Source organism: Oryx dammah, unplaced genomic scaffold (genome assembly GCF_014754425.2).
Source record: "Oryx dammah isolate SB20612 unplaced genomic scaffold, SCBI_Odam_1.1 HiC_scaffold_2, whole genome shotgun sequence".
NCBI lineage: Eukaryota > Metazoa > Chordata > Mammalia > Artiodactyla > Bovidae > Oryx > Oryx dammah.
The window spans coordinates 73,737,957-74,012,783 of record NW_024070186.1 but is presented as its reverse complement, the minus strand read 5'-3'; the positions used below and the strand labels follow the sequence as shown (position 1 = coordinate 74,012,783).

At 49.9% G+C, this 274,827-nt stretch overlaps 15 protein-coding genes, 2 long non-coding RNA genes and 2 other non-coding genes across 43 annotated transcripts; 5 read left to right on the top strand and 14 right to left on the bottom strand.

The window, feature by feature from the left end:
- Positions 1-34,265: 34,265 nt before the first annotated feature.
- On the bottom strand, positions 34,266-34,396 carry LOC120859879. The gene has a single exon (XR_005720176.1). It is a non-coding gene; the product is annotated as a small nucleolar RNA SNORA31 (small nucleolar RNA).
- A 28,602-nt stretch (positions 34,397-62,998) lies between these two features.
- On the bottom strand, positions 62,999-72,705 carry CHRD (chordin). Of its 2 annotated transcripts, none has more exons than XM_040252315.1 (23): positions 72,521-72,705; positions 72,211-72,314; positions 71,593-71,722; positions 71,341-71,469; positions 71,149-71,248; positions 70,939-71,026; positions 70,441-70,582; positions 70,185-70,325; positions 70,020-70,102; positions 69,796-69,943; positions 69,532-69,638; positions 69,276-69,395; positions 68,486-68,642; positions 67,933-68,153; positions 67,397-67,510; positions 66,810-67,082; positions 66,641-66,734; positions 66,463-66,519; positions 66,086-66,189; positions 64,638-64,740; positions 64,067-64,221; positions 63,800-63,902; positions 62,999-63,463 (listed from the first exon to the last, which is right to left on the bottom strand). In XM_040252315.1, the coding sequence occupies exons 1-23, from the start codon at positions 72,666-72,668 to the stop codon at positions 63,408-63,410; spliced, it is 2,877 nt and encodes a 958-aa protein (XP_040108249.1). In that variant the 5' UTR covers positions 72,669-72,705; the 3' UTR covers positions 62,999-63,407. The 2 variants fall into 2 exon arrangements, with proteins under 2 accessions (XP_040108249.1, XP_040108256.1); XM_040252322.1 differs by having other exon boundaries at positions 62,999-63,460; positions 72,521-72,703.
- A 1,953-nt stretch (positions 72,706-74,658) lies between these two features.
- Positions 74,659-81,150, top strand: THPO (thrombopoietin). 2 transcript variants are annotated; one of them, XM_040252290.1, is made up of 6 exons: positions 74,659-74,931; positions 76,243-76,420; positions 76,652-76,779; positions 77,069-77,155; positions 79,901-80,068; positions 80,297-81,150. In XM_040252290.1, exons 2-6 carry the CDS (start codon positions 76,408-76,410, stop codon positions 80,948-80,950), a joined length of 1,050 nt encoding a protein of 349 aa, XP_040108224.1. In that variant the 5' UTR covers positions 74,659-74,931; positions 76,243-76,407; the 3' UTR covers positions 80,951-81,150. The 2 variants fall into 2 exon arrangements, with proteins under 2 accessions (XP_040108224.1, XP_040108215.1); XM_040252281.1 differs by having other exon boundaries at positions 80,285-81,150.
- Positions 81,151-84,640: 3,490 nt separating this feature from the next.
- On the bottom strand, positions 84,641-89,843 carry POLR2H (RNA polymerase II, I and III subunit H). Its single transcript, XM_040252303.1, has 5 exons — positions 87,756-89,843; positions 86,762-86,845; positions 86,588-86,681; positions 85,960-86,043; positions 84,641-85,006 (listed from the first exon to the last, which is right to left on the bottom strand). Exons 1-5 carry the CDS (start codon positions 87,826-87,828, stop codon positions 84,889-84,891), a joined length of 453 nt encoding a protein of 150 aa, XP_040108237.1. The 5' UTR covers positions 87,829-89,843; the 3' UTR covers positions 84,641-84,888.
- A 43-nt stretch (positions 89,844-89,886) lies between these two features.
- CLCN2 (chloride voltage-gated channel 2) lies at positions 89,887-103,778 on the top strand. Of its 4 annotated transcripts, XM_040252223.1 has the most exons (24): positions 89,887-89,985; positions 92,228-92,384; positions 92,534-92,665; positions 93,009-93,137; positions 93,229-93,362; positions 93,469-93,546; positions 93,637-93,715; positions 93,813-93,938; positions 94,040-94,124; positions 94,213-94,314; positions 95,106-95,190; positions 95,331-95,486; positions 95,873-95,942; positions 96,168-96,278; positions 96,509-96,722; positions 97,035-97,168; positions 97,410-97,582; positions 97,712-97,826; positions 98,002-98,075; positions 98,296-98,355; positions 98,501-98,539; positions 98,712-98,816; positions 102,959-103,045; positions 103,181-103,778. In XM_040252223.1, exons 1-24 carry the CDS (start codon positions 89,902-89,904, stop codon positions 103,373-103,375), a joined length of 2,724 nt encoding a protein of 907 aa, XP_040108157.1. In that variant the 5' UTR covers positions 89,887-89,901; the 3' UTR covers positions 103,376-103,778. The 4 variants fall into 4 exon arrangements, 3 of the variants coding, with proteins under 3 accessions (XP_040108157.1, XP_040108165.1, XP_040108158.1); XR_005723186.1 differs by lacking the exons at positions 102,959-103,045; positions 103,181-103,778 and having other exon boundaries at positions 97,959-98,075; positions 98,712-98,765; XM_040252231.1 differs by lacking the exons at positions 98,501-98,539; positions 98,712-98,816; positions 102,959-103,045; positions 103,181-103,778 and having other exon boundaries at positions 97,959-98,075; positions 98,296-98,413.
- FAM131A (family with sequence similarity 131 member A) lies at positions 103,699-112,550 on the bottom strand. Of its 4 annotated transcripts, XM_040252260.1 has the most exons (7): positions 112,318-112,550; positions 111,052-111,112; positions 109,919-110,061; positions 107,631-107,724; positions 107,227-107,409; positions 106,930-107,046; positions 103,699-105,427 (listed from the first exon to the last, which is right to left on the bottom strand). In XM_040252260.1, exons 4-7 carry the CDS (start codon positions 107,698-107,700, stop codon positions 104,952-104,954), a joined length of 846 nt encoding a protein of 281 aa, XP_040108194.1. In that variant the 5' UTR covers positions 107,701-107,724; positions 109,919-110,061; positions 111,052-111,112; positions 112,318-112,550; the 3' UTR covers positions 103,699-104,951. The 4 variants fall into 4 exon arrangements, with proteins under 4 accessions (XP_040108194.1, XP_040108184.1, XP_040108204.1 ...); XM_040252250.1 differs by lacking the exon at positions 111,052-111,112 and having other exon boundaries at positions 112,318-112,486; XM_040252270.1 differs by lacking the exon at positions 112,318-112,550 and having other exon boundaries at positions 111,052-112,150.
- Positions 112,551-113,121: 571 nt separating this feature from the next.
- On the bottom strand, positions 113,122-132,099 carry EIF4G1 (eukaryotic translation initiation factor 4 gamma 1). Of its 7 annotated transcripts, none has more exons than XM_040252178.1 (34): positions 131,909-132,099; positions 131,032-131,088; positions 130,717-130,810; positions 130,338-130,424; positions 129,814-129,834; positions 129,061-129,237; positions 128,733-128,832; positions 127,550-127,662; positions 126,659-126,751; positions 126,395-126,461; positions 125,301-126,122; positions 124,961-125,049; positions 124,683-124,869; positions 124,458-124,591; positions 124,178-124,336; positions 123,844-124,032; positions 123,458-123,655; positions 123,088-123,234; positions 122,643-122,879; positions 122,347-122,451; positions 122,070-122,229; positions 121,766-121,866; positions 121,081-121,183; positions 120,793-120,895; positions 120,336-120,568; positions 120,078-120,196; positions 119,776-119,948; positions 119,011-119,136; positions 118,775-118,856; positions 117,199-117,297; positions 116,958-117,092; positions 116,747-116,828; positions 116,491-116,631; positions 113,122-113,754 (listed from the first exon to the last, which is right to left on the bottom strand). In XM_040252178.1, the coding sequence occupies exons 3-34, from the start codon at positions 130,774-130,776 to the stop codon at positions 113,570-113,572; spliced, it is 4,827 nt and encodes a 1,608-aa protein (XP_040108112.1). In that variant the 5' UTR covers positions 130,777-130,810; positions 131,032-131,088; positions 131,909-132,099; the 3' UTR covers positions 113,122-113,569. The 7 variants fall into 7 exon arrangements, with proteins under 7 accessions (XP_040108112.1, XP_040108120.1, XP_040108128.1 ...); XM_040252186.1 differs by having other exon boundaries at positions 123,844-124,029; XM_040252194.1 differs by lacking the exon at positions 129,814-129,834.
- On the bottom strand, positions 113,875-116,484 carry LOC120872073. The gene is made up of 2 exons (XR_005723154.1): positions 114,044-116,484; positions 113,875-114,013 (listed from the first exon to the last, which is right to left on the bottom strand). It is a non-coding gene; the product is annotated as an uncharacterized LOC120872073 (long non-coding RNA).
- Positions 121,946-122,021, bottom strand: LOC120859998. The gene has a single exon (XR_005720215.1). It is a non-coding gene; the product is annotated as a small nucleolar RNA SNORD66 (small nucleolar RNA).
- Positions 132,100-138,516: 6,417 nt separating the features above from the next.
- Positions 138,517-147,229, bottom strand: PSMD2 (proteasome 26S subunit ubiquitin receptor, non-ATPase 2). Its single transcript, XM_040252167.1, has 21 exons — positions 147,038-147,229; positions 146,485-146,541; positions 145,969-146,133; positions 145,078-145,199; positions 144,688-144,912; positions 143,994-144,152; positions 143,704-143,848; positions 143,465-143,525; positions 143,077-143,223; positions 142,813-142,919; positions 142,488-142,615; positions 142,189-142,276; positions 141,271-141,433; positions 141,048-141,149; positions 140,738-140,883; positions 140,417-140,500; positions 140,057-140,225; positions 139,873-139,967; positions 139,533-139,659; positions 138,986-139,104; positions 138,517-138,838 (listed from the first exon to the last, which is right to left on the bottom strand). The coding sequence occupies exons 1-21, from the start codon at positions 147,170-147,172 to the stop codon at positions 138,656-138,658; spliced, it is 2,727 nt and encodes a 908-aa protein (XP_040108101.1). The 5' UTR covers positions 147,173-147,229; the 3' UTR covers positions 138,517-138,655.
- Positions 147,230-147,317: 88 nt separating this feature from the next.
- On the top strand, positions 147,318-147,900 carry LOC120872014. The gene is made up of 2 exons (XR_005723149.1): positions 147,318-147,488; positions 147,646-147,900. It is a non-coding gene; the product is annotated as an uncharacterized LOC120872014 (long non-coding RNA).
- A 5,668-nt stretch (positions 147,901-153,568) lies between these two features.
- On the bottom strand, positions 153,569-184,976 carry LOC120871984 (endothelin-converting enzyme 2). Of its 6 annotated transcripts, XM_040252140.1 has the most exons (20): positions 184,750-184,976; positions 179,716-179,999; positions 166,697-166,783; positions 166,210-166,345; positions 165,784-165,999; positions 165,209-165,333; positions 164,947-165,093; positions 164,732-164,797; positions 160,641-160,829; positions 159,804-159,946; positions 159,405-159,519; positions 158,283-158,393; positions 157,060-157,158; positions 156,881-156,958; positions 156,280-156,383; positions 155,992-156,102; positions 155,799-155,866; positions 155,401-155,591; positions 155,212-155,307; positions 153,569-154,544 (listed from the first exon to the last, which is right to left on the bottom strand). In XM_040252140.1, the coding sequence occupies exons 1-20, from the start codon at positions 184,943-184,945 to the stop codon at positions 154,368-154,370; spliced, it is 2,739 nt and encodes a 912-aa protein (XP_040108074.1). In that variant the 5' UTR covers positions 184,946-184,976; the 3' UTR covers positions 153,569-154,367. The 6 variants fall into 6 exon arrangements, with proteins under 6 accessions (XP_040108074.1, XP_040108029.1, XP_040108056.1 ...); XM_040252095.1 differs by lacking the exons at positions 179,716-179,999; positions 184,750-184,976 and adding an exon at positions 167,037-167,143; XM_040252122.1 differs by lacking the exons at positions 155,401-155,591; positions 179,716-179,999; positions 184,750-184,976 and adding an exon at positions 167,037-167,143.
- On the top strand, positions 175,949-178,138 carry CAMK2N2 (calcium/calmodulin dependent protein kinase II inhibitor 2). The gene is made up of 3 exons (XM_040252149.1): positions 175,949-176,221; positions 177,114-177,187; positions 177,420-178,138. The coding sequence occupies exons 1-2, from the start codon at positions 176,053-176,055 to the stop codon at positions 177,182-177,184; spliced, it is 240 nt and encodes a 79-aa protein (XP_040108083.1). The 5' UTR covers positions 175,949-176,052; the 3' UTR covers positions 177,185-177,187; positions 177,420-178,138.
- A 900-nt stretch (positions 184,977-185,876) lies between the features above and the next one.
- On the top strand, positions 185,877-191,326 carry ALG3 (ALG3 alpha-1,3- mannosyltransferase). Its single transcript, XM_040252081.1, has 9 exons — positions 185,877-186,095; positions 188,002-188,101; positions 188,195-188,342; positions 188,452-188,612; positions 189,084-189,204; positions 189,758-189,963; positions 190,105-190,181; positions 190,763-190,907; positions 191,053-191,326. The coding sequence occupies exons 1-9, from the start codon at positions 185,900-185,902 to the stop codon at positions 191,213-191,215; spliced, it is 1,317 nt and encodes a 438-aa protein (XP_040108015.1). The 5' UTR covers positions 185,877-185,899; the 3' UTR covers positions 191,216-191,326.
- A 41-nt stretch (positions 191,327-191,367) lies between these two features.
- On the bottom strand, positions 191,368-203,862 carry VWA5B2 (von Willebrand factor A domain containing 5B2). Of its 2 annotated transcripts, XM_040252070.1 has the most exons (20): positions 203,189-203,862; positions 202,810-202,954; positions 202,554-202,724; positions 200,421-200,640; positions 200,083-200,240; positions 199,425-199,556; positions 199,070-199,194; positions 198,529-198,684; positions 197,792-197,902; positions 197,269-197,477; positions 197,071-197,182; positions 196,437-196,622; positions 195,410-195,581; positions 195,012-195,325; positions 194,346-194,541; positions 193,890-194,243; positions 192,793-192,930; positions 192,614-192,697; positions 192,296-192,516; positions 191,368-192,209 (listed from the first exon to the last, which is right to left on the bottom strand). In XM_040252070.1, exons 2-20 carry the CDS (start codon positions 202,946-202,948, stop codon positions 191,661-191,663), a joined length of 3,747 nt encoding a protein of 1,248 aa, XP_040108004.1. In that variant the 5' UTR covers positions 202,949-202,954; positions 203,189-203,862; the 3' UTR covers positions 191,368-191,660. The 2 variants fall into 2 exon arrangements, with proteins under 2 accessions (XP_040108004.1, XP_040107996.1); XM_040252062.1 differs by lacking the exons at positions 202,554-202,724; positions 202,810-202,954; positions 203,189-203,862 and having other exon boundaries at positions 193,890-194,541; positions 200,364-200,510.
- A 15,849-nt stretch (positions 203,863-219,711) lies between these two features.
- ABCF3 (ATP binding cassette subfamily F member 3) lies at positions 219,712-228,386 on the bottom strand. Its single transcript, XM_040252005.1, has 21 exons — positions 228,227-228,386; positions 227,845-227,992; positions 227,626-227,705; positions 227,098-227,144; positions 226,834-226,931; positions 226,614-226,736; positions 226,168-226,434; positions 225,767-225,847; positions 225,619-225,678; positions 225,465-225,521; positions 225,330-225,352; positions 225,164-225,219; positions 224,850-225,050; positions 224,674-224,750; positions 222,611-222,655; positions 222,397-222,529; positions 221,891-221,979; positions 221,697-221,788; positions 221,389-221,521; positions 221,166-221,253; positions 219,712-221,076 (listed from the first exon to the last, which is right to left on the bottom strand). Exons 1-21 carry the CDS (start codon positions 228,297-228,299, stop codon positions 220,918-220,920), a joined length of 2,130 nt encoding a protein of 709 aa, XP_040107939.1. The 5' UTR covers positions 228,300-228,386; the 3' UTR covers positions 219,712-220,917.
- Positions 228,387-230,342: 1,956 nt separating this feature from the next.
- AP2M1 (adaptor related protein complex 2 subunit mu 1) lies at positions 230,343-239,393 on the bottom strand. 4 transcript variants are annotated; one of them, XM_040252019.1, is made up of 13 exons: positions 239,228-239,352; positions 237,134-237,250; positions 235,964-235,969; positions 235,069-235,334; positions 234,269-234,351; positions 233,850-233,855; positions 233,523-233,658; positions 233,291-233,432; positions 232,665-232,784; positions 232,425-232,560; positions 232,224-232,321; positions 231,608-231,719; positions 230,343-230,952 (listed from the first exon to the last, which is right to left on the bottom strand). In XM_040252019.1, the coding sequence occupies exons 2-13, from the start codon at positions 237,205-237,207 to the stop codon at positions 230,818-230,820; spliced, it is 1,314 nt and encodes a 437-aa protein (XP_040107953.1). In that variant the 5' UTR covers positions 237,208-237,250; positions 239,228-239,352; the 3' UTR covers positions 230,343-230,817. The 4 variants fall into 4 exon arrangements, with proteins under 4 accessions (XP_040107953.1, XP_040107963.1, XP_040107973.1 ...); XM_040252029.1 differs by lacking the exon at positions 235,964-235,969 and having other exon boundaries at positions 239,228-239,393; XM_040252039.1 differs by lacking the exon at positions 233,850-233,855.
- A 2,772-nt stretch (positions 239,394-242,165) lies between these two features.
- On the bottom strand, positions 242,166-256,942 carry DVL3 (dishevelled segment polarity protein 3). Of its 2 annotated transcripts, XM_040251980.1 has the most exons (16): positions 256,587-256,912; positions 251,159-251,228; positions 250,539-250,660; positions 250,311-250,420; positions 249,994-250,129; positions 249,724-249,817; positions 249,439-249,508; positions 248,689-248,828; positions 248,446-248,522; positions 248,270-248,337; positions 247,966-248,115; positions 247,238-247,369; positions 246,885-247,052; positions 244,071-244,286; positions 243,573-243,983; positions 242,166-242,727 (listed from the first exon to the last, which is right to left on the bottom strand). In XM_040251980.1, the coding sequence occupies exons 1-16, from the start codon at positions 256,745-256,747 to the stop codon at positions 242,696-242,698; spliced, it is 2,157 nt and encodes a 718-aa protein (XP_040107914.1). In that variant the 5' UTR covers positions 256,748-256,912; the 3' UTR covers positions 242,166-242,695. The 2 variants fall into 2 exon arrangements, with proteins under 2 accessions (XP_040107914.1, XP_040107925.1); XM_040251991.1 differs by lacking the exon at positions 242,166-242,727 and having other exon boundaries at positions 243,428-243,983; positions 256,587-256,942.
- A 4,851-nt stretch (positions 256,943-261,793) lies between these two features.
- EIF2B5 (eukaryotic translation initiation factor 2B subunit epsilon) lies at positions 261,794-271,852 on the bottom strand. The gene is made up of 16 exons (XM_040251967.1): positions 271,576-271,852; positions 270,012-270,136; positions 268,963-269,148; positions 268,695-268,872; positions 268,527-268,607; positions 268,171-268,248; positions 267,322-267,634; positions 266,263-266,408; positions 265,901-266,042; positions 265,677-265,778; positions 265,247-265,354; positions 265,020-265,110; positions 264,598-264,721; positions 263,798-263,923; positions 263,272-263,382; positions 261,794-263,105 (listed from the first exon to the last, which is right to left on the bottom strand). Exons 1-16 carry the CDS (start codon positions 271,789-271,791, stop codon positions 263,046-263,048), a joined length of 2,187 nt encoding a protein of 728 aa, XP_040107901.1. The 5' UTR covers positions 271,792-271,852; the 3' UTR covers positions 261,794-263,045.
- Between the last annotated feature and the right edge of the window lie 2,975 nt (positions 271,853-274,827).

The following is a 274,827-nucleotide window of genomic DNA, read 5'->3' as shown; positions in this document are numbered from 1 at the left end:
GTTGGAATCAAGATTGCTGGGAGAAATATCAACAACCTTAGATATGCAGATGACACCACCCTAATGGCAGAAGGTGAAGAGGAACTTGATGAATATCTTAAAAAACATCTTGATGAAGGTGAAAGAGGAGAGTGAAAAAGCTGGCAAAAACTAAGATCATGGCATCCGGTCCCATCACTTCATGGCAAATTGAATGGGAAAAATTGGACACTGTGACAGACTTTCTTGAGCTCCGAAATCACTCTGGACTGTGACTGCAGCCATGAAATTAAAAGACGCTTGCTCCTTGGAAGAAAAGCTATGACAAACTTAGACCGTGTATTAGATAGCAGAGACATCACTTTGCCAACAAAGGTCCATATAGTCAAAGCTATGGCTTTTCCAGTAGTTATGTATGGATGTGAGAGTTGGATCATAAAGAAAGCTGAGTACTGAAGAATCGATGCTTTCTAGTTGTGGTGCTGGAGAAGACGTCAAGATTAAACCAGTCAATCTTAAAGGAAATCAACCCTGAATATTCATTGGAAGGACTGATGCTGAAGCTGAAGCTCCAATACTTTGGCCACCTGATGCAAAGAGCCGACTCATTGGACAAGACCCTGATGCTGGGAAAGATTGAAGGCAAAAGGAGAAGTGGGTGACAGAGGATGAGATGGTTAAATAGCATCATTGACTTAACGGACACGAGTTTGAGCTATCTCTAGGAGATAGTGTAGGACAGAGGAGCCTTAGCAGTCCAGGGTGGATCACAAAGAGTCGGATGTGACTTAGCGACTGAACAACAACAAAACAAGCATGAATTGAATTTTCTATTTTTCTGATTCAAACTTTTAGCTAAGTTTTTACTTATCGAATTTTGTAGAGGATCAGAGTCTCCTGAGGAAAGAAAAGATTGCTCCTTCATACCCTGCAGGGAGAATCCCCAAGTCCCCTCCATCTGCTGTACCCCCTCCCCGTGTGAGTTGTTCCTTGAAACAGGAGGCCACAGGATGCCGACAAGGCCTCCTCAGCAGAACTGGGCCTGATGATGACAGCGGGAGCGACGCAGGGACTCTAGGTGCCCGGGAAGGGAGACAGAGAGGATGAGGCTCCTCACACAGTTCCCAGAGGAGCATCTCCCCCTAGTGGCCACAAGTGGGAGCTGCTGAGCTCTCAGCCGAGGAAATGCCAACGGGAAAGTGTAAGGCTTTCCACATACACACTCCACCCCACCCCACGCCCACGCTGAAGACACTGGACCCCCTTTCCAGAGTCTGGCCTGCGGAACAAGCCACCTGGAGTCTGGGTTTATACAACCTGGGTCCAAGATGAAACTTACAGGGGTACTAGACTTTCCTTTGGAGAAGGCAATGGCACCTCACTCCAGTACTCTTGCCTGGAGAATCCCAGGGACAGAGGAGCTTAGCGGGCTGCCATCTATGGGGTCACACAGAGTTGGACACGACTGAAGCGACTTAGCAGCAGCAGCAGACTTTCCTTGGCTGTACCAGAGACCTCTGCCCAGGCCTGCTCTGTGAAAGCAGCTTCCAAACGAGCCCTTCTGGGGCCTTGATGAAATGAAGTAAAGTGAAAGTGAAAGTCGCTCAGTCATGTCAGACCCTTTGTGACCCCATGGACTATATAGTCCATGGAATTCTCCAGGCCAGAATACTGGAGTGGGTAGCCTTTCCCTTCTCCAGGGGATCTTCCCAACTCAGAGATCAAACCCAAGTCTCCCACATTGCAGGCGGATTCTTTACCAACTGAGCTATCAGGGGCCTTGATAATGAAGCTTATCTACAGCACCCTTCCTTTGCACAAATTCCTTCTAAGGCCAGGGGAGTGCCCTTAGCAAGATGTTCACATGGACACGTTTATGCAAAATCTGCAAGAGTAAGATTTTGGGGGGTATTATTTTTCCAAAAGGAGGGTCTCACGAACTTCTTTAGCTTTGTATGCTAAGTCGCTTCAGTTGTGTCCGACTCTTTGTGACCCCATGGACTGTAGCCCACCAGGCTCCTCTGTCCATGGAATTCTCCAGGCAAGAATACTGGAGTGGGTTGCCATTCGCTTCTCCAGGGGAACTTCCTGACCCAAGGATCAAATCTGCGTCTCTTATGACTTCCGCATTAGCAGGGTTCTTTACCACTAGCGCCACCTGGGAATCCCTTTTAAGCTTTCAGTCCAGTTCAGTCGCTCAGTCGTGTCCAACTCTTTGCGACCCCATGAATTGTAGCACGCCAGGCCTCGCTGTCCATCACCAACTCCCGGAGTTCACTCAGACTCATGTCCATCGAGTCAGTAATGCCATCCAGCCATCTCATCCTCTGTTGTCCCCTTCTCCTCCTGTCCCCAGTCCCTCCCAGCATCAGAGTCTTTTCCAATGAGTCAGCTCTTCGAATGAGGTGGCCAAAGTACTGGAGTTTCAGCTTTAGCATCATTCCTTCCAAAGAACACCCAGGACTGATCTCCTTCAGAATGGACTGGTTGGATCTCCTTGCAGTCCAAGGGACTCTCAAGAGTCTTCTCCAACACCACAGTTCAAAAGCATCAATTCTTCGGCGCTCAGCCTTCTTCACAGTCCAACTCTCACATCCATACATAACCACTGGAAAAACCATAGCCTTGACTAGATGGACCTTTGTTGGCAAAGTAATGTCCCTGCTTTTGAATATGCTAAAAGTTGGTCATAACTTTTCTTCCAAGGAGTAAGCGTCTTTTAATTTCATGGCTGCAATCACCATCTGCAGTGATTTTGGAGCCCCCCAAAATAAAGTCTGACACTGTTTCCACTGTTTCCCCATCTATTTCCCATGAAGTGATGGATGAGGCTGAGAGGATGACCAGATGCCATGGTCTTCGTTTTCTGAATGTTGAGCTTTAAGCCAACTTTTTCACTCTCCTCCTTCACTTTCATCAAGAGGCTTTTTGGTTCCTCTTCACTTTCTGCCTTAAGGGTGGTGTCGTCTGCATATCTGAGGTTATTGATATTTCTCCCAGCAATCTTGAATCCAGCTTGTGCTTCTTCCAGCCCAATGTTTCTCATGATGTACTCTGCATGGAAGTTAAATAAGCACACAAACTCTATACATATCTGACTCTGACTGTCACATAGTGGCCACTTGTTGTAGAGCTCTCTGAACAGTTCTTTAACTCAAATATGCAGTCCCCAACCCCACTCCAGGCCCTGGAGGCCACAAAGGACTTTGGGAGGGCAGTCTGTGCAGGGGTCAAGAACATGGGTTTGGAAGTCAGGCAGATGTAGTCACGCGTCCCTCCTTCTTCATCTGAAAGACCGGGATAATACTCTTTGGGCTGCTGTGAGTATTCTCTTTGGGCTGCTGTGAGTATAGAATGCACAGAAATACTTCTGTCTGATGCCTGGTCAGTAGGAAGTGCTCTAGGAACAGTGGTTATGGGAAGGTCCATAAGTAGACATCTACTCTGGGAATGAATATATGTACATCTCTAACTTCTTCTCAACGGTAGAAAATCCACCTGCCAATGCAAGAGATGTGGATTCGATCCCTGGGTCAGGAAGATCCCCTGGAGGAGGAAATGACAACTCACTTCAATATTCTTGTCTGGGAAATCCCATGGACAGAGGAACCTGGCCAAGCTACAGTCCAAAGGATTTCGAAGAGTCAAACACGACTGAGCGACTAAGCACACAACTTCAATTCAACTCTCTATAAGAAATTAGACCAAATAAAATTGTCAGTATTTCACTATTTTTTGATCTATAAAAATGGCAGTTTCACATGATTCCCCCCAATAGAACATATGATGACAATAATTACATAGGGTGACTGGAGTATAGGTAACTGGTAGAGACCCCAGTACCTCTCATGGTGTATCGTGCTTTGCCTGGAGAGGCTGAGGGGGGCAATTGGATTCCTATCTCTCTGCTCCTTTGGGGAGTCCTGCTCTGTAACCATAAAGGCCTCTGATAGAAAATAAATAAGTCATGGGAATGCAATGTACAGCATGGTGACTTTAGTTAATAATACTGTTTTGTATATTTGGAAGTTGCTAAGAGTAGATTTTCAGAGTTCTCATCACAAGAAAACTCTGTGTGGTGACAAATATTAAGGCACTGTGATCATATTGCAATATGTATAGAATTGAATCATTATGTTGTGCACCTGAAGCTAATATAACTTTACATGTCAATTATACCTCAATTAAAGGTATTTAGAAAGTTCATCAGCCAGACCACAGAGGATCCGTCTGCCTCCAGCACTCAGTCCCTCTGTGGCACCAGCTACGCTCTGGATCGCAGCTCTTATTTGGAAGGCGCTGCAGCTCTCCTGGCCTCTTCCTGTCCCAGCCTTTGGCACCTAACCCAGAATCTCTCTTTTCTTGCCCGGCCCTCAGGGAAATAGGGCCCAGATGGAGTCCACACTGCAGAGGGACTGAGGGACCTGGTGGCCACCCTCCTCCAGCCTCATGCTGTCCCTGAGGGTCATAATCTCAGGAAGGTACCCTCGAGCTGCTTATTTAACTCTTTGCACCCCAAGTGGTTTACCCAGGCCATACTCTCTGAGAACACATGCAGAATCCCAGTGCCCCTGGCACAGTCACAAAGCACAGTACTGACAGCCATGCTGGGCGCTCAGAGGGCCAGTGGGTCAGACCACAATCACAGGTGCCCTCGAAGAGCAGAGCGGAGGATGCCACACAGACTGTGCCAGTGGCGTTCTCTGAGAAGCAGAGGCTGACTGAGCTGAGAGGCAGAAAATCCGCTGGTAAGTAACGCCAGGAAAGAAAGGGGAGGCAAATGGACTGGGGATGGACCACTGTCACGACGCAGACACGTCCATTTCTGCCAGCCCCATGGGAGCTCTGGAAGAGAGATGTCCAGGGTTTCCTGTTCAGAGTCCCTTGAGCAGTAACAGCCAGGCCCTGTCTTGCTCACACTGGCTAGGCTCAGCTCAAAAATGGAAACTGACCTTGATCGTGGACCCAGATGTTGAGGCTGTCATCTCATCTCAGATCTCAAAGTTTCTCAAAGGAGAAGCAGGGAGTGCAGCTCTGTGTCTTGTTCAGTGCGGGCCTTGTGCTACATGGACCCGCTTTTCCACACACAGGGGGCCAGACTCCGGGGGCCTGTCTTCTTTTCTGAAAACCTACAAGAGGGAAGTTAAGGGGATGAAATAGAGACCCCATTCATTCTATCTGGTCTTGGGGCCACAGCTGGGACCCATCGCTTCCCTCCTTTACCCTTCATTCTAAATTCCCCTTGCCCTCAGCTACCATCTGCATGGTCTCGGTGGTGTGGTCTCATGCCTGTGGTCTGACCCAAGGCCTGGTTCTTGAGTCTGAGCCCATGGAAACAAAGAAGACGCATATCCAGACCCTCCTTCAAGAAAAGACGTTCTGGGACTCCCCTGACGGTCCAGTGGTTAAGACTGTGCTGCCACTGCAGGGGGCGAGAGTTCCATCCCTGGTCTGGGAACTAAGATCCCACATGCCAAACAAATGACGTGGGCAAAAAAAAAAAAAAAGATGTGCTGACCAACCTCGAGGGGTGTGGCTGCTGACTGCTTCCAGCTGTTCATTTCACTGGGGTGGGCCCTAGCCCATAACTGAGCAAGATGGCGGCACAGGGCCTAGCTTTGTACCAGTCTTTGCTCTGGAACTGCCCCACTGGGTGGCAGTTTATCACATTTGCCTTTCCATCTGATGGCTGCCCCTGCTCAGTCCTGCCATCCCCTTTTCTTTCACACTCGTTGCCCTCCAGTGAAATCTCTGCCCCAACTCTGCATGCCTAACTCTCCACAACTGGTTCTGGAAAGTCCAACCTGCAGCACTTGGTAACAGCAGTGGTCCAGGGAGGCATCCACCATGGGACAGGTGCCAAGCAAACAAAGTGACACGGGCAGCCTTTATCAGTGGCCACCCCACTGTCACCATGATGGACGAGAGCCAAGTAACTGATGGCAGAGAAAGAGGCTACTCAAGGCCCCAACGGCATGTACTCACTCTTACCAAAGGCAGTCTAGCTGCTGCGGCCTCTGAATGTCCAATCTGCCAGCAACAGAGACCAGTGCTCAGGGTGGTGTTATTTCTTAAGGAGACCAACCAGTCACATGGTAGCAAGTTGATTGCACTAGGTCCCTTCTATCCTCAAAGTCAACAGTTTGACTCACAGAGATAGATAACTCGCATAGGTTTGTAGGTTTGCCTTTCGGGCCCATAAACCATGAAATACAGCACTAGTAGTTATAGAATGCCTGATTCACAGATGAGGAATCCTGTACAACATGTATCTTTTCTAAGACTGTACTGAGGATTTTTTAAATTTATTATTTATTTTTGGCTCACTGGGTATTTGTTGCTGTGCACAGGCTTTCCTTGGTTGCAGCAAGTGGGTAGCTTCTCCTGTGGCGCACAGGCTCTAGGCTCATGGATGGGCTCAGTAGCTGTGGCGTACAGGTTTAGTTGCTCCATGGCACATGGAATCTTCCTGGACCAGGGATAGAACCCGTGTTCCTTGCACTGGCAGGCAGATTCTTAACCACTAGACCACCAGGGAAGCCTCAAGGACTTGTTTTAACTGAGTATGGTGAGACCTGCAGATATGAAAATGAGTGTCATGAAGGAAGAAATTTATACTCACAGATTTCAAGAAGGACCAGTGTTGGTCAGGAGGCAGAAGAGGGGCAGAGCATGACTTGAGCCTTTTGGGAGTTCTTGTGAGAAGGAATGGGCAAGGCAGGGTAGATATTCTGAGTAAGTTCAGGGTTGGATAGTTTGAATGGTTTCCTTGGGCTCTGGGGTATAGAGGTGGATGCTAGTTAATGGTAGGTACCTGGCCATATGTGGTTTAGAACAGGGTATGTGAAAGTTTGATAAAGGAGAAAGTTGGGAATGTGGCCTCTGGACTGACTGGTTTTCACATCAAAGGTGCACTTGCAGGGAAGTTGTTTGCTATCTCTAGGAATTAGCGAGCTCTGGGGGGACAGTCTCTCCAACATCAAGGCCCCAATGGCCAGGGGATCAAGAGTACGTGAAACACGGATTTCCCTGGAAGTCCAGTGGTTAGGACTCTGCGCTTACACTGCAAGGGGCACAGGTTCTATCCCTGGTCAGGGAACGAATCCTGCAAGCCATGCGGGATAGCCAGAGTACAGGAAATATGAAAATGCAGACCATGTGACATCTAACCAGGGAATTCCTTTGCAGCAAAGGAAACAAAGCATGATCCCAAGAGTCGCCGGCCCCATTACCTGCCACATCACTCGGAGGCAGAAATTCAGGGATTGGGTACTTTCCAGCGTGTCTACGCAGAGTCCCCATCCCACGTGTCAGGGTCCCACAGATCTGCCTTGGATGAGTATTCAGCCATCTTTGGAGCCATATTATGTTACTCAGCCACTCTATTAAATCCTGACTTTCATCTCCAGCTCTTCTTTCTTCATCAACTGTGTAAGATGAAAAATTCTTTGTAAATTGCCAAAGAAACCCTTAGGCTCTCACACTTATTTTCAGTTGCTTGTTCATTGCCCTCAGCTTTTCATGATGTGCCTGTAGGTTATCAACCCGACTATTCATTCCCATTTATCCATATGTGTGTGTACACACATGTGTGTACAATTACACAGACATGTTTTTCTTTCAAATGCCTCTGCCTACCTTTTTAATGCCTAATCATCACACAGGCTAATTTGTTATTCTCTACCTACACATTCTCCCAAGTCACCACCAGCGAAATATTTAGTGATGGGACCAACAACCTGTGCTGGATGCTGTCCATACTCCACCTACCACATGGGATGTTGGCCTCTCTGCCAGCCGGGTGATGGAGTGATAATTTCTCAGACTCCATTTTACTGACTAATTTCTCCAACCACTCCTAAAAACAGATGCTAATATGGAATAAGGAGTCTAAAAGTTTCACGGGTGAGTAGCACTTGTGAAAAGAAAAGGCAGATGCTGGAGTGGGCAGGGAGAATTCTCCAGCTATGACTCAGGCCTGCTGGGGTCTCTGCCTACACACGTTGCTCATCATCCATTAGAGGATCTGGTGCTAGGGAAGTGGCTGGGCTCTTATGACACCACCTAATTGGGCAGCTGGCTGGAGGTAACCCTGAAAGGATACACTGTCAGCAGGAACACTGAGGCTGACCCTGAAGGAGACTATAACTGAAGCTGTCAGCTCACCAAAGCTGGGCAGCTGGGCAGCAAGTCCTTTCTGGAAGGGGTATCTGAGAGCAGCAGCTCCAGATTGCGGCAGAGATGATACAACACACGGAGAACTGGTTTCGTGTGAGTCTGGGCAGAGTACAGTCAAAACACAGAGTCACTTCCCTGGTTAATCAAGTGGTGTTGGGTAGAAGATTACCAAGAAGATAAAGTAGGAGGGGATTTTGCAGACAGAGAGAACCAACTGGTCAAAGACCAAGGCAATGAAAAGCATGGGAATGTTCTAGAAAAATACAGAGAACTCAGAGGAGCTGAAGCATAATGTTGGTAGGCGGGGGGATACAGGCATGAGTGACAGAAGGGGGTAGACCACACAGGATCTTGTTTGCCCGGCCATGTAACTCCAGCCTGCAACCAACACAAGGCACTTGAAGAATGTTCATTAGGGAAATGGCACCGTCAGCTATGAATACTAGCAGACCCTCTCTAGCAGCTATATAGAAAAGAGAAACCAGGAGGTGGAGAGGCCAGTGAGGGTCAGGAGGATGCTTTCATGGGCCAGCAGAGAGCTGAGATGGGGTGGTCAGAGGAAAAGGAAAGTCTGCCTCTGCTGGAGGAAGAACTGGCTGGACGTGGTAAGGGACTGGTTGTGGGGTGGAGGAAGGGAGAGCCTGGGACAATGGCCTGGTTTCTGGCTTGGGCATCCAGTTGATTGTTCAGAATTCAGTTCAGTTGCTCAGTTGTGTCCAACTCTTCATGACCCCAGGCCCTGCAGCAAGCCAGACTTCCCTGTCTATCACCACCTCCCAGAGCTTGCTCAAACTCATGTCCATCGAGTCAGTGATGCCATCCAATCATCTCATCCTCTGTCTTCCCCTTCTCCTCCCACCTTCAATCTTTCCCAGCATCCGAGTCTTTTCCAGTGAGTTAGTGATTCCCATCAGTTGGCCAAAGTTTTGGAGCTTCAGCTTCAGCATCAGTCCTTCCAATTAATATTCAGGACTAATTTCCTTTAGGATTAACTGGTTTGATCTCCTTGCAGTCAAAGGGACTCGCAAAAGTCTTCTCCAACACCACAGTTCAAAAGCAGTAATTCTTTGGCCCTCAGCTTTCTTTATGGTCCAACTCTCACATCCATACATGACTACTGGAAAAACATAGCTTTGACTAGATGGACCTTTGTTGACAAAGTATGTCTCTGCTTTTTAATACACCATCTAGGTTGGTCATAGCTTTACTTCCAAGGAGCAAGCGTCTTTTAATTTCATGGCTGCAGTCACCATCTGCAGTGATTTTGGAGCCCAAGAAAATAATGTCTCTCACTGTTTCCACTGTTTCCCCATCTATTTCCCATGAAGTGATGGGAACGGATGCCACGATCTCAGTCTTCTGAATGTTGAGTTTTAAGCCAGCTTTTTCACTCACCTCTTTCACTTTCATCAAGAGGTTCTTTAGTTCCTCTTTGCTTTCTGCCTGAGGGTAGTGTCATCTGCATATCTGAGGTTATTGATATATATCCCAGCAGTCTAGATTCCAGCTTGTGCTTCTTCCAGCCCAGCATTTCACATGATGCACTCTGCAGTTGGTTGTTCACCTACTCCCAAAAGAGACCAGTCCATGTACTCTCTCCTTCTGCCCTAGTCTTCTCTTCCCCTTGACCCGTGGTCTCTTCTCCCCACCCCATGTTCCTCATACCACTGGACATTGCTTATCCTCCTGTCTACCTGAGGCATATGAACAGCAGACAGTTCAGGAATAGATCCCAGAAGAGGCTGCCAGGCATTTCCCATGGACAGCTCACTTGATACAGCCCCTGCCCAGGTCATCTCTCAGCCCCAAGCTCTGGGGCTCTTGGTCTGATAGAAATGGGTGGTCCAATAATTAAGTCCCCCACTCCTACCCAGACCTGCCTCTTCTCCCCTTCTGCCTCACCCCCATCCCCCTGCTTCAGTCCCTGAGTCTAGAGTTTCCCCTTGTAATCTCTTACCACAAGGCCCTCCACTTCCAATGCCTAAACCTTCATGACCAGATTCAACTGCCACCTCCTCCCCGATTCCCCCACGTGGAAGTCTATCTGCCCCTGTCTCTGCTGGCCTTGGTGTTGTCCTCTCCACTCCATTTAAAACCTCCATTGTGAGATTTTAAACTCTTCTATGTATCCTTTGCTACATGTCAAGAACCCAAAGACAATGCTGCTCCAGGCAGGGCCCTGCGCAGAGTAGGGGTAAGTGGTTTGTTCAGAGAAGGAGGAAGAAGGCAGAGCCAAGACCTGGCCCTGGCCTCTCAGGGCAGGAGGAACCGAGTGTCAGTGGCTCCATCACCGCCACTGTGTCTTGTCAGGCCTGCAGCTGCAGCATCAAGACTCAGAAACAGCACCAGTACAGGGGTGCAGCAGAAAGCAACATCCAGAACTTGAGTCACAGCCCTTCCCTTATAGCCATGGAAAGACCTAGGAAAGGGCAGGACATAGGGGTTCAGGTGAGGGTGGGGAACTTGGCCATCAATGGTGGTGAACCTGGGTTTGTATTCACTGGCTGGTGAAACCCAGGGCATCCCAGTTGACGTAGTAATACATGATAATAAGTGCCATCTATTGTACTGCCAAGGTGCCAAGTACTTCACATGCCTTCTTCTAACAGTGGGATGCAAGCTCTGGGCTGAGGAAGGGAGCAGATTCCTGTCTGTTGTAACGGTACCACCCTGTTCTGGAACCTGGCCATCAGGGAGGAGCCCGGCCAGCGCTCAGTTACTTGAAGATGACTTGGGCCCACATGGGGCCTGTGCCCTCCCCCTGTGTGGGCAACAGAGGTGGGTCCACAGGGCCTCTTCTGAGAGTCAAGAGGTGGGGAGAGTCACTCACAAGCCCTGGCCCTCCAGCAGCCTGCTGGCCGAGGCGTGGGCACTCTCTTGGGTCACCTGACTCTGGCCCTGCTCATCTATTCCACTGGGCTCTGCTGTGCAGTGATAGTGTCCCGGGCCCTCTCACGGGGGCAGAAGCTCCTCTTCCTCCCACTTCCCCCAAAGGACAAGCAAGGCCAGAGGTGCGGCAACGAGTGCATGCAGAGGCAGTGGTGAAGATGGGAGCCGGCATGATACTGATCTTGGGAGAGTTCTTCTTCCCACCTGGAACCAACCATTTTCTCCCAATAGACTGGGAGGACCGTCGGAGGCCTTTCCAGCATCACAATGCGTGGCAGCATGCCACCATCATTGCGTTCTTCCAGTTCAGTGCCCTGGTGGATCTCACGAGCCAGGCATGGCTGGCGCAGCAGAGCATGAAGCTGGAGTGGGCGGCCACAGCCTTGGCCCTTGTGATAGTGCTGGAAATGGTGGCCCTCATCGAGCACAGGAATGCCCTGGAGTTCCAAGTGCATACCATGCTGATGCTGCCTGCCTTCCTGCTGGCCCTGGTGCTCACCATCAAGGTTTGGGCCCCTGACCAGCCCCCATTCTGGGTGCTCAAGGCTCGGCTGATGCTCGTGTCTGGCTCCTGGCTGCTAGTGGAGACCCTGATGCTGCATGCCGCACTCTCCTTGCAGCCCTGGCAGGCAGACAGCCCTGTGGACCTCGCCTTTGTCACCAACTTCTTCTGCTGGCTCCTGGGCTCGGGGGTTGTCATGCTGGCCACTGTCTATGGCCTCTGCAGCCTCTGGCACCATTTCTGCTCCTCCTGGGAAAGGGCCCCAGGTGCTGAGTACCAGCCGTGCCCCCTAGGCAAGGACAGTGCGGAGCTTGAGCAGTTCAGAGCAGAGGCCATGCTGCAGGATGAAGTCATCTAATCAAGACTGTCCTTCTGTCCCCAGCTGTGCTTTGCCTTGTCCCTATAAAGCCGTGTAAGGGTGAGTGACACTGCAAGGTCTTGGGATCCACACTGTATCTTCCTATCTCAGAAGCCATGTTCCTTGTCCCCAAATAAACCTGCCAGCTTCTGGGATGGCTTTTTAATGCCGTCAGTCTATCAGCCTCTCTGTCTAGCCTACTGTGTGAGTATGGTTTCCAGGCCTCTCTGTGGGGACTCCAGGACTTCTTCTCTAGTTGCTTCTAGAATCAGGAGGGGTACGGGATTGGAAGGTGGAGATGAACGTGAATTGAATGGCTAACCCAGTCTTCCCAGCCCCATTACATCACTGATATCTGATAGGAAAGTCTCCCTTTCATACTGTTCTTCTTAAAAAGTAGATTGTCTTTCCTTGACTTTTCTCAAAATTTGGGATACAGCTACTTTTTGATGGTAATAATAAACTCAAAACTCAAGAAGATAAACCTCTCAAGAGTGGAGAACAAAGGAGGCAACAGAATAAACATGGTGGTCTTAAAACTAGCAGCAGGTTCATGAGTATATCAATAGGTAAATAAAGGGAAAGACCAATCATGGATCAACATGAGAGTTTGTCGTGATCCAAGGTCATAATTAATCCATTGAAGATCCATTTAAAGCTGTGGATAGAAGTAGGCATGAAGTTGTCTCTTGGGTGGGAAATGCTGTGTGCATTTGTGCCTGAGGCTGGAGAGTTGAATGTGAGAGAGAGAGATGGTAATAGTGGCTCTCCTCCACATTTGTATATTGTGAGGATTTCAGATGCCTTCATTCTTCTGTTCTTTTTGTTTTTGTGTTCTATGTTAATTATAGGAGGCTGGAGAACTTGTTTAAAAACAAAAGTGACTCTATTCCCTTCTGCTCTGAGGGAAAAGGGGGCAGGGCTGGCGTAACTGGCAGCAGATTCTGGAGAGGAGAAGGGGGACCCAGGCACTTAGTGGCGGCTGAGCCTGGGGAGGGAGGGATCTGTGAGGAGTTCCAGCTACTGGGATTTTTTTTTTATGATGGTTGTTTATACTGGATGGTTTTTCCATCAGTAAGGCAGCTAAAGAAATGTGAAAGATGATGGGAACACAGAGGGAGAGGTAGGTTACCGAGATTTTGCAGTTCTTAAAACTGATAGTGGGCAGGGATATCTAATAACTAATGCTAAAACCGTTTGTCCTGTGATGTAAAAAATCCAGCCTTTTCAGAATTAATGGCAGAAGTTGTTAAAAATCTAGATTTATCTTCTTCAACAGATGTTAGCCAAAGAGGGATCAAAGCTGTGATTGTACAGCAATTTTTGAGGTGAATTATGAATAAAAATATTTTTAATCTACCCTTTTCAATAAAGTCAGCTTCTCAAATAAATGTTCTGGGGACTCCCCTGGTGGTCCAGTGGTTAAGACTCCACGTTCCTAATGCAGGGGACCTGGATTTGATTCCTGCTCAAGGAACTAGATCCCACTTGCTGTAACTAAAAGATCCACACGCCGCAAAGAAGACTGAAGATCCTGCATGCTGCAAATAAGACCTGGTGCAGCCAAATAAATAAATATATATCAAATAAAGGTATTGTGTAATTGATTCTAGGGGAAAACAAAGTCAAGGGACATATCTGAGTTGGTGGGATGCAAACGATCTCAGTGGTACCAAAGATGCACAGAGGGACTCAGAGCTAAAGGGAACCTCAGAGTGTTAGCACCCTAGAGTCCACAGGAATTTTCAGAGCCTGGGACTTCTCTCAAAATGAGGAGAGGAGGTGCAAATAAACCAGGATGTCAACTGACACATTATGTAGATGAAATGAAATACAGCTCAAGCAAGCTCTATAGAAATAAGTATCCCTTAGCCCAACTAGGAGTCCACTGCTTCTACTGGAATGAACCTCCTTGCATGGGTTGTATAAACACAACATTTGGAAGGCTGGAGAGACAGAGAGAAAGGAGAACATGTCCATCATAGAAAGGCATGCAAAAAGGATTGCAGAAAGGATTGTAAATTGAAATCCCGCTAGTGAGAATGCTGCAATTCCATGATGGATTGTGTGGTCAGAAATGCTGTCATCAGAGGCTGGAAATCTTCAAAGAGCATAGAGCGGTTTTCCAAGAGGGCAGGCAAGTTGAGCTGTGGTTTGAGGTTATCACTGAACATCATCTAAAGAAGCCGTGTTCTTGAGAATTCCCTGGCTATCCAGTGGTTAGGACTCAGCACTTTCACTGCTGTGGGCCCAAGTTCGATCCCTGGTTGGGGAACTAAGATCCCACAATCAGCACAGTGCAGCCAAAAAAAAAAAAAACACCAGAAGAAATCGTGTCCCTAAGCATAGAAAACAGGCTATGGGAACTGCATGGCAAATAATTAAGTTAGAGGAAGAAGGGCAGCAAGGGAAGGAACAGGGAACAGGAAGAGCCTGGCAGACCCATCCTGGAGGACAGGCCTCAGATGCCTGAGGATAAAAGATGCCTCATTCCTCCCCAGAAGCTTCAACAGCTGGAACCAGACCAGCCCCCGCTTATCTTCCCAGGGAAGCAGGGACCCCCCGAGGAGAGAGCAGGCATCTAATTCTGGAGATCTAATTCAGGTGGACTAGATCAAATTTCAAGAGCCCTGTTGGCAAACATGTCTCTACACCTTCTAACCAAAGATCCAAGGGTGAGCAGACGAGGAAAGATACACGGAGCACAGGCTTCCAGCTAGCCTCCTGCAGAGCAAATTCTCACAGTTGGCCCTGTGTACCTTTGGGGGCCCTGCCGACAATGAGCAGCTTTCTCTACACATCTGTGCTCTCACCCAGCTCAGCAGGAGTCCGGCCAGGCAGACATATGACTCACACCCACAGATTTCTCAAGTGTTTTTGAGACTTAAAAGAATGCCAGCTTCCTTATAAAAGGAGCTTACTCTCAGATATCATAATTGAGATGTCACTCCATTGTGCTATTTCCATGGAGGAAAAAATAATATTGATTCATTTTTTTCTGCTCATAAGTAATAAAAGTTCATTGGAAAACAGCTGGAATCTCAGAAATTTATGAAGAAGAAAATGAAAATTGCTCACTAGGCTGACCATTCATTCAGTCAACAAACTGGGCTCGGGTCTGCTTTGGGCAGCAGAGACGAACAGAACTGATAGAGTGCTTGCTCTTGTGTTGTTTCCATGCTAGTAAGGAAAGCAGAAAAGAGGCAATTCAACAAGCATAAAATACATCAGGTCATAATAAATAGTATGAAGAATAAACAGGGCAAGGAGAGCAGGGAGACTGGGGGTGGGCGTAGTATGAACTTCATATTTAGAGAATCAGATGACATTCTACCCAGAAAGAAGCAAAGAGAATGTTGAGAGTGTTTTCCTTCCAATCTTTTAAATATATGTTAACATTCTTATTATTGGTTGCAAGTTTTCAGATAAACATTTTTAAATCATTTTTTTTCCTTAAAAAAGTAATATTTGTTCATTTTAGAAAATCTAGAGCATATGGAAAAGTAGAGACAAGACAAATCTCCCACAATCATACACCCAGAATCATCTTTCTGTGTCACATTTCTCTCCTCTGTGTCAATTGTCAACCCACATAGTATTCACACTAGGGAATCCTGCTTTTGAGAAAGTACCAGAGGCTACCATTTCCCCTTTTGCAGGAAAAGGCCTTCAGAAAAACCTGGGTGCCGCCCTGTCTGGATGACCCTGGACTCTCCAGTCAACATGTTACTACTGAGAGAGTTGGACCCAAGTAATATGTCCTAAATGCCCAGGGTCAAGTCTCAGAGAGATGGGCCACCTTGTGTCAGACTCAAAGGGAGCTGAGGTGCAGTATTTGTGTCAAAGGTAGAGGCGTGAAAGAGGCTAAAACCGCAGAGGGATCAGGCAGGAGCTAGAGAGAAGCAGCAACAGTCTGTGCCCAGAACCAGAGCTGCAAGGCCCTCCACTCCAGAGGCTGGGCAGCCCAGGCTCCTCTTTAAAGCTCCTACAAAAGAGATGCCATTGTCTTAGCAAGCCCCAAAGATTCTGACCCCCCTCTAAAGAAGAAAGGTGGATGTTATCAGCTGCTGTGTTTCCCTCCCTCTCCAGCAGTGTCTCCACCCTGACCACATCCCTCTGGGTTTGGGCTTTTTCCTTCTTGCGTCTTTTTCTCAGGGGAACATCATTCTGAACCTATGACCCTTCACACTCACCCCCAAACCCTACCCAATCAGGTCATTAGAAGGTTTTATAAGCAATGATGCTCTTCAAAAATCTTCGAGCATGACCACTGAACCCTGGGAAGGGTTTGGTTATCTGTGATGGGTAGAAGTGGCTGATCAAAGGTGCTGGGACCTTCTCAGGATCTGTGCTCATGTTCTGCCTATTTCACTACAGTCCAGTACTTCGAGCAGTCTTTGCTCATTCTCCTATAAAGTCTTGCTACTTTCTAACTGCGTGTCAGTATGAAAATTACTTGCTCTTTCTGAGACCCAGTTTCTTGGGACTGGTAGGAATTGGTCCTGCTGCTGCTGCTGCTAAGTCGCTTCAGTCGTGTCCGATCTGTGCGACCCCATAGACGGCAGCCCACCAGGCTCCCCCGTCCCTGGGACTCTCCAGGCAAGAAGTCCTAGCATCCCCCAATTTCACAGTTGCCTAAGGTCAGAGCCCAGAGTCATCAGCACAGAGCTTGGGAGCCCCAAAGAGGCAACAGGGAACCTCAAAGAGGGGAATCCCACTTGGTGGAGAAGAGGCTGGGTACAGGCTAGTTCCATGTGGAAGGTGTTACAGAAACTGGGCCTTGGAGTCCCTCTGGCATAGTTTTTAACAGCATGAAATTAAATCTTGGCTCTGCCACTTATTGTGATTATCAACAACCTAACCACTTCTTGGCTTCAATTTCTTCATCTTACAACTTCAGTAACGATGCCTGTCTCATAGGTTTGTTGTGAGTATTTATAGGTTAAAGACAGAGAGGTCAGCATCCTATCTGGACTCAAGGTGAGGGCTCAAAAGTGATTCTAATTATGTTTATATTATGAGCCATGATTAATATTTACCGGGTGAAGACAGGTGAGCAGTGAGGGCGCGTCAGGCAGAAAGAACACCATTAGCGAAGGCTTGACCAGACAAGGTGTGTTAGAGACAGAAGACCCGTCTGTGGGGCTGGAAAATGCCCACAGACTGTGGCTGCTGGGATCTTGGGCCCTGGGAGTAGGATGGAGGATGAGACTCCAGCGCCCTCCCAGACTCCTCTCCCCAGCTCACGTTTCCAACCCCCATCACCTGACCAGGAATTCTGTACAGAAATGCCAGCCACACCCTTGCCCCTTACCACCCTTCACCTTCTAGAGTGGGAACCATCTCTCTAGCTCCCCCTGCTAACAGAGCCTATTCCCTCAGCACCAGCTGTCTGGCCAGCCCAAGTCTCCTAAACGGTCCTCCTGCACCCACCACAGTGTTCCCTTCAGAATACACCCACACAGGTCCCAGAGCCAGCTCCAGGGAATGTAGGAGTGGTCACCCTACAACCTCCACCTGCCCGCTGCCCCTCCACTGAGTGCGGGTACAAAGCCCTTCACAGGCCACCTTTCCCTCCATGTCATCCCCTCCTTCTCCAGAGTCTAGACAACGAAACCACCTGCCTTTACCAAACACACCACCAACGTCTTTCCGGGTCGTCGCATGTGCTGGTCCCCCTGTCCAGGATGCCCTCCCCAATTCCCCTGAAAACATTCTTTTTGGATCATCTGTATCCAGTACACTCTCCCTCCTTAGGTGCTGTGTGGCTCTGGAACAAGTCTCGATGCTGGAACTATTGCACCATGTGCTCAAGGAGACCCCAGCGCCCCACTGCCAGGCCGAAAGCTATCAGCTCATTTTTACACTTGTCAACACCCGACACAGTGCCCAGCTCTTCTCAGAGGCTCCACCGAAAAGTGTGGAGTGATTGAGAGTGGAAAAAAAGGGTCAGAGCATGGAAAGAGGGTTGGGGGGAAACACCAAAGATTTGGAGGCCAAAAAAATGGCATCCTGTGATGTTTTAGGGAGGTGATCATGGGCACGGAGAGAGCAGACTGGCTGTGTCCAGAATGCTGGGACTTTCTCCACCTCCGGAGAGCAGCAGGAAGAGGAGAGCTGTGCACACCCACTAAGAAAGCCGGTGGCTGTGAGGAGAGAGGAGCGTAGACCCTCCACCTCCCCTTTAGCAACTCCTATATTAGAGCGCTCACTCCTGTGCTGCAAAGAAGCAGTTTATTGAGGCAAAAGCAGAGGACACATTCAGAGAAGGGTGCTGGCATCCTTGAGAATGAGGGGCACACCCCAGGGATTTTTGCTCCTCATTTTATCTTACTTTAAGCCCTTTAAATAGGTGGGGGTCTTTTTTATTAGGGGTGGAATATTCATCGAGGAGAGGGTTGAGTTGTGGCCTGGGTTGCACCAGGTTGCAACCCAGCTTGCAACCAGGTCAGCTTCCAGTCCCATGCATCTGTCTCCTGAAGCCACTGGACATGCGCTTTAAGTACTGTTTTCTCTTAAATTTGCCCTCACTAGTTGAGCGCGGCATGTGGAAGGTCACACAGGGTCATCAGCTACCTATGCATTTTTATCACCCATGCTCCGTGGTGGCTCAGATGGTAAAGAATCTGCCTGTGATACCAGAAACCTGGGTTCAATGCCTGGGTCTGGAAGATCCCCTGGAGAAGGAAATGGCTACCCACTCCAGTATTCTTGCCTGGAGAATTGCATGGACAGAGGAGCCTGGCGGGCTACAGCCATGGGGTCACAAAGAATCAGACACGACTGAACGACGAATATTTTCACTTCCATGTTTTCATGGTCAGCATCTCTTGCTCAAATGCTAAAAAGTTTCTGTTTTAGATGCCATCCCTCCATGCACCATGGCTCCATTGAGTGCAAAAGCAGGAGGTGGCTTTGCCTTCTGCCCAATGCCTGTACATGAGGAGGCTCTCCTTGGACCCAGCCCCTGTCTTTCCCACCTCACGATGAAAGTGTCAGGGCTCAACTAATCAGAGTCCATCCACAGCATTAACCTACATCATACTTCCTCTCTGGTGCCAAGCAACTTGCAGATATTTACCCCACTGATTTGGCCCTTTGCCAAAAATCCAAATTCTTTGCTGCTCTAGGCAGTTATGGATCTGAGAGCCGGGGTGGCTTTCCCGGTGTCAGAGTAAACAGAGAGGAGACTTTTCTGAGGAGCATGGCCATGAGCTCTTTCAAGGGCAGAAGCTGTGACTGCACCTTTTATTATTTTCCCCAGTGTAAAAAATATGACACCTAATGGTATATGTCTTGCATCAATGACATGAAAAAACGTCATGAAATGGAAATGAAAAATGGAAAAGAATTCATGAAAAGAAAGTTAAGAAGGCTTCTTAACAAAGATGGATTTATAGTGGGGAATTAGAAGTGTTTCTAAAATACCTCTTGCTGTATATATTATAAACAGAAACAATAACCAAAGCTGTTAATTCTATCTGCTTCCTATACCAAGGAAAAATTCCTTACATGTGGGTGTCAGGAAGCCTCAAAAAAATGGAGGGGATTTAGCCAGGGTCTCCCAGAACCCCATCCTGGCTGGCGTTTTGCCTTCGAGGCCCCCTCCACTTCTACACCGAGGTCATAGCGAGACACTGCCTGCCTCAGCTTTCTTCTCATCACCCGGCCCTTAACTCTTCACTGTTTGGCTTTGAACCCAGCCCTCAGGTGAGGCAACTCCCAAGGGCTCCCGGCAACCTCAGTGCTGCCCTCTCGGCCTTTTCTAGAGTCTCTGTGTGCGCCCTTCCTCTCTCTCTCGCTCACCGCAAGTCTCCCGTTGCTTCTCCCACCACTCCTGCCCACTGGTTCCTCATTTTATCCTAACCTCTTAAGCACGAGTAATTTCCTAAATTCCATCCTTGGTTTGCTTTTCTTCTCTCCGTGCACAGGCTCTCTCTGAGTTTTTTTGACCCTTCCGTGCTTCAAGTTTTATTTTATTCAAATGACTTCCAAATCTACGTGGCTAGCCCTAAGCTCTTTCTCCAAGCTTGAGATTCACAGATGGTAGCCTATAAATAAGAAAGATCACTAACAAATGAAAAAAACAATTTTTTTTAAAATCTGCAACTCAAAATTATGAAGGGGTCCCTTGATGGATTAGAAACCATAAAGAACTTCTAAAGATGAAATGCTGGTGAAACACTGATGGGTATTGGGTTGAAGAAACACAATAACACAATCAGCACCAGGCCCAGAGGAAGAAGTGCCTGGGAGCTGGAGGGGACCAAGGCAACCCAGAGAACCACCAAGGGGAGCAGTGTTTGGTCTCCAAAAACCAACTCCTGCCCACACTCACTCAGACACCAGCCAGTCAGAAGCGACCGGGACATCTCCCTCCCGGCAACACAGTGGTTGTGGGCTGGAGTCAGAGAGGTAAGGCAGGGTGCGGTACACACCAGAAACTGGAGCATCCATGCCACAAGACCAGCCACAGCCTCCCCCCTGTTCCCACCTGCCTGCCCTCTCCTTCCCCACTCACCCTCATCCCGCTGTTTTCCTGAGCAAGTAGCAGAAGCAGATACTAGAGAGCACCACTCAGCTCCAGTGACGAGCACAGTCAACAGTCAGCACAGTCTCGCACAAGGCTAACACCGTGAAAAAGTTGAGCAGACAACAAAAAGGAGCAGTCAGAAGCAAAGTTTATTCTCAGCAAGACCCAAACATAATCCAAATGCTCAGACCAGTAAGTGAGGGTCTGGCATGCAAGAAATAAGAAGCAGCCTGTGCCGAAAAAGAACCAATGAGAACGCTTGAAAATAAAAAATACCATAAAGGAAATTAAAAAATTAAGCTGATGAGCTGATAACAAAGTAATGACAGTTTGTAAGAATTACTGAGCTGGAAAATTGAGCTGAGGGATTCTTCTGAAATGCAGCACAAGAAAAGGAAAATATGAATTAATTTAAGAGATGTGGAAAATAAAGTCTAAAGTTCCAATCTCCTTCTAACAGGTGTTCCAGAAAAATAAAAATAGAATAGAGAGGGAATTTTTAAAGAAATGTTAAAATTAAAAATTAAAATAGAAAATAATGTAATGTGTTCCCCCTGCTGCTGCTAAGTCGCTTTAGTCGTGTCCGACCCGGTACGACCCCATAGATGGCAGACCACCAGGCTCCCCCGTCCCTGGGATTCTCCAGGCAAGAACACTGGAGTGGGTTGCCATTTCCTTCTCCAGTGTTCCCCCTAATCAGTACTAATAATTTACAATGTTTTACTGGATGTGCTTCAAGTAATATTTTTAGAGAAATAAAACTACAGATAAAACTGATGTTTCTTCTGAGGCAATACCACTATAATGAATTTATGGATCTTTCCAAGTCCATTTTATATATACACACACACACACATATATATATATGGGGAAGCCCATTTGTTATATAATACACATGTGTACTGTGCAATAAATGGGCTTCCCCAGTGGCTCAGCGGTAAAGAATCTGCCTACAAGCAGGAGATGCGGGTTCGATCCCTGGTTCAGGAAGATCCCCTGGAGTAGAAAATGACAACCCATTCCAATATTCTTGCCTGGGAAACGCCATGGACAGAGGAGCCTGGCGGGCTACAGTCCATGGGGTCACAAAGAGTCAAACACGACTTAGCAACTAAACAATTGAACAAATACAGTGCTGTTGGCATGTAGCTTTAAAGTTTACTTAAGTAATAATATTCTGCACATATGTTGTTATAACTTGGGGTTTTCTCGTAAGAGTGTAAGTTCTAGCTTTCTCCGCATTTACGGAGAGTAAACCAGTTAATTTCTCTGGACTGCTATAGAATGTCTCATAGTATTACTGACTATACCACATTTTTATATAGTACTCTATCTATAGATGGATTTATGCTATAGTTCAAATTTTTTTTACCATCATGAACAATGAAACAATATAAAAATATGTGCTTTAGGCAATTGGGTGAAGCTTTTCCAAGTATATATCTAAAAGTAGAGTTGCAGAGTGATAGAATATCCACATTTCCAATTTTACTATATTCTGGAAAACTGCTTTTCAATTTATACTCCAACAAGTAGTATATGGCTGTCCCCACTTTTCCTCAACTTCACCAAGACTTAATATTTTCATACTTTTTAATTTTGCCAGACTGATGGATAACAGATTATACTTCATTATAATTTTTATTTGTATGACCTCGATTTCTAGTCAGTTTGACCACCCTTTCATAGTCTACTGGCCATTTGAGATTCCTTTCCTGTGAATTGTCTCTTTGCCATTTTAAAAATTGATATATAATTCACATATAACATTATATTCATTTCAGGTGTATAGCATAATGATTCAATATATTGCAAAATGATCACCACAAAAAGTCTAGTTAATATTCATCCACACACATTAACTATATAATTTTTCTTTTGTTGGGTATTTTTAAGATCTACTATCTTAGCAACTTTGAAATATACAATACAATATAATTAAGTATGGTCACCAGCTATACATTATATCCCCAGAAATTATTTATCTAATGACTGGAAGTTTATACTTTTGACCCCTTCCACCCATTTCACTCAGCCCCTCCACCTTCTGAATCCTTTTTTCAGTTGTATTTATAGTATTTTATCATATAAATGTTTTAAATTTTTACATAGACAAATTTATCCCCTGGTAGGGGATATCTCTTTTTAAAGAATGAGTGTTTCTTTTTTTATAGTTCCAAAACTAAAAGGGTTTTTAAGGCAGTATTTTATTTTATTTTTCTGTTTTATTTTATATTGGAGTATAGCTGATTAACAATGTTATGATAGTTTCAGGTGGACAGCAAAGGGGCTCAGCCATACATACACATGTATCCATTCTCTCCCAAACTCCCCTCGAATCCAGGCTGCCACATAATATTAAACAGAAGGACCTACAGTAGGACCTTGTTGGTTACCGATTTTAAATATACATGAACACATCGATCCCAAATTCCGTAATTGTCTCTTTACCCCATTCTTCCCCGCTGGCAACCATAAGTTAATTCTCTAAGTCTGTAAGTCTGCTTCTATGTCATAAATAAGTTCATTTGTATCACTTATTTTCAGATTTTGTACATAAGGGATGTCATATGATCTTTTTCCTTCTCGGTCTGACTTACTTCAATGAGTATTTCTTGAACCTAAAAAATTTGAGTCCTCAGAATTGAGAGAATATTGAGTGTCAAGCAGAGTGAATATAATAAATGCCCATCTAGACCCAAAGTCGGAGAATGCAATGGCACCCCACTCCAGCACTCTTGCCTGGAAAATCCCATGGGCAGAGGAGCCTGGTAGGCTGCAGTCCATGGGGTCGCTAAGAGTCGGACACGACTGAGCAACTTCACTTTCACTTTTCACTTTCATGCATTGGAGAAGGAAATGGCAACCCACTCCAGTGTTCTTGCCTGGAGAATCCCAGGGATCGGGGAGCCTGGTGAGCTGCCGTCTATGGGGTCGCACAGAGTCGGACCCGACTGAAGTGACTTAACAGCAGCAGCAGACCCAAAGTAGTGAAACTTCAGACATTTGTGGTGGGGAAGAATTGTTCCTTGTGCAAGTGTTTGCAATGGAACCAGAAGAGAGAGGGGGAGCTGTCTGCGTCCTGGGAGAAACAAGCACAGAGCTGAGGTCTCGTGCATTCTCTGGCCTCAGGCTGTCCTGTGTAGCCACTTCACAAATCCGCAGTGCCTCGGGACATTCCTGCAAACAGAATTCTGGAGACTCATTAGGGAGCATGGATGGAAGGATTTTGTTGTTACTGTTATTTTGGTTTTTTAACACAATAACTAACAATTTAGAGTTCACAAAGCATTGTTTACACATTAGGCTAAACCATCTTAAATTGCCATTTCTGAGAGTGAAAAGACCATTGCATACTGGCAGTTTCCTAGAATTCAACCTCATACATGATTTCATTTCATAGTCTTAACTCTGTGAGATTTGCTCTGTTATTATCAACTTTTTTTTTTTTTTTTTAAACAGAGGAGCAACCAGTGGGGCAGGAAGCTTAAGACCACAGACGGGGGCTTTAAGACAGCTAAATGGTGAGGAGGGGGCAGTCTGCCTGGCTCCATCTCCCTGCCTGATTTGGGTAGTGCTTCCTCCATCTGAGACGGGAAACACACTGCATGATCCCCTCTCCCTGCAGGAAGATCGTGACTGTCATAGAACTCATCTGTCTTCTAGGGAGATTAGGCTCAAGATAATCAGGGGCAAAATAAAAATGGGCTGTTGCCCATAAACCTTGGCCTTGGCATTCAGACAGACAACATGCTTCAAGTATAACATATGAGCTGGAGGAACATGTGTCAGAGCAAGTGCAGACTGTATATCAGAGATGATCAGGTGGGTAAGGAAGAAAGAATGATTGCTGTATGTGTTGCAGCTGCTAAATGCTCTGTTCAGAACCCTAAGCAACCGTATGCTGTTTCCCTGCATCTACAGTATTCCAGGAGAAAGCTTCCAGGCCTGGATGACATCCTTAGCAGGCCCGAGATTTTCTGCTCATTTTTAGAATAGGGTCTGCAATCTCTTGGGGTTGCAAACACAGTCTGGATTCAGTACTTGGAATGCAAATACAGGCTTTCATCAAAACTCAGGACTTCTTTTTACCTTAAATCCTCTCTCTTCCCCCGGCCTGGCCTGCCTAGCTGGACCCCGCAGTGGGGACCGGGGAGAGAACTTGGCTTCTGCTATGGTTTTCCACTGGGTCTCCCCAGCCAGTTGCCATGGCTACAACTCTGCTACTCCACGGGAGCAGGCGGTGAAGGGGCAGCAACAGCTGGCAGTTGACTTCAATCTTCCTTGCCAGGCAGATGTTGAATTCTGCCTCTTTCTCATGGAGTGCTTTAATACCCTCTCCACAGGCTTCCCTCCCACTCAGCCCCTTTCTTCCCAAGTTCTCCCTAACCTGTGGTTGTATCTCAAGTCCAATCTCATTTCAGCTGGTCATCTGGGGGTTCCTCAGCACTAACCCTTGGCTAGAGGGGTCCCTCCACACAGGACCCAAGACACAGAGCCCTCATAGGCTCTCTGCTGTGAGGTCCACATCTGACCAGCAGAAACTCCCATGCTTCTTGTATCCCAAAAAACTCTGGGAGAGGGAGGTGGTCCCAAGGATGATGGCAGCCACCCAACAAGAGCAGCTAGTGAGCCCTTCTCTGACCTTCCAGACTCCCTAAGTGCGTAAGGGCCAGGCCCCCAGGTCCCAGATCCAGGGTTCATATGTTAAGCATTTGGAGTAGCCCTCTCCACCCCCAGACACTCACCCTCACTAGGTCTGAGGTGAGGGAGCAGGCACTCACCCCAGCCCCAAGACAGGACTCACAGCACAGATTTCTTCAAAGAAATCCTCCTCACAATATCCTTCTGCCTCCTCTATTTCTACTTTTTCAGAGTCTCAAAGGGGGCAAGGGGTTTCAAAAGTCTTGGAACAGATGTTGGCATTTCCTTAGAAAATCTCCAGAAGGTGACTTGGCATCGCACTTTGGATTTTCACATCCATAATCCATGTTAATGCCTGGTGGAAAATCTAGTTTTAAGGTCCTGTTACATTTATATGCATTGACTCTTTTTACATTCATAGGAACAGATAACATTTTTTTCATTTTTAAGGATGAGGAAAACTCATCTCTGAGGACTTGTTCCCAAGCTCACAGAAGCATGGAGGAAAGAGGCCCAAATGGACTGAGGAAACACTGAGGCAAAGCCATGGCAGGGATCCCAGCACAGAGGTGAGGCCAAGGTCACCCAACCAGTCAGTGATGGAGCTGGCATTCCAACCATGTCTGTCTAGGGTTGCCTGGGAGGGGTGCGCTCACTGGCCACAGAAAGAAGCTGAAGGCCCAGAGGGAAGTGCCTCCTTCATTTGGGACCCAGGACCCAGGTCACCACAAGAGGCTCTGGGCTACTACAGGGCTGATGTAGGTCAGCTCCTGTGACTCGGTCCAGCCTATACCCTCACAAGACACAGTGGGACCTAGTTTCAGAGAGAGGGATGGGAGGACTTGGGTTGTGCAAAGGACAGATTATTCTACTGATCTGCCAACAACCCCATCTCAATGTGACTTTCAACTCAGAGGAGGGTGCCAAGAAGCCTGACTCACCTAGTCCAACATCCAATCCAAACACTGTGAGGAAAGGGCTCAGCTCAGCCAAGACTATAACTGCAGGAGGACGGGGAATCTGTGCTGGGATCCCAGCCATGTCTTTGCCTCAGTATTTCCTCGATGTATTTGGGCCTTCTTTTCTCCATGACTTCCGTGAGCTTGGGAACAAGGCATGCTGGGACTTCAGCAGGTGATCCACAGCCACCGCAGGAAGGTGCTGAGAGGTGAGAGAGGGAGGAACTGACTTACCTGGTCCTTAGAGGAGGGCAAGCATATGGCACTGGCCAGACAGCAAGAGGGGCTTAGTTTTGTCGCTGATGAGGTCCAGTCCGGTGGACAGTTTCAACACAGTAGTTATTAAGCCATGTTCCAGGTGGGATGGGAGGTGGGAAGGAGGTACAGGAGGGAAGATATATATATATATATATATAATTATGACTGGGGGGCTCCCCAGGTGGCGCTAGTGGTAAAGAATCTGCCTGCCAATGCAGGAGACTCAAGAGACTTGAGTTTGATCCCTGCATTAGGAAGATCCCCTGGAATAGGAAATGACAACCCACTCTAGTAGTCTTGCCTGGAAAATTCCATGGACAGAGGAACCTGTCGGGCTACAGTCCATTGGGCTGCAGACACAACTGAGTGACTGAACACATTACACACAGTTATGACTAATTCGAGTTGCTGAACGGCAGAAACCAACACAATAAAGCAATTATCCTCTAATTTAAAAAAAATAAGCCATGTTCTATTCACAGTGCAGTGACCACTGAACATCATAGCATAGAATGCTTAATTATATGAAGAGATATTTATAATATTGTTTAATAAAAACTATGTGGAAAGAATCTGCCTGCAATGCAGGAGACCTGGGTTCAATCCCTAGGTCAGGAGGATCCCCTGGAGAAGGGAAGGGCAGCCCACTCCAGTATTCTTGCCTGAGAAATCCCACAGCAGAGGAGCCTAGCAGGCTACAGTCCATGGGGTTGCAAAGAGCCAGACACGACTAGTGACTTCTTTCACTTTTTCATGTGAAATAGAATTCTGTATTTATAAAAGCAGTGCTGTTGCTTGAACAAGTTTTCCTAGAGGACAAGCCTAAAAGGTGCTGTCTGAATTCTTGGCTCCACTGATCACTGTGGGTCCTGAGATAACACTTCTTCAAATAAATTCCTTATCTACCCTTAGGTTGCAGCCAAAGTCTTGGGATCAGTACAGGACCCAGTCCCTTCCACTGCCTATGGCCAGAGCCACCCTCCTGCGTCTCTCCCACAGCCCCCTCAAGTGTCTGCTTGCCGATCTTCTACACCTTCTGTCAACCAAGGGAGCTGTCATACCGCCATGTCACTTCCCCAGAAAACTGGGCCACTCACTGGGAACCCATCTGTTGAAGGAACCCTTCAGTGATTCCAGGAAGCTTCACCCAATCCTACCCCCAATTTCTGATGGGGGCTGCATCCCTGAGGCCAGAATGTATTTTTGGCACTTTCTCAATGAAGAACACACACATACACCCCCACATTTAATCTAGGACAATCTCCCTTGCAACAAAAACACAAACACACATATAAATGTTGTTTTGTTCTCATATGTAATTGGTTCATCAGTTCAGTTCAGTTTCTCAGTCGTGTCCGACTCTTCACGACCTCATGAAGTGCAGCACCCCAGGCCTCCCTGTCCATCACCAGCTCCCGGAGTTCACTCAAACTCATGTCCATCGAGTCGGTGATGCCATCCAGCCATCTCATCCTCTCTTGTCCCCTTCTCCTCCTGCCCCCAATCCCTCCCAGCATCAGAGTCTTTTCCAATAAGTCAACTCTTCGCATGAGGTGGCCAAAGTACTGGAGTTTTAGCTTTAGCATCATTCCTTCCAAAGAACACCCAGGATTGATCTCCTTCAGAATGGACTGGTTGGATCTCCTTGCAGTCCAAGGGACTCTCAAGAGTCTTCTCCAACACCACAGTTCAAAAGCATCAATTCTTCCGTGCTGAGCTTTCTTCACAGTCCAACTCTCACATCCATACATGACCACTGGAAAAACCATAGCCTTGACTAGACGGACCTTTGTTGGCAAAGTAATAATAAGTATACTTTCTGCCTCTAGGATTGAGCTAAATTCATATGTAGGTCTGAAACACTTCTCCAAGAACAGTCTGTTGGAGAGGCAACTCCACTGCCCCACTACAAAGGTGATCTTTCAATATGTTGTGCAAGACAGTCTGGCTTCTCCAGGTCACAGCGCCTCAAACCTCTGTGTGCCAGAAGAGGGTCTTTGCAGGGTTTGCACAACTACAGACCTGTAGGGAAATCACTCAGGACAAGGGGGCGCTATCTCCTGACACCGAGAACTGTTCTGCTTGTAGCTCCAAAATTGCAAGGTGTAGATTCTATTGGATTTGTTTGTTCTTATTCTTTCAACCAGAACAAAGGACTGACTTCTCATGTTATGTATTTATACCTGTATATGTTTGCTGAGCAGAGAAAGCAACGGCACCTCACTCCAGTACTCTTGCCTGGAAAATCCCATGGACAGAGGAGCCTGGTAGGCTGCAATTCATGGGGTCGCTAAGGGTCGGACATGACTGAGCGACTTCACTTTCACTTTTCACTTTCATGCATTGGAGGAGGAAATGGCAACCCACTCCAGTGTTCTTGCCTGGAGAATCCCAGGGACAGAGGAGCCTGGTGGGCTACATTCTATGGGGTTGCACAGAGTCAGACACAACTGACTTAGCAGCAGCATGTATGCTGAGAGAAAACTCTGGAAGGAAACACAAGATGTAAAAAGTGATTATGGCAAAGGCTTAGAATTATTCTTATTTTCTTTTATTGTTACCTGTGTTTTCCACAATAAATATTCCTTCTCTATTTGCCATAGAAGCCAAAGCCATTGTCTTGAGCTGCCTCAAAGTCCTGTTGTCTTCTCTCCACCCCTTCCTTATTTCTGTACCCACCTCTGTGTCCACATTCATCCTTCCCTCCAAAACTAGAGACCAAGGTAGACTTTCTTTCTGTGTCCTGACTGCCTCTGACTGTCTTCTTACTATGCCTAATATGTAAAACTGATCTATTAACACATTATAGAGGTGTTGTCAAGAATCATACTCCTGATAAATAAAAAGAGCTCTCGAAAGTCCCTTGGACTGCAAGGAGATCCAACCAGTCCATTCTAAAGGAGATCAGTCCTGGGTGTTCATTGGAAGGACTGATGCTAAAGCTGAAACTCCAGTACTTTGGCCACCTCATGCAGAGTTGACTTATTGGAAAAGACTCTGATGCTGGGAGGGATTGGGGACAGGAGGAGAAGGGGACGACAGAGGATGAGATGGCATCACCGACTCGATGGACATGAGTTTGCGTGAACTCCGGGAGCTGGTGATGGACAGGGAGGCCTGGAGTGCTGCAATTCATGGGGTTGCAAAGAGTCGGACACGACTAAGCGACTCAACTGAACTGAACTGAACTGAACTGAACTGGTGGTCCAGGGGTTAAGAATTCATCTGTCAATGCAGGGAACTCAGATTTAATGCTTAGTCTGGGAGGATCCCACATGCTGAGGAGCAGTTAAGCCTGTGTGCCACAGCTACTGAGCCCACATGCCCTAGAGCTGGTGCTCCACAATGATAAGCCACCACAATGAGAAGCCCACACGACACAACTAGAGAATAGCCCCCACTGACCACAACTAGAGAAAAAGCCCATGCAGCAACAAAGACCCAGTGCAGCCAACAGATTAAATAAGTAGGTATGAGCCCAGTAAATGATAATGATGATCACTGTTTGGGCTCAGTACCTCAGTTTACCTCATCTGTAAAAGGGGGTAGAGTACTGACCTCATAGGTTTGTTGTAAGGATTAAAAGAGTTAAGTAGTTGTTAAGCACTTAGAAGAGCACTTGTACATAGTAAGGGCTCTATTAGTGTGTGTGCTAGTAAGAGTGTTACTGGTGCTGATTAGCATTGTGAATATTACTGCATTCCTCCATTTCTGCCAAAACCTTGACTCATTAGTTATCTCTCCCTGTCTCCCATATTTTAAGCCTCTCTCAGTCTTCAAATTTCCTCCCTTGCTTTCTTCAGAGTCAGCTATGTCCCACCCCCTAAATTCACACCCCAATATTACTGACCTATCTGTGTCTGTCCTTCAAGTCCAGGAATCTGAAAAAAGCAGGTTTGGAGATTCACTCTTCCACGTGTGCTCATATGCAGCTCCCCATTGCCCATGACACAACACAGTCTTCTTCCTCCTCACCTCTCCAAAGAGACTCCTTCAGCGAAAACCGTAAATAGCCTTCCTCTGCCAAACTCAAAGGACACTATTCAGTTTTTATCTTTCTGGACCTTTCTTCCTTATCTGATCTCACCAAAAGGGACTCTTTCCTGAAACTTTATCTTGCTGCCCCTGTTTGCCTCCTCCTCTGGACTCGGCCCCCTTGCTGGGTTCTTTCTCTGTCCTCCTCCCTTAAACACTGATATTCCCCAGGGCCTGTCTATAGCCACCCACCTCCCTGGGAAAGCTCATCACAGACTCAATACTCATATCCTTCTCCTCAAACAACCAAGTCTACACTCCTAGCTCTGGCATTTCCCCTGAGCTCTAGACCACATGTCCTAGTACACACTGGATACTCACACCTGGCGGGCTCCCATCACTGTCTGAAATTAAACTCAGTGGCTCAATGGTAAAGAATCCACCTGCCAATGCAGGGGACATGGTTCAATCCCTGGTCTGGGAAGATCCCACATGGCAAGGAGCAACTAAGCCCATGAGCCGCAACTACTGGGCATGTGCTCAAGAGCCCAGGCGCCACGGTGACTGGAGCCTTTGCACCCTTGAGCCCGCACTCCACAACAAGAGAAACCACCACAATGAGAAGCCCACACACCACAACTCAGGAGTAGCCCCTGCTCATCACGATCAGAGAAAGCCCGCTCAGCAACGAAGATTCAGCACAGCCAAAAACAAATAGATAAATAAATAAACAATAAGTAAATAATTTCTGAAAGAACATAAAACATTAAAAAAATTAAACTCATCGGCTTCTTCGACCTACATGCCCTTCAGGGCTCTTACCTAAAGAGATAAAATGTCAGGTGGCAACTCCACCATTACCATCACCCAGTGAGAGGCTCAGCAAACCTCCTAGGCTTCTCCCTCTAATCACACCTCCACCAGCACAGTTCATCTCTCTAGCTTTGCTCAAGCCTATCTACATCTCTCCACAGTCCCTGTCAGAGGCAGACACTGAAAGCCTGTCTCAGTCTCTCCTTCCTCCTCCTAATCTTGCTCCTTTCACATTTCCCTTTTTCCACTTAATCAGCCAGTCAGTCAGTCAGTCAACCAACAAGGATGGGTTGAACACTCTGCCAAACTCTAGGAGTGTGGCAAGCAAAAAGACCATGCCCCTGAGGGAGCTCAGGATTTACTGGGAGAGTTCAGTTCAGAGTTCAGTTCAGTCACTCAGTCGTGTCCGACTCTTGGCGACCCCATGAATCACAGCACGCCAGGCCTCCCTGTCCATCACCAACTCCCAGAGTTCACTCAGATTCATGTCCACCGAATCAGTGATCCCATCCAGCCATCTCATCCTCTGTCGTCCCCTTCTCCTTCTGCCCCCAATCCCTCCCAGCATCAAAGTCTTTTCCAATGAGTCAACCCTTCTCATGAGGTGGCCAAAGTACTGGAGTTTCAGCTTTAGCATCATTCCTTCCAAAGAAATCCCAGGACTGATCTCCTTCAGAATGGACTGGTTGGATCTCCTTGCAGTCCAAGGGACTCTCAAGAGTCTTCTCCAACACCACAGTTCAAAAGCATCAGTTCTTTGGCTCTCAGCCTTCTTCACAGTCCAACTCTCACATCCATATATGACTACTGGAAAAACCATAGCCTTGATTATACGGACCTTAGTCGGCAAAGTAATGTCTCTGCTTTTGAATATGTTATCTAGGTTGGTCATAACTTTCCTTCCAAGGAGTAAGCGTCTTTTAATTTCATGGCTGCAGTCACCATCTGCAGTGATTTTGGAGCCCAAAAAAATAAAGTCTGACACTGCTTCCACTGTTTCCCCATCTATTTCCCATGAAGTGATGGGACCCAGATGCCATGATCTTCGTTTTCTGAATGTTGAACTTTAAGCCAACTTTTTCACTCTCCACTTTCAATTTCATCAAGAGGCTTTTTAGTTCCTCTTCACTTTCTGCCATAAGGGTGGTGTCATCTGCATATCTGAGGTTATTGATATTTCTCCCAGCAATCTTGATTCCAGCTTGTGTTCTTACTGGGAGAGGCCACCATCAACTCCAGTGTCATGACATATGGACACACAGGGATCTCAGGAGTCCTGTCTGAACTAACAGTTATGTAGATCTGGGTTATGATGATTTTGACTACAACATTTCAAAAAAACAAGCAAAGATGCTCACTACCTTACATCTAAATACCCAACACCCTGCTCTGGGGATTCTGGTATTTATCTTTCCCTGGTGTGTTTACACTGTATCCTACATACATATATATATGTAACTATATATAATATTCATGTTTCCAAATTTCATGCAAAATGTATCACACTCTACATATCATTTCACAAAGTGATTTTTTTCTCAACATTATGCTTTTGAGATTTATCCATATTTATATATGCACATTTTCACTGCTTTGTAGTATTCTATTTATTTATTCATTCTCTTATTGGTGGATATGTAGATGATTTCCAGTTTTTCCCTATTATAAGCAATGTTATGTTGGACTCTTTTTTTTATGATTGTCACAGGACTTTACTCATGTTTAATCTTCTGGTAGCAGGACGGCTTTCAAGTGGAATCTGATGACGTGTACCATTTCCTAGTGCTCGTGAGAGGATTTCTCCAGAAGTCAATTTCAGGGTTAAAGGACATGCACATCTGAGGTTTAGCAGACCTTGCCAGATTGCTCTTCAGTGATTGTACCAATTTATTTTCCCACCAGCTACCTATGAAAGTTTCTGCTTATCTACTCTACATCCTTATAAATACTTGGTAGTAGCCCTTTTTAATTACTTCACCAATATGGATATGAAATGGTATCTTCATATAGTCTAAAATTTTTTCCTTGATTATTAAAGTAGTTGCTCTTTCAGATTTCTTTTTCTTAATCACCCTTTCATGTTTTTCTATTGTATTATTTATCTCTTTCCTATTTCACTTGTAGAATTTTTTTACAAATTGTAGATATTAATCTTTTGTCAGTTCTCTAAGTAGCAAATACCTTCCCCTAGTCTGAGTTTCATCTTCAAGTTGCTTGAAGATGTCTTTTTTGAACAGAAGCTGTTCATTTAAAACAAGTAAGATGTCATTCATTCCTTCTATGATCTATTTTTGTGTTCTGTTTAAGAAATCATTACTTGCCCAAAAGTCTTCTCTCTATATTTATTCTAAAAGCTTTAAAGATTAGCTTTTTAGTTCTTTATTTTGGAGTATGGAACTAGCAGCCTAATTTGATATTCTTCCATGTGGATAACCAATTTTTCAAGCATCATTTATTTTTAAAAGTAATTTGTTTCCCTTACTGATTTGAAATATCAGCTGTTGTGTATCTTTTCCATATGTGCGTGGGTCTCTTCCTGGGCTCTCTGTTCTGTATCACTACCCTACTCTCTAATTACTATTCCTTTACAACGCCACTAAGCCTTCTTATCTTGTAGGTTAAGTCTTCCTTCCATCCTACCTCCTTGTGTTCTTTTCCAAAATTATCTAGCTCTTGCTCTTCTCTATGAGTTTTTAAATCATTTTGTCAAACTCCATCAAAAAAACTTCATTGGAATTTTCATTGAAGTTTAATTAAATTTATAGATTATTTGGGAGAAATTGGCATGAACATTGAGTCTTCTGATCCATGAACATATGTCTCTTCATTCATTTTCAAATCTTTTTTTGTATTCTTCCCACAATGTTTTGTCATCTTCTCCATAAAATTTTTCTTATCTTCTGTTAGATTAATCACTGGGCACTCCACACTTTATCTTGCCATTATGAATGAGATCTTTATTTTTCCTATTACATTTCCTAACTGGTCATGATTGATGAGTAGAAAGACTAGTAATTTTTTCAGTGTTGACCTTGTGTCCTGAAATATAGCTGAATTGAATTAAATACTTTAATAGTTTATCTGTAGATTCTTTTTTGTTTTTGTTTGGTTTGTTTGTTTTTTAATAAATCAGGCTTTCACTGTTCACAAGGTTATTTGGGAGTTGCAAATTTTTTTCCCTGTATTCCCCCATTCAATCTGGGCTGCCACAATCAGACAGACTGAAGACACAAGGACACGTTTTTCTTGCATCTGTAGTGGAAACCTTAGCAGACAGTAAGAGCTCCAGACTTGTCAGATAGATGCATTTTATGTATAAAATCTTTTGAATACCTATATAGGCAAATCTGCCAGAAGAACACCTGCATTTCTTCCTTTCCAGTTCTCAAACCCTTTATTTCCCCTGGTGCTCTTGCATTGGCAAGGTTTTCCAGTGGGGAAAATAAGTCATGATAGCAGGCATCCTTGTCTTACTCCTAAGTTTAAAAGAAATGCTGCTGAAATTGGGCTATGTATGCTTGCTGTGGATTATTGATGGGTAACCTTCGTCGTGTTCAAAAAGTTTCCTTCTAACCCCTAATTGGTAAGGTTTATCATGAATGAATTTAAAATTTCATCAAATGTTTCCTCTGAATCTGTTAAATGAATATACATTTTCTCCTTTGATCTTTTGATATGGTGAATCATATTTATAAATTTTTCTAAGCTAAGCATTCTTGCACTCTGGGGCAAACTCTAATTATATACCACTTATTTCATTTTGTTAGTATTTTTGTTTATAACTTTTGCATCTAGAAGCTCAAGTGTGTGTATCAGTCCTCTACTGCAATAATAACAATTGTCCTAAATTTATTGATTAAAACAATAGGACTTGCCTGTGGCTCCGTGGTAAAGAATTCACCTGCCAATGCAAGAGACATGGATTTGATGCCTGATCCGGGAAGATTCCACATGCCGTGGAACAAATAAGTCTGTGTGCCACAGCTATTGAGCCTGTGCTCTAGAGCCTGGGAACTGCAACTCCTGAGCCCACGTGCTGCACATACTGAAGCCCGCACCCTAGAGCTTGTGCTCTGCAACAAGAGAAGCCACCCCAATGAGAAGCCCTTGTACCACAACTAGAGAGTAGCCCCCACTCTCCACTAACTAGAGAAAAGCCACATAGCAACAAAGACCCAGCAGAGCCAAAAATAAACATGTAAATAAAAACAGCAATAAGCATCTGTTCTGTCTTAGATTCTGTGGGTCAGGAATATGTGAGAAATGTAGCTGGGTGGTTTTGTCTTAGGGTCTCATAGAACAGCCATCCAAAGGCTTAACTATGACTGGAGGAAACACATCTAAGGTGACGCACTCATGACTGGCAAACTAGTGCTCCCTATTGGCAGAAGGCTCAGTTCCTCATCACATGGCTCTCTCTGCAGGGATGCTTGAGTGTGTTTATGACATGGCAACTGGCTTCCTCTAGAGCGAGCTGTCCGTAGGATAAGGCAGAGAAGCTCTAATGGCTTTTATGGATTAGCCTCCACAGACGTATGCTGGTACTTCTGCAGCACTCTAGTGAACACACAGACAAGCCACAGTTCACTGTGGGGGTCTACATAAGGATGTGACTATCAGGAGATGTGGATCACTCGGGGCCATCTTAGAGGATGGCTACCAGTGAGATTGGTTTATAATTTTCTTTTCTTGAGCCAATGTTGTTTGGTTTGTATCACAGCCTCAAAAATTAACTTACCTGGTTCAGTTCTATGAAGTAGTTCTTTGAAGGTTCAATAAAACCTTCCTGCTAAAACTCATGTATTTTGAAGAGAGAGATGTTTGATTCATTGTACAATTATTAATGGCTAATCAAAAATTTCTATATATTCTTGGGTCATCTGATTATCATATTTTTAGAAAAATATCTATTTTCTCCGTTTTTAATTTCACTGACTAGAAATTGCTCTATCATTCTCTTACTATATTGTTTTAAATTTCTACTTCACTTCTAGTTATGTCTATTTTTTGTTTCTAATATTGCTTATTCATGATTTTTTTTTTTTTCTTAATGAATCTTGCTGAGAGTTTGTGTGTTGTGAACTTCCCTGGTGGTCCAGTGGTTAAGAATCCACTTACCAATGCAGGAGACACAGGTTCAAACCCTGACCTGGACTCCACATGCCTTCAGGCAACTAAGCCCGTGTGCCACAACTACTGGAGGCCATGAGCTGCAGCTAATGAAGTCTGAGTACCCTTGAGCCTGCGTTCCAGGAAAGATACCACCTCAATGAGAAGGCCACACACCACAACTAGAGAATAGCCACCGCTTGCCACAACTAGATAAAGCCCACGCACAATAACAAAGAATCAGCACAACTGTAAATAAATAAATAATTTTTTAAAATAAAAAAATAAAAGCTTGCGTATTGTGTTTTTTTCACTAAACTGCTTTTCTATTTTGTTTCTTTGTGTCCTACTTTGCTAACCTCACTATTTTTACTAATCTCCTCCCCTACTTACTTTATATGCAGAGTACATCATGCAAAATGCCAGGCTGGATGAATCACAAGCTGTAGTCAAGATTGTTGGGAGAAATATCAACAACCTCAGATATGTAGATGATACCACCCTAATGGCTGAAAGCAAAGAGGCGCTAAATAACATCTAAATGAAGGTGAAAGAGCAGAATGAAAAAGCTGGCTTAAAATTCAACATTCAAAAAACTAAGATCATGACATCTAGTCCCATGACAAACAGAAGGGGAAAAAGTGGAAGCAGTGACAGATTTTCTTTTCTTGGGCTCCAAAATCACTGCAAGTGGTGAGTGCAGCCATGAAATTAAAAGACACTTGCTCCTTGGAAGAAAAGCTATGACAAACCTAGACAGTACATTAAAAAGCAGAGACCTCACTTTGCCAGCTTCCCTTGTGGCTCAGCTGGTAAAGAATCCACCCGCAATATGGGAGACCTGGGTTCAATCCCTGGGTTGGGAAGATCCTCTGGAGAAGGGAAAGGCTACCCATTCCAGTATTCTGGCCTGGAGAATAGAGTCCATGGGGTTGCAAACAGCTGGACATGACTGAGTGACTTTCACTTTCACTTTGCCATCAAAGGTCTGTATAGCCAAAGCTATGGTTTTTCCAGTAGTCATGGACAGATGTGAGAAGTGGACCATAAAGAAGGCTGAGTGTCAAAGAATTGATGCTTTTGAACCATGGTGCTGGAGAAGACTCTTGAGAGTCCCTTGGACAGCAAGGAGATGAAAACAGTCAATCCTAAAGGAAATCAACCCTGAATATTCATTGGAAGGACTGATGTTGAAACTGAAGCTCCAACAATTTTGGATACCTGATGCAAAGAGTTTACTTATTGGAAAAGACCCTGATGCTGGGAAAGATTGAAGGCAAAAGGAGAAGGGAGTGGGCAGAGGATGAGATGGTTAGATAGCATACTGACACAATGGACATGAATTTGAGCAAACTCTGGGAGATAGCGAAGGACAGGGAAGGCTGGCGAAGTGCAGTGCATGGCATCACAAAGAGCCAGACACAACTTAGCAACTGAACAGTAACAACAACACTTTACTTGGGTTTGCTCTGTTATGCTTTTTCTAGCTCTTTGTATTGATTGTTTAATTAATTTTAATCCTGTCTTGTTTGTAATAAGTGCCCGAAAAATCAGATTTGTTTTGGCTTCATCCTACAAGTTGTGATATATGGTATTTTTGTTATCATTCCATTCTAAATAGTTGGTAATTTCCACTGTGATATCTTTTGTAACTTCTTTATTTAGGAGTGACTCCTTACAGTTCTAAACATGTGGAAGATTTAATGTGATTTTTATTGTTAATTTTCAATTTATGTGTTTTATGGTCAGAGAATACAATTTGCATGGTGTTGACTGACATCCTTTTTCATCTAATATGCAATTAATATTTCATAACTGTTCCATGTGTTTACATTCTTTTGTTCATTCTAAGTCTCAGAAATCCTTTTGTGAACCCATGAGAAAATGGTCAGCTAGATAATCCAACAGTGAAATCTACCTTGGACAAACTCCAATGATGTACACAGAGCTGACAGACTGCTTTATATATTTTATCCTAAATAACAAGCAAACATCATCAATCATTTGAATTTCTTGTGTGGAGAAGCAAAAATAAACAAGTAAATAAGAAGAAATTCTTAGGAAATAAAGACAATTTGAGAACAGGAAAAAAATTGCTTTAAAAATCTGTAATTAGTATCCTCAGAGAGACAAGTAGAAATATGTGAATAATAAAAATATGAGTAGAGAAATGGAATTTTAGAATAAGGTTTAGAAATAAAACCAAGGAATCTGAACGTGAGAGAGATTAAATATAGCAGAGAAAAATAAGACCTTTAAGTGATCAACCCAGAAAGACCAACATTCAAATAATATAAAAATCTACAAGGAGAAAACGGAGAGAGAAAAGTATCAAAAAATAATTTAAGAAGGACTTCTAATAAAGGACATGAGTTTCCTAGAGTAAGAGAATCTCCACATTCTCAGGACAATAATTTTAAAAAGATCCCACCAAAACATATAATCATTAAATATCAGAACAATAATGATAAAAGAGGCTAAGATTTTTCCAGGAGAAGAAAGAACACTTATATAGGATCTGGAATCAAAATATCAATGAACTTCTGAAGAGTAACACTGGAAGCTAAAATACAAGAGCGTAGTGTCTTCAAATTCTCAGGGAAAATTATTTCTCACTCAGAATTACATGTATAGCCTAACTATCATTCAAATGTGATGGTAGAATATACATTTTCAAGAGTGAAAATGCTAAAAAAAAAAATTGAGCCTTACACACCCTTGCATAAGAAGCTGCAGGAGAATATACTCCATCAAAATGAAGGAATAAATCAAGAAAGAGGAAGATATAAGACACAGGCTATAGGCAAAGGGAATCCCCAGGGTGAGAGAGAAAGAATGTCCCAGGAAGACAGCTGGACAGCAGGCCAGGGTGCAGCCACCCTGTTCAGAAAGAGGGCCACTAAGGGTTCTAGGAGGCGATGTCCCTAAGAAAAATATGAAATTAACAGATTACCTAACACATTCAGACATATTGAGAATGAGTCACTCCTAGGAATGGAAATCTAATCAAACAAAAAAAGATAGACCATTTTTATCACCAGAGAAAACAGAAAGTGATAGAAGAAAGGAAATGTAGTCATCTCACAATTCAAAGTTTGCTGTGAATAGTACTGATGTGGTAATACTAATATTAGCATTGAATAACTAGAAAATATGATATAATTACTTTGAAAGGGAAGTGCTGGAGAATTTGGGAAGGAGAAAAATAGCATCATCTTCCAAAACAGGAAATCAATATATAACACTTAATGAAAAATAAGGCATGTAAAAATATGGAGGCAAATAACAAGAACATACTAGCTAAAGGGAGTTGAAAGTGTTTGCCTTTAGTGGATGGGAACTGGGATGGAGTAAGAGGGAACAAGGGGCTGCAAATTTTCATTTAAATTATATAGGTGTACCTTGGAGATAGTGCAGGTTTGGTTCCAGACTACCTCAGGAATACAAATATTGCAATAAAGCAAGTCACATGAATTTCTGGTTTCCTAGTACGTATAAAAGTTATGCTTACACTATACTGTAGTCTATTAAGTATGCGATAGCACTATATACAAAAAATAATGTATCCATAATTTAAAATATTTGATCACAAAAAATATTATCGTCTGAAACTTTAAGGAGTTATAATTTTTTGCAATAGTAACATCAAAGATCACAGATCACCACGGCAGATATCTTAATAATGAAAAAAGCTTAAAATATTGCTAAAATTACCAAAATGTGACAGAAAGACACAAAATGAGCAAATGCTGCTGGGAAAATGGCACTGATAGACTTTCCAATGCAGGATTGCCACAAGCCTTTGATTTATAAAAAACAACAGTAACAAAAAACATAGTATCCATGAAAAACAATAAAGCAAAATACAATAAAAAGAGGTACACCTGTATTAATTATCTATTGTATAACAAATCACCCAAAACTAATCAATTTAAAATAACAATAAATGTTTGTTACTTCATTTTGTATCCATGAGTCAGAAATTCAGGAGTTTAGCTAGGTGGAGATGAGAGAATCTCTCACGAGATCATAGTCAAGAGCCCAGCCAGGGCCATAATCATCCGAAAGCTTGACTAAGACTGAAGGTCCCCTTTCCAAAGTGATCCACTGGCATACCTGGCAATCAGTGCTGATCATTAGCACAAAGCCTCAGTTCCTTGCCACACAAAACTTTCCTTGGGTCCACTTGAGTGTCTTCACCACATGGCAGTCTCCTTCCCCAAGAAGGAAGCATAGAGGAAACCGGTGGAAGCTGGAGTGTCTTTCATCATGTAACCTCAGATGTCATACACCACTGTCTTCTGCAACATCCTATCGGTTGCACAAGTCAGCTCTACTCAGTGTAGGGGTACAACACAAGGGTATGACTGAAAGGCAAGGATCATTGGGGACCATCTTTAGAACCTTTGAGAATTAAGCGACTAAAAAATATGCATATGTGTACTTTAACAAAAATAAGAATTTTTAAATTTTGTTCATAGTCAATGCTCATTTAGATTTATCAACATATCTTTATCACTTTCTGTGGTTAACATTATTCCTTGTACCCTTCCGTTTCTTTCTGGGTTCATCTTTTCTTCTCAAAGTACATCCGATAATAATTCTTTCAATGAGAGTATGTATGGAAATGCCTCTTTTTCTTTTCATTTTAACTGCAAGTTAACTTGATATAAAAGTCCAGCTGGACTTTGAAGCTTCTACTCCACCATCGCTCGTCTTGGCTTTTGCTGAGGTCAGAAGTTCCTTTGTAAATACTCTCTTTTTGGGTCTACTATAAGGTCTTTTTCTCTTTGCATCTGATCGTCTGCAATTTCTCCCCAAATATTCTCTGCTAGTACTCCCTCATTTATTACTTCACTGTGGCTCCATTCACTTTTTTCTTCCAAAACTCTTATTGGACATACATTGTCCTTCATACAATCTATCCTTCATATCTCATAACTGCTCTCACATTTTAAAATCTTTGTCACCATGTACTATATTAGTGCTAATTCCTATGTCTTCTAATTCACTAATTCTCTCTTTGTATCTAGTCTACATTTATTCTGTCTATTACATTTTTTAATGATCAAAGTTTTTGTTTCCAAGAGCTCTAATTAATTCTTTTTGTATCTCCTTGTTCTCATTTCATTTCTATCTGCCTCTAATCATTTCTTATTAATGTTAAACTTTAATTTGCCTCTTTAGGCATTCAAAACACTATTTTTAATTCTTTACAAGATTTTCACAAAATTAAATTAATCTGGAATAAATTCAAATTCCAAATATTGATTCTGTGACTGTTTTTCTTACCGTTAAGTATATTTCTTGTATTTTGATTTGAATCTCAGTGAGTTGGGGAATTTTTAAAATTTTGTTTTAATATCTATTTTTCACTTTGTCTCTGTCCTGAGTTGGGACCCCCAGACCCAGTTGAAAACCAGGTTCTAGAATAGCACTTTAGGGCTCCCACTCTGCTGTGGTATGAGGATATCACAGACCCAGGCATGTAGCCAGAGGGTGGCTTGGCTCAGCTCCTAGTCAAGAGTCTGTCTTCATCTTTCCACATTTTAAGCCCCAGGCTGTACATGGACAATTGGCTTTATTTTTTTCCTTGCCTCTTTTCACAAGCAGAGGGAGCTTCACCCCACCCCTGGCTTCAAGGAGCCTGGCTGTTGTCCCCTGTCCTACACAGAGCTTGTAACCAGGAGCTAAGCCTCTGGCAGCTACTGCTGCTTTTAGACCCCGAGGCCACCAGGCCCTCAGCTCTACTCATCACATTACATTTCTGGTACACAAAGATATCTATCTTGGTTTAGGGCCCAACTATGTCCTTTTGTTTATCATTTTCTCTATTTTATTTATTATTTCTCTGTATTTGGAACAGAGGGCGTAGGCCACAGCATGAACTCACTATGCCATCTCAGCTAGAAGTTGGGAACAGAATCATGTGGTTGCCATACCTATAGAGAAGACCCGTGTTTCCTTTTATTAAATGTGAAAGGGGATCATTTTCTTAAAATTCAGCAGGCTTTTATACATGGGTTTTTAGGAATACTGTGAGCTGTTCTTTGAAAGGGGAGGCCACAGGGTGCAGAAAAGGCCTTCAGTTCAGTTCAGTTCAGTTCAGTTCAGTCGCTCAGTCGTGTCCGACTCTTTGCAACGCCATGAATCACAGCACGCCAGGCCTCCCTGTCCATCACCAACTCCCAGAGTTCACTCAGACTCACGTCCATCGAGTCCGTGATGCCATCCAGCCATCTCATCCTCGGTCGTCCCCTTCTCCTCCTGCTCCCAATCCCTCCCAGCATCAAAGTCTTTTCCAATGAGTCAACTCTTCACATGAGGTGGCCAAAGTACTGGAGTTTCAGCTTTAGCATCATTCCTTCCAAAGAAATAGCAGGGCTGATCTCCTTCAGAATGGACTGGTTGGATCTCCTTGCAGTCCAAGGGACTCTCAAGAGTCTTCTCCAGCACCACAGTTCAAAAGCATCAATTCTTCGGCGCTCAGCTTTTTTCACAGTCCAACTCTCACATCCATACATGACCACAGGAAAAACCATAGCCTTGACTAGACGGACCTTAGTCAGCAAAGTAATGTCTCTGCTTTTGAATATGCTATCTAGGTTGGTCATAACTTTTCTTCCAAGGAGTAAGCATCTTTTAATTTCATGGCTGCAGTCACCATCTGCAGTGATTTTGGAGCCCCCCAAAATAAAGTCTGACACTGTTTCCACTGTTTCTCCATCTATTTCCCATGGAGTGATGGGACCAGATGCCATGATCTTCGTTTTCTGAATGTTGAGCTTTAAGCCGACTTTTTCACCCTCCTCTTTTACTTTCATCAAGAGGCTTTTTAGTTCCTCTTCACCCAATCCTCTCTCAGAATGGAACAAGGCCTGTGCGTAACAGCAGGGAGGGACCCTGGGACCCTAGTGGCCCCAAGAGGAAGCTGCAGCACCCACAGACAAAGAAATGCCCACCAGAGTTAAGGTTTTGTCGCAAAGAGTCGGACACAACTGAGCGACTTACACTTTCACTTTCACGCACATCCAATCCTGGCTGACCTAGGGCCTGTGCAGATGGCATGGGCAGCCTGAAGGTCTCACCAGGCCTCAGGATGGAGTCCTCTCTGCTGTCTCTTCTGCTTTGCCAGACCTAGTCCACCTTACCTGTACTAGTTCTGTGAAGGCAGCTACTTCCTGCCTGGCACTTCTGAGCATCAGAACCCTGATTCTAGGGACTTCTTGGTCCAGACAGCTATTTGAACGGGTTCCTTAATTCAAATGTCCAGAGGGCCCACACCTTCATTGAGACCACACAAAGGACTGTGGGAAGACAGTCTATGCAGGCGTCCAGAACATGGGTTTGGAGATTAGACAGACATGAGTCTGAATCCCACCTCTGTCACTCACTAGTTGTGTGTCACTGGGTAGGTTACTAAACCTCTGTGCCACTGCTTCTTCATCTATAAATAATGGTAAGACTTTCTTACTTTAATGAATTGCTATGAGAATAGATCCTTTACCACTAGTCCCACCTTATTCAAAACTGGGAAAGGAGTACGAGAAGGCTGAACATTGTCACCCTGCTTATTTAACTTATATGCAGAGTACATCATGTGAAATGCCAAGCTGGGTGAATTATAGGCTGGAATCAAGGTGGGTGGGAGAAATATCAACAACCTCAGATATGTGGGTGATACCACTCTAAAGACAGAAAGTGAAGGGAAACTAAAAAGCCTCTTGATGAGGGTAAAAGACAGTGGAAAAAAGCTTAAAACTCAACATTCAAAAAATGAAGATCATGGCATCTAGTCCCATCACTTCATGGCAAATAGATGGGTAAAAAGTGGAAACAATGACAGATTTTCTTTTCTTGGGCTCCCAAATCACTGCAGACAGTGATTGCAGCCATAAAATTAAAAGACACTTGCTCCTTGGAAGAAAACCTATGACAAACCCAGGCAATGTACTAAAAAGCAGAGACATCACTTTGCCAACAAAGGTCCATATAGTCAAAGTATGGATGTGAGAGCTGGACCAAAAAGAAGGCTGAAGCCAAAGAACTGATGCTTTCAAACTGTGGTGCTGGAGAAAGCTTTTGAAAGTCCCTTGAACTTGAAGGAGATCAAACCAGTCAATCCTAAAGGAAATCAACCCTGAATATTCATTGGAAGGACTGATGCTGAAGCTGAAGTTCCAATATTTTGGCCACTTGAAGCGAAGAGCCAGCTCCTTAGAAAAGACTCTGATGCTGGGAAAGATGGAAGGCAAAAGGAGAAAGGGGCAGCAGAGGATGAAATAGATACTATCACCGGCTTGATGGACATGAGTTTGAGCAAACTCCAGGAGAGTGAAGGACAGGAAAGCCTGGAGTACTGTAGTCCATGGTGTCTCAGAGTCAGACATGACTTAGAAACTGAACAAAAACAACAACAAATTAGAATAGAACCAGATAATCAGATAACTCCACCTCCTGTGTACATGATCCCTGTTTTAGACATGCCTGGAGAATCCCAGGGACAGGGGAGCCTGGTGGGCTGCCGTCTATGGGATCGCACAGAGTCGAACACGACTGAAACGACTTAGCAGCAGCAGCAGGCTCTTATAGCCCCTTCCTATCCTGTTCCTGGGACCTATAGCCTTCAGTCAGCCTCTTCTGGGTCTTGGGTAGCCAAGATGGGAGGATTTTTTTGAGGAAGAACCAAACCCAGATGGAGTTATAGCAGAGGCCCCACAGGAGGGCCAAAGTCCTCCCGTCTAAAGCTGTTCTTGAGAATCACAAATTCACAAACACACCCTCCAGCTGCTGGTGCCCCGGTGGCTCCTATTTAACTATTTCCCATCCAGTGGCCTGCAGACTATACTCTCAGAACACACACTGCCAGAGTGTGCAACTCACGCCTTCAATTCAAGTGCAGTCAACCTGGGCTTTCAGCTGGTCAGTCAGTGACTTATGAGGCACCTGCCCTGTGCTTGCACTGAGGTCCTAAGGGAAAGTCAACCCCTGCCCTCAAGGAGTTCACAGCAAGGTGGGAAGCCTGAGTGCAGACCCTCCTGGCTGGACTCAGATGACTGCTGTAAGGAGAGGTGCAGTGTACAGGAGAGGCTCAGATCAGGGCCAGCCTAGGACCACCAGGTACACTTTCCAGAAGAGAGGTTCCTTGAATGTGGAGTAAGAATGTGCCAAGGACAAACCTCATCCATTTGTTCAACAAATTTTTTTTCACCGTCTGCTACCCTCTCCTCCACCATCTCCTGTGTGCTGGGGATTCCATGATGCTAAAGAGAACAGCAATTGCCGCCGTCCAGGTCTTGGCCCAGCATTCACAGCTGGACTCTGGCACTCTCCTGCAGAATATAAACAATTCCACAGAACATCAACTTCAGACAAGGCCACTCTGTGACCAAGACGGATCTAGATAGAAACAAGCCACAACCCTGGAAGGCCTTTCTGATGCCCGCCCCCACCCAGTACTGAGACCTGGCAGCTCCCCATGGTGTGTGTTCTCCTCTACTGCAATGAGCAATAACCCTAACTGACTCCACTGCAGCTGGGTTCTTGGTGGTCTTTGGGTGGAGGGTGTTACAATGATGACCAAGAGGTAGGATTTTAGTGGAGACAATGAAATGAGGGGAAAGGCACATGGAGACATGGGGGAAGAACAGTCCAGGCAGATAAATAGCCAGTGCCAAGGCTCTGAGGTGAGATGACAAGAGTGTTAGAAAGCAACAAGTAGGCCAACCTAGCAGGAATAGAAAAATATCAGAGTAGGTATTCCAGACACAGGAGAAAAGACTGAACAAAACCTCATGTAAAATAAAGTAGAACCTGATGAACTAACCTATTTGCAGGGCAGGAATAGAGATGTAAAGGACAGACTCAAAGACACAGCAAGGAAGGAGAGGGTAGGACAAATTGAGAGAGTAAGATTGACAAAAATACACCAGCATGTGTGAAATAGCTGGGGGGAAGATACTGCATAGCATAGGGAACTCAGCTCAGTGCTCTGTGATGACCTAGAGGTGAGGGTGGGTGGAGCGAGGCTCAAGAGGGAGGGGATTTATGTATACATATAGCTGATTAATGTTGTACAGCAGAAACCAATATTGTAAGGCAATTATACTCTACTTTTTAAAAATAATAACTAAGTAATGAAAAAGAAAGTAGGCCCTTGCCTTGCAAGCATGGGTAGTTCTATGTGGTTGAATAAGGAAATCAATGTGTCTTTGTTAGGCTGCACTGCCTGGCCTATGAGCTCTGTGCTTACCCAGTTTCAAGACCAAAGAAAGAGCCTGGAGTCAGAGACAGAAACATCAGTGGTCTAGTGGATGGGGAGGTAAAAGTTACCAGTTATGGGGAAACTGATCATCAGGTTGACCCATCAGTTACCAGGGAAACCAGGAGAAGGGCTCACCTCTCACCACTCCTTTGATAAGCTGGTGGAGATGTTTTGATCATTCACTGGGGCAGAGGCAAGTATGCAAGATGCTCTGTGGTGTGAGTAGGGTGTTGGTGAAGCAGGCGCTGATAGAGCAGAGGTATACAGAGAGCAAGAGAACAGCCGTCTTGGTTGGCCTGATCATGCAGCCTTGTTTTGAGGAAAAGGGAGGAGAGTCTTTATTGCCTTTTTAAAGAGATGTTTAGCAAAGTCACCATGGGGTACTATACTCTGTTGAAGCCACATTTATGATGGTATTTTTCTTTGATACGGTAATAGGTAAATAAATTGATACTGTCTTTGAGCAACAGCTTCCAAAGGGAGACTGCCATCTTTCAGATGATCCCGCCAACTCACCTGTGGAGTTATAACTCTCAATACCTCTAGGGGAAAGTCTGGCCCTTTGGTGTAGTTCTAATAGGATAAGGTAGGCTCAGCATTTGTGTGGTCTGATGTGATTTAAGAGTGAGGTGGATTGAACAAATTTTATCACCAGCTGCAATTTATGCCCTGGAAAGAATACAAAAAAAAGAGTTTGCCTTCTCATTGCTGGCAACATAAACCGGAAATTCCCCACACCAACTCAGGGCTGCAGGCTGCAGGTGTGAACACACACACACACACACCACACTCTACCATCACTGACCCCCAAGCCCAGTCAGCTCAGGACTCAGTACCACTCAGCAATTAAAGCTTCCCCAAGAAAAAGTTATGCAAGTAACTGCCAAGTACTGTTTTAGCATTGGCATTGAACAGAGAACCAGAAGTGAACTTTTAACTCTTTCTTTCTCTATGTATCCTAAAATGTCTGTTTCATTAAAATTAAGAGAATCAAGTACAGTCTGGTCCATGAAAGGAGTACACCCTGACTTGGGGCAGAGCCTTAAAAACACCATGTACTCAATTTCTATTTCTTACCCTGCTGCCAATCAGGAGCCATGGAAGTGTTTTTGAACAGAAGGGAGATATCATCACATTTAGATGTTAGACGAATCACTCTGGTAGGTTAATGGCAGTGGAGTGGGCCCACGCATTCATCTCCACTGCTTTCTGAAATTCTTTTTTTTTTTTTATGTTTTTAATATTAAAACCCATAAGGAAAGAGAGAACAGGAGACATGTCAAAAGCAACATTTTGGAAGCTGGAAAGCAGTTAGACAAATGGTAACCAATGAAGCAGAACCAAGCAAGTTCAGGCCTGAGCTGTGGGGCAGTAAAGAAAAACTCCTTTTTATACCCCAGAGCTGCCCAATGGCTCACAAATCAGGGGCACCAGGCCCCTGTGAAAGTGGAGAGAGGGGAAGAAAGCCGGTGAATGTGGAGTCAAGAACAGGAGAACTGAAGATCGCTTCCTGCCCCACCCATCTCCTGCTTCCCCTTATTCCAACAGACACTGGAGGCATTTTTATCTGAAAGGGTAAAATTGACTGTCCCTGGACTGGCATGCCAGCAGAGTGAGGGCAGGGCCCCACACTGAGAATGAGGTCAAATGCAGGGTTACACACTGAATACTGAGCCATAATCCATCCACAGCCTCCTCTATCTGCTCCCCCAAAACCAGCAGCAAGGGCTCTCACCCCCAGCCATGACACTGGAAGGGCCACCCAAAGGAGTCCAAGCAGCCCAAGAAGAAAACTCCAAAGATCCTGAGAGCCACAGTCGCTGTGAAGCAGCTCCGCCCCGCCAAGCCCATCCTGCCACACAGCTTGCAGCAAACCGGCCGGACCCAGTGACCCCATGGAGGGTGAGAGAGGGAGGCATTCAGAGGAGGCCTGGCTTCTGTTCACCTGGTCCCAAAACAGACAGACCCATGTGCTTTCTGTTAGGAACTTCCTCCTCCTGGCCTGGGACCTTTTCCTCCCCTGCTCCAGGTCTCTTATGCCATCAGCACACATCTCTTGTCTCCTGGGTCCACCAGTGCAGAGGGCCAGGCAGGCTCTCAGGTCTAGGATGCAGGCCTTGGTCCCGAGGAGGGGAGTGACCATTTCCTTAAGACCAGGATGGATGGTGCTGTCCAAAGGGGTGAGGGGTTGGGGCCTGAAATCTCTCAAGCGCTGCCCACGGCAGGGTCTCCCCTCAGGAATGCAGACCTCGGGCAAATATTTTTGGTGGAGCCCCATCAACATCAACCATTCGATCTGATAATGTACTGCCAAAATTCATGGGCCCACAAGAGCCACACCGATGGATTGAAGAGAAACTTCAGTATTTCTTTATCGTCCAGTCAGAGCACTGGAGACTCTGTAATAGACAGGAAGCATCTCTTCATACCGTTTATGGCCAATGTTGTCACTCTTAGCTAACTTCATAAATCTCACAGGGAGGAAAGGGTAGCAAGGCTACCGTTTACTCAGTGCTGTGGCTCTTCAGAACTTGTTTATACTGAAACAATGGAGACTGCCCTGCCTCTCTGGTTCTCTAATATCATTTATTTAATGTTAGCTCCATCACTGCATCATCTGCAGTGCGGCCCTGCGTACTGGCTTCCGGTGACTCTCTCAAAGCTTGTAAGGTGCTTCCTTGATAATGATCACAAATGCAAGTCTTACTCAAAGTATTGGGGAGGAGGCAGGAAAGCAATTATTTATTTTTCTATTATGTTAAATTTGCCACTGGGGACTTTACAGTGCGAACATGGAACAGCACATCTTCCAACCATGACCCCTCTAGAACGCTTTAGGCCATAATCGTGCTATTTTACGAATGTGACCTCTTTCCCTGTTGGCCACAGCCCTGCCTTCCACACTCCATGGAAGGAAAGGTGAGGATGCCCACAGCCAGAGCAAAAGGAACAGTCTCGTTCATGTCCCCCATCACCTCACGGCAAGTGTGGACCCCCAGGGGAAAGGTCCCTTATGGCTAAGCAGAGAATGCCCCACAGGTGTGTAGAGGCCCCCATCAAGGTGGGGAGGGGGCACAGGGAGTACTCACTGCCACCCCCACCCGTCTCAGGCCCTGTGGTCCCAGGGAAGCCCGTGGTTAGAGCCCCTCCAGGCCAGAGCCACACCGTGGACACACACAGGCAGGCTCCAGGGCTGGCAGCAGCCCAGAGCCTTGAGTTTGTCCTGAGTCCCGGGTGACTCAAACTCATGTGATCCCACACAAACATACAGTGCCGGCCAGCAGGAGCAATCCACTCACAGGCAGCCCTCCGGGAAGTGGGGTCCCAGCACAAGCCCCAGGGTGACACCATTGGTAGGAGTTCCAGAACTCCTCAGGGTATCTGGTTCACCTGATACCCAGGAAGGAGAGTCAGCGGAGGGGAGGGCCAGGGCCCGGGGCCCGCGTGGGTCCTGGGACTGGCTGCGGGCTCTGCCAGGAGGGTAGCGCGGCTCTCAGTCATCCAAGTGGGACTTGGAAAATTTTGAGGAACCGGCTTCTAAAGTCCATAACCCTCACAGGACCCGTTTAGGCTCTGGGCACCCGGCCCAGCCCATCCCAGACATCCAAGTGGGTTTTCCGAATACTCCTAGGCAGGCAGTCGAAAGCACTGAGACCTCTGAGCCCTGCCTGGGGCAGAGTCCTGCTTGCCCACATCTAAGGACTATAGTGGCCCAGGGACACAGTTTACCTTCGAGCCATCCTCTCAACCCTGAACTGTGGGGCCCTTGGCTGTTCAGTACAGATATGTATGATATCCAAGACCTTCTCCAGGCTCTGTCCAACCTCATCCCCCCACACCTCATAGTCCTTCTCCCGTTTCGCTGAACCCACACTCTCACCTTGAAATCCCCCACCCTAGGACCTGGGGTCTTCCCTCCTAGGGCATCGTGTACATCTTAGGGATCCTCCACAGCCGGGCTCAAATACCACCTCCTCTGTGAGGTCCGCTCCATCACCCCAGCTGGGAGCGTGTCTGTCGCCAGGCCTCTGCTGGACTCAGGCATCGTTCCCATCACCCCCGGCTCAGTGTCACTGGAGTTCATGCACGTCAGGTCTCCACACCAGACAGTGACCTGGAGGGCAAGGTCTCCACCGGGCAGGGCGTTGATTAATTAGAGCAGAGGATGGGGAGGAGGAGCCAGGAAGGAAACACGAGGGTCCAGAGGAGGAGACAGATGGGAGGAGCCCACAGTAAAGGCAGTCCTTGCATTTGCAGAGCAACAGAAACCAAGTTCTCAGTAGCGCCAGTACCACTGCTGCCCACAAAAGAATGCATCATCTCACAAGCATACTTTGGCCCCTAGGAAATGCCTCAGGGTGCCTGCCTGGCTCACAAAGTTTCTCTCTGTATGGGAATTCCTCTGCCTACCTACCTACCCACACCCCCACACAGGTGGGACCCAGGCAGCCACTGTTCTCCTGTGTGACTCCATTCTCTGGCCAAATTCCCTCTCCAGGGATGTGGGGCTCGATCACAGCCAAGGAATCTCTGAGCACAGCTGAGACTGAGGATCTATAATCCAAACCCCCAGCCCCAACAGTACAGACCACTTTGTACTTGGAAAGGCAGCAAAGACCAGTGTCCAAACTGCAGCGGGTGAGCCACGATCAGAGATATTTGGTCAGTCTCATTCAGAAACTAGTGACAGAATCCTAGATCAAAGCAGCTTGAGCAAAGAGGGACGGCTCTGATCAGCAGCTGCCAAATGCAAGAGTGCTGCGTCCGTGTGACAGAGTTTTGTCCTTCTCTGCACTTCTTGACTCATCTCAGATCTACTTCTTTCCCATCCTAGGTATAGAGGACTTTAGAAATGCTGGGAAAGAAATGAACACAACATTAAAAATCAGCTATACTTCATTAAAAAAAATATTTTTTTTAATGCCAGGGAAATAAGAATTCCTCCCCTCATATTCACAGCTCTGCCCACAGAAGACTAACTGATCTTGAACCACACATCAGCCCTGAGGGAAGAGGTAGCCAGCGAAGGTGACGGACGCTCTCCCCTGAACACCTGCAGGCACCAGGGGTGAGGGCTGGGGAGGAGGCCCCCAGAGCAAGTATGGTGAGCCATCCAGAAGTCCACTGATCACAGAGCTGTTCAGAGCAGAGAGCAGTGCCCAGCTCCAGCCTCTAAAGGCCATGCACCTCCAAACACATTTCTCCCTTTTTGGTTAGTCTTACTGAGGATGATTTCTGTTACATGTGACCAGAAAAGCAAGACAACCCCAATCATGTGTATCCATAAGCACAAGAAAAAGTCTCGATGGTTGTACCAAAAAATAGTAGGTATTTCTCAGTATTGAGGTGACAGGTTATTTTAGTTTTGCTTTTTTATATGCTTTAAAAAATTTTCCCCACATTATATTAATTTTACTTTTACTATATAAGTACTAAATACCTGATGTAGCAGAAATTGTAAAAAAAAAAAAAAAGTGTTTTTCAGTAAGAATCTTGACACTCAGGGATTATTGTTATTGACCTTAGACACACACACACATATTTTGGCCTGTGGAGTTGAATGACACCACCCTGCAGGTACCCTTATGCCACTGAAGCTGTCACAAAACATTTGGAGATATTAAAGTAGTGTTCTATACCCATGGAAAATAACTTGAATTCTAACCACGTTTGAGGTTCACACAGGTACAGACAGAGGTAATACCAGTTGGGTGGTCGGTGAGAAGGTCCAAAGGAGACTCATAACCCGAGTGGCACCTGAAACCCAGAAAACTAATCACCCTGAAAGAGGAAGTGGGCCAGACTCAACACCACCGTGTGAGGGTCAGAGACAGTAGCGAGATCAAGATGCCTGAGAGGCAGCTCCGGAATACCCCAAAATCACCTCCTCCTAGAATGAAAAGATCTGAGGTTAAAGGGGCGGGAGAGGGGACACATTCCAGGGATGCTGTGAAGGAGTGCTGCAGCTGCTGACCTTTACGTCCTAACCCCACTCCTTTCCTACGACATGTAGCTCTAAGAAGTCTAGTCCTAATAAACCAGATGCCTGGCTGTTTCCTTCTCAGAGTATTTTTTATTTATTTTTAATTGGAGGGTAAAGCTTTAAAATATTGTGCTGGTCTCTGCCATACAACATGAATCAGTCATAAGTATACACATGTCCCCTCCCTCTTGCACCTCTCTCCCGTCTCTGCTCCATCCCGCCCATCTAGGTTGTCACAGAGGACCAGGGGAGATCCCTGTGTTATGTGGAACTTCCCACTAGTTATCTGTTCTACCTGAGTGCTCAGTCGCCCAGTGGTGTCCAACTCTATGCAACCCCGTGGACTGTAACCCACCAGGCTCCTTTGTACATGAGATTCACCAGTCAAAAATACTGGAGTGGGTTGCCATTTCCTCTTCCAGGGGATCTTCCCAACCCAGGGATCAAACCCAGGTCTCCTGCATTGGAAGTGCAGGTTCTCTACCACTAGCCCACTCCAGTACTCTTGCCTGGAGAATTCCATGGGCAGAGGAGACATAGGGTCACAAAGAGTTGGACTCGACTGAAGCGACTTGGCACATGGCACACATATTTCACTTATGGTAAAGTATATGTTTCAGTGCTACTCTCTCAAATCATCCCACCCTCTCCTTCCCCTGTGTGTCCAAAAATCATGTCTGCATCTCTATTGCTGCCCGGCAAATTGGTTCATCAGTACCATTTTTCTAGATTCCATATATACCCTTAAAGATGCACTATTTGTCAGAGTATATTTATATTGAAGAAATAGAATCTGTGCCTCCTGATATGATCAAATGGGAAATACAAAGCACCTCTATGAAATGTTCCTGTGGAAAATGAACCAGAATCTAATCAAGACTCTATATTTAACTTTCAGTTTACAGGAAATACAGGGATGGAGGAGCAAAATAACAGCACTGCAAGGACAGAATACATAAATCTAAAATGTGAATCATTCTCTAAAGACAAGAAATCCAGTTGCTCCAACAACAACAACAAAATGTCATGAAATAGAAAAGGGGAGGGACTATAACAGAAAGAGAGGATTTGAGAAGCAAAATGAGAACAAAGAGGTACTTAAAGTGGCGTTCCAAAGTTAAACATTAGAATCATCATATAACCACCAAATCTGGCAATTCCATTTCTAGATAAATGCCCAAAGAACTGAAAGCAGGAACTCAGCCAGATACCTGTACATCAATGTTGATAGCAGCACAATCCACAATAGCCAAGAAGCAGAAACAACCCAAATACCCATCATCAAGTAAATGAATAAACAAAATGTCGACTATAACAATGCATACAATGGAATATTAACCTTAAAAAGGAGTGAAATTCTGATTCATGCTGCTACATGGATGAACCTTGAAAACATTATGCTAAGTGAAATAAGACTGACACGGGGGCAAATACTGTATGATTCCATTTCTATAATGTACCTAGAATAGACATTAATAGAGACAAAAAGCAAAATAAAGGTTACCAGGGGCTGGGGGGTGGGGGGGGCGGCGGTGGTCAGGAGTTTCTGTGGCATGGGTGCAGAGTTTCTGTTTGGGATCATGAAAAAGTTCTGTGATGATGGTTGCACTATGCATGTCCTTAATGCCCTTGAATTGTATACCTAAAAATGGTTAAAATGGCAAAATTTGTGTTATATGTGCATGCGTGCTAAGTTGCTTCAGTCACGTCCAGCTCTTTGAGACCCTATGGACTGTAGCCTCCCAGGCTTCTCTGGGACTTCCCAGGCAAGAATACTGGGGTGGGTGGCCATCTCCTTCTCCAGGGCATCTTCCCCATCTAGGGATGATGCTGCGTCTCCTGCACTGGCAGGTAGATTCTTTACCACTAGCGCCACCTGGGAGGTCCATGTTATATACATTCTACCACAAAAACAGAATTCTATCTTTATTCCTATCTTGAAAAATATTAAAGGAAACCCATAAACACAGCCCACAGCAACGTGTTAGAACCTCTTCACTCTGGTGCCCACTTCCTTCTCACCCCACATACAGGAGGGAACGTCGTTCAGCCGTTTCCGACTCTTTGCGACCCCAGGCTCCTCTGTCCATGGGATTTTCCAGGCAATAGTACTGGAGTGGATTGCCATTTCCTTCTCCAGTGGGTCTTCCCCACCCAGGGATCGAACCCGGGTCTCCCGCATTGTAGACAGACGCTTTACCGTCTGAGCCACACCCCACATACACTTCTGTACAGTCCTCTACACTCACCTTTACCCCTGCCCCGACTCTCTTACCACTTGATTAGGTAGATGGGCTTAGCCTCACTCCCACCAAGAAAGAATGCTTCCTCGGGGCTGGGAAAGAAAAGGGAGGATGAGGTTGGCTGTGAAGGACTCTGACAGTGGAAGGGCTGTGGTCATGCCCACAGTCGTCATTTTCATCCAGTCACACAGTGGAGCTGTGAGTGTTCAGTTTCCTCTATCAGAACATAACCTCATCCTTTCATAGGCATGCCTAGCATTTTCCACCCCCTTAATGACTCTCACACCCATCAGATCCAATTACAGCGAAGTCATTGAGTGCCAGCTCTGTGCCAAGCACCTTACAGACCTTCTCTATAGTCCTTTCAACAGTCATGCAGCTAACCATTATTTCACCATTTTGCAGGAAACTTAGGCTCATATATGTCAAGTGACTTGCCCAGGATCACATCATCAAAAAGCATCAGGCCTTGGTTTCACAGCATGACACTAAGCTGCTGTTAGTTCAATGCAGCTATACTGTGAAGTTTCCCAAAGCAAGTTGGTGATGCGGGTCAAGCGACCAGAAGGGTTACTAGCAAAGCAGGCTGTTCTGGCTCCCCAGGTCCCTCCTACCGCACCCCCAGCCCCCCCTCTCAACTGCCTCTCTTTTCCTCACAAAATGTCACCTACTAAGCCCAAATCCGCTCAGCTGAGTCTTCTTGGCAACCAAAATGAATGCAAACGTTGCAGACTATTAAGGTGACCACAGTTATGCAGGGAGAACTCAGTCCAGCTTCGGGGCGCCTTTGACTGACCCCGGGGAGCGGCCCCGCCCCGCCCGCCAGTGGCGCGTCCCTGCCTCCCTCTCACTCCCCTTTCCAGCGCCCTCACGGCTCCTGCTGTCCTCGACTGTGCTCCACTGTAGGCGTCCAGATGCATTCCTTCCTCATCCGAGACGCCAAGTACCTGCCCGGCCCGTTTTCTAGCTAAAGCCAGACCAGAGGACCGACTTTACCCCAAGGAGAAAGCATTCAGATGAAAATCTTCGGGATTTTCATCTGGTCCCTCGGCCTCAGTCTCTGGCTGTACCCAGATATGGCAAAAACAGGCGCTCTCTCTCTTCAAGCTCGCGACCATCCATGGCAAAAGCTCAGGAGATGTGTGACAATGGGGCCAAGTAAAGAAAAATGGGATATAATACAGTAAACACAGGGTAAACTCAACAAAACCCACAGAAGGAAGCAAATACTTCAAAAAACTTTGTTTTCTCTGCAAAGAATTTATCCTGGGTTTTTTCTCTAACCAAATTTTCTACTTCAAGCAAATATTATTTTTGTAATAAAAAAAAAAGATCATTCACTAGAAATACCATCTGAAGTGTTCAAGGAAATCATGGTCTATTCATGTGCAGAAAAAAAAATTAAGGGAAAAAATCAAAGGAAAATGAGGATTTTTTCTGAGTTGACATTTTTATTTTATTAAGTAATTAACACTTTATACTGTCCTGTTTGCCAAAATAGAACGTTACATTTTGAAGAATGTAGACTCACTCTTGAAGAACCATTGCATCTATGATCAGGCAAAAATAAAAGCCTACTTCTTTCTGTTCCTGTCAGGAAGTCCTCTCATTCCTCTCTGTCTGAAAGAGAGGAGGGAGAACTTAAAAGCTATTTCTGAAGGTCTTCCCAGGTGCCATTTTAAGTGGTACCTCCGTTGGAACCTATGAGAAAAAGTTCCTTCATAATGACATCAATCTTGCTTAAAAAAAAAAAAAAGAAAGAAAGAAAACCCTAAAACTTATGAAAAACACAGTTGATGTGAATCATATGTCTGAGTGGCCAAGTTCCCACTAAGCTGGGAGAACACACAGATGTGCAGGACAGAATTCCTCTCCACACAGCGACTATTCCTCCCCAGAGCTATTGAAGGTAAATAGCCCAGCCCTTGTCAACGTCTCTGCCTGCAGGCTGGGCTGCAAAAATCCCTATTTCCTTACCTCCTCCCTTTCAGTCTACCTTTTTTCTAACTTTTTCCTTGTCAAAAAGTAACAGGATATGACACTAACCATTTACTTGTTGACTGGTTGTCCTACTTTAGCAGGTGACCTAATATCTTAACCAGTCATTTGCATTTTAAAACTCCCATCTTCCAGTTGTGGAAGGGAAAACATCTGCTAAAGGAATTTCAGGCATCAGCCAGCAGGTGCAGTTCTGTTTGTCTTGGGGGAGGGGGTGAGCCCTGGAAGTAAATGGGATTTAGACCTCCTGGGACCTAGTGGGGTGGTCAGAAGGAGAGGTGCCAGGCCTCCCCACCAACCACCCCCCTCAAAAGACACGCTTCCCACTCCTCTGGAAGACAAGCTGAAGCTGGTCTGATTCCAGCCGCTTGGGAAGAATGAGGCATCTTTGGTCCTCCAGGCTCTGGAACCCACCCTTCCAGGATGAGTCAACCAGGTACTACCCCCACCATCTTCCCTCTGCTCCCCTTCCTTCTCTTCAACTCCTTTCCTCAGAGTTCTCTTGCATTGTGCTTCTTTAGGTGGCATTCAGTGAGATTTCAAACTACAGCCTTCCTTGGCTGCCAACCTGAAAACTTCTTCGTTTCATGTGGCATTTTGGCCTCTAATGTTTCCAACCACAAAGTATATACTTAAACTGCAACCTCTTCCTTGGTAGAGATTTTGCCGTAAGGTTCCTTCCCTGTTGTGAGTAGCACTTCTTTCCTTCTTCATTTTCCAGACTCAGAAATGCCTGGATGGGTTGTATCTTGTAAGCAAACCTTACAGGCAGAACTGACACAGTAAGGCATATGACCTAATTGTACTGGGTAATAGATATTTCTTTAACTCTTTCTCTAGTCATCCTTCATCTTTATGTAGTATATAATTCAACTGTTAGAAGAAGAGATTTCATACAATTCAATCAAGACCTCATCCTCTGTTCTTATGGAGATCCACTTCTCTCCCTAATATACCAAGGGGCTCTTTTTCTCAGAATCTGCTCTCTTGAGTTTACTTATCTACTGACGTATTGATTTCACATGTATCTCAGATTATGGCAAGTCTTTTTCCTTCTGTCCTGATACGGAACTTAAGCCCACTCACATTTTTTTTAATCATTATCTATGGTTCATTCTCACCCCTCCTTCAAGTCTTTATTCAAATGTCTCCTCACCAGAGCATTCTGTGGTCGTCCTCATTAAAACTACACTCAGATCCTCCTCCCCAAGAACCCCTAGGTCCCTGTTCCTGCTCTATTTTCTCCATAGCCCCATCTTTTTCTGGCACACTATATACTCATTGTGTGTGTTGTCTGTCCTCCTCCACTAGATTATAAACTCTACACAGGCAGGACTTTCAGTCAGTTTAATTCACTGCTGAGTCCCTATAACCAAGAACAGTGTCCGGCACCGAAAAAAATGCTCAGTAAATATTACTTGAGTGAATAAACTTAGAGTGGCATGGCACATTAGCTGAAAACGTGGAATGATTGCTACTCACCCTGTGTTTCTGGGCCCACAACATCACGTCACCAGGAGCCTGTCAGCAATGCAAACTCTCAGGCCGACCCTAGACCTTCTGAATCAGAGGCTGCAGTTAAACAAGTTTCCCAGATAAGACATATGCAGATCAAAGTTTGAAAAGCACTGATCTATATAGCCATGCAAATGAGTTAAACTTGGACAATCCTGTGATTAAAAGATTTTCTTATATGTGAGAAATAGGTAATAGGGGGTCTCTGGAGAGGAGACTTGGTTGGCCAAGGAGATAGAGAAGGAAGAAAGAAACTATTCCCTAGGAATTATCTTGTGTCTTTTGAATGCAATTAATAGCTATCCCTGGTGGCTCAGAAGGTAAAAAATCTGCCTGCAATGCAGGAGACTGGGGTTTGATCCCTGGGTTGGAAAGATCCTCTGGAGAAGGGAATGCCTACCCATTCCAGTATTCTAGCCTGGAGAATTTCATGGACCGAGGAGCCTGGTGGGCTTCAGTCCATGGGGTCACAAAGAGTCGGACGCAACTGAATGACTCACACTTTCACTTTCACTGCTAGTGATAAAATTGATTACTTGTGAGATAAATAGTATATAGTAAAAGGTCTTCTGCTGTGTCTCCATGGAATGCTTCTCTGGCCTTCTTCCTCTGTAGCCTCTTGTCTTGCTTTTATCTGCTACCCCAACTCTCCCTGCTAACCAGTATAAAGAATATGACTCCGCTGCTACCCACTTAGAAGGCAGAAAGGACTACAGAAGGTTTGAGTTTTAAAAAACAAGTTCAGGACTTCCCTAGTATAGTGGTACAGTGGATAAGAATCCGCCTGCCAATGTAGGGGACACGGGTTTGCTCCCTGGTCTGGGAAGATTCTACATGCCACAGAGTAACTAAGCCCATGAGCTTCAACGACTGAAGCCTGCACGCTCTGGGGCCCATGAGCCACAACTGCTGAGCCCGAGTGCTGCAACTACTGAAGCTCACTGGTCTACAGCCTGTGCTCCGCAACAAGAGAGGCCACCACAATGAGAAGCCCACACACCACAACTGGAGAGTAGCCCTGGCTCTTCGCAACTAGAGAAAGCCCGATTGCAGCAACAAAGACCCGCTCAGCCAAAACTAAAATGAAATAAATAAGTCATTACAAAATAAAGAAAGAACACGTTCATTGGCTTTGTTTTTTAGATTCCTGAAAGGGAGAATGAGACAGAAATAAAGGAAACTGAAAACTTCACATTGTAACAAACATGAGTATAAATAACAGATGCAGTCTGGATACTCCACTCTCTCACAGACCACACTTCAGAAGTGTGTGTGTGTGTGTGTGTGTGTGTGTGTGTGCAATACACAAACGGCAATGCTCCCAAAAATCACCTTAAGAAGACACAAGCTTGCCTCTGCTTTCCTCTCGTCTTCCCTCATCTCCCTTCAGAGTGGGGGCTGGTCAGGACCCCAACACTCCATGTTAAGCACCACGGCCACGAGGAAGAGTGCCAGCAACAACAGGCAGGTCCATGAAGCCCACCAGCTCCGTGGCAGAGCTGTCGCCCCAGTACCCAGTTGGCAGCCTCACTGCCCACTGTGTGGAGAAGAACTCAGTGGGATCCTTGTCACAACTCTCCTCCCACTGGCCCCTGCTACCTCCACTTGTCTGCACTCCTGTCCCCCTGCATAAATGGAGGATAATGGAGAGTAAGGAGTCTCTGTCCCCACAGTAGGATCGGGGGCTCAACTAGGCACGACAGACTCCAGAAGATGAGGGAAAAGTCCTGGCCTCTCACAAGGAGGCTGCGTCTCAGCCCAGGATCCAGCCCAGTCAAGGCAGGTGGGCAAGAAGAGAGGTGAGGGACTCCTCCCAGGGGCAGCTGGGGTACTGGAGACAGCTCCACCAGCCATCTGCTGCCCCCAGAGGATGAGACAGCTCAAGGCCTGCCCAACACCCATCAGCTGAGGAGCTGGAACCCCACTTGTGGGCTCCAGTCATGCCCTGGAAATCAAATCACTGAATGTCAACTCACCAAGTGCCCTGACTTGGAGAGGATTTTTTCACCATTTTTTCAAAATGTCTGGGATTTTGCCTCCTCTGTCACTTTAAATGCAGAGGATCAGATTTCCCTGAAATGCAGTCTCCTGCCTTGCTTATTTGTGCAGATTTATATGTGCTCCAGCCTCTGAGCTGATCATACAAATACCCTCAGCTGGGTCAAGGAAAGCATTTCAGCCACTCCACAAGTAGGAACAAAGGTACTACAGGGCCAGGACCCCAAGTGGGGCTCTGGCCAGGCAAACAGAAACCTAGAAAAATACTCAATGATTTCTTAATAGTGGTTATCTAGGGGTTGGAATTCTTTCTAACAGGTGAATTTTTCTTTCTTTCTCATACATTTGTATATTACCACATTCACAGTGATTTACGATGATGAGCAGAAATCACTCTGGCAGCTCCCTTTGTTCTTGAGATCATATAGCAAAGCCAAACAATGTTATAAGGGGCAGCTCCATTCTCAGGGCACCATAATCATTTCAGGATCCCTATGAGTTGTTCCCCTTTTGTCCTCTACAACAATATATCTCCAGTATTCCAGACTGTGCTCTGTGTTTTTTTTCCTTCGCTCATCCTGTTTGACTTCCTAAAATCTGGTGAGCTAAAATGTGCCCACTCCAGCACACTCTCTCCTTATCCCAATTGTGTCACTTTATGAAGCCACTTTTGTTGGGTCAGAAGTGTCACACTTTATTTTTCTAGTTCCCATTATTTCATAAAAGACTAAGGGTGAAATGCAATGAAATAATCCAGAAACTTTTTTGAAAGCAACGAACTCTTGTTTAGAATGCAGGCTATCCTACACATTGAGCAGCTGATATGCATTAGAGTGGTGGAACCCAGACTCCATACTCCCAGGAAGTGCCTGGGCTGCCTCTCCGGCCCTCACTTCTCCCCCGTCCTGAGGAGGCACCCTCTGTAGTCTGTGGTCATACATTATTCAAATACCTGCACAGACATTCAGTTCAGTCACTCAGTTGTGTCTAACGCTTTGTGACCCCATGAACTGCAGCACGCCAGGCCTCCCTGTCCATCACCAACTCCCGGAGTTTACTCAAACCCATGTCCATTGAGTCGGTGATGCCATCCAGCCATCTCATCCTCTGTCATCCCCTTCTCCTCTCCCCTTCAATCGTTCCCAACATCAGGGTCAAACATCTCACATCAGGTGGCCAAAGTATTAGAGCTTCTGCTTCAGCATCAGTCCTTCCAATGAATATTCAGGACTAATTTCCTTTAGGATGGACTGGTTGGATCTCCTTGCTGTCCAAGAGACTCTAAAGAGTCTTCTCCAACACCGCAGTTCAAAAGCATCAATTCTTTGGCACTCAGCTTTCTTTATAGTCCAACTCTCACATCCACATATGACTACTGGAAAAACCAGAGCCTTGACTAGATGGACCTTTGTTGGCAAAGTAATGTCTCTGCTTTTTAATACACTGTCTAGATTGGTCATAGCCTTTCTTCCAAGGAGCAAGTGTCTTTTAATTTCATGGCTTTAGTCACCATCTGCAGTGATTTTGAAGCCCAAAAGGATAGTCTCTTACTGTTTCCATTGTTTCCCCATCTATTTGCCATGAAGTGATGGGATCAGATGCCATGATTTTAGTTTTCTGAATGTTGAGTTTTAAGCCAACTTTTTCACTGTCCTCTCTCACTTTCATCAACAGGCTCTTTAGTTCTTTGGTTTTTGCCATAAGGGTCGTATCATCTGTATATCTGAGAATATTGATGTTTCTCCCAGCAATCTTGATTCCAGCTTGTGCTTCATCCAGCCCGGTGTTTCTCATGATGTACTCTGTGTATAAGTTAAATAAGCAGGGTGACAATATACAGCCTTGATGTACTTCTTTTCTGATTTGGAACCAGTCTGTTGTTCCATGTCCGGTTCTAACTGTTGCTTCTTGACCTGCACACAGATGTCTCAGGAGGCTGGCCAGGGGGTCTGGTGTTCCATCTCTCTCAGAATTTCCCACAAACATTGACTTGGCCCAAAGCGCACTGTTGGCTGCCAGCAGTGCCATCAAGTGATGGCTCTGAGTGGCTCTCCTTCCTCTGACAGATCCAAAATCTGATGTGGTATAAGATAGCCCAGGGGAGTCCCTAGAGAATGCAGAAAGGTGATTCTCAAAGAGGAGGATTGTATGTGAAAGAGGTTTCTCTTCAAAATCCAGGTGTATCAGAACCACCCCAGTTTCTCCTCTGGTTAGGGTCCCTGTGTATTACCTTCTGTCTTTTTCTGCTGGAGAAGCTCAGAGGCTCAGACAAACTTGCTGCAAAGTAGAAGACCTGACTGACCCCAGGGTAACAAATCAAACTGTAAATCCTGCCAGCACCTATTTTGAGACACTATGCGTGCATGCATGCTAAGTTGCTTCAGTCGTATCCGACTCTTTGTGAACCCAGGGACTGTAGCTGCCAGACTCCTCTGTCCATGGGATGCTCCAGGCAAAATACTGGAGTGGGTTGCCATGTCCTCCTCCAGGGCTGAGACACTAAACTACTTGCAAAAATGCTGGCCTGGGCAGGTCAGCGGAAACTAGTGTCCAAACACCGCTCCCAGTGGCCTGATTCTTGAAGCTCTATTCCATCTCAAAGACAACCTAGGCCCCTCTGCAGGATCTAATCCTACACCAGCTGTTGTGTCATCTTGCCCCCTTCCCTGGGTCTTTTCCTGCTCCCCAAAGGTAGAGCGAAGCCCGTGGAGCCAGTGCCCCTCTCTCTCCCTACCGCCCCTCAGACCCTTCTCCACTGGGGCCCACTTAGGCCCCTGGTCACAAAGAAACAACCATTAGCTCAAAGACTGGAAAAAAAAGTTTTAATAAATACAAAAATCTCCAATAATGACTCTGCTCAGCTCAGGGGCAGCAGGAGTGAAGTGTGGAGGGGGCGGGGACCCTTGGTGCTGAGTGAGGATAAATTAAAAATCCCAACAAGCCAGTGACAGTATGTACAGAAGGAAAGGGGTTGGGCTTCCAAGGCAGGAGCCGGAGGGTGACAAGGCCAGAGTTGGAACAGACATGGCCCTGGCTGCCCCTCCCCCGTGTGCAGTTGTGGTTCCCAGAGGTAGTGGGGGAGGGGGAAGAGGCAGAAGAGAGGAGCCAAAGGCACTGGGTTTCCCGCAGGAGAACGCGAGGTCCTCGGTGCCCCTCCTTCCCTCGGCCCAGGCCCCATCCTCTTGGTCATACGGCCTTCTGGCTGCTCCCTAGGAGCCTTCATCTTCTTTCCCAAGCTCTGGGACTGTCCTGGTCTCTGGGGCTGCTGGGAGACAGGAGGGAGTGAAGTTTGGAAGAGGAACAAGGGGGTGGGGGGACACAGAGGACCCAGTGGAGCTTCCCTGTTCTGATCTCAGAAAGGTCAGAATTCTTGAAGCAAGTCAGCACATACCAGCTGTGTGACTTTAGCCTAGTTGCCTGATCCCTTTGAGGGTCAGCAAGTTCCTTGGTGAAGAAAAGGCAATGGAGACCAAGCCTACAAGGTTGCTGTGGGAGGGGACAGGACCACACTTGTGCAGCAGAGGGCACTGCGCCGGCACGTGGCCGGTGCTCCCTCCCCTCCCCAGGCGTCCTGGAGCTGCCGCCTCGGACCCGCACTTACGCCGCCGCCGGGGTGTGCAGTGGGAGCAGCAGCGGCTCTCCTTCCCTGGGCCGCAGGACAGTGGTGGTGAACAGTCATCCCGCTCACAGTGGGGCACCCCTGCCTGGTGCAGGACAGACCAGATCCTGAGGGTCCCCAGAGGTGCTGGGGCACAGTGACCTTCAGCCTCCTAGGGGAAGCCCGCCCCCCAGGAGCCTGCCCTCCCTGGGAAGTTCCGCTCCCCCAGGCGAGGTCCCCAACACCTACCTCACACAAGCCCCCACTCACCCCACATCTGCAGGTAATACAGCTCATCTCCCCAAAGGGGGGCACTGAAGGGTGCCAGCTCTGGCTCTCTGGGAACCACTGCCCTGCAAAACGGCAGCCTCGGGGCCCATCAGCCTGCATGGGGTCCCCCAGTTGGGGGTGGGCCCCTGACCCCACTGTTGGCAGGGAGAGGAGGGAAGGAGAAATAGACCAATAGATGTGAGCTCTGTGAGGGCCATCCAGGCCATATTTGTCACCTAGCAGTTTCTGGCTCTTAGTAGGTAATAACTTTGTATGGATGGATGGGTGGATGGGGGGGGGGGTGCGTGCAGGGGGGGGGGGGTGGATGGGTGGGTAGGACAGGAACTGGATCCCGTCACAGCCCACTAACACATGCTCATTCTTTTGCTGCATGTAGACCCCTAACTTCAGGCTAGGCAGAGAACAGTGCTGGGTAAATGCTGAATTAGCTAAGACTTCCCTTCCCTCCACCTTCAAAAGGCATCCTCTCGCCACACATCCGCCCCAGCCAGGACAAGGCATGAAGAGCCTCATCTGTCCCTAGAGGCCCCGGTGCCCCTGTCCCCCTTACCTGGACACTGCTTGCAGCAGTCAGTGGGGTTGGCACGGACGGGCTGGGCACAGGCCAGCCGGGGACACTGCACCTTCTCACAGTGCACCTCCCCGGTGCCCCCCTGCAGGGATCCATGGAGTGAAGGATGTCAGGAGGAAGGCAGAACACGCAAGCCTTCTGCCTCCTCCTTTTCCTTTCGCATACCTCAGATGCATGACCTTTTTCACTCAGAGGTCTTGTAGTGAAAGTCGCTCGGTCGTGTCCAACTCTTTGTGACCCCATGGACTATACAGTCTATGAAATTCTCCTGACCAGAATACTGGAGTGGGTAGCCTTTCCCTTCTCCAGAGGATCTTCCCAACCCAGGGACTGAACCCAGGTCTCCCTCATTGTAGGTAGATTCTTTACGAGCTGAGCCACAAGGGAGGCCCAGGAATACTGGAGTGGGTAGCCTGTCCCTTCTCCAGGGAATTTTCCCAACCCAGGAATCGAACCAGTGTCTCCTGCACTGCAGGCAGATTCTTTACCAGCTGAGCTACCAGGGAAGCCCAGAGGGCTTGGACTGCAGTTTTACATGCATGCCAATTCGCTTCAGTCATGTCTGACTCTTTGCAACCCTATGGACTGTAGCCCTCCAGGTTCCTCTGTCCATGGGATTTTCCGGGCAAGAATACTGAAATAGGTTGCCATTTCCTGCTCCAAGGGATCTTCCCCACCCAGAGATCAAATCTGCATCTCTTGCATCTCCTGCACTGGCAGGCGGGTTCTTTACTACTAGTGCCATCTGGGAAGCCTGGGGCTTTATATACCTGAACTCAAATCTTCATTGTAGCCCTGCAAGGTAGGTGCTACCATCTCTGCTTCTGGACGAGCAAAGTGAGACTCAGGGACATACAGAAAGTGCCCAGGGTTACATGGAGCTAGTCAGCTGGGAGAGCCAGAATTCACCCAAATCAGCTCTTGCCCTTTTCCTACAGGAAGCCAATTCTCAAAGCCCAGGGACTGAGAGTTCCCTGTGGCCTGGTGGTTAGGATTCGACATTTTCCTGCCATGGGTCCACGTTCCGTCTGGGCTCCTGCAAGTCACATGGTGTGTGTGCTGTCTATGCTTAGTTGCTCAGTTGTGTCCAACTCTTTGCGACCCCATGGACTGTAGCCTGCCAGGATCCTCTGTCCATGGGATTTTCCAGGAAAGAGTACTGGAGTGGGCGGGCTACCATTCCCTCCTCCAGGGGATCTCCCTGACCCAGGGATCAAACTCAGATCTCCTGCATTGCAGGCAGATTCTTTACCATCTGAGCCACCAGGGAAGCCCAAGTCCCATGGTGTGGCCACCCCCTGAAAAGATCGTGCAAAGGACTTCTATTATTTTGACCACCAAGACTGGGCTTTCCTCTCCCAGAAGCCCCCTCTCCCACTCTGAAGATCTTAGGGGTTCCAGCATCAGAGAAAGCTGGGCTGCCATACCTTGCAAGTGCAGACAGCACACTTAATTAAGCCAAATGGGGGCACGACAGGGTGCCACCGGGTGCCTGCTGCCCGCCAGCTCCGGTCACCGTCAAAATAGCAGCCTGGTGGGAGAGAGTGCCCAGCGCCGTTGGTGCTGAGTTCATTACCTAGGCCCACAACCCAGGCTTGAGCTTCAGGCCAACCCCACAGTGGTCTAACCCCAGGGCCCACTTGTGGGCCAAGGACTCTAATGAAGCCTCTCAGGTGTCAGTTGTAACCTGTGCCCCTCAACCACCTCCATCCCAGTAAATACACTCCCCTCCCACTCCCCCCGCAATCCTACCCAGCAGCTCCGCTTGACTCCCCACCCCTGCATTCACACACTTCCAGCTCACCCTCGCCAGGGTCCCTGTTCCTTGGCAGCCCCGGGAGATCTTTGACATCTTGTTTCTCTGTGGATCCAAAGAAATAATGAAGACAGAGGATGGCCCCCTCCTTGCTTCCCTCCCCAGAGGCCTCACCGCCCCCCATGGTGGACCCTCCATGACCCCTCCACTCCTGCAGGGCACTCACCTGGGCACACAGGGCAGCACTGGTCCGGCGCCTGCACCGGGCTTGGACAGCTGGGCGGCGGGCATACCACGGGGTCACAAATCACCGTGCGTCTCTGCAGGGAGAGATTGAGGGTTGGTTCCAGGGCTCCAGAACCCAGGCCCCAGTGCGCCCTTCCGGGGTCTCCTACCTGGCAGGTGCAGAGTGAGCAGAGCGGGTCATAGTTAGGAGCCCAGCGAGCCCCGTGGGGGCGCTGCTGCCCCTCGAAGAAGCAGGTGTTGGGGTCTCGGAGCCGACCGGGGCCACCTGGTCTGGCTGGCGCTGGGGTGTCTGGGCCCGGCACAGCGGGCAGTGGGGCCACCATGGCCGCCACCGCCTCCAGAGCCCCAGGCACCTGCACTTCTTTGTCCCCTGCTGCCGCCAGCCGCAGGCCGCCCACCTCGCATTGGTTGGCAATGTGCACCTGAGAGGAGAGGCAGGGTGAGGCAGCACCCAGGCTCCCTCTTGCATCTCCACCAGTGGAAGCCAAGACACCCAGAGCACTCACTGTGCCCCAGAAGGGTGCTCTTAGCCACAGCACTCATCCCAGCCACCAAGGACAGGTGGTCAGCTTCTCGCCTCATTAAGTACCTAGTCTGGCTTCATCCTCTCAGCGAGCTAGGGAGTGTGTGCAATTCTACAGCCCCCAGGGTTCGGAGAGGGCAAGTGGCTAACAAAGAGCACCACAGTGCTCACCCAAATCTGACCCATCCCAACCGGCCCGCACTGCCTCCCTACCTGCCCTCGCAGCTCCCCTTGGGGGCTCCCCTTGGTGGTGATCAGCAGGGAGGCAGAGCCCTGAGCCAGGTGCCGCAGCAGCTCGGGCTCCAGGTCCTTCACGACACCCTGGGCCTGGCAGCAGACAGAAGAGGGGACAGAACAAGGCACTCTCGGACTAAGCCTGCCATTCCCAGTTTCTCAGGTAAGGAAACTGAGACCCAGGGAAGTTAAGTAAGGTCTCCAGAGAAGCAAGCCCAACAGCAATGGTGCAGAGCTCAGAAGCCCCAGGTCTACAGCAACCCAGCCTGTGTCAGGGGCTTGGTCCATCCCATCCACCCCTTGGAGGTCCAGGACATTACATACTACCCACAAGATCCCAGCACAGTAGGACGCAGGTGGATAAAAGGATACTAAAAGGCTGAACCAGATTCGTACCCAGGTCTGTCTGACTCCTGAGGCTTGCCTGCTCTCTGTTTCCCCTGCCCAGGCCCACAGAGCCTTTCATGCTAAAAAACAGCTATTTTCCAAATTGCCTCCTACCAACACCTCCTCACCTCCGGGCCGTAGAATCCCTTCAGCAGCCGCCGGGGCCCCGGCATTCCAGGAGGCCCGAGGAGGTGGGCAGTGATGGTGCCCTGCTCTGAGCCACCAAGCCCTGCCAGCAGCACTTCATAGTGCAGGTGACAGTGGGTGTCCAGGGAGAGCCAGGCGTGCCCTGCTGCCTGGCTCTGCACCGGGGGCAACACCAGGGCTCCTGCCAGGGGCACAGGCAGTGCTGGATCCAGACAGAGGAGAGATGACTGATGAGAAGATGGCTGAGAGCAGCGACTTAACCCTAGCATTTCCCATCTCCCTCGGCACAGACTCCACAAACCAGCAGGCACTGTCCACAGGCCCAGGGCTGGGGAAGCAGGAAGGGAGAGGCCTGCACTGTGGCGAGAGGGACCATCTCCCGGCAGGGCCACCCTGAACATCCTCACCTTCTCCAGATGCCAACTGGAGCTCAGGTGCAGAGAAGAAGTGCCAGGCTCTGGCCCTCTGGCACCATCCCTCACATGCTTGAATTAGAGGACACCAAAGGTGGGGGCAGACCCCTGGAGCACTCACTGTCATGGCGGGCGCTGTGCCCACTGTAGGGCAGGGCGGCCACGTGGCCCCGCAGCTCTCCATCTGGGAAGTCCTTGGTGCCCACGTTCAGGAACAGCTCATTCTGCAGCAGCATATGAGCCCCCCGGGCACCCAGCCCAGGGCAGATACCCACGGCCTGAGGGGGCAGGGAAGAGTGAGCCCTAACTGCAGCCTGCCAGGCCCCGGATGAACCCTCCTCAGCTTTCACACAAGCCCGAGATTCTGAACCCTTTCCATGCTGCTGTGCATCCTTACTAAACCCATACACACTGCCATGCACCAGTAACACTGGCTAAGAAGCGGCAGGCCCAGGTTCAAGTCCCTTCTCTGCTACTTCCTACCTATGCAACCCATCTTGAGGAATTATTTAAGCTCTCTGATCCTTCTCTTCATCACCTGTTAGATGAGTAATGTGAGGGCCAAAAACAATGTAAGCAAGGCAACTAGTGCAGTTTGTGGCATCTAGAAAGGATCAATAATAAATGGCAGTCATTGCTATTATGTTTATTATTATATGATCTGCTGCACTGGCCTCCCTATGTAACTCCTTCCACTGGATACAAGCTTCCTGAAGACAGGGGCCACATCTGATTTTCTTTGTACTGCAGTCCTTAGCCCAAGGCTCACTAAAAAATGAGTCCAGTGAATCAATGCATCAGTGAGAGAGACTGCAAGTGAGTGAATAATGCCAAACATCCCTGCTCATCCAACAGGCTTCCCATGGCCCCCCCAACACTGTCAACTCTGCTGGTCTCCCTGAAGTACTCACCCTGTGTCCTCCTGGCTGGAGTCCAGCCATGTGGCAGAGGACAGTGTGCTGGTTCCTCCGCTGAGGCTTGGTCTCCAGCGTCATGGCCACCACCTCACTGCCTGTACCTACCACCTGTACCTGGAGGGCAGGAGTGGGGATGGCAAAAGAGAGTAGCAGAGAAGGGCTGGGCCCTAAACCTTTGTAGTCTAAAGCCCCGCCCTGCCCTGGGCCTTCTCACCTCCTGCACCGCCCCTGCCCCACCCCTGACTCTTACTTGGTAGATCAGGGAGCCGTTTCCTAGCAGTGTAAGGCTGGCTGAGCCCGCTGCACCCGTCTGAACTGGGATCAGGGCATCCGCCCCGCAAAGGACACTTTGCAGGACTGCAAAGGGGAGGGACAGGTGGACGCAGGCTTGCCCCACAGCCATTCACACCCCAGCCCCCAGGATCCCTCCTGTACCCACCCTGGCCCCTCCTCTGGCACTTTGCTGTGCCTTTCACTGTGTGTGCCCGGGGTGCCCGGCTTCACCCTGCCTCACCATCGCAGCTCTGCCTGGCCGCGATGTGTCCACTGATGCGCAGCCCTGGCCCACTTGCCCTCTCCAGGGCCATCTGCAGCTCCCCCAGCACCAGCCAGTCCATCTCCTGGGCTGTCAGATTGGGCAGCACTTCAGCAAAGCCCGGTTCCTGGGGGCAGAGGAGGGTGCGGTGGGCACAGCAAGAGGCTAGAGCAAGCGGCAGTTAGAGCCACACCCTCACTCACCTGGGCTGAGGCATTGGCTTGGAGCTCTCTCAGTAGCTTCCCCTGGTGTAGAATCCGGAGCCGCAGGGGAACCTGGGCTGGTCCTGCAATAGCCACACACATGGAACCTCTGAAAGATGGGTGCTCTCCCTACCCTCTTCACGTGTCTGCCCCCATCCCGCTTACCCCCACTCCTGGACTCCAGGAGCCCACGGAAGAGCAGCAGAAAGTGCAAGGAGTCCTCTGTGTCACTGAGAGTGAGTAGGGCGATGCCCCCTATGCCTGGCTGTGGGGGGCCTTCCAAGGTCAGGATGGCACTGAAGGTCTCTGGGGAAAAAAGGACCATGAGAGCCCATCAGAAAGTGCCCCCCTCAGCCCACTCCATTTCTGGGGGCCAAGAAGACTCTGAACTTCATGTCCAGGAGCGGTTGGCTCCCCTCACCTGCAGCCAGGGCCCGGTGCCGAATGAGAGGTCCCCAGACCTCCCCTGAAGGGTGAGTGGATGTCACAAGTGCCACATACAGCTGTTCTGCCCTAAGGAGTCGCAGGGACAACCGAGGCACTGCCCGCCACACCCCGCAGACCTGGAGCAGAGAGACAAGAAGGCCCTCTCAGTATACAGGACATGCCTGCTGAGAGGCCCATGTCTGGTGAGAAAGGAATACGGGAAGCTGCCCCCAGGTTCTCCTAGGACGTGTAAGAAAGGGCCCTGGAACCAGATGCCAGGGTTCAAATCCCAGATCCTCCACTAACTAGCTGTATGACCTTGAACAAACACATTCTGCTACTGAGCCTCAGTTCCCTCATCTGTAAAATGGGCATCATAATGTCAGTGCCTCTCTCCCACTGGGCTGTTGTGAGGACCCAAGGAGGCAATGTAGAGCATGCTCTCAGCATAGTGCCCAGATGGGATAAGTACTCATAAATGGCATCATCTCACCAGGCCATCTTGGGTGGGGGCTGCAGGGTGTTCAAACAGGATGCTGCCAGTGGAGTCAGAGAAGCGGATTCGGGTAGGGCGGTCCAGCCTGGTAATGAGCATCCCTTGAGCACCGGCTCTGAGCCTGGGCCAGAAGCGCTGCTCCAGCCTCTCCAAATTCTCCCTCCCTGGCCCCCGGCTGACCCCTCCTCCCTCCTTCCTCTTTCTCACCGCCGGTAGGAGATGGAGAACCGCAGACTGGAGCGCTGCAGCGACACTCGAGCCCGCGCCACCGCTTGCGACCTTGGCCCTGTCAGCAGCGCCACGAAGTCTGCGAGGGGAGGAAGATGTCCCTAGTTCCGTCACCCGCTGCTGCGGCCCGGCGCCTGTCACAACCCCAGTTCCTACCCGGCCCCTGCCTACCCGTGTGGCCGTCTCCACGCCCCCGATCCTCAGCTCCTGGCTCCCCACGGTCGCTGTAGCTTCGGTGCTCTGGGTCGCGTGGATACTCGAAGGCCAGGCCCGTCGGCTGCTTTTCCGGACTGCTGTGCTCTGCACCGGGGGTGGGGGACACGGGTTTCAGGTGGCCAAGGAGAGGGCCAGTTGACCGTTCCATTCCGCCCAGCCACGCATCTCGGCCCTGCCGCCCTCCCCTCTCCGCGGAGCCGGCCTTACCCTGGGGGCAAGTCTGGCAGCAGTGTCCAGGCAGCTGGCGCGGCTGCCCACAGGCCAGGGTTGGGCACTCGGGCTTGATGTTCTTGCAGCTGACCCTGCCTGCGCCCCTTGCGCGGCGACCCCACTGAGGCTGCTCACAGAGAAGATGGAAAACCGAGTGAGGGCGAGACATCAATTGTTGAGAATCAAAGCAAGCCGGGAAGGCATCGGACAAGGGCAAGGTCGGCCCACGCAGTCAAGAGTGCTTTGCTACCTACAAGCTGCGTGACTCTAGACAAGTTACTTAACCTCTCTGGGCTGTGCGGTCCCTATCTGAAAAACGGGAGCAATGATACTCTCTGTCTAACGTGGTTGTACTAGGAGTTAAGTGAGAGATGAAATGGAGTTGGCTAAGAGCCTGACACATAGTGGACGATCAATAATAGGCAACACCTGAGACTTGAAGGGGGTGCTTCCTCTCCTCTATCCGCCCTCGTGCCTCCTCCGCCAAAAAAATTATCGCACATATCTGCAGACTGGCTTCTTTCTCTTCAGCAGCTCCGGGTCCATCCGACGTCCCAAGACCTCAGCGCTCCCCGACCCACAGGGCCCCCGGCCACAGCCATTGGGTCCACTCACCGCCTCGCAGGCGCACAGCACGCAGCGCATCACCCCGAAGGGCTCTCCCAGGTCCGGGTGCCACGTCTCGTCCAAGGCATAGACCTTCCCGCCGAAGGAGCAGCCTGCGGGGACGGGCTTGGCTGGCGGCCGCTGTCCCGCTCCTGCCGTGTGCCCGCCCCGGGCGCTGCGGGCCGGGCCCCGGGTCCCTGGGCACCCCTCCGGGCCGCCCGCCGCGCCGAGCCACCTGCGCCCTGCGCCCCCTCCGGGCGGGCGCAGACTGCCCCGAGCCGGACTCCCAGCCCGCGCCTCCCCCGGGGCGCCCACCTACCTGCTGCTCCCCGAATGGGCAGCGGCTCCTTCTCGGGCCGGATAGGCAGCGCGGGGTGCTCGGGGCCGGCGCCGCGGGCCGGCCGGGAGCCGAGCAGCAGCAGCCCGAGGAGCAGCAGCGGGGCCGGCGGGGCCGGGAGGCTCGGCATGACGCGAACGGGACAGCTGGGGAGGCGGGAGGGAGGAGGGAGCAGCAGAGGGAGGAGGGAGACGCGAGGAGGGCCGGGCCGGGGGCGGTGCGGCGGGAGGGGGCCGGGGCCAGGGCCCGAGCGGTGCGGCGAGGGGCTCGTCGGGCGGCCGCGGAGTCGGCGCCGGGCCGGGCGGGGCGGGAGGAGCGGCCGGGAGGAGCGCGGGCGGGCGGGCGCTGACCCGGGCCGTACGCGGCTCTAGTGCCCCAGGCGCCGGCTCTGGCCCGTTTTATGCCCCGCGCCCGGCGCCCCGGCCGGGGGCCTCCTCCTCAGCAAACGGGGCGGCGGCGGCGGCTCGGCGAGGGGCCGGGCTGAGCCCGGGGGGTCCGGCCCAGCAGCAGCGGCCCGGATCGCGAGTGGGGGAGGGGAGGGAGGGGCTGGAACCGGGCAGGGGAGGAGGGAGGGGCTGTAGGGGAAGGGGGAGCGGAGGGGATGGGGGGAGGGGAGGGACCAGGGGGCGCAAAGCGGGGAGGAGAGGCGGATCTGGAGCCCCCCCACCACCCACCCGCTGCCGGCGTCCACGGGGCAACTGGACCAGGAGGTGCGTGTCCGGCCCGGGACAGGAGCCCCAGGCCACGGAAGGGCAGAGACGGCCTGAGGCCTGGGCCGGCCACTGCGCTCGGACTGAGTTCCTGCCGGAAGGATGAAGAATTGTCTTTAAGGATGACAACGGCCAGGACGGGCCCATCAACTCATCTTCGCCTGTCTCTGGGCCCACAGCACCACTCAAACCCCACACCACTCTCATTGCCCAGCCTGTGTCCCTACATCCCCTCTGAGATCTCTCCTCTTTCCTCTGTCCCTGGGATAGGAACTTAGCCAGAAACAGACGGTATCCCCTTTCTGTCTGCTGACAGCGTTTCTCTCCCTACTATTACCTGTGCTCAGGCCCATCCAACCATCCTCCTCCCCGGGCTGACACACTTCCCCACCCTCTTCCTTCACCTGGGGGACCCTCTGTCTCTCCACCCTACCCACAACCTCTTTTGTCTTACTTTCCCCGTCATGACAGCCTCCCTGCCACCTCCCACCCCCACATTCCCACCATCCTCCCAACCATCCCAGCACCCTCCTTCTTAATCTTGGGAGGCATCTGGTCTGGCTGAACTGGAGAATTCCGGGATCTAGGCCATACTCCTTAGCAGAGAGCCCCATCCTTGGGAGGAGGAGCAGGAGAGAGCCTGAGGATGAAGTGGGGGGGTGGGGGAGGAGGTGGGAATAAGGTCAGGCCTGGAGGCCCCCGAGGACAGACTGTGGGGAGAGTGGGACTGAGGAGAAAGCAGAGGAACTAGAGCCAAGGCCAGTGGAAGAGGGGGGCCAGCAGGAGGTATTTGCGGGGGAGGTTCAGCAGCTGTCTTTCCTAAGACAGGGACACATGGGCCTGGTTATTCCTCTTGTCACATGTGGAGTGGTAGGAGATGGGAGAGGGAGAAAGACAGGGCAGGCAAAGAGGGCCCTGGCACAGAGATAAGTGGGCTTAGCCGTCAGAGCCAAGGGGCCCCAACAGAGGGCCACCTGAACCTGGCTTAATCCAGCACACGCACCCCCTCACCTTGAAGTCCTCTCAAACTGTCCAGACTGCTTCCTGGAAACACTGACCCCTGACAGGGTCTTCTCTAATACAGGCAGTACCCACATTCCCACTGGCGAAGGAGGAACAAGACATGACCCCCAGGGTGTTATTGGTGACGAAAGCGGGAAAGCAAGAGCCTTAACAGATTTTAGCAGCAGGTGTGTTGTCCAGGGGAAAGAAATTTGGACAGCCAGAGACCGAGAGACCCACCAGTCTAAAACCAGACCTCTGTACCTCTTCCTGAGGGGTGAAAATGTCCTGCCAGATTCCTCCTAGGAAAAAAACTGTTTCCCTCCCGTCTTCTCCCCCAGCCGGCTCCCAGATTTCCCAGCTCCTAGGAAGACACAGATCCCCCTATTCAAATCCTCCGTGTGGTATGTGTGAGTGGGAAAGCTGGGCTCCGTTAGTGAACCATGGTCCAGGCAGGGGCTCCAAGTCCTACGCAGGTGGGAGGAGAAAGCGTCACTTCCGGGGGCCATTGCTTGTGTCTAGTGGCTCCCTGCTCTCTGATTGGGCAGAATTGGCCTGGGCAGGCGTGTGACCCCAGTGCCCCAGAGAGGCAGTGCCCCAACAACCACCTGTCTTCCTACCCATCTGCTCCCCAGAGTGCTGCCTGCTCTGGACCTGAGTCCTGGAGCCCTTCTCTACCCGGTGAGTGGCAAGCCAGGTTTGGAATTAAGTGAGGGTAGGAAGGACAGGAAAGAGGAATTGGGCTCTCTGCTGGGGGAGGGGTAGGCAAACTGGAACCTACAGGCACTGACCTTTGTCGAGAAGAGTGTGGCCTTCCCAGAATGGGAGGAGCAGGACAGAGCAGGGGTAGGGGGTGGGGTGCTGGGTTCTGAGGGACTGATAACAGACTTAGTGGAATACAGCAGCACAGTCCTGGCTGGCCCTCAAGAAAGGGGACATGAGCCCAGGAAGAAAACAACAAAGAAAGTGCTTTTCAGACTTAGGAAACATGGCACCTAGATGGACACAGCCTCAACCCCCATTCATACCCAGTCATTCCTAATGAGCTTAAGAGGTTCTGAATCCTGGGGCTGGGGAAGCTGGGCCAGGCAAGCCAGGGCACAAGGAGAGGGTAATGGGAGGAGGGCTCATGAATGTTGACAGACCTACAGGAAATCCCAATATTGAATCAGGTGCAGGCCTCTTTGCACAACTTGTGAAAGAAGAAGGAAGCCATGTGGGGGGTCCTGCAAAGGAACCGGAAGGGGTCTGCAGAGGGGGCAGGGAGGAAGGTGAGGGCTATGAGACCGATATGGTGGGTGTCTAAGGTGAGGTAAGCCCTGTAAGGCAGGCATCAGCTCACACAGCAGGTGCTCATTCCTGGGCAACTTGCTTCAGGAAGGAAGTTCCAGAACTGTTAGCCCATCTCTTCTCCTTGAATAACCAAAGAAAAACCCCTAGAGGCTTTATGTGTTGGATAGAAAAAGAATGAGAGATTAATTTCTCCCACGTCATCTTCTCAATCTTTTAATCACTGACTTTTAGTAGTTCGGTTTTATTTTGGTCCAATTCCCCTCCTCAACCCCACTCCCCAAGCTACCCCTGAGCATATTGTACATGTTTGCTAGCTCCTGGTCCTGGCCCTATAGCCATTTCCAATCTTTTCTCCAGGCTTGAGCCCCAGTGCATCCATTCTCTATCCCCATTCTAGGTTTTCTCCAACCAAACAGGCAGGGTTGCTCAGATTTTGAGCCAGTTAGATGTGTGTGTAATATTCTGTCCTGCTGCTCTTGGCGGGGGGCTGGGGCACTGGAGCCACCTCAGAGGTACTGAGGAACTCTGACGAAGAGGAGACACCATCGGGTACAATCACAGGATGACTGGAGCCATCGGGGCTTTAGCAGTTCTAGGATGGTCAGCATCTCACACCCTCCCAACGTCTGTTCCCCCAGCCAGGCAGAGTTTCTTTTCCTTGAAACTCCATTAATTGTTCATCATTCCTGTCACTTGCAGGATAGGTTCTAAATCCTCCTCCTCCTTGGCCCACCTGTGCCCCACCTGTGCCCCGCCCCACTCTGCCCAGAAGTGCAAGAGCCCAAGCCGCCTCCATGGCCCCAGGACGGATTCAGGGGAGAGGCCCCATTCAGGGAGCCACTCCAAGCAGACAGCCTGGCCAGAATGGAGCTGACTGGTAAGAAAACCCTTGGGAGAACTAGGGCCAAATCAGAACCTGGTAGAGGGAAAAGAGAAAGGAAATGTGCTGTGGTGGCGGGATGTGGGGGAGGCGGCCTCAGAATAAGGCCTCTGAGCAGCAGATTCCCTGGATTTCAGGTCTGGGTCCTAAATAGGAATTTCTGGACCGCCAAACGACAATGATTTCTTCCTTATCCACCCCTTTCAACTTCACCTCTCCTCATCTAAGAATTGCTCCTCGTGGTCATCCTTCTCCTAACTGCAAGAATAACTCTGTCCAGCCCGGCTCCTCCTGCCTGTGACCCCCGACTCCTAAATAAACTGCTTCGTGACTCCCATGTCCTTCACAGCAGACTGGTGAGAATCCCCAAGCACTCTCCCTTCTGCCCACTTAACTGGAGATATACCCTCACTCCCACCACTCCCTCTCACTACCGAATCCAATCACTACCCTTCCAATATTGTCTTAGTAAGACCATCACCACCACCCCCTGATCCGATTACTACCCCTTTACAAAGATTATGGTTTATAATCAAATGCTCTCTTAAAAGCTCCGGTCTGGTTGTATTACGCATGGAAGCCTATCCTGGTAATTGGGCCATCATAACGTGCCCTCTCCACCACCCCACCAATCTTTTTCAACAGAGCCAGTGTCCAGACATTAACCCTTTGTCCACACCTGTCCTTCTGCCTGCTGTGGACTTCAGCTTGGGAGAATGGAAAACCCAGACGGTAAGAAAGCCATCCTTTTCCTTGTTTTCCCTAATCCTGTTTTCATCTGTTTCCTACTGATTCCCATGGATTTTTCAAATTTTCTGAGCTCTCTTTTAAAAAGAGCTCCACTTCAACTTGGCCACCCTAATCCAATATACATTCTACTATGGGGATTATCTTCTGGACAAGATGATGGCTTGTGGCCCAGTATGTTATATAGAGTCAAGGCTGACCATGAAAAGCTGGATAGAGGTCTCTCGTGGCCATGCCTTTGACCTATTTCCATTCAATCTTTCTTTTTTTAAGGCAAGAAACAGTAGTCGATTTATTTTGTAGCATACTATTAGCCTCCTTGACCTTTAAATTCAGATTTTTCCCTTTTTTCAGCTTTATTGAGATATCATGGGCATATAACATTATGTAAGTTTAAGGCAGTATACAACGTGTTGATATAATATACATATATTATGAAATGATTAGCTAGTACCTGCATCACATCCTGTAACTAATATTTCTTATTTATTTATTATTTTGGCTGCACTGCGTCATCTTTGCTGCATGGGTTTTCTCTAGTTACAGAGAGCAGGGGCTGCTCTCTAGTTGCAGCACACAGACTTCTCATTGTGGTGGCTTCTCTTGTTGTGGAGCACGGGCTCTAGGGCATGCAGGCCTAGGTAGCTGCAGCTCGAGGGCTCTAGAGCAGGAGCTCAGTAGTCGTGGCTCATGGGCTTTGTTGCCCCACAGCATGTAGGATCTGCCTGGACCAGGGATCAAACCCATGTCCCCTGCATTGGCAGGTGGATTCTTAACCACTGGACTACTGGGGAAGCCCTAATATTTCTTTTTTGTGGTGAGAACATTTAAAATCTACTCTTTTAGCACATTTCATGGAGAAGGAAACAGCAACCCCCTCCAGTATTCTTGCCTAGAGACTCCTGTGGACAGAGGAGCCTGGTGGGCTGCTGTCCATAGGGTCAGACAGAGTCAGACACGACTGAAGCAACTTAGCATGCATGCATGCATTGGAGAAGGAAATGGCAACCCCCTCCAGTATTCTTGCCTGGAGAATCCCAGGGACAGAAGAGCCTGGTGGGCTGCCATCTATGGGGTCACACAGAGTCGGACATGACTGAAGCGACTTAGCAGCAGCAGCAGCACATTTCAAGTGTACATAATTCAGTATTATGAACTGTAATTATTGTATATTAGACCCCCAGAACTTATTCATCTTAATCTGTTCAACCTTAAGTTGGTGTGAAGAAGCAAGACGGATCTATCATCCTCTGATGACACAAAACTGGGAGGCACAGCTAAAATAACAAAAGACAGAATGGAGGTTCGAATTGCTAAAAGGCTAGGTCAAAACCAAAGATGTATATAACAGATGTATATAAAACTCTGGATGTGTGAAGTAACTGAATAAAATCTGCTTCCAACTTTCAGGCCACAGTCCCCCTGCTTCCCTCACATAAATTTTTAGCCCTAGTACTTACTATGAAAAAGACCTGGGAGGGTTGGATTGCCTCAAACTTAGCATTGTAATATTACTGAAGCAGCAGCTACTTAAAAAGCTAGAGATCCTAGGTGGCTTTAGATGTTTAACATCCACTTTGTAGAAACATTCCTAAAAAGCTCTATTCTGAGTGGACTGCACATTTAAAAAAAATTTTATTGGAGTATAGTTGCTTTACAATGTTGTGTTAGTTTCCTTTGTACAGCAAAGTGAATCAGCTATACATATACATATCCCGTTTTTTGGACTTCCTTCCCTTTTAGGTCACCACAGATCATTGAATAGAGTTCCCTGTGACATACAGTAGGTTCTCATTAGTTATCTATTTTATACATGGTATCAATAGTGTATATGTGTTAATCCCAATCTCTGAGTTCGCCCCAGCCCCCATTTCCCCCTTGGTATCCATAGGTTTGTTCTCTGTGTCTGTGGACTACACTTACACTACTGCACTGAGTACTAGCTATCCTCTTTTAGATGCATGCTAATTTACTCAGGGGCCCATATTAAACTAGCATATCGAAGCAACCTGAACAGTGAGAGGTTAGAAAACACGTTATGTGAGGAATGGTTTAAAAAAATACTAAAGCTCATGTGATTGGGTTGGAGAAGAGTAGCCATCATGGTAGAGCACAGACTGCTTTAGTCTGAGACTGAAGAACCTTCTAGAAGGGAGTACTGCTGAGCAGTTCAGTTCTTCTGCCCTCAAGACACCTAGAATTCCCTTGCTTCCCTCAGGTCTTCTGGGGACCAGGCCAGGGAGGAGGGGCAATTGCTAGTGATCCTTTGTAGATTCTGTTCTGCCATTTATCAGTAAGTCCCTTCCCTTCATCTTTATCATTTTTACGATGGTCTCATATCTAAGGATGTTCAGTTTTTAAAAATTGTATGATCCTAACATTCTGTAGAAGGAAGACTGGATTTGCAGCACTAGAACCAAGAGGTAAAAGCTATAATAGGGCAGATTACAGAATAATGTAAGAACGGGAAAAAAATAAAAATAAAAAGAGCTTTTCTTACTGAAATTACGTGTTAAGAGCCAGCTGGGTTACCGGACACTGGAGTTATTCAAGCAGAGGCTGATGACCAATTGTCGGGAGACTGAAGGAATTCCTGTGCTGGGTGGGACCTAGGTCCTGTCCAATTCTCAGCTTCTATGATTCATTCTGCTGGCTGCTCTTACAGGCTCCCCACCCGCCATTCGAATACCCTTTGAAGCTGTCCGCTTCTCTCTTCCATCTCTTTCCCAGGAGCAGACCAAAGCACAGGACGTTCTGGGAACCACGACCCTTCTGCTGGAGGCAGTGATGACAGCGCGGGGACAGCTGGGCCCCACTTGCCTCTCATCCCTCCTGGTGCAGCTTTCTGGGCAGGTCCGTCTCCTCCTCGGGGCCCTGCAGGGCCTCCTAGGAACCCAGGTAAGTCCCCAGTCAAGGGAGTTGGAGAATATTTCTTTTCTGACTCAGTCCCCTTAGAAAATTCTGGAAATCCTGAGGGTGGAAGAGCTGACCTGCTAAGGAGTGCATCCTCCCAGTCTCAAAGCCTGGGTTCTGGCACCTTATCTTCCCCAAGTAGACAGGCAGGCATGATATCTGGCCCAGGTCTCTGGCCTCAGGCCCATCCTCTGCCCTCAGCTTCCTCCACAGGGCAGGACCACAGCTCACAAGGATCCCAGTGCCATCTTCCTGAACTTCCAACAGCTGCTCCGAGGAAAGGTGCGCTTCCTGCTGCTTGTAGTAGGGCCCAGCCTCTGTGCCAAGCGGGCCCCACCCGCCACAGCTGTCCCAGGCAGCATCTCTCCATTGCTCACACTGAACAAGCTCCCAAACAGGACTTCTGGATTGTTGGAGACCAACTCCAGTGTCTCAGCCAGAACTACTGGCTTTGGACTTCCGAACAGGCTGCAAGGATTCAGAGCCAAGATTCCTGGTCTGCTGAACCAAACCTCCAGGTCCTTAGGCCAAATCCCTGGACACCTGAATGGAACACAAGGACCCTTAAGTGGAATTCATGGACTCTTTCCTGGGCCCTCACCCAGGGCCCTAGGAGCCCCGGATATTCCTCTGGGAACTTCAGACATGGGCTCCCTGCCACCCTACCTCCAGCCTGGAGATTCTCCTTCCCCAGCCCATCCTCCCCCTGGACAATACACACTCTTCTCTCCTTTGCCCACCTCACCCATCCCCACGGTCCAGCTCCAACCCCTGCTTCCTGACCCCTCAGCCATCACACCCAACTCTTCCAGTTCTCTTCTAGTTGCAGCCCACTCTCACTTCCGGAATCTGTCTCAGGAAGAGTAAGGTACTCAGCACTGCCAATGTCAGCCTCCACGTACAGTCCCCTTACTTGTAGGAGAGGCCCTGGGAGACAACTGCAGCTATACAGGCATACCTCATTTTATTGCTCTTTGTAGATACTGTATTTTTTACAGATTGAAGGTTTGTGGCAACCCTGTGTTGTCAGATGATGGTTAGCATTTTTTAACAATAAAGTATTTTTTAATGAAGGTATGTGCATTACTTTTTTAGACTTGGTGCTATTATACACTTAATAGACCACAGTATCATGGAAACATGACTTTTATATGCACTAGGAAACCAAAAGCAAATTGTGTGATTTGCTTCCTGTGATATTCACTTTATTGTAGTGGTCTAGAACTGAATCCACAGTATCCACAAGGTAGGCCTTTATCAGATTTCCTGCTTTCACCAGACACCCAAAGTCCTGGTGAAGGGGGACATGCCGGACACAAAAAGTATAATTTTTTACTATATGCCAAAAAACTTCAAAAGCTATTTTTTAAACCATCAATAATATTTACCAGAGAAGTTAGTTATCTCTGGTCTATTTTCTGCACAAATTTACAACTTACTAATTTTCTATATATTTTTCGTGTGATAATTCTGCAAAGGCCTGACCTGGCCTAGCTTCTGAACAGAGGTAGAACTTATCTCAGGGGAAAAAAGCCTGTGTTTTCTGCTCAGAACTAAAGTTAGTCTCTCTATTCTCTTTACTATCATTTTTAATGGAGCTCTGATCCCCTTTTCTTAGGAGACCCTTACTCTTGAGAAATGAATGAGAGGTCTCTCAGAAAATTTCCTCCATAACAGACAAAACTGAGAGGGATTAAATAATGAAGAAACGACAGGACTCAAAGCTACCTGAAAAGTGAAGGGAAGATGTTCTTCTCATGGGCAACAGATCCCTCCCGCCCACCCCCCACCCTGAGAGAAGCTAACAGGAAGCTCTGGAGAGCCTTACACCCCAGGTAAGGCTGTATAGATGGGGTCAGTCAAGACAAGATGAGACTTGGATGTGACAGCTGAGCAAACAGCCAGCACTTCAGCAGCTCAGCAGGAAGCTTCGCCAGGCGCGGGTTCCTGCCTCCCTCCTGTGGAGGTCAGGGGGAAATGCAGGAAGTGGCTTGAGTCAGTCTCCCAGGGCTCACACAGCAGGAGGGGCAAGTACAAGTCAAGTGCAAGTTGAAGGCTCATTTCCCAATTCCCAGAAGTATCTACTATCTGAAAAGCAAACCTGTGTGACCACCATAAACTCTGCCTGGGGATGTCTAGAAAAGAAGCTAGGCTTATGGGGCTTTTTGAATAAATGTCACCTTGGTACTTAGGAAGAAGAGGTTTATATTGCCCTAAACACTCCATTGCAAAGGTCAACACTACCTCCAGAGGCTCCTGTAGGAAAGCTGTTGGAAGCTTTTCCCCTCCTACTTCAAACTCCCCAAAAGACAGCAAAAGCTACCATTAGGTAGAGGAGCCAGAAACCTAGGGTTCCAAACACCACAAAAACCCCAGGGTCATTAAAGGCATTCGAAAACAACAAGAGTGAAAGCCGTCATGTCAGGAACTTAATACACATTACCTTTAACACTCACACATCCCTATAAGGTAGGTTATTAACATCTCTGCTTTACAGATGAGGAGCAAGTTCCCTGTGGTTTCATAGCCTGTGAACAGGAAAAGAAACACCCTACGCTGACTTAGTCTGGAGCCCAAATGCTCCCCGGTGTGGTGCATTGTCCAATGTATCAGTGTCTCTATTTATTGGAAGAAATTTCCAAGTCCTTAGAGAGTACACATCAACAGTTAAGTGAGTTCTGAGTAGAAAACCAAAGCTCTTGGTGGGGCGACCAATTTAGGCATCTCCAGGTGTTCCCCCCACCCTACTTCCTGAACAGAACAGTTGCCATGGAGAAAAAAAATCAACAAACGCACAAAGCTCAAAAGTGCCGTCCAAATCTCAGATGGTGACAATTTCCGCATAGAAGAGAATCCGTTTATCCACACTACAAATTCCAATGTGGAGTCAAGGGAATGGTAAGCAGAAATTTTAATTTACTGAAATATTAACGGACGCTAAATCTAATGATCAAATGAAACACTTCATGGTACATGAAAGCCAGCACCCAGTACATGAGATGCAAAAGGGACCGAAGACAAAGAAAAGTTTTCAGCACAGTCAGCTGAGACAAAGATGGCAAGGCTACAAAAAAGTACATAGCCAGAAAGCTCCAGGCATCCAGGGCTGGCATCTGACTTACCCTGGGGCAAATGCAAACAACTCATGGGCTGCTCCAGTGTAAACTAACTTGCCTCTATTGAACGTCTAACCCGTCATTCTATCTGGCTGATTCTGTCCCTTCCTCCCTTTACAGAAAAGACAAAAAATTGTTACAATGAGGACACTCTTATCTCTATTCAACTGTATGCCAGGTCTCTTTCTTCTGCCACCCCAGGGCAGCTAGGACAGTCTGCTACCCAACAAACCATTATTGGTAATTAGGTTCCCTTTCTTATCTAAATCCATCCTTCTCTAATCCCTACAAAAAAATTTTTTTTGACTGCATGGGAAAGGTTCTAGGATTCCATAAAAATTCACCCCAACTCAATTCATGTCCTATTTCCCTCTCCACACTCTCACCCACCCCACAGTAAAGCAAAGGAAACATCTTTTCTCCACCACCACCCCACCCATCCTCCACCCCCCTTCGAAGGCCATTCATTTTCAACTCATTTCTCTAAATACTATTCCTAACACCTCCAGTAAAGACCTGAAAATGATGGGGAAGGAAATACCCCAGGCATCCCAGCAGGACGACCAGCTCCCATGGCAAAACTGGGAAATCAAGAGACAACAGCTTAATACACACAAATAATCTTTCTGAATTGTTTCCCTGAACTTACCAGGGGAAATCAGGGTCCCATGTACTTTCTGAGACCACAAATGCCAGGCTGAAGACTGAGCTCAGATGCTGGAGTCCTTGCAAGCATCACCACTGCCTCAACTTTGCTCTTCCCCCTACTGTTAAATTAGTGACTGCAGTCAGGCTAGTGTATTGTCCAGGGCACTGGCACTGAACTGCCAACCTAATTGGTATTGCTGCCCTGTCCATTTCACTGGTCTGTGTGGCAGCTCTCCGTTCAGTGTTACTGGTGAAAACCAGCGCCACTTACCCTCCCTCCAGGTCACCACTAGAATGTAGAGCAGAGCTAGCTCATCCACTTGCTTCCACAACCACCAGATCGTTCTTGCTCTCATCTTCAGAGTCGTGTCCCATGTTTGTGTCTAAAAGCCTCATCTCAAAGCTTCCATAAAAATGATGAATGCATCCAGGCTATGCAGGCAACACATTCAAGTCAACGTGATCTGACTTCCTGAGAGACTGAAAGTGTTGGAAGAACACGAGCAAGGCTCCTTGCCTATTCAAAATTCTATGCCAAATGGGTGGTGCCCTCAGGAGCCAAAAGCACACCACTTTCTCTCCCACACAGAAAATCACCTTGGAGGGGAAATGTTGGGGATGGTCAGCCAGGAGCCTGAGATAATCCTGAACACAGATACTGAAAGGTTGGGATAGATCCTGTATTGACACGTGATCATCTGGCTGTAGGCCAGAAATGTAATGTACCACAAGCAAGTTGAAAAAAAAAGATTTTAAAATGGGAAAACCTTTTTTAAAAAGGAAGGGAAAAGAGTCTGAAAAAGTAAAGTTTAATTTAAAAACTCATATACATAGAACAGCTATTGATTCATCTTAAGCTCTCCCACTGGGTCTTTCACCAGCAAGTCAGTTTCCCACTGAGTCCAGACCTGCTAAAGATGCACCCAGGGTGGACAGAAAGTCAGCCCCTTTTGAACAGGTGAACAACAGCAACTGCTATTCGGGTTGAACTAACATCCAGGACCTGAGTGACTAAACAGCAAGGCTAGCTTCCTGGGTGGTTCAGAAGGCCAGTTTCTTCATGAGCAGATACACTCTGGAGTCCACTTCAAATCCATGCAGGTTGTTGGCATCACCCTGCAGCCTCATGAGCAGGCCCCCATAGGACACGTAGGCAGAGCTGAAACAGAAGACCCAGTCCCGTGAGTCTGAGTGCCAGAGCAAAAACTGCTACTCAGCTACTCTCCATGCCAGCCTAAGAAAAAAAGGCACCCTTCTAGAGTTCTGTCATTAGGAACCAAATTTCAGACAAAGATGATGGCACAGATATGTGCAAGGCAGTGTTTTTTATATCAGAAAGGTGGAAAATACTCCATGACCTAAATAAGGGAAATGGTCAAATCAATTAAGATACATCCATTTATTGGAATGTTACACAGCTATAAAAATGTTTAGGAATTAAAAAAAAAATGTTTAGGAAAAGCTTTAAATTGACATGAGGAAACATGTTTTACATAACATTAAGCAAATGGAACAGAACAAAACATTGTAATAAACAACATGATCTCAAAGAAAAAAGTACATAGGAAAAAAACCAAGAACATTCAAGAATGTTTATGTAGAAGATTCCCTCTGGTTATAGAATTATAGGTGACTTTTTTCCTTCTTCATATTACTTTTCTGCTTTTCAAATTTCTTGCAAAGGGCACATATTGTTTTAATAAGGTTTTAAAGAAAAGGAAAAAATAGTTGGGCAGAGAAACCAAAGAACTAGGGATTGGATTGCAGAGTAGCAAAACACACACACACACACAAACAAAAAAGCCTAGCAGTTTAATCACTTATGCTGCATTTAGTTCTTAGAGAAGTAACTTTCCTTGGCATTTCACTCAGCAAGATTAACAGTTTCTCATTTAGATCACAGGCCTTAAGATCCTGACAGAGGGCAAACTGACCAGCCTACATTTCAGACTGAAACTGTTCCCAAAACAGTTCCTTTCTGGGTCCCACTAGGTCTGAGGTGCTTGAAGAAGGAAATTCAGGGAGCCTGAGGATGGTCCAGATTTTCAAAGCATAGCCCAAATTCTCACAAAACGAGGAGGGAAAGGGCTCTCACAAGACCACGGAACTTACAGGCGTGTTGCTGCTTCAGTAGAAGTTTCGTCTCCCTCAATCCTGTACACTTTTCCATACATGACATACTCAAATTGGTCAGCCCTGTGGAACAATAGGGGCAGTTATTCTTAAATACAGTTAAGAAAAGTAAGAGGCCCTTTAAAAAAATGGTAACTGGTAACTATATGCCAGCATCATAACACCAGGCACTTTCTAAATGTGATGTCATTCAATCCTCACAGCAACCCTGTGAGCTAGGTATGACCATCAATGTTACTGATGAGAAAAAACTAAGGTTGAAGGAGGTTAAGGTTATTCAACAAATAAGTGGTAGAGCTGAGATGTGAACTGAGTGGGCGTCCAAAGCCTTTCCATCACACCAAACTCCCTCCCAAGACACAAGGCCCACAGAGCCTAGGTCATTCAGTGCTCATTTCCTCCACTATCAAAAAGGGACAACTCACACTGTAATCACTGCTTTGGATAAACACCTGGATGTCTGGATTCTTAAGTGCTGCACTTTTCTTAAGCTAACACAGATTCTGCTGATAATCATTTATTTCATGAATTAAGTAAGGGTCTTTCTAGACACCTATCCACTTAGCCCTCAGGCACGTTTCAGGTGCTCCCCTTTCCATCCCCTCACCTGGAAGGCCTATCATCTGTAGGGTTGTATTCACCATCATCCAGAGTACCATCTTCATATAAGGTACTGGCTATGACCAACCGGAACTTGTCACCTGAAAACAACAGCGGTATCAGAGGGTGGAGAACAGCTGAGATGGCAAAAAGCCTCCTGCTGTTTGTGTTCAATACTTACCCAAGTCTACAGGGTAAATCTGAATGTTTACATCAAGGATGAGGTCCATCTTGAAAGATTCACTCTCACAATGCAGTCGAGACACTGAAGGGGAAGAGTGGCAGAAGGTAACTGCCTGTGGCCCAGGGCAGACCCTACAAGTCTAATGCAGTCTGTATCCACTGGCCTCTCGTCTGCTCTCACAGAAGTGCAGGCTCAATCAGAATCACACATGCAAGAAGGAAAGGGGAGACAATCTGTGGCCAGTGGACAGGATCCACAGAAAAGAATCAAAGATCCTCTGGCAATAAATAATATCCAGGTTCTAGGCCAAGCTAGGTGATTAAGAAATAACCTGATTTGGGGCAAGGTATTCGCTCATCCTAAGGTTTCCTCTTCCCGTGTCAGGTGCCGGGCTAAGGGGATTGATTATCAAGATGTGTAAGAACTGGGGTTTGTCTCGAAGAACTTCTCAGTGTCCAGGCAAAGGAAGAGACACCCAGGACAATCACTAATAAATGACAGAATAAAGAGGTGTATACTAAGCAGGCTACTCTTAAACTCTGAGAGGATTTTACAAAGAGCTAAAGACTCCGAGGAATGGGTTGTGAAGTCGGATTATTCACTGTACAACCTTGGGTGGGCTGCTTAGCCTCTCAGAGCAAAATGGGTAAGACACCGCCTACTCTTGGAAGAGAATAAGTGAGACAAAGTGCGTGTAAAGTGTTCAGTACAGCGCCCGGTCCAGAGCGGGGAGCGATTAGAAAAGACGCCTGGAGTCCACCAGCACCAGGAGAAAAGGCCACCCAGGCAGCGAGCACAGCTTGTGTGAAACCAGGGAGAGCTCGGGAGTCTCCGTTTTCTTATCTATAAAATTATTTCTCGAGAGAGGTCCCCACACCAGGACCCGCCGGTAGGGAAAGGCCACGCGAAAGTGGGTGGACAAGCGGCCTAGGGGCGGGTACCCTAGGAGATTCGCCCCTTCCCCGAAACCGCCCCTCCAAACCTTGCTTACCTCGGTCAAACTTTTTGCCTTCCGGGTCAATGTCTTTTACATCAAAAATATCCTCAAAAAGGATGCCCGCCATGGTGAGGGGGCCACGAGAGCAGCAGAGGGACTGGGCGCGCGACCACGACAACTAGGGGTAGCGCACCCCCTCGCGTGGAGGAAAAGAGACGCGCTAAGAAGACGCAGCGCCGAAACGGCAGCAGCAAAGGAATACAATAACGCATGCGCACAGAAGAACTGTACCGCAGCCGCTTCCGCTGCCTAGCTCTCGGGGCTTCTTAACTTCCGCCCCGAACGATTGTTTCCCAGAGGTTTCAGAATTGAGGGCTGCTTTCAGGTCCAGAAAACCCCGCCCCGGGCGGCGACACGACGGGTCCCACCTCCGACAGAGGCGGCGTCGCGTCCGGCTCTCTCCCGAGGCTCTACTGCGCCCTCTTCAGAAGCCGGGTCTGGAAGACTGGAATGCTCAAGGGGCCTGCCCCAGCCAGGGACCTTGATCCTTGGCCCAGAGAAGCCCGGCCCGAGCCTTACCCTGCCGGTCTGCGTGCCCGCCGAGGGCAAGTCCGCACAGAGAGCGAGGGGAGCAGCACCCTGCCCCCAGGGCGCTGGCCCGACTGGGCGCAAAACCCAGCCCTTCCTGCTGGCACCCAGGCCGGCCCGGGCCAGCTCGTCCCAGCTGGATGTCACCTGAGCCGGGTCCCTCCAGTTTGGGAATTTGCCATGATGTCACCATGGGGAAGAGGAAAGCTTGCACCGTCCCCTTTCCTGCTCTCTTCTCTCACACCACCCCTTCAGCAGGGCATTAACCCCAAACCCACTGCCCTCCTCGAGCCCTGCCCCTTAAGCTCTGTTCTTCCCTTTCTGCTACCATGGTCCTCTCCTTCTAGACAAGCTCTCCTACGTGCTTCTTCATCCTGGCACTACCCTGTCCTACAGATGCCACCTCTTTCTTTACATTGCCCCTTCCTCTAGGGTGCCAGCTCTCACATCGGCCCCTCCTGGGCACTGCTCCCTTACCCGGGAGCCCCCTGCGACCTCCCGCGCGCCCCTTCACCCCGGCGCTGCCTCCTCCTGCACACTGCCTGTTTCCTGGGCACTGGCCTCTCCTGACACTCTTCCTGACGCTGCTCATACACCAGTGCTCACCCCCTCTGCTCTGTCCTCCGGACCCTCATAGAGAACGCAAAGCCCCAGCAGGCCGTGTTCCCCCATGGCTGCTAGACGTCAGCACCTACTCCAGTTTCTCTTTGGGCCCTGCCAGGGAGAAGCGACCTCTGTCCCCACCACGCCCGCCTCCCAGGCACCTAGACCTCCCTTCCCTCTGGCCTCACCCATTCCCGTTCCCTCCCCATCTCCACCCCAACCCCCTGCACTAGCCGAAGGCCAGGTGGCTCAAAGTGCACCTCCCTGGGGGTGCTCCTGGGTGACCCGCAAAGAAGGGACGGAGAAAGGAAGAGGATGAGAGAGACCGAGGGTCCTAGTTCCAAGCAACCCCCGTTTCTGGGCCTAGCGACCCCCTCCGAGTTCTCCCCTAGCTTTATTTTTCATCCCCCAGCAGAGCACAGGGACCTTTCCTGGCCAGTCAGCCGTTGGCCCCTCCGGAGAAGCAAGAAAGGGGACCGCCGCTGAGGGATTGGGCCCGAATCTGATTTAGACGGCTCGGCAGCCCCCGCCCCAGGCCCGACCGAGCCCCGGCCTGTCCAGCCCCTCCCGACCCGGCGCGCAGAGCCGCAGCCGCGGTCCGGCCCCTCCACGTGCCAGCGGACCCGCCCCCGCCCTGGCCCGGGACGCCCCTCTCAGCCACCGGCCTCCACTGAGTGGGGTCGCGGGCTCGCGCGTTGCCCGCGCCCCCTGCCGCCTCTCCCGAGCCCGGGAGGCGGCCTCTACGCGGACCCCGGCAGGGCAGGACCCGCTCCCTCGGAGGGGCCGGCGGGCGGAGCAGCGCGGAGGGCACCGCCCTCGGCCCGCCCGCCTAGGAGGGGACGCGAGCGGGAGGCTGCGCCAGCGGCGCCCGCCCGGGGCCCGCCGCACTCTGCACTCGGCCGCCCGGGCTGCGGGGACGGGACGGCTGTGGGCGCGGGCTCCGCGGGCCGGGAATAGAGCCGGGCCAGAGCCTGAGCCGCGGCGGGAGGCCAGAGGGCTGTGAGCGGAGATGGCGGCGGCGGCGGCGGCGGCGGGGGCGGCGGCGGCGGAGGAAGGGATGGAGCCGCGGGCGCTGCAGTACGAGCAGACCCTGGTAAGTGAAGCCAGCAGAGCCCTGAGGAATGTGCTGCCGGACCGCTGCTCCCAGTTACCTGTGGAAGCGACGAGGTCCGGGGGGCCTAACCTAACCCCGTCCCGCCCTCTGACCTGGGGAAACTGAGAGCCTGAAGGGCTAAAAGGTGGAAAGCTGCGCTCAGATCTCTAGCTGAGGCTGGGGGCCTGCACAGGACAAGGGCTTCAGCTGCTTGTCCTAGTTGTCCTTCTCTCTACTTACCCCCATCAACGTTTTCCTTGCTCCTCCCCACCACCACCTGGGGCCAGGGCTCAGCACCCCACCACCCCTTCCCAGCACTACCCACATCCTTGGACATTCTCTCTCTCCACGGTATTTCCACCATCCAAAGACATTCCTTCTGTCTCTACTTTGTGCATGGCACGTGCTAGAAAGATGATCAGACCCAAACCCAGCCCTGGCCCTTACCGCTGGAGTGGCTGGCAACCCAGCATGGGTAGGAATCCTTCAGTTGATTCTTTGGGGGAAAAAAAGGTTACCTGCTACCCTGGGGAACAGGAGCTTTACAGGAGGATGGGTCAAGCAGGAATGGGTGTGGGAATTGGGACCTTTGTCCAGGCTGATTCTGGGTGTCCAGCCCCTACCCACCCCAGTGCCGGCCCTCAACGTCATTAGAAGCAGGGGTCCTGGGGATCTGAGGTGACTCACAGCCGCCACTGTAACTTCACTGTTTGAGAAACCTTTTGCCTCTGCTTGTGTCACTGGGGTGGGGGACCCAAACTCTAGGGAAGGGAGTGGGCCCTGTAGCTCGTTTTTATCAGTGTGGGCTGGAATTTGCCCAGAAGGAGGCAGGGAAGGTACTTCTCCAGGAGGAGGGGGCCTGGGCTGTATCTGAGGCAGGGAGGTGCCCAGTTATAAGAAAGAGTGACCGGATGAAACAGGATGACAGGGAGAGGTGGCAGGGTGGAGGTGGAGCCAGGGGAGAGGGGTAAGCCTTTGCACAGCCTGGGACGTGTCTGCCAGTCTGCATGGGCCAAGAATGGGGCATTGGTCAGGGTAGCTGGGCACCAGCCACGTCTCCTTCTCCTGGTCTCTATGTCATCTCTGGAACAGAGTTCTCAGGGTCAGGCTCTCTCCTGGGCCCTCCCTGCTCCAGCCTCTCCCCCTGGTCCTTCCGATCCCTTTGTCTTTCTCACACCCTCACCTCCCCCTCCTATGCTGTCGCCTCTTATACTCTACTCTCTCTCTTCTCCTCCTCCCTTCTTCCCCTCTAGTCTCCTTTCTCTTCTGTGCCCCTTCCCAGACTCCCCCCGCCCCTCGCCCCGACCTTTCTCCACTCTGGTTCCCTCTCCTCCCTTTCCTGCTCTCTATCACTCTCTCTCTCTCTGTGTGTATCTCTATCTTTCCCTCCCTCCACTCCCCCCCAAGTCCCAACAGGAGCCCTTTGTGTCCCGAAGCTCTGCGGGTGGCAGCCGGAATCTACTCCTCCCCACCCCCCAAACACACGCCCAGCTTGGCAGGTCTAGCCACTGCTCGGCCACTGTCCCATCCCATCACCCCAGCATCCACAATCACAGCCAAGCCATCAGCTTCTGCTGTCCCCTAACCCACCACGGGTCTCAGGGCAGCTCCAGAGTGGGGCTGAGGTCTCCAAGTACTCTCTACCCACCCAGAGAGACTTTCTACTCCCAGCTGGGCTGACAGGCTGGGGTGGGAGTGAAGAATGGGGACAAGGGGATTAGGGTGGGTGGGAGGGGTGCAGCTGAGTCGGTCACAGGCCAGAGGCCCAGCAGGAACGTGATAAGGATTGGGGCCCCGCCTGTTCCTAGGCCCAGCTCAGCTGCCCCCAGTTCCATGAGGCCCTTATTGTTACCCATGTGCCCTTGACCATCCCCTATTCTCTGACCTTCCCTCCTCCCACTTGCACACTGCTTTAGGTTTTTCCATCTTTTCCTTCTCTGGGGCTTTCCCTCCCACTCCTCCTCTTTTGCTCCCCGCCTCCCCAGGCTTGTGAGAAGAGGACTGATTATTCTGCCACCCCCAGAGCTGTGTCCCTGTACCTTGGCTGTCCCGATCACTCCAGCCAGAACAGCCCCCACAATCCGCAGTGTGCATTGTTCCCACACCCCAAGCCAAAGTGGGAAAATGGGTTTAAAAAGGGGTACATAATGTGGGGGCTGGGAGAAGGGGAGTTGAGGCCCCAGGAGCTCTCCCTGCCTCCCCACTCTGCCCTTGTCTAACCCCCATCTCCTCTATTACTCAGATGTATGGGCGTTATACTCAGGACCTTGGAGCCTTTGCCAAAGAGGAAGCTGCTCGGATCCGCCTGGGAGGGCCCGAACCCTGGCGGGGTCCACCTTCCCCTCGGGCTCCCCCAGAGCTCCTGGAGTATGGACAGAGCCGTTGCGCCCGATGCCGCAGTGAGACCTGGGTTGGGGCAGGGGACTTGGCTGAGCTCTGCTGAGGGGGACAGAGGCTGCTCGAGATGCCCGGGAGGGGAGGGGCGGGGGTGGACAGGGGTAGGTATGCTTTGGTGCCAGCGTCCCTTTCTTCCCTCGCCTGCTCCCAGTCTGTACCGTACACTGCCATAAGTTCCTAGTGTCCAGGGTTGGTGAAGACTGGATCTTCCTAGTCCTTCTGGGGCTCCTCATGGCCCTAGTCAGCTGGGCCATGGACTACGCCATCGCTGCTTGTCTGCAGGGTGAGGACAAGGGCTGGTGGGGAAGGGCGGGAGAGAACAAGCCTGCTTCCTCCATGCCGCATTTGTCCACTGACCACTTCCCCTGGCCTGCCTGACCGCCCTGTCTTCAGGCGTAATCACTGCCACTCCCATAGGCCACAACTTCTTGCCGCCCTGTCCAGCTGACCCTATCACCTCCAGTGATCTTTGTCTCAGTGAATGCCCTCTAACCCCCTCCCTACCCTTTGTTCCCCTGGCTCTATGCAGTACTCCGTGGGACAGCGGGTCACAGAACTGTGTCCAGCGGCCAGGCAGGGACTGGGTGTATGCACCAGAGTGCCAATGATATGTCCTCTCTCCACAGCTCAGCAGTGGATGTCCCGGGGCTTGAACACTAACCTGTTACTCCAGTATCTGGCCTGGGTCACCTACCCCGTCGTCCTCATCACTTTCTCTGCTGGATTCACACAGATCTTGGCTCCTCAGGCTGTTGGTACAATAGGAGAGAAAGAGAGGGTGGAGATGGGCCTCCTGAAACAGGCACATCCTGTGACTCTCCTAGGATTGTTCACCCCCTGCCCCAGGGTCCGGCATCCCTGAGATGAAGACCATCTTGCGGGGAGTGGTGCTGAAGGAATACCTCACTCTCAAGACCTTCGTAGCTAAGGTCATCGGGCTGACTTGTGCCCTCGGCAGTGGGATGCCCCTTGGCAAAGAGGTCAGTGCAGATTGGGGAATGAAGGAGTCCCTCCCAGGGGAGGACGAAGCCGGGCCAACATCAAGGTGTGCCCCAGCCCCACTCACCACCTGCCTCTACCTCCCAGGGCCCTTTTGTGCATATCGCAAGCATGTGTGCCGCCCTTCTCAGCAAGTTCCTCTCGCTGTTTGGGGGCATCTACGAGGTAAGGGGGACATTGGAGGAAGGTATAGGGGTGGGGTGGACTGCTGAGCCCACGCTAATGCCGACTTCCCTTCCCACCACTCTTCGCCAGAATGAATCCCGAAACACAGAGATGCTGGCCGCCGCCTGTGCCGTAGGGGTGGGCTGCTGCTTTGCGGCTCCCATTGGAGGTGGGCAGAGACGGTCAGCCCCAGCCTGGCCCTTGGGTCAGAGGCCATGGGCCAGGCCCGGGCCTCAAGGGCGCTCTCCCTGTCCCCACCCCCGCAGGTGTGCTGTTCAGCATCGAGGTCACCTCCACCTTCTTTGCGGTGCGCAACTACTGGCGGGGCTTCTTTGCTGCCACCTTCAGCGCCTTCATCTTCCGGGTCTTGGCTGTCTGGAACCGCGATGAAGGTGGGGCAGCGTGGTTCAGGAGTCGAGCCCTGAAATGGTTCAGATGAGGTGGGCCCTCCAAGGCTACACCCACCTCCCTCTGCTGCTCTGCTTCCCTTCAGAGACCATCACGGCTCTGTTCAAAACCCGGTTCCGGCTTGACTTCCCCTTCGACCTCCAGGAGCTGCCAGCCTTTGCTGTTATTGGGTGAGGAGCTGAGGGAGCTGAGGTGTGGGAGAGGAGGAGGTGAGAGAAGGAAGACCTCCTTTTACGAGGGTGCTTCTTCCCTCTCCAGTATCGCCAGTGGCTTCGGGGGAGCACTCTTTGTCTACCTGAACCGGAAGATTGTCCAGGTGATGCGGAAGCAGAAGACCATCAACCGTTTCCTCATGAAGAAGTGAGTTGATTCTTCCTTGGGTTGTATGAGGGTCATTCCCTTGGCGGTGGGGAGGGGAGGCGTGGTAACAAGTGAGATGCAAATAATGGCCCAGTCAAAAATGGGCAGTCCCTGGAGGAAACTGTCCAATGGTACTTTCCAGACTGAACATTTTGACTTTTATTTAAATTACCTGAAAATTGCCACTTTTGAATTTTTAGTCAGTGGCAGAGGGCATTTTGGATCAAAGACTAAGGCTTCCTGTAGGCCCAGATAGCAGTGCCCCCTGAAGAATGTTTGAGTCTTAGTTCTTCCTCCTGCTCTCGCAGTTGAGACCCCAAGGATTGGGAGCTGGGAGGCTTGAGACGTGATTTCTCTTGGGACTGACATGCTTCAGGGAAAGGGCAACCTGCTCCCTTGGCACCTTTGGTCAGCTTCATGAGTAACCCTAGCTTTCCCCAACAACACCTTCACTCTTAAGTCACCACAAAGAGACAGAGGCAGAAGCTTGAGGGTAAGGCGCGGAGTCACAGCTTTAGAGGTGCCCACAGAGGGCTGGGGGGATGGATTCTTCTCTGCTGCTATCTACTTAGGGAGTGAGGAGCCGAAAGAAAGACATTAGATAGCCTGGATGGCCATCACCTCAGGGCCATTGTATTGTGAGTGGCAAAGGGGACCTTTTCTCAGAACTGTGTGCTTGTATGTAAGAACCAAGGCTCTGCTGTGACCTTAGCTATAAGGTATGTGAGGGCACCCAAGCCTATCACCAGCCTGAGGTTGGTATTTGATCCTGTGAAACCTACATCTCTTAGACGCCTGCTTTTCCCGGCTCTGGTGACTCTACTCATCTCTACTCTGACCTTCCCCCCTGGCTTTGGACAGTTCATGGCTGGACAGGTAACCCCAGGCTGAAAAGGAACATGGATCTTTTCTTGGGATGTATCCCTTTGAAAGCCAATAGCCCTTGCTTGTCTATGAGCCCCTTCCATTTCCATCCTATCTGTTCCCCCAGACTGAGGCACCCTATTCACCTACAGCTCTCACAGAAAGAGACACTGGTCACCCTGTTTGACAACCGGACATGGGTCCGCCAGGGTCTGATGGAGGAACTAGAGCCACCTGGAACCTCACAGGCCTGGAACCCACCACGAGCCAACGTCTTCCTCACCCTGGTCATCTTCATTCTCATGAAGGTGGGGCTCCTTACATTTGTATAGCCAACACAGGCTTACTAGGTATCCGGCACTGCCCTAAGCACTTTCCGTATATTAACCCCTTTAAGCCTCACAGCAATGCTATGAGAAAGGTACTAGTAGTACCCTTGTGTTAGAGGTGGAAAGTCGAGGCACAAAGAGGTTAAAAGTAACTGGCCCAAAGTCACACAGCTAGATAGTAAAGTGAGGAGCTGAACCCAAGCTAACTGGTTCCAAAGTCCTCCTTTTCCTCACCTCTGGGGGATTCTGAGATAACTGGGACATTTGTGTCTGACTGATAAGCAAGCAAGGCTTCTGGGGTGGAGCTGGGGTCTGTCTGGGGCCAGGTGGTGCCTCTACCTGTTTGAACGACCTCCTGCCTGCAGTTCTGGATGTCTGCACTGGCTACCACCATCCCAGTGCCCTGTGGGGCCTTCATGCCGGTGTTTGTCATTGGTGAGTCCTCAGCTGCCTGTTCCAGCCTGCCACCCCTTGGCCGTCCCCTCTTTGCCTGGGAGCGGGTTTTGGTCCAGCCCCAGCCCCAACCCCCACCCCAGCAGGGTAGTCCTCTGCACAGAATGACCCACCGGCCCCATCCCCCACCCTCTGACCCTCTCTCTTCCTAGTGTCCCTGCCCTCCCCCTCCACTACCTGTTTCTCTTCCCACCCCCCTCCCTGAAGGAGCAGCATTTGGGCGTCTGGTGGGCGAAAGCATGGCTGCTTGGTTCCCTGACGGCATTCACACAGACAGCAGCACTTACAGGATTGTTCCTGGAGGCTATGCTGTGGTGGGTGAGTACTCCAGGTGTCTATCCCACTTGGAAAACCGCTATGGCTGGGCCATAGGGCCTGAGGCTCTGGCGCCCCCTGCTGGCAGAGACCAGGCTTCCCTCAGACGCACAGGCCCATTCCCCAGGATTGCACAGGGCAGCCCTGAGGGTCCTACCCAGAGTTGAGGGGTGGGGGGGGGGGGTCGTCTGGGGCCTGGGCACCCTGAGGAGACTGAAGGCGGCTGTCCTCAGGGGCGGCTGCGCTGGCAGGAGCAGTGACGCACACTGTGTCCACGGCCGTGATCGTGTTCGAGCTCACAGGCCAGATCGCCCACATCCTGCCTGTCATGATCGCCGTCATTCTGGCCAACGCCGTTGCCCAGAGCCTACAGCCCTCCCTCTACGACAGCATCATCCGAATCAAGAAGCTGCCTTACCTGCCTGAGCTGGGCTGGGGCCGCCACCAGTACGGAGGGCTGGGTGGCGAGGGGGGTGCGGGTGAGGGGCAGAAGGCATCCTAGGACTCCCGTCACACACACCTACAGCAAGTGAGGCTGGGAGACCAGCCACCCTGCTGCCTCCTGGCCAAAACCGCCCTTGTCCACTCCGTGGGCAGCTATGGCTGACCCACCTGATCGAACGAGGGCAGAGGGTGCTCCTGGGTCCTTCACCCTTGTCCCCATAAGCTCTGGGGCCTTCCCTGTAGCCCTGGGATGGTAGTGCTCCTGGCTGCCCTCCCTATACTGACCGCAAAGAGAGTGCCTCTCTCGGCCCTCAGGCAGTACCGGGTGCGAGTGGAGGACATCATGGTGCGGGACGTTCCCCACGTGGCACTCAGCTGCACCTTCCGGGACCTGCGGCTGGCACTGCACAGGACCAAGGGCCGCATGCTGGCCCTAGTAGAGTCCCCTGGTGAGCCAGGAGGGGGGACCAGGAATGAGGGTCATCTCCCAGCGTTGCTGCTCAGGAAGGGGGAGGGGCGGGAGCTCAGGACCAGCCTCCTTGGTTCCAAAGGCAGTAAGCCAGCAAACCTGGCCAGGATTTCCCTTGGGTGTGTGGCCTGTATCCAAGGCCCCCTACTGGGTGCAACAGAAGGCCAGTGGGTAGGAGGGCCTCTCCCCGGCTCCTGAGTCCTGCCACCTGTTCTCTCCAGAGTCCATGATCCTCCTGGGGTCCATCGAGCGTTCACAAGTGGTGGCGTTGCTGGGGGCACAGCTGAGCCCAGCCCGCCGGCGGCGGTACATGCAAGAGCATCGAGCTGCCCAGACCTCTTCACCCTCCGATCAGGAGAGTCCCCCCAGCCCTGAGACCTCCGTCCGCTTCCAGGTGAGGGGGAAGGTGTCATGGCAGGGCCACCCAGACTTCGTAAATGCCATCGTGTAGACTGTATGAGAGGATGGCGACACAGAGGTGGTCAGGGACCACAGGCTCCCCAACCCCTTCCTGCCTATGCAGGTGAACACAGAGGACCAGGGCTTCCCTGCAGCCCGGAGTGAGACTCACAAGCCTCTGAAGCCCGCTCTCAAGAGGAGCCCCAGCAGCACCGTGAATGTCAAGGAGAGTCCCACAGGTGAGCCCACCGGCTAGCAGGATGGAGCCAGAGACCGGCCCCGGAGACCCACAAGGTCCCTGCCCAGACGCACCAGGGACAGCAGCAGGATGCCTCTCCCCTGCCCTCCTCACGTCTCCTGGTCCTCTCCAGCAAAGATGGCACTGCCCTCAGGGCCTTGTGTTTGGGAACACAGGGAACATGGAGCAGGCTGGCATCGCCCTCAGAAGCCTCTTCTGTGGCAGTCCCCCCGCCGAGCCCGCCTCAGAGGTGAGTGGTTGGAGCCTCTCCGTCGGGCGCTTTCTCTCCATCTCTCTCTGACACTGAGACCACCTCTCCGTTGGCCTGCAGTGCCTGCCTCCACCCTCCCTGCCCCTGTCCTCCTGGATGTCAGCAGTCCCTGCGGTTCCTCCCAGCCCCACCACCTTCCCTCACTTCCCTCCTCCCTATGACATCAACTCCTCTTCTTTCTGGTTTGGCTCTAACAAAGTTGGAGAAGTCGGGGAAATGTGACAAGCGCAAGCTGAAGCGGGTCCGAATTTCCTTGGCGGTAAGTGTTCCCTTTCCTCCTGTGGCTCCTCCGGAGCAGGAGACAGGGAGGGCCAGGCTGTAGGTGGGGCAAGCTTCCCTGTGCTGGGGAGAGACACTCCCTTCCCCCAGCCCCCAAGCTGTCAACCTTCTTTCCTCTCTCCTAGAGCGACTCAGACCTGGAAGGCGAGATGACCCCTGAGGAGGTAAGGTGTGACTGGACTCTAGACTCTGTTTCTTCCTGGGTGTGTTCAGTCATCATCTTGGCTGCTGTCCCCGTGGGAGGGACTGTGGGGTAGGAAAAGAGGCAGGCTGACTTTCACGTAGCTGAGAGCAGCTGTTGGCACCTCCCTAACCCATCTAGTCTTGTCCCCTTAGATTCTGGAGTGGGAAGAGCAGCAACTAGATGAACCTGTCAATTTCAGTGACTGCAAAATTGACCCTGCACCCTTCCAGCTGGTGGAGCGGACCTCTTTGCACAAGGTAGGGCCAGAGGCCCGGGGCTACCTGGGTCCTCGGGAGCACAGGGTGGGGATCTAAGTCCTCCTACAAACTTGTACTCAAGCCAGCGAGGAGAAAAAGAGACAGCAGAGAGTGGGCTCTGTGCTGACATGTTTTTCAAACACATCGCTTCAAATGATGGGAGGCCAAGAGCCTGGGCCCCTTAGCCCCTTCTTGTCTACGGTAGAGCCAGGCATCATTTTTTCTGTGCTCAGCCTTGCTTGCAGGAACTCTGCACCAAAACAGCAACAAAGACAGGGCTGGAGCTGAGTGGAAGCCAGAAGGCCTCTGACCCTCTAGGGTCAGAGTGAGGCAGGAGGCTGCCAGCGCCTGAGGAGGCTGATACACTCACAAAGGGAAAAAATGGGTGAGAAACAGGCAGGAGAAGAGAATCTAATAAGTGAACAAACATCCAAGTAGGACTGGGGACACTGCAGAGAAGAGATAAACAAAGATGAGAAGTGCCTAGCAGGGGGCTTGGAATGTCAGACCCCAGAAAGTCTGACTTAATGTAGGCCAAAGGAAAACTGGCAGGGACACAGGAAGATAGCTAAGCAGAAGGGCAAAACAGCCTGCAGAAAACCAGAGTGCAGACAGGTTGGTGACGGGTGAAGCTGATGCTCATGGAGGGCAGGCGTTCTCTTTGCAGGACTGCCTCAGGCTCCCCAGGGTGAAGTGGCCGGCATCACTGGGCATCTTCCAGCCTCTCGGGGAAGGCAGAGAGCACAGGTACACCAGCAGGCTGCTCAGGCAGACACCAGGAGAGTTTAGCTAAATTGTTGACAGATTTAATGGGCAAGCCTCTGAGGCACGGAGGATGAGAAGGAACATTCCCAATGTCTGCAGCTTGGGCAGCTAGCTTAGACACCATCTTTGCCCAAAAGCCAGCCTAGCCAGCCAGACAGACAAGGAGGGCAGGAAGAACAGGGGACAAAAACAAAAAAAAGCAAAAGGTAATAAAGGAACTTATAAGCCTTTGGGTAAAGACCCCAGATCAAAATTGCCATGCAATTGCAAGAAAAAAAGAAGATAGGCCTGTGAATAATACATCTGGCTTTTATTTAAAGCCTTTCTTCCTAAGACCTCTAAAGCTTTTCCATCATCTTACTTAATCCTCAAACATCGCATGATGATAATGAAAATGCTGACATATTTAGTGCCAGCTATGTGCCAGGCAGTGGGCTAAGTTCATGTTTAATTTTAATCTTCACAACCACCCTGTAAGATGGACATTGTGATATTCTAGTTTTTATGAGGACATTGAAATTCAGACAGGTTAAGCAGTTTGTTCAAGGTCACACACCTAGTGGAGAAGGAAATGGCAACCCACTCCAGTGTTCTTGCCTGGAGAATCCCAGGGACAGAGGAGCCTGGTGGGCTGCCGTCTGTGGGGTTGCACAGAGTCGGACACGACTGATGTGACTTAGCAGCAGCAGCAGCGGCACACACCTAGTAAGTAGCAGAACTAGGCCTGGAATCCAAAAGCCTGTGGATTTAACCATATTTATACATGGGGAAACTGAGGCAGTGAGGAGGTCACTTGCCCAAGTCAGTAAAGCAGCCAGGCCCAAGGGCAGATTTCCCAGACCTACTTCCAGGATTCTTTCAGAAGGCCACACTGTCCCTCTCCCTGTCAATTCACTGTTCCTAAGCCTAAGAAGTACAAGCCTTCTAGTGAGCTCCCTGGTGTCTAATTAAATTAAAATGAAAAGGACAAGTAGATGTTTGTTACAAACTTAAAAATCAGAGGAAGAAAAGAAGCCTTTGAGGAACCAACCAACAAAAGTGCAAAGAACTGAAAGTGATAAGAACATAAAAATGAGAATTCAAGCTGTCCTTGTAGGCCTGAGGAGTCAGTAAGTAGTCCAGTGAAGTGCAGGAAGAGAATATTCAGAAGGGAGAGGAATACATGGGAGACTAGTTAGGAACCTGTACAAATGTATTCACTCAGGGCCACCTGCAAAGCACCAGTGGGAAGAGGGGAGGAGCTAGAGTGCCAGCAGGAGGCCAGCGGGCTGAACCTGAATCCTACCATGTGGTAGCCAGCTTTTTAACCTTGTCACATTTCTTCGCCTCTCTGTGCTTCACTTTCCTTATCTATAAAATGGGATCTTTGTACCTACATGATAGGGTTTTCTGAGGATTAAAGTTAATAACATGTAAAGCACTTATATCAGTGCCCAGCACATAGTAAGTATTCAATATCCTTTCAGAATTACTACTGCTGCTTACACTGAGAAACAACCAACGGGAGACTTTAAAAGATGGTGTCATGAGGGAAGGGTTGAGTGTGACAGAAATGGATGTTCTCAGAAAAGGATGAGTGATTGTGTGAGGCTTGAAGCTGGGGTGCCTGATGGCATCTGAGGCTGGAAAGACAGGCTGAGGCGGGTTTGGGAAGGGTCTTCTGAGCCATTCTGGGGAGTCTGGGGTCTAACTCAAGTTTGGGAAAGCTCTTAGGATGGCAGAGCCAACTTGAGGAGAAAGGAAGCAGAAAGCAGAACCCATTACAATGTGGCAGCCCTATCCTGGTGAGGATGCTAAGGGAGTTTGGGAGAACCACCAGGATGTTCAAAAAGTCAATCAGTAAGGCTTAGTGGGACAAGTGTTTTGCAAATCTAAAAAGCATATTGTCTGCCCGAAGCTCACTCTGATTAGAATTGTGGAGAACTGAAAATCAAGGGGAACTATTTAATAGGATCCTTAGGAGATGAAAGGGATTATTAAGCCATAAGAAGGCAAGACTAAAGGATTACTGAAACAGGAAATCTTATAACAATGTTTCCCTCCAAAGGCAGATGATGAAATTAAAGATAACTTGTAGCACACAGGATTCAAGCTAGATAGGAGGAGGAACTTGCTAACTAACCACAGGACAGTTATGACAAGGGCATGGAAGGAGCGCAGGAAAGCGTATTCTAAAACTGAACTTCTGGCTTCCTTTATGATTACTGTCATGCCTCAGGTAGAGAAAGTTAGGAAAGTCCTGGAAGTCCTTTTCTGAAGAATTTAGCAACTGTATAATAAAACATTTTAAAATTGTTAAGATGATTACAGTGAGTTCTGAGTAACTGGTACTCTAGAATCTGGGTTATTAGGGCCCATTTTGATTCAAATATTAAGCCAAAAGGCTTACAAGTAAACTCAGAACAGTGCGATAAATGATAGGCCAAAAATTCCAGGAACTGCTGAGTCAGTAGTGTTTTTCAAGACATCTGGCCTGAGAAAATCCACTTAGAGCATGAGGGGAACTGCCTGACAATTTCTGAACCCTTGTTGATTACATTAGAAGGCCTGGGGGGAGGGCCCAAAGCAAGGAAAACAGGGGGAGGATGGGTGTGACTGTCGTGCCCCTGGACTACAAACTACATCTCAGAGGGAGCCGGGATGCTAGCTGGGCTAGCAGAAAAGGCAAAGTGTATGAGAAATGTAGAGTGCTGCAGGCCAAAATTAGAGGGGTATCAAAGCTGGCCGGTCCCCCAAGGGCCCACTGGAAGCATGTCAGCCACAGAGGTGAGTTACAGGTGGAGGATTCAGGGCCAGTACCCCTAGCGGGAGTCGGGTGTGTGTGGAACTTGGGTCCACGACTAATTGGACAGCTGCATAGGATGACAGGGGGCTGTGCTTCCTCCTGCATAGTATGACGAGAAGTTGCCTGGAGCTGCAAGGCTACTTCTTACTGATGACCTTGAGCAAGTCACTTCAGCTCTGAGCCTCATGCTCCTCGCCTATAGAATGGGTACCATACTTACTTCTCAGGCACTACTGAAATTAAATGTCCATATAGGAAAAACCTAGCTCAGTGCCCGGCCAGTCATCTGCTGTCCTATTTCAACAGTTGTTCTCTGTCCTCCTTTCTAACATGGAATAAAGAAGCCTTCCCCTGTCCCTTCCCTCATCAACATAAGCAACATAAACATTCCCACTGTCAAGTTTCTGAGGCTTGGTTACAGAAACGTTCTCATTGCTGTTGTTTTTCCTCTGGTGGTCCTGTCCCCTTCCCCTCACCATCCATGACACCCCTTCTACTGCCCTCTGCCACCTTGTTCTGGGTCCCTCTGGCCTGTAATGTACAGCTGTCCCCTCACGTATCAAGTCCAATGTGTTTTCTCCCTACCCTGCAGACTCACACCATCTTTTCACTGCTGGGAGTAGACCATGCGTATGTCACCAGTATTGGCAGACTCATTGGAATTGTCACCCTGAAGGAGGTGAGCTGATGGTGGCCAGCAGAGCCACTCCCACAAAGGCTTGGAGGCTTCTCTCTAGCCCACCTGGGGGAGCACTGGGGAGGCATCTGAGCAGGGAGCCCCGAGTCCACATGTCTGGCCCTCTTCCCCTTCCAGCTCCGGAAGGCTATCGAGGGCTCTGTCACAGCACAGGGCGTGAAAGTCCGGCCGCCGCTCGCCAGCTTCCGTGACAGTGCCACCAGCAGCAGTGACACCGAGACCACCGAGGTGCATGCACTCTGGGGGCCTCGCTCCCGCCATGGCCTCCCCCGGGAGGGCAGCCCTTCTGACAGCGATGACAAGTGCCAGTGATCCCCTCAGGTGTGACCTGGGAGGGCAGGGGGCTTGGCTGTCTGCCCAGATCCTGCGGCTTTCCTGTTCTCTCCACCATGGGAACACAGGAGCTCCAGCCTCGCCTCCAGACCGGGGGTGCTAGCTTCTCCCAACTCATCCTACCTGAAATCTGAGCCGGTGCCCACCTGCAGCAAGTGTTCCCAGGGCAGGAAGGTCAGCACTGGCCTGGCCAGAAGGGGGTGGGTTCGCTTGACGCCTGCTCCCTCTTTGAGAGGGAAGGGGTAGAACTAAGATGGGTTTATACTGGAACCTCCAATGACCAGATGTATATAGAGATTTACAAAGATTTTTATATTAATTTAATAAAACAAATTCTTAAATAGAACAAAATAAACACCTAATGAGCCACTTATATATAGAATGCCTGTGCCCTTCAGCTCTGTTCTTACCTTGGGCCCTCTCACCTCCCAAAGTCTACAAAGCTCCAAATTGAGCGGCCACCCGCAGCCCCCAGAGCTGTAAACTCCAGAGCCCGCTGTCCGTGGAATGCCGGGTCTGCAGAGGCCACCGCTGCTTGCTCATCCAGACCCCAGCTGAGGCTCAGGCCCCAGGAAGGTAGCTTTGCCCTTTTGTTCAGCCAAGAAAGACACAACCCTCTTTCCTCCCCAGGGAGAGACGCTCCCTCATGACTTGTCTTTTGTTGGCACAATTCCGACAACTGCCTGGCATTCATGTGGCCCCCTTGTGGCCCTCTCTGGAAGAACATCCAGATCACTGCTCTGTGGCAACCAGGGCCATCCCTTCTTCCAACTCCACCCTAAAGAGAACTCCTGAGTGAATGGGGCAGCCTTTGGGCTCTGAGCCACCAGGACCCTGCCCACACGTCCTTCAAGTAGCTGGGGAAAGGCCTAGACCCCATCACAGGGGCCAGGAAGAGGGCCAAGGGTACAGGCTTTCGTCATTCCATGGCCTCCCAGAGAATATCCGACTGAAAGAATAGACCGAGACCCCTCTTTAAGAAAAAAAAGATTTAGAGATGATGGAGAGGTGAAGCACAGCACAAGCCCAGCTGGGCGAGGGGCCCTTGGGGGGACAGCTCGATCCAGAGGCTCCAGGAGGCTTGGAGCCAGCCCCCCAGGCGAGGGCAGTTCTGTCAAGCACTGCACGTGGACTCGGAGGTGAAGAGAAGCAGAGGAGAGGCAGGGGTAGAGGTGGGAGAGGTGGGGCTCCCTCCTGCTCTACAGCCCAGGCACAGCCACCGCCTTAGGGGTTCACATCACCCGAGGAGGAAATGTGTGTACTGGTGTTTTTGATTTAAGAACACGAACATCATTGTCTGCCACAGCTGTAGCCATGCCCCAGGGGCCCCGGGCATCCCCCGGCAAACCCCAGGAGTGGGGGCAGGACATGCGCCCCCAGCCTGGCCCCTCCCTCCTCTGAACACTTTCATGCAAACACACAATGGAGGAGTGAGTGCTCCCAGGAGCCCTCCAGGCTTTGGAGCTCTGCTGGAAGCCTTGCCCACGCTGGGGCACGGAGGCTCTGTCCCCAGAAGCAGCCAGGGGACACATGCCACCACCCGGCATGATTTGGGTCACTGTTCCTCCGGCTCCACCTCATCCTCGTCTAAGGACACCACCCCAGAAGAAGCTACGTCAGAGGCTTGCCGCTGCCGTTCCCAGCTGCTCACTGGTGGCAGGCAGAGCGGCTGGCAGTCCTTGCAGGGGGCTGGCTCCTCCTCAGCGGGAGAAAGGCAGGACTCTGTGAGGGGCGAGTTGTAGAGCGAGTCCTGGGCCTCCAGTGGGCCCAGGCTGCGGAAGGCACTTTCCCGGCTGGGGGGCAGTTTGGCGAGGAGCAGCTCATCGCCCAGCAGCTGGGAAGCCAGGCGGGCTGGGGAGCCCAGCAACCCGTCCTCCAGGCTGCACAGACTAGAGCACAGGGTCTCTGGGGACACGGTCTGCGAGCAGTCGCTCTCAGGTTCCACGGAGCCCTGGCGCACAGGCCGGGAGAATCTGTGGCCAGTGAAGAGGTCCTGGAGGTGGGGCCCCAGGGGCAGCTGCCCAGCCAGGTCTGCAGGGGGAGAGAAAGAAGACAGCCCTGCTAGCCCCATTTCAATTGGCCTGCCTAGAAACCACATCCTCCCGGCTCCCAGCCTCACAGGAGCTGAGTAACTTGGAGCAAGCTGCTTAACCTCTCAGTGCCTTAGTTTCCTTAACGGTGAACTGGAGGTTATAACTTCATGGGAATTTTGAGAGAACAACAGACTCTGGAACTTGGTGAGAGTCAATAAATACAGGGATACCGTACATGGCACAGGTGGCTCACTGCACAAGGGGCGCCTGTCCAAGGCTGAACCCAGCCCACAGTCCCCGCCAAGCAGCATGCCCTAGCACGAGGCTATCCCCACCAGAAAAACACGTCCCTGTTTCTAACTTCCGCAGATTCCACAGGGGCTAGTAGTGGCCTTGGATAAATGTTGGTCGTTATCATTATACCAGGGGTCAAAACAGGCCTGGAACTCAAACAAAAACACTTGTGGTTCAGGCATCCTTATCAGTCCCCTTAAGACCACAGCAGCAATCCCCAATCTGCTCTAACTTACTGCCCACCCTGGAGAACTTGTTAATTAGCCGGAGGGGATGGGCCACCGGGTAGAGGCAATCTTCAAAGGCATAGAGGTAGGGGGATGGTGGCCTGTGAGGTTTGAGCCTAGAAGCTACAGAGAAAGTCAGCCGCGTGCTTTAGAGACTGGAAGATGAAAGGAGGGCCTTTGCACAGCTGCACAGCCCCTGCACGGTCCCCTCTGCAAGCCCAGGCCCAGGGAAAGATCCACAGGCAGGCCTCGGCTGGAGGGACAGGGCAAGGATCCGGAGCTGGAGCCAGAGGCCCTGTGGGCGGTCCCGGCCCAGCAAGCCTTCCTGTTTTCCTGGGGCCCCAGCCCTGCAGGGAGCTGTGCTGCTGCACTGCAGCTCCTCTGAGCTGCTACAGCCAGCCAGAAGGCTGCCTTGAGAGGGCAAGGCAGGACAGAGCAGACCCTCAGAGGTCAGCTGCACAGAATGCATCGGTGAGGTCTCTGGGCTTCTTGTCTGTTTGTGTGAAGGTGGCTCTGCTGGTAAAGAATCTGCCTGCAAAGCGGGAGACCTGGGTTCAATCCCTGGAATTGGAAGATCCCCTGGAAAAGGGAAAGGCTACCCATTCTACTATTCTGGCCTGGAGAATTCCATGGACTGCATAGTCCATGGGGTCGCAAAGAGTTGGACACAACTCAGAGACTTTCACTTGAAGGACTGTGAAGCCCAACTACACAGACAGGCAAAGAAGGCTCAGCACCTATGGAAAAGGAACCACTCCCATTTCCAACTGCTGACTGCCCACTCACCAGTGGTAGCCAGCTGTCCTGCCCTTGGAATGTCAAGGACTGTCTGGACAGTTTGTCCTTCTCCTCTCCCCTTCTGCAGGCTGAGAACATTTTGGGTCTCTCTTTCCAAAACAAAGGCTGAGCTCTGAACCACAAGGCCTGTCAGGCGGGTTCCACCTCTGCTGGCAACACTGGCATGAGATATCTCCCTCACCTGAGTCAGTTCCCCCAGCAAAGTCTTCATCATAGGATTCATCAGTGGAGTCCTCGCCGTCCACCGAAGACCATGCCCGGAGCTTGGCTTCTGCAATGGCGAATTGCTCAGCCACTCCTGACAGGAAGGACAGAGTTTGTTTAGCAGAGGTGAGCTAAGATGAGGGCTCAGCTTAGACACAGGAGAGGGAAGACACAGGAGAGGGAAGACACAGCGGTACAGAAAGACTCCAACCCCCACATCAGGCCCAAGGAGATGAACATGAGCATCCCTATGATAAACCCTTTCAGTACCCACCTGCTGCAAAGCGAGCCTCCTGTTCACCCTCACTGAGGTCCGAATAGGAGGAAAAGGCTGATTCCAGGGCAGCAGGCGAGTCACTTGGCTTGCTCCAACCCTTCCACTCAATGAGGTGAGCCACTCGGCCCTGGGCCATGGCAGTGGGCTTTGTCACGTGGTCCTTCACCACCTGGGAAATACCTGGAAGAGGGTGCAGAACGAGGAAAGCTGGTAAGGACACAGACCAGGGAGCATCTGGGAAGAGAGGGGAGGGGTGATGGTAGTTAACAGTCCATAAGTGTGTTTGGCTAGGAGGAGGGAGCTGGGATTCATTTGAGAAAGAGAGGAAAGAGGGAGCCCAGCCAGAGCTCACAGGATACAGTCCCCAAGGGCATGTGCAAAAGGGCAAAGGGGTTGCATACCATGCAGCGAGGATCTGGCCAGCGCAGCAATCTCCTGGATAGTTAGGGCTCTCCGGGACTTGGGCAGCATTGCGATTGTGTCTCCAACATTCACCTTGGGTGACAGCATCAGAGGGTGAGTACCCCTCTGACAGCAGTGTCCCCCACAGGCCCATACTCCACCCAAGGCATCAAGCAGATGTGGGAGCTGGGAAGAGATGCCAGAGCATCTCTGATGTCCCAGTAGCCGCTAGGATATGTCAGGAAGTAAGAGGCCAGGATCCACAAACTGTGTCTACCCAGGAAACAACACAGACGTGAGCAGGTCCAAGGGAGTAGAACTGCAGCTAACCCACCACATCCTGGTTTGCAGGGAGGGAGGCAGGTTGACAAGTAAATGGAGTGGGGCCTTTGAGAACAGCAAAGGGGGAGGCCAAATGCATGGCAAGTAGGACTTCTCCAGGTCCTCTCCCCCTTGCCCATCTCAGTCTTCAGATCCCTCATTTCTCGAGCCTACAAGGGCCACAAACTCAGTATGATCAAAACCAAGCCCAACACCTTCTCCTCATATGTGGCCCTGCTACCAGACTTCCTGACTTCGCTCCACCCCACCATTCTCCCATTCCACCTGGCTCCAAAGTTACCATCAGCATTACCATCAGCTCTCCCCTAAGCCTGCCTACCCAGATCTGTTATTAACACCTAACGACTCCATCTCCAAACTGCTTTCTATACTACTGTCATCCTTTCTACTCTGCTGCCACAGCCCTTTCTCAAGGGCATGCCCTCAGTGGCCCCTGCTCAGATTAGCGCAAATGGCAGTCCCCCAAGTTCCAATCCCACACTGGTTTCTCAGCCCAGAATGTTGTGTATGTAAGCGTTCCCCACCCCGCTTCCCATGACTGGTTCTTCCTCATCTTCAGGGTTTTGGCTGAAATATCTCTCTCTCCGAGAGCCTTCCTGGCCACCCTAGCAGTAGTCCAGGCTCCCTCTGTAGTCTACAGCCAGTTGCCATCCTCTACCAATAGGCCCTGTATGTGTCCCTATGGTCTGTTTCCTGTGTTTCCTTACTTCTTGTTGGTTTTCAGCTCTATGAAGAGTCTGGCCTCCCCTGGTCACTGCTGCCCCAACCCTGTGTTTAACACAGGGTCTGGTACAGAGCAGCTCTGAAAATACATAGGCTGAATGAATTAGGCAAAGTATAAAAATAAAAAAGTAATTTTCCTGGAGTGCAACCGGTCACAACATGTCCCTATTTAAAATCTTTCCTGGGTTCTTCCAATGCCCAATGAAGTGGAAGCTGCACGGTCAGACACTGAGGGAATCCATTCTGTGAGGCCCTAGGCTGCTTCCAGGCCTGCTTGGAATCCACCAGCGATTTCCTCTGCCCAGTGAAAGCCCACCTTTCTGCTTTCCCTCCAGGCAAGGGAATGCAGCTTTCCCCTGGGCTAAGAATGCCATCCTTGCCTGACAAAACGATCCCTATCATTTAAGGCCTGATTCTCAAGTGCCACCACCTTCTAATTATGTTTTCAGTCCACAGTTTCTCTGTCTTCTCTTGTATGCCTGCACCCCCAGCTCAGCAATGTCCTTGCATCTTTCCTGAGGGATCTTGGGGTGGCAAAGCCTCAGTCTGATTCACCTGGGTTCCTACCTCCACCCTACACCTAGCTCAGCGCTCCTTGGCCACCCTGGGAAACGTCTCCCTCAATGAATGAATGAAGTCAGAGGCACACGCCCCATCCCCGGCACTGCTGACCTCTCCTCCAACACGTTCCCACCCCTCAGAAGAGGGACTCCACCTGCCCCCTTGACCTCAGGCCCACCCCGTCCCTTCAATACCTGGCTGACAGGGGCCCCAGGGTGGTGCCGGCAGCTTCAGGCCCAGCCTGGGGGGCGGAGCACCTGGTGGGTGTTCCCTGGTTCGCTCTCCCGCCCTCCCATCACTCCCCCCAGCCATCACCATCCTTGCCTGCGCTCGCGCAGCTGCGGCCCAGGCCCAGAGAAAAAGGTGTATGTCTCCCTGGCAACCCATCACCATGCAACAGGGTCTCCCGGGATACGGCCTGGGATGCGCTGACGTCAGGGCCCAAGGCGCAAGCAAGCCCGCCCTCTGGCACAGGGCCGAGCAGAGCAGACCGGCGCGCGGGGGCGGCCTTGTGGCCCCGGCGGCCGGATAGCGCCTCCGCTTGCAGGAAAAGGGAGCCAGAAGCAAGGCTGGCTGGCGAAGCGGGGGTGGGGAACACAGATCCCTTTCACGTGGATGCAGGGGGCCCCCCTTCCCGCTACCAACACCAGGGGCCCAGCACCTCTGGCAAGTCCTGGCTGTCCACTGAGGAAGGGCGGGAGGACCGGCTCCAGCCTCGGAGAGTCCGAGCAGATCCCAAGGAAGACAGAGAGAGGCCTCGAGGAAGTTCGATCCACTCCACAGCCCACGCGGGGTCCGAGGCCACTGAGGGGTGGGGGAAAGGCTTTCAGCTGGGCTCCTACTTCTACCAAGATCCTCACTTTCATCCGGTGTTGCCCTCCGTACCCCATCTCCCAGTCCCTAGAATCTAAGCATCCACCTGGTGCTCTCCACAAGCCTGAAAGCCCCCATCCTCACAGCCCTGACCTTCAGGCCTCCGGGGCCATTTTGTGGCAGACACTCCCCACCATCTTCCTCAAGATATATTCTGCCATCAAAACCCTAGGTATGAAACCTAAACTTTGATAAATTCCGAACCTTCTCAGGTTTCTCAACCTACCCATTCCTCTTGGAAAACACACCACATTCTTCCACCAACATCACCCCCTCTCCCTACCACCAACTTGGACCCTTTACAAGCTTGCTATGGTTCTTTCCTCTGGCCAGCCTCAGCTTATGTGCAGCTCTTTACTCTTCTTTTCTGACAAACCTGTGATTGATTTTCTTCTGACTTTTGTCCCAGTCCCCTAAGGCTTTTTCCTGATGCCCTGTCTGGCCCCAGCCTGTCCGTTCCTATCTCAGCCTGGTTCCCAATAGCTACCCAGAGTAATTTTCCTCTTGCCGCCTGAGCATCCTACTCCTCAGCTTCCCATCACCTCCCAAATCACATCTATGTCCCTGGCCTCACCTCTTCGACTTGTCTGACAAGTCCATCGTCCTCCGGGCCCTTCACGCTGCCACAGAAACATTTTGCCCAGCACAGAAATCATAGGCATGCTGGCTGTGTTGATGCGGAGAACCAAAAGCCCAGAACCGCTCCAGGCTCAGCTCCCAGTTCTATTCCTATTCTGGCTCCGGATGCTGAGCCAGGCCCCTCCCCACTTGGAACCTGTGCCTAGTCACAGAAGGAGAACACTTCTGCCTCATGGCTTTGAGGAGGTGGGAGTGCCTGGGCCCAGCTGAGCTCTCTGGAGCTCAGGAGCTGAGGCCCATCCCCTAGACAGTGCCAACAGGCAATTGTACATCACAACTGACCTTTAGCTGGAGCAGCCGTCTCTGTCCCTGAGCCTCAGCCAGCTGGTGGTCCCCAGAAACGCTACTAACCGGAAGGAAGACACAAGGTTACAGGCCAGCCCTGGCCCCCAGCTGGTACCTAATCAGGGCTCTCTAGGCCAGTCATGGGGTCAGCCAAACTCTCCTGACTACAGGAGGGAATGACTACCTGAACGCCAAGCCTTAGCAGGGCCAGAGGGATCAGAGCAGCCTGCTGCTTCTCAGCTTCAAAAGTCATGAGATTAATTTAAGACTACAAATCCTAGAATTCCTCATGGGAACCCCAGTCAAACACATGTCTCAGCTAGAGTCTCAGTCCCAAAGAACCTCAAGTAACACCCACACTAAGGCCTCTGTGCCTGACCGCCTGCCCTAAAAGCCCAGGACTCATTCCAAACCCAGCCCTACACATGTCACAAGTTACTGCCTGGCTTTAGGCCTGGGGAAATCCATGACACGGGAGTAAAGTAGGCAGACACTAAACTAAGGCCCGGCCCCAGTGTGCACCACGACCTATAGGAACCAAGGCCCAGGCAGTGGTCAGCAGTTATGGCATCCTTTCCATAGCCTCCCTCTGGGCTCCTGTTTCCCTCCACAGGGCAGAGTGAGTTCTGTTTTTGTTGGGAGTGGGGTCAGGGGACTAAAACAGTTTTTTACAGATGAGAGGTGATCACGTGCTCACAGGTGCCCCCAAATGGAGCTGCAGTCCCCTTCATCAACCTGCGGCCTCTGAAGGGGGTAATAAGTTTGGTCAAAAACTCCATGGTAGGATGCTTGGCCAGCGTCTGCAGGCTACCTCCTGAAGCGGGTTGGGACACAGCTAGGGGAAGACAGGTTCCCAACATAGGGCCACTCCCAGGACAGTGAGAGGAGAGGTGTAGGCAGAGGGGGAGGTGACTGTGAGTGGGCATGCAAGGTCAGTCGCCACGGGCTGGAGAGGGTTGAGCAGCCCTTCTCTAGGCTGTGCGCCTCCTGCCACCCTCAGCGCTGGGGATGCAAGCGGAAAGACCACGAGTCCACCCTGCAGAGCCCAGGAGCAGTAGCAGGCCTTAGGAGCGAGCCTGAGTCGGTTAACCCCCCTCCCGGCTCGGCCCGCTCCTTCCTCTCGCCGGGCCCGCCTCCCCAGTGCAGGCTCCTCCCTCTCCCAACACCGGCCCCCTCCTCAAGGTCCCCACCCGCCGGCGGCGGCCCGCGCACCGGGTAGCCTCAGCCCGATTCCCCAACCTGGGCCCGGTCTCCGCCTCTTACCCTGACTCGCCGGGCTCCGGGAGCCGATACAGCCCATGACCGGGCACCCAGCCACGCTAGCCCGCGCTCGGGGTCCGGGCCATCGCCCTGCAGAGGGTCGGGCCGCGGCCGCCACCGGGGAGGGGAGAGCCCGTTGAGAAGGGAGGGGGGTGGGAGCCGCGCGTCCGCCAACGCTCCCGGGAGAGGGAACCGGGCTGGTGACGTAAGCGCGGGGGCGTGGCCACCGCGTCACCACCCAAGGCGGGCGGGGCGAAGCCGACGTCACAGCTACGTAGAGGCGGCCTGGGGCCGAGTCGGGAAAGATTCGTCCTGCGCTCCCAGACCCAAGGCACCGAGGGTGGGGACTGGCGGAACGGGTCACGCTCACTCATTGGGCCTGGGCTGCTACTCATACTGCATAGGGGTAGAAGACAATCTTCGTATCCTGGGCTCTCATGTCACAGATGAGACCTCAAAGCCGTAGCAACTGCTAACTTCAAAACCGCCTGAAACCCGGGTCTTCACATACAGGGGTCTTACAGCACATTGTCATAGATCAAGACCCGCAAGTGTGTCCTATTAAGTACCCCATAGCTATGCCCCCTTTCTCCCCTCCTAATCTACAGGGAGCCCCACCATGTCCATTTTTGAGGGCCAACCATCCAAGCCAGACTCCCTAACCCTCCAGATCGTGGACAGGGGAAGAGGAAAGAGGGGTGCCCAGTAGGAGGGAAAAGTGTGCTACAGTGCCAGCTCTGGAAAGGAGGCTGCCCACCTATCCAGACTCCTTCTCCAGAGGGAGCAAGCCATAAAGCAGAGAGGCAGTGAGCGTAATTGAATTCATGTTTAATAATTACAGGCACCGTGCCCCCCCTTCCCCCTGCCCAGTCAGCAGGGGTGGTGCAGGGGCTGGGGCATATGCCCCCAGCAGCGAGGACGGCAGTCCCAAGAGTGATTTTCAGAAAATAAAAAAAGGACCCCAGGGGCAGGCGGTGGTGCCCCCCCCAAGACACACCAAATTTCAAGACTTTATATATAATATATCTCTGTGCCCCGGGGGGAGGAAAGGGACACCTGGCAGCATCTGGAGGGGGGGCCCCAGGCAGCCCCAAGCCATCCTGCCTCTTCAGCCACTTTATTAGCTCAGACAACATCGCACTACAGGCACCCACTGCCACCGCCGCCGCTGCTGCCGCACCCCCCTTGCAGTCCAGGCGGCTGGCTTGGCCATCCGAGTGTCCATGGGGCTCCAAGTCCCCGGCCCCACCCGCCCTCAGTTGTGGTCAGACTCCTCCTCCTCCGCCTCACGAAGCCACTTGAAAAAAGTCGTGACAGATTTTAGGGCCACGCCCTTGCCCTGCTGCTCAGCAGGGTCCTTGCTACTCTCCCAGCTATAGAAGGCGTCCTCCTTCACCACGTCCTCATCATACAGCGCGTCGAAGAACATCCCAAGCAGGTCTGCAAGCAGGAAGAACAGCAGTTAGAGGCATGCTGTCCATAGCACCCCATCCCACCACCCAGGAATCCCACCCTTAAGCGCCACTGTTGAAACAAGGCCCTGACATGCTGACATTTCTGTGTCTGGCCATTCCAGAGTGACTAGGTCTCTGACACCATGCTAATCTCATGATCTAAGACACTGGTTCGCAAGAATGAGTCACTTGGCCAAAAGGTACAAACCTGCCCAGCCTCACCTCAGCAGCTTCAAGCTTGTCCACTCATGATATATTTATTTAGTGGGGAACACTGCAGAATTGGTACTCCTGAATTTGAGGCATCACAAAATGCTGAGACGTATCTCCCACAAAAGTCAAGGGTATAACCTGGAACATTCACTGACCCCACCTCTGGCCCCATTTTACAAATTCTGATAAACTTGACCCTAATTTTCTCTTACTTTCCACACATCTCCTGAACATATATCCACCCCCTCTCTGGCCTTGACACTTTGACGTATGATGTATCCTTTGCCAGGAACATTGTTTCTCTTGTCACCTTTTTATCACCTTCCTAGTGAATTCCTTTAGGCTCAATTCAAGCACCCTCTCTGCCCTGCTTCTCCCTCGCCCAGAGCTTTCAGTCAGCCTTCCAAAGAACTTGTACAACCCTGAACATAATCTATTCCATTCCCCACATGCACTGCCAGTCTTTCCAAAGAAAACAGTACATTCTTAAAGGCAAAAGGAGGTTGAGAAGTTGATTACATTTCTTTTGAATACAGCATAGAATCTAGAGTCCAGGCCTCAGTGAAACACCGAGTGACCATCTAAGAGAAACTGCAAGCCAGGATGTTCCTTAGGCACACACCCTCAAAGCCACAACCGAGGCTATGGACAGCCTCCAACCCCTATCCCTCAGCAATGGCAGCAACTGATCACTTATCCCAAAGTTGTTTTCCAAACCCCATGCATACGTTTCCCAGTGACTCTACACAATCAATGGATCCACCCCTCTGCCCCATATTTATAAGCCCAAGCTTCTCCCACCTAAACACTAAAAGCTCCTTTTAACACCTACTATCTCTTCAAAGACAAACAAAAGATTTGTCTTTTGACAAGGGATTAGTTGAATTCAAACATTTCTTCTAGGGACTTCCCTGGTGGTCCAAAGGCTAAGACTGCCATGCTCCCAATGCAATCGGCCTGGGTTCAATCCTTGGCCAGGGAACTAGATCCCACAAGCTACAACTAAGACTTGGCTCAGCCAAATCAAATAATAAAAGTATTAAAAAAAAAATTTGTCTGCACTTGCTGTTTACTTCCTGATTCAGGGGAGTATTACCCTGTCCTTTCCAATCCAGATCCTGCCCCTTTACCAAATACTGTTTCTGCCAGGGTAGCCTCCATGTTTTCACATACCAGAGGCCCTAATTTTCAGATCTGTTCAAGCAGCATCTAGCATTATAGACCATTTCCCTCTCCTAATATGCCCTGTGCCTCAAGAAATGGGCTGAACCCTGACCTCTTCCTCTCCAAATCAGATACCCTGACCTACTACCTACCTAACATCTCTGATCATCCCCACCAGGACCACAAACTCAGTATGACCAAACTCAACTTGATCCAGTGGTCCCTACTGCCCAGTAAATGACATCCCCACTATCATCTCACCTGTTAAAACCATCCTGGGAGTCATATATGACTTCCAATCTATCACCCTATCCCCAGGCCGGTGTGTCTTGATTCTGCCCACCCCTCTCCCATCCCCATTTCCACCAGAGAGGCTGAGCCACTACCAACATGCCCCGATCGGCCGATCTAGCCACATTCACCCCACTCCAAATCACTCTTCCCACTAATGGCCAGGATGATCTAAACACTAAAAAAGAATTTTAAAAATCCTTGCTTAAAACTCCACGAAGGCCGATTTTCCTGTCCTTAGGCTAAAGTCCCAAACTCATCCCGTGGTTTAGAGTCCTACATGACCTGGCCACATCCATCTCTCCACCCCACTTGCCTCACATACAACTGGCTGCTGGGTTCTTCCACACTGGCCTTCCTTTTTTACCTTGTATCATTTTTTCAACCTCAAGGCCTCCCTTTACATATACAGTTCATATACATATAAGTCTCCCCCTTCCCCTTTGTCATTTAAGTCCCCATGGGTCAACTCCCACTCATTCCCTCTGACTAGGTAAATTCTCCCACAGTATCCTGCAGGATCCATCTTCCAACACTTACCCAACTCCATGATCATGTGGGAACTATGTTTGACTTAATCACTGCTAATATCCCAACTCCAATGCCCTGGCACACAGTGTGTGGCAGGAGTACAACCTTAGTCACTCAGTCGTGTCTCTTTGTGACACCACACTCTGTAGCCCTCCAGACTCTCCTGGCCGTTGGATTATCACAGCAAGAACGTTGGAGTGGTTGCCTTTTCCTCCTCCAGGGGATCTTCCCCACCCAGGGATTGAACCCATGTCTCCTGCATTGCTAGGCAAATTCTTTACCTACTGAGCCATTGGGGAAGCACAAAACAGGCAGTCAATTAACCTTCAAGGCCAAGTCTAACTCCTTCCACTTGTCAATAAGGAAACAGTGTTGGAGAGAAAAGGACTCAACCATGAGAATATTTTGCTCTCCAGGGACCACCCACTTTTCTTCAGTTGAGACCCTTTCCACCATTGCCCCCTTCGGTCTGGTAGTTCCTCCAGCCCACCCACCCTCACCATCCCCGTGGCCTGGCTCTTACTAGGGGGCTGGTCTAAGGTCACTACAAGGGCCTGGAGGGCATAGAGCGCCTGCAGCTCCTTCTGTTCGTCACATAGGTATTTCTGTAGCAGTTTCGCTCGTGCTTTTAGCACTGCAACATCCACTCGGAGAGAAGACTCAACTATAGGGAGAAAGACAGGGGTAAGTAGAATAATGCACCCTCAGCCTGGTTCAGAACTAGAGGTAAAGACCAAAACCACCCACCCTTGCCCCACCAACTCCCTGGCTCCTCTTACAGATAATTGCAGAATAGCAGACAGTTGTCATGAGGGCTCGAACTAATGTGTTGGATGTCACCTGCTGCTCGTTCAGGTTGGCCTGAGCAGGAGAAAGAGAAACAAATGGCTCAAAAGTTCTAAATTATGCCTGGAAGGCTCCATTCTTGTTGCCCCCACCAAGCACTGCCTTCTCTCTCTCTCTCCACACCAGTCTCAAGGAGAAACATACCTCTATCCAGTCAAACACCCGCTGGTTACTGCTGCCCTCCTGCAGCAGCTTCTCCAGCTGCCTGCGCAGCTCCTCGAAGGAGAGCAACCTCTGGCCTGGGGCTTCTGACTCCTCTCCCAGGGTATACTCCACCTTCTGCAAGCAGAAAGGCCCATGTTCGGGAGGTAAACGCATCACACGAGGTAACAGAAGAGGACTGGCCGCCCCAAGTGCTAGAGTCCACCCAAGTCCAGTCACAAACCTGCGCAGTGACAAAGGCACTGACATCCTGGCCTTCAGGCAGAAATTCCTTCCAGCTGAGTCCAGCCTCTCGCCACAGCGTCCCCACCTTTTTAGGACCCTGGAAAACATTAGACCAACTCAGTAGACAACTCTTGTTCTCTCCAAGAATCTAACAGCTTCACAAATATCATCTAACAAGTGCATACTGTAATCTCACCAGACACCTGCAAGCAGCTCAGGATGCTAAGGTACTGCACAGGAACAGTGTGCCCATGGCTACCGTCTAGTACCGACCACAGACGTCAGTCAAATAACCAGTCACGGGAAGTTACCTACCACAGTGCTGTGAGACTCAGAAGATGGCCTGAGAGCCTCTCGGGAAATGTCAGCTAGGTCATAGGACTCTCAGAGAATTACTGGACCACAAAAGGTAAACAACCAAATCAAAACACCTCATCCAAGCCTTCCACACTCATCTACATTTCTCTTTCTAAAATAGTTTAGTTTTTCATTATTCCAAGTAACAAATGCTTATGGGAGAGAACAACTTCTAACAAGTATTCAGCCCCCAAGTCCAGAAAAATTTAGAAGCAGATGTAACCCCAACGCAAATCAGAAAACGGCAGTCTTTGGAGTTCATTTTCTCTAAGGGGCAACAGATTCTGAAGCCATCGCAGTTTTACAGCAACATATTCAGGATGATGTCATCCACTCTTGACAAAAGTACTTCATGGACTTTAAATATGTCCATCTTAACACCATTAAAATCGAGTTGTCTCACAGCTGACATACCACATTTTTAAAATAAGACCGTAAGTTTTTTCTTTCTTAGCAGTGCATAAATGTCACAAAATCCATGGCACCTTGGAGTCAATGAAATACTACTAGATCAATATGTTTTTTCTTTTGAATTATTACTCTATACTTCTTAGAAACTATCTGATATACATTTTTACCTAAAAGAATATGAAGACAATTCCTCTCTGATTCAAAGACACTCCTCCATGTTCCAGAGCTGAACTCTCTTAAAACTGTACTTTCCGACATCTCACCACCACTAAACACCACAACTTGCCCTTCCAGTCATTTCACCTTTGTATTTGCTAGTCAGTTAACTTTAATAAAGCAGTTTCTGTCGTGAACATCACCAGACAGACACCCCTTTGCAGTTTCACAGTACTTTGCCCAGTATGTGGTCAGTGTTCTAAAAGAGGCTAGCTGAATGAATTAACTCATCAATCAAAGGCCTAGGACCTTGTGCTCAGTTGCTCAGTCCTGTCCACCTCTTTGCCACCCCATACTGTAGCTGCCAGGCTTCTCTGTCCATGGGATTTTCCAGGCAAGAATACTGGAGTGGATGGCCATTTCCTTCTCCAGAGGGCCTTAGATTCTCATTCTCCTCCAGCCTTGGCCAGAACCTACTGTAAGAACTGGTCTGAGCAAGAACGCCAGCCTCACCATTTTCCCTCCCAGGTACCAACCCAGCACCACCATCCTGCCAAAGGACCATGAGGTTTCAGGGTCACCACCAGCACCCCAAACCACATGGTGGGAAGAGACGGCCTAAACAAACCACCTCTGAAAGGCTCACTCACCATGCTTTTGCACAGGAGCCCCAGGATCTCCAGCAACAGGGAAGCAGCCTTGCCCAGGGGTCTAAGAGGTTTTGTTATTTCCCTATAAGATAAACATTCTGTTGTTAAATTAGCCTCCCACACACTCTCAACATACTAGCCCATCAGTTCCTAAATCCAGGGCTCTGACCCGCCACACCTCCTTTCTCTCTCCTTCCTATTTTTACCTCCCGTGAATTCCATCAGAGGGGGCTTACCTGAACAGCTCCCCTATTGGCACCCCACCTTCCTGCAGAATGGGCGTTATCAACTCTGCTAGGTAGAGCCACACATGAGGGATGTCAATTTCCATGTCTTCAGCCAACTCTAGAATTTCATATAGCCTGCATAGGGAATTCAAAGTCAGGACCTTCTAAGACAAGCCCGCACTCCTTTGTTGCCCTCCTTTTGAGGCAACAAAGGCATGGCTAAAGGGATCACTGCAGGACCCTCCTCAGGAACATTTCCTAAACACAGGGCAATTATCTCACACTAAGTGAAAGTCGCTCAGATGTGTCCAACTCTTTGTGACCCCATAAACTATAAGGTCCATGGAATTCTCCAGGCCAGAATCCTGGAGTGGGTAGCCTTTCCCTTCTCTAGGCGATCTTCCCAACCCAGGGACTGAACCCAGGTCTCCCGCTTTGCAGGCAGATTCTTTACCAGTTGAGCCACAAGGTAAACCCAAGAATACTGGAGTGGGTAGCCTATCCCTTTCTCCAGCAGATCTTTCTGACCCAGGAATCGAACTGGGGTCTCCTGCATTGCAGGTGGATTCTTTACCAACTGAACTATCAGGGAAGCCCTATCTCACACTAAGGCCACCTTCTTCTCCTTAAGACAGCTCACCCCCAACCATGCCAAAACTTATGCTGACCAGAATGGCTGAGGAGCCTACACTCTTATTCAAGGTTCACAGGTCCTACGAAGGAAAGAAAGATATGAGAAGGTAAGAACGGGAGGCCTGCAGAGGCCAGTCATACCCTTGGTAGTACTGAGCAGTGGAGAGGTGCCCGGCACAGAGCAGCTGGTGCAGCAGCCGGCCCATGTGCTCCCGCGCGATGGCGCTGCGTTCCAGCGTGGACTCGATGCCATGCCGTACAAAGATAAAGAGCAGGGAGGGCGAGGCCAGCTCCTGCACGCACTGCACTGCCTCCTGTGGGGGCGCAGAGCACAGAAGGGAGGCCAGTCACTGTGTGGCTCAGACCCTCCACCCCTGCCTGTCAGCACAGGCCCCTTCCCATCCACCCTGTCATCCCTCACTCAGACCGTTCTCACAGCTTACCTTCATGTCATTGAGATGGAGGTACTCCTCAATGATGGCCCTGGATTTCTTCTCCAGCTCCTCTTCAGAGAGCGCAGCCTTCGGGGGACTCACCAGGGGGAGGGCAGCTTCTCGCTTCACTGAGCAGAGAAAAATATGTCACATATTCATCAGTTCCAGTCTTCCTAGCAAACAGCGTCTGAAGCCCTGAAGACACTGTCTGGGGACTGGTTGGTCCCAAACCAGCCCACACTCTTCTCCCCTCCCCTGGCCCCTTACCAGCTTCCCGCCCACGGTCCCGATCCTCCGTGAGGCTAGCTGCCTTGCGCAGTCCATCAGGCTGAGAGGGCCGCTCTCTACTCCGTTCCTCCACTTCCTTGCTGAAGCTCCGCTTGGTGGCGGGTGTCCGGGCGCGATCAAGCCGGTCACCACGGTCACCTCCCCGTTCACTCCGCTCTAGGCGGTCTCCCCGGTCCCCAGCTTTCTCACCTCGTTCCCGGCTCAAGCTACTCCTGGAAGACAGGCACATCATCTCTCACCTGTACTGCCCAGGTGCACTCCTGTTTTAACCATCAAAAACGCTGAGCAACTGTCTGGCCTTGTTCCTGGCAGCAGGAATACACCCCAACTCAGTCAGGAGCTCTGAGCATTACGGGTGTTAAGAATTCCTGTGTTAGCAGCCAAAACCCAGTGAGCACTCTCAGTGTGATGAACAGAGACAGCAAGGAAACCTCACCTCTGCACCACTCGTCTGTTATCTGTGCTTTCTGTTGGCACTGCTTGTTGAAGGGCTGAGAAGCGATTCAAGGTACTAGTAGCTGGACGAGCAGCTTCTGATGCTGGGGAAGCAGAAAACTCAGATTAAAGACACCTGGTCCTAGTTCTGGCACTAAGGTAGTTCAGTCCCCAGTCCCGAGTATGCACCACCTCTATGATCTAACCACTATGCAGTGAAAGCCTCCCGTACAGACAAGGCTCTGCCCTCAAGAGAGCTGAAAAACCACAGTGACAGTGGCCTCCATACCTGCATCGGAGGGCTTGGCTCCTGAGCCTCCACTGCTACCCTTGCCCCAGCTCAATCGGCCTCCAGGTGCAAACAGCTGGTTATTAGAATCAATGGAGCCAGGCTGAGGAAGGGAAGGGAGTGGAGAGTCATGGGTCTGATCCAGTCAAAGCCCCCAGCCAGCCCCCACCACACAGAGCCACAAGCACCCTAGACCAGTAAATATTTCAGGCTTTACAGACCATACAGTTTCAACTAGCTGACTCTGCCACTGTAGCACAGGGGCAGTCACACACAGCACTCACAAGGCAGGACTGTGGCTCTGTGCCAGAACCTTATAGACACTGAAATTTACATTTTATAAAAATTCTTGTCACTAAGTATCACTTTTTTCCTCCAACCATTTAAAAAATGTGGAAAACTCTCATTTGTAGCTTGTAGGTATATAGAAGCACAGAATAGCTGGATTTGGTACACATGTCAGGGTGCTGATCACTGGTTCAGACTAATGTGAACTCACTCCCTAGAGATGGCAGTCCTGCCCAGTAATCTAACTAATTGGTCTAAGGGGGAAAACTCAAGATGTCACCTTCCCAACTTCAGGAAGCAAGGGGACTAAGATCCAAGCCTATGCTTAAGGCCCGTCTGACCACTCTTTCATTCTCCCATCACTGACCATCACCCCTTCTAACATATACACCCCTACCTTCGTGATCTTAGTGAGTCGAGAAGTATCAATAGGGCGGCTGCCCTTGCTGATGGGTACTGTGTTCCAGCCACCATCATCCACAAGTGGAAGGCCACGGCCTAGAACAGCAAGGAAAGCACACTGGAATGGTAAGGAAGTCCCAGCAATTCTGTTCCAGGGAGCTGCCAACAGCCTCCCTTCCTCAGATCCTCAGTTCCATCACAGGGTCTCAGTGGCCCAGACACGTGGCACTAATAGGAAGTCATCAGTGGAAAGCATAACCCCTCACACTGTCCCCCCTCAGTCCCAGCCTCAAACTCACTGATGGGTGGGCCTGGAGGGCCACCCCGACGCTTGTCGCTGCCCTTGGCCATTAGCTGCTGCACTTTTATGTGCTCCCGATGCTCCTCCATCTCAGCTTCCTTGTGGATTTGGTCAATTGTCTTGGGACCCTGGTCCCCTCGGCGTGGCACCCAGTTGCTCTGTGGGTCAAGCCAGTCACAGGGTAATTACATCAGAGAAGACCAGACCAGTGTCAGGAAGTGGGGGCTGTGGGGTCAGAGGCAGCCGACTGACGGTGGAAAAGAGGGAACACACACCTTTCGCAGATCCAGCACGTCCTGCAGCATAAAGCGGATCCGGGATGAAGTCTTCTTTTCCTTAATGATTTTTTCCATCTGGTTGAAATACTGATCCATCCGGGGCTAGCAAGAAGCAAAGGGATCAAGGTCACCTGCAGCTATAGACCCCCGCCGCTCCTCAGCCTTTCAGCCCCACCACTGCAGCTCAGGGGCACACAGTGCCATGCCGACACAACAGCTGGGAAGGGTTGTAGTCAGTGTGTGGCAGACCCCACGTGCTTCAGCCTGGGCTCGCCGTACCCCAGGACCCCTACCTTGGCCTTCTCAAAGTCCAGGTCTTTGCCAATGGTGGTGAGCAGACGACAAAGGCATTCAAGGGACTCTTCATCATGGTTCTTAAGTAGTTTAACCACACAGTCATGCATGATTGCCTCTGTTAACATCTTCAGTTTGAACAACTCCCCGATAAACTTGATATTGCCTAATGAGCGCCGCCGGGCTATGTCTCGAGCCTCTTCCAGCTCTTCTTTCAGGCGCCCCCGTTCCTCTGCCTGCCAGTCATAGGACAGGGGTCACATCAAAAAGACACCAGCCACTCCATTAAAACCTTCCCTCTACTACACCTGGATTCCTAAACCTAGCAACAAGCACTCACATTCTAAGGCAGAGAACCCCAAGACACCACTATCCCCACTCCCACTTCTGCAGCTGAGGAGCAACTGGGTGAAGCAGTGGAATTGGAAGTGGAATTTCTCTCACCGTAGCAGCTTCATCCATCTCTTTTTGCTTCTTCTCAAAAACCTCATCATCATCTTTGTCTTTTTCAAACTCCTTCTGACATCGATTTAACAACAGTTTTCGGAAGTTCACAGTCACTGCTGGCTTTTCTGTGGTGGGCACTTTCAGCTGTACGTCAAAGAGAACGTCACATTCAGACCAGTAGAGGGCAGGGCAAGCAAAACCCTCCAAAAGTCTTCAACTACGTGACCCCTGAGGACCTCTGGCCCGGCTCTGCCTCCTTCCGGCTGCCACCACCAGCATAAGATGGAGAACCAAGAAGCTGGACTCAGAGGCTTAGGGCGAGAAGTGAGAACTAGACCACAAAGCTTAGAGAATGGTGGAAACTAACCGCCATGAGGCAGCGGCACATGTTGGCATAGGCCACGGAGAAGTTGGGTTCTGAAATGGCCTTCTCGAAGATGAGGTCAATGACCCCCTTGAGACGTTCCTCGGTATCAATGGCTAGCTGCGTCACCTGCTTCATCAGCTGCTGGAACATCTGGGGTGTCAGCTTATTCAAGATGGAGCGTACCCTGCGGAACAGGTCCTGGAGAAGAGAGGGAACAGAGAAGACATAGAATCCAGTGATGTGTTCAGGGGCTGCAGGGAGTTGGGGAGAGGGCCGTGGGGACTCGGATAGGTGCTAGTGATGAGAATGGCCAGAAGCAGAGATCATCCTGGCTCAGAGGGTAGACCTTGAAGAGAACTGGAGACCAAGGCACAACTTGCAGGTACCTGGGTTTTGCTGCCATCAGCATCCTCTTCTCCTCGGTCCTTATCAGCCGCTGTTCGCTTGCTACTGGGTTTCCAGGCCTTTTCTGCTTTGTTCAGCTTTATATCTTCGGTCATTGACACTGTGGCAATGATCTTGCGTGGCTCCTTTCGGGGGCCCTGCTGAGATCGCCGGGGTCCCAGGCCAGCCTGCTAAGCAAGGAGCGGGGACAAAAGACAGGGAACCAGTCAGCACAACGACCACCATCGCCTACATCTCCAGGGCAGACTTCTCCCCACCCCTCAATGAGCTACAGGGGCCAACACCCCCAGCGCATCCCTTGCCAGTCCCACTCACCGGCCCTCGGGGCAGCTCCCCACCTGGCCCACCCCTCGGGGGCCCACGGTTGCTAAGGGCTGGTCGGCCAAGGTTGGCAAAGGATGGAGTGAAGTCTGGGCCACAATTTATGCCCTGAAGTCTAGAGGGGTCCAGCGGTCGCAATGGTGTTTTATTGGCCTGTGAAAAAGACAGAAAAGGTATCAGAAACAAGACAGGGCTAGCTACTGACCACTCTTTCAGGACCTCTGGCTCCTCCTCAATCAGCCAACCAGCATAAACTCTCCTCAGGCCTACCAACCTTATCCAACACCACATCACTGATGTGGGGCAATCCCTCAGGCTTCTGCATACTGGCAAAGATGAACTGAAAGCCAAGCAGGAACTCTCGGTCATAACGCTTTTTCTCCTCAAGGTTTAGAGGCTTCCACTGATCTACAAGGAAGACAGGATGAAGCAATCACAACTGCTCTCTCCTGGGTCCTGACAAGCTTACCCAACCCTCTCACCCCTTCTTTCCACATACCTGACTTATACTCATACTTCTGTTCCCCCGGCTGGATATTCTCTGCATTTTGAATCTTGTCCTCCTTTGAGTCCCAGGTCTCTTCTCCTTCCTCAGACCGCAGGGCCACACTGCTGCCCTCAGGCTCTGGGCTGGGATTGCTGCCTACAGGAGGCTGGTTTTCCGCCTCTGGTACCCCTGGGTTCGCCTGGAACCATTGCACATTCCATTTTGGTTGCACTGTCTCCACTGTTCACACCCACACTCTGCCCTGCTCCTTCCACGTTCTGCTCCCTTACCTCCTTGAAGGCATCTAGAAGGTCTCCTACAGCCTCCTTCTTATTGAGCTCCTTAATTTTCCGTCTCCTCTTTGGCACAGACACTGCCACTATTTGGGGGGGAGGAGTGAGAATAACTTAAGGAGTACCCCAACCTCTGGGAAGAATAAAAAGAAGTTACTGTACAATATTCCCTTTTTTGGTCACATCCTCTCTCAACTTATAATTCCTCAATCTAGCCCTTGAGAGTTCCATTACAGGGCTTCTATGACCCAGACACAATGGCCCAAGAGGTCACCCATCAACAAAGGAAACAAACACACCCAGCCTGCCCTACCTCCACCATCCAGCAGCACCTTACCTTGGGTGGCTACTGCCACCTCCAAATTCTGGGACAGCTGGGCTGGGACAGGCGTGCTCTCTGGGGGGAGAGGTTCCTCTCCTCCCTTCTCACCCTCAGCTTCTCCTTCCTCTTCCTCTTCTTCCTCCTCCTCCATGTCCTCCTCCTGAGCAGGGGAAGCCACTGGAGGAGCCACAGTTGGGGTAGCAGAAAGGACAGTCGGGGGAGTCACTGACACTGTAGCCTCCTTGGCCTGTTCCTCTGGTTCACTGACTGGGCTTAAGTCCACAGGTGGTGGTGAAGGGGCTCCGTTGAGTAGTTCCTCAGGCTGGGCAGTTGGAGCAATAGGCATGGGGGATTCAGAAGGACAAGCTGGAGGAGGGAGAGGGGCAAGCTCTGGGCTTGACTCCACCTCTGGTTCCAAATTCTCAGATGGGACTGTGCCATTAGGCTCAGGAAGAATCTCCACCTTGTGAGATGCCAGGGGGCTGGGAACCTGGAGAGGACTGGAAGAGAACTCAGATTCTGGAACTGGTTTGCTCAGCATCACTTCTACTTCCAATATGGGTTCAGCGAGGGGAGTGGATTCTGGAGAGAGGCAACACGGCTCCCCACTTTCAGGGGGCGTGGGGGTTGATTCTTCTACAGAGGTCTGTATCATCCCTGTTGTCATTGTGTCCCCAGGAACAGAGAGGACTGCGAGATTAGGCTCAGACCCCGGTTCCAAGACTGGGGGTGGTGATGGGGTCGGAGAAGGTGATGAAGGCTGGGATTCTGAAGGGCTGTGCTCTGGGCCAGGCAGCCCTGGCCGCTCCCCAATGATTGCTCCCTGCGACCGGTCATCTGCACCATAGGAAGAACAGGTGATCAGAGGCAAGTCCTTCCCTGTGATTGTTGTTCCTCCTCCCAGCCAAGCATTAACAGCCCCTCCTACACATACCAGTCTTCTCCCCCTAGGTCTTTTTCATTCCCACTCAAAATCCAATCTGCCCTTAAATACTACTACTTGAGACCTAAGTCATTCTTCTCTGACACCCAGTTCAAGTCACTCTACTTCCTTGGCATTTTCAACACTCCTTTTCCCCATAAGAGCCATACCCCACCTGCTTCCTTACCTGGCCGGACGACGACAGCAACCTGGGGTGTCTCCCCATTAGCCTGAGGCTCCAGACCGCCTCCCGTCTGCAGGACACAAAGGGTTACCAAGTTTGCCCTGAAGAGTCCCACAACCCTGCTACAGCCATTTCTACTTTAGCTGCCTAGAAATCCAGGAAAGCAGGGAAATAAGTCCCTTAGTTGAAGAAAAAGATCAAGGGACCTGGGAATCCAGGGAAGAACAGCCATCCCAGTCAGGGCATCACTCAAAGGACAGACAGTACCTGGGGAGGGGTGGGTGTGGAGGCAGTGCGGGCCCCAGACATGATCTCCTCCGTGATATCCTTCCCTCCTTGGTTTGGGTCTCGAATTCGGATCTGGGGAAAAAAAGCTACGGGATAAGCGGGAAACAGGAGCAGCCTACCTCTCCACCCTGCCCCGCTCCTGAGACTCCAAGCCAACCCCCCACCCCCTACTGGGAAGCAGGTGGGTGGGTGCCAGAAACCCTGTGAGTTCTACTGTCAACCCATCCGGCAGCTCTTGTAGTCTCTGCCCTGGCCCCCAACCCTAAGACACTCTTGACCTCACAGAGCAGACACGTACATCACAATGCCCCTCCCTCCCTTATCCCTGCCCCACCAGTCCCCAAGAAGTGGCTGCATGCCTGGGGGCCCAGGACCCCCATCTAGCACCCATCCGGCTCACTTGTGGCTAGTCTGCCTGATCTCTGGGGGCAGGGCCCAGATCCAGTGGGTGGAGCCAGGGTGACTCAGCGGCTTCCCCAGCCCTGGCACCCTATTCTGGGCACCACGCCCAGGACTTGAGGACTGAGCAGGGGCGGAGGCCTCAAGAGCTTCCAGGACTGGGGGGTAGGGACACAGAAAACAAACCATTTCCAAGGCAAGCCACCAGAAACCCCAAATCAAACTTAGATATTATGGACAGAGAACCCAGGTCTCTCAAGAATTTCCCTACCAGACACTTCAATCTTCTAGTGAGCTTCTTCTACACTGAAATCGTAGGACCTTAAGGAGAACCTGAGCGTTTCACACATCCCCATTCTCTGCCTACTCTCAGGTGAAGCTCTCCCTCAACTTCCTGCTCCCTGACCCACAAAGTGCCTGACCTTGATCCTTGCTTTCCCAGATGTCCTACAACCCCTTGCTGCTACTCACCGTCTTCCGCTCCCTCTTGGGAGCAATCTGGGGTGGCTGGTTCATCAAAACAGGTGGGGGAGCCACACCAGTGGGAAACTGCTGCACACCCTGCGCTGGGTAGTAAGCGCCAGCTTGGGGCGGGGGGACAAGGAAGGGAAGAATAGTGGCAGGGTCAGGGCCCAACCACAAACAAATGCCTGCGTGAGCACAAATGCCTCCCAGCCCCTGGAGAACCTCTCATCACCCATAGCCGGCCCCTTACCCTGCCCCACCCTCCTCCTCCCCAAGGGAATTAGGTGTCTGTCAAAGCTGGGGAACCAGTCTAAACTGCGTTTACAAGAATTCCTAACACTGACACACACACCCCTTGTAGGCAGGCACTCCTTCCCCACCACACACCAGCTACTATGTCTGTTCCTCTTCTACCCCGTAAGGTAACATGGATGCATCCCACCCCCAGCAAACACACACATATACTCTGAGAGAGCAGCAACTACTTAACCTGAAACAGAATCAGGTCTTTGGCTGGGAATGATAAAAACAGATTTGCCAACCCTGTTCCATTCAACCTGAGTCCAATTCCAGTCTCCAGCCCTCTGCTAAGGGGCAAGGAAACAAAAAGTAACATTATGAACCAGGCCCAGGATGAGGAAAATTCCTTAAAGCAATGGTCTCCAAAATGGGATACATTCTTTAATATCATCCATAACCTCCACTTGTTTTTGACAAGCAACATTGTTATTTGTTTAAATTATGCATACGTATAACAAACAAAAACATACACGTATTAAAAGTACATACTCAAAATTTTTCCTGATGGTCAAAAAATTTTGGAAACCACTGCCATAAAGAACAGACTAATCCTTTCCTAGAATATAAATGAAAAACAGCTACAGAAACCTCCCAAATCCATGTTACATGGGCTCCCCCCAACCACGGAACAAGTGTCAGGGAATATTTACTGACAGGTCCTCAAACTAGCACCTGAACTATATTCCTTGATGTGGGGAGGACTCTACAACCCTCAACAATAGTGTAAAATCCTCTCCCCACCACCCCCCAATACCAGTTACATATTAAGCACCAATCCTGACTACCACTATCATTTTTAGAGCAAGAGACAGGCCTGGGAAGGGTCCTAGAAATTAGGCAAGTTTAAATGCTCCCTGGGACTCACTCTCCGACTTCAGACCCCGCTTACCGTAGGTCCCAAACTCTGTAGGGCTTGCACCTGGGTAGAAGCTTGGGGCTCCCGGCTGCACAGGATACTGCTGTGTCGGGACAACATATGTGGAACGGCCCTGATGGAGGGGAAGGGGGATAAGGAGGGGAGAGAAGGAGTTGAAGGAGCTATGAATACCACATCAGACTACAAAGAGAATGCAGGGCAAGACAGGACAAGCCAACTCTGGGCAATGACCAGAAGTCCCACCTCTAGAGGAGAGATGGGACTGGAGGATCCGGGTGGGGGGAGGTGGGGGAGCGGGGACAAGGTTGTATGGCTTCAGCACCCAAGCCTCCAGCCTCACCTGTCCAGGGATGTAGTAGGCCCCCTGGGAGGCTGGGTAGGAGATCTGGGAAGGGATCATCATTACTTGGGATCCAGCAGGGTAGACATGGGCAGCTGGGCCAGGGCGGGCAGGGGCTGCACTCTGCACTCGGGAGGCTGCACTGCTCGGGGGCTGGGCCCGGCTAGGGTAGAAGTGCTGTCAGGAGGGAGGAAGGCAGTTGGCACTGGGCAGGGGAGGAAGTGGACAGCAAAATGGCCATTCCACTATGTCTCTAGTCTGGAGAGAAGTATCAGGGGCTTTGGAACATGGGACCAACACTGCCAAGACTCACTTGACCAACTGATGGTTAAGTGGCCTCTTGAACTCACGTGTGCCCTCCAAACTCAGGTACACACTTTTGCACTCGGTATATTTACTCCCTCCCTGCCATGCATACTCATGTCACCTCCTCCACGCTATCCTTCAGCAGAGGCTTCCTAACACCCAGATGCATCATGCCTAAGTAAAGCCTTTTTCAGCAGCATACTCCCCAGCATGCACTGCACCATCCTAAGGTACTGAGGAGCTAACCGCTAACATGCAACTTTCCCAGTTCCCAGATATGCGCTATGCAAGATTTAGCCCCTAACATGCACTGGTCAGCCTCAGACTGAGGACCTGGACAGCCAACAAGTCCCCACCCTGAGGAACCCCAGTCCCTGTGTCTAGCCCCTGACTAGGGAGGAGGCTAAGGGTGAGACCAGGAGTCCAGGATTAGCAAAGGGGTATTACCTGCAGAGACCTGAATCCTCCCTGAGAGCACATGGGGACAGGAAAGAAGAGAATTATCCCCAAGGTGATGAGGGGGAAAAAAATGAGGAGGCAGGACAAGAATCCGCTCCCATTTAGTGAGGAAGAATTTAGGAATAGAGAAAGGTAAGAACCAGCTGGAATGTTTCTCTTCCCACAGTCCAAAGAGAAAGAAGGGATGAGGAACGGAGCAATGGTGACCTCCTAGTAAAAGGAGGAAATAGGAAAGCAGGAGTTGGCAGCAGGGCCCAAAGCACTGCCCCCAGTTCTCAAGGCACCGGAACCCCTAGCAATGCCATCCCCACCAACAACATACTCCCCGAGGGGCCAGCCACCGTGAGTAATCAACAGTGCAAAGTGCAGAGCCGCATGAAAGAACACATAGCAACTGTCAGGAAACTGGGGCAGGTACAGGGCCTCCAGAGTTTCCATCCTAGGCCCAAAGTGGCCTAAGCTTTACATGGCTCCCACCCAGGCCCCCTACTCCCCTCCCCACAGCCCCTCACCTGGCGGGGCTGAGAAGGCGTGTTCATTTGTGTCGCTTGAGGCGTACTGAACACCACCGGTGCTGTCTGCCCCGGGGGAAACGCTGGCTGAAGGGGGGAGACCAGATTTCAGCAAGAGGGGAAACCCAGGTGGTGCAGAAACTCAAGCTGATGAAGGGGAGCAGATCCGTGGCAAGAGCCTCAACAGTCCACATATACCCTCCCCAAGACAGCCCCTGGGAACAGCCTGGGGGCCCTGTCTCAATTTGGCAGCAGGAAGCTGCACTTTGCCCTGACACAGAAGGGGGTGGGAAAATCCAGAGGTTGGAACCTGTTCCTGACCCGGCTGCCTGGTCTCCCCAACCCCCACCCCAGTCCCTGTTAATTCCTCCCTAATTACCTGTGGGAGTCCAGGGGATGGGGCAGGTGGGGGGCCTGTGGGCTGTGGAGCTTTGTTCATTTCATTTGGTGCCACATCAGGGTCCCCCCAGCACCTGTTGGGAAAGAGTGGGGCTTAGAAAAGGAAAGGGACACAAACTTAAGGCAAATAGAGTGGGGGAGGGGTTGAAGCAAGGGCTGGGTCCCACAATGAGCCCGGGAGGCGCCAAGGGGGTAAAGGAACATTAAAGACCCAGCTTATGTCCCCACCAACACTCTGTCAAACCCTCACCACCTCCAACCACCCCCCGATCTGCTGAAACAGCCCTTCACTCACCCCCTCGGTTAAGAACAAATCCACGGTGCGGCCTACAGGTTCTGGGCATCCGAGGGCCTGGGGTTGGGAGGTGAGGGGTATCAACCTGGCTCCGCGGGGCCCAAGACCAACCAGACCGGAAATTCCAGGTCTCGCTGGCACCAGGCTCCCGGATCACAAACGGAGCTAGCAGCTTCGGCCGTGGTGTCCCCACCCCCCACCCGGGGACACCGGGTTCGGGGCCTGGCCCAGGGGCACACGAGGCACGCCTGCCGTGGGTAGCAGCGGAGGCACCCACGCGGGGCCAGAGGCGAGGCCTGCCGCCGCCCGGCAGTGGAGGCCAGGAAAGGCGGCAGTCGGGCCGTAAAAGGCCAGGCGGGCGGCGGCCGAAGAAGAGCCGGTTTGAAGCAAGTGAGGGTCGGCCCGGAGGGCGGGCGGGGCCGGGGGCTCCTCCCTGCCCGCCGCCGCCGCCTCCCTCCCCTGCGCCCTCCCTGCGCAGCGCCGGCCAGTGCCAAAGAACAACGTGTCACTTCCCGGCGGCCGGGCCGCAAAGGGGGGAGGGGGCGGCGGGCCGGGAGCCGCGGTGCCTGCGCCCGCGAGGCCTCCTCGGGTCGGGCCGAGGTGGCACTTAGCGGCCGGGGAACCCGGCGCCCTCCCGGCCTGCGGGGACCGCATATTCCGGCCCCGCGCTCCCCCACCCCCACCCAGCAGCCAGGCCGAGCCAGGCCGGGCACACGTGGGCCAGGGATCCGGCCCTCGCGGGCCGGGGCCCGGGCTTGGGCCGCGGGGCCAGGGCGCTGGGGCGGCGGCCCAGGGTAGCCGATCCCGGCCCGGATGGCGGCGGATGCGGGGGGAGGGGGTGGGGGGGCCGGGTCGGGCCCGGACATGGCGGCTTTACCTTCAGTCTCCTTCAGTCCGCGCGGCCGAGCCCCACGCAGCCGCACAGACGTAGTCCACAACCATTTCCGGCTCCCCGCACGGATCCCGCTCGGCGGCCACCGCTTCTCCGCAGGCGCAGCCGGCAGCCCCACGTGACCGGCGCAGAGGGCGGAGCAGCGCCCGGCGCCGCGGAGCACATGGGATTTGCCCCGCCTTATCATGTGACAGCCACTGCCCGCCTCTTGTCCCCTCCCGAACTTTGGAACTCCCAGGCCGACCGGTCTCTGCGTCTGTGTTCCGCGATTCTTTGGTTCATTCATACTTTGAGCAAGCATTTATTGAGTGCATACTGAGTGCTAGGCGAAGTGCTGGCTGAGGGTTGAGAATACTGACATTAAAGACTCGGTCCCGCGGAAGTAAACCATGGACAAAAACGGAAAAAAATACAAATTAGGCAGCCTTTGAAAATAATGTAAATTAGATATAGAACTATTAAACTGGGTGTTACGCTAAAAGAATTGAAATATACTAAGTAGGGAGTAAGGCAATGGCACCCCACTCCAGTACTCTTGCCTGGAAAATCCCACTGACGGAGGAGCCTGGTTGGCTGCAGTGCACGGGGTCGCGAAGAGTCAGACACGACTGAGCGACTTCACTTTCACTTTTCACTTTCATGCATTGGAGAAGGAAATGGCAACCCACTCCAGTATTCTTGCCTAGAGAATCCCAGGGATGGGGGAGCCTGGTGGGCTGCCGTCTCTGGGGTCGCACAGAGTCGGACAGGACTGAAGCGACTTAGCAGCAGCAGCAAGTAGGGAGTTAGATTTGTCTTTTATAAAGATCAGCCACTCCCAGGGAGGGACTAAAATCAGTCATGGAAAGTTCAAATAGTAATGGGATAAGTAAATCCAAGACCTCTCCCTGGCAGCCAAAAAATTTTGAACTGCCTGAAGGGACATACTAAAGCCAAAACTACTTATAGTCAGCCTGGATTTTAACCCAAATTTCTCTACTTACTCTCCCAGCGATGTACCTACTATCTACCTACTTAATACTTGTTGTAAAATGGGAGTATTTGAAACTATGCAGTCTGGCTCAATTCTGAGCTTTTACCCACCCTGCTTTCCCGCTATTAGATTGTGAGGTTTAAAAAAGTTAGTTCTTGTGAAAGTGCTTAAAACTGTGCCTAGGTACCTAGCAAAAGCTATTTTCTCTCTCTCCTTCCCACCCAACTCTTTGTATTCAAACACATATAATCTCAGAAAACACGTTGCACCAATGATGACCTTTGTGATTTCACTTAATCTTCACAATAGCCTACAAAATGTATTGTATTACTATGCATTGTATTATTATCCCCATTGGAAAAGAAGTGCAAAAAAGCAAAATGGCTGTCTGAGGAGGCCTTACAAATAGCTGTGAAAAGAGGAGAAGTGAAAAGCAAAAGAGAAAAGAAAGGATATAAGCATCTGAATGCAGAGTTCCAAAGAATAGCAAGGAGAGATAAGAAAGCCTTCCTCAGCAATCAATGCAAAGAAATAGCATTGAGGAAAACAACAGAATGGGAAAGACTAGAGATCTCTTCAAGAAAATTAGAGATACCAAGGGAACATTTCATGCAAAGATGGGCTCGATAAAGGACAGAAATGGTATGGACCTAACAGAAGCAGAAGATATTAAGAAGAGGTGGCAAGAATACACAGAAGAACTGTACAAAAAAGATTTTCACAACGCAGATAATGACGATGTTATCACTAATCTAGAGCCAGACATCCTGGAATGTGAAGTCAAGTGGGCCTTAGAAAGCATCACTACAAACAAAGCTAGTGGAGGTGATGGAATTCCAGTTGAGCTATTTCAAATCCTGAAAGATGATGCTGTGAAAGTGCTGCACTCAATATGCCAGCAAATTTGGAAAACTCAGCAATGGCCACAGGACTGGAAAAGGTCAGTTTTCATTCCAATCCCAAAGAAAGGCAATGCCAAAGAATGCTCAAACTACCGCACAATTGTACTCATCTCACACGCTAGTAAAGTAATGCTCAAAATTCTCCAAGCCAGGCTTCAGCAATACATGAACCATGAACTTCCAGATGTTCAAGCTGGTTTTAGAAAAGGCAGAGGAACCAGAGATCAAATTGCCAACATCTGCTAGATCATTGAGAAAGCAAGAGAGTTCCAGAAAAATGTCTATTTCTGCCTTATTGACTATGCCAAAGCCTTTGACTATGTGGATCACAATAAACTGTGGAAAATTCTGAGAGAGATGGGAATACCAGACCACCTGACCTGCCTCTTGAGAAACCGGTATGCAGGTCAGGAAGCAACAGTTAGAACTGGACACGGAACAACAGACTGGTTCCAAATAGGAAAAGGAGTACGTCAAGGCTGTATATTGTCACCCTGCTTATTTAACTTATATGCAGAGTACATCATGAGAAACGCTGGAGTGGAAGAAGCACAAGCTGGAATCAAGATTGCCGGGAGAAATATCAATAAACTCAGATATGCCGATGACACCACCCTTATGGCAGAAAGTGAAGAGGAACTAAAAAGCCTCTTGATGAAAGAGGAGAGTGAAAAAGTTGGTTTAAAGCTCAACATTCAGAAAACGAAGATCATGGCATCTGGTCCCATCACTTCATGGGAAATAGATGGGGAAACAGTGGAAACAGTGTCAAACTTTATTTGGGGGGCTCCAAAATCACTGCAGATGGTGATTGCAGCCATGAAATTAAAAGACACTTACTCCTTGGGAGGCAAGTTATGACCAACCTAGATAGCATATTCAAAAGCAGAGACATTACTTTGCCAACAAAGGTCTGTCTAGTCAAGGCTATGGTTTTTCCAGTAGTCATGTATGGATGTGAGAGTTGGACTGTGAAAAAAGCTGAGCACCAAAGAATTGATGCTTTTGAACTGTGGTGTTGAAGAAGACTCTTGAGAGTCCCTTGGACTGCAAGGAGATCTAACCAGTCCATTCTAAAGGAGATCAGTCCTGGGTGTTCATTGGAAAGACTGATGCTAAAGCTGAAACTCTAGTACTTTGGCCACCTCATGCGAAGGGTTGACTCATTGGAAAAGACTCTGATGCTGGGAGGGATTGGGGGCAGGAGGAAAAGGGGATGACAGAGGATGAGATGGCTGGATGGCATCACCGACTCAATGGACGTGAGTCTGAGTGAACTCCGGGAGTTGGTGATGGACAGGGAGGCCTGGCGTGCTGCAGTTCATGGGGTCGCAAAGAGTCGGACACTACTGAGCTACTGAAGTGAAGTGAACTGAACTGTATCAGAGTAACTTAAGCTCCAAAGAGAAAAGAGCAAAAATAGACACACAGGAAGAACCATAAGGAGAATGAAAATGTACATGTAGCTGTTCTCTGTTACATTCTTGGAGTTCTGTACATTATGGTATATGGCTGCCTCCCTTCTCTGTTCCTCTCATTTCTCTTTCTATGAAAACTAATAAATAAAAATCAATTACTGCTTACATGACAATTCCTTCTTAGCTCAGAAATCACTCTGAAACTTCAGTCAGGGGACTTCCCTGGTGGTCCAGTGGTTAAGACTTCACCTTCCAGTGCAAGGGGTGTAGGTTCTTTCCTGGTTGGGGAGCTAAGATTCCCCTGTACCTCACAGCCAAAAAAACAAAACATGATTTTTGGTAGAAATCAACACAATGCTGTAAAGCAATTATCCTTAAATTAAAAATAAATTTAATTTAAAGAGTATTTAAAAAGTCAAAAATGATAGATCCCTTCTCAATATTCTTCATACAAACATCCAAAAAACACAGTAAATATTAAAAAAAAAGCCTAAACATAAAACAGAAGCAATATTGTAATAAGTTCAATACTTTTAAGATTTTTCTTTTAAATCTTAAACTCCCATCAGAATAAGGTACTACCTAAAACACCGCTGTGTGCTTAGTCAGTTGTGTCTGACTCTCTGAGACCCCCATGGACTGTAGCCTGCCTAATCACCCTACAGGCATCTTAAATTATGCATGCCTAGATAGAAATGTGTCATTTCTCGCTACTTGAATAGTGTCCGCCTTTTGCCCCCAAATGTGTCTTGCTCATGTATTCTTTCTCAGTGATTAGTGCCCAGGCAGGAAATTTGGATTTCATCTTACATTCCTTCCTGTCCATGTTACATCTCATCAGACATCAGGTCCTATTGGTGTTTGAATTAGAATCAAGTCCTGTTGATTCTGTATTTAAAAATTCTTCTGCCCTCCCCATCTCTACTGCCCTAATTCAGTTCATTTCACTTACTTGGTCTCCAGGCCTCCATGGTGAGCTCTCTCACCGAGATAGCTAGCTGAGAATGTCCCTTTCCTGTTCTTTCATTGGTGCCCATAGAGAGACACTGTCAATTTCTTAACAAAGCTCTTCTAAACCTGATCTAAGCCTGTGTCCCTAGCTCCTAGCACAGTTTCCCCTAACTCTATGTAACACTTAGCCAAATCAAACTATCCATGGTTTCTGAAAGCAAGTAGCTTGTCTGCCTTCTTGCTTTTGCTACTCCTTTGGCTGTATCCTGCCCTCTTTTCCTCTGGATAAACTTATCTTTCTTCAAGAATGTCGTCTCAAAAATCTCCCCTCGGGACTTCCCTGGCAGTCCAGTAGTTAAGACTTTGCCTTCCATTGCAGGGTGCAGGGGGTTCAATCCCTGGTCAGGGAACTAAGATCCCACATGCCTTGAGGCCAAAAATCCAAAACACAAAAACAGAAACAATATTGTAACAAACTCAGTAAAGACTTAAAAGTACTTGCCTGGTGTCCCAGTGGTTAAGAATCTGCCTGCCCAGGCAGGGTTCAATCCCTGGTCTGGGAAGATTCCACATGACTCGGGGCAACTAAGCATGTGCACCACATCGACTGAGCCTATGCTTTAAAGCCTGAGAGCCACAACTATGGAAGTCCAAACACTCCAGAGCCCCTCTAAGCAACAAGAGAAGCCACAGCAATGAGAAGTCCAAGCACCACAAAGAAGAGTAACCCCCACTCTCTGCAATTAGAGAAAGCCCATACCCAACAAAGCAGCCCCCTAGCAAAATAATGAAAAACTTAAAAAATGGTCCACATCAAAAAAAGAAAACTCTTCCCTCACCTATTCAGGCACTTAGGCCCTATTTCAGTGATCCCAGAGTATTTGCTCAGACTCCAGTATAGAGTTGATTGCAACATAACACAATTGTTTTCTTCTTCTTGTAAGCTTTGTGAGGATAGATTTGTTTTTCTCTATTTATATACTCACAAACTAGAAAGTCTAAAGCAAATGTCTCCATTTATTTTTTGCTGAATGACATTAAATGTGAAAGCTTAAGAGCCATTATGAAAATTTCTTAAAGCACAATCACTAACTTGGAAAGAGAATTACCTTTTATGTTTTCATTTTATAATCACTTTCTAATTTTTTTTCATGTTTGAAAACTTTAAGTATGTTACAAACTGCACATATTTAAAACATACAAGGAATTAATTCCCTGGTGGTATAGTGGTTAGGACTCTGCGCTGTCACTGCTGAGGGACTGGGTTCAATCCCTGGTCAGGGAACTAAGATCCCACAAGCTGGGTGGCCAAAAAAATAAATAAGTACAATTTGATTAATTTTGACAGATATATGATCACCACCACTACTACAATCAAGATACTGACCAATTCCATCCCTCTCAAAAGTTTTCTTCCTTCAAAATCATCTTTCTCTCCACTCCCATCTATAGATAACCATTGATCTGCTGGCACTAGAAATATAAATAGAGTAGGTACTCTTTTTGTTGTTGTTTTACTTGGCCATTTGTTGATGACCTATTAAGTGCCAATTACTATTCAGAGGGTAAAACCACAGTTCAAGTGTTGGATAAATGCTACCAATTATCTGACAGGGCCATCTGTTCTCCTCCACTGCATCCATAGGGGTCCAAGCCCCTACCGGCATTGTAGCTATACTCATACCAGCCCCACTAGGGAGGAGCACTACAGACCATGAGTGATTACATTCCAGGAAGGAGGCCATTTATTTCCCATTGCTCTACTACAGGAAGGTCAGGGTCAAGCTTTCTTGCACCATTTTTGCAAGAACAGCCTAGAGGTAAATGTTAACATGATCAAATCCCTCAACTAGCAGCCTCCCCAAAAGGACAAGAGGGTTATAGGAGGTAAAGATGTCCATTTCATTCAGCAGCACAGAAGTCAAGTTAGGAAGAGTGGAGCTAACTTTGCTGCCTTGTAAGAGGAGAGATCCTTAGTCCAAAGCCAGGGAATGGTGCACATTGGCAGGTGGGAACAGGGGGGATGCTTAGGATCTACAAGCCCCTTGCAAAGTTATTTGTAAGAGTTTGCATAAAAATTTGTATACATCTCTCCTAAAAGGAGAATCATGACGTTTATAAGCTCTTCAAAGTTCATGCCTCTTAAAGATTAACCACTTTTTAAGATGATTAGGAAAGAGGGGAGAAGGGAAAGAGGCTTGGCTTTTTCCATTCACAGCAGCCTTCCTGCTAGCCCAGGCTCAGAGCTGCTACAAACAATACCCTCTCACATCCACTCTCCACCCCAGTGTGGCCTCCAGCCACAATATCCCAGAAAATAGACACAGAGGGACCTCGGGGATAAAGGTCTTTATTCAACAAAGTTATCTCACTCAGTAACAAAAGAAGGTCTGGATTCCTCTAAAGGTCTGGAGCAGTGTCCACCCCTGGCAGCAGGAAGCACGACCTGCTGACTTATCAGCTGCAGCTCAGAGCCTCTGGTGGCCACTTAGAGGTCATAGTTGGGGTTCTTCCGAAGGATAACAAAACCTTCTAGAATAGGGGTGACGGGAAGAAACTCCTCAGTGGCCAATTCTGCCCTCTCCCCGTGAGCCAACAACACTGGGGTTGTGTGTGTCTGGAACCCTGTGATGGTCTTAGGCTTGCCGGCCTGGCCCACCACATCCACTGCCTGTAGGGTGAGAAAACTGAGATGAAGGACTCTCGATAGGAGTGCAACAGAAACCCAGTGCCCATCCCAGTTTCAGAGAAATGGCACATATGCATTCTACAAGTTCTGGAGTACAGCCTGGGCCCTCCCCTCTGCTCGGCCCCTCACCTGGCCCACACGGACAGACACCGGCAGTGGCCGCAGCTCCTCATCAAATGTGACCAGCATTCGGGGCTGCATGGCAGCCACCAGTCCATATAATACATAGTGCGACTTGCCTAGGATGACTGAGGGAAGCACACAGGACAAATAAAGTTAAAGGCATCACAGCAGGTCTGGCCTAAATCTTGGGACCCCACTCCAGCCCTGACTCTTTAACCCCTCAGCTGTATACAGCTGAACTCACAGCCCTCCCCACAGACACCCTACTACAAACTGGAGATGCCACCACCTGACTCTGCCTAAAGCCCACAGACTCGATAATCACTTTTCCCCTCAGGGCAGAAAATGGACTCAGTTCATCTTCAAAATAAATCTCTTTGGTTAAGATCAAAAATGGGAGAGATGGAAGTCTCATGAGGCCCAAAGAACCTCAGAAACCCAGAGGAGTACACAGTTAACTCGGGTCTTGTTCCTAAATTACCAAGGAGGCCCTGGTTAGGGGTGGAAAGAGGGCACTCTGTGCCACCAGGTAAGATTCCCGACAGGAACTCACTGTTGCGGACATCCAGGAAAGAGACAAGCACAGTGAGCAGCCCAGCCACAGCCACTTGACTCATAAGCTGCCGGTCACTGTGGTAGGGGCAGAGGGTGAGTGTGCCTTTCCCTAAATGTGTCAGGCCCTGGGGGAAAAAAAATACAGAGAGAAGTGGAGGTGGGGAAGTCACGTCTAAGGAGCAATCATCTAACTCAGCCACACAAATCTCACAATGCATTCACATCCTCCTTTCCAGGCCAAATTTAAGGTTCCCTTCACACAGCGTCATGTCTCCCTTCCATCACACAGACACTTCCCCTGGCACACTCACTCTAAGGAGAACAGTTCTACTCTTTACCTGCGCCAAGCGCACCATGAAGAGGTTGTTGGGGTCCTTGGCATGATACTGGGCTAACTGGCGAAGCATCGCAGCCAGACGGGCATTATTGGTACCTGGAAATATTAAGTGTTACAGAGGCTTGAAAAAAGGGCTTCAACCCTTCCCCCAAGATGCCTAAGATTTCTTTCTGACCAATACTTACCACTGCCCACCATGCCCATGGCAAAGATGGAGTTATAGGACACTTCTGGGTCAGCATCATGAGAGAATTTGCTTAGGGTATCTAGGATGTTGAGTCGTGGATTTGAAACAGAGATTAAGGCCAGTGCTAAAGGCACAGCCCTTCGGAGTGTAGGCTCCCCATATCTCAGCTGGTGATAAAATAACAAGAGTGTCATAGAAAGCAGAAAGAACAAGCTCAGTTACAAGAACAGACAGATGGGTAGATGGGGCCTTAAGTTTTGTAGCAAGGGTGCAGCAGAAAGACCATTTCCCAACCATTTCTCCTGGGGGAATTCTAGGCATCAAAACCAATACATTTCAATCTTCATGTGATACTCACCAGGTGGCCAAAGGTTCGTAGTGCCATCTCTGCACCAATCTCCTCTCCCATGGCAATAAGGGCAATCCCCAATACAGCCACTCCCTGCAAAAAAAGAGCCAGCAAAGCCCAGTGAGCTCATGGAACAGAAAACTCACCCCTGACTCAAGCCATCTAAGAAGAAAAAGCTGTCCTGTGGGGCACACCCTGACCCCTCATGCAGGAACCCTGTCTTGTGCTATTTCAACACTCAGCAATGCCCAGAGAGGCTCTAAAACAAACTCAAATCCATATTATCTTTTCCCAGAGCCTCCCTGGAGTGTGCTCAGCTGCCCACAGAACCTGATGTGCTCCCATGTCAGCAGGGGCTTCCTTCTTGTCCTTGTCCTTCTTTTCCTTCTTGTCTTTGTCTTCCTCTTTTTCCTTGGAGTCAAAGTGCTCACTGCAAATGTGGAGTAGCTGCTGCACCTTCAGTACATTCCCAGAGCCTGGGGCAGGGTGGTCAGGCAAAGAAAGGGAAGAGATGAGAAGGCACCAAGGAAAAGCTTCCTCTAGGAACACAAGCTAAAGAAGCTAAGGCAATTCAGGATGACTAAGAAAGGAGGCCCAAGAAAGAAGTGACACGTCCCTGAGGAGGAACAAACACACAGACCTGCATAGGCACACACATCCACAAGTGTGTTGGCGAAACTGCGGAATGGCTCAGACACAACCTCCAAAGCGGCCAGGATGGCCTCGATGGCCTCTCCCTTCCCTAAAGGAGAGGTTCAAGGGGTCAGAGGACAGGTACTCTCTTCCAGCACAGCCTGACTCATAAACTCTCCCTATTGTATCCAGTTAATACCAGTCTTTTGCCCAAAGAGACATTCTCTCACCCAGATGGTTGAGGCCCAGTCCAAGAGGAAGCCAACGGGCGTAAGTGTCCTTGAGCTCAGTCTCTGACTTCTCCATGATGGTCTGAAGGATGGTGGAAGTGACATCGCCATTGCAGGAGCCCACTGCTATCATTCCACAGGCCAGAGCTGTCACACCTGCCACCTAGAAATGGGAAAATCAATACTTAGCATTACTAAATATCAAGTTATTAAACATTAAGTATTAAGTTATCAAATATTAAGTAAGTTGCTAAAATAGTTGTTCACCTATCTTGATTCAAGATAGCCAACTCTTAGAGTCCACTGAAACCACATTAGGTAACAACGCCCTTCTGATGACAGGCCAAAATGACAAGAGCATCAAGCAGCCACTACGCCAACCCTTTGCATACTATTAACATTTAATCTTCACAAAAACCCCATGAAACAGGTTCTACTGTTATTCCTTATATTGACAAGAAAAAGGATGCCTAAGGAGATTGAGTCACAAGTCCAAGATCATACAACCTGTAAGCAAAGGTGGCAGGATTTAAACTGAGGTCTATCTAAAACTTATGCTTTTAGTCACCACATTTTATTTATCCATCACTAAAATGATTCTACACAAGTAAGAAAATTTAAGGTTGGCTAATGACTAAAACAGCATACCCACCCCAAGCTGGGTAAAGTTCCTCCCCACTCTAGTCTGATACTTCCTCATGGATCCCAAGGGCTGGAACTCAATACTAAAACATTAACTCTTTAGCCTCAATGTCCCCTGAGGCTTAGAAACCCAATTCCAAGCAATTTCACTGAAATGATACAAATCCCTTCTCTCCCCTCCCCAGAACACACACACTCTTTTCCCCACTATTTATGAGAGACCAGAAGGACTCAGAATACCTCATCTCCCCTAAATGATCAACAATCACTATTCACCTCCATACTGGACTTGGAATCTCCCATCACAGGCAACAGCAGGGTGAGAACATCTTCACGATTGGAGCCAGCATAGGCCAAGCCAAGCCTGCAAAAGCCAAAGAGAGACAGTCCCCAACACACACCCGAGGATAAGACAAGGAAAAACAAAAACGGGACTGGTCATTTCAACAAATAGTCACCAAGAGCCAAATAGGCACAGTGGCAGTCTTTGGCTATACAAAGGTGGAAGGGCCAGACTCTGTTTCCACAGAGCTTACAGGCTGAGTACTATCAAAAGGAGAAGCAAGAAGCCTTACCCAAAGATGGAACCAAGTCTCATGGTGTTGCTGTTGTGGAGGACATAGTCTGAGAGCAGTGCCAGGGCAGGGTCACACTCATTCCGGACACCGGAGTTCACAATGCCACAGGCCAGGAGGGCTCCTGACTACAAAACGCAAACAGAGTCTTCACCTGGGCTACTCTACCTTCCTCACCACAAAGGACGCCACATGGGCCTCATTATAGCATCTGCCTTAACTGGAGTCAAAAACCGGGCAGAGCTACCAGTGAAAAGGAGGCCCCGAGAGGGCCCTAGCACATGGGAGGGGGATGTCTGCATTAGTGGGTTGTGCCTAGACCAACCTTGATATAGTCCTCAGAAGAGTACAGGTACTTGTCAATCTGGGTGAGGCCACCATCCACATCCCACAGCAGAATCATGCCCAGGGACGCAGCTGCACTCAGCATTCCTATGCCAGGGAAAAACAGTCAGTCTTCTAGGCTCTACCCTTGAAAACCGTTATAAAGAACTCTCCAAAGAACTGTCTTGGGAATCCCTTATAACACATGCACCTACAAGGACAAAAAGACTGAACAAAATTACACAGAATAGGAACAGAATTATACCATGGTCCTTGTTCTTATAAAGCCATTTGTTGCCATCATCTGTCAGCAGCTTGTCTTGACCAAAGGCCGCATTCACAAAGCCGTTCACAAAAGAGGAGGCCAGATTCATACGGGCAGAGTCCACCTGAGAGCCACTGCCCCCAAACCCTGAAAAGGAGGGGAAAACAATGAAGGTTTAGAGTAGAACAAGAAAGGAACATAGCATGACAGGTGATGCTGAGCTAGCCCCTTAGAATCCTCCATCTGTGGCCCCCAGCAGTGACACAGGGAGAACCATGTGGGAATTCTGAGCTCTATAGGACAAGCATATTGGGCCAAGCCAACACTCAGTACAAGAAACACAGTTAACAATCCTCCAATTCCCACACACATGGAGATGTCCACTCACTGTTGTTCTCTAGGTGGGTTTTATAGATGTCATCAGGCACCTTGGGCTCCATGATGTCCAGCTGAAGAGAAGTCAGAGGGTCACAACTGCTCCCCTAGCCTTCCCTTAGCCATCCCTTCTGTTATCCCACTGAATGGCAATTCTAACCAAGGAAAGTCTAGTCATAAGCGTCAGGGAGGTAAAATGCCAGGTGGAATCAAAACCAAAAAACCTTGGTGGGTAAGGACAAAGAATCTCACCTCTCGAGCTAAAGCCAAGAAGTTACTGTTGAGCTGCACATTGGACATGATCTCTGTCAGGTCTTCATACTCCTCCACATCTTCGCTCAGCTCCAAAAATACCCCATGCCGGCCCAGCATGAATGCCATTTGTTTCTGTACAACCCTGTGGGAGACAGCCGCCACATCTGCTCAGCCCCCATCCACTAGAATAACCTTTCAAGCCCTAACCAGAAACTACATGTCCCAGCACCTCATGCAAATGTCCCATGCATCAGCTTATCACTTCACCCACTTTTTCCTTTACATACACGTCTTTGCAGGAGGTGAAAATATCTTCTACCAGCTCCATGTCATTGAGCATCAGTGCCAATCTCAGAGCTTCAGGGAAGCGACTGAACTTCCGGAACACACCCAGGGCACAACGCAATAGGGCAGAGTTTTCAGGCTCGGGCACGTAATTCACACAACTACCAAAATAAAAATAATAAAGGAATCAGATACTCATTTACCCTGTTTAATTCACTTGCCTGATACTGGATGCCTACTATCATTTCAGTTCAGTCACTCAGTTGTGTCTGACTCTTTGAGACCCTATGGACTGCAGCAAGCCAAGCCTCCCTGTCCATCACCAACTCCCAGAGTTTACTCAAACTTGTGTCCATTGAGTCGGTGATGCCATCCAACCATCTCATCTTCTGTTGTCCCCTTCTCCTCCCACCTTCAATCTTTCCCAGCATCATGGTCTTTTCAAATGAGTCAGCTCTTCGCATCAGGTGGCTAAAGTACTGGATGCCTACTATACACCAAACATTACACTAGTTATTGGGACTACTAAGGAGACATGATGTCTCTGTCTTCAAGAAGTTCACAGAAGTTAACAAATTAACAACAGCTTGATTGCTATCTTTGAAGCAGACACTCTTGGAAAATAAAGGAGTCACAATTGACAAAGAAGTACTGGAGAGGGTAGGCCTGCCACCCTTCCCTACCTTGCTCACTTACCTGGTGAGATAGAGGCAGACCTTTGCATAGGCATTCTCATCAATGTCTTTCTCCAGCATATCCACCTGTTCAATTTCCATGAGCAGGTCGCAGGCCTCATGCTCTGCATTGTGGGCCATGTTGTAGGGGACAATCTCCTTTACCAGGGTCAGCAGTGGCTCCCGCTGTGTCTTCTCCGCATCATCCAGCTCCTGCCACTCCTTAGCCACTTCTCCTGCGAGATGCCTATGGACAGGCCCAGACCATTAGAGTATCAGACCTTCACGGGAAGCACTTCCCTGTGGGTCAAAGAATTCACTATCTGGGAAACTCGATACACTGGTACTCTAAGACAGAACTCAGGACTATAACACAGAACCTCTTCAGCTTCCCAAGAAGAAAAGGTCTTACCTGACGTATTCATGACCCCATGATGCCAATTCCTCCTGGGAGCCCACAAGACGATATTTGAGGCACTCGCGCTCCCCGCTCATGGTCATGGCCAAAACAGAGATGATGTCAGCAGCAAAACGCTACAAAGAAACCAGTCCTTTGAAGTCAAATTCAGGGTAAGGGGAACGTTACATTATGGAATCAAGATCACTGTCACTATTCCCCAAAGTAAATATTAGTTATGTCACCAATCTCATGTTAAAAACTTAAAACATTTTATATTACCTAAGCCTGCTGCAATCTCCCTTTTGAACCAACATGACTGGAGGGTGCTAGCCAGGGGAGAGTAGATAAAGATGGAGACTAAATTTTATTCCAACTGCAATAGTAAACTATTTAAAAGTTTTAAGCAGAAAAGATTCACACTCTAAAAGATCACTATAGCTACTCTATGAAAGACAAACTGTAGGAGGTCACAGACAAAAGGAAGAGAGTCAGTCAGTTGGGAGGCTGCTGCAGTAGTTCAGGTGAAAACTGAACATTTCTTGGATTAGGGTTGTACCAACAGGCAGAGAAGTTACTGAGTTAGGGATAATATTCTAGAAATAAAACACATGGAATAGGGGCATGGGATGTAAAGAATAGAAAAAAATTAAGGTTAAAAGTATATTGATAAAAATCATGATAATAAAATCCCAAGGTCCAACATAAATGACAAAAACATTATCTTTTCTGAAAACAATCTTCCTATCAACTCACTCTTACGTTGAGTGTTTTGATTATGATGAGTTCTGTTGAACTTGCTCAGGATCTCAGGTCTAGGCTTCCTAAGATTCACGATAAGCCCCCTTGTCTAGATGAAGAGGAATTCCCAAACTAGGCCTCTACCAGCTTCTGGAATAGTTTTACCTTATTCTCCCCAGGGGCCATGTTCTCATAGATCTCTTTCAGTTTGCCATAGTGCGGACGCAGAAATTTGAGAGGTTTGGGTACTGAAGTCATGGAAGTTGTAGAAGAACGAATCTGCCTCCGCAGTTCCTCCAGGGCTGGTCGGTACAGGGAAGTGTCCTTCTCCTGACCAGGAGATATCAAGGCTCAGATAAAAGAAATCTCATCCCTTACGTCATAATACAGAGGTGTTTAACAACTCCCGTAGGAAAGTAACTGTGTCTCATCCACACACACACACACACACACAGCCTGGCACAAAAACAAATGTCCCCAGTTAAGAGTTCAAGAACTGTTTCTCCCATTAAACGAAGCCACAAAAATGTTTCATCTCTTTTTACTCCCCTCCCTCACAACATGACTCTAAAATACACTCCATCCTTCCCTATACTCATATAAGAGCTGCTGCCCAAAGTGGAATAAAGCAAGTGAGAAAGATTCGTATATGCATCGGCTCTTGTTAACACTGTGACTCACCCCCAATCGTTCCACGAGCATCTCCAGTTCATCCTGAAGTTGTTTGTCCTCCTCAGACTGGAGAGTTGGAGGAAGAAGCCCATCAAGAGAAGGAATCTCAAACACATTCTCCTCCCAATCACCCTGGGGCAGGTGGAGAGTGAGCCTGCCTCCTTAGGGGGGACCAGGTGGACAAGGAAAGTGGGAGTGAGAACACCTGGTGGGAAGGCAGCCTGGCTTCTGGGCCAGGCTCTGCTTGAAAGCCGTTCTGAAAGAAGGGGGTGACAATTACCAGCCCGAGCCCACCTCACGAGAAGGCGGTGAGGAAGGTGGTGAGGACTGGCAGGGGCAGCGGAGGTGACAGCGCGGAACGGAGGATGGGAGAGAGGGCAGAGAGGCAGGGTGCCGGGAGCCCCGAGGGTCGCCCTATCTGCCCTCTCCCGGGGTCGGCGGGGCCGTTGGGAGTCTAGTCCGAGGCCTGCGGGGCCGTTGGGAGTCTAGTCCGAGGCCTGCGGGGCCGCCGTGACTCAGCCCACGGCCGCCCCCTCCGCCGGCTCCCGGGGCCGCGCCTCACCAGCTCCTGCTCTTTGTCCTTGTCCCCTGCATCCCGCCGCTCCTTGCCGCTCGGCTTCTCGTCCCCGCCGCCGGGAGACGTCGCTGGGGGTTGCTGGGGCTGCAGTGGTGCCTTGTCTCTGCCACCCTCCTCCATCTCCACCGCCAATGCGGGCCCGCTGCGCGCGCACCGCCCCGTTTCCCAGGTGTCCTTGCGTGCGTCGTCCACGGCACCTCCTCCCACAAAGCCCGCCTGCGACCGGAAACTCCGCGGCGACCCACCCAGCCTCGCGGCCTGGGAGTCCCCGTCCGCGGACCTCGCTCTCCAGAGCCACGAGAAAACTACACTTCCCAGCTTCCCACGCGCCATAGGCGCCCCAGCGGCTCGGACCTGGAGTTTCCCGAACGCTGTTTGGGATTCGGGGGCGCTCGGTGCAGTAGGAGTTGAACTGGCTGTGAGCCGAGGCCGCAGTGTGAGTAGTACCCAGTGACACCCCAGTTAGCTGCGTGGTGGGACAAATGGACGACATTCTTGAAGTACTGGACTGTTGATTGCAGTCTTTGTGAAGTTTGTATAATGTATCTAGCCCCGTGGCATATTCACCTAATAACATTCCTCTCCCGTTGAAGAAGGAAATGGCAACTCACTCCAGTATTACTGCCTGGAAAATCCCATGGACAGAGGAGCCTGGCGGGCTACCCATGGGGTCGCAAGAGTCGGACACGACTTAGCGACTAAATCATCATCACCATCACCACCCGTTGAAGAAGAGTGCTGTGATATTACCGTGAGGATGTGGATACCATCTTAAATCCACCTGCGGAGCCAGATGGAGTAGAAAAAAATACATCCAGTCCTACGCCCTAAGGCGAAGTTCTGGAGCTTAAAGGAAGATAAGGTCTTTGTCCTCCATCTGTCTTTTGGTCTTCCTCTCCCTGTTATGACTTAGGAGGGATGTGACCAACAGTTTTTATGTCAGGTCTTATTTTAAATGATATATATTGTTACCACAACTTTTTGAGTTTGGTAGGATTGTGCCCATTTTACAGAGAAAAATCATAGTAAGTAATAGAATCAGGAATGAAACTCGCTCTTTGAATCTCCCAAATTCTTGAGTGTTTCAGGCAAATCTCAAAAGTTCTTCTCTAAGACTTCAAAGTTCTTCTCTTAGGCCTCTGTGTATGTATCTGGAAGGTGAGGAAAGAAGTAATTCTGCTCCCCTTCATCTTGTGGGAACACTCACCATTTGGCCTGGAGTCTTATTTTATGGATTCTGAGTCATTAAAAAAAATGCGGAAAGTGTTTAAAAAAAAACAACACAGCACAGTTAGCACTGAATGAATGCTGGCTAAATATTTGTATAGATGTTGACGTAAAGGTCTGATGCCCATTTTAAAAGCTGTTGTTCTTTTCCACTCAGTGTTTGAATTCTGGGGATGACCTTCCACTTCCATCACCAGTGACTGCCCCAGCCCTAGTGTGCTGACAGAAATTGGGTGGTGCATAGTGGTAAAGAATCTGACTCTCAGTACAGGATATGCAAGAGACATGGGTTTCACCCCTGGGTTTGGGAAAATCTCCTGGAATAGGAAATGTCAACCTACTCCAGTATTCTTGCCTGGAAAATCCCATGGGCAGAGAAGTTGACAGGCTACAATCTATGGGGCCCGCAAAAAGTCAGACACGGCTGAGCGACTGAGACACGCGGACACACAAACGGACACACACACACACACAGAGCTATTCTATTCTGTGGCTTCAAGATGTCCATGTTTTGTCATGCTTTCTTCAGTCACTATAGAGATATTTCTCCTAAATCTTTCCTATTTCCATGACTTCTTCTGTCAGATCTCAAATTTTGTCTTTTATACCAATCATATCCCCACCATTACCTTAGAGGAGATGGGGTGATGTTGTGGCATAAAGCACAGGCTGTTAACAGCTAGTGACTCCAGATGAAGAGTATAGGAATGTTTGTTGTTTTATTTCAACTGTTTTTTTCTGTTTAAAATGTTTCAAAATTTAAAATTTGAGGATGAGTAGGAGAACATAAGCTTTAGAGAGGATAGACATGGTATTTAAAACCAAATTCTGGACTTCTTTGGTGGTTCAGTGGTTAAGACTCCATGCTTCAAATGCAGAGGGTGTGGGTTTGATCCCTGGATGGGAAAGTAGACTCCGACATGCCATGTGGCACGGCCTAAAAAATAAGTAAATATTTTTTAAAAATAACAAAACCATATATGGCTGAGTCCCTTTGCTATCCACCTGAAACTATCTCAACATTGTTGATCGGCTATATTCCAATATAAAACAAAAAATTAAAAAAAAAAGACCCAGTCAGAAGCAAAAAATGGAAAACAATAGGGAAGTAGTGCATTAATTATGGTGCATCTATATAATGGAACAGCATACAGCCTTTCACAAAAACATGTACGAACATGGAAATAAGCTGATGACTTAGGTCATTGAATAAAGTATATTGTGAGTTTAAAAAAAAGAAAAAACACCAAATTCTGCCCTTCACCAGCTGTGATATTTGGGCAAGCTTCCTAACCTCTCTGGCTTCTTCTATGAAATTTGAGTAATTAAGTATCTCCCTCATAAGTTTTTATGAGAATAAAATAAGAGTATATAAAGTGTCTGGCTAGTTGCCGGGCAACTGGAGAAAAAGCAGTTATCATTTTCCAGCTTCCTCGGATTTGCAGGGCTGCCCCTTGCTCCCTACCTCCAAGCACTCAAGCTCCAAACCTCTCTGGTCAAATGCAAATATCCCACAATTATTCTCAAGGCTTGATGATACATTGATGACCTGCCTCAAGCTTCATCTCAGTCAAATTGCTCTCTCAGAAGCACTCCTTCCTACCATTTGGCCGGACTCCCAGCCTTGTGACCAAACTACTCTCCAGTCAAGGCCAATCACCTTTTCCTTCGCACCACCTTCCTTCAAATTGCACCCACTGACCAGCCATGCTTCCCCCAAACTTATGGCCTGAGCTGTAGAACTCCACCTCTTCTGGAGGCTCTGAAAATCATTCAACCCAAAGCATCATTTCTGTAACACTAGAAATGCTCTAGACAGGACAAACCATTGCACTGTTTCCACTGGGCTGCTACTTTCTTTGCCTGATTTTTTTCAAAGTCAGATTGCATTGTGGCCCTTCCTACCATTAATTCCCAGGACTGACAGGAGTTGTTACAATCCCCTCTTTTTCATAATGACTGTTACAACTTCCCTTCTTCTGTTACAACCTCTTTATTATGCCCCTTTCCCCTACCTCCTTCTGATCAGCCTAAACCTTTTACTATTTCTGAACATGCTTTGTCCCTTTGAGCTGGATCAGCCTTTTCACTTTGCTGTTCCTTCTGTATGGAATACCCTTCACCATTTTTTATTTTAAAATTTTATTCAGTTATTTACTTTCAACTGCACTGGGTCTTTGTTGTGGCATGCAGGCTTAGTTGCCGTGGGGCGTGTGGGATCTTAAATCCCTGACCAGAGGTTGAACCCGTGTCCCCTGCATTGGAATGAAGATTCTTAGCCACTGGACCACCAGGGAAGTCCCCTGCTCATTACTGTTTTTAGCTGGCAAATTTTCCCATCTTCTGTACTCCAGCTCAGTATCACTTGTGTAGGAAGCCTTTCCTGTTCTTTCAGGTTATCAATTTCTTCCGTGTTCCTATGTTGCTTGGTACCTACCTCTCCCTCACTCCACTCTGAGCTCTTAGAACAGGAACTGTGTCTTATTCATCTTTGTACCCCTGGCACCCAGTCTAATATCTGGCTTGTGGTAGGCCTTGACAAGTATTTGTTAAAGAAGCGAATGACTGAATGGCTTTGCATTCATCTTCAGGTCATCTTTGTATATGATAACGGCCCACTAGGAGTCTCTTTGGAGCCCAGAGCTCAGCACTGGGAAACTCAGGAGTCTCCACTTGTGAGTCAGGATAGGTCTACTGACACTGTGCTTATTTAATGGGCGACTCTCTTCCAAAGTGACATTTCCAGAGTACCTCCAGGTATGAAATTATGTCGTTTGGCATGTCTGTACTGTGCATTGGAATTAATCCAACTTTCATGGGACAGTGTAGGGTATGATGGCCCAGCACCTTAACTAGTAACTGCTGTCATGTACCTACTGAGGAGCACCATCCTTTATTCCTCCTTCTGCTTTAACACACAAGAGCATATTACAGATGGGTATTTGTCAACTTGGCAGGCTACTAAGGGTGAAGGTTACATCTGTCACTTGATGTTCACCTTGCCTTGCCTCTGGAACCAAGCACCTGCAGAGTGCTCAACAAACAGTGTTGCCTCACTTATTTTCAACATGTGCTTAGGTTTCCTGTAGCTACCTGGTCATCATATGTACCTGGCCTGAGTGAGCTGGGTGCCATGGAAATGCACCTGCTGCTAACAGCCTCACTTGGAAGCACGATGAAATTGCCCAGAAGAGATATATATGCTCGAGTCTCAACTCTGTCATGACTTAAAAGGACTAAATGGTGGTGATTAAAGAGCATCTGAATTCTAAATTTGACTTTAATGCAGTGTGTCTTAGCTGACATTGGAAGTTATATAATTTTTTTCTTTAGTTTCTCTACTTGTAAGATAGAGACAATGATAGAACCTCCTTGTAAGCTGTGGGAATTTAATGAGGTGATATTTTTAAAGTATTTAGTACAGACTTAAGCAAAAAAGAGACTTGGTAAATCAGGGCTTCTGCTTATTATCATTATTTGACATGTTGACCTTTTGCAAATATGGAGTTTTAATGCCACAGTGGCCAGCTGGTCAGTATTCCAAGCTGGTCTTTGAAATCAAGTGTCAAGGGAAGGGCAAGGCTTTATGATACCAAGCCTCTCTCCTCCATCACGACACTGACATTATAAATCCCATTCTCTGTGCAACATCCAAACTTCATAAGCCAGTTCTTAATATTTCTTTGGGTTCTAGAACTTGCTAAGCCCATGAAGCCACTTATTGAAATATTAAAGCTGATCTAGGCCTCTGAGATCATCTCATCCAACCCACTTATTTTACAGACTGACAAGGTTACTGAGATCTGAAGAGGGGATAAACTGTGCCTGGCATCACAGTTGCAGGTGACAGAGCTGGAGCCAGAACCAGGCTTCCAGATGTGACAGCTCTCCTCTTTCCAGTACACTCTGCCACCCCTCCTAGAGTTGTGTTCTGAGAGCAGAGACTCAAGCCATGCTTTCCCTTGATATTAAGAGTTCCCAAGCCCACTTTCCCCAAGGAGCCAGTGACTTCCTTCCCTTGGCGGGCAGCCACATATCCAAATCACTTGATAGAGACAGCTCTTTATGGGTACAGTCTGATGTTGGGACAGGATACAGCATGCAGGACATGTGACCAGGAACCCACCAATCATTAACAACTCTTAATCATTAACTCTTACCTTTCCTAATTTAATAAACCCACCTATACTTAAACCTTAGGGGACACTACATTATAAAGAGAATTGAGATTGGACCCTTTCCACTGTTTTACTCTGGTTCTCATTTTACAGATAAAGAAACAGGCTCTTAGAGGTTAGGGGACAGGCTGAAGCTCATATAGCTGTCAGAGTTTCAGTTTCAATCCAGGTCTCTGACTGCAGTGAAGTGATTATGGTTAGATCTGTAAAATGGAAACTGGAGCACGTATAGCATATGTTGCTGTGAGGATCAGATGAGTTCATGAAGGTGAAAGTGCCAACAGAAGAGTCACCTGAGGGAAGAAATCATCTTCATCTTGGCATCACCAGCACCTGGCACATTATTGGTAATCAATATATTGGGTTGACCAAAAAGTTCATTTGGGTTTTTCTGTAAGATGTCACAAAAAATCCAAACAAATTTTTTTTCCCACCCAATACTTATAAATCTATAAATTTATAAATGAATGAAGAAAGTAATGAGTCTCCTAGCAGTGCCTGGAATACAGAGGTATTCCATGCACGCTCCATTTCCCTCACTTGCTGAGGAGGGTGGCAGGCTCTGTGGCCACCAAACCTGTGGGCTCTGTGCCTGGCACCTGGTAGGGCTTGATGAGTATGTGTAGGTGGGATGAGTGACTCTCAGGAATGCTAAGCCTTTGAGGACATGGAGAAATGCATGTCTTCTCATCACAAGCAGAGGCTAGTGCTCCAAGCTGCAGGGAGTGAAGTGCTGCCTTGGCCAGGGCTGCCCTCCACTGCAGGGTAAGGGCCACCCATCTTCCAAGCCGACCCTGGCCAAGTTGTTACCCAGACTCAGTGTCAGGCCCAGCTACATGCATCCATGGGGGCCACGGCAGACCCTTCCAGCTATAGACCAGCCAGGGGTGGGACATGCCCACCAGTGAGCAGAGAACATGCTCCATTTGCCAGGCTCAACTTTGTGCCATTCCTCATCCTACCTTTTTGTCTTTTTGGGGTTTCAATTTTCAGTCTCCTGTGTCTGGTGAGTGAATAAATGAGTGCCTAAAGAGTACCTGGCATACAGCAGGTAGTCAATAAATACTGGTAGAATGAGTAAATGAGAACAGGACTGAAGGAAGAGACAGACTGACTGATGCGTGTCTATTTATTGGCACAGGGTCCTCCAGGGCCAAGACCACTCCCTCCCCACCCCCTTTCCTGTAAAAATAGACTCTATCCTTCACTCTTCCTACTCTATCTGCTTTCCTGCTTGGTCCGGGGAGAATCAGTCACCCCCTAAGACTTGTAACCCCAAGATGCAGGGCCTAGCATCCCTGACATGTACACGCATCCCCGCTGAGCCCAGGGACCCTGGGAGGCAACAGGATGTTTTGTGAAGGCTGCTGGCCTTCCACTAAGAGCTGAGCACAGGGCGTCCATCAGAGAGGGCTGGCAGCAGTATTAGGAGCAGTAGCACGAGGAACATGGAATAAGGGTCACCCCTGGGGGCAGGGCTGAAAGGAGCTCCGTCTGTGCCCGAGGGAGCGGTGAGTGAGTCTTGGGGAGATGTGTGGGAGGCACATCTGCTGAGCCCTGCGTGGCCAGCAGGCACAACAGGCCCTGTGGCCACCAAACCCACTGAGCTGGGGGCCTAAAGAGGTGGACCCCTTCTTGTGGGAGCTGGTGGCCCCTGCCCAGGCCTCCTCCAGGCAGGGTGACACAGAACATCACAGTGAATGGTGGGGACTCTGCTAGAGGCAGGGGCACCCCCAAAGCAGAGGCACGATGTGGTGGCCAAGGAGGGACATGTCACACCTATGGTGTGAAGGGACAGGACACAGCCCAGCTGGCATGTGCCTTCCCTCAACCCCAGAGCAGACAGCCTGGCTGGGCAAGCTATCCTAGGCTCTGGCACCCGAGCTGGCCATTTCTCCCCCGACCCAGGTCTACCACACCTCACAAAGCTGCCCTGAGTTCATGGGGGAGCCGACAGGGCAGCCGAAGTGCCGCAGGAAGTCGCGGGAGTTGGAGAGAGTGCCCAGCACGCGGAAGCGGGCAGGGCTGTGGGGGTCGGTCACCAGCCCCTCGTGAGAGCTCTCGGGTGTGCGGACCGAGCACCACACCTGCAGGCCAGGACAGACACGGGGACACAGAGTGTCTAGTGTGGGTGAGGCCCCTGCCCCAGCTGCCGCAGAGCCATCCCAGGGACACAAGGCACCACTACCCAGCCCCTTAGCTCAGGAGGCCTCGGGACGCAGAAGAGGGCTTAGCCAGCATCGCAGCCCCAAGGCCTTGCTATCAGCACCAAGGGAGGAGAAGGCACCTGCCCTCTGAAATTCCTCGAAGGCCTTTCAAAGCTGCCCAGGATGGACGTGTCTGAGGGGAAGAAGTCCAGTCCCGGAGACTGCCTGCTGTAGTGCGAAGTACCTGGAGACCTTGCTGAGTCTGCCACTTACTGTCTTCCTGGGTACCCCTGGACGAGCCAGTCTGTCCCCGAGCTTCCTCCTCCACAGCCACCTCACAGGAGCATCATGAAGATCAATCCTGCTCCCTACCCCCTGCCCTTCAAGATCTGCAAAAGCCTCCTGAAACCTTCTCCCTCCTCCAGCCTCCTCACGTGCTTTTGTGGGCCCCACAGGAGGCTGACCATGAGGCCCTCCCAGACCACTTTCCACACTCCCACTTCAGCCCCATTTCCCAGTCCCTTTTCCTGCATGCCTAGACTTCTAATGACATGCCTGGGAGGTAGCAGGAGAAGGGCAGACCCCTGGCCTCCCAGAAGGACAGTACCTGGGCAAATCCCACAAAGAAGAGCTGGTGGTTGGTGAGTCCCACAGCTGGCAGCTGCTGCTCCTCCCCATGCTTTCTTAGCCATGCTTTGTAAGCCTGGGGTTGGGAACACAGGTGGCAAGCGTGTTGGGGCCTGCCCTGCCCCCATCCCCAGAACAGGTGAGCCTTAGCCCTCAGAGGGCCACTCACGTTGTAGGCAGCCTTAAGCCCCCCATTGTCAGCAATGTTCTCCCCCAGCGTCTGGCGCCCGTTGAGCTTCTCCCCGTTGACCTTGTACTGGCTGTATTGCTCCTCTATGCAGGCCGTGTGGTTCCGGAAGGCTGCCAACGACTCATTCTGCCACCACGGCCGCAGGTTCCCTTCCTTGTCATACTCCCGCCCTGAGGAAAATGAACCTTTACATCCCACTGAGACCAGAACTCAACCCTTGGGAGCACCAGCGCCCCTATCGCCTCTCATCCACAGACCCCTTCCTCTGCGCACCCCCCTCCCAGCTAGGGTCCATGGGGCCTGCTCCCAACATCCCAAGGTTTTTCAGGAGCCATGAACAATTCTAGGCTGAAGGACACAACTGCGTGGACCTCTACCTTGGTCATCAAAGGCATGTGTCAACTCATGGCCCATCACCACGCCGATGCCACCAAAGTTCAGGGCCCTGGGAGGTGAGGAATGTTGAGTGAGGGCGTGGTGGAGGGACACCTCGATCTCACCTCCAGCCCTGCTCCCAGCTCACCCGCAGGCCCAGGCCCCAGCACCCAGTCCCTCCTGCCTCAGACACACTTGGGGTGGTTGCAAGCGTAGAAGGGGGCCTGCAGGATGCCAGCAGGGAAGACGATTTCATTCTTGGTTGGAAGGTAGTAGGCATTCACTGTCTGCGGGGTCATGCTCCACCTGGGGGAGGGAGAAGCTGAGACGGAGCCTGACTCTCCTGATGTCCAGCAGCCTGACCTACATCCTACCAGAACCTGGTGCTTCATTTGAGATCCATCTTGCCATCCCTTTCTGTCTGCTCTGAAAACTTCCCCCACCTCTCCTACTGCCCCAAGTGTTGGCAGCCCCCATTCTTACTGGTCTCGGCTAGGAGGCTTGCGGAGCTGGTCAGCCATCACCTTAGCAGAGAAGTTGTATAAATTCAACATATTCTGGAAAAAAGAATCTTCAGACACTTCATACTATGGGAATGGTAAGAAGTAGAAAACAAGCAAGAGAACACATTAGAGAAGGTAATAGTCCCAGTTTGGCTACTAGTTAGCACCTTTCTGAGCCTCAGTTTCTTCAGCTGTAAAATGGGTATAAAATAGCTAACAAATAATAGCTTGTCGATATTATTTTGCAGGTACTTAATTTTTTAATATACTGTCTCCTTTGATTATCACAACAATCTTATCAGGTAGGTGCTAACAGGATCCCCTTTTACAGATGAAGAAACTGAGGCCCAGAGAGGTTATATAACTTGTCCAAGGTTACAGTTGGGTAGAAACAGGTTTGACTGCAAAACTCTATCTGTAAACACTGCATTCTGCTGCTGTCCAGCCTGCAGCCTGGCACAGAGCCAGCATTTGCCTCTGAAAGGAACCAACAAGCACCTCTTGCCCTCGCAGTGCTTGAGCCCTATGCCCCACCCCACCTCCACAGAGCTAAGGTTCAGTACTCATAGGCAGGTACTCACCCCATCATAAACATCATCCAGCTCTTTGGGCTCCAGGATGAAGTCCGGGAAACCAATCATATCATAGATGGCATCTGCCTGAAGAGACCACGTTAAGGATTTCCCTCCCCAGGACCCCCCCAAAACTGTATTCTCCATCCTCACCTCAAGATGGCGCCCCAACCCTGGCCACTGCTCACTTTCTCCTTGGCTGCCTGGCGGGTCTTCTCATCCATCCAAACCAACTGTCCCAGAGCCTCCTCAAAGGCGGTCCGGATCTCGCTGATCATCCCCTCTGCCTGGGAGGAAGGGTGCACAAGTCGGCCTCCCACACACATTAATGCATCCTTTGTCCCTGTCTACCCTGGTGCCCCATCCCTGTCCTTCCAAACTCTTGAAATAAGGCTCAGCCTCCGTAGAGGATGAGAAAGAAACGATTTGTGAAAGCACTGGGACTGTCATGGTTTTTTTCCTAATGAATCAAAAAAACTGATACGTTAACTGACAACATTATAATTTAATATAGTGCTTTGATTTTTATCTGATTATGAAGTGAGTGAGTGAAGTCGCTCATTCGTGTCTGACTCTTTGCGACCTCAGAGACTGTAGCCTACCAGGCTCCTCTGTCCATGGGATTTTCCAGGTAATAGCACTGGAGTGGATTGCCATTTCCTTCTCCAGGGGATCTTCCCGACCCAGGGATCGAACCTGGGTCTCCTGCATTGTAGACAGATGCTTTACCGTCTGAGCCACCAGGGAAGTCCATCTGATTATGAAAGGCAGGCATTAATAGCAGAAAACTGGAAAACTGAGAGGAGTCGAAGAAAATAGATCATTTAAAAACCCTATCCCTCAGGGACTTCCCTGGCAGCCTAAGTGGTTAAGACTCTGCACTCTCAATGCAGAGGGCATGGTTTTGATCCCTGGTCGTCCTTTATGACACGGCATGGCCAAAAAAAAAAAAAAAATCCTATCGCTCAGAGATAACTCTTTCTAACATTTTGATTACCTATTTTTAGTGTCTTTCCCTGAAGGGATATTCATATATAATATAGAATTATGTTGTACAACATATATATATATATATATATATATAACCTTTTTTTTCACTTAACAATCATCAGTTTAATGCTGCCTTATAATCCATCCTAGTCACAATTTGTTTTTCCTTTGTGACCTCATGGACACCCACCAGACCCCTCTGTCCGTGGGATTTCTCAGGCAAGAATGATGGGAGTGGATTGCTACTTCCTTCTCCAGGGGATCTTTCCAACCCAGGGGTCAAGCCCGCATCTCCTGTATTGGCAGGTAGATTCTTTACCACTGAGCCACTGGGAAGCCTTTTTTCTCTTTATGTGCATACAAATAGAGGCAGTGAATTTTAACTAAAATGCGTAGTGTTGGAAGGTCCTTGAAGACTCACAATTTCCTTGCTCTGACGGTCAAATGTGGCCTTCACAAAGAGGGAGCCCAGAGCAAAGCCAAGAGCGTCATCGGTGTTGGAGATGCAGGTCTGCCACCTCGGTGTGCAGGACTGGAAGGGGAAAGAGCAGGTCCCTAGAGATGGCTCTGTCCTCCAGGCTGGGGTCTTTCTCTGTCTCTGGGGCCAGCCCCTCTCAGCTCCACACATCAGAGCCCTGGGCTTGGGGTGCCATCTCTCCCTCAGACTCCAGGGAAAATGAAGAACAATACTGCAAAGCATGCCAACCCCAGCAGTGAAACCTCAGGAGGCACTCCATTCTCATCCCCCTCCCCTGTCACTCCCCACCAACTGTCTTCCATTTAGCTGCAGAAAGATGACCTAATATATAAATCCAACCAGTTACACCCCTGCTTAAAACTGTCCCAGGTTCTCCATCCCTAAAAGAAGCCAGGCCAGGCTTCCTAGGCACAGCATTCAGGTCCCTCTATGGATCACCCCAGACCAGCCTCACCACCCTCAGCTTCTCGGGTGCCCACGCCTCAAAGTCATGCCAGAACACAGGCAACACCACGACACTCCTCCTGGCCTCTGGGATCTGCACATCCTACTCCTTCAGCCTGGAATGCCCTTCTCCCTTCCATTACTCCACCCTCCAGGTAAAATGTGCTACCCCACCTCTGTCCTATATCACAAAGAAGGTCTTTCATTCAGCGTGAGCACCCCAGAATATAATGTCTGTTTACATATCTCCTTTCCCCACTTAACAGGGCTTCTTGAAACTGAGAACAGCACTTATTTATTTTCTTCTTCACTCTCATTATCAAAGTTGAGTGTACCGGTATATAGCGTGTACTGGTACGTACTTCACTTATGTGAATTCAGTACTCATAACAACCCCACAAGAAATTTCTGTTTCTCCAACCCAGAAATGAAGAGACAAAATGGTGGTGGAGATATGCTCAAGGTCCCTTAGGCCAAAAAATGGAGTTCGGACTGGAACCTAAGTTAGCTTGATTCTCAGCCGTGGGTTCCACGTGTAAATTAAATGGTGTCTGACACACAGAGGGTGTGAAGCATCAGCCTGACTTGATTTGAAGGTGGGAGCAGAGTTAGAAAACCCACCTTCTTGGTGCCATAGAGGGTCTCCAGCAGCTTCTCTTGTGCAGACTCAAAGCGGTGGTCCAGGCTTGAAGTTGTCTTCTGTACCAGGTTCCAGATCAGATAATTGTTCAGGACACTGGTATGCAAGTGACCAGAACATAAGATAAAGGCAGGAACCATTTCCACCCCCGCAAACAAGCTCAACCAACATGCAGATAACAGGAATCCCTTAGAGTCATTCATGGGCATTCTCCCAGAATCCCTCTCTCTGATCCTGGGACCACACACCTGCCTGTAAAAGTCGGGGTGGAGCAAGGTATGGGAACAGAGACCACAGTGGGCCCCCTGAAGCCCCAGCCTAGGAGAATAGCCCATGCAGAGCCCTGAACCACACCCCTGACACTGTGGGCTCCCCTCAACCTTGGCTCTGTGTGGTTGATGAGTTCCGACACCTGCTGCAAATAATCCGTCCCATACACCACCACAGGCTCAGAATCACCCAGCTCCAGCGGTGACAGCAAGAAGGACAGAAACTCCAGCCAGTCCATGGAGGGCGCCAGGGCCTGTGAGCAAAAAGTCTCAAGCCTCCCTGTCCCCTTGGCTTTCAGCAGACCCCTCCCCCACTGGTACACTGGAGCTGGGAGCCCTTTCCATCGCCACAGCAACAGCTACCAGCTGCTTGGTGGCCCCTTCCTAAAATAAACCCATTTTTAGGCCTAAGTGTGCTTCAATCTGGGAACCCAGTCACTTATTATACACAGAAAACAACCATCTGTGATATTTAGTTGGGCTAGAGATTTTCAAATATTTTTCAAACAGTTGGATCAACTCCCCAGACACCACGCAGGGTCCCTACATACCTGGCCTCTCCTCCAGAACCCCCTTACCCAACTTCTCTATAATTCAAAGACTAAGAGGTTGATACCTGGCACAATAAGGGCCTTCCAGGAGATGCTTCCATTTCTCTTCTGACTGTTTTGTGGGCATCTTGTACACAAGTTGTCACAGATTTTTAACATAATTCCTCTATGCAACCCCAGGCAACATGAAAGGGGCCAAAAGATGGCCCAGTGGGGGTGCCCTAAAATGGACACTATTTTTCCTTCCAGGATAGCAGTGGTGAAACCGAGAAGCTCAGAAACAGTAGGGAAACAAGGAGAGGACTGTCTGTCTCAGGTAGACAGCACAAAGGGGAGCTGGGTGGCCTGGGCTGGGGGCTGACCCCTTCCAGTGGTGTCAGTTCCTTGCCTGCCCCACCTGCAGCTCCGCAATGCTCATCTTGTGGTAGATCTTCTCCTCATCCCGCCGCTGGTCCTGGGGCACTGTGATGTTGGCCAGTTGTATCTCTAGCTCCAGCACCTGCCGCATCTGCTCCCGCGTGGAGGTTGGCTGTCCGCCCAGCAGCATCCCCAGCTCCTCCATGTAGTCCAGGTAGGCAGTAAGCACCTGTCGGGGCCCCAAGTCATCCTCAGAGCCCAGCAACAAGTCCTGCACAAGGCCGAGAGGACTGTTCCGGCTGCTGCCCCTGCCCACCATCTCTTCTGTGGACCTTCCTCAAAGAAGCTCTCTGAGATGACCCTCATCATTTCTGCCATACTGCTTATCATCATCTGCTAGGATCTTTTTTTGTTTATTTGTGCCCTTGCTCATCATCTGTTTACCCAAGGAAAAGGTAAATTCCAGGAGCGCACCATTCCAGGTTACAGAGGCGTATTTACCACTGTATCCCAAAGGCCTGGAAAAGGGCCTAGCACAGAATAGGCTCTGTGCAGTGGGTGGCCCTGCTTCCCATATCCCTCAGCCCTTCTCATTTCCTGAAGCCCTTCTGCTTTTCCCAGCCCATCAGTGACCACGTGCTTTCACTTAACAGCTGGGTGGACCCCATGGAGGAATTGGTCTACATTTGGCTTTCATTCCCTTCTACCTCCCATCCTGCCAGGCTTCAGACTTGCTGCCTTCCCCTCTGGCCTCCAAGGGGGAAGGAAACAGAGAAAAAATATGTAGTGACTCCATGTATGTACATGTATCAAATTCTCTGCTGGGGCTTTACATATATCTCCCGCCTCCCCCGCCACCAGAGCCCAGGCAACCCCATAAAGTGAGTACTAGGTTCCGTTTTACAGACAACATGACTTCTTGACTCATACCATAAACGAGCAGATGGCAAGAGTCCATATGTGGCCCAGGCTCCATGACTCCAGGGCCACAGCCCCAGCACTGCCTGGGCTCAGAACAAACTCATGTCGCCTCAGCCCCTGCTGGCACTTGAGCTGCATAGGAGCAGGGGCTGTATGCTCTGCTCTCCACTGTGTTCTCAGGCTCTAGCACAGTATCTGGCACCTCATAGGTGGTCAATAAATACTGTTGACTGATGGATGAGATCCTGTGCACAGACCCTTAGCCCTGCTCAGCACTGACTTCCTATGGACCTCCCAGGGACCACTTTCACTCTTGCCCCACTCTGGGCTCCTTTAACTGCCAAAGGCCATCTCTTCTTCCATTCTCTGCACTTTGAAGTATCTCCTTTTTCCCACCTCCCCTCTTCCTTGCTGCTGATGTCATAAGTCTGAGTACCAATTCCAGTCATCCCAGCTATTAAGGGGGATGTTTGCTTCAACCAGTGATCTTGCCAACCCCTCCCCTACTCACCCCTCTTTCCCTACCTCCTTACTTTCTGCTTAAGACTTACTTTTATTTATTTATTTATTGGCTACACCATGCAGCTTTCAAGATCTTATCTGGGCCACTGGCGTTGGAAGCATGGAGTCCTCACCACTGGATCATCAGGTAAGTCCCAAGACTTACTTTTGAGACTTTCCTGAACTCTGCAGATAGGATAAGAAACCTCTGGCGCTGCAGCTTCCCCAAGATGCAGGCACAGACTTCCTACTCAAGACAACCGGTAACGCACTAAAAGCTGAGTCAACCATGCGGTTTTCTCCTGAATTCTCAAAATTCCTTCCTCCCCTGACTCAGGTAACATGAAAACCACAAATCTGTTCACACCACTCCCCACTTTTGAGATTCTCTTTCTATTTCTTTTGGGATCAATGCTAAACTTGACCCATAGTGTTTATGTATAACAGGACTCTACCAACCTGTCCAGGACTTGGTCCACTCTCCCTCCCACTCCCCTCTCTAATATGTCAACAAGACATACCCTGTCCCCTCTCAGAGCTTTTGCATCAGCCGTTTCCTTTGCCCAAGACTTTCTCTCTCTTCTCCACAGCCTACCCTCATCCTAGGACCAGGCTGGCTCTCTGTTAAAGGACTCTCGGATTGCCACACTTTTCCTCTAACAGCAACTGTCCATAGGACAACTGTGTGAGTCTTGTTTCCTGCCTTCTCTTCCACTGAATGGTAGTGTCTTGCTCACCACATGCTAGCGGAGGGTCTGTCTGAGGGATACTTGGTAATGTTTGGGGGCGAATAGAAGAAGTACAAAGCCCTTCCTGGTTTCCTTGCTCCATAGAAGTCTCTCTTCCTCCCTCTGCCTCTTGAAATACAAGGATCTCCTTCTTTCTAGTCTCTAGTCTTGCCCTCTCTCTCACTTCTCCTAAGCCTTTGTCTAGGCTTTTAAGGAGAGGCCCCTCAAGCCTTTGGGTCCCTCCAGGCCTGTACTCTCTTCAGGACCCCACTAAACCTTCATACCTGTCTGCTGACCTCTCCAGAGAGATGGTGCCCAGCTCCCTCACACTCACATCACTGAAACAGGCAGCTCCCACTTCGAGTATCTGCCACATACAGAATCATATACCTGCATCCTCCTGCTGCCCCCAAGCATGCAATGAAGTAGATACCATCATCCTCATTTTTCAGGTGAAGAAACAGCCTCAGAGGCCTTCATCAACTTGCACCAAACTGCCAAGCTGGGATTAAAATCAAGGTCTGACTTCAAAGTCTGTCTTTTCCTGTGATAGCAACACCCAACCCACAATGTGCTTGAAACTGGTTGTCCCTGTAAATACCCCAGATTCCCTAAGGACCACTCCATCCCACCATCATCTGGCACACAGCCTCAACTATCTTTATCTCTTCCTCCTTCATCTCCTCTCTTCTAATATCCAGGCATCAACAATTCATGATTTGGACTTAATTATGTCTCTTGTGGGGCTTCCCAGGTGGCACTAGTGGTAAAGAACCTGCCTGCCAATGCAAAAGACTAAGGGTTCGATCCCTTGGTTGGGAAGATCCCCTAGAGAAAGAAATGGCTACCCCCTCCAGTATTCTTGCTTGGAGAATCCCATGGACAGAGGAGCCGGGTGGGCTACAGTCCCTGGGGTCACAAAGAGTCAGACACGACTGAAGCCACTTAGCACACACGCATGTCTCTTGCATCCTCTCCTTCCTGATTTTCCCTCTGCCACTTCCTCCATTTGGGTCCTCAGAGACTCAGAGCCTGGAGTACTGCAGACACTTCTGAGTAACTGATCTCCAGGCTCCCTCTCTTGCATCTACTTTTCACACCCAGCCAAACTGCCTTCCCAAAGCACTGCTCACTGGGGCAGTCCTGGTCTGCCCCAGAGCATGCAGTGGCTCTCTGGGGGCTATACAGTAAACTCAGTGTAGCCCTGCTGCTGCTGCTAAGTCGCTTCAGTCGTGTCCAACTCTGTGCGAACCCACAGACGGCAGCCCACCAGGCTCCCTCATCCCTGGGATTCTCTAGACAAGAATACTGGAGTGGGTTGCCATTCCTTCTCCAATGCATGAAAGTGAAAAGTCAAAGTGAAGTCGCTCAGTCGCGTCTGACTCTTAGCAACCCCATGGACTGCAGCCCACCAGGCTCCTCCATCCATGGGATTTTCCAGGCAAGAGTACTGGAGTGGGGTGCCATTGTGTAGCACTGCAGGTCCCCTCAATAACTAGTCCCTACCCACCTTTCCACTCTCTCATCTGCTTTGAGCTCTACACTGCCAAACTGGACCCCTTCCTGTTGTCCAAACACACCTTAGCTTTTCCTTCTTCAACACTTTTGTTTAAACTCAGCATGCCCTCACCCAGCCCCAGACATTCTGCAGGGCCTGGCTCAAATGCAACCTCCTGAGGAAAATTTCTCCAGCTGTAGTATCTCGCCTGAGGCCTAGAGGCCCCTCTTGTGAGCCTTGCTCTCAGCTATCTAGGCCCATGAACCCATCTGCACTGAAAGCATCCTGTGACAGAGGCTTTGAAATGTACATCTCACAATGGGTGCCTATAAGTGTTTTCCTGGAAAAGTAAGAGGAGGAAAGAAGGAAAGAAGAGAAGAAAGGAGGAAGGAAAGGGTAGAAAGGAGTGAGGGAAGAATGCAGGGAGAGGAGAATGACACCCCAATAGGGGTGTCGGGTGGATATTCTGAGAATCCTCCTTACTTTCTCATTGGCGGTCCTGTTTAGATAGTAATCTCGAGAGGGTAGAAAGAGCCCAGACTGGTCCACCTGCAATAGCAAGATGAGCAGTGAGCCCTCCCCCTGAAATCTGGACTCTTGTGCAGGGAGGCCACCCCAGCCAGCCCATCACAGAGGAAGGGAGTGTGGCCTCAGCAAATAGTCCATAAGTCCCTCCCCACCCTTCCCCAGACCAGTACCTGGATAATATTGCTGTTGGAACTCTTAGAGTCGGCACTGACGTAGACAGTAAAGAAGGGGGTGGCCCTATACGTCCCTGCTACTGTCTTCAGCACCTCCATGAAGTTGTCCTGGTCCCAGGGCCCCGTAACGTTCCAGCCACCAATCTGAGTGGAGACCATGGTGGCACCTCTGGCACAAGGCCCCCGAAGCTCTCTGGGGCCACATCCTCTCCCAAGGCCTGTCCTGCTCCCCCACCCACAGCCGACCCCAAGAGCCTACCTTGTCAATTAGGTCTCGCAGCGGCTGGGCACCCAGCTCCTCGATGCGCTCCACCTGTAAGCAGGAGAGGTAGAAGCGCTGCGTCTTCCGTTCAGCTTCACTGCTGGAGTTGAAGGTGGTGTTTTCTGTCAGAAAGAACACAGGTCCAGGTGGCAACCATGCTAACTGCTGAGAGGGGTCCGGACCCTTGCTTGATCCCTCTCCTTGCCTTCTCAGGAGGGCACTGCTCCTAATGTAGACATGGGAAGACTGTCAACCACAGCAGAGCAGAGCTTCCTCTCCCCTGTCCAGAGAGACTCTGAAAGATCTCGAAGCCCAACAGATTCCCTGGTGTCTACCACCTCTCAGCGATGCTCCAGTGCTCAGAGAGTTCCTTCACTGTCCTCAGAGATCTGCTCTCTCAACCCATCTCCACCGTTCAGGAGCCCCCAGTGTCTGCATCCCGTATCCCAGGAGGGCTGGCAGTCATCCCCTTATTCATTCCTGGACATTTATTGAGTACCTACTAAGTGCCGAGCCCTGTGCTGGCATGAGGCATATACCTGATACAATGCTTCCCTGGTAGGCCCACTCACCAAGCAGGTGCTTCAGGATGGCTTGATTCTGGTCCCAGAGACTGTTAAAGGTGTTCCAGCGAGAGCGCCCATCAGGTAGAGGGTTTCTCCGCATCCAGCCTCCGCAGGAGAATTGGTAGAAGTCCTCACAGGGGCTCACTCCACGGTCCAGGGACTCCAGGATTTTTCCAGCCACTCGAACGCAGGCCTCTGTGAGGCAAGTGCTACGGGATGGGTCTGTGGCAGGGGACATGAGGGGTGGGGTGTGGGGAGGGTAGGGGATAGTCAGTTGGTCTGGGAGAGGCAAATGCTTTGCAAGGGGCCATGAGGCCCTCCCTTCCAACAGAGAGGTTGGGAGGCCAGAGGACAGCTGGCAGAAGTCTCCCCCCATCAGCCTCCAGAGTCCCCACAGCTAGGAGGGCTAGTGACAGGAGTGGGAGTACCTACCTCTGTGGTACTGGACCCCCAGGGCCACCAAGCAACCCAAAAGCAGGGCAGCCAGCAGTAGAGAGACACCAGCCAAGACCAGCTCCAGCTGGGTGTGCAACCGCAAGAGGCGACTGGTCCTCTTCCGGAATCCCGCCTGGGGAACAGAGGAGGACCTGGAGTAGCAAGCTTCAGGCGGGCGACCGGACCACAGAAGTCCTCCCGGAGGGTGAAGGGCCAGGCAGTTTCCAGAGCCATGGAGCAAAGACTGCTAACAGGGTTAACTTGGGGCACAGGGGCAACGAGGCAGGCTGAGTTGAGCCCTGAGCCTGTTTTGTGCAACGTCATGGCTTAGAGTCGCCTCGCCATAGTCCTAGCGCAGAGGCCAGAGATGGAGCTGAGGTGGGGGCAGGTGACGCTCCAGGGCAACCCAGAGAGCTCCTGGGTGTGCCGGGCGTCGTGCCAGGGCTGGGGGGCCTGGTGAGACAGGGAGGACCCCCTTGCCCACCTCCACGGCGTCCGGGGAGGCCCCGCCCTCTACGGGGGTCTCGGGAGCGTCTTCATCCCGCAGTGTGGCGCGTTTGTACTCCACCATCTGCCAGACAGTCGGGGCGCCGACCCAGGTCAGGCAGAAAGGGCTGCGCGCCCACGGCCCTGCCCCGGCGCCCCTCGCCCGGCCAGGCCCCTCCTGCTTCAAGTGCGGGGCCCCTTCCCTCCAGCCAGCCTGGGTCCCTCCGACCCCCGCCCGTCAAGTTAGTCCGCGAGCCGGAGCCGCTTCCCAACGCCGCGGGCCCCCCCGCTCCTCCCAACCCTGGTCCTCTCCCCCGGAGCCCCGGGCCCGCACTCACGTTGCCGCCGCCGCCCAGCTCCTGCAGCGCGACGCTCATGGTGGAGTCGGGGCCGGCGGCACCTTAGGGCTCCCGGCGGCTGGCTCTCGCCCAGGCCGTGGCCTCGGCCCCGGGCCGGGCCCCGCCGCCGCCGCCCGCCATCGCCCCCGCCCCCGCCTGCCGGCGCCCCCCTCCCCCCGCGGCGCGGCGCTCCGGGTAGGGGTGGGGGAGGGGAGGAGCGCGCCGGCCGCGCCCCGCCATCAGTCCGGCGCCCGGTCCTGGCTCCTGGTGCCCGCGGCCCGCCCCACAGAGCTGCACCCCAGCCAGAGCCACCCGCCCTCCAAAAGCTCCGAGTCTCCCTCCCCGCTTTGTGGTCAGCACCCCATCCCAGCAACACCCTCTTGCAAACCTCCCTTAATTTACATGTCTTTGACCCAGACCGAAAACCCTGCTCAATCCCCGAAATTGCAGGCCCTCCCCATCCCCTTCAAACACCTTTGAGAAATTACGCTCTCAGGGGAACGTCTTCCCCCAGCTGTCCGCACTGCCCCTCTTCAGCCAGCACACACAGAGCAGCACACCCGAGGTGACCCACATTCAGGGTGTCAGCACCATATTTATACAGGGAGCACACAGACCCGAAGTACACAGGCAGGCACTCAGCCCAACACACGGCCCACAAACACACACACACACCACCACGCACAGACTGCATATTCACACAAAAGGTATACACTTACCAGGCACCCAGAGACAACATGTGTTCTGCCCTGAGGTTCCGGACACACATTCAACACACACACACACACACACAAGTGCTTGGGCAGCATACAGACACTGCACACACTGAGTCCACCCTTACACGCTGCTTCAAGACTGCACTTTACTCTCCAAGATAATTGTTGTCATCAGATCATCTCACAAAGGGAGGGTTACAGATGGTGACAAATCGGCAGGGAAAAAAACAGCCATGCACAGATATTTAAAGAAAAGACGAGTTAACACTTCTAACTTGAGAAAAGCAAACCACTTTATTTGGGAGATTTACAAGAAAAAAAAAAAAAAACACCAAGCAATATTTAAGTGAAAGGCAATAGTGTGGCGTCTATGCATCTGCCATCTGCCTTCCATATTGTCATTCCTTAATCAGGCCTGGTGGTGTTGCAGTCTGCTTCACTGAAGAGTGTCTGGTCGTTTTTAAAAAAAAAAAAAAAAAATTTTTTTTTAAAGTGCCTCATCCTCATCCCACCTCTCTCAATTTGACCTGAGAAGGCTTGGAATGGCAGCAAATCCACACCCTGGATTCTTGACTCTAACCTCAGTTCTCAAACATCTTGCTGTGAGCATCTCTAACATGGAATACTCTTGTGACTGAGAAAGGGTAGATGATGTACGACTGAGAAACTGCTAGATTTCTTTCTTTTGGCATTTTTCACCCCAAAACTGCATGTTCTCAAATAAGAGGCAGTACAGTGTCATAGTTAGGATCAAGGATTCTGGATTCAGGCTCAATTTCCTCTCTGGTAAAATGGAAATAAGAATAGTATCTATTTCAAAGGATGGTGGTGAGAATTAAATGAAACAATACTTACAAAGTTCTTAGGACAATTTCTGGCACATAAAGGGTACTCTCGCTGCTATTGTTATTGTTGGTGTAGTTATTATTAAAATCCTATAGGTGGAAATGAGAATTGTATGGCTGGAGGAAGCCTGTTCTGCTTCCCAGATGGGAACATGGGTTCTAGGTTAATCAAGGGTTCCCTGAGTAAGGAACTTTCTCATCCAGCCACACTGTGGTCTGCAGCAGCACAACCTTCTCCTGTCCACATCTGGAGTTCATGTTCAATGAGATGACAATGTGGCATCACATTGCTGACCTCTTCCCTACTTCCCCCAAGCCTGGATAGAGGGAAACATGGCCACAGGGTCAGTCCTGTCATATGGAAAATCCCACCATGACATGGCCACGTGAGTACAAGCAAACTTCTTTATAAGGACTTTCCAGCAACAGACTCATAGAAATAGTCCCATGGCTGTTGTAATACCATGCTGTAAGTAGCAAGCTTATATAGCACTGTACCATGGCCAGCCACTGTTCCAGGTATTTTTACATCAACACACTCATTTATCTTCATGGCACACACAATGGCTTATGAGGAAACCGAGGCATAGAGAGGCTGTGATACACAGCTAGTGAGTAGTAGAGCTGGAATTCAAATTCAAACCCAGGCAATCTGACTCCTTTCTTGGAGAGCACTTTGGCAATATGAATCAAAAGGAGTACACACTTCCTCCCAACATTAGTTGCTAGTCTTCTGCTACATCTTCTCTGGAAGAATAAGGGGAAGCACATAGCTTTCAAGCCAAACAGACCTGGATTCAAATCGGGGCTCCATTCTTTATTAGGTGTATAATCTTTATTTGAAAGCTCTGACCTTTCATTCTTCTTCATCAAGGTGGGATCATTTCTACTCAGTGTATTGCTGTGAGAATTAAATGCAACCACATAAGAAAGAGGCTGGTACCTCTCTATACAGTATTTCCAGTTTCACTAGGTTTGGCCCAAATGGATATTTCCTTTCCATGCCTCTTTCATAACCCGGATAGTTTATCAGGTTCACAACTATTCCTGACTACATGTTAAGTACCTTATGGCTTGGAGATTCTTCTATTTTATATAACTCTATTTTACTTCCTCTGTGTTTATAATATTTGACTCTGTTTTATTCTCTCATTCTATTATTTTTCTATTTTCTGCTCTTATTTTCCTATAAGTTTAATTTTATGAGGTCAGTTTTTCTCTGAATTGGTTGTGAATTGAAAGGGAATGGAAAATGTTTTATGTGTTAACCTATAAGAACCGTATAGTCATGAAGATAACACACACATTAGTATCCAATGTTGACAAAGATGGGGAAAGTGAGCATCTTCATATATTGCTGGTGGCTTATAAACTGATACAGTCTGTCTGGCAATATGTATCAACAGTTATGTGTACATAATTTTTTACCTAGAGAGTCAAATTCTAGGAAATTGTTCTAGGAAACAAGCCTGTTATCTACAGCATGTTTGTATCAGTTAGCTTTGAATGAATAACAGACTGCCCAAACTTAATGGATGAAAATAGCAAACATTTATTACTTTTCAGGTTCAGTAGGTTGATTGCGTGGTCAGGTCTGGGTCAGCTCACTAGGAGCTGAATGGCCTAGCTGAATGACATCATTTACATGTTTGGGCCTCAGCTGAGATGACTGGGCCCAGTCTCTGTGTGGTCTCTCCTTCACCAGGAGGCTAGCCCAGGCCTCTTCATATGGTGGTATCAGAATTCCTAGCAACCAAAAACCAGCAAGCCCCAGTACATAAACACTTTTCAACCCTCTACTGGCATCAAATTTGCTAAGGTCCCTACTGAGAAAAGCAAGTTAAATAATTGAGCCCAGATTTAGGGATGGAGAAAAAGAGTCTACTTCTTGATTGGAAGAGCTACAAAATATTTGGGCCATTTTTCTCCTATACCATATGTTCATCTCAGCACCATCTATAATAACAAAATGGGAGGGGATTCAATGTCCAAAGGTAGAGGTCTTGTTAAATAACTCAAATATCCATACACACATCCAAACATTCCATCATTTACAAATGATGGAAAAGAGTTAATACTATCAGGAAATGGTCTCCATATAGTTAAGTGGGAGAGAAAAATAATTCTAAAATCTCATTTTTGTGAAACAAAAAAGTATAAAAGCATAGGTTAAAAAAAAGATTGAAAGGACATGCAATAAAATGTTAATCAATGTATCTAATGATGAAGTTACTTTTAACTTCTTTATGCTTTCCTGCATAAGAGCTAACAATTCTATTATCTAGCACTACCAAAGCACTTTATGAATGTTAACTTATTCCATCCTCAAGATGACTCAGTAAGATAGAGTCTACCAATATCATTGTCCAGATGGGAGAAACTTCATAACATACCTAAAAAGTCACACATCAAGGAGAAGGAAGATTCTTGCTTTGAATCTAAACTCAATGCTCTTAACCACGAATCACTTTTTAAGTCAACTGATTTGTCTCAGGTCAGAGTGTGATGTTTGATAAATGGACTATATCATTGGTTTCAAAAGTTTTTTTAAAAAATCACTAAAACTCTTTTATTGCAAATGTAATTTATACTCCAGAAGTATATAGAATAAAAGATGAACTTCATTCTGCCAGGATCCCTGTACCATTCTCAGAGATAACCATTATTAGCAGTTTGGTGGAGAAGGCAATGGCACCCCACTCCAGTACTCTTGCCTGGAAAATCCCATGGATGGAGGAGCCTGGTAGGCTGCAGTCCACAGGGTCACTATGAGTTGGACACGACTGAGCGACTTCACTTTCACTTTTCACTTTCACGAATTGGAGAAGGAAATGGCAACCCACTCAGTGTTCTTGCCTGGAGAGTCCCAGGGACGGGGGAGCCTGGTGGGCTGCCGTCTATGGGGTCGCACAGAGTCAGACACGACTGAAGTGACTTAGCAGTAGCAGCAGCAGCAGTTTGGTATGTATTTTTTCTTTTACTTATGTATTTACTTAACTAAATACACTGTGTGTGTGTGTGTGTGTGTGTGTAAGTGTGCATACGTACGTGTGTATACTTTTTCACACATGTGAAATCACACTCTACACTTGTTATTTGGTGATATTTTGATAGGTCTTAGAGATCTTACCATGTCAATCCACAAAGATCTGCTTCATTCTTTTTTGTAATTTATCAGCCTCTGCTAAAAAGAAGAATCCCAGAAATACCTTCGTGGTATAGGGTTTCTTTGAGGGACAGGGTGAGAGCAAAGGGTCCCCAGAGAGCTTAAGGAAGGCAAGACATGATCATGAGAGATGTAAAAGGATGACCCCAAAATACTTGTAACATTGTATTTGTTTCATAGGACTGCTGTAACTAAGTACCACAAACTGGGTGGCTTAAAACAGAAACTTGTAACTTACAAACTTAACTTATAATTATCTGGCAGTCCAATGGTTAGGACACTATCCTTCCACTTTAGGAGGTGAGAGTTTGATCCCTGGTCAGGGAACTAATGCACTGGGGTGCAGCCAGAAAACAAACAAAGAACAAAGAAAAAACTAAAAAGAAAAACAGGAACTTATTTTCTCACAGTTCCAGAGATGAGAAGTCCAAAATCTAGGCAGGGCCATGCTCCCTCAGTAAGCCCTAAGGAAGAATCCCTCCTCGCCTCTTCCATCTTCTCGTGGCTCCTAGCAATGCTAGGTGTTCCTTGGCTTGCAGCCACACCGGTCCTATCTCTGCTTCCTCACAAGGCCTTCCCAAGCGTGTATATATGTCTTGTGCATTTGTCCTCTTCTTACAAAGACACCAGTAAGGGTGTACCCTAATCTAGTATGACCTTAGCTTAATTTAACTAATTAACATCTGCAAAGACCCTATTTTCAAATAAGGTCTATTCTGCGGTTCCAGGTAGACATAAGTTTTAGGGGAGACCCTGTCCAGCTCACTACACAGGCCTACGGTTTCTGCTTGAATAAAAGTGTCATTAATACTCAATTGTCAAAAGGCATATTATTCTGCTGAGAACATATGGATTCAATCCCACTAGTAGGTTTTGAGGGGCTTTCAAAAGAAATTCAATGCATTGTCACAACAATCCAAACAAACTTTACTTCACTTTACCTGTGAAAATGAATCTTCATCTCATGGACAGGGATGCAGAACATCAGAATTTAAGTAGAGGATCATGATTTAAACAACACACTCTGGACTTCCTAAGTGGTCCATTAGTTAACAAATCCGCCTGCCAATGCAAGGGACACGGGTTCAATTCCTGCTCTGGGAAGATTCCACATGCTGAGAAGTGCCACAACTACTGAAGAAGCCCCTGTGCCTAGAGTTAGTGCTTGGCAACAAGAGAAGCCACCACGATGAAAAGTCAATGCAACAGAATTAGAGAGTAACCACTAGAGAAAGCCCACGCACAGCAGCGAAGATCCAGTGCAGCCATAAATAAATAAAATTATTAAAAAAAATAAAGAACTCGCTCCAAATTTTCACAACATAGCTGAATCATGTATTACTATATCTTTACAATTTCGCACTTATGTCTTTTGCCTTAATCACAATCCAGCATGTGTCTTACAGGAGTAGGATTATTTAAGAAGGAACTAACCAAATAAACTCCAAGTGAAATTGCTATTCCTCCATTCTCTCTCATTCTGAGAGGAGAAACCAGAAATGTTTCAATTCCCCACCCAGTGCTCTCATCTTATTCTTGGAAAGAACCCAGATGGGCCTTTGATCACTTTTGGTAGGGTCACTGCATTACCTCCTGAGACAAGTCACTTCACCTTAAGACAAGTTCTTCTACAAAACTATTAGTGTAGGCTCTATCATCTCTAGGCTTCACACTAGAATATGGAGGCTCAGAGAAGTATGTATGCATGTTATGCAAATACATGAGAAAAAGATTGGAAGAGTATATATGAAAGATTTTGTGTGATTTTCCATATCTCCCTAAAATGTTACCAGTACCAATGAACTAATTAAAAAAAAATAATTGTGGGGTCAATTAGAAAACTATTTGCTCAAGGTCACACAGGAAGTGGCAGAGCTTGGATTGGAACCCATGGCTGAACAACCTCTAGCAGGGGTGGAATTCTTTGGACTCTCCCCTAGTAACCCTGAGCTCCAGCTTTTTCTGTCCTTCCAGTTCTGGAGACTCTGCTCACCCAGCAGGGCTTCCACCTCCAGCTCCAGCCCTCATCCCAGAGACCAGGACAGAGCAGAGGAGGGTTTGATAGGGCTGGGCCTTTGGTCTTTGGTCTTGAGTGAGGCTGTACAGGTGGCTTCCCTAGAGGCTCAGCTGGTAAAGAAGCCGCCTGCAATGTGGGAGGCCTGGGTTCAATCCCTAGGTTGGGAAGATCCCTGGAGACGCGAGTCTACCCACTCCAGTATTCTGGTCTGGAGAATCCCATGGACTATAGGGGTCGAAAATAGTAGGACACGACTGAACAACTTTCATTTCACTCAGGTCTTTGGTCTTGAGTGAGGCTGTACAGAGGCAATTCTGGCACTCCCGAGGCTTGTCCTAGGGCAGCCATGATGGCATTCGCCTTTGTGTCCCTAATAACAATTGTTGAAGAAAGAAGACCCAGCACTAGGCTCCTCACCAGCTATGTGATTTAGAGGGAAGGAGGAAATGGGCTTCGGCGACCGTAGAGAACCCTCCGCCTTGAGTATGGACTTAATGATTATTATTCGGATGATTATTATCCTTATCAGCGCTGTCGTCACTATCGCCGAATGTGTGACACCTCCCTCCCCCAAGGCCAGAGATTGCGCCAGAGCCCCAGCCCGCTAGCAAGCAGGTGACGCCGCCGCTGACGGCCAGAGGAGGGGGGAGAGAAGAAGGTGCGTGGTCTCCGGTGCGGCGAGAAGTGTCACGTGATCCCCAGCACCCAGGGCGGAGACTCCCTCTATCCCTCCCCTTCTACCTCCGGACTCACCGGCGTCGCGTCCTCAGGCGCTCCGGGCTTCCCCGCGTCACCTGCAGCCAGCGCGCCCCCCGCGACGCCGTCATTCATTCCTCCTACACTGCTAGCGCAGCGCGGGCCTCGGGGGCTGGGAGAACCGCAGCGCGCAGCGCGCGCTTTGAGCCCGAGTTTCGGCACTAATCTCGGCTCTCTCCTTGGAGGAGTCTCGGTAACTGGGCCGACACGCGCTCACCAAGGCAGACCTGCACCCCCAGCCCTGTTGCTGGAGCAGAAAACTCGGGCTCAAAGCCCCCGCCGCGCCCTGCGGTTCTCCCAGCTCCTGAGGTCCCCAAGTACCAGCCGGGCACACAAGAACCCAAGCATGGATATAGAAGAACAGAGACACTAAAGAGATAGACGTGGACACCTGGAGTAGGAAATGGCAACCCACTCCAGTATTCTTGCCTGAAAAATTACAAGGACGGAGCCTGGTGGGCTACAGTAGTCACTGGTGTCCAAAGAGTTGGTCACATACTCATGCAATGTATAATACATAATTTTTTACTGCTGTGTAAAGCAAAGGTCTTTCTCAAAATATTATAGCTTAAATTTAAAAAAAAGAGAGACGTAGACAGAGACTAGGACACAAAAAGAAATGGGGCATCAAGGCAGAAGACACAGAGACGTCGAGGTAGACTGACAAATAAATAGGCACAGACAGAAACAGAGGGCGGTCACAGAAACACAGACTCCAGATGACAGTTTCAGACCCGAAGAGCAATCCCACACCAGAGCGCGCCAAAGGTGGGGACACCACCCATTGGCCTGAGCTATTCCTGCGTCCTGCGGGTTCCCGCACACCTTCCCGCGTATCCGACTTTTCCCCCCGCCACGCTTCCGGTGTCCGCCCAGCTTCGAACGCTGGCCCTGCTTCCGGCCCCGACCCGCTCCCCAATTCCCAGTGCCTCTAGCAAGCATCTCAGAGCAAGTGTGCAAGACTCTCCTCCCGCCCCTAGCATGCCGGGGTCGCTCCTGCCTTCCTCCCAGTTCCGCCTCTCCCCGCCAGATCCTGCACCCGTTGTGGCCGGGTACGGTTCGCCCAGGCGCCACTCCCGCCAATGGCAGGACCCTCCCACTTTCGCTCCCGTATCTCGGCAGAAAGCCGGAGGCGCTCGGGTCCCGGCACACACACACACACACACACACACCCCACCCCCGGCCCGCCTCCCTGCCTCCCAACCCTGGCCGCTGTCCGCCCCTCCTCCCCCGCGCCCGGCCCGCCCCGCTCTGCGGCAGTCGGGCGCTCATCGTCATTCCGCTCTCACCGCCGCCCCCGCCCCCCGCCCCCGCCCGGTCCCCGCCGCCGCCACCGCCACCGCCGCCGCCGCCTGCCCAGCGGCCGGGGAGGCGGAGGCGCGGGGGAGGAGGCCCCGCTTGGCTCCGCAGCCCCGGATGCTGCATGACTTCATCCTTCCGCCGGCTCCCCTGCTGAGCGAGGGCCGGTCCGGCAGCTAGCCCGCCGCCCGCGCCCCGCCGCAGTCCCGCGCCCGCCATGTCCGAGATCCTGCCCTACAGCGAGGACAAGATGGGCCGCTTCGGCGCCGACCCCGAGGGCTCTGACCTCTCCTTCAGCTGTCGCCTGCAGGACACCAACTCTTTCTTCGCGGGCAACCAAGCCAAGCGACCCCCCAAGCTGGGCCAGATCGGCCGAGCCAAGAGAGGTACACGGCCGGGACCCGAAGTCGCCGCTTGACCCAGAAATCCTCCCCCGGGCGCCCCCCGGCTGCAGTTCCCCGCCAAGCGCCCTCAGCTCCTGCCGCAGACCAGTGCAGCCAGCCGCAGTTTGGGGGGGGGGGGCGCGGGTAGAGGGTGGTCCCTGCTGCAGTGTTGTGTCCCCCTCTTCCCCTCTCCTGGGAACGCAGTGCCCCGGATTCGATGCTCGCCACCTCTGGAAGTAGAGCCTTGGCACACGGGCGAGGGGGAGGGGCCGACCAGGGCATTCGGGGCTGCCTGAAGTGGGGACGTTGGGCGACTGGCCGCTTCTACAGGATCAAACGCTGAGTCGGTGTATGCTACAGAAGAATCTTCGCGAGGGGAGGGATGCCGATTGGAGAGTGGGCAGGGGGGCGAGGGTTCGGTTGTCCTGGTTGTTTGCAAGGGGAAGGGGCTCTGTTGGTACCAGGATCGGAAGAGGTGTTGAAACCACAAGGTTAGGTTGGGGAGAGGGCTGGAATAGATGGAGATTCGGGTTGAGGAGGGGATTCTGTTGAAGGGAGGGTGGAAGTGGGGGATCCCATGAGCAAAAGCTTTCCGATCAGCTCGGAAGTAGGAGAGCTCAGGCGGCGGGAGGGTTTGGACTGGAAGGTTGAACGGCTTGGAGTCTTAGGGAGAGGGGCGTTCCTCCACAAGGAGAGGAGCGGGTCTATGGGAACTGGGGGTCGGCCTTGGGTTGAATCGGCAGCAAAGAGCAGATGGGCAGGGCACTGTAGCACGGGGTTCCCAGGGGCGTCTCTGGGCCACGGGCAGTAGCTGAGTAGGGCGCGAGGACGCGGGGCCCAATTCTCGCCGCTGCCCCCCGAGGCCGCGCGGCTGACGCGCTTTCTCCCTGCGCAGTGGTGATCGAGGATGACCGGATAGACGACGTGCTGAAGGGGATGGGGGAGAAGCCGCCGTCCGGAGTGTAGACGCGCCGGCTCAGGCGGCGGGCTCCGGGCCCAGCCCCGCGGCGGCCAGGAGCGCGGGCCGGCGATGCGGCTGCCGTCGCCCCCCGCCCCGGCCCAGGCGCCCGCGGGCGGGGACTGCAGGGCCGCGCCGCCTTCGGGTTGCAGTCGCTGCCGCCGCCGCCGCCAGGCACTCCGGAGCTGTCCGCTTCAGCACCACGGCGGCGGCGGTAGCGGCGGCGCGGACCGGCCCGGAGCCCGCCGCCGCGCTCTTGCACTTTAGAACCTCGGGCCGCAGCCCCACCCCGCACACCGGAACGGACAGAGACCCGCGGCCCTCAACCCCCGGCCCGTCCCCTCCCGCACGGCTCCCCTGCCCCGCCCCTCTCCGGCAGGTCTGGTCTGCAAACCGACTGCCTGCCGGTGTCGGACCTCGCGCGCAGCCAGGGATGTTTGGCTGCGTATTTGCATGAGCTTCCCACCCCTCTGAGCCCAGCCGCTCCTCACCCCTACCCCTGTCTGGCGTGACCCCAGCCTCAGCCTCTTTCTAAGGGACTTCCTCAGCACATTTGTATTTTTATATCCGACTCTTTGTTTACTAATTCCCCTCATGGTTCATGCCCTGCCCCCCACGGTCTCGGCCACGCTCTTCTGCGCCTGGCAGAAAGGATGGGTGTTGAGGCTGGGATGGGACAAGCCCCCAACATGGTAACCAACCACATGACCAGTCTGCCCATGCCTGATTCCAGGCGGCTCTCTGGCAGACCTCCTCCCCTCAAGGTATCACCTTCCACGGGCCCAGGTCTGATTTTACCTTGGACCTTTGCGTCCTGCCCCTGGGATTCCAAACGGGGGCTGCACTGCATCTTTGGATGACACCTGTGGCCCTGGAGATGTTCTCAACCCCTGGGGGTGTCCTTTGTAAATGTCCCTCCATCCTCACTGTACCAGGAGTGAATAAACACAGACCTCCCTGTGTGTGTGTGTAGCTGCTGCTTTGGTTTGCTAAAAAGTCAGCCCCAAATGGCTCCAGTTCTTTTTAGGGAGGGGATAAGGTATTTGGGAATCTCAGGTGCATGTTACTGGCAGAGAAGGGTTGCCAAGTAAACACAGGCAGGTCAGTCTGGCCTGGAAACACCATAATAGTGTGGTCTCCTTGGGTAAATAATACAACCTAAGCAGGATAGGTCACCAGAGTTGGGGCTGGAGCTGGGGTCAGAAGCAATCTAGATTCAAAGTCTGCAGCCTTCTGTCAATTAATCTACGTTGGATGGGGGTCAGTAACAGGCCCCTGGGATGTAAGTGTCCAAGTCTGGCTGGCATGCAGAAGGGCTGTGCTGGAGATAAATTACTGGTGATTCAATATGTTGGGGGAGGCAGCTGGGGAATCCAAGAGAAGTCTGAACCTGTATTTTTTTCATGTGGGGTTGCTTCCATCAGCTCTATCTTAGGCATGATGCCCCTGGGGTGTGAGCACCTTGGACTTGACCACCCTGAGTCAGGAATACCAAATACTTGAGCCTGGAGCAGAAAGGGAGGCTGAAGGACCATGTTTCTGGCCTCACAGCTGAATGGCACTGAGGAAATCCTCATGATCTGAGTCCTGGAGGAAGCAGGGTGGGGTGGGAGGTCTAGGGGGTGAGAGGATCTGTGCCCCAAGGGCCAGCTGGGCCACACTGAGCTCTTTGCCCTTCTGCATGAGGTAGAAATGAAAGTGGAAACCATTGCCATAGGTTGCATGCCTCAAGGACCAGCCATAATGAGCTTGAGCATAGTGTCTTGTCCGAAAGTGGGGGGCAGCAGAGGTCAATGAGATGAACCGGCCTGTAGGGACCAGCACTCGGCTCACCTGCAAGGCAGATAGAGAAGCCACTGGTGAGAAGCCCACCTCCAGGTTCTCAAAGGTCAGTACTGTACCAGATGCCCTCCCAGTGGGATCTCAGGTTCTACCCTGCATCCAGGAGCTCAGGGCTTTCCATGGCAAGAGGGTAAGGCTCCCTCTCTGCCTCTGGCTGTTCCATGGGGGTCAGGCTACATCTTAGATAGGTAGGAGCATGGGAATGATGTCAGATGCAGGGGGCACTGCTTTCCTCTCAACTGCTAACCTTCCCTATCTGGGATCTGGCCACAGCCTCATCTCTGTGGCAACTCAGTATCCAGTCCTCAGCCTCTGGGAGCCTGGCCACTCCAGCCCCCTATAATCTTGACCCAGCTTAACATCTTCTTCCTTCAGGTAACCAGAGTCCTGAAGGTGACCCACTACTTGCTCCACACCATGCCTCCCCTGGCTTCTAAGTTCTTCAAGTCTCCTAAAACCTTAAGCCTTCATCCCCAGCTCTTTATTTATTTATTTATTTATTATTTTTTTTCCCCAGCTCTTAAAAAAAAAAAATTGTTTATTTATTCTTGGCCTTGTGGCCTGTGGAGTCTTAGCTCCCCAACCAGGGATCAAACCTGTGCCCCCTTCAGTGGAAGCGAGGAATCTTAACCACTGGACTACCAGGGAAACCCTCCCCAGCTCTTGAACAGCCCTCTTTCCCTTGTTGCTCCCTCACCTCATTTAGCACCTGGTCCACAGTGTGGACACCTTCAAAGGACACAGTCCAGGGATCCTGTTCACCAGTCAACAGGGCATCCAGTGTGCCCTTCTCAAGCACCACATCAAAGGAGCCACTAGGGAAGCCCAGTGCCCGCACGTCCATGGTCTCCCATCGCAGCGTGGGCACGTGGGCATACCGAGCCCTCATGGCAGCCACCACTACTGATGAGTAGTCCACACTGGTCACATCAGGGAAGCCCCGAAGGAATAGCTCATAGCTCAGGGCACTGTTTCCACAGCCTGGGGTGAGAAGGGGAGGGTGACAAAAGGTCTAGGTTAGCTTTGGTTCTCACCTCCGCAATTATCCATCCACTCTTGGCCTGTTTTCTTGAAGCCCAAAGCCTCCTGGACTGAGGGAGAAGCAGCATGGTACAAGAGCATGAGCCCAGGAGTCATACAGATTTGGGCACCTGTCCTGGCTCTATCATTCCTGGCTGTGTGGACTAAGGCAAGTTGTTTACATACTAGGAACGTGGATTTCCACGCCAGAAAAATGAAGACAATACCTACCCTACATACAGGATGTGATGCGCTAAATTTAACAACTAAAACACCCAAAGAGTAGGATCTCTGAACTTAAAAGTTCAAGGATATGGGTTCTGATATCCCTAGTCATATAGCCCTGGTAAGTCATTCAACTCTCAACTTCAGTTTTCTCAGACTCAGAATGGGGACAATATTATAATATAAAAGTTGCTCAGTCATGTCTGACTCTTAGTGACCCCACGGCCTATACAGTCCATGGAATTCTCCAGGCCAGAATACTGGAGTGGGTAGCCTTTCCCTTCTCCAGGGGATCTTCCCAACCCACATATCAAACCCAGGTCTCCTGCATTGCAGGCAGATTCTTTACCAGCTGAGCCACAAGGGAAGCCCAAGAATACTGGAGTGGGTAGCCTATCCCTTCTCCAGCGGATCTTCCCGACCCAGAAATTGAACCAGGGTCTCCTGCATTGCAGGCAGATTCTTTACCAGCTGAGCCACAAGGGAAGCCCAAGAATACTGGAGTGGGTAGCCTATCCCTTCTCCAGCGGATCTTCCCAACCCAGAAATTGAACCAGGGTCTCCTGCATTGCAGGCAGATTCTTTACCAGTTGAGCCACAAGGGAAGCCCAAGAATACTGGAGTGGGTAGCCTATCCCTTCTCCAGCGGATCTTCCCGACCCAGGAATTGAACCAGGGTCTCCTGCATTGCAGGTGGATTCTTTACCAACTGAGCTACCAGGGAAGCCCTGGGGATAATACTGGCATGTAGTATTATTAATAGGATAATCCTAGTATTATCCTAATTCCTAATCTCTCCTCTGATGACATCAACTGTGGGAAGACTTCATGTTATGGGTTTTTAATCTTACTTGGGTTTCCAAGGCAGAATTAACAAGTAGAAGGGGAAACTTAAGTGGGGACACACAGTGGAGATGACTGCCTGTATTACATTGGCCAGAAAGTTTATTTGGGTTTTTCCATAACATCTTATAGGAAAACCCAAACGAACTTTTTGGCCAACCCAATAATTCCTTCATGTACGCTTGAGCACCACATATTGTCGTTCTCTTGATGAACAGAGCCCCTGTCATCAAGGAGCTGATGTTCTGGTGAGTGCAGCAGATGTGTAATCAGGCAACTGCCTCATAATGTGATGAGTGTTTCAATAGGGACAGGCTGCAGGAGCACATGGGAGAGTCCCTGTCCCCACCTTAGGTGGGTAGCTAACAGGTTCAGGTGAACTGACAACCAATCAAGAGTCTTGAAGAATCATTACACTCTGGTGGGAAGTTTCTGGGAACCAGTCCCAAAGGGATGGAGGGAGGGTGGAGGTTAGAGGAGTGGATGTGGACCTACTGCCCAATGGGCATGGCCTTCCTCAAGGATCTATTGGCCTCTTCCAGGCCCTCTTGTGGTCCGAATCACTGAGAACAGGCCTGGATGACAGTTCTTGGTGGCCTCACATGGGGATCCCCAGATCTTGGGATTAGATTGCCTTTAATCCCCATTTGCCTCCCTAAGAGGATCACAAAATAAGTTGCTGGGATAGCCCTAATCTAGCAGGCAGAGCTTGGCACCTGGACAGATGCCAGATACTGCTGACTGGTCCTCAGCTGCCCTTCTTGTGTTACTCAGACTCTGGGACTCAGGAAGAGTACTGTCTTGCCTGGGAAAACCCAATGTGTGCCTCCCAACACTGGAACCACAACAGGCTCTGGGACAGGAGGTGAGGGTGACTGAGCAGGAGACCCTAACTCAGTTCACGCTGAAATCCCACTAAGTTCTCTGACCCACAATGCCTTCATCACCCAGCACCTGACCTCATATGCCTGCAGTGCTCTGTCAAACTATGGACAGACCCATTGTTCCCTTTGGTACAGGAATGGCATCTTCCAAGACAACTTTATTAAAGATGCAGGGAAAATAAAACTTGACCACAGGGCCACTTTATGCCCACAAAGCAGTGACTTGGGACTAACAACTAAGATGAGACTTGGAACAGCTACTGTTTCCCTAGGTGGGGCCTTAGGGAAGCAGAGCTCTGGATCCAGCATCCAAGAATGCATCATATGGGAGCCCAGAGCTATGTGAATGCTATCCCCAACACCAAGCGACTGAAGTATAAACCAGAATACGTATTCACTAATTTATAACAGGAAAAATAGCCATCATGGGGTCTGGACAGTCAATCCTCTGGTCAGTTCCTTGTGTCTCTAGGAAATACACACTTAAGACAAAAATATAATCAGAAGATTCTATAGAACTTGGAGTCAAGCAAGAAGAGAGAACCAGAGAAGTATAATGACAGCAAAACTGGGCAGCCACATACACTCATCTGCAATGAGGAACCTAGCCATAGGGACCAGACACACAAGTCTTTAGGCAAGGTCCTCTTTGAGCATTCTCAGAGAAAGTGCTTCTCTGACTCCCGTTTTCAATAATAATAATGATAGCTAACAGTTTTTGAATACTGGGTCCCACGCTAAGTAATTTTATAAGGATTATCTCAGTTTATTTTCCCAGTAGCTCCATAGAGAAGATACTATTACAGCAGCCATCACCATTTTCTAGTTGTGACAGCAACTATATAGCCTGGAAAGCCTAACATATCTACTATTTGGCAGTTTTCAGGAAAAATTTACTGAACCCTAAGCTAGAATAGGTCTCATAATATTTTTCACTAACTTCTAAGGGTTGTCATGAGGATTAAATAAATTAGAAAGGGCCCACCACATTCCCTAGCATCAGGTGTTCAATGTGTTTCTTTAGGTGAAATGTGACACAGGGTACTCCCCAAGCTGTGGGTCCTGTTCTTAGATCTTGAGAATTCTGTCTGGAAAGTTTTTCTTTTTGATCTTTAGACATTTCTCTCCTCTATCCAGAAAAGGATACCTCCTAGTCAGGCAGAATTTAAGGTAGTTTTTCTCTGCCAATCACCAGAATCAGCCTGCAGGCTTGTTGAAAATACAAATCCCTGGGACCAGCTTTAGACCATCCCTAGAATCAGAAAATCAAGGTGGGTCCAGTTTTCCAGGTTATTACACTAAAGCTTGAAAAACATAGATCTATGTTAAATCTATAAATAAATGTAGTGGTTTAAAGCCACAAAATTCAAGAGAGTTTTTAACCTCTGGTGGGAAGAGCTTTAGGGGCCCACACAGAAAACGTTGAATATACAAGGCTTTTAATTTTGTTGGGCATTTTTCTAGGTATCTTTCATACTCACTCAATCATCTTAAAAGCTGTAAGTATGTACTCTTTTTTTTAAAGGCTGAGAAAATGGAGGCACATAAATTTAAGTATTTTGTCCAGGATCCACAGCTACGATTCTATGATTTTGTCCATGATTCCACAGCTAAGATTACATGTGCCAAGATCCCTACATAATTGGCTGCCTCCAGGGTCCAAGTTCTTAAGCACTTTCTGGTCAGAAGAATGCTCTGTTTCTGAAACTGAGTAGGGTATATACACACATTTGAGTTATTATTTATGCTTTACATATATTTACATATAAATGTCTCACATAAGTGAACTATTTCACTTAATCATACACATGCTTTTAAAAATGTCAAGATTTTGGGAGGAAACCCGTTACTTAATCAAACTTCACTGGAGCCCTCAAGGCTGGCAGTGGAAGAGAATTCCAAGGTCGGGGTTAGGTAGATCTCTTAGAAACCCATCCTGTTCTCAGTCGTGTCCGACTCTTTGAGATCCCGTGGACTATAGCCCACCAGGATCCTCTGTCCATGGGGATTCTCCAGGCAAGAATACTGAAGCGGGTTGCCAGGCCCTCCTCCAGGGGATCCACCCAACCCAGGGATCGAACCCAGGTCTCCCACATTGCAGGCGGATTCTTTACTGTTTGAGTCACCAGGGAAGCCCTACCCACAAGAACTTGGTCCTTCTGGGGAATCACACCAATCTTGATTGCACTCTCCCGTCAGAGGGCGCTATCCTCACCCTCACTGTGCAAGGCGCGGGGGAGGAAGGGGGGGGTGGAGCGGGATGACAGAGGACCAAGTTTCAATTAGTTTGCAGAGTCAAGAGAGCTCTCTAGGAGACAATGACCCAGTGGCGCAAACAGAAAAGCGCTAGGCATTCCGCTCAAGGTGAACGCACGTGCCTTATCGAACTTGAATTCGCAGTCCCTAAAAGTGAATTCGGGGCTCAGAGTTTATGATTTGTCCTAAATCATACAGTCAACTAGCGCTGGGACTTGAACTAGGTCCTCTGAACTCGCCAGTGCTCGAGGCGGCCTCCCCAGGGTTCGTAACGGGGTCATGGGTCACCTACTACCTTCAGACTCAGAGAGACTGTCTTTCCCCGAAGGTCCCAGGACTAAGAATCTCTTGGCTCCTGTTTGCCCCGGCGAAATACTGCCGAGATTCTAAAGGTACTGGATCCTGACTTCTAACTGGAGTGTCCTCGGAGAGCGGCAGGCAGAGCGAGGGCGGGGCCAATCCAACCAGCTCCACCTGGACTGGGCAGCCCCGGAACTACCCACCTAGCACGAGGATACGGTCCAATGGCCGCAACTCCGGCTCTAGGAGGTCACGGAAGGAAGAGAAGTCTCCGAACCACTCGTAGGGGGCAGAGTCGGCAGCGCCCTGGTATCGGTGGTCCCAGTATTGGACCTCGCGGTACCCGCAGTTCTTCTCCGGTAACTCCGGCACCGGTGCGGAAGGCCCCAGACAAGCCATTGCTTGTGGCTGCCGGGCAGTGAGGGCAACTGGCCCCCACCTCTAGGCGGGGCGTGGTGCTCCAATGTAACCAATGAGAATGGCGGCATACGGGAGGCGTGGCCTTTGTGTCTCCGCGGGGCATCTGCAGTTGCTCAACATAAACACGTGGAACTTCCGTCCTCTGCTAAGCGCTCGGGAAAGAATCTTCCGGGTGGGAAAGTCGTATCATCCATACGCTGAATTCTCTGGATGCACTGCTCACTAACTTCTGAGAGCCACACTCATGGTGTCACACATTCTGGGTCGTCACTGCTGCTGCTGCTAAGTCACTTCAGTCGTGTCCGACTTCGTGCGACCCCATAGATGGCAGCCCACCAGGCTCCCCCATCCCTGGGATTCTCCAGGCAAGAACACTGGAGTGGGTCGCCATTTCCTTCTCCAACTGGGTCACTACCACCTCATTTTCAGTTTGACAAGCTCTCTCCATTAAGAAGCCTGAATGTTAATAAGAGATTCATTTCTTCCCAGTTTTGAGCACCTGGAAGGCTCTGAGGGGTGGCGGGAGTAGTGCGGCCACGGGTCTTGCTCTCCAAGGAAGACGGGCATGAACGCAGATATCAACACGGGCGAAGTGTTATGCTAGGCAGGGGTGGGGAGGGGAGTTGCGGAAAAGACAAGGCGCGGGCAGAAAGAAACGTTACTTTTCTGGGCAAACGTTCGATTCACATTAGCGCCTTTGCGCCCAGGGCTAAGTACGTACTGAGGAGTAAGACTATTCCTGCTCGTATGGAGTGTGCATTCCATCAGGGAAGACAGATGTTAAAGCAGGAAATTTTCGAGGCGTAAACAAGGACTCAGACAACTCCTGTCTGCGCTCAGTCCTTTGGGACACGTGGCGCTGGGAGCGGAACCTAAGTACCAAAGAGTCGGGCTTCCGGGGTAGCGGGCCCACAAGAGCGGCGCACCGGAAAGATGGCGGCAGGTCTGCGGAAACGCGGCCGGGCGGGTCCCGCAACCCGGGCAGCAGGACTGTGCGGGCAGTGGCTGCGGCGCGCCTGGCAAGAGCGGCGCCTACTGCTGCTGGAACCGCGCTACACGCTGCTGGTGGCCGCCTGCCTCTGCCTGGCGGAGGTGGGCATCACCTTCTGGGTCATTCACAGGGTGGCATGTGAGTGCGCCGAGGGGGAGGGGAAGAGAGGGAGGGAGACCGAACCCTCAGTCAAAACTGGGACCCACATTCGGAACTCAAACTTAAACCCCTGATCCACTCAGCCATCAATTGCAGACCAATATCTTTTACCCAAATCCAAAGTCTGCTCCACAGAAAACCAAACTCGATCTTAATCTCCCCCAGAAAACCTGGGTCCAAATTAATGGCTGCTGCTGCTTTTCTCCGGAGAAGGCAATGACACCCCACTCCAGTACTCTTGCCTGGAAAATCCCATGGACGGAGGAGCCTGGTAGGCTGCAGTCCATGGGGTCGCTAAGAGTCGGACACAACTGAGCGACTTCACTTTCACTTTTCAGTTTCATGCATTGGAGAAGGAAATGGCAACCCACTCCAGTGTTCTTGCCTGGAGAATCCCAGGGACGGGGGAGCCTGGTAGGAGGCGTCTCTGGGGTCGCACAGAGTCGGACACGACTGAAGCGACTTGGCAGCAGCAGCAGCAGCAGCTGCTTGTCTCTATGGCTTTGGACACGTCACATCCCTTGCTGGGTCTCAGTCTCCTCATCTGTTGAATTTTGAGGACTGGAAGTATTTTCTCTGTGATAGCATTTTGTTACAGTCAGTTCGGCATTATTGGTCACTCCTCTCCAGGCAGAAAGCACTGGATTTAAAGCTTACTTGCTAAAGACTGTTAGTTCACTACATATTTACTAAGTGCTTATTATATGGCTAACACCATACTAGGTGCCAAGAGTATAGTGGTGAAAAAGATAGACAAACTTCCTACTTGTGTATGTGGACCTGGACAAAGATAAGTTAACAGAAAATTACATTACATTATATTCATCATAATGGTACTAGACAAAGTTCTATAATGGACAAAGGTGGGCACTTCAGCCAGACTTGAGGAGTCAAAGAAGGCTTCCTAGAGTCCTTTTCCAACAATAAGAGCTAGTTCCCCAAGGAAAGAGAGAAAGGGGTGGGGGGGCAGATTTATACTCTAGGAGAGAATCCTGTTCCAAAGAGCTCCCATTGAAAAAGAGAAAGTCTACTTCCTTTGAAGAAATGAAATAATTAGAGTTGGAACACAGAAATCAAATGAGGGTAGTACTAAGAGGTGAGATTTCACATCATGAAGGTATCTCTAAGCTGTGTTAAGGAGATAGTATGATGATTAAGAATTTAGAGCTCAAGAAAAAAAAATAAAAGAATTTAGAGCTCCATGTGTGCCAATCTCAACTCTTCCCTTCCTAGCTTACTGATCTTGAGCTAGTTACTTAACCTCATTAACTCATAATTTTCTCTTCTAAAAATGGGAATAATAAAAAAAACTTGGTCTTTATTATCTAAGAGCCGTGGGGAATCACTGAAGGGTTTTAAGCAGAGAAATGTGATGTTTCTATTATAGGATGAGCTCTCTGGTTGCAGGGTGGACAATAAAATGTAGTGCAAAAAAAAAAAAAAAAATGTAGTGCAGTGAAAGTGGAAGCTGGGAGCCTAATTAGGGAGCTATTGCACCATTGAGGCTAGAGATTGTTACACCCAATTGAGCGGAGAAGGACGAGACAGATATTTAGGATGAAGAATAGGCAGGACTTGGTGACTGAGGGTTGAAAATGAAAGAGAAATATAAAGGATATTTCCCAGGTTTGTGACTTGGGCAAGTGAGAGGTTAATGGTGCCATTCATGGAATCCAGGAAGGGGACCACATTTGGAGTGGAAAGTTCTGAGTTCCATTACAGACATGTTTGATTTTGAGATACCTGGGTTCATGCAAAGAATAGATCAGTTAGAGACGGGATTATGATAGAAATCCCAAGAATGAGCTGGAACTCTGTGCTTTGATGGAGTGAGGCAGAGCAATTCTGGACCATGAAGTAATCAAGTCATCCTGTCCTTTTGCAGATACAGAGATTGATTGGAAAGCCTACATGGCTGAGGTAGAGGGCGTCATCAATGGCACCTATGACTACGCTCAACTGCAAGGTGACACTGGACCTCTTGTGTGAGTGGGGTCAGACGTTCAGCGAGGATGGGAGGGGCTGGCTGGATGCCAGGCTGAACAGCTTGACCTGGACTCATGTTCCTTCTCTTCCAGGTACCCAGCTGGTTTTGTGTACATCTTTATGGGGCTTTACTATGCCACTGACCGGGGCACTGACATCCGCATGGCCCAGCACATCTTTGCTGTGCTCTACCTGGCCACTTTGCTGCTTGTCTTCTTGATTTACCACCAGACCTGCAAGGTGAGTTCTCACTACCAGGAACAGGGCCCCCCAGACTGGGAGGGCTGGAGAGTGGGGACGGTTCAGGGTTAGTGAACTGACCTTGTCCCCCACTGTGCCCACCTCTCAGGTACCTCCCTTCGTCTTTTTCTTCATGTGCTGTGCCTCTTATCGTGTCCACTCCATCTTTGTGCTGCGGCTCTTCAATGATCCAGTGGCCATGGTGCTGCTCTTCCTCAGTGTAAACCTCCTGCTCGCCCAGCGCTGGAGCTGGGGCTGCTGCTGTTTCAGGTCAACACCCCTCCCTTGTGGACCCTTCTTTCATTTTCTGTATTTCCATCATTTTCTCCCCAGTTTTCTGCAGCAGAGGGAGTAAGGGAGTGGCCAGACAGTGCAGGTCAGTTAAGGCTGCACTCGCATCCTGCGAGTCCAGGATGTGTAGAAAGTCTCCATCCCCACACACACCACCCTCTTCCTATCCTGTTTCCTCCAGGCTGCTTCTGTGGTTGGAGTTGGTCAGTTGCACTTACTAAGTACTCAATATATTATTTGTAGCTCAGTCTGAGTGTAGAGACAATGTATTAGCTCCCTATCCCAGCCTCTTCCCAGGCTGCCTTAACCCCTCCAGAGGTTCTGAGTATGAGTGCTCACCCTCTGCCTGGAGCTTGCTGGCAGGGAATGGGGAGATGCTGTGGTGATGGTCAGGGGTACATGGCCCTGATGAAACTGATCTTCACTATTCCTCCCCACTATCCACTCCAGCCTGGCAGTCTCTGTGAAGATGAATGTGCTGCTGTTCGCCCCTGGATTACTATTCCTTCTCCTCATGAAATTTGGCCTCCGTGGGGCCCTCCCCAAGTTGGGCATCTGTGCTGTCCTTCAGGTATTCCCTCCTTACCCTGTTGCCTTTCTGATGAAGTGGCGACCACTCTGTCTGGACTCCTTTTGTTTTTGAGACATCCTCAAAGCCAGGGGACAGTTTTGGAGTTGATTCTGATCTGGACAGCCACCACCTCTAGACTTTGGTTTCTTTAGCTGTAAAACAAGGGTGTTGAACTAGATGGTCTCAGAGAACTGTTCTAGCTGTGCACATTTATGACTGCTGCTGGTGCTGCTGCTGCTAAGTCGCTTCAGTCGTGTCCGACTCTGTGCAACCCCACAGATGGCAGCCCACCAGGCTCCCCCATCCCTGGGATTCTCCAGGCAAGAATACATTTATGACTAGATGAATTTAAATATAAAGCGCTGTTATTACATCCTTCCTTGGCCTTTTTGGCCCAAGATTTTGGTCTGGGTGGGTGGGCTGGCTTTCTTGCTATTCCTAGTGGCAATTAGGGAACCTCTGGGATCTATACCCTATCCCCCCTCCCCTCAGTGATTAGCATGAGGCTGAGGGTGAGCCTGGGCAGCTGTGCTGATGTCACACTCATCCTCAGGTGGTGCTAGGGCTGCCCTTCCTGCTGAAGAACCCCGTCGGCTACCTATCCCGTTCCTTTGACCTTGGCCGCCAGTTTCTCTTCCGCTGGACAGTGAACTGGCGCTTTCTCCCTGAGGCCCTCTTCCTGCATCGTGCCTTCCACCTGGCACTGTTGACTGCCCACCTCACCGTGCTCTTGCTTTTTGCACTCTGCAGGTGGCACAGGTGAGAAAGGGGGGCAGTTCCTTGGGCGGACGTAGGGGAAGGAGTGAAGGGCCTAGGCCTTAGGGGCTGCTTGGGACATGTTGAGCTCTGTGTGGCCCACTATGGCAGTTTGATAAGTTGTCTTCAATGGTTTCTCCCCAGGACAGGGGAAGGTATCCTGTCGCTGCTGAAGGATCCCTCCAAAAGGAAGGTTCCACCCCAGCCCCTCACACCCAACCATATCCTTTAAGTCATGGGAAGGTAAGTCTTGCCCTCTCCAGGTGCGGACAGGGTCCTGCTCAACTAACCCTGGACAGCTGCTAATCTGGGAGAGGGAAAGGAGGTTCCAGTAATAGCTACAGGGTCCATTTGTAGAACTCCTACTCTGTACCAAACCCTGTGCTGACTACTTTACATATTTAAGCATGTTTTATTCTTAATTCTAAATATCATTGAGTTACCATTATGAGGGGGCACCCTCTGCTTAGAGCTATCTTAAGAGCTTTACATATGTTTAAAGCTCACAAGAAACTCTGTTTTATCCTCATTTTACAGATGACAAAATTAGGGCTTTAAAAGGTTAAGTAATTTGCCAAAGTCACACAGCTAGTGAGTGATGGCTCCCTAGGCCTTACAGCTCTAGATTTTATTGCCTCCACACAGACTGAGGAACAGGTCCAAAGAGGTTCAGAAATGTGCCCGAAAGTATGTATTTAGGAACTACAGAGCCAGGTGCTGTTAGACACCCAGAAACTCGTCCTCCCTGCTTTGAAATCTCCCTACCCCTCTGCTCCTGCCCTTGGCCTTGACCACCGCCTACAGATTGTTTCTACCCTCTTCACCTCCAACTTCATTGGCATCTGCTTCAGCCGCTCCCTTCACTACCAGTTTTACGTTTGGTATTTCCACACACTGCCCTACCTCCTGTGGGCCACGCCTGCCCGCTGGCTCACTCACCTGCTCAGGTACTGGCTGGGACAACCCTGGGGGAGAGGACAGGGGTGGGAATCTCCTCATCCCAAGTCCATGACCGCGGAGGGGCAGTGGGTGAGCTGAAGAGCTGCCGGCCTAGAGACAGGATGAGACCCAAAACTTCTCTCTTCATTCTAGGTTGCTGGTGCTGGGGCTCATCGAGCTCTCCTGGAACACATACCCATCCACGTCTTGCAGCTCTGCCACGCTGCATGCATGCCATGCAGTCATCCTGCTGCAGCTCTGGCTGGGCCCCCAGCCCTTCCCCAAGGCCATCCCGCACAGCAAGAAAGCCCATTGAGACCCAGCTGTTCTCTTCTAGTCCATTCTCAGGACCCCGGATGGGGATGGACTCTGCCCTTCCCAATAAACCAAGTCTCCTCTGCAGCCTCTGTGGAGGTGCCTGGACCGAGCTGTGAGAGACAGGCATGTGGCAGATAAAGAACTCATTAAGACAGTCCCAAGAGGCACTTTATTGCATAGGATCTGGGGGCTGTGGCTCTCTCCCCTCCTGCTGCAGCTGCACAGAGCTCAGAGGGGAAGGGGAAGGGCCAGGGGGTGGGAGGGGCAAGAGAGAGCACAGGCAGGCACTTTTTGTGGGGGCAGGAGGATTCTGTGGAGGGAATGAGAAGCAGTGGGGACAGGCTGTCTCCAGCCCACCCCTTCCCAGCACCGAGAGGCCGGCTCTGGGTGGCAGTGACTTTGAGTTGGTTGGAGGGGGTGCCAGCCGGAGCAGTGGGTGACCCTCACATGTTTGCGGGGCTGTAGCACAGCAGGTGGAGCTGCAGGTTCTGGTCCCAGTGACGCAGCAGCAGGAAGAGACCACGGGCTGCAGCCTTGAGGTTGGCCAGGTCCAGGCCGTCGGGCAGGTGCTGCGCCCGCAGCCAACAGTCAGCCTTCGCAGCTGCCAGTTCCCACTCGCCGAAAGCCCCCGCACAGCGGTGCTCCAGCCACGCAAGCGCCACAGCCGTGGCCCAAGTCCGGCCCCGCAGGTCAGCGCCACCAGGCCCTTCCGACCCCTCTGAGGCCTCAGTGTCTGATCCCCGCCCACTGTCCACCTGGCCCAGACCCTCGGAACCCGAGCTGGGGGACGGGCTGCAAGAGGCTGTGGCGCTGCCACCCTGGCCAACACTGGGGGCTAGAAGTGCCCAGGGAGAGGAGGCCGAGGTGGGGCTGAGGCTGGCCCGGTGCACAGCAAAGGGCGAGGCACGGCACAGGCGCTCCTGTGAGATGCGCACCGCTGCACAGAACAGAGCGTCCAGGCGGAAGGAGCCGGGCGCCTCCTGCAAGCGCACCTGAGGAGAGAGGAGGTGGGGGGAGAAGCGAGCTGAGGCAGTGCCCTGGCCCTGGCAGCGCCACCCTCCACCTCCCGAGTCCTCACCAAGGGCAGGTAGTCATGGCCGCTGCCTTCACTGTTGCTGCCATTGACTTGGCCCATGTTGGGGCTGCAGAGTCTGTGGCTGTCTGGGCCTCTGGACTTCCAACGGCCCAGGCTGATCCGAGAGGGAGGCCGGGGGAGCGGGCGATGAGACCCTCCTATGGGGGCTGCATGGTCCCCCAAAGCAGAACTGGAGTTGCCAGTTTGTTCCGGGTCCCAGCCACCTGCCAGAGAGTCTCCCTTCAGTCCTGACTGGAGCCATTCAGTGGTGGTCCCTAAGCCTGCTGCTCCCTACTCCGTTTCCTCAAATGTGAGTGTTACCTTTAGAGTGGACAGCTGTGGAGAAAGGAGCTGCATCTACATGGCTTTGAGAGATAGGAGGGGTACGGGCAGGTTCAGCTGGCTCTGTACGGGCACAGAAGATAGGGAGAAGTTTGGGAGGGTGGCCAGTGAGGTGAGAACTGGCTCCTGGGAGGCCACCTGGGACAGACCTTGCTTACCTGAGCTCTGCACCTGCAGGGCTGAGGGTAGGACCTCCCTGGTGGTAGCGTCCACAGCTACAGGACAGGTGAAGCGAGAAGGGGCAGAGCTGACCTTACTTGTCTGGAGGGCTCGGAGCCAGGACTTCCGGGCGTGACCTACAAAACCAAGCAGCAGCATGTGGGCTGGGAAGGGGTACACGCCCACCACCCACTCTCTACAAAGAGGTTCACAGAAAAACCTCTGCTCCCATAATGCCATGGTTTCTTCTTTTGTCCTTTTTTTTTTTTTTTGCCAGCACCTTGAGGCTTGTGGAATCTTAGTTCCCTAACCAGAGATCAAACCTTGCCCTGGCAGTGAAAGCGTGGAGTCCTAACCACTGGCCCACCAGGGAATTCCCAGCCCTCTGTCCACTTTTGAACAGAATGGAGTTCCTTCTTGGGGCCAGCTCAGACTCCTCAACTTTGACAAGAAGTGGTTAGGCTAAATGCTCAACCACCTTGTATTAGCAAGACTAGGCTCCCTGGTTACCCACAAATGCAACATTCTGGACACAACCTGGAGGAAGCATTGAGTGGTGCCTTTTCCATCCACTCATTTCAGCACTGCTCTGTAGAATTTTCTGTAATGATGGAAATATTCTGCATCTGTGTGATCCAGTGTGGTAGCCACGGGATCAAGTATGTATTATTCCTTAGAGTCTCCACTAAGCATATGAAGCGTGGCTAGTGCAACTGAAGAACTGACATTTTAACTTTAATAATCTTCCTAAATGAGAGATTTGTTTTTACATTATGGGCACTGTGAATCATTACAAGATGAAATTCCCTCTCTGTTGGCTGCTAGGAAACTTGGCCAGTTTTGGGTCCCCTGCTTGCAAGGGTACATAACCTCATAGTGTATATCTTTAATATAACCTCATTTTCTGTTTCCTTTTATTATCCCTTCCCCCCACATTACCCTGCTTAACTTTTTTTTCTTGATAATGTGGGTGAGCTGCCTCAAATCATTTGTGAGCATGGTGAGGTACAGTGAGGGATCACACAGGCCTATGCCTCTGCCAGTCTCTGCCCCGTATGGTTTCCTTGAGCCCTGACTGTGCCCACCAGGAACTCACCCCGGTCAGCCCTGGTCTCACCCCCTCTTCGAAGAGCCAGCTGCTCATTGTCCCGAACCACAGAAGCTGCTGTCAGTCGATGGAGTGCTTGGTCCCAAGCATCTCTTTCAGAGGGTGACGGAGGCAGTGAGCCATCATCCTGAGGCCCCCACAGCGTCTCCAACCCAACACCCACCTCCCAGCACATGGGCTGCTCCCCACACAAGGCCCGGATCACCACATGGCAGCGTGGAGCCTGGGGAGGCTGTGTTACTGCTGAAGGGGCCAACTCCCTATTGAGGGGAACAGCGGTGAACAAGAAGGGTGGTTCCATCAACATGTCCCAGTCCATGGGGGCTGGGGAGAGCAGGCTTCCTGGGGAGAAACAATGGTAGAAGCAGGGGCCACGTGGTGCCCTGGGCTCCACCTCCCCGCAGCCTCCTGGGTAACAGAACGCAGCTCCCCTGTAACCCTTACCTGAGTCATCCAGGCCCTGTCCCAGCTGCTGCCCTGGCTCAGGGCCTGGCCCATCGGGTGCTACACCTAGAGAGGGGTGCCGGGGGCGTCCCGGGACTGGGTTCACCCGGCCTTGGGGGGATGAGAGGCTTCGGCCAGCCAGAGCCACTCTGCGTCGACGGCCCAGGACCTCAGCACTCAAAGCCCCAGTCTGAACCTGAGAAGTGGAGTCCACTGGTCAAGGAGACACGACTAGCCACATGCCCTTTTGTCTGAAACCCTAGATGGCTGATCACCACCCTTAGGGGTGAGGCCAGGCTCCTTCTGGCCCCTGGCCCCGTTCCCTGTGTCATCTCACAAGCCCATTTTACTCATTTTACTCATGGGCTTGTCTGTTTTTACTCAGGTCTTTTCCCTTTCTGCCTGACTGACTTCTTATTCTTCCAGAGGAGGCTCTTGCTTTCCTGACTCCCTCAGACAGGATTAGTCACCTTGACTATGAAACCCCATAATGTCACGCTTCTGTGCTTGTCAACATGTGTCGCATGGTATCATCATTATATATCATCATTACCTATCTGTTTTTTTCAAGTAGACTTAATAATAACCACTGCACAATCTATGGCATACAGCCAATGGTCAATAAACGTTTGCTGGATACATGGTGGGATGTGGATGGAATCTCACCTTGACTGGAGCCAGTGGGGATGGAGGCAGGGGACAGGAACGGGAGCTGGCAGATTCTCCCCAGGCTAGGCTTCGGCAGCCCTGCTGAGAAGGGGGATCCAGGGGAATGTTGCCCTCGGGGGAGCCCGGGCCCTGGGAGACAGGGGAGGCGCTGCTGCCTGTGGAGCCTGGGCCTGGTTCTGGGCTGGCAGAGCAGTGGGTGAGCACATACTGCTCCCGGATGTACGAGGACTGGAAGATGCGGTGCCATATGGCTGTGTCAGAAGAGGGATTAGGTCCGGGGTCCGTGACCGGGTCTGTCAGAGCATCAGTACCTATGGAGAGGTAGAGCAGATCCCAGCCCTGGCCTCTCCACTGCCCACTTCCCCTCTAACACACGCACACACACACGCACTCACTCCGCTCTGAGTCCCCAGCAGCCCACGGGCTGGACAGCTCTGCTGACACAGTGCCTGTTCCCAGTGGCTCTGAGGTGCCAGTGGGCTCAGTGCCAGGGCTGGTGGCAGATGGTGCTTCCTCTGGGGATGGGAACACCGAGCCGCCCAAGCTCTGCCAGCCAGGCTCTTGGCCCTGGAGAGGGATAGACATTGAGGAGAAAAAAAAAAACATTATAGTTATACACTCTTTTTCCAAACAGGATTTAAGATGGCTCACTGCAAGAGGCAATAAAGATTATAAAGCAGAAATGAAAACCTAGTACTAAGAAAGGAGGAAACATATATGCTGACCACAGCATTACTAGAGCTGCTATGACTGGGCTTCAGGTTTGGCCCTGAGCTTCCTGGCAGCCAGGGGAAAAGGCAGTCATTTTACAGCTCTCCCAATCAAAAAGGAGCTAGCATGCTTGGTTCTTCTAGAGAGATAAAGCTTTTCCTAATAAAAATAACTCATGTATCCAACTCCACCTCTGTGTCAAGTATCCTACCAACAGCGTGCAAGTCATGAATTTCTAATTAAAACACCCCTATGAAAAAAGTCAGTGTAAGGGACTCAGAGAGGTTGACTGACTTGCCCCAAATCAGATGGTCAGTACACGGCAGAATTGGGATCTGAGATTTCATCAAGAGGGTGCTCTGTGTGGCCCTGAGTGTTACAGGAAATACTCTAAATGTTGCTTTTTGTAGGGCACTGTGTGAAACAATGAGCAGGTTTCAACAAAAACCTCAAAGCCAATGCTGGTGCTGCTCTCTGTGTGCTTTGGTGACCGAAGGCATCACTCTGTAGGACAGCTCAGTGGGAGATCTGATGAGGGAGGCAGGCTGCAGTCACCTGAGGGACCCAGTTTGGTCCCTGGGGAAGTCTAGGGGGTAGCAGTAGATGAGTTTGGCAGAGAGAAGCACCGGGAAGAGGAAATGGGTTTTGAAGAGACACAGGGGCTTCAGCCATCCCAGGCCCACCTCCCACCGCCCCCCAACCCAGGCCTACCCCCGGGGGTTGGGACCGGAAGCCGTCCACCCTGAAGAGTGAGCAGTAACCAAGAAGCTGGTCCCCGGGATAGAGCGCGGGGATCTCCCGGGGTGTCAGCAGGGCCTCTACTGCATCCGGAACAAACCAGTCCACAGAGATGTCACTCAGCGCGGGCTCCAGTGCCTTCCTCAGGGCCTGCACCAGCTGTGAGGAATGACCAGAGGGAGCCCGCGGGAGAGAAAAAGATGCCACACAGCCAGTGGAGTGGGGAGGCCACCCTTCTGCTGCCGCTATTTGCCCAGCGCCTTGCTGAGGCAAGCAGGGCAGGGTCAGGCTGGGTCAAGAGGAGGACCGCGGGTAGGAACAAGCAAGGAGATGGTGTTCAGTCCTCAAAGCTTAGTGTGAACTGTCCTCCTGGCCTGTGCCATGTAGATGGGGCAAGGCTTTTCAAAGATATGGCTCAGTACCAGGACAAAACTTAGGACAAGATTTGGGGAATAGAGGCCATGTCCCCCGCACCTTTGGCCTTCTGCAGCACCCCACAGCAGGGTGCCCGGAGACCTCACAACCCAACCAGGATCTGTTTCAGACTCAGTGCCACTTGGGAGAAGGACCCTGAGGAGAAGGGAGCAGGGCCCAGGCTCAAGCTCACCATGGGCTGCAGCCTTTCTCCAGGTCTCAGGAAGTAGGCCTGGCCCCTGCTGAGAGCAGACAGACCCTGGAGCAGCTGGTGGCAGGCGCGCCCCAAGCCAAAGGAGAAGCACCTGGCGGGAACGAGAGCAGCGGTGGCCTCAGCAGCCCTCTTTGGGGGCCCAATCTCAGGAGCCTGGCTCTGCCCACTCCATCCTACCTGGCTGCCCCTCTATGCCACCTCATGAGCTCCAGGGTCTGGTGGGTCACAGCGGCCATGGGTGAGGCAGCGGTGAGCAGGAAAAGCTGCCTAGGGTGGGCCCTTTGCTGGGGCTGCCCCAGGGCCCAGTCCAGAGCAGCCCACACGTCTGGGGTGCCGTCCACAGCCTGTAGCATTTCAACACTCTCACAGATCAGCTGCACAGCTTCCTGGGGGAAGAAGGCTTGGGCTGGGCACACTGGGCTGGGAGGACTCTGTGTGTGCATACCCAGTTACTCAGGTGTTTCCAACTCTTTGCGAACCCTGTGGACTGTAGCCCGCCAGGCTCCTCTGTCCATGAGATTTCCCAGGCAAGAATATTAGAGTGGGTTGCCATTTCCTCCTCCAGGGGATCTCTTCAACCCAGAGATCCAATTTGTGTCCCTTGCATCTCCTCATTCGCAAGTGGATTCTTGACCACTGTGCCACCTGGGAAGCCCCTGAGATGTCTCTACTGACCCCCAAATCCCTAGGTCACACTCACATCACTGCAAGGCCGGCTTTCTGGGAAGAGGGGCTGCACCGAGATGCCAAACATGGCAAGGTTGATGAGCGTCTGGGGTGGGAGTGACTTCACAGCCAAAACGATGGCATCCTGGGGAGGGCCAGGGAGGGCAGGGTGAGGTAGGCCCCACTGGCACCAAGATCAACAAGGGATGAGGGGCCAGGTGAGGGAATCTGGGCAAGGCCCCGTGTGTGACTGTGAGAGAGACCCCAGCGTGCAAGGACGACTCTGAGTTCCTGTGAGAGACATTTGACCGTGGAGGTGCATGTGAACCCTGGGGTTTGGGATTGGGTGTGACCTAGTGTAAATTTGGGATTCCCTGGTGGCTCAGATGGTAAAGCATCTGCCTGCGATGCGGGAGACCCGGGTTCAATTCCTGGGTCTGGAAGATCCCCTGGAGAAGGAAATGGCAATCCACTCCAGCACTCTTGCCTGGAAAATCCCATGGACGGAGCAACCTGATAGGCTACAGTCCATGGGGTCGCAAAGAGTCGGACATGATTGAGCGACTTCACTTTCACTTTCATTTAGTGTAAATTTATGTATGAGAGGTGGGTCTTGTAATCTGGGAGAAACATATGTGTGTGAGTATGAGAAGGAGAGGTAGGGGTGTGTGTGTGTGTGTGTGTGTGTGTGTGTCTGAGAGGCAGCCCCCAGCCCACCTAGACCCACTGCCTCACCCAACCCCCAGCCCACCCACACCCTGCCCCACAGGCCTTGTGTGCCACACTACTGCCATCCAGCAGGAAGAGGAGCTCCCGTGTAGCTGTGCCCAGGTGTCCGGGCTTGGAGCTCAGGTCCGGGCAGAAGCTCAGCACCAGCACAGGGTTCAGCAGGATGTCTTTGTGGAAGCGTCGCTGCAGGAAGCACACCTGAGCACGGGAGCCCCGAGTCATCCTGGGCCAGGCTTCCTGAAACTCCCACCTGGGCTGGCAGCAGGACTTAGCTCTGGGACCTTTGTCCATGCAATCCACCCATACGGGACACCCTTTTGTGTCATCTGAATAAAGGCAATGGCAGAGGCAGGTGGCTGTCCTCTGCCTGTGTCAGTCCTATGCCCCATCCTCTGAGACACGTTCCAGGGAGACTTGTGCGGGCCTGCTGTGATAGAACTCATCAGCCTGTCTCAGTGGTAGCAGCTACTGAGAGCTCCCACTGAGAGTAGAGGCCTCCTGCCCATCCCAACCTAAGCCTGCTCCCCTGTTCCTCCTGCATTAATGCAGCCAGAGGTGAGGCCAGGACCCTAGGCCATTATACCTGCCGGTCCCCATCACTGTCCCTTCGCAGCAGCTTCTGGAAATCCCGACGGGCTCTCACTTGGGCCTCGTACTCTGCTGAGCTCAGACTGCCGGCCTCCAGCATCAGGTGGGGCTGGTGGGGCTCTGGGGAGGAGGGGACACAGCTCTGTCAGGGAAGCTCCTATCTTTAGATCCCCAAGCACTCAGCCCCACCAACCTGGGAGAACTTTGCAGGCTCAGCCTCCCTGCACTGCCAGGCCCACCCTCACCAATGACTCAATTGTTTGGCTTTGGGCCCAGAAATCATTGAAAAATGCTCCCCAGGTGGTGCTGAAGCAGGCAGCACTAGCCCACCATGTGCCCCAGTCTCTCACCACTGGGGTGCAGCAGGATCTCCAAGGCCCGGTCACAGCGGTGGCCCTCTGCCAATGTGACACAGATGGTGGCTGCAGAGCTGGCATGAGGTGGGGCATCAGCCCGAAGAGCATGAGAGGGGCTCTCCAGTCCTGAGGGAGTTAGAGGCAGGAAGAGGTGATGATCACGCCATCCTAAGCCAGTCCCAAGAGCACTAATATCACCTTCCCAGACAATAATGGGGGTCAGGGGGCAGGATCATGACTCTCAGCTCAGCTCTCAGAGTTCAATCTATAGGGTAGACAAGGGGGCTCTGCCTGCTTTCACGGACTGGGAGGGGAAATCCCAGGTGTGTTCCTGGCTGGTCAAACAGTTCTATATCAACCAACTGCTGATTTAATATTCTCCTCCACCTTTTGCCCAAGGAAACTCAACTTCATCACTTGGACTGGTCTCATTGTAAGCATTGCTCTTCTCACTGGTGAGTGGAGTGGAATGTAAAGAAATGACATCATTAAACCTACAGGTGTGAGTGTTGCGTGGAAGTAGCCAGTGGATGATCCCACTGGGAGACTAGAGGTTCCTAGGTCTTAGGTCCCCATCTTCTTTGTACACTGTTCCTCTCATCCCTGAGCCTTGAGTTGTTTCCCAGTCAGCTACACAGGGAGGGATACCCACCTGCCAGCAGGCACGGCCCAGTCACCAGCATCTCAAAAGAGAAGGTGTATGGGGCAGGGCAACGGGCAGGGCCCAAAAACACATCCCGAGGAGCAGCTGGCTCCTCCCAGGCTGGCCCTTCACCCTGAGGGCTGCTCACTCCAAAGCAGCTGGTGGGGCTGGAAAGGAACATGAGGAGGGTCACTCGGCCACTACCAGGGTCCCTAGCCCCTCTGGCTGACTGGCTTCAGCCCTTTCCCACCCTGCGAATCCCCCGGGACACCCTGCCAAGGCCCCCTCACCCGCACTAGACCCAGAGAAGCCGAGGGAGGGACGAAGGGAATCACCATAGGCCCAACCTGTCGTCACAGAGCCCCGGAGGCCTGGGGGGCCCCGGCGGGCCTGGCGGGGCCAGAGGGGTGAGCACAGAGGGCAAAGCCACGCGCAGCACCCCGTCAGGCCTGGAGGGCAGCTCCCGGCTGCTCCGCAGGGTCACTGTCATGGTGCCAGCCGCCGCGATGAGGCCTGTGGGCAGCACCAGCGTGGACCGGGCCTGGGCCAGATCCAAGACAAGATGACCTATGAGTGAGGAAAGGGATCAGAGGGGGCTGGAAGAAGAGGAGATGGGGGAATACAGGGTGGGAGCAGGCACAGTCAGGGAGCTTGGGCAAGGAGAGCTTTGTGAGGTTGTAAGGACGCTGGGCTAATGCACTGGTGATGTAAGAAGGAGGTGTGAGATGAATGGTGGTAGGAGAGGCAAGTTGATGGCAGAAGGATCTGGCTGTCATCAGGAAAGGCAGAAGTGACATCATTGCTAATGGAGAGCTGAGGAGGAGAAGAGGGATGTCCACACCACCCCCAAGGTCCGGTGGGACCCATACCCTCTGCCTCTCTTTCTTTACCTGCTCCAGCCTGTTCAACCCATAGGTCTCATTTCCCTAAAGAAGGCTTATTGACATCTCCCATTGCCTGGGACCCTCCCTGTTCACAAATACCCTGCGAATGAATGGCTGAAGGTTGAGGACTCCCCACTGCCCACTAGCTGTGGCTCCAGAATTTTCTTTTCTTTTTTTTTTTGTAGTTCCAGAATTTTCTGCCCAAGAGGAATTCAGGAACAGTAATCTATTTGGAAGCTGGCTAGAGGACATTTGCATACCAAGTATTCCACTTTACTTAGACCAAGGGGTTTGTTTGGGGACTGGTGATATCACGGGCAGCACTGCTGCTGCTAAAGGGAAGATGGCCAGGTGTCTAAGGTGGCAGTCAAAACCCTACATGGTTGGGCCCCAGCCTACCTTTACAGCCCTCCTGGGCCTCATTTCCCCAGGATGATCATTTACCCATTCTTCTGAAAAATACTTGCTGAATAAATGAAGGGGAGAAAAAAATGGAAGGAAGAAATGAAGGTAAGAAGGAAGAAAGGGGCTTCTATCTCCAGCATCTGAGGCTTGGGACAGCCTGATACGGTGAAGAGAACACAGTGTCAGGTTTTGAGTCTCTGCTCTGTGACTTCTGATTCTGTCTTTTGTTTAGTAACTCTCTTGTTTAGAGGAGCCTTGGTTTCCTCATTTATAAAATGGGGGTCATAATTATATGACTGTGGTGAGGAATGAATGAGACAATATACGGGAAGCACCCAATATGTAAAAGGCTGTTGCTGTCACTCTTGTCATCTGTTAGAGGGGAAGGAGAACAACACTTGCATTACCTACCTCTCTGGATTCAGAGGAGGTGACACCAGTGACTGAAACCGTGAATCACTATAAACATGAGGCATCTTATCACCATTGCCCTGTATGACTTGCCTCTGAACCTTTGCTCACACCGTTGCCCCCGAGTAGAGTGCTTTGTCTCTCCTCTCAACCTTCCTACTACATCGCACTCTTCCTTTCAGTCAAATGCTGGCTTCACCTTCTCTGAAGTATTCCTGAGGCCTCAGCCCAGAGCTCCTTTTGTCCTCCAACTACCTGCTCGGCTTGTGCCAGCTCTCAACACCACTGCATTCTGTCCCTCTTCTTACCCAGATAGGTAGGAATCAAGTGAACGCACAAATAAAGAAAAGAATGGAGTGTGAGCCAGGAATCCTAGCAGAGGGGAGGGCTTCTATCTCCTCACCCAGCACTCTCTGAGCCCCTTTGGGTCACTTTTTTTGAGAGATGCTGGGACTCAGAGATGACCAAAACACCGTCCCAGGCCCCGGAGCTAAAGCTCCAGAGGGGAGAGCCTTGTGGACTGCTTGCTGTGTCTGGCCACCTGGCTGCAAGCCTCGGATCAGGCCTGGTTCACATCCCACCAGCACCTAGTCCGCGTCAGGGGCCCAGTCCTCTGTGGTCGAATGAAAGGGTGAATCAATGAATGAAAAAACATTGACGGGGCGGGGGGCGGGGGGACGGGACAGGGAGGGGTGGGATGCAGAGCGGGTGCTTGCAGAGGGGTGGGAGGCACAGTGCGTCTGCTTTCAGGAGATGGGGCGGGGAGCGCCCAGGACTCACCCTGCGCGCAGCGGCGGGGCGTTGAGGCCCCCAGCGCGGGGCCTAGAGCGCTGCAGCAGGCGGCCTGCGAGCGGCGCCGACTCTGCAGCTGGAAGGAGACGCGCCGTCCCGCGGCCTCCGCCTCGAAGCCCGAAACCACTTCAGCCTCCGCCAGCGGATACACGAACACGCCTGGGGCGGGATGAGGGCACAGGCGATGTTGGACCTTGCCAGGCCGGCGCTGTCCACCACCCCACGCCCCCGGCCCGGGCCTTACCGTCCACCGGCTGCGGCTGCGGGTTGTGGTAGGTGAGCCGGGCCCGCAGGCTGAGGCAGGGTCCGTTGGCGCAGGCCCGGACCCAGGAGTCCGTGAGGGGCAGCGGCGTCCAGCTGGAGGGGCAGTACAGGCCGGGCATGGTGCCCTTGGGGGAGGGGGCGCTCTATGAGGGGTGCGCCGGGTGAGTTCGGGGCGCCCGGCCCCACCCTCCTGAAAACCGGCGGGGAGATTTTTAACTCCGGCACGGGGACAAGGACCTGCTGGGGGCGCGAGGCTGAGCCCTGGGGCTCGACCTGGCGGACAGGTGGCGAAGGGAGGGAGACCGGGGGTGGGGGGTGGGGGTGGGGCTGGTGGCGAGATGGGCATCCTCGCCGGTTACCTGGGAAGCCCGGGAGGAGCGCAGCTGCAGGCAGCACGGGGACCGGGGAGCGGAGGGTTAATGTTTAACTGGAGCTCCGGGCGCCCAGCAGTCCCTTCACCGGCTCCTGGAGGGGCGGCGCGGGTGGGGGGAGTGGGGTGTCACAGTCGTTCCATTCCCCCCCCGGGCCTCACCGCCACCCCAGTACCTGCCGGCCCCCCGGGGCTCCCCGCGGCTGCCAGCTGTTGGAAGTGCCGCGGGTGGAGAGACGGAAGATGCTCTGGGTGGGGAGCAAGGGTTTAAAGGGCCAGCATCCTTCTGGGTGCACCTAGCCCAGCAAAGGTTAGCAGGGGCAGAGTGGGATGGGGAACCAAAGGGCTGCAGTCTTTCTCTGGCGCCTCAACTGAGAGGGGCGCTGAGACGGGCTGCAGGCCGGAGTGGAGGGGGTTCGGTTGGGAAGAACAAAGTGGGAAGGGAAAGGAAGGGGTCTTACGAAGGCAAGAGCGGGAGAGGTGGCCGGGGGATTCCGTAGGATCTGTCCAGGGCACCTCTCCCCATCCTGGTAGAACTGATCTGGGGTGGGGGTTGAGGGGGGGACGCTGCAGTCGCCGCTGCCCCCGCCGCTGCCCCCGCCGCTGCCCCCACAGCCGAACTGTCAGGGGATGCTGCAGGCTGGGTCTAGGAATCATCCCCCTCCCCGCGGGCAGCCTCAGCCTCACCGTCGCGTCCTCTGCGGAGTTCTGGGCGGCACGACAGGACTGGGCTGGGTGGTGCTGCCTCTGCGCCCCGGGCTGCCTTCAGTCTGGACACCTGCTGGGCGCCCGCTCTGCACTCCCGCTGCGACCGCTCTGGGTCTGCACAGGGGCGTCGGCCCTAAGGTTGCCAGTCCCGCCCCCGCTCCGAAGGCCGCCCCTCCAGCCGGTCTCGGCCCCGCCCGCCGCTGCGGCGGGGCTGCTGCTCCCCGCCCTCTTCGGGCGAGGTACTGCCTCCGCGCCAGCCCCGGCCGCTCCAGCCCCTGCAGCTCCAGCCAGACCCGGCACCGCAGTGCAGGAGCCGCATCCCGGCCGCTGCACAGCCCAGCATCAGTGCGAGACCCGGGCCTTTGAGGCCCCGCCCTTTCCGTCCTTCAGGAAATGAGGCTTTCTGCAGGTGCAGCAGAAGGGCTCAATCTGCAGGCCCCTCAAACCAGCTCTGCAGCAACTCCACTACCCCGATTATCCCACCTCTACCCTCTTCACCCCTCACCCCCACAATGGCTCAACTTTTCATCACTGCAGAGACCCTAATCACCGCAGCGAACCCCAGAGTGCTCCTTCTTCACTGCAGAAACCTTCCCCATCCTGCAGGTGTCTTCAGCTAGTGTGACCACTTCAGTCCACTCCATGCAGGGATTCCCATCACTGCAGCGATTCTTCCCCCTCCAGTTGCCAACCTTCCCACCACTGCAGTGCCATCTCCCCACTTTTTTCTGGGGATGGGGAGGGTTGGCGGATTGCCCTCTCAGGCTATAACTTCCAGGAACCTTCAGTTGCCCACCACCTTGGAAGTGAGGCCTTTCAACCTGCAGAGCCTTCTGGTGGCTGTAGACTGCCCCATCATAGAAATGACCTCCACCCCAACCACATCACTGCAGCACCTGCAGGAGAAAACATCCCGGCGGCCTGTAATCAGGTTCTTTTGTTATCGGCTGGACTAACAGTGTTATGCTGCAAAAGATTAGGAAAGTCCATAAAATCTTCCCCCAAGAGCCCTGGGAAAGTGACCATGTCTGGTGTCACCCATGCAAACTTTCTTGCAGTGGCCACACTCAACTTCTGCAAAGAGAGCTTGAGGAGACCTGGGAGTGGGGGGCAGTCAGTGGGGAGTGGGCTTTCAAGTTAAGCTGGGCATTCTCACTCCTCCCTATTTACTCTATCCTGATTCGAGTCACTTATTCCACACTGGTCCCAGGGGGGACCCTCTGCCTTCTTGAGCACTGAACCCCCCACTTCAAGCCTTTCACTGGCTCAAACCACTTAGCATAGTGGAAACAGCTTAGCCTTTTCCCAGGGAACTTCATGAGTAGAAATGCACAAGGATGATACAGGAGGCATAGCCAACATCACAATGATCTAGTTCACTGGGAGCTCCCGCAGAGTTGCAGCCCTATACTTTCCACACTGTCTAAGCCCTGACTGCATGTCCTTTCTTCTACCTTCTCTACTGAACCCTCTTCCAGCCTCATTCAGAGTTGAATGTTCTTCTACCAGGCTTGGAGAGAAATGGTAGATGGTGGGGGTGGGGGTGAGGTGGACGGGCCCTCCAGGGACTCCAGGTCCCTAGGCAGTGCCAGCCCTGACCTTGAGGGCTCCATGGAAGTCCAGGCAAGTGACCACCTCCTCATGGGTGTTTTGTGCTTTGCCCCTTCTGAACAAGCCAAGAGCTACATGTGCAAACACGAAGCTGCAGGGAACAGTCATTCAGTTCAGTTCAGTCACTCAGTTGTGTCTGACTCTTTGCGACCCCATGAATCACAGCACGCCAGGCCTCCCTGTCCATCACCAACTCCCAGAGTTCACTCAGATTCATGGCCATCGAGTCAGTGATGCCATCCAGCCATCTCATCCTCTGTCGTCCCCTTCTCCTCCTGCCCCCAATCCCTCCCAGCATCAGTCTTTTCCAGTGAGTCAACTCTTCGCATGAGGTGGCCAAAGTACTGGAGCTTCAGCTTTAGCATCATTCCTTCCACAGAAATCCCAGGGCTGATCTCCTTTAGAATGGACTGGTTGGACCTCCTTGCAGTCCAAGGGACTCTCAAGAGTCTTCTCCAACACCACAGTTCAAAAAACATCAGTTCTTTGGTGCTCAGCCTTCTTCATAGTCCAACTCTCACATCCATACATGACTACTGGAAAAACCATAGCCTTGACTAGACGGACCTTAGTTGGCAAAGTAATGTCTCTGCTTTTGAATATGCTATCTAGGTTGGTCATAACTTTTCCTCCAAGGAAAGCATCTTTTAATTTCATGGCTGCAGTCACCATCTGCAGTGATTTTGGAGCCCCCCAAAATAAAGTCTGACATTGTTGCCGCTGTTTCCCCATCTATTTCCCATGAAGTCATGGGACCAGATGCCATGATCTTCGTTTTCTGAATGTTGAGTTCTTTAAGCCAACTTTTTCACTCTCCGCTTTCACTTTCATCAAGAGGCTTTTTGTTCCTCTTCACTTTCTGCCATAAGGGTGGTGTCATCTGCATATCTGAGGTTATTGATATTTCTCCCAGCAATCTTGATTCCAGGTTGTGTTTCTTCCAGAACAGTCATTAAGGATCCTCAAACACACAAAAATAGAAAAAGACATCCTTGCCTCGGTTCCCAAGGAAAGCTTGACTGTAAAACAGTGTCCAAGGAAGATGGTATCTCTGTCAGAGACTAGAAAACACTCAAAGAAGCCAAGTTTTGCTGGGAAGCTGGGCTGGCCCTAAGATCCTCCTGCTGGGGAGGCTGTCTAAGCTGAGGCAAATGGAGTGAGAAGTGGGTCTGCAGCTCAACCAGAGATGTAAAGTGTCTTGCAGGATGGGGTAAGGGTGCAGGCAGCCAGGCCCTGGAGAGGAGGGGGTTCTGTGGAGGGGCTCTGAGGCCCAGCTGGGAGGCATGCTGATAGAGGGGCTGCAGCCTGGCAGGTGGCTCAGGACCAGAAGGGGGAGCGCAGACCCAGAGGGTCCCAGAACCTGGTTTCAGGAGGTAGAGGAGATTCTAGGCAGGGAATGGCTTGGAGCCTGAGTGCTCTGCCATTTGCCAGGTGTAGGGGAGGACGTAGGGGCTAGAGAGCTACAAAGGCATAGCCTCTTGTCTTGGAAGGCTCACACTCTGGTGAAGAAGGCAAACATACAGTTATCATAGGCTAGGATGAGGGCTGCATTACAGGGATATCATAAGCGCTTTTAGCTGGGAGCTTTTAGGAGCAGCAGCTAACCTGATGGTTGAACGGGGAAGCCATGTAAGTGGAATCCTAAGTGGGAGTTATGCAGTGAAGAGGAAGCAGGGGGTCAGCTCACCAAAAAACGAGGTCAGAACTAAGGAAAAGGTAAGTAGGAGTGCTTTGTCGCTGTTGTTGTTTTCTCTAGGTTAATATCTGTCAAGCATTACTATTGGCTGAGCACTGCACTACGCATGAATCAGTCACCTCCTTTAATGATGAAAATAGCTCGAGACAAGTACTATTACTATCTTACATGTGAGGAAAATAAAATGCAGACAAGTAACTTGTTCATGATAAGCTAATAAAGCAGTAGAGCCAGAATGTTGAACTCAGATGGTCTGCCCTCAGACCACAGACTACTGTGATAGACAATACAGTTGCTACCACAGACAATACAAATTTATTAATGTTTATTTTGTGGTTTATTTCTCTTTGACTTTCCCTAAATCTCTTTTTATTCTGAATTTTTTAAAAAGTTGAGGGACTTCTCTAAAGGTCCAGTGGTTGAGACTCTGCGCTTCCACTGCAGGGGGCATGGGTTTGATCCCTGGTCAGGGAACTAAGATCTTGCATGCCTCGCGGCACAGTCACACACACAAATAAAATAAGTAAGTAAATAGAGATATAGTTACATATACCAATGAATTAGTTTTAGGTGCACAACAATGATTTTTTAAAAATAATTTTAGTTATGTATCTTTGGCTGTGCTGCATCTTCATTGCTGCAGGGGCTTTTCTTTAGTTGTGGCAAGTGGGGGGGCTACTCTGTCACAGTACATGGGCTTCTCGTTAGGGTGGCTTCTCTTGTTGCGGACCAGGGGCTCTAGGGCACGCAGACCTCAGTAGTTATCATGCAGGGGCTTAGTTACTCCACAGCATATGGGATTCTCACCGACCAGGGACTGGACCATTGTCTCCTGCATTGGCAGTCAGATTCTTTACCACTGAGCCACCAGGCCAGGGAAGTCCTCCAGCACAATGATTTGATATATTTACATACTGCAAAACAATTATCACAGTAAGTTTAGTTAATATTCACTTAAATTTCCTAAATCTCTTAATATACCTCCTTTTGAAAATTCCCATCAGTCTTGACTGACCTCAAGAAATAAAAGGACAGGTGGAGAACAGGAGACCTTGTGCCCAGCCACTGGGCAGAGGTGGGAGCCAGCGGGACCCAAGCAGGGAATGGGACAGGTCAGTGGTTGAACCTATAGCTCACATTCACCTCTTGAGCCAATGAGAGCCTCTGGGAGTGACTCACTCTCTTTCTACCACGGGCCCTGGCATACAGTGGATGCCCAGTAAATGTTGGCTGACTCAGTTAGAGGGATAACATGAGAAAACTTACTGACTCTGTTACTGAAATTGACCCTATCTTCTAATCTCTGTGTGAAGCAGTCTGCTGGGCTGCCAGCGGACTGTCCCTGTCCAGAATACCTGCTCACCTTGGCCACCACCAACCTAGCCTGTAGGCTTTTGCTTTTCCTCTGAGCTGGCCCAGGACAGAGGACTGAACTTGCCCCTCCCCCCACCCCAAGTCAAGACAACACTGCCCAGCTTAGGGCCAAAAGTGCCAACAACCTTTATCGAGGGTGGTGCTATGGGGTGGGGAGAGGGTAAATTTGAAGGGAAAGCATCTCAGAAAATGCTCTGCATCCAGGTCACTGTTGCAAAGCTCAACTCAGTTATCTTATGCTTGTGGGCTGCCTCCCTGTGTTTGGGGCCAGTAGATGTGTTTTCTCAAACCTCAGAAGGGTCTACACACTCATATTGAGTTCCAGGAGACTTCTGTGTGGAAAAAAAGTGTTTTTTCCTGCCTGTGTGGTGCATGCTCAGTCGTGTGTGACTCTTCGCGACCCCGTGAACTATAGCCCGCCAGGTTCCTGTGTCCATGGGATTCTCCAGGCAAGGATACTGGAGTGGGTCGCCATTTCCTCCTCTAGGGGATCTTCCCGACCCAGGGATCAAACCCACATCTGCTGCACTGGCAAGCAGATTCTTTTACCACTGCACCACCTGCAAAGCCTATCTCAAGCTTAATATCCAAAATCCCAGCCCCTGTCTGAAATCCACATTGGAAGATGGCTTAGTTCATTAGTATTCCCTCAAAAAATATTTCTTGTTGTATGGTTAGGTGGAAGCCACACCAGGAAGCAAGACAGTGGCAGATGCTTCTCCTTATGAAAGATACCAAACATACACTGACATACCGTTAATTTGTTAACTTCTGATTTGGAAATAATTTTTTTTAAGTGTACAAAAATCTCAAGATTAGCATTTTTCTGAAGTATAGGTTCTTCACATTGTGCTTCTTAACCCTAAATAGTTCAATATATCTTTCTTAAGAACAAAGGCACCCTCTTACATAAACATAGCATAGTTGTCAAATTCTGGAAATTTATCATTGAAAACAGTTCTATTGTCTAAACTAGTTAATATTCTAATTTCACTAATTGTTGTAAAAATGATCTTCAAAATATTCCCTTCTCCTATTGAATCCAGATCACACATTGTGTTTAGCTGGCAGTTCGTACGTCAACTTGGAGAATGGGTTTGGATGAGATTAACATTTAAATTAGTGATGAACTTACAAGAGGGAAGGGATAGTTAGGGAGTATGGAATGGACATGTACACACCACTATATTTAAAATGGATAAGGAACGAGGACCTATTGTATAGCACAGGGAACTCTGCTCAATATTATGTAACAACCTAAATGGGAAAGAATTTGAAAAGGAATAGACAAATATATGTATATAACTGAATCAGTTTGCTCTATACCTGAAACCACAACATTGTTAATTAGCTATACTGTAATATAAAATAAAAAACGAAAAAAAATTTAGTTAGTGAACTATAAGTAAGTAGTGTGTGTTAGTCATTCAGTCATGTCTGACTCTTTGTGATCCCATGGACTATAGCTTGCCAGGTTCCTCTGTCCATGGAATCCTCCAGGCTAGAATACTGGAATGGGTACTGGAGTGGGTAGTCATTCCCTTCTCCAGGGGATCTTTCCAACCCAGGGACTGAACCCAGGCCTCCTGCATTGAAGGCAGACTCTACCATCTGAGCCATCAGGGAAGCCCAAGAATACTGGAATGGGTAGCCTATCCTTTCTCCAGGGGATCTTCCCGATCCAGGAATTGAACCAGGGTCTCCTGTATTGCAGGCAGATTCTCTTCCAGCTGAGCTACCAGGGAGGCCCATAATGTAGGTGGGCCTGACCCAATCAGTTGAAGGCCTGAATAGAACAAAAAGGCTGACCTCCAGCAAGAGGGCATTCTCTAGCAGATTGCCTTCAGATTTTGTCTGAAGAGAGAGGTCAGCTTACCCTACCAGATACCAAGACATACTATAAGACTGCAGTAATCAAACCAGTATGCTAGTGTTAGCATCGAGAACCTGACCCATGTGTGTGACATGATATAAATGAGAATATGTGTGCATGTTAAGTTGCTTCAGTTAAAATGCAACAAATGTGGCATCATCATCATTGAAGAAAGGATAGGTTCTTTGGTAGATAATGTTGGAAAAACTGGTTCATTATATAGAGAAAGGTGAAACCATGTTTATATACAATACATACATAGTGAATTCTAGACCATTCACAACATAAATAAGAAAAATAAAACTATACAATTAATAGAAAAACAATGTTACCTAGGGGTGGTAGGGAAGGACTAAAACATTTCAAAAGAACAAATCACTGCTGCAAAACATTAATTTTGATTATACAAAAATTAAGTACTTCTTCTCCACAAGATACTTATTAATTACAGAGGGGAAAATAGCAATTTGAAGCATAGAAACCTGGCAGACACCACCTTAACCAAGTAATCAAAGTTAACATCACCAGTAATGGGACAAATTGACATCACATGCCTCCTGATAAGATGTACTGAGAAGGTACAGCCTCACTTCTGTGATATTCCTGCCAAAAATGCACAGCCTGAATCTAATCACAAGGAAACACCAGACTAGCCCAAACTGAGGGACATTCTCAAAATGAATATTCTGTACTCTTCCAAAATGTTAAGGTTATGAAAGATAGAGAAAGATTACAGAACTGTTTCAGACTGAAGGAGGCTAAAGAGATAGGTCAGCTGAATGCAATGTGTGATCCTGAATCAAACATATATTTTTTTCTTTTTATATAAAGGAAATTGTTGATATATATGGCAACATTGGATAAATTAGTATCTAATCTCTAGATAATATTACTATATCAAAGTTTATTTCCCAATTTTGCTAATTATACTGTGGTTATGTAAGTAAAGTCCTTGTTTTTAGAAAACAACATATTGGGTACTTAGAAATAAAGGAACATTATGTCTACAGCTTACTCATAAATGGTTTAGGAAAAAATACATACGTACACCCAACACAGAGAATGTGGCAAAGTGTTACAATTTAGGAATCCAGCTGAAGGAAAGAGCAGAATTCTTCGTTGCATTTTGCAACTTTTCTCCAAGTCTGAAATTACTATAAAATAAAATGTTACAAAATTAAGGATTTCTGTTTAATGAAAGACACTAAGGAGAGAGTTAAGGGCTGCCACAGTGCCTTAAGAACTATGGGCAGAGGTTTGTGACATTGTACAGGAGGCAGCGATCAAGATCATCCCCAAGAAAAAGAAATGCAAAAAGGCAAAATGGTTGTCTGAGGAGGCCTTACAAATTGCTGAGAAAAGAAGAGAAACTAAAGGCAAAGGAGAAAAGGAAAGATATACCCATTTGAATGCAGAGTTCCAAAGAATAGCAAGGAGAGATAAGAAAGCCTTCCTCAGTGATCAATGCAAAGAAATAGAGGAAAACAATAGAATTGGGAAAGACTACAGATCTCTTAAAGATGGGCACAATAAAGGACAGAAATGGTTAGGACCTAACAGAAGCATTAGCTATTAAGAAGAGGTGGCAAGAATACACAGAAGAACAGTACAAAAAAGATCTTCATGACCCAGATAACCACAATGGTGTGATCACCTATTTAGAGCCAGACATCCTGGAATGTGAAGTCAAGTGGACCTTAGGAAGCATCACTATGAACAAAGCTAGTGGAGGTGATGGAATTCCAGTTGAGCTATTTCAAATCCTGAAAGATGATGCTGTGAAAGTGCTGCACTCAATATGCCAGCAAATTTGGAAAGGTCAGCAGTGGCCGCAGGACTGGAAAAGGTCAGTTTTCATTCCAATCCCAAAGAAAGGAAACGCCAAAGAATGTTCAAACTACCGCACAATTGTACTCATCTCACACGCTAGCAAAGTAATGCTCAAAATTCTCCAAGTCAGGCTTCAACAGTACATGAACTTCAAGCTGGATTTGCAAAGGGCAGAGGAATCAGAGATCATATTGCCAACATCCGTCAGAGCATCGAAAAAGCAAGAGAGTTCCAGAAAAAATCTACTTCTGCTTTATTGACTACAGTGAAGTGTGGAGCACTTTGACTGTGTGGATCACAATAAACTGTGGAAAATTCTTTAAGAGATGGGAATACCAGACCACCTGACCTGCCTCCTGAGAAATCTGTATCAGGTCAAGAGGCAACAGAACTGGACATGGAATAACAGACTGGTTCCAAATTGGGAAAGGAGTACTTCAAGGCTATATATTGTCAGCCTGTTTATTTAACTTATATGCAGAGTACATTATGAGAGATTATTTCGAGGAAAGGGTTTTCATACAGAAAGAAGAAAAAGAAAAAAAGTAAGTAAAAAAAGAAAGTTCCTTTGAGACAGACTATGTTGCTCCTTCTCCATTTATCAGGAACTGTTCTAATTTATGTTTATTTTCCTGGCACTGTCTACCTTGATTTATCACTGAAGGGTGTCCAAGCTAAATTAAACAGTATTTCTTTCTTGGGGCTGGAATGAAATAACTCGGGTCAGCAAGTATGATTACTAAAGGCTTATCAGAAACTGTTATTAGTACCATATTATGTCTTTGATTAAATTTTAAAAAATATTTATTTGGCTGAACAGTGTCTTAGTTGCAGCATGTGGAATCTAGCTCCCTGACCAGGGACTGAACCTGGGCCCCTTGCATTGCGAGTGAAGAGTCCTAGCCCCTGGACCACCAGGGAAGTCCGGTCTTTGATTAAATTTTAAAGGGAAAATTATTGTTTAACAAACTAGGTTTGTTTCATAAATAAAATTTTTTCCAAATGCAATGTTAAGCTCCAGGTGGGTTGGCAGGTGTGGCTACCCTAGGGCCTCAGTACCTGCTGAGGTCCTCATAGCACAGAGCTGCTCCTTATCACTCAGATCTGAACGCCAACATGGTCGGGTGTCTTGCTGTGCTAGAGTGGGCAAGCTGAAGCATTGGGCCCATTCTGACCTTGGGGCAAACCCCAGCTCAGAGACTCAGGAGCTGGGTAGACCTAGGCAAGTTTAATTTAGTTTTGTTTTTTAAAGCATTTCTGGATTTCCATTTACTCGCTTATAAAATGCAGACAATCCATGCCTTTATTAGTTTGTTGTGAGGATAAAACAAGTTAATTCATATAAAGTGATTAGAATAAAGCTTGGAACATAGTGCCCAATAAACTATTATCATTGTTGGATCAAGCCAAGCGTTTCTGCCTCACACTACCAAAACTTAGAAGAGACTGATGTATAAACCAGGTGTCAGTTGATTAACTTATCACTAGAAACGCAGTCAACAGGGGCCCTGAAAATCCATTTTTTCTGGTTAGTACATCCTCTCTGGGTGAGAAGGGTCACGCAAACTAAGTCACAAGCCAAAGAAACCAGATAAAGTTGGAATGGAGTGGGGGAGTTAGTGAATGGAGCTCAGAGTCCTGTGGTGTCAAGCTGACAGACTAAGACATTCAATGTCTGTGAAGGACAAGACCTGCCAGAGGGATGAGCCAAAAGATAGAGTCTGCTTCTTCTCAGGCAGGTCTGGGGACCCCCACTGAGCAATTTTTGGTCTGTCCATTGCAGGGTTCTGGCATTCTTGATTTGAATATTTAATGTGCTCTTCAAATCACTTGTGTTCTTCCTTGGCTAAATGTACACTCATCAACCTGATGGTTCTTAAATGTGCCCCCAACCCTGAAACACACATACCAGCAAACCACAACGTGCCAACTCTTGAATGGCTTCTACATCTCAACCATTGTTTGTTGACTCTTACTAGCTTTACACAAAGATAACTCTACCCCCAAGTTGAGTGTACCGCACGGTAGAGTTCATGCAGAAGAAAGAGGGAGAAATCCTTGGTGGTGGTGAGAGGTTCAGAATGACTATGCTAAAAGGTCTCAATCAGTCAAAAAAAAAAAAAAAAAAAAACCCAACAACAACCCTAGACTCCTACACTGATGGGGAGTCACGAACCTGGAGCAAAGTATTGAGTAAGGGAACAAACTGAATACAGAACATTCAGAACGAGAGGGGCATGTGTGTGTGCAGAATAATCCAAAGAAAATATTTATTCAGTGGAAGAAGAATCCAAGAAAAGGTCCTTCTAGGTTCAAGGACACAAAATAGGAGGCATGGGTACCTGTCTTTTTGACTGAAGCACCATGACCAAACACAGTGGATTTTAGCTGTAGGACACTGTAAGCAACATTTCACTAAAACTCAGTAAAGCAGTGAAGGTCGCAACTAATAATCATCATAATGGCTAACCATTATGGAGGGCTTCCCTGGTGGCTCAAGGAATAAAGAATCTGCCTGCAACATATTAGAGTTTTGCCTATATTATCTAATAGTCACCATAACCCTACAATGTAAGGACCATTTTAAAAAAATTTTAATTATTTTTGGCTGTGCTGGGTCTTTGACGTTGCCCACGGGCTCTCTCTGGTTGTGGCAAGTGCTCTTCATTGTGGTGCGTGGGCTTCTCACTGAGGCGGCTTTTCTAGCTGTAGAGCACAGGCTCTAGGCACGGGGGTTTCTGTAGCTGCAGCACACAGGCTGTGTGCTCAGTGTAGCACAGGCTCAGTAGTTGTGGCGCACAGGTTTAGTACCTCCATGACATGTGGGATCTTCCCAGACTAGGGACCAAACCCTTGTGCCCTGCACTGGCAGACAGATTCTCAACCACTGGACCACCAGGAAGTCCTGTAAGGACTATTATTCTCATTTGATAGATGAGGAAACTGAGGCACAGAGAAGCTTAATTTGACAAGGTCACAGAGCTATTAGATAATAGGATCCAGACTTGAATGTAGTTCTGACTCCAGAGCTTGCTCCCTAATTTACAACTTTAAAGCAAATTAAAATAAGGTCATAGCTGGTCCTCCTCATTTCGGGTTCAAAATATTTTCCTAAAAGGACAGGAGGGCACATGACCCTGGGCATACTCACCGGCATGCATGATAAGACATCACTCGCTGTATGAATAGCTGTAGAGCAAAGTTGAGAACAGCCAATCCGAAAGATGTGAGAAGGCTGGAGACCTGGATACCTCGGTTACCACCCCATCTCTGCAGGCACAGAGGTATCTGAACCTAAGCAAGACATGTAACATCTCTCTGCTTTAAGCTTCTGTTCTATAAAATGGGAGTAACTCAGCAAGAGTCACATATAACAAGATTACTGAGGAGACAAGACTGAATGAGAACATTTGTGAAAGCATTCCTTGGTGTTAAAAATGCTGTAGCATGGGTTGACAAATATTTATTTTAATTTAGGGTTTCAAAGGTCTCCCTTTATACAGTACAGCAGAAGTCACTTCCAAACCACCCATTTATTTAACATAAAGAAAAACCTAGAATTACCAACAGGGTATGACTTACACGTATTATTAGTATGGGCTGAAATTGCATGGTGTTTTCTGCCTCTCCCCATGCAACTCAGTGGGTTCCAGGCAGAGTTTCACACTGTGCTCCTGCATTCAGGCTTTCTGATTTTTGGTTTAGCAGATGAGGACTGTGGGGTGGCCCTCCTGGGGCCATCATCTTGATGATGGCCTGGAGTGCTTGTCTGTGCTCGTGAGAGTCTGCCTGTCTCCAGAGGAGGCTCCAGGGTGCTGTCTTCTCACTCCTCCCATGAAATGACACCCTCTGGATCCATGACATTTTACAGTTTATTAAAAAAAATTATTCCATTTACACAGGAACTTATCTAATTTAACCCTTTCTCCTACCCATGAAACAGGCAAGATAAACTGCATTATGCCCGTTTTATGGATAAGGATAATTTACTCCGGAGATGTTGATTTGCCTAAGATGCAGTCAGTGGTGCATCACTTCCCAGGTAGTGCTAGTGGTAAAGAACCCACCTGCCAGTGCAGGAGATACAAGAGCAGCAGGTTTGATCCCTGGCTCAGGAAGATCCCTTGCAGGAGGAAATGACAACCCACTCCAGTATTCTTGCCTGGAGAATCCCAAGGACTGAAGCACTTGGCGGGCTACAGCCCATAGGGTTGCAGAGTTGGACATGACTGAAGTGACTTAGCACACATGCAGTCAGTGGGAGAGTCATCCCAGTGCATGACTTTTCCACTATACCACACGTTTTGAATCACTTAATGAACAAATCACCGAGCACTTAGATTGTGTCAGCCATTGTGCGAGCTATTCCTTTCGCATCAGCTTGCTCTCCGGAGAGAAGCATCTTCAAACCCCTCACTTCCCATCCCATGCAATTAATGATGAGTTTTAAGTGACAGAATTAATAAATTCTCACTATTCAGCATGTCACACTAGGAGCTGAGCAGTAGAGCAGTGTGGCCACTCAGAGCTGTGCTCTGGAGCCAGAAGATCCTGTATCCTCCCACTATGTCAACTCCATTTCCTCATCTATAAAAAAGGGGACAACTGCGCCAGTGAGGGGGGTTGTGAGGATTTAGTGTAGATAAAGCAACTACAGTGCCAGGTACATAACAAGAGCTCAATAACAATTACTTATCATTTTCTTAATTCTTTTTAAAGAAGACAAGGAGACATTTGAAAACAAAAATTCACCTCCATAATATCATGTCCCAAAGCTTTCATATCAAGGCTCTGGCCCAGAAAAAGGAGCCCTTCCTCACTCTGGCAGAGCCCACAAGCCCTTGCCTCTCCACCTCTACCTCTGCCGCTCTGACCCTGTGGCTTTAGGGCTGGAAGCTCTCCTTCTCCAATGTCATTCCCTACTTTTTCTCAATTTCCCCCAAATATTCACTTCTCAAGCTTTTGCATGTGGGGTCTTAGTTCCCCAACAAGGGATCAAACCCACACCCCCTGCAGTAGAAACAGTCTTAACTACTGGACTGCCAAGGAAGTTCGCTCAAGCATTTTTACTGAGCACTTCTTTACATGCTGGGCATGGGAGTGGTTGCTGTGATGAGCTTCCGGAATAAAAGACTTGGCACACTGGCTGCTGAACACCGATGGCAGTGAGTCCTCAGCTATCACCTCTTAAGGGTAACTGCCTCATCTGATGAAATGTCCTCTTCCAATGTCCTCATCACTCCTTCCAGTGGCAGCCAGCACTCAGACTGTTCAATTCGGTGGAATAAGGCTGGACCCATTGCCTCAACTCAGAACCCCTTGCCAGCTCCAGAATGTGGGATTGACTGAGGCCTTCACTGGGCCTGCATTGTAGCTCAGCTTCTCCCTCTGCTCAATCTGGAGCACTGCACTAATAAACATTCCAATCTCTTCAAGCTGCTTCCCAGGGAACCCAAACTGTGACAGGGACAGAAGATGCAAAGATGAGCAAGCCAGGGTCTGGCCTTCAAAGATACCCAGGCAAGTGGGAACCACAAGGCTAATAGCAAGGAGCTTACAGTGAAGGACACATAACGTGCACTGAAGCCCAGGTTGAGGGGAATCCATCATTCCAGGTTCAGCCAGGTTTGGGGCCCACCCTGCTAGCCTGTGGGATTTCCCGGACTCTGACATCCAGTCTACACACTCAGGCTGGTGACAAGCCATAGTGCTCTGATGTTGGTGTTGTTTGGTTTGCCATCTGAGGGTGAGCCTGACCCAGGCCTGGAAGGCGGCTCTTGGTTGGATGCTGCTGCTGTGCTGTGCTTAGTCGCTCAGTTGTGTCCGACTCTTTGCGACCCCATGGACTGTAGCCTGCCAGGCTCCTCTGTCCATGGGGATTCTCCAAGCAAGAATACTGGAGTGGGTTGCCATGCCCTCCTCCAAGGGATCTTCCCAACCCAGGGATTGAACCCAGGTCTCCTGCACTGCAAATTCTTCACCATCTGAACTAACAAGGAAGCCCAAGAATACTGGAGTGGGTAGCCTATCCGTTCTCTAGGGGATTGTTCCGGCCCAGGAATCGAAATAGGGTCTCCTACATTGCAGGCAGATTCTTTACCAGCTGAGCTACCAAGGAAGCCTTCTTAGTAGGATGTTAGGTTCTAAATGACAAACTAGGCTGGAGAATGGCCAGTGAGGGTAAATGGTCCCTTCTTGGCTTACATTTGCCTGGAAACCAGTGAGAATGTACCTAAAGTTGTCTACATCCCACAAATCTTGACAGCAATTCCAATGTTGAAATAAACAACTGACTGGTACCTTCAATTGCTGTGTAGACTTGTTTGGAAGGATCTATGATCCCTCTGGTCCCCCCTCCCACAGGCCACCAGCAAGGCTGCCTGAGGCACTGGTGAGTGTGGTAAGGCCAGCAAAAGCAGGGAGGCCAGGACTGCAGAGGCCTTTCAACCTGGCCGGCTCCTGACTGTTAAGGCTCTGGTGGAAGAACCAGCCTCCCAGGGGCAGAAGTTGGAAAGGCTCTCTGGAGTGGAAGGGGGCGCTTTCTTGTGTCAGATTCCTCCCTTCTCTCTGCTCTGTTTCTTGGGAGAGCAGGCTGACGCTGCCTGAATTTTCTACCCAACTCCCAAATGACCCCAATCCCCCCAAATTCACCTTACACACTTATTGTAGGGTCTTTCTCAACTGCTGCAATTCACTCATCTTAATTTTCTGAAGGCCTGCAGTGTAGGTCTGTACTGTCACACATACAGGCTCTTATTTAATAGAATCATAAAACTGGGAGCCAGCCTAGAGGCCATCTAATGCTGCCTCCTATTTGAAAGAGTCCTTCTTTATATAGCCGTGGGGCTGAACAGTTCCAGAGTTCAGGAACTATAAGAAGGCAGTTTGAGTTGTTAAAATTTCCTTCCTTTGAACCCAAACCTGTCTACTCTAGAGTCACTCAGAAAAAATGTACTGCTTTTTCTTATGATGGCCCTCCAAACCATAGACTGGACACAGAGGAATCACTCTGAGTGCTTATGTAGACCCCAAGGAGGTGTACAAAGGTCGACTTGCCATGGCTACCCAGCTAATATAGGTGAGCCCTTCTATTACCAGTAATAGTGCCAGGATCTGATCACAGATCCAATTCCACTGCTCTCCACACACACAGCCATCTCCAAAGCAGCACTCTGGCACTGAAGCTTCGGTGGCATTTCTCTAAAGAATTGGGAAAACTCAGATACAGACAAGCTGGTGAGGGGTGAAGGGCTGACGAATAGGGAGGCACAGACCCTACCCCGGATGGCCCCAACTGGCCCACGTGCAGGTCTGAGGTTGGAAGAGAGTGATAGGGCCTGTGGTCCTTGGAACTGTGAGGATGCATGTGGTCACAGACAAGCCTAGAACACCACCTCTTGAGGACTCCTGAGACAGGGGCTGAGGAAGCGGGAAGATTTAGTGACCCTCCCTGCTGGCTGCGCAGCAGTCCACTGGTGCAGAGCCTTCCAGCTTTATTCTCCTTTACCCCCAGACAGGTGTATCCTCCCCAGCGACCTGTATCAAGGACCCACAGTGGCTGGGTTAAGATTCCTTGGTTGAACTTTGTGATGACAATTCTCCACGAAGCCGACAAGTTCCCTCTGTTGATGCTGGTTTCTCCAGTCATTAAGAGGAAAGCAATTTTAGTGTCTTCTGTACAACAATTACATACAGTGGCTGAGTATCCAGGAAATACTACTTATAAATCATACTACTACTGTTAAACAACTCCCTCTCCCCATTTAAACACTGGTTAATTTGAAACCAAGATGTTCTTTTTCTTTGCCTTAGACCCCATTCTCAATTTCCTACTTCCCAGGCCTCTCCTACATGGTTAAGAGAAAAAATAAGGAACAAAAAACCACTCAAGCAAAATGGGGACAGTTTCTCACTTTTCTCTTTGGCCCCAAAGGGTCGAATTCGGAGAAGCAGAGTGAGCCTAGGCCAGAGATCACTGGAGAAAGCAGTTGGCAAACCACGTCTGAGGCCAGGTTGCAGAATCAGCTTACTCACTCAAGCAGTGGGGCTGAGACAGCAGAACCCAGACCCCTTCAGCTAAGCCTCGGCTGGAGAGCACAGCTCTGCAGTGATGGAATACACTGCTCTTCATTATAAGCTTGGTCCACTGCAAGGTCGACCCCCAGCAGCTTTAATGACATCCCCACCAGGGGCAACACTGATGCTTCCACGGCCTCCTCCACATGACAGACACAAATGTCACAGGAAAATGCCAAATCAGAGAGACTGCACCCCTTAATCATGGGCAAACACTGCAGCCCTGCACCAGGAGCAGCAGAGTGAGCAAGGGAGATGCAGGGATATTTAATTTACACAGCGGCCATCAGAGCCCAGTCGCAGCTGGGGCAGTGGGAGGGGTCTAGAGTCCTAGAGGGCAGCCCCCCTACTCCCTTCCCCTTGGAGGACCAGTCCTCAAAGACCCTTAGGTGGGGCTCCCGGGTTGCGCAGAGGATGCTCCAGTCAAAAAGAGAGATTTATGAATAAGGCTGTCCCCAAGAAGTTCGTGGCAGGAGATGGCCGCCTACATGGTGGCCCAGGTGTCTGAAAGACAGTCCATGTCCTGGGCACAGTCCTCAGCCTCATGGCCCTAGAGAAAGCCCTCACGGCGGAACTGTTCCTGGAGAAGAGCTCGGTACTGATCAAATCCCCCCTCAACCCGGGTGACGCCGCCTCCTTCACACACCCACAGCTCCCGGCACACCAACCGGATGAAGCGCTCGTCATGGGACACCAGAATCACACCACCCTGCAAGACAGGAGACCGTGGGGCTCTCAGAGGGGCCCAAAGGCGTGCTGAGGCCCAGGCAGAAGTGGGCAGCGTGAAGGTACACTCACCCTGAAGTTGTTGAGAGCACGGCCCAGAGCCTCAATGGTCTCCATATCCAGGTGGTTTGTGGGTTCATCCAGAATGTAGAAGTTGGGACTGGAAGGCAGAACCCAGAAAGGTGGGAAGTTAGGGGGCTGGGAGAAAATGAGTTCTGATACCAAGTCAAGACAATCATTTTCCACTGGGCAAGAGGGGAAAGTGGAGTGCAAAGCTCTAGTCAAGGCGGCTCACCAGGGCATGGTCATCTGAGCAAAGGCCACCCTGCTCTTCTGGCCCCCAGACAAACTGGCAACAGGGCGCACGGCCAGTTCTCCAGAGATGCCATACCGGCCCAGCTGGTGACGGTACTCCTCCTCAGGACGTCCTGCAATAGGCCCCACCCCACCGTGTGGGTTTCAGGCCCAACTCCCTCCCTTCACCATCCACCCAGCCCCACCCCCAATGCTCACATCCTTACACCCAGACTCAGCAACCGAAGGTAAGCCTAGGGGGAGGCGTCAGGCCCAGCCCTCTTTCCTCAGCTCAAATCCCTAACGCACCAGGGAACTTGCGTGCTAGCAGTTCCACAGCACTGACATTCAGGTCCAGCTGCTCCACGTGGTGCTGGCTGAAATAGCCAATCTTCAGATTCCTGCAGACAGATGGGAAGGTGGAGAGGGGATGGAAAGCAATGACCATAAAGCAGTGTAGCTACAGCACAGGAGGGGTTGGAAAGCGGAGGTGTGGGCCCCACCTGTGAGCATGTCTGATGCCCCGAACAGGTGTCAGGTCCCCCATAAGCAACTTCAGCATGGTAGACTTTCCAGCCCCATTCTCCCCAACCTGTAAGAAGACACATGAGTATATAAAGAGCATCCCTGAGTGGGATACAGAAGCAGAGGAGATGAGAATAGATCCAAGGTAGTCCCAGTGACTCCAACAACTAAAAAAAAATTTTTTTTAAGAACTATAGAGAAAAATGAAGTAAACAGTAAAGCCGTGAAGGGGACCAATACCCACGTACCCACTAAGTGCAAGGGAATTAATTCTCCCAACTGTAGAGTTAGTTGGATGTCATCTCTCTTTTAAGAATGAGGAGTCTGTTTAGTAACCAAGCTAAGAAATGGCAGAGTTAGCATCCCAAGTCTGACCCTGAGCCATGCTATCTCCTCTATGTTCCACAGTTAGGAGGACACTCAGAGCTGAGACCAATAAGACAAAGTTCAGTCCCAGCTCACAGAACAGAGATAGCAGCCATACCACACAGATGCGGGATTCAAGATCGGCAGAGACGGAGAGACGGCTGAAGATGATGTGTTTTGGGTCGTAGTAGAAGTCCACCTCATCCAGTTGCAGGACTGGTGGTGAGAACTTCTCAAATCCATCGGGGAATCTGCAGGAGGTGGGGTGATGAGCCTGAGGGCAGCCCCAGAAACAAGAGCTTCCCCACCTGCCCCTCTGACCCAGCACTCACTTCATCACTACCTCCAGCTCCTTATCCACAGGTTTCAGCTCTGGTCTGAGGAAAGAGGAGACAGACTAGATTTGTTCTTTAAAAAATGGATTTGTTCTTATCATACAAGTAACACATATGCTGAAAAGAATAGAGGTTTTTTTGGGGGGTAGCTTTTTGTTCTCCCAGTTAATACACTATATGTTTCAATGTCACAAGATCCTAAGCCTTACCATTTTAAGCTCCCCTACCACCTGTATGTCTAGAAATGTTGCTTCAAGATTAAACTTCCAGTACTCTTTTGGGTATATAACCGAAAAAAAAAAATACTGATTGGAAAAGATACATGAATCCTTGTGTTTACAGCTATATTATTTACAATAGCCAAGACAAAGAAACAACCTAAGTGTCCATCCATCCACAGATGAATGGATATACATATACACACACATATACAATGTGTTGACAAAGGTCTGTATAGTCAAAGCTATGGTTTTTCCAGTAGTCATGTATGAATGTGAGAGTTGGATCATAAAACAGGCTGAGCATCAAAGAACTAATACTTTTGAACTCTGGTGTTAGAGAAGACTTTTGAGAATCTTTTGAGATCAAACCAGTCAATCCTAAGGGAAATCAAGCCTGAATATTCACTGGAAGGACTGATGCTGAGGCTGAAGCTCCAATACTTTGGCCACCTCATGCAAAAAGCCGATCCATCGGAAAAGACCCTGATGCAGGGAAACACTGAAGGCCAACAGGAGAAGGGGGCAGTAGAGGATGAGATGGTTAGATAGCGTCAACAACTCACGAACATCAATTTGAGCAAACTCTGGGAGACAGTGAAGGACAGAGAAGCCTGGGGTGCTGCAGTCCCTGGGGTCGCAAAGAGTTGGACACGACTTAGTGACTGAACAACAACTCAGCCATAAAAACAGAATGAAATTTTGCCATTTGTAACAAGATAAATGGACTTGAAGACTATGCTAAGTGAAATCAGTCAGAAAAAAAGAAATACTGTATGATATCGCTTATATGTGGAATCTAAAAAAATAAAATCTAAAAAAACAGATTCACAGACATAGAGAATAAACCAGTGGTTACCAGTGGGTGGAGGAGAGGGAGGGAGGGGTAAGACTAGGGTAAAGGATTAAACTACAATGATATATTTATTACACAACACAGAGAATATAGTCAATATTTCATAGTAAGTATAAATGGAACATGGTCTTAAAAATTGTGAATCACTACGTTGTACACTTGAAACATATAATACTGCACATCAACTATACTTCAATAAAAAATGCCTCCAAAGCTCAACATCATTAGTAACAAGGGAAATACAAATCACGATTTCAAAGAGGTATTACTTCACATCTACTAGGAGGGCTAAACTTCAAAAGACAGATAATAAATGCTGGCAAAGAGGTGGAGAAATTGGAATCCTCATATACTGCTGGTAGGAATGTAAAATGGTGCAGCTGCTGTTAAAAAAAGTTTGGCAATCCCTCAAAATCTTAAACATAGAATTATTACATAACCTAGCAATTCCACTCCTAGCTATGTAATGAAGAGAATAGAAAACATATGTCCACACAAAAACTTGTTCATAGCAGCATCATTATTCCTAACAGCCCCAAATGGGAAACAATCCGAATGTCTACCACCTGATGAATCATTAAACAAAATGTGGAGTAACTGTACAATGAAATATTATCTGGCCAGGAAAAGGAGTAAAGTACTAATCCAGGCTACATGATGAACTTCAAAAACATGACATTATGCTAAAGAAGCCAGACATAAAAAAAAGATCACAGGGACAAATCTGTCTATATGAAATGTCCAGAATTACCAAATATATACAGACTGAAAGTAGACTTATGGTTGCCAAGGTCTGGGGGCAAGATGAGCTCTCCAAGAGTAGTAATAGAATAGAATAGAAGGCCTTCCCTGCAGGCCTTTCTGCAGGAAGTTAAAGTTGATTTGTAGGAAAGGGAGAGATCTAAAAGGGGAGGGTAAGATGAGAATTGTAGGCATTCCCTACAAAACGAGAGGAGTCAGGGCCCGGTCAGGGACATTGTACTCACAGTTTCTCCAGCATCTTGAGTTTGCTCTGCACTTGGGAGGCTCTGTTGGCATTGTAGCGAAAACGGTCAATAAAAACCTGCAGGTGGACAAGTTCAGGCATGTTTAGCTCCCTCACCCCCTATGACTCTAGTACACGTGGGATGGAGCGGGTCCCCAGTCCTGCCTGCTCTCCCACCTGGATATGCTGGCGATACTGTTGCTGGGCCTCATATTCACGCTGCTGATTGAGCAGTCGCTCCTGCTTGCTCTTGATGAAGGTCTCAAAGTCTCCCCGGTAACCATCCAGCCGCTGGCTGTGCAGGTGGATGATGTCTGTGGCTATGGCATTCAGGAAGTTGCGGTCATGGGAGACGACCAGGATTGTGGAGGGCCACGTCTGAGGGGGTCACAGGATGGCAGGCCCAGTTTGGGAGGGCAATCAGCTCCCAAACCCCAGAGGCCTTGGAGGCAGACGCTCCCCAGACCTGCTCCACACCTGGAAGCACTCACCTGCAGATAATTCTCCAGCCACAGGATGGCCCTTACATCCAGCATGTTAGTGGGTTCTGAAAAAGCAGGGGAAGACATGTTTGGGATTGAAGGGCTGGAGAACTGGAAACTTGGACAACGCCACCCTTCTGCACCCCAAAGTCAGGGTGCTGCATTTCAAACTCACCATCTAACAGCAGCAAATCTGGCCTATGGGAAAGAAGAATGCATGGTTTGAGGTTTCAGGTCAGCGACTTGTTGCCACCTCCCAAGAGCCAAGCTCATCCTCCACAGTATCCACATACAGGTCCAGGGGACTCACCTAGCAAACAGAGCCCGGGCCAGGGCCAGTCTCATCCTCCAGCCACCTGAGAACTCCCTAAAGAGACAGAGCTGCATCAGGGGCGAGTGTTCACGAGAAGAGGCAGAGGCACGGCCAACAGTGTTCAGAGCCAAGAATGGTAGGGGCCACTCACCGGGTGGGCTGCTGCTGCATTTTGGGGGTAAAGCCAAGCCCAGCAAGAATAACTGATGCTCTAGGAGTGAATAAATGAAAGAACCTGATTGGAACAGGTAACAGAAAGGAAAGATAAAATCTGAAGGAAGGAAAGGAATTTTAAATACCTGGCAGGTGCTTTGTCAGCCTCGATCTCCTCCAACTTGGCATAGATTTCTGCCAGCTGTGCAGCTTGTGAGCCCTCAGCCCTAGGAATGGGGGGGGGGGGGAAGAGCTATCAGGCTGAGCGGGAGAAGTTTACTACTTTATCCTGCACCTCAGGACAGTTCCAAAGCAGGCTACTGGCTGCACTGTTGCTGGGACAGGAACAGAACGCAGGAAGGACTTGCTCACAGCAGTGAGGGCAATGGGCACCATGCCAGGAACAAGGAATGCACAGCTCCACCGAGCCAAACTCTAAGCCCTGCTGCTTACTAGGATGGGTAGTTGAATGGCGGATTGTGCCAGCATGGCAGGCACTCTGCGAAGCACGGCTGCTGCTGGTCAGTCTGTCCCAGGGAGCCCTCACCTGCCAGCGGCAATCTGGGCATTGAGCTCCCGCTCCCGACGCAGCAGGTCTTCTCGAACCGTGTCACTCTCCAGCACACTCTGCAGGGCAGGGGTGTCGTCTCCAGCAACCTCTTGCTCCACATGCAGTAGGGAAATGTGGGCTGGGACCCGCAGGCTCCTGGTGGCCAGCATCTTCAGCAGCGTCGTCTTCCCCAGCCCATTCCGACCCACCAGGCCATAGCGGCGGCCCCATGCGAGGTTCACATCTGCTCCAGCCAGCAGTACCCTGCACGGATAGCAGGAAGATGACAAAGAGGGCTCTAGAGACAGCTGCACAGCAAATTTATCAAAAGAAACCTAACTATTTTTAGCCCCATTTCACCGCTCCAAATTCTCCTTTAACTGTTAAAAAAAAAAAAAAAAAACCAACCCGTCAGCCCCACTCCCCCACCACCACTCCCTCACCTATCGCCAAAAGACACATCAAAGTTCTCAATTCGCACATCGTAGGATTTGTTCTTTCCAGATGATTCCAACCGACTTTCCTTTCGGCTGCCTGCCTGGCTGGCTGATGCCTCTTCCAAGACTCTTAAAGGGAGAAATGGATGGCTTTTAGCACTCCCAAGGAGCTTCCATCTCAATAGGGACTGCTCTGCTCTCTTCTCAGCCCTTTTCACTAACTCACAGAGGGTTGCTGGTCTTGAGTGTGTCCTTCTCTGAGCGCTTCTCCTGCTTTGCCTTCAATCGAGCCTCAGCTTTCTCTAGCTTCTTTGCATTCACCGTCTAAGGGTCCAAACATAATGCATTTCATCCTATGGTGTAGGCTCAAGGACTCAGGGAAAGTCAATCAGAAATGCTCCAGGAAGATACGCCAATACTTAGAAACAGTCAACTCTCACCCCCACCAGAGACACAGACCCCTCCCTTTCTTCTTCCTCTCCCTCCTCACCGAGGACTGTTCCCTCTTTAGTAGGCCTGGAAGTTTGGTGCCACAGTCTGTAAGCGATAAGAAAAGCAGTCACCTTCTCCCTAAGGGAATGGAAACTAACATTTTCAGTGACTAACATGAATCAGACACAGACCCATATATTTAAAAGAAAGCTTTACAAATCCTGGAGATAGGTATCAATTCTCTCAACACTTAAAAACTCAACTCACAGATTAAGGATACAGCAGCTAAGAGCAGTTAAGCAACTCTTACAAGATCATGCAGTAGGTTAGTAAGCTGCAAAATTGGGAAGTGAACCTAAATCTGTCCAGCTCCAAGACCCATGGGTCCTACCACACCCAAGAGCTTGGAGACCTCCCCAATCTTAATCCCTTTATTAATGGCTCATTTGCCCTCAGTAAAGACATCAACTAACTCCTACAACCTTGTCCTGTGGAAAAGAGGTACCAAGAGTCCTGAGCCCCAGAGCGCAGATGGCTAAGGGGTGGAGGACGTAGGGCAGCTAGTTCAATCTTCCCTCTCTCTCACCGTAGTTCTCTGTTATCTTTGACAACTGGATGGGGGCGTCTAGTAGCACCTGGCTGCTTCCTTGGGTCTGTGGTTCCGCCCTTGAGGGTAGGGATAAAAAGCAATGGGTTAGAAGAGCAGGAAAAAGCTCTATAGCCATCAGACCGTCTTCTCCCACGTCTTGTCACCTGACCGTCCGCTCTCCCATCTCCCCTCGAATCCCCCTGCCCTAGCACGTACAGGCGCAGAGTGTTGTACATGCGCTGGCACACGGCCCTGATGCCCGCGTCATCCTTGCTGTCCCCGGACACCTCCTGCAACAGTTCTCCCACAGCTTCCACCAGGTCATCCACAGACTCGAAGTCCGCACTGCCGCTGTGCAAGACGCCTAGGGAGGGCGTGTCAAGACACGAGGAAGAGACCAGGCAAGGTGGACATACAAGTAGTTTTGGTCCCCGTACTGCGGCCCCAGTCCGGGCTCCAGACCCAACTGGTCCTCGGGACAAGAGGTCACACAGAGGAGAGGCCTAGCGGCGGTCCCCGCCACTGATCTGCCTTAGTACTTCCCCCCGCCCTGACTTCCACTTCGGCATCCCCAGCGCGTTGATTCGGTTCTGCTCACCAGTCACGTAGTCGAAGACCTGTCCATCAATTTCGGGGAACTCGCTCCGCAGGATTTCAGCGCAAGTCGCCATGTTCCAGTCGGGCTCCCGTCCGCGCAGTCGCTGTGAGACCCCGGTCAAGGCCCGCCCCCTACCGGTTCCCCCGAAAGCTCGCCCTTCCTTCCAAAGCGCATGCGAAACGGTGACGTAAGAAAGGCGCGGAGTGCGCAGAACCCGGTGGGAGGGCCGAACGGAGCTGGCGGTACCGTACGCAAGCGCCGCTCAGAGTCTCCGCCGAGACGCAGTCTCTGCGCTTGCGCGACTCTTCCTCACTGAATTAGCCACATGTACGGTTCTCACAGACTTCTGGGAGGTGGAGATCCTGCAGGGGGCGAGGGCGGGGTGCAGGGAAGCTCGCGGTTTATCAGGCCATGAAGGGAACCTCCCGAGAAGGGCGGTCGATAAAGCACGTTGGCCTTGCTAGATTCTACATGCTCCCCAGAGGCGCGTCAGCCGCTGCGTGCTTGTCCATTTTGGAGCCCGCTGAGAGCATTGCTGACTCACGCTGGTGCCTGAGCTCTCATAAGCCCCTGGTGCCTTTTCTGTGCAGTAGCAGATTTTGTTCGGTTTTCAGGCCTACAGGCTGCTTGTCTTATCAAGTAGCCAGCCCGCCCGCCCGCCCGCGACCTCTCGCACTTGACGGCTCAGCAGACTTAAGCGAATAACGCCCTTTGGGCCTTCCATCACTCCCGGGCACTTCCTCACTGACCGCCACTGGGCAAGAAAACCAGATCGACAAGGTCTGTGTAATTTCATTAGTATTCCCAACCTACACCCAAAGCAGACTTCTCGGCAACCTGAGTCTCAGTAAGTGACCGTAAAAGGCTATTGCCTTTCAGTGTTTCCCTCAGGTAAAAGTTAGGCATTTCCTCAAAATGCTACCGCTTCACATTTAATATGAATATTCTTCCAAACTGGCTCCAAAATTGTCAGTTAAAGTCACACCCATTCAACGTTTTGTCATTGAGGAATAAGATTTCCATTTTATTTGAAACACAGGAAAAGTGGAATTCTCACAGGGAAACTACAAAACTATCTGGTTTCTTCAACAACATTGCAAAAGCTGAGGGAGAACCTATGGATTTTAAGATTTTACAAGCATCCACCAATCAAGGGACCTTGTTTGGATCCATATGTAAGTTGTGACAGTTTTTTTGTAGGACACTTGGATCAAGCATACAGTTTGGATGTGACATTAAAGAGCTGATCACAAGTTGAACCACTATGATGGGAGTTCATTATATATTTTCTACTTGTTTGAAATTTTCTCTTAATAGATTTCTTAGGTTTAAAAAGGCAGAGACCAAGCAAGGAAAAACTGGTGATGGCAGATCTTTGCTCCAACACATTAGCAGAATATGGAGCATTCCCCTCAGGGTCCTGTTCACACAGTTCTTTGGCAAGGGGGAGGCATGGAGGGAGGAATTATCTAAGAGGCCTGCCTGCCTGTTCAGTGACCCCATGGATTGTAGCCCACCAGGCTCCTCTGTCCATGGGATTTTCCAAGCAAGAATACTGGAGTGGGTTGCCATTTCCTCCATCAGGGAATCTTGCTGACACAGGATCGAAGCCTGGTCTCCTGCATTGCAGGCGAATTCTTTACCACTCAGCCATGGGGGGCGGGGGGAGCCCATAAGAGGCCCGGGAAGAGTGAAATTTTTCCTTTTTACAACATACCCACCAAGGTCTGGGAAGCTTGAGTAACTAGGAAGAGGATAAAATTAAGAGGTCAGTTTGTTTCTAAGGATGGCTGGGAAGACCAAATGTACACCTTGCTTAATCTCTGCTAATTAGAAAAATACCTGCCTAAAACTGAGGATGATTTTAGGTAAGAATTTCTGCCATCAGGGAACTGAGGCCAGGTGGAGCTGCTTGCCCTTGAGGCTATCAGAGGGGCATTCTAGGGGAAATACCTGTCAGGGTAAGGGCTTGGTTGGCCCTGAGGGACATAACAATTAAGATATGACAAAAGAGTTTAGAAGAGAATTCCACTTAAGGCTGAGTTAAGACAGGGGAGGGGCAGTCCCACCAAACCCTCTCCCCTGTAGCTCCCACTTCAACACTTAAGCCAGCAGCTCCGTTCTACAGAGTTTATTAGGTTTATAACTGGACGAAGTCACACGTGTACAAAATGAAGCTCACACTATCCCAAAGCAGAGTAGGAATTGAGGGCTGGGGATCCGTTACTGGCCTTTGGGGGAGCTCCGAGGTGAGGGGCAGCCAACCCTCCCACTCCAGAGATGTGGCCATAGGAGAGGGGAGGAGAAGGAGCCCACTTGGCTTTGGTCACAGAACTCAAGAGCCTGGCAGTGGGCTAGGGCAGGCAGATGGCTGGTGGAGTAGGAGCCTCTGAAACCACCCCGTTCAGGGAGCCCAGGGACTGCTCCACCAGTCCCACTCGCAATGTGGTTGGTCCAGACCTAGACTCGGGGGCTAGTGCAAAGGGCAGGCAGCAAAGCAGGAGGGAGGAGACACTGATGTGTGGTGGCCGAGGGCACCCAGAACTGTGGAAGAGGGTGGGTGGGGAGGTGGGCTAGCGGCCACCAGGCAGCTAGCAGCGGGTCTCATAAATGCCGCTGCGGCCAATGTAGCGCACCCATTTGATGACATCGTGGTCGCTGTAGTTCAGCTTCGGTTCAAACACCTTCAAGTAGCGCACCTTGAGGCCAGAAGGTGCGAATGGCACCTGGGCAAGGGATAGCTCCAGTTAGGGATATAGCCTTCCTTTCATAGCCGGTCTCCTTGGGGAGGTTCCACAGCCCTGCCATACCTCATCTCTCTACTAGAAAGGTTTGAATGACTGGGACCCTGAAAGAAGCTCTGGGAAGCTGGGATGGTGAGGGGCCCCCTAAGAGGTTACTAAAGAAGAAAGAATAACTAGCAATCTATGGTTTGGGTTTGAAGTCAGGCCCTGCCTGTGATGACCTGAATCAGTTCCTTTAATCAGCAGGTGACAGCAACCAAAGACCTACCTTAAAATATACTTATCCTGCTCAGTTTTATGGACTTAAACAGTACGGTGGAAAAAATTACATGTCTAATGTGCATAAAGCAAAGTCAGCCCATTTTCCTGTCTTTTGTCTTACTGAGCATGCAAGCAATCTCAGTTTTTCCTAAGAATTGTTTTATGACAAGCCAAAGGAAGTCAAAGACTTTTGTCAGTGTGAATATCAATTTCTAGGAGGAAGCCTGCAGGGGAAGAAATGGGTCTGTGAATTGAAATCACTTCTCTCAGGGGTCTCAGTTTAAGCATCAGCAAGGTGGTAGGTGCAGAGGTTGACTGGAAGGATTTCTAAGGTCTTTCCTAGCACACATTGCTCTAGACCCCTTCTCTGCCGTACCTCAAAGTTCATTGAAATGGGGGGTCGAGCCCATTTCTTCTTGTCGTTGGTGGGCAGCAGCTCAATCTCAGCGCTGATTTGCGATTCCTTCATGCCTGCCATGCGCTTGATCCTGGAAACACAGGGTCAACAGGCAGCACGGGCCCCTGGTAGCTAAGAAAAGCTTCAAGGGGGGTTACTGCCCCTTTAAGGAAGTTGTGGGGGGAAAAGAACCCAGAAGCTCAGGGGAGGTTCCAGGGCAAGGCAAGGTGGTGAGGACTCCGATAACCTCTTGCTATGAAACCTTGGGTCTGTTATTCCTTTAGCACTGTGGGCTGCATGCAATTTCTGCTTAGACACATGGCCAAGCTATCTCTTGCGCTCTACTTCAGAGGTACAAGGGCAAATAGGGAAACGTTAAAGAATCGTGATAAAAGCAAGCATGCCCCAGTGCAGGCATGTGCACAACTGCACAGAGGTACAAGGGATGAGAACACAACCAGGGGCTCCAGGAGAAGCAGTCACCCCTACTCCCCCAATACACACACACACGTGTGCGCACAAAAGGTGACACTTAACAAGAGGGTACACGAAGGCTTCTTGAGCCCTATTGTGCCCTCACGAAGGAAAGACTCACTTCCACACGATGGCGTTCTCACTGGCCTTATACTTGGCCTTCCCCTTCATGCAGATTACCTGCACCCCACTAGTGTTCAGTGGGGTTGGGATCCGCACCTAGAAGTGACACACGTGTCAGGGAGCTCTGTTGAATCCTGACATCCCTTGCCTTTATACTTAGAGACAAGTGCTGCCTCCTCCCTAAGCCCCTTATCCTCACCTCAATCTTCTGAGCCAGTAGTGAGGGTTTGAAGTTGGACTTAATGACCACCTTGACCTCCAGCTTGGTGCGTCCCACTTCCCGAACTAGTGGGATCACGCGAAAAGGAAGGATGATGTCCTTGGTGGTGCGATACCTTCAGGGGTGTGATAACTTTAGGTTGGCACAGCAGAGCCTGTCCTCCCCCCTCTCCCTGCTCTCTGCCAATAGTAACCCCTGCTCCTCACACCCCATTGGCACCTCATGAGTTCAAATTCTCCATCTGGTGGGATAAAGCTGATGCTGCGTTCAGAATCAAACTTGCTGAGTCGCACACACTGGTGGAAGGTGCAGTCATCAATGGCAATTGATTGCTTCCCACTGCAAGCAGGGATAGAAGGTATTGTTGGTACACGAGGATGGCAGCAGTGAGTCGGGCTGGGAGACCCACGCACCCACAAAGGCTGCAACAGCCTGGACAAGGTTTGCACTGTAATCTATGGAAAGCTTTCAGAATGCAGCTTTCTCACTTGGGGGGTCCCTTTCCTAGAGTTATGGATGAGTGGAAGCTTTGCAAACTCATTATCTTTTGAGAGTTCTGCTGTATGGAACACAAAAGTTTTAGGCATACTGGGCAGAGGCCATCAGTATGTACAGAAGAATCTTGGTCCTTGGGACCAAAAAAAAGGGGCTTACTCTGAGTAGGGTGAGGACAACCCCCTCATCTCTTCAACACAGATACCAAGACCAACCAGCCAAGCACACCCTTGGGAAGTGAGAGTTTGCGTTACTGCAGACATGCAATCTAGAAGGAACCTGTGATTCACCAGGCTCTGCTCAGCCGTCCAAGGTCCACCCTCTCCCACCAGCTACCCTGCTTCGGGCACCTCTTGCTTGTTTCATCAGCTGTGCCTTTGCCTTGCTTCTCAATGACGATCTTGTCATTCATTCCAAACTTGCACTCAGGCATGCCACTCAGATAGCTCTTCATCACCACCCGGCCTGACACATGGGCGCTCAGGACCTGCCCTGGTGATGGACAGATAACCAGAAGCAGCTGAGTCAGGACCAATATCCTGCCCTGGCTCCCCTCCAGCTTCATCACGCAAGGGCCCTCACCTTGCGGGGACATGAGGAGGTTCACACTCTCCAGCACATCCAGGAAGAGCTCATTCCGGCGATACTTGATGCCCTCTCGCCGCCAGCCAATCTGCCCGGTCACCTGGCTGGTGATCTGAGACTGCTCTTCTTTTGTCTATATGGGGCACAGAGACAAACAACAAGGCCTCACTCCTCGTTCCCTTCAATTCTCTTATCTCCATCCCCACTCCACCCTCATCCCCTCCCCCTTCTAGTCCACACCATGTGACCCATATTCCCCCATGGGGCAGGGCCTGGAGAAAACTGAGCAAAGCTGCAAGGGTGGAAGCTGAGGGAACAGCTTACCTGATGCTGGAGAACACAGAGCCAACACGGTACCCACAGGAAGCAGCAGATGAGCACAGATGTGAAGAGGCAGGCAGAAAAGAAGGAGAAGGCTATGAAGCCTGGATCCCAGAAGGGGACCCAGGCTCTCTCCTCCTGAGGAATATCAAGCCTCCAGAGCAACCCACACCCCCCTCCCTGCAACATAAAAGGAAACTGCTTGAGCTGTATTCCCAGTAACAGAGATGCTGAGTTGGCAAGCTCCAGGGGTGGGAGAAGGCCACACAGAGCAAAACAGGCCTGCAGTCATGGCAGAAGGCTCAGGCCAGCACTTCCTATCAGGGATGGGCTCATGAGTCAGCTCAGAAAAGGCTTGGGGGCCAGCTGGGATGAAGGGAGGCTGGGCTCCACCCTGTCTATAGCCTGGACAGTTTGAGTACCTGGCTCTTGATGCCCTGCTGGGTGATGAAGGTTTTCAATGCACCTGTCTCCGAGTTCTGTGGGTAGCCAAAATCTAGGATTTCTGCAAAAGGAAGGGATTCATCAGCTCCTAGAAAAAGCTGAAGGCTCCTACTTCCCATCCCTCCTGGCCTGGATACATCTGGCCAGCATAGCTCTAAAAGACATTGTAGCATCATCTACAGCAAGATTTTTCTAGCTTTGTAGCATTTACTCTAGAATGTATGCTTTATAAGAAAACAGTTAAAACATCACATTTTTTTCAAATAGAAAAAAAATCAGAAGAGTCACATGGCCAGTGGGTAAGAAGTCCAGAAGCCCTAAGCCCTTAAAATACAGAGAGTTGATGTGGGAAGGTGGAAGGACTCTGTTCACTTAAATCATACCCTACAGAGGTAACTGCATCCAGAGGAACCTGTAATATCACATCCTCATCCAGGTTCTGAGGCAGCTCTTGATATGAAAAGCTGGTAGGACAGTCAGTGTAGTAAGGCCCAAACCACAAGGTTAAGAGAATGAAATGTGCTTAACTGAACAGCAGGAGGACCAGCCACCAAAAGACCTTTTGGTCTTCCCCCACCTCTACTCGCTAGCCTATTTCTGTATTCACTTCAGATCAGTCTTTAGGTCTGGATTTGGACTATCCTCCTCCTGGCTCAAAAGACCATATAGGAAACAAAGTTTAGAGAGCACTGGAGCGAGCCTCAGACCTACTCCCACCTCCAGGCCAGGCCCCACCAGGCTTATTCCCACCCGGGACCCATTGCCCCACCAGCCTCACCATCCAGCAGCTCATATATGAGCACAAAATTGTTCTTGATGTTCTCTTCACTGATCTTGCCAAAGTAGGCAGCCATTACGTCACACATCTTATAGAGGAATTCGAAGACCATGGCAGCATTGACATTCTGCTTGGTGACAGCTGCCAGCCAGATATTGGACCGTTTAACATGGAAGAAACTGGTGCGAGCGATGTTGGTGACGGGGCTGCGCACCTGCTGCCGGGCGTGAATAACATTGACCCGAAAGGCATCCACTGCATTCCTCCTAAGAGAGAAGAGTACACAGAGGCTGCTCAGTACAGGCAAACCTCACTCCGTGGGGATCAACCACAGCTGCTAACAAATAGCCACCCTCCTCTCTGCTGAAGCCTGACACACACTTGAAAGCCAATGCCTTAACTGTTGGGCTAGTTTTCTAAGACTCTGCCCAGCAGGGGCCCGAGAGGAGGGCCAGAGCCAGGCTGACATCTGGCCACAAGAGACAGGAAGTCAAGTGGCAATGACAGTAGGGCAGATAATAAAGTGAGCTCTATCAGATTTAGAGAAATATGTTCCTGACTCCCATGCCTGGCTGCAGTTTCCCTGCTGCCACCTCTATAGCTTCTCAGTAAGCTCCAGGCCCAGAAAAGAGAGAGACCCTGCTTCTTCTCCAGTCTTTCCACCAGCGGGGAATGCTGAGTCCTCCAGAAGGTAGCAAAGCCAGCATGCCTTCAGAGAAGGCTCTAATATACTGAGGGAAAAGCCAAGGGGTCACAGAGCTGGGTCACCCATGCTTGTCCAGGATCTAATTCCAGGGCAAGTTCAGGGATGAAAAAAAGAATGAAGAGAACAGTGATGGGGGGGCAGGGGCCCCCACCCACCTGTGCCTGGGCAGCAGCTTGACACGCCGCTTACCTATTGCTACAGCAGCCAATGAGATGGGATGAGAGAAATGACGCCACCGGGAAGAGGAGAGTGACAGTAACGAGAGAGAGGGTTAGAGACACAACACACTGGGGTGGGCAGCACACACCATGCGGGGGAAGCAAGATGGGCCACAGGCAAGGGGTGGAGAGCACAGCAAGGCATGCAAGACAGTGTGTGCCCTGGTCGGCTCAGCCAGGCCCTCCAGGGCCGGAGGAGGGATGTGGATGGGTACAGGCATGCCAGGCGTTGCCATGTCTCTAGCTCATGCCCCACCACCAGCCAACAAACAGGCACAAAGGCCAGGCTATCCCCATTAGCCATGAAGCTGGGAGCCACTGTAGCAGGCCCATCTCTGACTGTCTAGTCTAAGCAATTCCAGGAAGAAAAACAGGGCAGCATGAACCAGAGGAACCTAATCTCATCAGAGCTCCTGAGGCTAGGACAAGTCCCCTCTGTCAGGGAAGGTCAGTGGCATGCAGGGTGGGGCAGAATAAGTGAGGCTGTGTCTCCTGGTAGAGGTCTGAGGACACAGACAAGGAGCTGTTCCTGGTCTACTCTGATAGACCAGAAAAGCAGCACAGCCTCCCTGCCCATCCCTTGGTGACCCAGAGAATGCCTCAGGCTTGCTCACCACCTCTATTCCTGGAGTGGCCAAGAGGAACTGAAAACAGCTGAGTCAGCAGCCTGACTCCTGAGGAGTGGGAGAGGATTCGGCAGCCTGAAGAGTCCAGTAAAGGCTCTCACCACAAGAAGGGCTTTTGAGAGCAAGACTTAGATTAGTACTGCCAGCCTGCCAGCTAATTCCACCCGCTAGAGACAGATCTCCCTTCTCAGAGGAGGGATCAACCCTTCAAGCAAAAGCACTCATCTCCAGCAACTAGGTCTGTCACTACAGGGAACAGGAAGCAGCAAGGCTAGGAGTTCCTAGGACTGTGGGGGTCCTGCCATTTCACAGGTCCCACTGAGTGGCCAGCAACTGGCTGCTTGGCCAATACCACCAGACCTAATGGGAACCAGGCTGTAATAGCTGAGCATCCAGGATGCAGCAAGGGGTGGGGAATAGTCCAGATCAAGCCTCTGGGAGAAAGAGACCTGGCCCTGCATGCTGGAGAGGAGGGATGGGAGTCGGGGCACAGCTGGCTCAGCCAGGGCACTCACCCGATGTCATCTCGGTAGACCCGGGAGATGAGCACCTCCCCCTTGTGATTATAGATGAATAAGCCTCCAATCATGGCGGCAGCTCAGTCTTCGCAGCCCATTGCTCTGAGAAGAGACCTAGGATAGATGAGGGCAGTGTAAGGGAAGGCGGCAGAATCTGAGCCCTGTCCCCTAAGGGGCTGTCCAAGTCACTGGCTGGGCCTTTTTTCTGACTCAACCCTCCAGCAAGTGACCCTACAGTCCTCTCAGCCAAGCCCCTCCCTTTCACCAGGCCCCAGTTCCTGTTTATCCCATTCTGGAAGGGAGAAAAGGAGAGGGACTTAGGCCCAGGATTCTAAGGCCATTCTGACCCTCCCTTTCCTGGGACTGAGCCCAGAGTAGCCCCCTCCCCCTTTCACAGCGCTGAGCTCAGCAAGGCCCCTTCCTGTGCAGACTCTCAATCAGGCTCTAGCTGGTGAGTCACTGCAAAGGCCTGCCTGCGGCTGCAGGAATGGCGGTAGGAATTACTCCAGCTGGTTCAGGCCTGGGGGCCCCAGGCAAAACTTTAGGAGCGCTACTCTCAGCCTCCACTACCCTTCAGAGAAGGCAGCATGGCCTGAACCTTTGACTCTCTAATTCACAAAAGTCTAAACATTCTAGGAAAGGGTGTGCAGGGATTAGGGGGTAGAGAAGAGAGCCCTAAGGCCCTGACATCAACCCAGGAGTGCTGCTCCAACCTCTCCCAGGCAGTCAAATAAACAAGCAAAAGAGCAGAGAAGAAAGGCCCCAGCCCTGACAGACTACACTTCAGTGACCCAAGGAGCTTATCAGTTATTTCTGACCACCTCTCTTTGAAATAGAGAAGCTCCCCCTCAGCTCCCAAGTAAATAAGAATACAGGGGTGTTGTGAGGAAGGGGAGAGCAGGTTCATAAGATCAAGAGATCCTTCCAGTAGAAATTCTGATTCCAGACCTGCAACATAATTCATTTCTGACCTGAATGCCTAAAAACAAGGGGCAGAATCCCGGAACTATCTAAATTATTTGGGTCCAACTAATTTAGATTGTTTGCAAGGAGAAAAAGGGTTTAGTTCTATATTTCCTGGATTAGCCTTGGTGTTAATTTCACAAGAGAGGCAGTTTAGGAGACTTTCAGTTTCTAAACTGGAAAATAAAATGTATTATAATACCAGTCAAGGTGTCCCAGGATGAGAGAATAAGTCTCTCAAACTGGTGGACACTTCCCATTCCTCAGTCCCAGAGACCAGGAGAGAAAGCGCAAAATGGAGGTTGAGCCCTGGGCAAAGAAGCAAGTTCACAGGGATCAGGTGGTAGGGAGCTCAGGGCATCAGAGAAGCAGAGATGGTGCCCAGGTCAGGAAAGGAATTTTTAGTTAAGGGATAGACTGGCAGCAACAGCCAGGCAGTGTACTCAAGTGAGCCCACAGCAGCAACAGAGCTGGTGGGGGCACCTGGAGAAAAGAGTTTCCAGTATGGCAAAGGTCAAGGCTTTGAAGAGGAAAAAACGGCAGGGTGAGACTAACAGTGGTGAATAAGGGAAAGCTGGGGAGACGTAGCTTGCTGTGGTATGCAGGTGTACAAGCATGCGCGGGTGGTGGGTTTTTCGCCCCGGGGAGGAGGACATCACCGGTAAAGATGGTTCCACGGCGTGCGGGGGCTGTCACTCAACTGCAAGGAGAGGGTGCCACAGAGTGGGGACCTTGTGACAGTCCAAGGAGGCGGCACAAGGAGGTGTCACTGTCCTAGGGGATGGGGGAATTGTCCTTGCGCCGGGAGGAGGAGGCGCCGAGGGCTAGGAGGTTGTCACGATCTCAGGGAGGGGGCCGCCGCGCGGCGTCCGTGTCTGGGAGGATTCCAGGAGGGTCTCCCTCTCAAGCGAAGCTCCGGGCGGGTCAGGTGGAGGGCATCGCTCCGCGCCCGTCCTGCAACCGCGCCCCGGGCGCCCCCGCCCCGCCGTCAGCTCCCTTTCTGATCTGAAGGCTGAGGCCACTCCCGGGTGTGGGCTGCTTTCCGCGTAGCGCAGTGCAGTGAGCGGCAAAGCTGGGCAGCCAGGAAGGCGTCCTCCCTCACCCCGTACGGCCAGATCCCGAGCTCACCTGGTGTCCGCGGCCCTCTGCTCGGCCGGCCCGGCCACTCTCCGGATCCCAAGATGTCCGCCCGCCCCCTGCTCGCCTGCCCGCTGCCTCGGCTTTCACTGCAGTGTTGCGGCCCCGCCCCGGCCTCAACTGCGCGTGCGCACCCGCCGAAGGCGCAGACTACAAATCCCAACAGGCCTCTCGGCCTTATCTCTTTCAATTTAAGCTCCCCTAGATTTGGTAGAACTACAACTACCGACAGCCTTCGAGACTCGAAGGAGGGGCTAGGCGTGCCTTGGGGGGAAGTAGGAGGGGCTTTATTCGGCCCCACCCGAAATACACAGTCCAGAATACGCTGCTATGCTCACTTCCTTTTCCTCATTGAGCGTTCTGGGGTTTGTAGTCTCTGCAATCCCTCTTGTTCCTCTTTCAGAGTTTGTGAGAGCTTCAGCCCGGGGTCGCTGAGAGTTGGACACGACTGAGCGACTTCACTTTCACTTTTCACTTTCATGTATTGGAGAAGGAAATGGCAACCCACTCCCGTGTTCTTGCCTGGAGAATCCCAGCGACGGCGGAGCCTGGTGGGCTGCATAGTCCAGTCTATGGGGTCGCATAGAGTCGGACACGACTGAAGCGACTTAGCAGCAGCAGCAGCAGCAGCAGAGGATTACTGCCATTTGTTGAAGCCCATCTGTTAAGCCTTGAATTGCTGTAGGCCTTTCAGTCTCGAGTCCGAGGACTGATTGTCATTTTATACACACACACACAGGACTTGGCAGTAGAAGTGTTTGTGCTGAGTTAACTGCTTTATAACATCACCTCTGATTTTCCCAAGCTTTTTTGCATCGTATATTTGTTCTAGACATGAGCCTTTTCCCAGGAATCAAGACTTAAGGTAGGGGCAGGGAGTAAGGAATCAAATATTTAGAAGAAAAGCTAAAATTTTTCAAAATATGTTTGTGTTCTACCTCAACTATATACCTATGGGACTGTGAGGTCCTCAAGGTCAGGACCTGTGTGTCTTCTACTGACAGGCATATATGTGGCTTGGAAAACTGTTGTCAACTTGAGTTTAACTGGACATGGGATTTGAAATCCCTTCTTTGATAAATGATCTTCACATTCAAGCTAAGAGGAGACAGAGCCAATCCTAGCACATGAAAGGCCTGCCTGGCTCTTGCAGGACCTGAAGAACATCTGTTGGCTCTTCTCTTTCTGTAGGGAGAGATACCATGCTGCCTTCCCTAGGCAGGGCCGAGCCCATCATGAGAGGAAGCAAGGGCAAGAAAGGGCAAACCTAGTTGCAAATCCTACTATTCCTAGAATTCTGATAGAAACCAGAATATGGCAGGATGAAAATCTGACCTCCTACAGATCAGGGTCACAGTCTTAAGCCATGAAGTGACTGAATACAGGCACGTCTAATTCTTGAACCAGCACTCAAGGCTTACTCCTACCTTTCTAGGAGCTTTGTCCTCAATACCTACCCTAAAGAAAGTGAAGCCACTCAGTCGTGTCCGACTCTTTTCGACCTCATAGACTGTAGCCTAACAGGCTCCTCTGTCCATGGGATTTTCCAGGCAAGAATACTGGAGTGGGTTGCCATTTCCTTCTCCAGGAGATCTTCCCAACCCAGGGATTGAACCTGGGTCTCCCGCATTGTAGGCAGACGCTTTACTGTCTGAACCACCAGGGAAGTCTAAATATTTACCCTACCCCCCTACCAATTTAGAGTAAATAATAATGATAATAATAGTAGTAGTAGTAATAATAATAGCTACCATTTATTGAGCACCTATTCTACTGTGTGCCAGGCACTGTGCTAGGCACTTTTCGTACAATATCTAATTTAAATCCTCACAACAACCCTGTGAGGTAGGTATTATTATCATTTTACATATGAGGAAACTGAGGCTCAGAGAGATTAAATAACTCTCTTATCACACAACCAAAAAGTAGTAGAGTTGGGATTCAAACCCAGAATAACCTGACTCCAAATCCCAAGCTCCTGTGAACTAGAGTAGAGGCAGAGGGGAGAGAAAGGGCCAAATTCAAGAAAACTTGGAGTGGAATGGATATGATATACTGACTAGTAAAATATGGGAAGGAATTTAAGCCCATAAATGTTTCTAGCTGGTGAGCCTATGAAGAGTGATGAATGTAACCAGGATTGGAATTCAGGAGGAACATACTTGGCGGTATGGAGGGAAAGAGTTGAGTCTATCTGGACATGTCCAAGGAGATATCCAGCAGGTGATAAAAATACAGATCTAAAGATAAAGGGCAGTTAGGGATGGAGATATATATTTGGGAATCACCAGCATATCAATGGCAGTTGACATCAGGATGGATGATTCTATTTTGGGAGTAATTAGAGAGGAAATAGAAGTGGACCAATGATGGAATACAAGGACCCTTAAGGCATGAGCAATAGTGGAAGAATCCTCAAGAGAGTCAGAGATAGCGGAACCGGAGGAGGAAGAAAAGTACAGGAGGCAGCCCCATAGTAGTAGCTAGAGGCAACCATGGTCTGGGCTGGGAGCAAACCTAGAGCTCCCAGAAGGAAGACAAGACTGAGTTACACTTCTAATACAGCCCTTATGCACCACCCTGCCCCCTCACCCCAAGAATATGTGTTAAGTGAATGAATGCCAAAATACCCCTACCCTGGTTTACACCAAAACTTGGGAGCTTAGGACTTCATCTTACTCTTGACACCCCAGGGAAGTCTAAAAATATGGAAGCCTAGGTGAGCCAGAATTTATAGAAGAGGCTCACAGAGAAAGTTGTGATTTGTTTAAATGGGAGAATAAGGTTAAAGAAAAAAAAATCACCCCACAAAACTTGGTACTCTATCTGAAATCCCAGAAGTCCGTCTGCCTAACCTTGCTCTGAGTTATCATGATGACTGTGAAAACACAGAAGGGTGTGGGGGGCGGGGGGCAGAATGAGAACAATCTGTTAGTTGCCTGGGGTATCTTGTGCTGAGTCCAGCTTATGGGCTTTATTCAGATAGGAAGATGATGGGCACATGTGTGGGAGGTGTGAGGGCTATGAAGAGAGAAAAGTCAGGGGACCAGCCCCACAACCTGGGAGAGGACTGGGAGAGAGGGTCCAGCCCTCTGGTCAGGGACCAGCCCTGAGGCTTAAGTGAACTTGCATAGGCACGTGTGTCTGTGTGTGTGTGTGTGTGTGTGTGTGAGAGAGAGAGAGAGAGACAGACAGACAGACAGACAGACACACAGACAAGACACAGAGAGAGGAAGAAAAAGGGAGAGAGGGAATGAGAGAGCAGAGAACTCTCTGGGGAAAGGGGAACAGAAGCTCTCATAGGTGGGTGAGAGGCTGGGGTGATTCTCAGAAGTCTAGTGACTTGACATGTTTGTTGAAGTGTGGGTATGGGGGCTGAATATCCTTGGAAAGCCCTGAGGGGCTGCTGAAGCAAGGTTCCTGGTCTCCTCAGAGGCTGGGCCTCCTCTCGCTGGGGACTCACAGAAAGTCAAACAGCCCGAAATTCTTGGCTGCTCCAGGCCCAGGAAAAATTGGGAGAGGAAAAAAGAAAAGAAAAGAAAAGTTTCAGCCCAGAGGTGAGATGAGCCTGCTGATTAGCAGGGTTAGGGGTCTGAAGGAATCAGCACATGGGGCAGGCATGGGGTGGGTGTAGGTTTGGGTGCAGAGCAGAGATGTTCCCTGGGATCTGCTACCAGCTCAAGCAACTGAGGAGGCCCTCTGGGCTTCTGCTAAGGTTGCGCGCAAGCAGGGTTAGTATGCATGGTTACTGGAGGGGACTGCAGCTCTAGGGTGCAGGGCTGAGGCAGTAGGTGGGGACAGTTAGCAGGAGGGGCAGATGAAGCAAGTCTTTTTTGGTGTCAGTATTAAGGGAAAAAGTCAAGAAGTTGGCATGCATGCAAGATTAATAGAGGGATAATACCGCTAAATGAATGCTGAAAAGGAACTGGGAGAGGGGAGGCAGGGATGAGGGGTATGCAGGTCTTCAAGGGCACTTCTGGGGTCAATTCTTGAAATATGTGGGGGTGGGGTGGGGGGAGGGTAAGGAGCAGCACTAGCCACTTGGGTCCCAGGGACATGAACGATCCTGGGAAGTCCTGCGCAGCAGTTAGTGGCAGAGGGACAAGCTGGGGCCGGTGGCAGGTTAAGGGCTGCATTGCCGATCAGTGGGTGCACCCCACCCTCGCTGCACCCAGCGAGCAGTTAGCGCGCCTGGATTTAGTTCCATTTATTTCCCTTTCAGGTACCAGATAAAATAACAAAAAACGGACGGAGAGAGGAACGCAGCCAGCCTGGGGCGGGGTAGGATGGTAGTGGGGGAGGGGCCCTGCTCACATCACATCCACAAAGAACTCACTGGGGTTTCCCATGGCCATGCGGAAGGACTGTCTGCTGGCGGTCAGTTCGGGGGGCACAGAGGCCAGGTCGCGGCCCGGAGGGGCTCCCGGGGGCCCCATGGCCGCGGGCGGTGGGGGCATCATCAACATGGGGGGCCCGTAAAGAGGGGGCACCCCAGGGGGGCCGTAGCTTGGGTGCGTGTGATGGCTGCGCAGGCTGCTGGCCAGCGAGTGGTGGCTGCGGTGGCTATGCTCGCTGGCGGCAGGACCCGAGCGCTCGCTGGGCGCCCGCTCCCGTGGCCCCCGCAGGCTGCTGCGGGTCGTGTGGTCCGATTCGCTGCCACTGCCGCCCGACTTCGAGTCCCCGGCCTTAGGGTCCTTCTCCTTCCGCCGGTCGCTGCCACTACGATTGGAGCCACTGCTCCGGCTGCCTGCAGGGGACAGGCAGGGACGGGGTGGGAGACACTCAGAGCTTGCGAAGGAAGCCTGGGGCTCGCCCGGGGCCCTCTCCTCATTACCTTCACTGTGCTGACTGCTGGCGCTGCCCCCGCCATAGCTGTACCCCAGCTCCGGGAAGCCTGGGTGCGGATTGTAGGGGTGTGGGGGCGGCGGGTACTGGTAAGGGAAAGCCATGGGCCAAGGGGCGGCCCCTGGGTGCGGCAGAGGGGCCAGCGTGTCCTGGTCGGAGGCGCCGCTGGAGCCGTCGTGATCGTGGAGGGAGAGGTTGGCCATGTCTGTGGAGGGAAGCCGAGGACGCATGAGCCTGGTCTGTCCCATGCCTCAGCACCCTTAGTCAGCAGAGAGATCCCCAGCCTAGGTCAGGTGGATGTGCTTGGGAAGACAGCGACAGCAGTGGCTGCCAGAATGGGAAGAGGGATAGGACAGAGATTGCTCACTCCTTCAGACCCCCTCTGCCAACCTCCAGAGGTGGTAGGAAGGCAGACCCTGCAGAGACAGGCCCAGAGAAAACCATCCCTTGGAAGGTCCCAAGTCACCACTTCAGATGGTCAGATGCCCAGTTTCTCCTGCTTCCTCAGTGGGCTGGAAGAAGGGGCAAAATTCTTATTTGGCAATTTTCTCCTCAGTTCGCTTAGAGGGTAAACGGTAGGGAGGGGAGTATGGGAGGCTGAAATACCAGATAGCCACCAGGTGTTGCACACCTGCCCTTCATCAGGCACAATACGAAGTACCTCATCTCATGCAAGTGTTACCACAACCCTATGAGGAAGGTATGTTTAGTCACATTTTTTTTTTTCCAGATGAGGACAGTGAAGTCCAGAGAGGTTAAATGACCAGCCAGAAGAGGTCAACCCAAACTGTAGAAGCTCAGAGTTGCTAACTTTACCTTTCCAGATGAGGACATTAGTAAGAAGAAAGGAGTAGTTTGGGGAAATTTAGGTGAAATTTTGCCCTCCTCACTCACTTAGGACTAAAATCACACTCCATCTGTACCAGGTTCCAGAGCTCTGAGAGAGCTGCAATTGCCCTAGGGGCCAGTTGTTGGATCCAGGCTGAGCCCTTTGATCCCAGCCCTTAAGGGAGCTGACCCAAACTTATATGGGAGGAGGAGTCAGGAGAGGGAGCTGAGGCAGCCGATGAAGTCTACCAGCCAAACCATCCATGGTCAAGGCCAGAAGCTCCATGAGTGGTGGTGGTGGTAGGAAGCAGGCAGCTGACTTGGTGACTACTTCAGCCACTAGGCTGTCATCCCATGGGCAGTGACTGTGTGCTCCTGGGCTACCCAAGTCCCCAGCTCTTCCCTTTGAGCTTGCAATATTCCCAGCTGAGGAGACCTCGGCCAGTACAAAGGAAAGGCCTGTTCTGCCAGCATCTCCCTGAGCTTGGCTTCTGGTGACTTGGTCCATGGGTAGAAGACCAGAATGCCCTTGGGATGGACACCACACCTATCCTGAGAAGCGCCTCTGAATGTCTGGGGCCAAGGCTGCCTTCTCCTAAATAATGATAATAATAATTATATTTGATTGAGTCTAAGGAGTCACTGATTATAAATGCACTCCAATTTCAGATATTGAAATGTGAAAAAATGTTCTTCTTAGAATCAATTAAATATATGATAAATGGGTAAGCTTTTTCTTTTAGAGCAATTACTGTGGGCCAAACATGGCGCTAAAAGCATTATATACATTAAGCTTATATCATTCTCAAAACAAACCTGTGAGATAGGTTTTACTATTAACTCCATCTTACAGATCAAGAAATTGAGGCACTGAGAGGGTATGTCACTTACTCATGTTCACATAGTAAGGGTGGAGCTAAAATTTGAACTCAGAACTAATTCCAAAGCCTTATGCATCTATTACTTCTCCTCCATGGGGCCATGCTGGAGCTGCTGAGGCCCAGGGACACTCCCCTCCATGCAGGGACTTGTGCTCCACAAGAACAGCCTTTCTAGTCCCTTGAACCTAAGCTGAAGCAGAGGCAGAACTGGCTTCTGAGGCTGGGCTTCAGCTGCCAATCCTGAGCTTTACTGTCCTGTTTTGAGGACTCCCTTCTCCAAGGGCTGTCTACTGGCTCTGGAGAATGGGGCTTCCCTGCTGACTTCTCCTGCTTAAGAATCCTCACTAGTTTTGTACTGTCTCACGATCAAGTCCAGATCCCCTGCAGGACCAGATCCCAGAGGACCTTGCAGAGTCCTCTACAGGCTGGCCCTGTCACAGATTTTCCAGCTTCCGTGTGAGGCATAGCTCCAGGGGTCTGAGGAGGCTGGGGACTTGAGGCCTCAGGCCAGCTCCAGTTCCTGTCTTAGTGGAATCTGCTCTGAGGGTGAGCAGGAACTGAGGCTAGGAACTGTGACTGGCCTTGTTGGGGCAATGTTTCTGCAGCACTGTATACCTAGGACAGCCCTGATGTGGTGGGAAGAACAAAGGCTCTGGAGCCAGAAAGACCTAGACTCAAGGTCTTGCTTCTCTGCTTCCAGCTGTGAAACCTGGAGTAGACTACTTAACTTATGTAAGTCTCAGTTTCCTTATGTGAAAACAGAATCATCTCCCCAAGGGCTTTAGGGAGGTTGTGAGGATTGAGTGAGAGTGAGATGATGCTTTAGAAACAACCAGCATGGTGCCAGGCAGAGCAGGCACTCAGAAAACGCCAGCCTCAAGGGGGCTGGGCAGGGCAGTGAAGAAGAACTGGTCTGGGCTCTGCCTAAGAACTGGTCTGGGCTCTGCCTCTACCACACAGAACTGTCAGGTCTTGAGGCTCCCCCAGCTCTGCTGCCCGCTAATCTGGGTTCCCTAGAGTCTGCTGCTACATCCACCCAGGCCACTCCCACTTTCAACCAGGAGATGGGGCAAGGAGGCTGGGGAGGCACGTACTGCCGCAGAGGTCGCCGAAGATGTAGTAGCACTGCTCGGAGAAGGTGATCTTGTTGACAGTGTGGCGGATGAAGCCGGCTTTCAGCAGGTTGCTGGCATACTTGCGGGCCTCTCGCCGGTCAGTGAAGCCTTCCACGTTGTGGTACAGCCAGTCCACCACATCCGAGCCTGAGGGCAAGGCTGCCACTTGATTGGGAGGCCCACCAGACCTGGGCTCTTCTGATCTCACAGGAGCCATGTGGCTGGTGCTGATTCCAACTCCAAGGGGTGGCCCAAGGGAGTTCTTGGGTCCTGGCCTGCCCCGCCCCACCACTTTCCACCCCATCCTTCATCCCACCATGGGGCCCTCTCACCGATGAAAGCGTTGGGGATGGTAATCTTGAGCCACATTCGGTCACGGACCTCTAGCCCGGATTCAGGGGAGGCCATGGCTTTTACTATGGCAGCCATGTCACTGTGGATGGACAGGTGGAAGTCGTCTAGGCCTGGGGGTGGGAGGGAGAATGGTGAGGCAGAAAGGGGCTATGGAGTCAAGCACACAGGAGTTTGCATTCCAGCTCTACTGCTTAATAACATGGACCAATGTCAGGAAAATTACCAACATTTGGGACACTCAGTTTCCCCTTCTGTAAAAATAGGGACTTTAATATCTATTTTACAAGGATATTTGAAGAGAGAATTAAATAATATAAATGAAGGTGCTTAGCCCAGTGTATAATGTATGCTGTGATAATAGAAAGGCAGTCATTTACTGAGCGCTTACTTTATGCCACACACTGTGCTTGATGTTTTACTTGTATCCTCTCATTAAACCCTAGAAGCCTGGTAAAGTGCGTATCATCAGTCCCATTTTACAAGAGGAAACTGAGGCTTACTGGGTGCTCAGTACAGGTTCAGAAGCAAACGGTTTGGTGAGGGTCAGTGTCCACTGAGGGAAACTGCAGAGTGAGGTGGCTGGAACAGACCGACTCTCCTCTCCAGCTCCCTCGGATGCTCAAGCAAGAGTCTCCAGGTGGGCCTTCAGCAGTCCCTTCCAGCTGGTCCTATGTGCTGGACCCAGGGGTCAGGGTTGGACACTCACGCTCTGTGTCAGGGATGGAGCTGGTGATGGAGGAGCTGGTGGAGGTGATGGTGCTCAGGGAGGGGCTCATGCCGTAGGCAGGGAAGGTGCCGGTCATGGCTGCGGTGTGGGAGACCCAGGCCGCGGGGTCAATGGGCCGGATGGGCTCACCTGCGGGGAGGATGAGGAGTCAGGGACTACCTGCCCTCCCCACTGCCTGGCCCAGTAGGGTAGGTGTGAGGTTCAGGGTAACACAGAAGGAAGGAGAGACCGGGCTCACATATGCTAAGCACCAGCTTTAGGGCCCAGTCTCCCATCCACTTACTCCTGGGCAGTGTGAAGCACCCACGTGGACTTGGGTCCCAGCACTTGGCTACAGTCAAGGTGATGGGCCTGAAAGCAAGGGTGTCCCTGGTGAGGGCAGGATGTGTGGAGGCCAAACCAAGCCCCTTCCCTGTTAGCCAGAAATACCTGCCCTCTCCTCCCCAGTGCCATCCATACCCTGGTTTGTGTACAATTTCCCGAAGTACTCGGACCGCATCATCGTTACTCATGTTCTCAAAGTTGATCTCGTTTACCTGGGAAAAAGGACCAGGAGTGGAATACGCAGCTGTGTTGGAGAGATGGTAGGGAAGCTAAGTTTGGTGGGCTAGCGGGTCTTCCCCATACCAAGAAGCAGGATACAGATAGCGCGGACATTTCCCCGTCTCCATCCATACCACCACCCAAGGTGGGCAATGGTACCTGTAACAGCATGTCTCCTGGCTCAATGCGTCCATCAGCAGCCACGGCCCCACCCTTCATGATGGAGCCGATGTAGATGCCTCCATCACCACGCTCGTTGCTTTGGCCCACAATGGAGATGCCCAAGAAGTTATACTTTTCTACAGGGAGTAATAAGAACTTGAGACAGGAACAACGTTCCTACCCAGATTCTAAGCCCTTCATTAAAAAAGGAAGAAAGGGACAAGAACTAACATTTATTGAACTTGAATCAGGCACTGTATTCTGCATACTCAAACATACTTTCACTTAATCCTTGTGGGCTATGAGGTAGGGGTCAATCCTGTTTTACAGAGCAGACAAATGAGGTGCAGAGAATTTGAGTAACTTTTCTAAGCCATGAAGTGGCAGAGTTAGGATTTAAACTCAGATTTAAATTCCAAAGTTGGGGCTCTTTTCACTACATCCTGCTACCTCCTAAAGAAGAACACCTAGGGCAGAAATCAGAGACCAAGAATGCAAGGGATGGAAAGCGGAAAGCGGGGAAGCATCAGAATCACTTTAGGAAGCCTTCCTGGATGCCATTCTCTGCTTCCATAGTGCTTATCTCTGTCATAGCTCTGATCGTGAGATACTGAATGGATCAGTGTATGTAGCAGTTTATGCTTAAGAAAAAGAGCTCCTTGAGGGAAGGGAACATATTGTGTGTCTCTCTGCACTCCCAGTGTGGCAGGTAGCAGGTGCTGGAAAGTGTCATTTCACGAGACTCACCCATGTTGAGAGTGACGGTGATGATGTTGAGTGACATGGTGGAGTCCGTGATGCTGCTGAAGGATGAAGACTGGAATAGACAGAGGCCCTGAGCAGCAGGCAGGAGTGGCAGGAACTCACTGCTCCCACTGAGCTCTTCCTCAAGGCTAGCCTTCAGGACCACCGCCCCTCTAGAATGCTATACCCTGACCCAAGGGGAAGGATCGAAGGAAGCACAAACTCTCGTCTTGCTGGGGGCAGGGGGGCTCCGTCTGCTCCACCCACCCCAGCGTCTTGGCCCCATACCCGCTCAATCCGGGAAACCTTCTGCTTCCGCCGCCGCCGCTTGTGTCTCCTCATCAGGCGTGAGGCGCTGCTCTGCTCTGTGGAGCTGCTGAACCTGTGGGGCCCACAGTCGTTCCCCACCAGGCTGGCCCAGCCCTATCCCATAAGAGGCATCGCAGGGCCCGGGTCCCCACCACAAAGCCCACATCCCACCCAGAGGCCCAGCATCCTCAGGAGTCAGGGCTCCTACGGGTCACCTATCCCACAGTACCCAGGAAACCAAAGCCCCACCTGCTGGTGGAATCATCCTCATCTGAATCAAAGAAGCTGGTGGTCTCCAACTCGCTGCTCATCAGGGTGGAGGAGCTGTCATAACCCCCTGGCTCTCGTCGCCGCTCCCCCTTGGCAGTTCCATTCAGCCGGGTTGCTGCAGGGGATGGAGGCAGCTGGGCTCACAGTGCTTGATGAAGGAGAGGAGGCACGAAGGACGAGCCAGGGGCTGTACTGGGGCCAGGCCTATCCAGAGCTCAGGAAGGAAGGCAGAGAGTTGGGTAGCTGGGTGGAAGGGGCAGGGAGAGATGCTGGGGGTGGGTTCAGGGAGGACGCACTGTGCTCTGGGCCATCCCTCCGGCGTGGCCGCTCTCGCTGGGCAGACACCAAGGAGTCTGTCTCTGTGTCATTGTCCAGGTTCTCCTGGCTGCCCCCACCAGCGTGAGGGCTGTAGGGAAGAGAGGACTCAGTGGGGGAGGGCACAGGCTGGGGGCCCCCTCCCCCAGCCAAGCTGAGCTGAGGCAGCCCTCCCCCAGGGGCTCTCCCCACCCTCCGGTCACACTCACTGGAAGGATGGGGGCCGGGAGTCGCCGATGCCTCCTGTGCGCTCCATGGGTGGTGGCAGTTCTGCCGGGCTGTCAGCACAGAAGGGCGCTGGTTCTGGGTGTGAGCCTTCAGCCGACACCAGCTGATGGGGAGAAGATGCTTGGGTACTGGGGCACAGAGGCCCCATGGAAAAGGGGCTAGCTGGCTTCTGGCAGGGCATGAAGACTTGGGGAGAATGAAGCAGGGGCCATGGGGGGAGAAGAGACGGGACTGTGCAAGGCCAGCTGAGACGACGAGGAGGCTGAAAGGCATGGGCTGGCAAAATGGAATGGGGGCGGAGAAGAAGGGTCAGAGGTCCAAGGTAGAGGTTGGCACGTGACAGAAGGAAACCTGACCAGTGCCACAAAGGACAGAGGAGACGTTTTTTGTCTCCAGTGTGTACTTCTGTCCCTTTCCCCCCTTCCCACCACTCTCACTTTTCACCAAGGCTATAACATGATCTGGAGTGACAGAGTTCAGTTAGAAAACTCAAGGAAGATTCAGACACTGAAGAATCAAACCACGGTCTCAGCAATGCCTTTCCTCCATCCAGCTCACTGCAGGAATGCAGGTGGAGAGAGGGTTGAGGCGAGCTCCTTACCCAGGACACCACCCGGCCATTGAAGCAGGGTAGCTTGGCATTGTCGTCCGAGATCTCCTCCTTCACCACTCTGCAGGGAAAGGAGGCTGTTAGAGTGAGCTTTCAGGGGTGGGAAATACAACCCCAACTCTCAGGGGCTCCTCTACCCTGAACTGGGAATCAAATCACCAGCATAAGCCTGTTCAAATGGGAGCGGGGGCGGTGACCTAGGAACAGATCTTTATCATCACCAGAAGGACACCAGCCATGCCCGGGCCAGCTGCCTTCCTGGGGCATTCTCCTGGCCATCGAGTGACTGCAAATTACACCTGATGAATCACTGTCCCCAGTGAGTGCAGTCACCCCTAGAATCTCAAGAGTGGTACTCATCCCCCAACATGGCTCTCCTGTGCTAGATTTTATCTTTCCCTCTGAACCTAAACTAGGAAAAAACACACCCTTATCACTGTCCTCTTCTCAGTTGGGAATCCTGACATTCTTCTGGGAGGTGTGGATGAGGAATTGAAGGAAATTAGGAGAGAGAAGGGGAGAAGGCATTTACCAAACGTCCCCCACTGCCACTATGACACTGGTAACAACTGCCTTCATTCACTGAGCATGTACTATGGGTCAAGCACTAAGCTAAGCAGTTTACTGGTATCCCTTCATTTAATATTCTCAGCAATGCTGTAAAATAGATACAGATGGGGAAGCCAAGGCTCAGCAGGTTCAGAAATTCACCTACAGTCACACAATTAATAAATGAAGAGCTAGAATTTGAATCCTGGTCAGCCTGATTCCAAAGCCTTTATTCTTACCTATTATACCATCTTATCCCCCTACAGTTAGACTGTATAATCTTCACATCAGCCTCACTGTATAGACAATATGATCTTGATTTTATTAATAAGGAAATAGAATCAGAAACTTGTTCAAGGTTACAGAGCTGGATGTCAGGGCTGGAATTCCACTCTAAGCTCGTCTGACTCCAAAGCCTATATTCTTCCCAGGGTATTTCACATTATTTCCCATACAGTGATGGAGGTGATGTGGGTCTGTGTGGAGGGTGGGGGTGTGGGAGACAGTGATGCGGGGTATAGGCGAGGCAGGTAGCATACAGTCTCAGGTGTGCAGTTTGGCCTGGTGCATCAGTGAGGCAAGAAGTCAGATTATAACTATAGTTTGGGGCCAGGAAAGGGAACAGAAAAGCTTGACCCCCCGCTCCCCTCCACCCCCTGCCAGACTGCATCAGACATCTCAGGAGCACAGAACTAGAAAGCTGTGATCCAGGGCAAGAGGAAGACATGTGCCTGCAGCTCTAAGCAGAGAGGGAAGACAGGAAGGAGGCTGGGAAGCCCAGTCCTCCCATGTTCTTAAAGCAGCTCCTGCCCAGAGCTAGAGACGTGCTTGGCTCCTAGTGATGCTCACATTCCTGGACTCACAGCCAAGTTCAAAGGCTGAGCATACCCTCCTCCCTCCCATTCAGCTCTGACTCCTCAACCCCACAGCGACCCCAGGAAAGCAGCTCAAATCATCCTGCGTAGGCGCACCACAGAAAGCCTGGAGACAGAACAGACTAGAAAACAGAGACATAGACATAGCTCAGACCCACTAGCCAGTCTGACCACAGGGGACCCCAAGCTTGTAGCCCCCATGGGAATTGGGGCTCAAATTGGAAGGAGGTATGTGGGCCATGGGGCAAGGACTGCGACCTTCTCGGAGAGGGTCTTAGCACCTCTGTGGTGGGAAACTGCTGTTGGGTCCCCACCACCCCCTCCCCTTGGAGGCCCCACCACACAGCTCCACACTACAGATGTTTCCTCTCTTTCTGGGGGTCACTGACAGGTCACCAAGGCTCTGCTGACTCACAATGATCAGCTGATCTTCAGCAGCCTTGGGGGATTTCAGACAGGCCTCCCCCTCCCACCATGGAGCTGAATGGCTCAAGGTTCCACAGCACTTACACACTCACATACATATACATACCAAGTGGAATCAGACAAATCTGGGTTCAAATTCCAATTCTGCCACTTATTAGCCCTCCTCTCTTAGAGAATTTTCTTAACTTTTCCAAGCCTTTTCTCATCATGGTAAGTGAGATTTGTAAATGCCTGACATAGGCCAGACATACACTAAAAACTAGTTATTAACTTTGTCAATTTTTTGCAGGATCCATACTCTCTTTCTAACTAGGTGTAAGTTTCTAAGGGCAGGGACTAAACAAATCTGCTTATCACTCATTGTTCAATCGAGTAAAAAGCCTTTGCTGAGAGCCCAGTGGGCTTTAAGTTTTGTGCTCACCGTTGCATGGTGCTCAAGAAGCATCAGACCTGGAACCTGCCCTGTTCTTGGAGGAACTGACCAATGCACACAGTTCATGTGAGTATGCTGCAAGTGGAAGCGATCGGAGCTGTAAGGGCAGCAGATGTGTTTCCGGGACAGACATCTGCTGAGTATTACTGAGTGTAGGCTCCTGGCTACGACCAGGGTAGGTGTAAGGATAAACAGCAATAAGTGCCATAACTTTCAAAAGTACAACCCAGAGGAAAGAATTTGGACCTGGAGAAGATCAGGGAAGAGAAGCACCCCAGGTAGAAGGCCCAGAGCCAGGCCAGTGTGGGATGTGGCACCGGGAGCAGCACACTTAGCGGCCCGTGCTGTTCCTCCCACAGCTCACGGCCCCTTTAGTACCTTGTTCTCCCATCCACCATCTCCTCAGTGCTGAAAATGTTTAATGTTTATTTCTATATCTCAAATAAGTTAAGAGGACCGGGCCTACCCTGAGCTTGACAAATATTTCTGGAGACCAGATGGGGGTTGGGAGTCCTCAGACCTTACACACCAGAACCTGGTGAGTGAGCCTGGAGAGCTGGAGGAGACAGCAGCCTTCCTTCCCTGACCCACTTCCCCATCTGTCAGCAGGGGTCACAGGGCCCTGCCTGACCCCTTACCATGGGGCTAGGATAGGGGGCAGCCCTGTCACCTCCGCAGCTTGCCAAGGCTCAGCATCTCCCTCAGAGAGGATGTATTTGTTAAGTGATGGTGATAATAATACCTACAGTTGTGTGTGATTAATGCCTTGACTTTGGAGCCAGGTTCCCAATAAGCTCTGCCGCTTATTAGCTGTGTGACCTTGGATAAGGAAGTTACTTAAGTTTTCTGTGCTCTAGTTTCCTCATCTATAAACTGAAGATATTACTACCTGTTCCACAGGACTGTTAAGAGGATCTGAATCAGTAAAGATTTGAAAGTCATTTAGATCAGTGTCTGCACACTATAAGCACCATAAAAAGAGTTTAATAAATGAAATATAGATATATATATTCATCAGCTATTAAGTTATCTGTGACAAGATAGCCCTACCAGGTCTCCTTATCATTAATCCTTCTGGGGAGAAACAAGATCAATCTCCTCTACTTCATTTACCATTGTTCTCAACACTGCTAAAATGGCCTACTTTAATATTTTACAAAAGATGGTTCAAGTTCAAGTACCACTGATGAATGCAAGATGGTTTCAGGAGTATCTGAATGAATGTTTAACTCAAGAGTTAAATATTTTTAAACATAGTTTAGAAAGAAATGTAAATAGAAAATCAGACCTGTGGTTCCATATTATTGATTGGATCAAACTAAGAGTGAGTGGACCGACAGTGGACTCAAAGATATTGTCAACAGTGAGTAGACGTAATGGGGGCCCTCTATGACTTCAGGTAGGCCTGGCTTAACAGCAGCCTGAGGACAGTGGGAGGTGGCCCACAGAGGTCTAGGTTTAGGAGGTGGGGGCGCTCGGCCTAGTGGATTCTGGGATGAATAGGGGGTAGAGACACAGGCCTAACCTAGTCCCTTAAGGCACTTGGCCCCAGGCTGGCCCCACTGGACTCCAGCTGATTTTCCCCTATCCTATACCCTGAGGCAGTATCTTGGTCTCTTCTAACTCCACTCTTCCCTTACCAGACCAAGGCATCTCCCCAAGTCCCCCCACCACTCCCACCCCTTGCAGATAGATCCTTCTTCACCATCTTCCAATCGAGGGTGTCTGTCTCTGGACTGAAGCCAGACAATCATTACTACACCAGGAGTACTCCACCCCAAGGCAGGAACAGCAACAGAATCAAGAACAGTTAGAAGCTGCATAGTACTTCTCACCTTATAAAGCACTTTCACACATATGAGCTCATGGGATCATCAAACCCTGAGTTCCAGGGGGAAAGGTGACACGAAAACATGCCAGGCAGAAGACAGAGAAGGTGCTAGCATCCCAGAGCCAGGAGGGCTAAGGGCCTTGGAGAGAAGCCAGGGTGATGAACACCAGGGAGAAGAATGTCTCCCCTTACTCAGATCTAAAGAGCACTGTAGGCCTCAGGCTACGGCTGGAGAGGTGGCCTTTAGGCCTATAGGGCCCAGGAAGGCCTTCCCCGCAGGCCTTCAGGCCCAGTGCCCAGTTACTGTGGGGCAGGCTAGTGTGGGGGGCCTCCCCCTCTCCAGTCCCCTGGGAGTTGGAGGAGGGGGATGAGGGGATCAGCCAGGCTCCCCCTCCCAGGCCAGCTGCTACAGAACCTTCCTGCTCCAACATTCCATCCCCTCTTAAAGGGGAAGTCACTGCTTCCAAACTCTGCCTGTCCAAAGCCCAGCAGCTGGGGGAAGAAGACTCCACCAGGGAGGGGAGGATGAACACCAAGAGACCCTTCCTAGCCCTCCCATTCAGGCTCTGAGGCCTTTTCCAAGGTCTCCTCCTTGGCCACCATCTGGAGGAAAGAGGCCCCCGGTCTGCGAGGAAATCTGCACCGGGGCTAGCGGGGACTCCTCCTCGGGGGGGGAGGCGCCCTGCTCCCTGACAACATCCCCAACGGCCCACAGGGGACAGGGGAGACAGCTAAGTAAACCTCAGAGCTGCAGGCCTTAGTGTACAGCCTGAGCAACCCTCAGCCAATTCAAGGTCCCACAGCATAGCCCCTAGATGCTCCATATTCCAAATATGGCTCGGAGTTGTGGAGCTGAAAAGATGGAGAAGGCGAAGGCCGAGTGCCAAACACTCCGAGTCTCTGCTAGAAAGGTGGCTCCGTTGGCAGGAGGGTTGGGGACTGCGCTCTGGAATGGGTATGGGGGGTGTGTCTGTCTGTGTGGGCCGCTGGTTTCTGAGGAGGTGAGGGAGCTTGACTGAGCTGGAACTAACTGCTCTTAGGGAGTTGAACGTCCCCTTTAAACTAGGGGGCCAGGGTCCCAAACAAGAGGGGAAAGGGGAGCCCCTAGAGGGGCTGAAAGTCCAGCCTCTGAAAAAGCCAACGGGGGCCGAATGGCCGCCTGGCCCCTAGAATCCAGAGTAGGGCTAGAAGCCAGCGTTGCAAGGCGTCGCCCCCGCGGGCCGCCCTGGCGTCCGAACTGGTCGAGTGGGCCCCTAGAAGCGGAGTGGCCGGGGTCCCCTGGAGGCGAGGCGGAGCCATCCTCACCCGAAATCGTCGTCCATAGACTTGAAGAAGAACTTATAGCTGGGTCGTTGCAGAACGCCCTTAAAGTCCGCCAAGGTGACGCGCTCGGCGGGCAGGGGCAGCTTCACCAGGTACGGCGTCTCCTGCCCGTCCAGGTGGTAGATGATCTTGGTCTCGCCCATGGCTCCTGCCTCGGGCCCGGCGGCCCCCGCGCTGCCTGCTCGGGAGGCCGGGCCGGGCCTCTCGGGCGGCGGCGGCGGCGGCGCTCGGCGCGGCCCAGCGGCTCAGCCCAGCTCCGCGGCCGGCCGCGGCGCCAGCTCCCTTGTTCTCCGGCCGCTCCCGGGTCCCAGCGCCGCCTGCCGCGGTCGCGGCCGCCGCTTCCGCTCCCCACTCTCCCGGCTCGGCTGGCTACGGCGACTCTTCCGGTGGCCTCGGCCCTCCCGGCTTTGGGCCACGGCCCGGTCCACTCCCCGCCCCCGACCCCGGCGCGCCCCGCCCCGGCGCGGCCCCGCCCCCGGCCGCCGCCGAGCCGCTCTGGCCTCGCGGCAGATGGCCTGGCTCTCCGCCGGACCCGCGGACACCCCGCCCACCCACCAGGCGGTGCTCGGCTCCTGCGCTCTGGTCCCAGGCCTGGGGGGAGCGTGGCGGCGGTCGCCTACGCCCCCAGGGGCTGGATGGATAGATCTCTCCAGGATGGCCGGGTTCCCGGACTCACGGCCCTGGCTCTGGACCCAAGGGGATCGGCTGCTCCTCTGCAGCTGGGGAGGCATTAATGTAGGGGTTGCTTTGCTTCCCAGAGAAGGGGTTCTGACCAAGTATCTCTGGAGGATAGAGACCTCATCGACCTGGCCTTTTAGGGTCTGCTGAGAAGCATAGCTGCTGTCATTGAGTCTACCCGAAAACTGCTTAAGGACAGAACAAGATCGAGTTCTGATTCCTTCTTGTAACCTCAGTACCTAAGTGTGAAGTAGTGATTTAATAAATGGACTGAATGCAGAATGAGCTTAAGTATGAAGATGCCTGCCTGACTGGGACATGAAGTCTCAAGCCAGGGCTAAGTATAATAGTTTCTAACAGATCTCTTCATGCCTAAGCTTTAGGTAACTTGTTTAATAAATACTGAGTGCCTACTGTGTGCAAGGCATACTACATGAAAGAGCAAAACAAGGCAGATAAGGCTGTTCTTAGGCTCTTCACTCATTTGGAAGGAGGCACAGTGTTCAGTCGCTCAGTGGTGTCTACCTTTTTGCAACTCCATGGACTGTAGCAATATACAGGCTTGTAAATAAATAAGTTCAGAGTGACAAATGCTATGAAAAAGAGTAAAACAGAGTGATGTGATAGTAACAGGGGAAAGAGTAATATGGGAAGTCAGAGAAGGCCTCTTCCATTTAGTGAGGAAGCAGCTATAAGAAGGTCTGGTCTTGAAGGAAGAGCATTCTAGGCAGAGGGACAGACAAGTATAAGGGCTAAGGCAAGAATAAACTTGCCAAATTTGAAGAACAAAAAGAAGGTCATTGTGACTACAATGATGGTGGTAGATGAGTGTCAGTTAGGTAGGCTGGGACCAGACCACATAGGTCCTTTTAGGCCACAGCAACAAGTGTGGGCTCCTCCCACTCTATTTTGTATATTGTTGCCAAATAAGCATTTCAAGATTAAGGACCTTTCAGATACCTCTTCAGCTTAGAAACCTCTTCACATTTTGCAGTACTTTCCAAATATCCATAGCATAATATTCAAAGCTCTCCATAATCTAACCTCTACCTACCTCTACAGCCTTTTTTTCATTGTATCCTATAAAGTCTATAAAGTTTTGACTTAAATCTGTTCAACCTACTTGTCAGCCCCTGCTCATGCACTGAATATATTTTCATTTCACACCTTCTCTTTAAATTTTTATCAAAGTAATATGCATGCATAGACAAATATTAAGAAAACGTTTAACAGCAGTCCTGTTTCATTTCCCTCCCCACCCCGACCCCAGTGTACATTTTTTAAGCCCATATTACTTCTTGATTTATTCATTCTGTCTTTCAAAATTTTTATTTATGGCTGTGCTGCGTCTTCATGGCTGTGCACAGGCTTTCTCTAGTTGAGGCGCATGGGCTCAGTAGTTGTGGCGCATGGGCTTAGTTGCTCGAAGGCATGTGGGATCTTCCTGGGCCTGAGACTGAATCCATGCCCCCTGCATTGGCAGGTGGATTCTTAACCCCTGGACCACCAGGGAAGCCCTGATTTATGCATTCTAGACATTGTTTATTGATTTCCAATTTTGATGGATGTATTTACCTTTTCTCTAACTTCGTAGAATTTTGGTTAAGAAAATATAGTACTTAGTATTGACATTTTGACTATGTTTTCAACTTTTCTTTCTGGCATTAATCATTGCCTTGCTCTTGCATTTGCTTTTTTATATAGTGTACTTATCATTAAGTCTTTCCACATAATCTAATAGCTTCTCAATTCATATTTTACTAATTCAGTTAAATGTACTAGATAACCCATTGGCTTTCTTTTCTGGACCCTTCCATTCCATTGCTCTGGTCCGCACTGCTGGCTGTCTCAGTCTGTGAACAGCTCTCATCCTTGGACTTCTTTGCATCATTCTCTGAACTCTCTTTACCTCTCCTCTGTGTTGGATCCCAGTTTCCTCAATAACTTGCTCCTCAATAGTATTAAAACACGTCCTTTGGTAGTTCCCCTTGAAAGCAGGAGAAATAAAACTTTGGGGTGAATTATTATGGAAAAGAATCTGAAAAAGTATATACATTAATATGTATAAAACTGAATGACTTTGCTGTACACCTGAAACTAACACAACATTGTAAACCATCTATATTTCAATAAAAAGTTTTGAAAAAAAGATTTTTAACTGGGGAGAAACTTGAAAAGGTGAGAGTATGATTCTGCATTTCAAGTATAAATAATTTTCCTTCAGAATTCTGAGTCACTCCATTGTCTTCTAGCTTCCAGTGTTGCTATTAAGTGATCAGTATGATCTCTTAATTTTTCTTAAGCATTTGTACAGGACTTGTTTTTAACTCTCTTTGCAAGTCTTTAGGAAGTACTCTTTATCCCTGGGGGTTCTCAAATTTCTTGGTGATATGCCTTGGTGCTATTCACTGTGCTAGGCATTGGGTGAGCACTTCCCATCTAGAAGTTCAACTTTACTTTCTTGAATTATTTAGTTAACATTACTACCATTTTTTCCTGTTGTTTCTGCAACTCCTGCTAGACGTTGGACCTTCTGGATTGATCCTTTTTTCTTATCATCCACTTTATTTTTAAATGATTTCACCTTTTTGCAAGATTTCTTAAAAGTATTTCCAACCTTTCCCCTATCTAATCGTACAGGTAAAATATTCACAATTAAAAACTCAGTAAGTATATAAGGATGGACGTAGTATAATCTCCCTCTTATTTGGTTCTCTACTCTTCCAGTTTTCCAGTAGGAAAAAAATCATTTACCTATTTTTTTAATTTCTAAGAATTCTTTTGTTCTCCAACTCTTCCTTTTCATAGCATTTATTCAAAGACACAATATCTTCTCTGAGCTTTGAGAATTATAGCATTTTCCTCCCTAAAGTTTTCAGAAAGCTACTTTGTGAATTCCTTGGTTTCAATTTTCTGTTTGTTGTGATCTCTACCTTTCATGTTGCAAGTTTCCTTAAATGTCTGCTGCTGCTGCTGCTAAGTCGCTTCAGTCGCATCTGGTGGCCCTTAATGGTCTATTCACATTTAAGAGTGAAATACTAAAAGGCTAATTGTAAATTCTGTTCATGTATAGGGCTTATTAAATAACCAGCTTCACTGTAGGGTGATGAGTGGGGGAAAGATGGATTTCGCTTTTTTTTTTTGAAACAAAAATGTAAGTATTTGTAGGCCTTTTGTCTGCAATTGTTTCGGCCTAGGGGCTATGTCAGTTGTGGTGACATTCAGAGCCCTGCCACTCATACTTTCACTTTATCCCTCATTTTCAATCTAGCCCCTCACTCTCGTCCCCACGTCTCCTATTAAATCCAGTGGTTCTAAAGGCTTATACTTTGCCTGAGGTTCTGAGATTCCACGGTGCTATTTTTGTTCATTGTGCTGAGCACTCACTGACTCTTGTCAGTCTAGAAACTCACGACCTTTGGGTTTAGGAAACCTTTATAAGTAGTTCTTTGAAAATTGCCTCCCCACCATTTCTCCAGAGACTAAAGCTCCTATCTTGCAGAGAAGTAGGGGTAATCACTTGGCTGGATCAGATAAAGGACCTGGGGGGCTTTTTCTCATACACATTTCTGATTCCCCTCTCCCCCACCCCCAGTTCTCAACCCCAATCCATACCCCCTCTCCTGAGCCTCTGCGGGGTTCAGAAGGGCACGCTGATTTGCTTCTTGTTAACAACCACTTCAGCAGATAGAGCCCATCTCATTCTGCTCTGCTAGCTCAACCTTCACCTTCCCATTTACTTTTTTTTCCAAAATGTTGATGTCTTTCATTCATTGCTGTCACCTTGTTTTCCTTGTCAAAGAGTCATGTGCCTTTTTCGAAAAATTCCTCTGTTGATATTGAAAGGGGTTTTGGAGGGAGTAAAAAGCTCATGTGTTCAGTCTGCCATACTCAAGTGGAAACCCTTTGCTTTGCTTATATTGTTCCCTTCTACTTTTTTTTTTTTTTAAAGCCATCAGGTGTCACAATCCTCTAAGCCTTCTCCCTAAGCACCCAAACTAGAAGGAATATCTTCCTTCTAAAAAGTTCTACAGGCTACTTCTGATCTCTGCTACCCACTAGGTATAAATTAGAGGTACTCTACAGTTATTTGTACTTAACTGCCCCTATGAGGTCCATCTATAACCTTCACATGCTTTCTAGTCACTAGGTCCTGTATTTGACAAAGAAGTGAAGTGAAGTGAAGGGAAGTAGCTCAGTCATGTCCGACTCTTTGCAACCCCATGGACTGTAGCCCACCAGGCTCCTCTGTCCATGGGACTCTCCAGGCAAGAACACTGGAGTGGGTTGCCATTTCCTTCTCCAGGTGATCTTCCTGACCCAGGGATTGAACCCAGAAACTGAGATTTACTGAATAAGAAAAGTAAATTGAGCCAAATCCCAGCCACCCTGTTTCTCTTCAGAAATACTGAGTAATGCCGCTTCACACTCCTGAACACAGTTCAGCATCCCCTTCCTCAGCTTACTCCTTTCTACCCAATTGAAATGAAGAGAGACAACTATTTTATCTGATGTCCAAGAGGGCCACTTGTTACCAGAGACATCTGCCAAAGTTAAGTGTTAACAGAGTGAAGATTATAGGAAAGCAACAAAGAACTCAACACGATAAGACAGAAGGGCATGTCTCACGGTCCAAGTTAAAGCAGACAATATTGGAACCTGACAAACTCCAGTTCTAGAGTCTAATAACAAATCCTTGCTCTATCACTTAGTACGTATGGGACCTCTATGAACTTTAGACTCCTCATCGGAAAATGGGGATAAGACCTACTTCATAGGGCTGATGTGAAGATTAACTAAAGTAACACATATTAGGGGACAGCCCATTTCAGATTCTTCCTCTGTTCTTAAGAATATCCATTGCTGGCCTGAGGTTTGCATCTGGGCGGAATTTCCCTTCACTGAGACACTGAAAATGGTGAAGGAAAAAGAATTCTGGACGAGGATCAAGTCCTTAACTTTACCCACCAAGAGTCATGAGACCTTGAACAAATTCCCTTATTTTGAAGCCCTGTTTCCCTGACAGTGGTACTGGATCAACTGGACAAAGCATGTGATGGACTGGCAGGTGGTTAATGGACTTTACATATGCTTGGTATCATCACCCTCTGAAGAAAAGTGTTTGGACTAGGACTCTCTATGGAACCTGGTTTGGGCACACCACTCCAGGACCACAAATTGGTCCACAAAGGTTGGAAAAGAATCTAGCCCCTCCACTATCATGACCATGGCAATGGTCAACTAGCGAGGCACCACAGTACCATCTAGTGGACACAACACCCCTCTTCTCCCTCTCCACCAGGTAGTTAAGAAAAAGCTACTACTACATCAGAGATTCAGAACTCTTTGGTCACCTACATCAATGGCTGATCAATCAGAGTTGGAGAGAAACCAAATATACCCCTCTCTCTGTTTTTTTAATATTAACAAATACAAGCAGCAGAGAGGGCTAACTGCTCTCTGCTATTCCCTGAGGGGAACCAGAGCACAAAGCTGTTCCTCTGGTCTTCCTCTAACCGCAGGGCCTGCTTAGCTTCTCCTTAGGCAGAGCTGTTATCCAGCCCAACTTCCTTCACTCCCACGCCCCAGTCAAGATGGGAGGCACATGGTTGCTGATGGTGGGAAGAATACTGTAGTTCCAGCCTCTGCTCCAGTGTCAGTTCAGATGGTGGTCACTCATCCTTTTGAACTAGTCTCTCACTTGTCCTGGCCCAGAAACCTTGAGGTTAATCAACAACACCCACAGGAGCAGGCAGCGTGACTTCAGTCATCTTCAGATGACTCCTCTTCTGCCTCTTTTAGCCACTGGATGAACCTCTGCAGCTGTAAGGAAGCAGAGTAGAGAGCTACTGAGGGGGACGCACATAACCCTCCTGTTCTCCTTAGTGGATAAACAACCAGAGGCTCAGGGACCAGCCACCTGGAGTCTGGGGCCGGGAGCCAGGGAACCAGACACCCACTGCAGTGAGAGGAAGGCAGCCTGACTCACCTGCTGGTTCTTGCGCAACTGCTGGCCTTTGTCAGTTACCTCCCTTTGGCTGAACCAGCTCAGAATTGTTTCCTCAGCCAGGATCTCCAGTTGGTAGAAAGCCATCAGTACCTACAGAAGGCCAGCAGAGGAGGTCTCAGGGGCCTTGCAGGGTTCAAGATACAATGGATAACAGAGGAAGAGGCACAAGATCTAGCGCGTTCCTACCAGGCCCTCCGCTGCCTCCTATACACTGTGCAGTCTCCTCCAAAACAGACAAGGGTGAGCTGTTCACTCTGACACTGGGACAGGTCTGACTTCTATAACTGTAGTGCTCCACACATTCCCAGGACAACCTCCAAATGGCTGCCTTACTAGCTTGGCTCCAAGCTGTACTATCCCAGCAATGAGCACAACACTACAGGTAGATGACACTATTAACCAAACTCCATATGGATTCATGTCAGTCTATACTGTGTCTCCATGGAGGTCACCAAAGCCTGTTTCAAAGTAAATGCAGGACTATGTGGCTTGGGGTGGTATTCACCTTGGCCATGGAAGTGCTAAGAGCTTCATGCTCCAAAAAGAAGTCCTCAATGGCTGCCAAAGATTCCAAATGATCAGCGGCGCGCTTTATGTAGTTCCTAAAGACAGGGCTCCAGGCCTTGAGCAACTGTGGGAAAGAGGAGAAGCTGCAATATATTCCTGAGCATGCACGTAGACCTGGACAGTAAAGAGAATCAATAATGAAAACATAGGTCTTTCAAGACAAGAGGTGGTTGCCTGGTGGTCTAGTGGTAGGATTTGGTATTTTTGCTGCTATGACCTGGGCTCAATCCCTGATGAGGGAACTGAGATCTCGCAAGTCACAAAATTAAAAATTAAAAAAGACGAGAGATTATACAGGCTCTGTGGAACTATGTCATAGGCACCTGGGAGCTGCTGGCAGGACTGGAGAAAAAGAAATTTCCTAGGGAAGGTAAAGAGGATCAGATGCTGCAGGCTGCTTCAAAATATCTGTTCCCAGTCTAAATGTTCACCTTATTCTGGGTCAGATCATTTTCAGTCAGAGTATGACAATCCAGTCCATTCTGGGTATGCCTTTGGGGTCTAGGACCACCTGAATACTGGAATCTCAAAGGACACTCATTACTGAAACAACTTGACTCCCCTGGACAACCAAACCTGCTCTAGAACCCAATCTGTGTCCAGAGGCAAGGAGAAAGGAACCACAAGTAACATATACCCCATAAGACCTTCTACTCCTGATTTCCTTTAAAGTCAAGCGCCCAAAATGTATGCCTGTCTCCACTCAACCCCTTGTACCCAGCCTCAATCTTTGCTTACGGGAATCAACAGGGCGCAATAGCGGTTTGGGTCTAGCGGGGAATCCATTTGTTGCAGTGGGAACTCCAGGACCACATGGCTCAGTACTTGCATCACTTCCTTCAGGCTTATGTTGTAGGCATACCTGTGGGGACACTGGGGTGACACCAGGGCCTTCACTGGCCCTTTCAGCATACTGTAGGACTATGACTTTGGCAGGACATTGGGGAAGAGGAAGTCAGATGCAACATGGAAAGGGAGGATTTTGGAAGGAAGAAGTCTATGCTGAGGCTAGAACAATGTTCTCCCTGTTTCAAATGCTACCAGCCTTGTCCAGTTGCGATGTCGGGGGAACATGTTCCTATTTGGGGAAGAATTAGGAGAGAACCTCCACCACCTAGGATTACCCCGAGCAGATGAGAATAGGGAGAGGCTGCTTTTACTTGAGAGAATTTATCTCCAGGACTAGATTGTCACAGGAAATGTTCTCATCCTTGCCCCGCTGTAGTGTTCCCAGGACTTCATTCTGAAACACTAAAATCAAAGCGAGAGTAAGTTCATGGGCCAATACTGCTCCAGGATGCTTTAAGTCGTCCAGCCCTCAGGTTATGCCCAACCAAACTGGATGTTCTCCTCTTCTGTCCCAGACACTGCTCCCTCGGCCACGTACCTTTGATGTCATCCATCTGTGGAGAGCCTGCCCGGCTGTCTAGCTCTTCAGAATCCATACTTTGCTCACTTTCAGTTTCACTCTCTTCTTCCATGTTGATTCTGAGCCCTGAGAATCCAGAAGGGATGAGAAAAAAGAAAACGGAAGAGCCATTGACAGAGAGCAATATATCTGCTCTGTCTGCATGAATAAATTAATGAACATGCAGTCTGATTCTGATTCCCTGCAGAAGAAAATGGCAACTCACTCCAGTATTTTTGCCTGTAGAATCCTATGGATAGAGAAGCCTGGCAGGCTACAGTCCACTGGGCCGTTAACAGTCAGACACAACTTAGGAACTAAACCACTGCCAGGATGATTCTGAAGTGTTCAAACTCCCACAAAATAATCTGATTTAGATGGTGGGTGGCAGGAATGAGGCCTAGCTTACCCCATAGATTCTGCCGTAGTTCCTCCTCTTCCTCCATGTTCATGTCTGCAGCTTTCCAGAGGTAGCCCTGGCCTGCAACTCCGACTTCTGCTGGATTGTAACCTGGAAAAGACAATGATCTTTAGCAAGGGCCCAGGAGAAGCACCAACCCCTTAGGAGGAAACAGTGGTATTTCTATGGGGCAGAGAGACACACAGATGCCCCACACCTGCTGAGTCTCACACCTTTCAGCTTCATTTTCTCCTTTTCTTGGTCAGCCCCAGAATCATCACTGAACTGACCATCATCCTCATCATCCTCTGCATCTGGAGGGTGCAAAGAGATCACCGAGCCCTCAGGCAGCGTTATATCTGGGCCTACTACCACCTGGAGGAGAGAAAAGGAGTGGGTGGCACAGATCCATTAATGTGTGGGAAAAGTACTCCCGGCAAAGGAAAGTGACTTTACTAAGTCAAGTAGAAAGCAAATGAAACCACTGGATTGGGAATTTCAATTCAGGCTGGATTTGGTGGACATAAGGCACTTTCTGGCTCAGCATAACCACCACTCAGCTCGTGGCCTATGTGCCATGTGGAGCAGGTCTTACCTGGGAAGTGAGGACACAGTGAGGCTTCAATGTAACATTTTCCTTGACCTCAGCATTGTCACAGAGCAGAGACTGATGAATCTGTGCTCCAGCAGCCACTCGGACACCCTGCCACAGGAAGGCCTGGTCCAGCACCACATTATCACCTGGCTCAGGACAGGAAAGACTCCTGGTCACCCATGGCTCCAATTCCAGACCAGACCACTTTTTAGACCATTTGTGGAGAATGGGGCTGACTGACACCAGCAGAGCTCCCATCGAGCTCTACCACTCCATCCCCAGATTACCATAAATTCCTTCTCCCTCTCTAAGCTCAGGCCAGAGGCCGGAACATTGCTCAGCCTGACTACCCTCCACCAGGTTTACAATAATTTGACTATATACTGAACTTAAGAACCTGAGAACCTTTAAGATTTCTGGAGATCCCTTGAATTCAAGAAACTTATTAGAATCACACTCCTGTCTAAAAGTAGAACCAAATTATTCTACTGCTTTTGTTTTGGTACATTTTAAAGTCAGAATCTTATTGTTCTCTTAATGGGGCAGTTCCATTAGAAGCATCACTTTCTTATAACCAAAGTGAGTTATTAAAGAGTATAAAGAACACTAGACTTATAATCAGAATCAAGTACCTGCATTGCCTCTTATGAGCCATGACCTTGGGGGGACAACCACTTTTAGCCTTTTTGATTATCTATAAAACTTATCTATAAATAATACCTCACAAGGTTTTTATAAGGATTAAATGAAATAAAGTACACAGAAGCCCTCTGTGAACTGCAATGTACTAAACAGGTGTTACTGAATGTTAATTATCCAGTTGGTCCTGAATGTGAATACAAGGTACCCTGGAATGTGAAGAGTCACCCAATAATAGGCTCACAGACCACAAATTAAAAGTATCACTGTTTTTACATTGCTGTTCCTTCCTTTATTAAGGCAGCCACTCTAGTTCCTTATTCTCAGGGACTATCCCTCTGTATCCTTTTCTGGACTCATGGGGTTCCCCCAAGTTCCTGCTCCTAGGATGGCCAGCTTGACCTCCCTACCTATACTCACCAATCTGACAGCCAGGGCCAATGACACTGTTAGTGATGGAGCAATTGCTGCCAATGACAGTGCCAGAACCTAAGAGCACATTTTCCTCCAGGATGCTGCCATGGCCCAGGCTGACCTCAGGCCCTCGGTAGATGTTATGTCGGGAGTGAGTGCAGCTCTGGGTTGTGCTGTCAGTGAAGTTAGCCTCTGGGGTGAGAGGGTAGACCCATCGGCGGATGACATCTGCGCAGACAGCAGCATACATGTGTAGGTTGGAGACCCGGGCACCATATTCCTTAGTTGTCACATGCATGTGGATCTGGTTTCCTAAGATCTAAATGAGGAGGAAAAAAGGTCACTCAAGCAAGCAAGAGAGAAAGAACATCCCCCAGTATAATTCTCTTCTAACTTCCTTAAATTCTCTACTGCTTCTCAATGTCACAGCCAAGCGGCCTGAGACTTTTCTCTGTACTGCTTCCCTCTCACCTCCAGCTATTTTCCTTCCTCCTACAGCTCAATAAAATATAAGACGGGACCAAAAGTCTCCCCACCTACCCAAGGGAAAACAAATTTTCACATTATGTGTAATGGTGGATAGTCACGTTTTTAGCAATCAATTTGTTGATTTTGAGATTTTTTAACATGTCACTGGTGGTCAGATGGTATTGGGGATCTGACAAAAACGAAAAATGAATCTTCTGTGTGTCAGCAGGGTGTACTGTTCCTGAAGTTGGTTAAAATAAAAAAGCAAATGAAAAAAGAGAGGAAAAAAAGGCGGGGTGGGGGGGGTGGGGGTGGGAAACCAAAAGTTATCAGCGTGAGATAATATTACAGCCCTCTTCTAAAGAGGCACTGGGAGCCTTTTATTACCTCCTCATTCACTAACAGGCCTCGCACAAAGTCATCTCGTGTTTGGTAGTCGAAGTTGTCTGTAAATAGTTGAGCCACCTGTGTGGAGAAGTCAGAGGGGGATAATGTTAAATACTATTCTCTGGAAGCAAACCTAGCCTCCTAGAGACATATCAGACACTGTGACAGCAGGACATGGGCCAGAATCCCAAAAAAGTCCGCCAATGAGCTATTGGGGTTAAGACGACAACACCTCTTTGCTATAGAACAGATAGGAGAGAGGGGGAGAAGAAATATACCTTGTCACTTAAGGGGGTGGTAATATACCCTCAGAGTTTTACTCAGTGGATATGCAGCCCTTGACCTGAGGAGCTCACCTGAGGAGAGCAGATGCTGATATGACAATCAAGTAAGTCATAGCGAATCTCTACTCCATCTCCATTGCCCTGGAACAAGCTCTGTGGAGAAGTTACAAGGACTTTAACTCATCTCTTCTGCTGAAGCCTGTCACCTTCCCACTTCAAGGACCCCAGATAAACACATACCAGAGGGAAAGAAAAACGTCGGAGGCCTTGGGTCTTCTGGAAATGGAGCACCTGATTTGTGGCACTATCCACGGCCACTACCACGTTGTCCTCATGACAACGAGTTGGGTGGCTGGGGGATGACTCCTTGAAGATCATCGTCATCACAGACACATTTTTTTCTAGCTTCCGCCTTAACCTATAAAGGACAGGAAGGAGACAGCTGTAAAAAAGCAGTCCTAGGGCTCTGTTGGTCCCAAACCCCACCTCTACTGTTTTCCATCCTGACCTGTGTTCTTCCAGGGCTCTGGTAATATTGATGTTTGAGATGACATCCCCATACACCAGAAGGAAGTCAGAGCGCACCAAGGCTTTAGCATCAACATCACGGAGAACATCCCCCAGTGATCTATACAGCTCTGATGTAATTATTCGAACCACGTTGAGGGATGTTGGGCGGCACCACTTGGATTTCCTAAGGGAAGGGAGGGGTGAGGGGAATGAGTAAACCAAACATAAAGATCATGCAGAGCTTCTCTATTCCCCTACCATTCAACATTCACACTCCTTTGCTGTGATTTTTTTGGAGTTTCTGCCAGCTTCTCCTCAACTTCAAAGAGATTAATGAACTATAATTAATGGTTTCAGTATAGTCTTGCTTTATGTATATAATCTTGTTTGATGTATATAAATCTTGTTTTCAGTATATAATCTTGTTTTATGGGCTAGAGAAGCATGGCTATTTCCTCTCCATTCCCTGACCCATCCCCAAACATGGATTGGAACTAAAAATCCCACTGAGACTTAGGTTATTCGAAGTATTCTACGGAGAAACTTTTCTCTTAAAGTTCGTATCAAATTTAGGAGCTGTCTGATGGAGATCATGCTAATCCTAGCCTTTATTTCCTAAGCTTCCTTAAATCCTGAGAGTCACTCTTTTTCAAAAAGATTTCACTCAACATTTGTTAAGTGTTTACCATGTGCTTGGTACTAAGCTAGGTACCAGGAATACAAAGATGAGGAAGAGCTCAACATTTAGAAGCTCAGTGGAAAAACAAAGATGTTACTCTTGTAACTGGCATATTGGAGCCACCAAATAAAAAGCAAAACTCACTGGGACTAAACTTTATGAGATTCAGAAAAAATTCAAATGCTGTTCTTTAGTCTTTGTCACAACTTCAGCTACTCACCTCCTAAGTGGAGAGAATGCCCTTAGACCTTACAATGGGATACAAATAGACACATTTTTCTCCCTCATAATTTCCCCTTAGTTACATTCATCCTAAGGAAACCAGGGAAAAAATGGTGAAACACGGAAAGAAAAGTTGCAAAGCTTACAGTAAATGTTCCTTGATTTGAGCAGCTTTCCAGCAACAAAAGACAAAGGTTTCCTGTACACCTGTGGCAGTCAGAAATTCCAGAGTGTAGTCAATTAGTGCCACATTGGCCAGGGGCAAGAGGACCTGGAGGATAAGAGACAAAAAAAGTCTGAAGACTTGTTATCTGTGAGGATCCTCTGAGAACCATTCTTTCTCCTACTTCAACCACAATTTCACTCTTCTGTCAGTATTTTCAAACACTAGTTTTATCTTTCCTATTTAAAAGTAATCAGACTCCTACCTTTGATGTTTATGGAATGCTCTAAAACATGAGTCTGCTGTGCTTAGTTGCTCAGTCATGTCCAATGTCCAACTCTCTGCAACCCCATGGACTGCATGCAGCCCACCAGGCTCCTCTGGCCAAGGGGATTCCCCAGGCAAGAAAATTAGAAGTGGGTTGCCATGCCCTCCTCCAGGGGATCTTTACAACCCAGGGATCGAATGCAGGTCTCCCGCATTGCAGGCAGATCCTTTACCATCTGAGCCACCAGGGAAGCCCAAGAATACTGGAGTGGGTAGCATATCCCTTATCCAGGGGAATTTCCCCGCCCAGGAATCAAACTGAGGTCTCCTGGATTGCAGGCAGATTCTTTACCAGCTGAGCTACTCGGGAAGCCCAAATGTGAGTTTAATGTGTTGCAATTTGGATACAGTAAACATAGTATTTACTTGCTTAGCATCAGACAGAGCTGATACAGAACAGACAACCCTGATTTCTAATGCTAGAAATCAGTCATACCTCCAGAAACTTAGGCCTTTTTCCCTGTAAGATTTCCTTCCTTGATCTCTTTCTAAGAGCCAGGGGCTAGCCATCCCAATCAGTTGCCCCAAATAAATAGCCAATTAGACTATTTGGAGGTGGGGTGGGGAGTTAAAGACAGTTTTCCGTAAACAGAATGTAAGTCCTTTTCTTTGAAATGGGGACTGCTGAGGAACCCAGCAATCATTAGGAGTAGCTCAGTCCAATTCCCCAGTGTCTAGACAATACAGGGGATGCTGGCAACCAGCCACTGAACCCGTTCTGTTCTCCTTTTGACAGATGGCACTGTCATCAAAAGCTGGAAAGAAAAAAAGCACACAGTACAAGATCCAAAACAGCTGTTACTATGGGATCAGACTAGTCTGCTCCTTTTTTAGGCCCAGAACCTCCCTTTTGGTGGCAAAAGGAGGTGACATTTTCTTTCACCTAAGAATCTCTTTTTCCTTTGCATAAAAGCCAAGCAGCCTCCTCTTGAGGCACTGAATCCTCGTGTGAAGGCTTCTCACAAGCACTGGTCCAAGGTTAGTCCTGCGGGCCTCCCAAACCTGGAGGTGAACAGCACTATGCGTGCCCAAATCTGCCAGCCACTCACTTGGTCAGGGATTTTGACCGTCTCTCCGCTTTCCTCCTAACCAGATAAACACGATTTCTGGGAAAGAGAGTGGGCACCAGTCCTTCCAGAGGCCGCCTCATCACACAGTATTACTTGCTCTAGCCCTGCCACCTACAAGGCCCTCCGGCAGCTCTCGAGCACGTCGCTCACCCGAGGCTGGTCCTTGGAGATGGGGAAGAAGCGGCGGTTGAAGCTGTCGGCCACCAGAACTGCTTGCAGGGGCGGCGGCGGTTCCTCCTCCGCCCCTCTGGCCACCCCACCACCGCCGCCGCCGCCGCCGCCGCCGCCGCCTCCCGGTCCGCCGCCGCTGCGCTTGTTGGCCCGACTGGCCAACGTACCAGGTGGCGCCACCACAGTGGCCGCCATCTTCTCTCACGGCCACCACTTCCGCACGGAAACTGACACGGCACGCAGTAAGGGACAAAAAGATCCAGCACTCGAAATGCGAAGTAGAGAAAGAAGGGAGGGAGGAGCCGAGGGCAGAAGAATGCGCATGCGTCTCCCCTAGGTCTGCCTAAGGGCTGAGCTGCGAGGCAGAGAGCAGTGGGGCCCAGCGGCGCGGGTGCGGCCAGTTGAGGCCCCCGGGCGGCGAGGAGGGGTTTTATGGCAACAAATGTTGCCATCATTTGTTCCTTAGCAAACTGACGTTCTTAGGGGATAATGAGACTCGTACTCTCTGCGAAGCGGCTCTGGATGTATAATCTCCACTCCGTGCTTGCGCGCTAAGTCGCTTCGCTTCAGTTCAGTTCAGTTCAGTTCATTTCAGCCCTTCAGTCGTGTCCGACTCTTTGCGACCCCATGAATCGCAGCACGCCAGGCCTCCCTGTCCATCACCAACTCCCGAAGTTCACTCAGACTCACGTCCATCGAGTCCGTGATGCCATCCAGCCATCTCATCCTCTGTCGTCCCCTTGTCCTCCTGCTCCCAACCCCTCCCAGCATCAGAGTCTTTTCCAATGAGTCAACTCGTCGCATGAGGTGGCCAAAGTACTGGAGCTTCAGCTTTAGCATCATTCCTTCCAAAGAAATCCCAGGACTGATCTCCTTCAGAATGGATTGCCTGGATCTCCTTGCAGTCCAAGGGACTCTCAAGAGTCTTCTCCAACACCACAGTTCAAAAGCATCAATTCTTCCGCATTCAGCCTTCTTCACAGTCCAACTCTCACATCCATACATGACCACTGGAAAAACCATAGCCTTGACTAGACGGACCTTAGTCTGCAAAGTAATGTCTCTGCTTTTGAATATACTATCTAGGTTGGTCATAACTTTTCTTCCAAGGAGTAAGCGTCTTTTAATTTCATAGCTGCAGTCACCATCTGCAGTGATTTTGGAGCCCAGAAAAAAAAAGTTTGACACTGTTTTCACTGTTTCCCCATCTATTTCCCATGAAGTGATGGGACCAGATGCCATGATCTTAGTTTTCTGAATGTTGAGCTTTAAGCCAACTTTTTCACTCTCCTCTTTCACTTTCATCAAGAGGCTTTTTAGTCCCTCTTCACTTTCTGCCATAAGGGTGATGTCATCTGCATATCTGAGTTTATTGATATTTCTCCCAGCAATCTTGATTCCAGCTTGCGTTTCTTCCAGTCCAGCGTTTCTCATGATGTACTCTGCATAGAAGTTAAATAAGCAGGGTGACAGTATACAGCCTTGACGTACTCCTTTTCCTATTTGGAACCAGTCTGTTGTTCCATGTCCAGTTCTAACTTGCTTCCTGACCTGTATACAGGTTTCTCAAGAGGCAGGTCAGGTGGTCTGGTATTCCCATCTCTTGAAGAATTTTCCACAGTTTATTGTGAAGAATTTTCCACAGTTTATTGTTATTTATGTAGACTTGTGAGTGCCCTGAGAGTAAGAAATGTCTTACTCGGTCTGGACTCTCCAAGGTGCTGGCTTACATTAGGTGAGGAGAAAGAAAACGGAGGACTTCAATTTTTCATGTGCTGGGATCTGGTGGAAAAGAACCAAATTATGTGTGGCTAAAATTTTATTCTTTTATGACATCTTCATTTATTTAATCTGTCAGCATTTATTGAAACCCTACTCTGTGTCTTAATCAGATTGAAAATAAATTTGGAACCAAGAACTGTATAAAGTGGAGTTGGACGTAAGCCACAAGACTGGAGTCTTGAGAAGTGTGGTATCCTAAGGGAGAGCCCGTGACTGCGGCGCGTCAGCCAGGCCTGCAGAAATGCGGGACCTTGGGGACACAGTGGAAACGGGGTGAGGCAGTTTGAGTGTCCTTTGGTTGGAAGGAGCTTTCCAGCAAGGCAGCGCGCTCCTTCAACACAAGAACTGTCAGTGTTTCACCATGTGGCAAAGTTTCTGCAAGGGTCTTTACCTTAACCCGTGGCCGCGTTGCATGTCGGGATTCGGAGTTCCAACGGCTGAGCTTTGTTTCCACACAGCGGCTGTGGCTTGGCCCGCGTTCCTCAGGAACACTCCTCGTGGGTCTGATGGGCCTTGTCATTTTTTCTCTGTACCAGTTAGTGATGATGCTGAATGAAAACTATTTCTTCAGAATTTTGGAAAACTTAGCTTGGAGAAGGAAAGGTAGACGGCAACTCAGTAAATGTTTTCAACTAAATGAGTATACATTGCAGAAGATGTTTTACCGTCCTACAAACCCACAGGAAGAAAGAGAAAAGAGAGGTGAGTAAATAAACAGGACTCACACACAAGGGGGTTGTGTGGGGGTGTGATGAAGGTATGGAAAGTCCAATTGTAGAAAAATTTAAATGACTCCAGACACTTCAGAAAGTGCTGGCTCAGAAGGTAAAGAATCCGCCTGCAATGCAGGAGATGTGGGTTCAGTCCCTGGGTGGGGAAGATCCCCTGGAGAAGGAAATGGCAATCGACTTCAGTGTTCTTGCCTGGAGAGTCCCATGGACAGAGAAGCCTGGCAGGCTACAGTCTATGAGGTCAGAGAGAGTCAGGTAAGACTGATTGAAGAACACTTTCACCTCAGAAAGTGTGAGTGGTAAATCCAGGCCTTGTAATTCTGTAGATCGGTAGCTGGATAGATAAGGTTTTAACAGATGTCTGTTACAGAGACTCTTTCTTGACCTGTTGATTTTTTTTTTTGCTTCCAAAACTTAACAACAATAAAACAAAAATGGGCAAAGGACTTGAATGGACGTTTCTCCAAAAAAAGATATACAAGTGGCCAGCAAGCACATGAAAGGTGTTTAGCATGACTAATCATTGTGTGCTGTGCTGTGCTAGTCACTCAGTCATGTTGGACTCTTTGCAACCCCATAGATTGTAGCCTGCCAGGCTCCTCTGTTCATGGGGATTCTCCAAGCAAGAATGCTGGAGTGGGTCACCATGCCCTCCTCAATTAATCATTAGTAAGTGCAAATCAAGACTACAATGAAATATCACCTCATACTCATTAGG

What these genes read in the sequence shown, in the direction of transcription:
- POLR2H (XM_040252303.1), bottom strand. Translation starts at nt 87,828, where the DNA reads ATGGCGGGCATCCTTTTTGAGGATATTTTTGATGTAAAAGACATTGAC. An exon ending in AGGCAAAAAGTTTGACCGAG is followed by an intron (nt 86,846 to 87,755) that starts GTAAGCAAGGTT and finishes CTTCCCCTTCAG; the next exon opens with TGTCTCGACTGCATTGTGAG. An exon ending in GATTTACCCTGTAGACTTGG is followed by an intron (nt 86,682 to 86,761) that starts GTAAGTATTGAA and finishes TGTTGTTTTCAG; the next exon opens with GTGACAAGTTCCGGTTGGTC.
- AP2M1 (XM_040252019.1), bottom strand. Translation starts at nt 237,207, where the DNA reads ATGATTGGAGGCTTATTCATCTATAATCACAAGGGGGAGGTGCTCATC. An exon ending in CCTCCTCATGTCCCCGCAAG is followed by an intron (nt 233,433 to 233,522) that starts GTGAGGGCCCTT and finishes GTCCATCACCAG; the next exon opens with GGCAGGTCCTGAGCGCCCAT. An exon ending in GGAGAATTTGAACTCATGAG is followed by an intron (nt 232,561 to 232,664) that starts GTGCCAATGGGG and finishes ACACCCCTGAAG; the next exon opens with GTATCGCACCACCAAGGACA.
- EIF4G1 (XM_040252178.1), bottom strand. Translation starts at nt 130,776, where the DNA reads ATGAACAAAGCTCCACAGCCCACAGGCCCCCCACCTGCCCCATCCCCT. An exon ending in CCAAGAGGGAGCGGAAGACG is followed by an intron (nt 126,752 to 127,549) that starts GTGAGTAGCAGC and finishes TTTTTTCCCCAG; the next exon opens with ATCCGAATTCGAGACCCAAA. An exon ending in GGACCGTGGGCGGGAAGCTG is followed by an intron (nt 120,197 to 120,335) that starts GTAAGGGGCCAG and finishes TTCTCTGCTCAG; the next exon opens with TGAAGCGAGAAGCTGCCCTC.
- CAMK2N2 (XM_040252149.1), top strand. Translation starts at nt 176,053, where the DNA reads ATGTCCGAGATCCTGCCCTACAGCGAGGACAAGATGGGCCGCTTCGGC. An exon ending in GATCGGCCGAGCCAAGAGAG is followed by an intron (nt 176,222 to 177,113) that starts GTACACGGCCGG and finishes CTCCCTGCGCAG; the next exon opens with TGGTGATCGAGGATGACCGG.
- VWA5B2 (XM_040252070.1), bottom strand. Translation starts at nt 202,948, where the DNA reads ATGCCCGGCCTGTACTGCCCCTCCAGCTGGACGCCGCTGCCCCTCACG. An exon ending in GCCCCGCCGCTGCGCGCAGG is followed by an intron (nt 200,641 to 202,553) that starts GTGAGTCCTGGG and finishes CCTCACTCATAG; the next exon opens with GTCATCTTGTCTTGGATCTG. An exon ending in ACAGTGATGGGGACCGGCAG is followed by an intron (nt 198,685 to 199,069) that starts GTATAATGGCCT and finishes TCCCGTGCTCAG; the next exon opens with GTGTGCTTCCTGCAGCGACG.
- THPO (XM_040252281.1), top strand. An exon ending in ATGTCCTTCACAGCAGACTG is followed by an intron (nt 76,780 to 77,068) that starts GTGAGAATCCCC and finishes CTTTTTCAACAG; the next exon opens with AGCCAGTGTCCAGACATTAA. An exon ending in GAGAATGGAAAACCCAGACG is followed by an intron (nt 77,156 to 79,900) that starts GTAAGAAAGCCA and finishes TCTCTTTCCCAG; the next exon opens with GAGCAGACCAAAGCACAGGA.
- ALG3 (XM_040252081.1), top strand. Translation starts at nt 185,900, where the DNA reads ATGGCGGCAGGTCTGCGGAAACGCGGCCGGGCGGGTCCCGCAACCCGG. An exon ending in GGTCATTCACAGGGTGGCAT is followed by an intron (nt 186,096 to 188,001) that starts GTGAGTGCGCCG and finishes GTCCTTTTGCAG; the next exon opens with ATACAGAGATTGATTGGAAA. An exon ending in TGGGGCTGCTGCTGTTTCAG is followed by an intron (nt 188,613 to 189,083) that starts GTCAACACCCCT and finishes TATCCACTCCAG; the next exon opens with CCTGGCAGTCTCTGTGAAGA.
- CLCN2 (XM_040252223.1), top strand. Translation starts at nt 89,902, where the DNA reads ATGGCGGCGGCGGCGGCGGCGGCGGGGGCGGCGGCGGCGGAGGAAGGG. An exon ending in TGTTTGGGGGCATCTACGAG is followed by an intron (nt 93,547 to 93,636) that starts GTAAGGGGGACA and finishes ACTCTTCGCCAG; the next exon opens with AATGAATCCCGAAACACAGA. An exon ending in AACCGTTTCCTCATGAAGAA is followed by an intron (nt 94,315 to 95,105) that starts GTGAGTTGATTC and finishes TACATCTCTTAG; the next exon opens with ACGCCTGCTTTTCCCGGCTC.
- EIF2B5 (XM_040251967.1), bottom strand. Translation starts at nt 271,791, where the DNA reads ATGGCGGCCACTGTGGTGGCGCCACCTGGTACGTTGGCCAGTCGGGCC. An exon ending in GCCTGTTAGTGAATGAGGAG is followed by an intron (nt 267,635 to 268,170) that starts GTAATAAAAGGC and finishes CTCCTCATTTAG; the next exon opens with ATCTTAGGAAACCAGATCCA. An exon ending in ACTGTGTCCTCACTTCCCAG is followed by an intron (nt 266,043 to 266,262) that starts GTAAGACCTGCT and finishes TCTCTCCTCCAG; the next exon opens with GTGGTAGTAGGCCCAGATAT.
- CHRD (XM_040252315.1), bottom strand. Translation starts at nt 72,668, where the DNA reads ATGCCGAGCCTCCCGGCCCCGCCGGCCCCGCTGCTGCTCCTCGGGCTG. An exon ending in TGCTGTGCGCCTGCGAGGCG is followed by an intron (nt 71,723 to 72,210) that starts GTGAGTGGACCC and finishes CTCTGTGAGCAG; the next exon opens with CCTCAGTGGGGTCGCCGCGC. An exon ending in GTGCTGCCCTGTGTGCCCAG is followed by an intron (nt 66,520 to 66,640) that starts GTGAGTGCCCTG and finishes TTGGATCCACAG; the next exon opens with AGAAACAAGATGTCAAAGAT.
- ABCF3 (XM_040252005.1), bottom strand. Translation starts at nt 228,299, where the DNA reads ATGGCGACTTGCGCTGAAATCCTGCGGAGCGAGTTCCCCGAAATTGAT. An exon ending in CTCAAGATGCTGGAGAAACT is followed by an intron (nt 222,656 to 224,673) that starts GTGAGTACAATG and finishes CTCTTTCCTCAG; the next exon opens with ACCAGAGCTGAAACCTGTGG. An exon ending in GGCATCAGACATGCTCACAG is followed by an intron (nt 221,789 to 221,890) that starts GTGGGGCCCACA and finishes ATCTGTCTGCAG; the next exon opens with GAATCTGAAGATTGGCTATT.
- DVL3 (XM_040251980.1), bottom strand. Translation starts at nt 256,747, where the DNA reads ATGGGCGAGACCAAGATCATCTACCACCTGGACGGGCAGGAGACGCCG. An exon ending in TCCCGGCCCCCATCCTTCCA is followed by an intron (nt 250,421 to 250,538) that starts GTGAGTGTGACC and finishes TCTTCCCTACAG; the next exon opens with CCCTCACGCTGGTGGGGGCA. An exon ending in CAGCAGTCAGCACAGTGAAG is followed by an intron (nt 243,984 to 244,070) that starts GTAATGAGGAGA and finishes TGTCCCCTGCAG; the next exon opens with GCAGCCGGAGCAGTGGCTCC.
- FAM131A (XM_040252243.1), bottom strand. Translation starts at nt 110,792, where the DNA reads ATGCCTATGATTTCTGTGCTGGGCAAAATGTTTCTGTGGCAGCGTGAA. An exon ending in ACAGCCAGGACTTGCCAGAG is followed by an intron (nt 107,725 to 109,918) that starts GTGCTGGGCCCC and finishes CTGTCACCCAAG; the next exon opens with GTGAATGTTGGAGACACAAT. An exon ending in GGAGGCTCGCTTTGCAGCAG is followed by an intron (nt 107,047 to 107,226) that starts GTGGGTACTGAA and finishes CCTTCCTGTCAG; the next exon opens with GAGTGGCTGAGCAATTCGCC.
- PSMD2 (XM_040252167.1), bottom strand. Translation starts at nt 147,172, where the DNA reads ATGGAGGAGGGTGGCAGAGACAAGGCACCACTGCAGCCCCAGCAACCC. An exon ending in TACGAACCTTTGGCCACCTG is followed by an intron (nt 140,226 to 140,416) that starts GTGAGTATCACA and finishes TTTTATCACCAG; the next exon opens with CTGAGATATGGGGAGCCTAC. An exon ending in TCATGGTGCGCTTGGCGCAG is followed by an intron (nt 139,660 to 139,872) that starts GTAAAGAGTAGA and finishes TTTTTCCCCCAG; the next exon opens with GGCCTGACACATTTAGGGAA.
- LOC120871984 (XM_040252140.1), bottom strand. Translation starts at nt 184,945, where the DNA reads ATGGCTTGTCTGGGGCCTTCCGCACCGGTGCCGGAGTTACCGGAGAAG. An exon ending in GGACCGTATCCTCGTGCTAG is followed by an intron (nt 180,000 to 184,749) that starts GTGGGTAGTTCC and finishes TTCTCACCCCAG; the next exon opens with GCTGTGGAAACAGTGCCCTG. An exon ending in GGCTTAAGGCTGCCTACAAC is followed by an intron (nt 155,308 to 155,400) that starts GTGAGTGGCCCT and finishes TCCCAACCCCAG; the next exon opens with GCTTACAAAGCATGGCTAAG.